This window comes from Gymnodraco acuticeps, unplaced genomic scaffold, assembly GCF_902827175.1.
Source record: "Gymnodraco acuticeps unplaced genomic scaffold, fGymAcu1.1, whole genome shotgun sequence".
NCBI lineage: Eukaryota > Metazoa > Chordata > Actinopteri > Perciformes > Bathydraconidae > Gymnodraco > Gymnodraco acuticeps.
In genome coordinates, this window is record NW_022992094.1 from 1 (window position 1) to 245,000 (window position 245,000).

General features: G+C 41.0%; 10 protein-coding genes across 11 annotated transcripts in view; 4 read left to right on the forward strand and 6 right to left on the reverse strand.

Annotated features, from left to right (window-relative positions):
* Positions 1-678: 678 nt before the first annotated feature.
* LOC117537508 (structural maintenance of chromosomes protein 6-like) lies at positions 679-17,229 on the reverse strand. The gene is made up of 9 exons (XM_034202742.1): positions 17,130-17,229; positions 16,260-16,416; positions 4,569-4,704; positions 3,966-4,071; positions 3,589-3,725; positions 3,318-3,379; positions 3,146-3,226; positions 963-1,064; positions 679-765 (listed from the first exon to the last, which is right to left on the reverse strand). The coding sequence occupies exons 2-9, from the start codon at positions 16,377-16,379 to the stop codon at positions 694-696; spliced, it is 816 nt and encodes a 271-aa protein (XP_034058633.1). The 5' UTR covers positions 16,380-16,416; positions 17,130-17,229; the 3' UTR covers positions 679-693.
* A 5,977-nt stretch (positions 17,230-23,206) lies between these two features.
* LOC117537507 (structural maintenance of chromosomes protein 6-like) lies at positions 23,207-51,427 on the reverse strand. 2 transcript variants are annotated; one of them, XM_034202740.1, is made up of 27 exons: positions 51,326-51,427; positions 50,811-50,958; positions 42,408-42,543; positions 41,805-41,910; positions 41,428-41,564; positions 41,159-41,220; positions 40,984-41,064; positions 38,822-38,923; positions 38,503-38,622; positions 38,273-38,371; positions 37,945-38,091; positions 37,483-37,571; positions 37,202-37,366; positions 36,729-36,907; positions 36,405-36,606; positions 30,364-30,478; positions 29,935-30,095; positions 29,592-29,727; positions 29,412-29,492; positions 29,100-29,270; positions 27,646-27,783; positions 27,150-27,295; positions 26,869-26,994; positions 26,588-26,693; positions 25,034-25,186; positions 24,733-24,830; positions 23,207-23,497 (listed from the first exon to the last, which is right to left on the reverse strand). In XM_034202740.1, the coding sequence occupies exons 2-27, from the start codon at positions 50,919-50,921 to the stop codon at positions 23,401-23,403; spliced, it is 3,264 nt and encodes a 1,087-aa protein (XP_034058631.1). In that variant the 5' UTR covers positions 50,922-50,958; positions 51,326-51,427; the 3' UTR covers positions 23,207-23,400. The 2 variants fall into 2 exon arrangements, with proteins under 2 accessions (XP_034058631.1, XP_034058632.1); XM_034202741.1 differs by having other exon boundaries at positions 50,811-50,930; positions 51,326-51,381.
* Positions 51,428-51,540: 113 nt separating this feature from the next.
* ak9 (adenylate kinase 9) lies at positions 51,541-63,132 on the reverse strand. Its single transcript, XM_034202744.1, has 37 exons — positions 63,043-63,132; positions 62,834-62,925; positions 62,574-62,637; positions 62,442-62,494; positions 62,223-62,319; positions 62,024-62,136; positions 61,715-61,882; positions 61,494-61,616; positions 61,132-61,206; positions 60,786-60,887; positions 60,549-60,688; positions 60,149-60,459; positions 59,947-59,967; positions 59,659-59,777; positions 59,264-59,411; positions 59,064-59,160; positions 58,895-58,977; positions 58,736-58,795; positions 58,443-58,607; positions 58,130-58,266; positions 57,796-58,002; positions 57,431-57,706; positions 57,223-57,344; positions 56,508-56,727; positions 56,352-56,405; positions 56,056-56,271; positions 55,614-55,832; positions 54,895-55,111; positions 54,601-54,802; positions 54,289-54,435; positions 53,938-54,155; positions 53,635-53,831; positions 53,308-53,477; positions 52,799-52,897; positions 52,532-52,634; positions 52,317-52,431; positions 51,541-52,171 (listed from the first exon to the last, which is right to left on the reverse strand). Exons 1-37 carry the CDS (start codon positions 63,056-63,058, stop codon positions 51,963-51,965), a joined length of 5,175 nt encoding a protein of 1,724 aa, XP_034058635.1. The 5' UTR covers positions 63,059-63,132; the 3' UTR covers positions 51,541-51,962.
* Positions 63,133-63,429: 297 nt separating this feature from the next.
* fig4a (FIG4 phosphoinositide 5-phosphatase a) lies at positions 63,430-113,770 on the forward strand. The gene is made up of 24 exons (XM_034202739.1): positions 63,430-63,624; positions 63,785-63,899; positions 66,001-66,099; positions 67,066-67,189; positions 71,220-71,376; positions 71,879-71,929; positions 72,703-72,866; positions 73,155-73,283; positions 74,768-74,868; positions 75,622-75,784; positions 79,213-79,310; positions 81,647-81,780; positions 82,319-82,435; positions 83,293-83,338; positions 83,807-83,955; positions 84,560-84,726; positions 87,536-87,674; positions 88,293-88,351; positions 88,842-88,989; positions 89,245-89,328; positions 97,621-97,819; positions 105,418-105,503; positions 109,312-109,386; positions 112,901-113,770. The coding sequence occupies exons 2-24, from the start codon at positions 63,834-63,836 to the stop codon at positions 113,076-113,078; spliced, it is 2,733 nt and encodes a 910-aa protein (XP_034058630.1). The 5' UTR covers positions 63,430-63,624; positions 63,785-63,833; the 3' UTR covers positions 113,079-113,770.
* A 4,796-nt stretch (positions 113,771-118,566) lies between these two features.
* Positions 118,567-121,651, forward strand: LOC117537511 (G-protein coupled receptor 6). The gene is made up of 2 exons (XM_034202745.1): positions 118,567-118,793; positions 120,166-121,651. The coding sequence occupies exon 2, from the start codon at positions 120,191-120,193 to the stop codon at positions 121,196-121,198; it is 1,008 nt and encodes a 335-aa protein (XP_034058636.1). The 5' UTR covers positions 118,567-118,793; positions 120,166-120,190; the 3' UTR covers positions 121,199-121,651.
* A 9,786-nt stretch (positions 121,652-131,437) lies between these two features.
* Positions 131,438-152,257, forward strand: kif25 (kinesin family member 25). The gene is made up of 15 exons (XM_034202738.1): positions 131,438-131,599; positions 137,996-138,061; positions 138,860-138,982; positions 139,336-139,477; positions 141,940-142,043; positions 142,149-142,234; positions 147,672-147,711; positions 147,802-147,869; positions 147,948-148,022; positions 148,186-148,344; positions 148,578-148,754; positions 149,396-149,550; positions 149,643-149,891; positions 150,540-150,695; positions 151,433-152,257. Exons 1-15 carry the CDS (start codon positions 131,594-131,596, stop codon positions 151,582-151,584), a joined length of 1,758 nt encoding a protein of 585 aa, XP_034058629.1. The 5' UTR covers positions 131,438-131,593; the 3' UTR covers positions 151,585-152,257.
* ccdc167 (coiled-coil domain containing 167) lies at positions 134,769-137,109 on the reverse strand. The gene is made up of 4 exons (XM_034202737.1): positions 136,982-137,109; positions 136,217-136,311; positions 136,022-136,074; positions 134,769-135,567 (listed from the first exon to the last, which is right to left on the reverse strand). The coding sequence occupies exons 1-4, from the start codon at positions 137,030-137,032 to the stop codon at positions 135,449-135,451; spliced, it is 318 nt and encodes a 105-aa protein (XP_034058628.1). The 5' UTR covers positions 137,033-137,109; the 3' UTR covers positions 134,769-135,448.
* Positions 152,258-158,570: 6,313 nt separating the features above from the next.
* On the reverse strand, positions 158,571-215,674 carry wasf1 (WASP family member 1). The gene is given in 13 exon segments (XM_034202747.1): positions 158,571-160,241; positions 160,827-161,254; positions 161,256-161,375; positions 162,487-162,666; positions 164,220-164,383; positions 165,183-165,239; positions 172,696-172,813; positions 176,816-176,844; positions 176,846-176,970; positions 187,420-187,554; positions 188,414-188,568; positions 215,239-215,408; positions 215,616-215,674. Coding segments are annotated over 11 exon segments (1,647 nt in total). The 5' UTR covers positions 188,547-188,568; positions 215,239-215,408; positions 215,616-215,674; the 3' UTR covers positions 158,571-160,083.
* A 698-nt stretch (positions 215,675-216,372) lies between these two features.
* On the forward strand, positions 216,373-233,860 carry cdc40 (cell division cycle 40 homolog (S. cerevisiae)). The gene is made up of 15 exons (XM_034202746.1): positions 216,373-216,597; positions 217,309-217,395; positions 217,886-218,015; positions 218,104-218,196; positions 218,289-218,428; positions 218,577-218,673; positions 218,868-219,007; positions 219,845-219,919; positions 220,178-220,223; positions 221,763-221,864; positions 223,278-223,393; positions 224,268-224,401; positions 229,182-229,258; positions 232,920-233,064; positions 233,283-233,860. The coding sequence occupies exons 1-15, from the start codon at positions 216,406-216,408 to the stop codon at positions 233,458-233,460; spliced, it is 1,752 nt and encodes a 583-aa protein (XP_034058637.1). The 5' UTR covers positions 216,373-216,405; the 3' UTR covers positions 233,461-233,860.
* Positions 233,861-233,871: 11 nt separating this feature from the next.
* The window catches only part of mettl24 (methyltransferase like 24), a 28,700-nt gene continuing 17,571 nt past the window's right edge, over positions 233,872-245,000 (reverse strand). Inside the window, exons 3-5 of the mRNA XM_034202748.1 lie at positions 241,879-242,012; positions 237,252-237,477; positions 233,872-235,261 (exon numbers count right to left, since the gene is read on the reverse strand). Of these exons, the coding sequence (XP_034058639.1) occupies positions 234,944-235,261; positions 237,252-237,477; positions 241,879-242,012 (678 nt within the window). The 3' untranslated portion in view covers positions 233,872-234,943. The remainder of the gene's footprint in view (positions 235,262-237,251; positions 237,478-241,878; positions 242,013-245,000) is intronic.

Sequence of the window (245,000 nt, forward strand, 5' to 3'; positions counted from 1 at the left end):
GTTTAACAACTTTAAATCACTTCCAGTACTGGTATGAAAGTGAATGTACCAATTGTCAGTACAGTGTTTTGTCTGTACTCTTACCTCACTGGAGTTGAGCACGGCATTTTTTTCCCGAGCCTCAGACTTGAGCTGAGCAGATTCGGGCTGGAGCTCCTGGACTTGTTGTGTGATTCCCTCCAACCTTTCCTCGATCTGTCTGTATTTCCCCTCAGTCTCTTCGACCTTATTCTGCATCATGACATAAAAACAGATCAGAGAAATAGGGCGGTAAAAAAGTGAGAGGACAGAAGATTGCTTCGCATGGACAAGTACAAAGTTGCGGTGTTCATGTTTAAACAGAAGCTTTTTAATTGAAATCACTCAAGATCACACAACTAATTCTGCGGTGAATAATACAGAAATATCCTACCTTCCATTCTTCCACCTTCGCATCGTATTTCTCCGTAGAATGTTTGTCTGATTGCAGCTTCTCCTTTAAATGGCTTCAACTCATTCTCCATATCTTGCACCTGCAAAATGAAGTTCACTCCAAAATATTAGCTAGATGAATTACCCTTTACAAAAGAATTGCCTTATATCCCAGAGTCCTGGATACTGAATAAAGGGGGTTGGGAATTCAAAACTGGGAGAAATTATCTCACCAAAACCCAAGCCATTTGATTCTGCAACTCCTCTAGTTTGGTCTCCATTTCATCCAATGATGACAGGTTCTTGAAACGCTCCTTCTTTCTCCAGGTACTTCTGCTTCAAGTCTTTCAAGTACTGTAACAATATAAATGGTAATATATATAATATTGCTGGTCAAATAGAGTAGTAGACCAACCAAACAAAGTTGTACAAAATTATTAACAGTATAGGACTGCTTCATTATAGTTAATTCCTCTCACATGGTCCTTTGAGACATTGTGAATTATTGGTTATAGCTGCATATTATACGAGTCAATCAAACTTTTTCTTACTTGACCATGTTGCTCAACTTTTTCTTCTGTGATACGCTTGGTGGTTTTGATGTGCAGAAAGTCCTCTCTCATCTGGTCCAATTGGGTAGATTTCATGAAAAACTGAAAGAGGAATGAAATAAAAACAAAAGTGGAGAAATCAAGATCACAAAAAACAAAATGATAAAACATTGTTATTTAAAAAATTATTACTTATTAGTGCGAATGCTGTTTGGAAATGTAGCGTTGTACCCACATAGATATATAAACCATGATATACACACGTGTTTATATCATAGGTTTATATATATATCTATGGTTGTACCCTATGGTTGTACCTACACTTCCTACAGCGTAACCTGAGACCAGGGCCGGCCCGTCGCACTGGCGTTATCGATGTTCGCCTAGGGCGCCAGATATGTGGAGGTGCTGCGCTGACAGCTCTGGGAGGAATTTTTTTTTTTTTTTGACCGTTGGTGCTCATCCTAATTTTCAGCCTTGATGTAACAACATTCATAATTAAGTAAATGTAACACCCTTTTCATCCCGGTCACACTTTTCATTTGCCCTGTACGATGGACGCTGTAAGTGATGAAAATGGGGGATGTTGGCTTATCTGGCACCCGCAGCTCACAGCCAAAGTGTGAGTGAGCGTGTGGGAGCGAGGCGAGGAGAGACGGGACCGGTACACGCTGTTGTTATTAGCATCTGGTGCTAGCTTGCTCTAACGGATATTAGAAGAAGATGTTTTCTACAATGATGTGGAGGAGAGTCCTCTCCAGTCAGACTGAGGCTGATAACTACAGCTCAGTGAGGTAAAGGACTCTTGAGTGTTAGATAGTTCACTTTAGTCTAAGTTATCTCAGTGGGTGTTACGTGCCGTAGCGTTTGTGTGGGTGTGTGTCTTTTTCTCTCTCCCTCTGAATCCCCAGGTGCAGCCTGATTGTCCCCAGGTGCTCCCAATCCTCAATCAGGGCCTCCATAAAGGACCTGAGGAAGGCTGCAGTCGCGCTCTCCTTCTCCTCTGGCTGCATGTGTGCATCATGTCTCTGTCTCTGTGTGAGGTCTGTGTTCTTGTGAATTGTTAGATGTTCTCCAGGTTAGCTTTTTGTGTATTGTTTATTTTTAGTTTGCTCTGCAAGTTGGCTGGTGAGCCCTTTTTCTTTTGTCCATTAAAACCTCACTTTGTGGCTTCAGTAGACAGTTTCCTCTCCTTTTTCTCTCGCCTGGTTATTTTGGTGTTTTGTTACTTCCCTTTGTACCCCTAGTTAGGAGGGAACGTAACAGTGGGTCTCAAACATTTTGATCACAATTTATGTAAACACATATTTCCAAGGCACTCCTTTATAATTATTGGGATAAAACAGGTTTGAAATCATTCCAATGTATACTATAGGACAGTAAACCAGACATATCGTTTTAAACTGGAGAGATACAAAAATATGCATAAATATAATAGTAAAATAAGATATGAATGAACAACAAAAATAAAATATGTTACATGTATTTGTTATTGGCTATGGTAGGTTATTGGTTATGTTCACATACTTATTTAATTATTAAAATGTAAACCAATCTTTTTCATATGGGTGTTTAGAGTTCTAGTCCCTAGTAATTCTGCATAAAGTGCACCAGATTGAAGCATTTTAACAAGGGGGGCCAGAGATATGGAAAATCCACCCAAATGGCCCCAGAAGAGGTTTTTTTTTTGCTAAATCTGTCTAAAAAGGTCAAATATCACTTGTTTTGCATCAATCTTGATACAGGGTACTTATTATATGTTGTACTTTGGATTCCTAAAGCTTTTATTCTACTAACCCATCATCCAAGGTTAGTTTTCACTATAAGTACAAAATATTTTTTGGACGGACACTATAATTCACAGTTTTTTACCATGTTCAATCTGAATTAAAATAAAAAACATCTATATTGATACTGACTTTTCTACATCCAACTCACAGGTTTATCATTACTTTGAGAAAAAAGATTATTAATGTAACCCCTTTAGAAGGGCCTGAAACCTGAAAAACAGGCTTGGGGCCTAACAGGTTAAGCTTTTTCTGCATTTGTGGAGCTAAAAGCAGCTACCATTCAGCTAATAACATATTCAGCTTTTTCTGCATTTTCAGCTAAATTCAGCCATACATGTTCACAGTTTACAGCATTCGCACACATTTTCTGCAGGAAATGCATTTTCTAGTTACCTTGTACTTGTCCCCTTCCCCTTTGGAATGTAGGAAGTATTTGCTCATCTCTTGAGTGAGAACAGAAACAGGGTTGTTGACCTTTGAAAGACCCAGTAACATGGTTATCGTACAGGATTTACATTTTGTTGAAGTTCAACATTGCATTGTGTAAGATTTGCATAGCTCCTACCTGTATGTTAAAATTGTCCAGGATAGAGAGCAACTCTTCCTTTTTGGTTGAGACAATTTGACCTGTAAGAGGAAAAATAATCTTTATGAATACCTTATAATATAGACTGAAGCTGCTTACGGTAGTATTTTACTTGGTAATATTGAAACACGTTTCATTTTCCTTTGTTTTTGCACCTTGTTCCTATACATGTTGTTGTAGCAGATCAATGTACAGTAGCAGCAGTATCTTCAAAAAAAAAATACTAATTTTTAGAATGCGTCATCTTTACCAGATTTGCTCCTCAGTTTATAGGTTCTCAACCCCTCGCGTGTTATTCTCAGGTCTACAGTGATAGCTGGGCCGTACACCTCAGATTTGAAGGCGTCCCTTCCTTTGTTTCGCAGGGTGATCGAAACATCAGCCGAACTGAGGAAAGAGAGTAACGGACATTACACCTACGTGAATCAAGTGATGCAACTTTTAATTAAGGGTACTTTTGCATGCGACGTTATGAAAAATGTCATATGTATGACATGAGTAATAGACAAAAGACATTTGATGTGGTATGATATGTGTGGTGCTATAGAGCAAATTCATGGAATATTTGTTTATACTAGAATTTCTGGACGTTGGGGGATGCGGGCGAGAAGAGTAAATGATTTATACCTTTCTCCTTCCTTTACAAATCCTTTGAGGGACAATCCTCTGTTGGTGGCATGTGCATTACCGCCTAGGGTAACTATGAGAGCTGTCAGAACGGCACTCTTTCCACCTGTCACACAAGCAGCAAAACATGTTTTAGACACTTTCAAAAGCAAGAACATAATGGAAAATAAGACACAAGAGAACAGAGTGTGTTGCTTGAGTTGAAATACATGATTTAGGTTCAAGCCATTACAAAGATTTAGGGCAAAGTAGATAATTCATTATATGCATATCATAGGTTTACAGAAATAAGTCTGATTTTCATGAATACAAGAGAGCAGACGGTGTTAAACATATTGTATTATTAATGTACAGAAAGACAAGCTACATCCACCACAAACGATTATATTAAACCGTTTAATATCGATTAGTGTGGAGATGATGCAACTCAATTCACTTGCTCATCATTCATAATCTTGCTAACATATGTCTGGTATGATTGTGAACTACATAAACAAACTTAAAGTATTCCAACTAAATTATAGATGAGTCAAGATAGTCAGCACTTCTTGGCAACTAATAAACAATTCACAACAATGAGCATTTAACTTGTATTTCACTTACTTCCATTGTTGCCAACAACAAAGTTCACATTTGAACCAAAAGTGAATGGGCCGAGGTGAGAGTGGCACATGAAGTTCTTCAGTGTGATGCTCTCCACAATCCCTGCATCACTCGCCACCTCACTCACACCCTGCACCTAAACACAGGGGAGCTGGGCATGTCATTTCCCACTAATACATCTCATGCATAGTCATATACAGTGATGCAAACACAGGTATGGTGAAAAAAGAGAGAACTATTCGAAGCAGAAAAAAAACAGCGTAATAAACCATCTGACAAAGGCCTGTGCTATAATGCTTCAATTAACTGGCTATTCTTTATAATATACTCAGATCAATAGGAGACGGAGATGTTAAGTTATAAATCAAGGGTTTTTATTATTATTTACAGGTAGATATTATACACTTTTGACTTTAAGGGCTTCAGTTTTTCTTCTTCTCCTTCGCTTGCGAAAGTGTTTCTACTGCTTTACTAACTGCTTTGCACAACCGACTGGTGCTGCTGCATGACGTCATGACGTCACCGGTGCTTATCAGGCTCTAGCTCCTCTAGCTCTCGCAGCGGGGTTACAGCGCAGAAGTGCGCTGCATTTGTGCATGACTGATGTGCAACAACATGTGACTCCTCCGTTTGTCGCTTGTTAGCAGACCATTCACGCGATAGCAGAGCAAACAGGTACAGGAGGCGTAGAGCGAGGGATCATTGGTACTTGGTGGCTAATAGCCGCGTTCACACCAAGTACTTTGCCGTACTTAGTGCCGGCACTTATTACCCCAGGGCACTTACAGATCGCGTTCACACCGGAATAAATTCCCTGAGGGAAGATTACGCAAATGAGCTGCTGACGTCACTACGTCTGCTTTGGGTTTACTGGACCGAGCGGCCCACTACTGAGACGGTCTAGCCTACGGAGGGCTTTATGAAGCAGGCACGCAAACGGTTACGTCATGACGCAAACGATGACGCAATGACGCAGCACCAGTCGGACTCTGGGCGGTGTGAAAAGAGCCTCTGCTAAACCGAAGAACCGGTTCTGAACCTGAAAAGCTCTAGCACGGAGCTTGAACCAGAGTTGCGTTGGTGTGAATGAGGTATAACAGAGTATTCCTACACTCTGGTACAAGATCTGAGTAGGCCTACTTATAATTTCACTACAAGATCTGAGTACTTGTACTTTTACTCAAGTACAAGGTCTGAGTACTTATTCCACCTCTAGTAGTGTATTAGTCTGAATTGTAGCCACACAATCACACAGAGCTGCATAAAAATAGACTCACAATGGTAACAAGTGGAAAATAATATTTACTAATGTGTACAATGATTTGTAGGTAATTTTGACTACTCAAGACACCTGACTTATACATCTTCAAAGGAAGACTGTGTTCATTCTACAATTACATGGGATTAAAGCAAAATGTAGTTTTACTTGTATAATACTTCAATTTTATATAAAAGACAGTTTGTTTTCATCTGTTTTCAAATAAACAAAGTATTGGCTTTCAGAATATTAAACTTGTTTCGGCAAATTCAGATGATAAATACAACTTTGAAGCTTGTAACGGCATAATTACAAGCGGAGAACGGAGTAATGTAACGTCACAGCAAGCATAACAACAGCCGGTGTTTCTTGTGAGTGTTTCCCCGGTACACAAACGCAAACATACACAAACACACTCGCGAGCTTCCCCCAGACCAGTAATACAAACGAAAATGTGTCTTCGGGTCAATGTGACTGATTTCGATAGAGCAAGTCACATTTGGTTTAGGCACGAAACCTACTACCAGTAGAAATACATTGCTTTCAAAATCGCTCTGTGTCGAATCAATAGATTATATTTCGTGACTATAACACAAAATGCCGTGAGTGCTTCATCCTCTGAACACCACGATGGTGACTGTAACGCACATAACATATAACGCTCCTCTGAAATGATTGTCCCCTGCAATTATTATTATTATCCCTCAATCGAGTTTGCTATTCAGCTCGCTAACGTTAGCTTAAACAAACGTAACATGCAACGTTAGCCTAATCTAAAATGCTCTACTACGGCGTACCTTTCATGTGGCTCGTCAGCGCAGACTCTCCCATCGTTATTTTTGCAAACTTTGCAGGAGGCTACTCGTGGGCTTGACCCTCGTCTTAGCCATGGCTTGTATTTGTCTTCTGCTAGCCAACGCTCGTTGAAACTGCAACCTCCTGGCATACTGTCATCTATCACTCTCATCAGAATGCCCAGGTCACACGTAACACAAACTCTTGCAGGTCGCGCGCATAGCGCGGGAAGGCCGGAGCAGAGATGTTTTATGTAGAAGCGAAGCAATTCTTTTCTTTTAATCTAAAAAGCTAACTATTCAGTCAGACAGCAATCTATTGTAAAAGTAAAGCATTTACATTTTCAAGCACTTTATCTCAATTTCAAGCACCATTCCCAAAATTCAAGCACTTTCCCAACCTTGAAAACACCACGTCAAATTTCAAGCATTTTCAAGGATTTCAAGCACCCGTACGAACCCTGCCCACCTTTAATCTAAAAAGCGAACTATTCAGTCAGACAGCAATTTATTGTAAAAGTAAAGCATTTACATTTTCAAGCACTTTATCTCAATTTCAAGCACCAGTCCCAAAATGCAAGCACTTTCCCAACCTTGAAAACACCAAGTCAAATTTCAAGCATTTTCAAGGATTTCAAGCACCCGTACGAACCCTGAAATATTCTTCCTCCCATTCTGGGTGGAAGTGGTATGTTTTTAGCTTTTTGCTCGGTCCCGCACTCATTTTGTTGTTTGTCTCTTGTTTGTCTCTTTAACTTAATTTGAGTTTTCCCCGCACTTGACTGATTTTGTATCGCTTTGCATTCTGGGTTAACAGACTGGAAAGCGATAGGTCGCTTTTTCTGTCAATCAAGTAAACTCCTGAATTAAGTGGCAGGGAGGCCAAGAGAGGAGGGATCAAAACCTGTTTTGTTTATTTTAACGGAGCTGGATTTTTTTTATTTTATGGATGACTCGCGATCTACCAGCATTGCCCCCGCGGTCGACGTACTGGGCACCTCTGGATTAGAGCATCCAAATGCTGCACATCCAACCATGGTATGACAACTGATCTATTAAAATAAAATATAAACGAAAGTGCCATAATATTTGTTGTAAAATGATATTCAGTCTTAACATGATCATGCTACCCATGCTAACATGAACACAAGCGTTTCCCTCCAAAAATGTAAAACGTATCTAAGTAATAGGCTACCAAGCTTTCCGTTGTCACCCTGCCTCTCCAAATGCAAAACTGTCAATAAAAAGTATGTCCGTGTGTTTTTTTAAATATATATTTACCATTCAATAACGCAATCGCTGCTGTCTGTCTGTCCCATAGAAGAACATGACAGCGCAGCTATACTACGGACGTGACTGCCCTGGCAGTGACAGCAACATAGCCTGCTTGTGCTACCACACTTTCCCCTCAAAATATCGTTAAATAACGAAACTTGGAAATAGTGCCAATCCATACAAAGTGTAACCACATCATGTAAATATGAAAGCAATCACCCACACAGCAATCAAAATAACAACATTGGTTTAATCTATGACTATTTTGACCATGTTCGTGCTGTTTTTGCCATAGAGAAGCATTGCCACGGAAGTGCGTTTGGAACTATCCCGGCATACATAAACCACGTGACTGGCTGGCGGCGACATCAAAGAGTGTCGTAACTCTTAGTATCTCTAGGGCTCTGCCCTAGATCCCCTAGTCGTGCTCGCGGATGGATACAAAAATATAATTTTGGCGGCCGTTAATAGACTATACGTGGGCGGCCCGCCCAAGTAAAGTCTATGTTTTGAAGTGAGAAGTTGACTGCAAGTCGCCCCCTATGGAGTCAGATTTGGGTCAATATTCTAGCGCGTAAAACAAGCTAATCACGAGCGGAAAATGTGCTTTTACACGCGCATAAAATGACCGTCGCGCGCAGACTAAACCCCCACGAGACAACCCTCTTGCTTGCTCGCGGGAGTGTCAGCTTCGCGGAGTCTGTCTACGCGTGTGAAAAGTTTCTGGCACTTTGTGGCGGAGCCACTGGACTTTGATTGACATCTGCAAGGAAGCCCGGAGTTGCCAGGTTTGATAAATGCCTGAACTACCAAGAGCCGAGGAGTGACAGCTGCAAGATCAGTTGGACGAGATTGAATGGTAAAGTTGTCAATAAAAAAACTATTATATTCGTAAAGTGTACAGGGCTGTCAGTCGATTAAAATATTTAATCACATGATTGTCCATAGTTAATCGCAAATTAATCGCAAATTTTTGATCTGTTCTAAATGTACCTTAGAGGAATATTTTTCAAGTTTTTAATACTCTTATCAACATATGAGTGGACAAATATGCTTTATGCTAATGTTTATTATCATTTGAACAATGACAAATATTCTCATGAATATTAAACACAACAACCTCTGAACATTACAAATATTCGCCTCAATTCAACCTGGAACCTCTCTCATACAATAATACAATACGTGTGTGTGTGTGTGTCAAGGCATATGCTCAAACGGGAGCTGCCTGGACGCTGCAATCATGTTGCGCACTATCCGTGCTGAGTGTGCTGACTTTTCGTACAATGTCCCACTGTCTGGCTGCCTGCATAAAGTCAAGTGCTCGGCGCAGTTGTGGCGAAATGTCGCTCCTCTGTTTTCATTTAAACAGCTCCTTATATCCGTTAGCGCAGCTAGCTAGCACCAGATGCTAACAACAACAATGCACGTAAGGTCTCTCTCTCGCTCGGGCCACACATACACACTAGGGGTTTCACCAACTAATCGACTAGTCGACTACCTTTACCACTAGTCGGCGCTGTAGGCCCTAGTCGACTAGTCGTGAACAAAATGGAGGTGAACGAGGTGCTGCAAAATGCTCCCAAAAACGTCCGACATTCATATGTATGGCAGTACTTCAAAGAAGACGTAACCAACTCCACAGTTAAGTGTCAGTTGTGTACATCTGTACTAAAGTACAACAAAAATACTTCTGCTATGCGCAACCATCTAAAAATGAAACACCCGCTGACGACAGCTAGCACTAGCAGTAATGCTAGCAGCACCAGTGAGCAACGGACCGCCGTCAGCACAGGACAGAGACAGACGAGCATTATTGATTTTTCCAAGCGCCCCGTTACGGACAAAAGAAGACCGCAGATAACAGACTTGCTTATCAACTTTGTCGTCAAGGATGTTCGACCACTTTCTGCCCTTTCCGGAGAAGGCTTCAGGGACATTATGAAGTTTTTCGAGCCAGGCTATAAGATCCCGTCACATGCTACACTTTGGAGCAACATCATGCTACATTACAACACTGGGAAAGCGAGGATTGCCAATGAGATGAAAGATAAAAGTGTCTCACTAACCACTGATCTGTGGACATCTTGCACCATGGATCCATACATCACCATAACTGCCCACTACATCACAGACACCTGGGAGTTAAAATCCAGAGTGCTGCGAACCACTATCATGCCAGAGAGACACACCGCTGTGAATATAGCCCAGAGGCTCAAAGAAACAATTGAGGAGTGGGACTTAGTTGTGTTTTGCACTATTCATGACAATGCAAGCAGCATGAACCTGGCAATGGAGCTCTGCGAGCAGTTTCCCCACCACCTTGGATGCGCCGGACACACCATTCAACTCGCAATAAGAGCAGGGTTGCACTTACCAGAAATCGCCAAGACCACAGATGCTGCCAGGCGTGTTGTCAGTCATTTTCGTCACTCCTCAGTAGCAGTTTGTGCTTTGAAGAAACGTCAAGAACAGCTTGGAGTAAAAGTACACAAACTCCAAAACGACCCGCTGGAATTCAACGTTCACTATGCTCGAGCGACTGTATGAGCAGAGACTCCCGGTGCAGGCCGTCCTTGCGGATGAGACAGTGACAAAAGTTGGCATCCGAAGATCCCTCGCCATGAGAGAGTGCCAGTGGGAACTGGTGGAACAGCTGATCCCGGTGCTCAGGCCTCTAGCAAAGGCGACAACTATCATGTGCGGAGAAAATCACGTCGGGCTGTCCTTCATCTACCCCGTGCTACTGAACATGGCTAACAACACGCTAAGTGCAAATGAGTCCGATCTGGCGGCTATTCGTTCCTTCAAGAATACCGTGAGGAAAGAGCTCATAACCCGCTTCAAGCTGTTGTCTCGCCTGCTGGCAGAATCCATCCCGATCACGGCATGCATGCTAGATCCACGATTTAAGCATCTGAAGTTCCTTCCAGACGATGTCAGAGAGGAAGCCCAGGCGCGCCTGACTCAATTAGTGCGTGAAGACGGAGAGGTGGAACAGCCGGGAGCTACAGGTAAATAGAGTTGAACTAGCGATAATTGTTTCACAAAAAAGTCCTACTTAAACCGGCCAAATTGTAAAACAATGTGTTTATCATTAATGTGGTTCATATTTGCTGTAGGTGAAGAGGAGATCGCAGACAACGTTGGAGTGGAGCTGGCGGAAGCAAGTTGCAAAAAGGCGAGACTGGAGAGTGACTTTGAACAGCTGTTTGGAGCTCATTTCGAGAGCAGCAGCAAGAGAAAACGGGTCAACGGTGATGCAGATACTGATGATGAGCTACGGGAATACTGCCAGCGGACACCGCATATCCCCACTATGGATAACCCACTGGAGTGGTGGGCAGGAAACGCGCACCGATTCCGCCGTTTAGCCAAGCTTACAAGGAGCTACCTGGCTATTCCAGCCACGAGCACCCCGAGTTTGAGGGTTTTTTCCCTGGCAGGCAACACTGTCACCCGACAGCGGTCAAGCCTCCTTCCCTCACACGTCGATGCGTTGGTGTTCCTCAACGCAAACCAGAAAGGTGGACGTTATCGTGGAGGACAGCGAATAATGTGTTGCGCAATGCGCTGTTGCGCACTGGATTTACGTGGCATTTAAGTTTGCGAGTTTTTTGCTGTACATTTTGGTGAGTCCAGTTACCGTTTCTTATTGACTAAGTCACTGTTTGTTATTTACTCAGCCATGTAACACAAATTTAAAATAAAATACAGTTGAACACCTCTCTTTGTGTGTCTTTATTATGACGTAACGACTAGTCGATTGCTATTTTGAAAAATGTGTCGACTAGTAAATATTGGTAGTTGTGAAACCCCTAATACACACACCCTCCCGGTCCTCCCAATAGCCAGTCGGTGCCTGCCGGTGAGCGTGGAAGTGTGGTCTGCCACAAGCGGGCGGCAGGAGCGGGGCTGTCAGCATCAGCGGGGCTGTCAGCATCAGCTTGTAGATGGTATTTTAAACTCGATGCGCTCTGAAACTACGGGGCGGCCGAGGAAAAAAAAATACACATGCGTTAATCGCAGTAAAATAATTAGTGGCGGTAATTTTTTTTATTAACGCGTTAACTTGACAGCCCTAATATATAATATATATATATATAAATATATATATATATATATAAGGGATGCACGATATTGTTTTTTTAAAAACCGATATCGATAACTTCCTGCTTCTCAAGACCGATAATAACAATTTTTTTACGCCACTAATTTTTTTAACGCGATTAACGCATGTGTATTTTTTTTCCTTGGCCGCCCCGTAGTTTCAGAGCGCATCGAGTTTAAAATACCATCTACAAGCTGATGCTGACAGCCCTGCTCCTGCCGCCCGCTTGTGGCAGACCACACTTCCACGCTCACCGGCAGGCACCGACTGGCCACCGGGAGGGTGTGTGTATGTGTGGCCCGAGCAAGAGAGAGACCTTACGTGCATTGTTGTTGTTAGCATCTGGTGCTAGCTAGCTGCGCTAACGGATATAAGGAGCTGTTTAAATGAAAACAGAGGAGCGACATTTCGCCACAACTGCGCCGAGCACTTGACTTGCAGGAAGCCAGACAGTGGGACATTGTACGAAAAGTCAGCACACTCAGCACGGATAGTGTGCAACATGATTGCAGCGTCCAGGCAGCTCCGGTTCGAGCATATGCCTTGAGTTGCACATAGCTCCAACGCCCATACCACCGACGACATGTTTGTTTACTGTCCTGGCTTCACGGCCGCACACCATTTACGTCACAGTCAGGCATGAGTTAGGGAGCGCTGGATTTGTGAAGAACTCCCCTCTTCCTAAACCACTAATACCACAGTACTGGCAAAACGGGAGGAGCCGAGTGAAAAACAAGCGCCCCTCATCCCAATCCACCCACACCGCAGTATTTTTTTCTTTTACCCAAAAAATATATTGTATATTATCGGGGCTATTAATACTGTAATGGGGTTTATCGGGATGACGTCATAATTCCTAATATCGGACCGATAATTATCGTGCATCACTAATATATATATATTAGGGCCGGGACTTTAACGCGTTAATTAAGATTAATTAATTACACAAAAATTAACGCGTTAAAAAAATTAACGCATTTTAATCGCACTTATTTTTGCACCGCGGAACGTTTCTCACTGGATGAGTTTCAGGCGTACCGATTATACTGGAGCACCAACTAACGTTCATGACTTCAGACAACAACAAACCACAGTGAACAACAGTGGGAAATGTTGTTTTAAAAAACGGACGGATGGAAGCGTCGATAAGAGCACGGTTGTGTGCAAATTATGCAAAAAGGAATTCGCATATCACCGCAGCACATCAAGCCTCAAGTATCACCTCAATGCAAAACATATAGCAGCTAGCGTGGAAGCTAGCGTGGACGTTAGCCTCTTTTATCGCGTTCACACCAAAAAGAGCTGGTACTAAAATTAGTTCATGAGAACCTTTTTACCCCCACGAAAGTCCCTGCTAGAGAGCAGAGAGCTGCTAGAGAGCAGGGACTTTCGTACGGCTCTCTTGTGAGAAAAGAGCTATATTTCTGATTGGCTGGGCGGATTGCAAACCACGCCCCGTAAAACTCCCAAAAAGTTTGGTGAAGCCGCCATTTTATTATCCTCGCATTAGCATTATTAGCATTAGCATTAGCCCAGCGCAGAAACGCAGAGAGACTAACTTATGGCAACACAAAATAAAACATGGGAGCGGTGGAGATGAGGAGGTGTCGGCGTTCTGGCGATTTACTCGGAAGGCTTCATTAGAAGCTGCTGGGACTCCCAGCAGCTTCTAATGAAGCCTTCCCCAACTCCGGGGACCTCCGGCCGGGGACTTTGGGCGGCAGTATACGCCGTGAAGTGGTTTGCGGCCTGCCAGTAAACCCAAAGCAGAAGAAGAAGAAGTGACGTCAGCGGCTTCATTTGTTCTCATGAACTAAGTTCTCATGAACCTTTGTGGGAAAAGTACTGTGGTGGGAATGCGCCTAATGGTATACTAAAATCCATGTGAAAAAAATTGCTTCTCACTGTTCTCAGGTCAAATATTTATATGCGATTAAAAATGCGATTAATTTCGATTAATTAATTACAAAGCCTCTAATTAATTAGATTAATTTTTTTAATCGAGTCCCGGCCCTAATATATATATATTAGGGCCGGGACTTTAACGCGTTAATTAAGATTAATTAATTACACAAAAATTAACGCGTTAAAAAAATTAACGCATTTTAATCGCACTTATTTTTGCACCGCGGAACGTTTCTCGCTGGATGAGTTTCAGGCGTACCGATTATACTGGAGCACCAACTAACGTTCATGACTTCAGATAACAACAAACCACAGTGAACAACAGTGGGATATGTTGTTTTAAAAAACGGACGGATGGAAGCGTCGATAAGAGCACGGTTGTGTGCAAATTATGCAAAAAGGAATTCGCATATCACCGCAGCACATCAAGCCTCAAGTATCACCTCAATGCAAAACATATAGCAGCTAGCGTGGAAGCTAGCGTGGACGTTAGCCTCTTTTATCGCGTTCACACCAAAAAGAGCCGGTACTAAAATTAGTTCATGAGAACCTTTTTACCCCCACGAAAGTCCCTGCTAGAGATCAGAGAGCTGCTAGAGAGCAGGGACTTTCGTACGGCTCTCTTGTGAGAAAAGAGCTATATTTCTGATTGGCTGCGCGGATTGCAAACCACGCCCCATAAAACTCCCAAAAAGTTTTGTGAATTTTATTATCCTCGCATTAGCATTATTAGCATTAGCCCAGCGCAGAAACGCAGAGAGACTAACTTATGGCAACACAAAATAAAACATGGGAGCGGTGGAGATGAGGAGGTGTCGGCGTTCTGGCGATTTACTCGGAAGGCTGCTGGGACTCCCAGCAGCCTTCTACTGAAGCCAGTCCCCAACTCCGGGGACTTTGGGCGGCAGTATACGCCGTGAAGTGGTTTGCGGCCTGCCAGTAAACCCAAAGCAGAAGAAGAAGAAGTGACGTCAGCGGCTTCATTTGCCTAATCCTCCCCCAAATTCAAAGAGTTCTCATGAACTAAGTTCTCATGAACCTTTGTGGGAAAAGTACTGCGGTGTGAATGCGCCTAATGGTATACTAAAATCCATGTGAAAAAAATTGCTTCTCACTGTTCTCAGGTCAAATATTTATATGTGATTAAAAATGCGATTAATTTCGATTAATTAATTACAAAGCCTCTAATTAATTAGATTAATTTTTTTAATCGAGTCCCGGCCCTAATATATATCTTAATGAATTTTATATAAAACAATATATTTTTGAGTGGGCTGTATCTGTCGAAAGCTGCTGTCTGCTGTATGCACCTCCCTTACGAAATGAACTATAAATGAATTATAGTATTACTATAAGAGTTGTATAGTGTCCTTTAGTAAGTTTGTATTTTTCACCAGCTATTGTATTACTATAATTTGTTATGTAGTGCCATTTTATTAGCTATAGTAGCCCTATAATATTTCAATAGTAATACTATGTATCTAGATCTTTGTAGTATTCCTATATTATTTTAAATAGTATAACTATAGTATAATATATAGTGTTTCTGTAGTTGTTTTTTGAACACACTATAGAACACTCCTATAGTAATAGTATGATGTTGTCATAATGAATGCATATTATTACTAGTGTTTGTAAAAGTATTGCACTCCTAGAATTAATGTGTAATTTTTTTTATATCAAATAAATTTATATATATATATATATATATATATATATAGCTGTGTAGCTGTACACTTTACGAATATAAATTACGAATATAATAGTTTTTTATGGACAACTTTACCATTCAGTCTCGTCCAACTGATCTTGCAGATGTCACTCCTCGGCTCTTGGTAGTTCAGGCATTTATCAAACCTGGCAACTCCGGGCTTCCTGGCAGCTGTCAATCAAAGTCTTGTGGCTCCGCCCCAAAGTGTCAGAAACTTTTCACGTGCGTACTCCGCAAGCAAGTGAGGCTGACACTCCCGCGAGCTAGCAAGAGGGCTGTCTCTCTCGCGAGCGAGCGAGCGCATAGCCGCTCGCCGGGGTTTAATCTGCGTGCGGGGGTCATTTCATGAGCGTGTAAAAGCACATTTTCCACTCGTGAGTAGCTTGTTTTGCGCGCTAGAATATTGACCCAAATCTGACTCCATAGCCCCCCCAAAAAACGAAAACTCTTCGGTTCTCCACGAATTATACAAGTCACCCAAATCAGCGTTAAAAACGCGGGAGGCTAATTTGCATCACTGCATATATCTACTCTGTAAGTTCCTTCTCGATTTCTAAACTTCTCAGGGTGTCATTTAAGACAAACAGTTAACGGAAACCAGAAAAATATATTATGTCATGTCAGTGATGGTACAAACCTGTCTATTCTGTGGATGATCTTCCTGGTCACTGTCACTCTCATCTTCCATGTCTTTCTCCTCCGCATTGACCTGCTTTGGAGGCTCCTCAATTGCTGAGCCGCTTTTCCTCTTGGGCATCTTGGACAGCTAGTTTACATTCGGGGAGAAACTGAAACTGAAAGCAAGCAAACAATATACTTTACTAGCATCGTCGAGCTAATGCTTGAATTTGAACAGCTACTCTTACATTACATTACATTGCATTTAGCTGACGCTTTTATCCAAAGCAACTTACAATAAGTGCGTTCGACCAACAAAATACAAACTTGAAGAAAACAGAATCATATAAGTACATCAGGTTTCATAGAGCAAAAACATTTCAAGTGCTACTCCACTAGCTTTAGATAAGCCAGTCCTTTATTAGTATATAAGTGCTTTGTTAATAGTTCTATTGCTCGAAGTGGAGTCGACAGAGATGAGTTTTCAGTCTGCGCCGGAAGGTGTGTAAGCTATCTGCTGTCCTGATGTCAATGGGGAGCTCATTCCACCATTTTGGAGCCAGGATTGCAAACCCACGTGTTTTTGCTGATGGGAACTTGGGTCTCTTCTGCTATTAAAACGCTAACCTGCATTTCGCAAACCTTCAGTAATAATTGATGTGGTTTAACCTTTAGATATACAGTCTATGGGTTTAACAGGTTAAACGACAACAATGACAGCACGTTAGTAACGTTGTTTGGTTACAGCAATAATTAGCAACGTTACAAAGCTAGCTTAGCTGGCTAACTCAGGTTACTTGTTAACATAACAACTATTAAGCCAGACAGCAGCTGGGAATGTTGAGGTTGTTATAGTGAATTAGAACGACTGGTAACTGTGAATAATTACCTAATTTGCTGCTGCAGCCGCACACACAACTCCAACACAGTTTGGAGAAGACCCCTCGTGTCGAATTCGCGCTTTTTATATGCGGTAAAGTCTCGCGTTGAAAAACGAGATCAAACGGTCTAATAATAATACATTTTATTTGTGGATCAGAAAGGGGTCTGGCGTGGATCATTCAGATACACCTTAACTGTAAAACCCGATTAGTTCGGAGTACTCAAAACTTTTGTGGAAACTGATTACCACCAAAGTTTTAAGTAAACTAACTTAAAACTATAGAGTAAATGATTGATCAAAAATGATAAGTTACTTAAACTTAAATTATTATTTTTGTATTGTACTGTACTTATAAACATTGTTTGACACATTTTAAATGTTGAATTTCTCCATAATTAATTAGTTTGATGCAAAAGTACTTAATTGCATGAATATTGAAATCAACACATATATTTCTAGACAACTCATTGGCCAATATTTTCTTATTTATTTATTTAAGTACAAAATACTCAAAGAACTTCAACAACTTCTGTAGACTTTAGTTTTTTTAAATTTATTCAGTCTTAAATTGTTCATCCAATCAAAACATGAATTCTAAAACATGCAATTTCTTACTGCAACACTTTTTTTTATTAAAAAGACCATCAAACTGTAAGTTACATTTCAAAATAAAAGAATTAGAAATTTAAATACATTTTTCAAAAGGTACTTATTGTTCACAAAAAAGTAAAATTAATTCAAATTAGTTATATTTTCTTTTTGTAAAAAGAAACATTTCAAGGAGTTTTGCAAGCCGTTTGAGTATTTATTCCATATCCTTGATATCAGACGGCAGCTGCCTACACTAGTTGGCTCTTTGATTTCACTTGTTAGATATATGGTCACACTAGTTTGGCACTCTGCTTTACTAGTTGAATACACAATTATACTAGTCACTCTTTTTCAGCAACTAGTGGCACTTTTGTCCGACTAGTTACCACATAAGCCTTACTAGTGATGCCAGGAGCAGCACTAGCAGCACCAAAGTCCCAACTTGTCAATTCAATTCAATTCAAAACCTTTATTTATCCAGGTAAAATCCCATTGAGATCAATGATCTCTTTTTCAAGGGAGACCTGCAGCAGTAGGTTCCACAAGAAGACATAAACAACAGAACAACAAAAGGACATCATACAGCAAAATGTACAGGGATTACAATTTACATATTTAACCACAAGTACAGGTACCAACAGCATCTGATTTTGTAGCATCCAACCGAGCTTTAAAAACATGTAGTGGTACTAGCTTGGTAATTTTCCATTCTTTTTGCAGACTGTTCCATGTTAGTGGAGCTGCACATCTAAAAGCTTTCTTCCCTAAGACAGTCCTAGCACTTGGCACATTTAATAAAACCACAGCATGCGATCTCAGGCAATAAGTACTTTCAATTCGCAGAGAGATCAGGGAGCAGATATAAGATGGTAGTTTATCCAACATGGCTTTGTAAATGAAAAAGTACCAGTGACTGAGCCTCCGTACAGTAAGTGATGGCATAACCGCCTTGGTATACAGGGTACAGTGATGCGTAAGTGGTTTACAATTTGTCAAAAATCTCAGTGCACTGTGATACGCAGCATCTAACTTGCTCAGGTAATTGGCAGGTGCATTCATATATAACAAATCACCATAATCCAGCACAGGTAAAAAGGTCACAGTGACTAGCCTTTTCCTGGCCTCAAGCGAGAAACAGGACTTATTTCTGTAAAAGAAACCTAGCCTAACCCTCAGCTTTTTAAGCAGGTTATTGACATGAAGTTTAAAAGTGAGACAGTCATCAAGCCAGATACCCAAGTATTTGTAACAGGTAACCACTTCAAGTTGTATTTCTTGCGTAGTTACAATATCCAAAGCAGTCTCTGGTGTATTTTTAGCTTTAGCTTTAGAAAAGAGCATTACCTTGGTTTTATCCACATTTAAAAGAAGCTTAAGCTCAGAGAGCTGAGCCTGAATAATGTTAAAAACAGCCTGTAATTTAACAACAGCCTCGTTAATCGAGGGACCTGCACAGTACATAACGGTATCGTCCGCATAAAAATGTAAGGTTGCTCCTTCGACATTTTCACCTAAACTATTAATATAGATAGAGAATAATAGCGGACCTAAAACTGAACCTTGTGGTACACCATTAGTGATGTTTAACCACTCAGAAGACAGCCCATCAAACTGAACACATTGGGATCTTTCAGAGAGGTAGTTTACAAACCATCCTACTGCATGGCTGGACATGCCTATACTGACCAGCCTTTGCTTCAAAATGCAATGATAGACAGTATCAAAAGCTTTGGATAGGTCAACAAATAGAGCTGCACAACTCTGCTTATTATCTAAAATACTCGTAATATCATTTACCACTTTCATTGTGGCAGTGATGGTGCTATGTTGCTTTCTGAAGCCTGACTGATGTTTAGACAGGATGTCATTGTTACATAAAAACTCCTTTACCTGTTCACTCACTAAGCGTTCAAGAACCTTGGCCAGAACTGACAACTTAGAGATGGGTCTATAATTGTTTAATAAGGTGGCCTCCCCTCCTTTTAGTAGTGGCAGGACATAAGCTGACTTCCATACTTTTGGGATTTTGTTCGTGCTGAGGGAGAGGTTAAAAAGAGTAGTAAGAGGTGGAGCAATAAAATCTGCAGCTATCTTTAAAAAGAAAGGTTCTACGTTGTCCGGACCAGCCGGCTTTTTAGGATCTAGCTTGGTTAAGACTTCACGAACAACATCAACAGTAAAAGGAGTAAAACTGAAGGGGTTTTCCAGACCACATTGTTCTGAGTCACCGACTGTGGTGTTCACAGAAGCAGAATTAGAAACAGAATGAAACAGAGAGCCACAGGACACAAAATGCTCATTAAAACAATTTAGTATGGTGGTCCTATCCGATATAGTGCCAGATACTGTGGTAAGGCACGGAGGTAGCTCATTACGGATATCACCGGTGGATATCGATTTTATGGCTTTCCAGAATTTTCTAGGGTTGTTCAGGTTCTTTGTGGTAACTGACAGATAATACTTAGATTTAGCAATTTTGACATGTGAAGTGAAGCTATTTCTTGTCAGAACTTGTCAGAGTGTTTGCAGTGCAGTTAACTTTTAGTGTCACTAGTACGGTCAGAGGGTCACTAGTTCATCACAAAAGCTTACAAGTTGGGACTTTGGTGCTGCTCCTGGCGTCACCAGTAAGGCTTATGTAGTAACTAGTGAGACATATGCCAAATATGTCCATATATACTGTTGTTTATTCATGCAAAATGCCCCGTTTCTGACTGGCTGGTCCCGATATCTGTATCGCACGGCAGTAGAGCGGGGAGCCCGGAGTGCTCTGTTTCAGGGCACTCTGTATTTCGTATTGTGTTTTTTACCATTAAAATCAGATTATTGTTATAACTTTTATGCCGGTGTTTTGAACTTCTTTTATTAATCTGACCAGGCTCATCTGACGGACGGCGCGGAGCAGAAGTGGGCTTTAAGCCACCACTACTGTGTTTGCTTCTACAACACTATTGTCTCCTGAGCTCTGAACAGGAAAAGGCCGACCGGTACTTCCTTCCTCCTTGGCTGAACTTATCAAAACTGATACACATAAAGCAATCCAAACTGTCACCTATATATTAAATGTGATTTTAGTGTAAAAGCAGTTACTATCTTGACTTAAATTCAGATGAATCTTGTTAGAGATTTAAAGGGAAAACTGACCCGCTTTTCAAATCTCCGCGCGTCCCTATCAAGCTGGTTATAATACAGGAAGGAATCCATAGCTACCAAGTAACCGTTAACTTTAATGGTAATACGACAATGCAATACAATCATTACAATACAACATAATATATTACAATTATATTGTAATGGTTAAGGAGTATGCCGGCTCACTCCTGCCCTGGTTCGCGTGCTGCGGAGATCCTTTCGCTCGGGGCAGCATGTGAAGAGAGACCGAACGCCAGGGATCCACCGGAGATATACCAGAGTAAGAAGGAGGGGTTAGGGGTTAGGTCAGCTGGTCATCTTTTCAGGTCATCTCATTGGGAGACGCAACGCTGGCCAGCAGGAAACCAAACAGGCTCACTTTCCAACAAAAGGTCTCAAGGCCTGCATACCTACACCTCCCCCACAGAGCAATAAAACCCTGTTTACTCCAACCAGCCCAGAATGTTTATAGCCATTTTTAGTCCTTACATTTATGAAAGGACAAAACAGAGAAATCAATATAAAACACAAACACAGGTATTGTTTGAACAGTATTCACTTAACTGCTACTATTGATAACCACCAGAGAAACCCAAGGGACCTCTCTTAATATCACAAACACTGTAGCTAGATCTAAGTTGAATGCAAATCAAGACATGCTCTCACCTTCCCCCATCTTCCTTTGTCCTCAAAAACACATGTCAACAGGCCCCAAATCCAGCTCACAGTTTTACTCAAATTATTCCCATTTTAAGCTTATCCATAGTTTGCTAATATGAATACATACAAATATTACACTACAATCTTCAGTTACTGTAGAACAGATCAATACAAATCTTCAAATAAGACATGCATTGTATTACGTAATGTATCCTAAACATGGACAACATGTTACATAGTAAATTAACTTAAAGAATATCCTACTTTTTTATTGTAGTGTCAATGTGACAGTACCCTCTAGTCCAGTGTTTCTCAAACTTTTTCATACCAAGGACCACTTAACCAATAAAAAAACACTCGCGGACCACCTAACTCCACAAATATCCAAAAACACATCGTTCTTCTATAGCAGATTACAAATCACCTGAAAATGGTACAAACAAGTGGCAACATGTGTGATGAAGGTGTTGCGCTGGGCTATATGATACAATTGAAAGTGAAACTTAAGCTCGCTCTATTGCGGAAATATTCGCGTGAGAGTGCGGAAAACTTAAATTGATTTATTTATTTCAAATGTGAAATTTTACCAATATACTCACGGACCACTAGGGGGCGCTCACGGACCATCAGTGGTCCGCGGACCACACTTTGAGAAGCACTGCTCTAGTCAAAGATGTTGATCTTTTATACGATTAAAAAAGGAAATGGATTATATTTTGTTTATTTAAACAAACATATTTTTTTATTCCAATTAATCTGTTAAATCATTTGGATTGAGGCTGATTTTGCCCGAGTGTTCACATTTGCCTTGGATAAACATATAGTTTTAACAAATCCACTATTTAGAGGTACTAGATTTATTTTTAAAGTATCGCAAGAATCAGACAAGATACAAATAAGTTAACTGTAACTTTCTATCTTATCAGATTTTTAATTACGCTTTGCCAAATCTTTCCAACAAAGCAGAACAAGACGCACACACACCCATCAGCAGGCGGTTTTTTCAGTACAACAGGACATTAACAGAACACCAACCTTCCTGACTTTTTTGTACATTTCTTTCTTCCTTCCTTTTCTTCTTCTCTTCTTTTGCCTCGTCTTGCTCCTCCTCATCTACCAGCGGCTCATACGTCTCTGGCAGAAATGCAAAATGAACTCCTCGATGGCTCTTCTCATTTTGTCTGTTGTCACCCACTGTTCGGCTGTCGTTGTGTCCAGAGTGATCCGGGCTCTCCTGGTGATCCACATGTTGCTGATATTTTGCTGCTTGTACATTGAGAGTGTCACCTGAGGCTGTATTTCTATCAAACAACCTCAACGGAACAGATTTGGCCTTCATGTTGTCCGCTTATCGCCGTGCTCAGGGATGTCATAAAAAGTACCACTTGCCTCAGGAGGTCAGGTATGTTGTCAGCAGATGTTATGTGCATGAGTGGAAGTGCATTCCAACGGACCGCCTTGTGTGGAGGATTTGGCACAGAGCTCTTAAAGGTGCAAAGCATTCCTCCTCACAAGACTGACCCCAAAAGCGTTTCACGTTTTAAAGCAGATTCAAATCACACTGACTTTTATCCAGAGAATGGGCTGAAGAGGAGAGCAGGATTATGTGTGTACTGTGAGATGAACTTGAATTATGACTTCCAGTTAGCGAGACAAGTACAGAAATTGTCCTGACATATGCATAAAAAACACCAACACTGTATTTTTCCCAACTCGTTTGTTTTAATTTACATAAAACAACATCATTAACTTAGAAATGTGCCAGTTATAACAACAAATATTTTGGCAAGGTATAAACAAAATTCCCATCCTTCCCCCTCTATATAACAGAACTTAACATTATATACCCGGTTCAGTGTAACAAAACATTTAATATAGCTTAGTATTAGAACTACTACTCGTCGTCGCCGTCTTGACTACTTTGTTCATTTATGCCACGATCTGGGTCTTTGAGACGGAGGATGCGGATATTTTTGCTCTGTGGAAGAGAGCTGAAACAAAAAAAAACAAACATGACAATGTGACTTGGAGACAAAGTGTCTGGTGCTCTTTCCCAGAGAAACTAGGCAGCATATTGAAATCACATGACCTTTACTCCTGAACAGATTTACTTAATCAAAGCTCATTTATTAAGAATATATCAACAGTAACCAAGTCAATAAATCATATTTGAGTGGTCCTACTGCTTTGATATACAAATATATAAACTAGGGCTGTCAAGTTAACGCGTTAATAACGCAAACAAAAATTAACGCCACTAATTATTTTAACGCGATTAACGCATGTGCATTTTTTGTCCTCGGCCACCCCGTAGTTTCAGAGCGCATCGAGTTTAAAATACCATCTACAAGCTGATGCTGACAGCCCCGCTCCTGCCGCCCGCTTGCTGCAGACCACACTTCCACACTCCCTGACTGGCCATCGGGAGGACCGGGAGAGACCTTACGCGTATTGTTGTTGTTAGCATCTGGTGCTAGCTAGCTGCGCTAACGGATATAAGGAGCTGTTTCAATGAAAACAGAGGAGTGACATTTCGCCGACAACTGCGCCGAGCACTTGACTTTATGCAGGTAACCAGACAGTGGGACATTGTACGAAAAATCAGCACACTCAGCTCGGATAGTGCGCGCAACATGATTGCAGCGTCCAGGCAGCTCCCGTTCGAGCATATGCCTTGAGTTGCAAATAGCTCCAACGATCCAGCGCGCGCGCACACACACACACACACACACACACACACACACACACACACACACACACACACACACACACACACACACACACACACACACACACACACACACACACACACACACACACACACACACACACACACACACACACACACACACACACACACACACACACACACACACACACACACACACACACACACACACACACACACACACACACACACACACAGTATTATTGTATGAGAGGTTCCAGGTTGAATTGAGGCGAATATTTGTAATGTTCAGAGGTTGTTGTTTAATATTCATGAGAATTGTTGTCATTGTTCAAATGATAATAAACATTTGCATAAAGCATATTTGTCCCCTCGTATGTTGATAAGAGTATTACAAATATTCCTCTAAGGTACATTTAGAACAGATAAAAAATGTGCGATTAATTTGCGATTAACTATGGACAATCATGCAATTAATCGCGATTAAATATTTTAATCGACTGACAGCCCTAATATAAACATGTAATCAGTGAATACCTTATGCTCTGTGGTGTGAGGAAGATGAACTGTCTGTAGCGCTGACCGGAAGCCACCTTTAGCATCATGTCCATTGAGATCCTCCTGTTCACCATGTCCTAAAGAAAACCAAGACTCATGTTATCTTTTGATAAATAAGGCTATAGAGACCATTTCATGTAATGCCAAGACCTTGCATAGGAACTTTCTCCAAACTCCTTCCTAAAATAGTAATTCCATGCTATTTTTAAGATGCCATTTAGGCACGGTGCAACCTTATCTAGACAAACTTGCAATATCAACAAAATAGGTTTTGTATTACCATGAAAACATCAAACTCGTCAAGACAGCGGAAAGGCGCCTCTGTGATGGCCCAAAGGGAGACCACAAAGCACACGGTGGAGAAGGAGCGCTCGCCTCCGGACAGAGAGCGCATGTCACTCAACTCCACACTGCTTCCCTGGCCTGGCTGCACCTACAGAGGGAAGAAGCCAAACAAAAACATTTGATCTAAGCCAAACTTTTTTCACCGAGGGCCACATACAGAAAGATATTCGAAGGGCTGGGCCACTCACTAGAGGTGAGGTTTATTGCCTCATAAGTGAAGTTATAAGTTAGCTAAATCAATCAAATGTAAGTCAATTGTGCTTGGTACAGCAGCCTACATCACAACTCTCCAGAGGGTTTCATTTATTATTACATTATTACATTACATTTAGCTGACGCTTTTATCCAAAGCGACTTACAATAAGTGCGTTCGACCAACAAGATACAAACTTGAAGAAACAGAATCATATAAGTACATCAGGTTTCATAGAGCTAAAACATTTCAAGTGCTACTCAACTGGCTTTGGATAAGCCAGTCCTATTAGTATATAAGTGCTTTGTTAGCAATTATTTGTTAGTAATTATATCGCTCGAAGTGGAGTCGAAAGAGATGAGTTTTCAGTCTCCCCCGGAAGATGTGTAAGCTATCTGCTGTCCTGATTTCAATGGGGAGCTCATTCCACCATTTTGGAGCCAGGATAGCAAACCCAGGTGCTGATGGGAACTTGGGTCCCCCTCACAGTGAGGGTGCAGCGAGCTGTTTGGCTGATGCAGAGCGGAGTGCACGTGCTGGGGTGTATGGTTTAACCATGTCCTGGATGTAGGAAGGGCCAGATCCATTCGCAGCATGGTATGCAAGTACCATTGTCTTGAAATGGATTCTAGCAGTTACTGGAAGCCAGTGAAGGGAGCGGAGGAGCGGCGTGGTGTGGGAAAATTTAGGAAGGTTGAAGACCAAACGAGCCGCTGCATTCTGGATGAGCTGCAGAGGTCGGATGGCACATGCAGGTAGACCAGCCAGGAGGGAGTTGCAGTAGTCTAGGCGTGAGATGACGAGAGCCTGGACCAGAACCTGCGTCGCTTTCTGGATTTATTTTGTTAGTAGCTCATTCCTTAAAACAGGAGCCTCAGATTGCTTATCATAAGAGGAAATAGGAAGGGTATATTTCAAAGTTGTTATGTAAATAAGTTATTGGGCTTTTTTCTTATCAACTTAGAATATATTTTCAACTTTAATTGACTGAAAGTGGGCTTATTAACACATGAAAACTACTGTGTAATATATGTTTACAGATATATTTAAGAAGTTCAAGACAAGCTCAAGTTTCATTAGTGGGCCATATTCCATTATACTTTTTTAATTAGCTGATGGCCCCCGGGCCGTAGTTTGGACACCACTTTTTACATCACGTGGTTTAAAAACTGTAGCATGTAGTAATGTCTCATGTTTTAGACAATCAAAGAAAAAGATGAAAGTGGTCTCATTTAGACTTTAGCCATGCTGCTATATTGTTTAGTTGCTCTGGTGTGAACTGAGTGATGAACTTACTGAGATAGAGAGGGTTTCACTCTTGTGATTAAAGGTCATACTTCCAGTGTAGCCTCTCTGGGCCAGTGTGCTGTCAAAGTAATATTTACAGCGGGCCGAGAGGAACCTAGAGGACGCAGAGAAAAACGTGAGCAAATGGACAAAGAAGGAAAGATGACAGCATGATAATAAATCTAGGAACCAAGAAACAGTGAGGGTGAAGAGAAACATGAAATAAATGTATTCGCTTTTAAGTTAAGCGTACAATAATTTTTCCTGGACACAATTTGTCTCCAACTGACCTCCTGAGCTCAGAGTACACCTGGAGTCTCTGGTTCATGACACCATCGAGACATTGGATGAAGCCATTTAGGTTTTTCATTTGCATTGCCATGTTCTTGTAGTTCTGCAGAGCCTCATGATACTGCCTAGTGATTGGAGAGAAAGACAAGCGGAAGAAAGCAACAGAGATTGAATTTATTTGATTTAATGCAAGACAAGACAACAGCCGGTCGTGTTAAAGTAATAAAGTGGCATGACACTACATCATTGCATTTTAATGATCAGGGTGTTCTTCACATACCTCACTACCTCGTCACGGTTCCCCTGCTGCCTCTGCTGGGTGCTGATCTTCACTTTGAGACGGCTGATCTCGTTGTCCAGACTCCTGGCTGTCCTTCGTACCTCCACTCGCTCCGGACAGATTTCGGTGGCTTTGGCCACAGACGTCTGAAATCACAGGGTGAACAACAAAAAAGGCTTCTGAGATTCAATGCAGAAGATACTAGAAGGAACTAAATCTAAGATTCAGAATGCATAGTTATTCAACATTGCATTAAAAAACAAAGTGTGAAACAGATTTTAAATTAAAAAGTATTTGATTTTGTCTGAAAATTGCAAATGCTTTCCACAGTTAAGCCAAGTGTGCTTAAGATGGAGTAATATTTAGCTGATCTAATTCCTGGACCCACTCTATAATGTCTACTGAAAACCGACAAAAAAAACATGATTTAAAAAAAAATCTTATTTAAATGTCTGCCTCTGTCTCAAGTTGCTCTTTGTGTCTCAGTTTAGTGTACCTGTAGTTCCTGCTCCTTGCTCTCTAGGTTGCCTTCGAGCGCCTGTATGCTGCGGAGATGTGCAGTGCGTTTCTCGTCGTAGTGTTTCTTGTGATGCTTGCACTTGCCCACGTCCTGATCGGTCTTACTCAGCTCGTCCTGTAAAGGGACCAAAGGAAGAGCACAGAAAGAATAACGCATGAGATTCACCCAGTACACGAGGATGGTGTTACGATAAAACCTCATTTGAATTGGATACTTTTTACTTAATACAAACGTTTCACAAGTTTGACATGATTTGGGCATTCCACAAGTTAAGGTTGAAGGATTCCAATCACTTGTTTATCTTTGTCACCTGATCTTGGTCTTAAGTATTCAGTGGCGTTATTATATGTACAAAAGTGGTGGGGCACAAGAAACTTAGATGTCTATATATAAGCTTCTGCAGTGAGGTTCATGGCTGGTGAGGCACTGGCACTGACTCTTCAGGTTTACAAATATTATATTTTGACCTAAATCAAAATATAATATTATTTTCAAAAGCTTTTTTTGTCTGATGCTTCAATTCATTTTAAACAGACAGTTCAACAGAAGGATACCCAAAAAATGTAATTTTATCATTTAAATATTGAATTGTTCTCTCTCAGTAAGATCCCATTTTCAATAAAATTGCAGTCTTACCTTGACTTGAAGCTGAAGTCCATTTGCCTATCCCTCTGGACAAAAATCTCTATTACTTTTTTGTAAAAGTCCTCCTTATGTTCTTGTAGTTTCAAAAGTCTATCATAAATCTAATCTAATCAATAGATTTATGATTAGAAAATTAGAAAAGTAGGGTAGACATGTGGATATTATCTGGCTGAACAAAACGTGCATTTATCTAACAGCTACGTTTCCCACAGACCTTATTTGGAGCTATTTTCTAAAATCCTATGGAGAAATCTCATTGCTTTTTTGTCGAGGGAAGCCATGCACAGCTTACTTCCGGGTTTTAGGACGCCTCACTGCAGCTCTCTCGTCTCCTCTTCACACACCACACTTTTCGCGGCACACGTACTTACAGCCAATCAGCTCTGAATTATGTGAGATGACGTATGGTGGGGATGGCAGCTCTATGCCCCTATGGTCATTATTTTTTTGCCACACACATTAAATAGGAAAATATTCTGAGCATGCGCAGTGTAGTTGTTACAGTCACCGTTCACTTAGACAGAGAGAGGGAGGGGCAGGATCGGGTTTTGTCCCACATGGCTCTAAACAGCTCAATAGGCACACACTGTAGACACTAATTAGAAGAACACAGACTAAAACAGCAATGTACAGACGAATCAGATGATTAAACATGATCTTAAAATATATTTTATATATTTTTTAATTTATTTTTTGCATTTTGTTGTAATCATTATTTGTAATACTTGCTGCTGACACTAGGTGGGGCTGTGCCCCTAATGACCAGTCGCCACTGTAAGTATTACCTTGACATGCTCTGCATCCTCTGCGGCCGTGAAGATCTGCTCTTTGTGCTGCTTGTACTTCTGCTCTGCCTTCTCATAGGCCGCCTTGCAATCAGCCATCTGAGCCTGTGCCTCGTCGCACTCTGCATACTTCGACGAGATCTTAGATACGATCTCTTGAAGCTCTTCTTCCTGTGAAAGTGTGCCAAAAGTGATGACCGAATTATGACTTGAATACCCATTCAAAGTCATAATTCCATATGTTTATCAACTGAGATGAGTACGACGTAAGCTAATCGGATTATTGTACTGCATTGTGTCGTCTGTACAAACCAGGGGATTGAGGTCCTCTGACTGAGGCTCTTCCACATTCTGTAGCTCCGACAGCTCCAGTTTGATCTTTGCGGCCTTGTTCTGAAGAAAATACAGATTCATTCAAACATTGGGATTGCTACTGATTTGATTTAGAATTGTGTTGTTATTATTTATATACACACACGCACAAATACTTACTTTGATAGTCCTCTCCTCCACTTGGGCCCTTCTCAGCAGCCCATCGTTCTGTTTGACGTCGTCATCCAACTTCCCCATCTGCTGCTGGAAACGTGTTGCCTGAGCTTCCTGGTTCTCCAACTCCTTCTGCAAGTGCCTGAGAGAGAAGAGAGGATCCAAGAGACAAAAACGGTGTTAAGGCAGAAGTTAAAAACAACTACTCATAGTGTATATCACAATGATTGTAGATAAAAAAATCCATCATCTACTTTGGCTTTCTAAATACAACAAGCCCCATGGGACCAAATATATCTACAGCTGGACTCATCAGGTACATTCTGTCTCACTGCATCCACACACACACCTGATCTCCTCCTCTACATCTCCAGAGAGGTAGTTGGCTCTAGTCTGCTCAGCAGAGTAACTGCGGTTATTGAAGACCTGATCTCCGTCCTTTGAAAAGGCCTGGGAACAGTTCCGAGGAGGGGCGCCGCCCTGCATCACTCGCCGAGCGTCTGTTTGATTCTACACAACCACACACAAAATGTTGTTCATTAGCCAGAAATGCTGCATATGTACTCGGGTTATAGGGGTAATGATCTAGGATCAACTACTAAGCACACACGTCTTAAATAGCTTAAAATAACATCATGGTATGTTGTATTACATCATAAAGAAACATTATCAAAACGTTCTTTGTAGATCGTTCATATCAGCGTCAAGTACATGGCTAAATACTGAATAATCTTAGGTTATTGGGACTTTCTAATGGTTCCACTGGGAATGTGGTCACCTTAATGAGCAGGATGCTCTCTATGCCCCGTTGATCAATCAGACAGTTGGCAACGACAGGGTCCTCAATTTCTAGAGAGTGAAGCACGGACGGGAACTCGGGGTGATTCACGGCCCTGACACAAAGACAAAACAAACCACTGTTAATTAAAAAGTGATACTTCATGTTAATTAACACACATCCAATCAGTTTCTCTTTGCGTTTAATAATGTCATTCTATTTCCGCAAACATTGCTAGATACAGTGCACTGCCTTCCTGTCTGTAGCTCTGGTGTAGACCGGTTGTGTTTGTTAGGAATATGTGTATTACAGGAGAACGTTGTGACTACTAGGGCTGTGCAATTAATCGTATTTTAATCGCGATTACGGCTTGCGACGATTATGAAAACAGTATAATACGATTATTTTGCTGGGTGCGCTTTCGCCCCTCCCTAAAAGCCCACTTGGCCACGTGGGAGTGACATGTGTTGTGAGTGTTCAGCGCGAGCGAAGATGTCAGAACAAGAGCAGCAACTCGTTAAAAAGAAGGGTAAAACTATTTCCACTATTCGGAAGTACTTTGGCTTTCAGGAGTCCGACGTGGAGCAAAACAAAGTACAGTGCAGGATTTGTTACCAGGTTGTGTTGGCACCACACGCTAACACAACCAATCTCTTTAATCATCTGAAATACAACCACAAAGTGCAATACGACCGGGCAATAATACAACAAAAAGCAGACCAAAAAGCAGATGCCCACTCGACTTCATCCACCACATCATCACAGTCATCGATTCAGGACGCATTTTACAGAGCAACGGCCTACGCGACGAGCTCGCAGAGACAGAGATATTACAGGTGCCATTACATTTCACATCGCTAAAGATATGTGCCCAGTTAGCACTGTTAGCAACCAGGGCTTTAAGCAACTTGTCAACACGTTGGACAAGCGTTACGCGATGCTGTCTCGGTATTATTTCAGCAGGTCTGCGCTGCCTGCGCTATATGACAAATGCCGTGGGGAAGTTGAGAGAGATGTGGCTTCAGCTGGCTACTTTGCCACCACAACGGACCTATGGTCTAGCCCAGGGGTGCCCAACCAGTCGATCGCGAGATGTGTCTAAAAATAGAACAACAATATTCTGTTTTATCGTTAATGTCCTGTAACATAATCTTCCTGTGCCAGAATAATGCACTTGAACGCATCAAAGCTTTGTGATTGGCCGGCGTCACCCCATGTGTCGGGGCGTGGCTGGTGGGCAGTGGACTATTTCGCTGACGTTGTCCTTGTCAACAGGAGTGACAGTCCGCACACACACAAGACCGCAATTATGGCAGAAGCCAAAAAGCCCAAAATATATAATTTTCACTCCGAGTGGGAGGATGATTATTTTTTGTATCTATTCCAATTCAAAGTCCATCTGTCTCATCTGCAATGCGAGTGTGGCTTTATTGAAGAAGGGTAATTTAGGAGCAGCATTTCAAAACAGTGCACAAACGCTACGAGACGGAATTCCCTCCTAATTCTGCCCTACGCTCCCAAAAGGGGAGGGGCCTGAAAGGACAGCTAAATGCACAGCAGTCCATTTTCACCAGGCCCAACAACAAGAGCAAGGCTGCTACCATAGCATCTTATCGTGTCAGTCACGTTCTAGCGAAACACATGAAGTCTTTCAAAGACGGCGAAGTTGTGAAAGAAGCTTTCCTGGAGGCTGCGACGCGCTTTTTGGGGACAGTAAAAATAACAGTAGCATTTCAACAGGTATTTGATATAATAAAAACTCAAGTTAGATACCGTTATTAATCAGATGTAAGTTTTAGTTTGTTTGAACTTATTCATTATAATTATTGTACACAATGGTATAAGAATGCAATAGGGGTGTAACGGTACACGTACCGAAATTATTCGGTACGGCCCCTCGGTTCGGTACACGTGTGTACCGAAGTGTACCGAACGAATATAACGTTAAACATAAGAAATTGAGAACGTGAACAACTTTTTGGAAGTAATCTCAGGTGCTGCGTCGCAGCATTCAGAGTAATTTGCTCACATTGGGTTCAACGCATCATAGAGCGAGCAAGTCATTTAATTGGACGATCATTCAAAGTAGCAGTGATAAAACCGCTTCTTAAAAAGCACAACCTCGATCCAGAGGTTTTAGCCAATTATAGACCTATTTCCAATCTTCCGTTCCTCTCAAAAATTCTTGAGAAAGCGGTCGCAAAACAGTTGTGTGATTACTTAAAAAACAATGATTTATTTGAAGCTTTTCAGTCTGGCTTTAGAACACATCATAGCACAGAGACAGCTCTGGTTAAAGTCACAAATGACATTCTAATAGCCTCTGACAAGGGACGTGTCTCTATTCTTGTTTTGCTCGATCTCAGTGCTGCATTTGATACTATCGACCATGATATCTTATTGCAAAGACTAGAGCACTTAGTTGGCATACAGGGAACTGCTTTAGGCTGGTTTAGGTCCTATCTATCTGAACGCTCTCAGTTTGTACGTGTCAATGATGAATCTTCCACGCAAACCAAAGTTAGCCATGGAGTGCCACAGGGCTCAGTGCTCGGACCTATTTTGTTCACATTATATATGCTTCCGTTAGGCAATATTATAAGGAATCATTCTGTAAACTTTCATTGTTATGCGGATGATACTCAACTATATTTATCAATCAAGCCTGATGAAATTAATCATCTAAATAAAATTCAAGACTGCCTTAAGGACTTAAAAACGTGGATGACCTTAAACTTTTTGATGTTAAACACGACCAAAACTGAAGTTATTGTACTTGGCCCGAAGAATCTACGAAACAAATTATCTAAGGATATACTAACTATGGATGGCATTAATTTGGCCTCCAGTGAGACTGTAAGGAATCTTGGTGTTATATTTGATCAGGATTTATCCTTTAACGCCCACATCAAATCAATTTCAAGGACCGCCTACTTCCATCTATGTAACATTGCAAAAATCAGGCATATCTTGCCTCAAAACGATGCAGAGAAACTAGTCCATGCATTTGTTACTTCAAGGCTGGATTATTGTAACTCTTTATTATCAGGGTGTACCAAGAAGTCAGTCAAGTCGCTTCAGCTGATTCAAAATGCTGCGGCTCGTGTACTAACCAGAGTTAGGAAAAGGGACCACATTACTCCTGTTCTGGCTGCCTTACACTGGCTCCCTATAGAACACAGGATAGAATTTAAAATTCTTCTTCTCGCCTACAAAGCCCTTAATGGGCAGGCGCCATCTTACCTTAAAGAACTCATTATACCCTACTGTCCTACTAGGGCATTGCGTTCCAAGAATGCAGGGTTGTTGGTTGTTCCTAGAGTCTCTAAAAGTACAATGGGAGCCAGAGCCTTTTCTTATCAAGCTCCACATTTGTGGAATCAGCTTCAAGTTTGTGTTCGGGCGGCAGACACCCTATCCGTTTTTAAGAGTGTGCTTAAGACCTTCCTTTTTGATAAAGCTTATAGTTAGGGCTGATTAGATTCAGCCCCTAGTTTTGCTGATATAGGCTTAGTTTGTCGGGGGACATCTTACTTCTTCCTTCTCTCTGTCTATACCTGTGTACTCTCATGTTCCGATTAACCCAGCTTCCCCAAATGTCTTTCTTTTTGGTGTCTATATACGCCGGGATCCGGAGTCATGGATGATCCTGCGCTCCTCTGTCCTGGATCGCGAGCCCTGGATCTTGAGTCGTGGTTGTGGTCCTGGATCATAGGTCCTGGATGGATATCCTCGTGGATTCATCTTCCTATTATACACACATGCATTTCCAAACATTTGGACTACCTATGTTGCAAATGTATTATCTTTTCAATTTACACACGGCATCTATTGCACGTCTGTCCGTCCTGGGAGAGGGATCCCTCCTCTGTTGCTCTCCCTGAGGTTTCTCCCATTTTTCCCTTTAAACTGTGGGTTTTCTTCGGAAGTTTTTCCTTGTACGATGTGAGGGTCTAAGGACAGAGGGTGTCGTATTGTCATACTGATATTTTGTACAAACTGTAAAGTCCACTGAGACAAATGTAACATTTGTGATATTGGGCTATATAAATAAACATTGATTGATTGATTGATTGATTGACGAGAGGCATACTATGAGAGCTGGTCACAGGGATGCGTTCAAATTTAGTCAGTAATTTGAGGAACTGTCGAAATGGCGAACGCAAATAAAGTTGAGCTCAAAAATCCTCCAGCATCATTGAAGTCTCCGGTTTGAGAACATTTTAGTTTCGCAGTTACGTACAAGGATGACGGACAAAGACAGGTGGACCGAACCAAAGCTGTTTGTCGGCATTTTTCAACTAAAATTGGTTACGCGGCTGGCAATACATCAAACTTGCACACTCATTTGAAAAGGTATCACCGGAACGTGAATATCACCAGTACCAAAAGAAAAAAGACTGAAGTGCAAACCCAACTCCCACTAGCATTTAAGCCTCCACCACTCGCAAAAACTTCAGACCGAGCCAAAGCTATTACAAACGCCAAATATCATATATTATGTTGCCATGTTAGCAAAGCGCTACCTGGCTGTATCGGCTACCTCTGTCCCTAGCGAGAGGGTGTTCTCCACAGCAGGAGACATTGTTAGTGCCAGCAGATCTGCCCTTTCGGCAAGCAATGTGGACAAGTTCATCTTTCTTTAAACAACATGAATACAATGACAAGCAAGCAAGTCATTATGTCAAACTGGCTGCTTAGGTACTAGTATAGTACAGTTCAAATACAGATTATTTCAGCTAATCGAAATGCTGCACCTTAATGTTTATTTTTTATTTATTTGAGTGAATATTCACAGTTTAATAATAATTAAAAACCCCAAACTAATAGTTTATGTTTTGTGAATAGCCTACTAGTACAGTAAAGTTCAAATACAGATTATTTCAGCTCATCGAAATGCCGCACCTTAATGTTTATTTTATTTTGTATTTATTTGAGTGAATACATTATTCACAGTTTAATAATAAAAACAAATTTTTTTCTGCTGTACCGAAAACGTACCGAACAGAACCGTGACCTAAAAACCGAGGTACGTACCGAACAGAAATGTTTGTGAACCGTTACACCCCTAGAATGCAAACATTAAGATCTGTTCTGTTTAAATTGATTATAGTCTATTATCAATTCAGGTTAAGAAACTAGTGTTGCTTGCATCCTATTTTTAAAAAGGCATTTATTTGTATACTCTAATAAAATGCAACAAAAAAAGGGTTTGATTCTATTAATTTTGTCTTTTTTATTGCACTTTGGCAGCAGATTCCCGTGTAGCTTCAGATCTGAGTTGTCTTATTAGTAAGCCTAATTTATACTTTTATAGCAACACTATTTTTATATAATGGCAAAGAAAGGGTTCAGAGTCTTTTCTTTTTTTCCTGTGTCATATGTGGCAGCACTGCCACAAGTTCCTCTTCAGAGGGTCTTCAGTACATATGGCAATATTGTCACCTGCCTGCGCTCATCTCTGAAACCAGACCATGTAAACAGGCTGGTGTTTCTTGCAAAAAATCTTTAAGCATTTGCCATGGTGGCCAAAACCTTTTTATTTGGTCTTAAATTGTAGTTCAACATTTATTTACTTCTGGACCATGACGGTTGGCCAGCCTTCAACGTTTAACTGAGTGGAATATGTTGAATATGTTTTACCAACATGTTGGCTATATGTTAAGGAGTTTTCAGTAGGTTGTGACAGTGCACTGCAACATATTTGATTTAATTCATTTTGGTCCAATTTATTTTTATTTATCATAAGAATAATATGTTTAGTATGGTTTTGGAAGAGCGCTTCAACATATTTGTTGATCTTGTTTATTGGTAAAATATTATTTGTTTTAAAGTTCAATAAATGGTCAATGAATAATCGTCAAAATAATCGTGATATCAATTATTGACCCAAATAATCGTGATTATGATTTTTGCCATAATCGCACAGCCCTAGTGACTACCTTTAGTTCAAGCTGACTAACGCTCTATTCTCTGTGTAGGAGGATCCTCATTGTATGGTTTTCTTGGTGTTTAATGTATGTTTTGGTATATAACCTCACCGTGATCTTGTGTCATGGACACGTGGGAGGAAATGGCTAGTGATGATGGCAGGTCTACGGGCATTTGGGCAAACTTTGGACATGAGGCCTTGCAGCACCTTCTCGTCGTCGTGGTTATCACATGTGAAGGCCTGCAGCTGGCCTTTCAGACACACTTCCACAGCCAGAGCCAGCTCCGGGTCTTTCAGGCGGATAAGGTGACCTGGAGAAGGACATTTGAAAAGAGAAGCAAAGTCAGAATGGTCCACCTGGTGGGTATATCACTGAGAAATGAAACAGTCCTGGAACATCTATGCCCATTAACAACCGAGACCAAAGTCTTACCCAGAGGTCCTCTGGGTTTTTGCCTGAACTGTCCCTTTCTGCCAGCCTCATCGATGGCGGTCAAGAGTGCGGGCATGTGCTCTCCAAAACGCCGCAGGCGATTGGAGCGACTGCTCTCCATGTTCTGCAGGTTCCTTCTGTTGGCGTCAATGGACTTCTGAAACACATCTTGCTCTCTCCTGGAGACAAAAGGAGGTCATTATGTTAGGCTGTTACCACTTCACAAATGTTACTCCAGGGCCAGAAGGAGCTAATATTTTTATTATCATTATTTATCAGAAGCATTGACAGAACCGAAGGGCTAATGGATGGATTCACATAATAGTATGATTTGCAAAAGATATCCTATTCCAAAATGTATATACATTTACTCCAGCTTTAAAATCAACTGACAGACCAGTGCCAGGGGCTTATTTAGCTACCACTGGAAACAACACAACTGTACTGACATAATGTAGTGTTTGTTCCCCTACTTCATTTTCCCTTGCTCCTCCGTGGCGCGGCTACATGCGTGCCGATACTGGTCAATCTGCTGTTCGAGCGTGGAGGTCTGGTGGTTCATGTTTTCCAGCTCGGCCTTTAGCTGCTCCACACGCTCCATTCTGTCCTGGCTCTCTGCTCCTGATTTCTGAGTAATGCTGGAGGGATAAGAAGAAGGAAAAAAAGATGACCATGATATTTTAAGGAGCAAAGAAAAACCCATGTTTTGACTTGAACGCAGCACAGAAGATCCTTTTACAAGATGAGGTCATACCTCAGCTTGAGAACATTTATTCTTGAGGACAGCTGAGCTTTGTCCTTTTCCAGGTCCCTCAAGTGAGCCCTGCACCTGTGAACAGTGACCTAGCACAATCACAGAATCCAGAAGTAGAAACACGGGTCAGTTTACAAGTCACGATGATAATACTCAACTTTTGATGGTGGTAGACATCTTCACAATGTTTTAAGTTGAGTCCATCTGGACCACATTACACAAATAAAACATGTCAGTACTGGAATTGTAAGCTGTTGATTAAAATGGCGGGCTTTGCCGTAGTAATTTATCGATAAACCGTTCCCCTACTTTCTTGTTCACAACTACCTGATTTGCTGGGGAACGACCGTTGCTGCTATGGATATATATTTCAGCACTGTTTAACAACTTTAAATCACTTCCAGTACTGGTATGAAAGTGAATGTACCAATTGTCAGTACAGTGTTTTGTCTGTACTCTTACCTCACTGGAGTTCAACACGGCATTTTTTCCCCGAGCCTCAGACTTGAGCTGAGCAGATTCGGGCTGGAGCTCCTGGACTTGTTGTGTGATTCCCTCCAACCTTTCCTCGATCTGTCTGTATTTCCCCTCAGCCTCTTCGACCTTATTCTGCATCATGACATAAAAACAGATCAGAGAAATAGGGCGGTAAAAAAGTGAGAGGACAGAAGATTGCTTCGCATGGACAAGTACAAAGTTGCGGTGTTCATGTTTAAACAGAAGCTTTTTAATTGAAATCACTCAAGATCACACAACTAATTCTGCGGTGAATAATACAGAAATATCCTACCTTCCATTCTTCCACCTTCGCATCGTATTTCTCCGTAGAATGTTTGTCTGATTGCAGCTTCTCCTTTAATGGCTTCAACTCATTCTCCATATCTTGCACCTGCAAAATGAAGTCACTCCAAAATATTAGCTAGATGAATTACCCTTTCAAAAATAATTGCTTATATCCCAGAGTCCTGGGATACTGAATAAAGGGGGTTGGGAATTCAAAACTGGGAGAAATGATCTCACCAAAACCCAAGCCATTTGATTCTGCAACTCCTCTAGTTTGGTCTCCATTTCATCCAATGATGACAGGTTCTTGAAACGCTCCTCTTTCTCCAGGTACTTCTGCTTCAAGTCTTTCAAGTACTGTAACAATATAAATGGTAATATATATATATATATTGCTGGTCAAATAGAGTAGTAGACCAACCAAACAAAGTTGTACAAATGATTAACAGTATAGGACTGCTTCATTATAGTTAATTCCTCTCACATGGTCCTTTGAGACATTGTGAATTATTGGTTATAGCTGCATATTATACGAGTCAATCAAACTTTTTCTTACTTGACCATGTTGCTCAACTTTTTCTTCTGTGATACGCTTGGTGGTTTTGATGTGCACAAAGTCCTCTCTCATCTGGTCCAATTGGGTAGATTTCATGAAAAACTGAAAGAGGAATGAAATAAAAACAAAAGTGGAGAAATCAAGATCACAAAAACATTATTTACGTTATTTAAAAAATTATTACTTATTAGTGCGAATGCTGTTTGGAAATGTAGCGTTGTACCCACATAGATATATAAACCATGATATACACACGTGTTTATATCATAGGTTTATATATATCTATGGTTGTACCCTATGGTTGTACCTACACTTCCTACAGCGTAACCTGAGACCAGGGCCGGCCCGTCGCACTGGCGTTATCGATGTTCGCCTAGGGCGCCAGATATGTGGAGGCGCTGCGCTGACAGCTCTGGGAGGAAATTATTATTTTTTTTGACCGTTGGTGCTCATCCTAATTTTCAGCCTTGATGTAACAACATTCATAATTAAGTAAATGTAACACCCTTTTCATCCCGGTTACACTTTTCATTTGCGCTGTACGATGGACGCTGTAAGTGATGAAAATGGGGGATGTTGGCTTATCTGGCACCCGCAGCTCACAGCCAAAGTGTGAGTGAGCGTGGGAGCGAGCGAGGGAGAGAGGGACCGGTACGCGCTGTTGTTATTAGCATCTGGTGCTAGCTGCTCTAACGGATATTAGAAGAAGATGTTTCTACAATGATGTGGAGGGAGAGTCCTCTCCAGTCGGACTGAGGCTGATAACTACAGCTCAGTGAGGTAAAGGACTCTTGAGTGTTTAGATAGTTCACTTTAGTCTAAGTTATCTCAGTGGGTGTTACGTGCCGTAGCGTTTGTGTGTCTTTTTCTCTCTCCCTCTGATTCCCCAGGTGCAGCCTGATTGTCCCCAGGTGCTCCCAATCCTCAATCAGGGCCTCCATAAAGGACCTGAGGAAGGCTGCAGTCGCGCTCTCCTTCTCCTCTGGCTGCATGTGTGCATCATGTCTCTGTCTCTGTGTGAGGCCTGTGTTCTTGTGAATTGTTAGATGTTCTCCAGGTTACCTTTTTGTGTATTGTTTATTTTTAGTTTGCTCTGCAAGTTGGCTGGTGAGCCCTTTTTCTTTTGTCCATTAAAACCTCACTTTGTGGCTTCAGTAGACAGTTTCCTCTCCTTTTTCTCTCGCCTGGTTATTTTGGTGTTTTATTACTTCCCTTTGTACCCCTAGTTAGGAGGGAACGTAACAGTGGGTCTCAAACGTTTTGATCACAATTTATGTAAACACATATTTCCAAGGCACTCCTTTATAATTATTGGGATAAAACAGGTTTGAAATCATTCCAATGTATACTATAGGACAGTAAACCAGACATATCGTTTTAAACTGGAGATACAAAAATATGCATAAATATAATAGTAAAATAAGATATGAATGAACAACAAAAATAAAATATGTTACATGTATTTGTTATTGGCTATGCTAGGTTATTGGTTATGTTCACATACTTATTTAATTATTAAAATGTAAACCAATCTTTTTCATATGGGTGTTTAGAGTTGTACCCCCTAGATCTAGTCCCTAGTAATTCTGCATAAAGTGCACCAGATTGAAGCATTTTAACAAGGGGGGCCAGAGATATGGAAAATCCACCCAAATGGCCCCAGAAGAGGTTTTTTTTTGCTAAATCTGTCTAAAAAGGTCAAATATCACTTGTTTTGCATCAATCTTGATACAGGGTACTTATTATATGTTGTACTTTGGATTCCTAAAGCTTTTAGTCTACTAACCCATCATCCAAGGTTAGTTTTAACTATAAGTACAAAATATTTTTTGGACGGACACTATAATTTACAGTTTTTTACCATGTTCAATCTGAATTAAAATAAAAAACATCTATATTGATTCTGACTTTTCTACATCCAACTCACAGGTTTATCATTACTTTGAGAAAAAAGATTATTAATTTAACCCCTTTAGAAGGGCCTGAAACCTGAAAAACAGGCTTGGGGCCTAACAGGTTAAGCTTTTTCTGCATTTGTGGAGCTAAAAGCAGCTACCATTCAGCTAATAACATATTCAGCTTTTTCTGCATTTTCAGCCATACATGTTCACAGTTTACAGCATTCGCACGCATTTTCTGCAGGAAATGCATTTTCTAGTTACCTTGTACTTGTCCCCTTCCCCTTTGGAATGTAGGAAGTATTTGCTCATCTCTTGAGTGAGAACAGAAACAGGGTTGTTGACCTTTGAAAGACCCAGTAACATGGTTATCGTACAGAATTTGCATTTTGTTGAAGTTCAACAACATTGCATTGTGTAAGATTTGCATAGCTCCTACCTGTATGTTAAAATTGTCCAGGATAGAGAGCAACTCTTCCTTTTTGGTTGAGACAATTTGACCTGTAAGAGGAAAAATAATCTTTATGAATACCTTATAATATAGACTGAAGCTGCTTACGGTAGTATTTTACTTGGTAATATTGAAACACGTTTCATTTTCCTTTGTTTTTGCACCTTGTTCCTATACATGTTGTTGTAGCAGATCAATCTACAGTAGCAGCAGTATCTTCAAAAAAAATACTAATTTTTAGAATGAGTCATCTTTACCAGATTTGCTCCTCAGTTTATAGGTTCTCAACCCCTCGCGTGTTATTCTCAGGTCTACAGTGATAGCTGGGCCGTACACCTCAGATTTGAAGGCGTCCCTTCCTTTGTTTCGCAGGGTGATCGAAACATCAGCCGAACTGAGGAAAGAGAGTAACGGACATTACACCTACGTGAATCAAGGGATGCAACTTTTAATTAAGGGTACTTTTGCATGCGACGTTATGAAAAATGTCATATGTATGACATGAGTAGTAGACAAAAGACATTTGATGTGGTATGATATGTGTGGTGCTATAGAGCAAATTCATGGAATATTTGTTTATACTAGAATTTCTGGACGTTGGGGGATACGGACGAGAAGAGTAAATTATTTATACCTTTCTCCTTCCTTTACAAATCCTTTGAGGGACAATCCTCTGTTGGTGGCATGTGCATTACCGCCTAGGGTAACTATGAGAGCTGTCAGAACGGCACTCTTTCCACCTGTCACACAAGCAGCAAAACATGTTTTAGACACTTTCAAAAGCAAGAACATAATGGAAAATAAGACACAAGAGAACAGAGTGTGTTGCTTGAGTTGAAATACATGATTTAGGTTCAAGCCATTACAAAGATTTAGGGCAAAGTAGATAATTCATTATATGCATATCATAGGTTTACAGAAATACGTCTGATTTTCATGAATACAAGAGAGCAGACAGTGTTAAACATATTGTATTATTAATGTACAGAAAGACAAGCTACATCCACCACAAACGATTATATTAAACTGTTTAATATCGATTAGTGTGGAGATGATGCAACTCAATTCACTTGCTCATCATTCATAATCTTGCCAACATATGTCTGGTATGATTGTGAACTACATAAACAAACTTAAAGTATTCCAACTAAATTATAGATGAGTCAAGATAGTCAGCACTTCTTGGCAACTAATAAACAGTTCACAACAATGAGTATTTAACTTGTATTTCACTTACTTCCATTGTTGCCAACAACAAAGTTCACATTTGAACCAAAAGTGAATGGGCCGAGGTGAGAGTGGCACATGAAGTTCTTCAGTGTGATGCTCTCCACAATCCCTGCATCACTCGCCACCTCACTCACACCCTGCACCTAAACACAGGGGAGCTGGGCATGTCATTTCCCACTAATACATCTCATGCATAGTCATATACAGTGATGCAAACACAGGTATGGTGAAAAAAGAGAGAACTATTCGAAGCAGAAAAAAAACAGCGTAATAAACCATCTGACAAAGGCCTGTGCTATAATGCTTCAATTAACTGGCTATTCTTTATAATATACTCAGATCAATAGGAGACGGAGATGTTAAGTTATAAATCAAGGGTTTTTATTATTATTTACAGGTAGATATTATACACTTTTGACTTTAAGGGCTTCAGTTTTTCTTCTTCTCCTTTGCTTGCGAAAGTGTTTCTACTGTTTTACTAACTGCTCTGCACAACCGACTGGTGCTGCTGCATGACGTCACCGGTGCTTATCAGGCTCTAGCTCCGAACCGGCCCTGGAACCGCATTGGTTCCAGGGCCTCGCAGCGGGGTTACAGCGCAGAAGTGCGCATGACTGATGTGCAACAACATGTGACTCCTCTGTTTGTCGCTTGTTAGCAGACCCTTCACGCGATAGCAGAGCAAACAGGTACAGGAGGCGTAGAGCGAGGGATCATTGGTACTTGGTGGCTAATAGCCGCATTCACACCAAGTACTTTGCCGTACTTAGTGCCGGCACTTATTACCCCAGGGCACTTACAGATCGCGTTCACACCGGAATAAATTCCCTGAGGGAAGATTACGCAAATGAGCTGCTGACGTCACTTCGTCTGCTTTGGGTTTACTGGCAAACCACTTCACTGCGGCCGTGTCTCAATTCAGGAGTTGTATCCTTCGGGGTACGCAGCCTACACGGTCCACGGAGGACCCAGCCCGGGTAGGCTGGACCGAGCGGCCCACTAATGAGACGGTCTAGCCTACGGAGGGCTTCGTATTTACGTCACGTGATACGCGCTGTTCGGTTGCGCTGCTCCAGCAGCCTGCTAGCAAATTCTAACTCAGCTGAAAATGATCCAGAAACTTTACTTTTACATTTTTTTTGGAGATCACCGTCAGCGATCAATTAAAGAGGACCATGGCCAGGTAAATACGATGAAGCTGTTCCTTTAGCCCCCAGTAATGTTACATTAGTAAGTTAACAAGTAAATTATAAATAGCTGATATAATTTAATCATATTATTTCATATTTAAAATAAGTCTTAATTTTTCTGTACTAATAAAACAATGTTTTTTTAAATGAACAAAAGCATGTTGTATAGATTGATTGTCAACAATAGTAGTGTTCTAATCTTAATAGCTGTGATTATAACAGTTTATATTCCCCTTCTTCCCCTAACCCTGCCCAGATGATGTCCCACTGACACCAGGTCAGCACCTCCAGGTCCAGCAGCACCGTGACCCCCCGCTCTGCTGAAATACACAATTAAACATTTTCTATGACCTTTTTTTTTGTATTAATCAAATTAAACTGAAGACAGTTTAATGACCTAGAGATACCCTATTATTCCACTGCTTATGTACACATGTTGTAAATAATGGTTAAAACCTCAGTAAATGAAATAAACAATGTGTTTAACAATTACAATTTAATATTGTATTTTCATCTCATCACAAAGTAGAGGTAAGAATATATCCATCCTCTCTCTGCAGCTTCATGTCTTCTATTATTATAACTTTCATCATTGAGACAGAGGAAATCAATCATGTTATTTAACATCACCAGCAGTAACACACATATCAGCAAAAGTGTGTTTATGGAGTTGTTTATTTGTATTGTATGTGCAGCAAGTATATAGAAGCAGCTGTTTGGGGAATCAGACAGACTCAAGCTATAATCGTTAAATATCTATTAAAAGAAAGGACACATACAAAATCAAATTCTGAAAGTAAGACACAAGTCTGTAGGACGGCAGTAAGCAGAGGTCTGGGTGGAGGATGCTCCTGATCGCCGTTTTGCTTTCTCCAGCACCTCGGGGGGTCCAGGTGGATGGCAGCTCTGTCCTGATGATCCGCTGTGCACTTTTCAGATTAGGGGCCCTTCTCCAGCAGATCCATTTCTCCAGAATTTTCCTAATTACAGAGAAAAACAAGAGAAAAATAAAAAGTGAATTAATCATATTAGACACAGGGTTGCAGAAATATTATTGCAAAATGAAACTCAGCATTTCAGACAAACAATCCCTAAAGGATCATTTAAAATGATGTACTGTTCTGGTTTTTTTTAAAACTAAAGAGATGAAATGACAGTCACACGTGCATCCCTTTGACAGCACGGCACAAACCAACATTAAGCAAAAGGCTGCTGTCTATTTGTGATTGTCTTATTATTATTATGGGATCAGGATAAATTAAATACACTTTAACCTAAATAAAAGATGATCAAATCTGGTGGAAAATAGGCTTTTTTTTTGCTCTACCTCAAAGCAGCATGAGCTGAATAAAAAGGTTGTAATGTTGTCCCAAAGTTTAATAAACAGTAAAACATTGGAACATGTCAGAGAAATAAATAAAGCTAACAGCAGCTACACGTCAGGGTAGCGTTTTATAAATCCCACCGTACTGTAGGCTATATCGGTCTAAATGTTTTCACTTTGGTCTATGTATGTAATATAAAGTATAACTTATCTATAACAGAGCCAAGATCTCTGTATGACTTTAGTAAACTTCTGAATTGAATAAAAAATAAGTGTAAACAACAGTGCAGTACGTCCAGCTAGCTAATTAGCGTCACATGTATCCGTATTATTTAACGAAAATGTACGTTTTAATGCCCCTTGGGTTTGACGTGTGTGACGTTAGTTAATTTAAAGTAAGTTAAAACCCAATACTCACATTTATTAGTGATTCCTCCGCTCGCTGCTGCTTTTAAATCCACTCTGCTGGGGAGACCGGAAGCCATTTCATTTGAAAAAAAACTCCCTCTTCCCTGCGCGCATTGCACCCTGGGATATGGTAGGCCGCGGAGTGTACATCAGATGTATCCTTCAAATTGGGGAAAAGTAGGCTGCATTCGTGGGCTGCATTCGGAAGAGTCTCGTCTAAAAAAAAAAAATTGGGACAGCCTTCTTTCGGCGGAAGTGACGTAAGCGGTCTACGAATGCACCCTTCGAAGTATGCAACCCCTGAATTGAGACACGGCCTGCATATACTGCCACCCGAAGTCCCCGGCCGGAAGTCCCCGGAGTTGGGGACTGGCTTCTACTGAAGCCTTCCGAGTAAATCACCAGAACGCCGACACCTCCTCATCTCCACCGCTCCCATGTTTTATTTTGTGTTGCCATAAGTCAGTCTCTCTGCGTTTGTGCGCTGGGCGAATGCTAATAATGCTAATGCGAGGATAATAAAATGGCGGCTCTACAAAAACATTTCAGAGTTTTATGTGGTGTGGTTTGCAATTTGCCCAGCCAATCAGAACTGGGGCACTTTTTTCCCCCAGGAAAGTACCATCTCTCAGCAGGCACTAAAAATGGGGGTAAAAGTTCCCGGCACTCAGTACTCTTTTTGGTGTGAACGCGACATAAGGGGTACTAACGGAACTAAACGCGAAAAGTACGGGGAAAAGTACTCCGTGTGAACGCGGTCCACTAGTCGTGCTCGCGGATGGTTACAAAAATATACTTTGGTGGCCGTTAATAGACTATACGCGGGCGGCCCGCACAAATAAAGTCTATGTTTTGAAGTGAGAAGTTGACAGTCTGACGTGAGTCCTGATTGGATAACATATTGTACAGCTTGACAGTGACGGTACAAACTAGTGATGGGAATTCCGGCTCTTCTTGGTGAGCCGGATCATTTGGCTCGGCTCACCAAGAAGAGCCGGCTCTTTCGGCTCCCAAACGGCTCTTCAGTTTACCACATATTATACCTTTTAATTAAATCAAATGTAGCCCTGTTTTGACTAATGATTTATATGTGTACACATATATCACTTAAATTATTCAATACATCCTTTGTACTGAAGTATTCAAAAGTAAAAATTACATGTTTAATATAAATGATTTGCTGGGGCCAATTGTTTTCATTGCATTTACAGACCCTTGTAACTCTCTGATACCACCCAATGAATGCATTGACTTGCTTGTAGAACCACGCTACACAAAACAGATAGCAACACCTATAAAAACAATTTAAAAGAAAAGGGGCTACTGTATCGACCTATATAAAGTATATAAATATAGTTTTTTTATATAAAAAAATATAGACTATATAGACCAAAAAGATCCTGCATTTTAGCCATGCCTCATTTCGCTCTATTTGCTCTTTCCAGCACTGTTTTTGCAGGGGCTGATTCTGTGAGCTGCAGCTGACCACGCCCCCCTGCATGAGAGGGGAGCGTGCTTTGAGATCAGCTGCTGGGCTGTCAGAAGAGGGGGAGAAAAAGAGATCTCCGTCCTCCGTGTTTTATTCTTATAGAAGTAAGAACAGAAGTAATGGGGCAGAAACCCTCCTTTTTACACAGCGGTCCAGACATAGACATCAAACGGCGACACATATTCAGTTGCCAGTTACTTTGGCATTAGGGCAGGGATATCTAGATACTTTCCAAGGTTTGACATAATGAATTGTGCTACTTTTAAAGCAAGCAACGATGTTTTCAAATCTGTAATCAAAAAGCTCCTCAAAAACACTATCGAAGCAGTTCCTGCCGTTGCTACGTTAGTTCAAACAGTAACAACGGACTATTTTTCTTAGCGGATGCATGTCAATTTAAATCAATACAGAAAACTATTTTTTAAATCAATAAAATCATTTTCTAAATCCATAAAAGCATTTCAACTAATATTGGGAGTCATGTCGTTACTTTGTTGAGAATGTGGCCATGTGTAATAAGCGGGATAATGTGCACATTGCATAATGTGCCTTCAAGTCGATCTCTCCCCGCAAAAAAAAAAAAACCGTCTCGTTCGCCGGCTCCCGTCGTTCACTTAAAAGAGCCGGTGTTATGCCGTAGGTTGAAGCCTTGCCGTGGATTGAAGCCCTGTTCGCGGGGACGCGCAAAGGTGACGTCATCGCCTGTATTGAGCGTTCGCCGTTTTCTAAGCTTTTTTCACCCTTTTCTAAGCGTTTTTCTCTCTTTTGAGTGATATATCAGATTAAACAGCAAACGGCTGAATAAATAATGTGCATACAATTGCCAGTCAAAGAAAGAGCACCGGGTCATTTGAAAAAAGGCGCATTTGCGCACCAACATTGAGAGAGAGAGAGGGGGAGAGAGAGAAGGGAGAAGAGGGAGAGAGAGAAGAGAAAAGAGAGGAGAGAGAAGAGAGGAGAGAGAAGAGAGAAAGATATTTGCGAGTTGCATATGAACTCAGGGCCGGCCCGTGGCACTGGCACTATAGATGTTCGCCTAGGGCGCCAGATCTGTGGAGGTGCTGCGCTGGTAGTTCTGGGAGGGAAAAACATTTTTTTGACCGTAGGTGCTCATCCTAATTTTCGGTCTTGATGTAACAATATTCTCAATTAAGTAAATGTAACACACTTTTCACCCCGGTTACACGTTTCATTTGCCCTGTACGATGGGCGCTGTAAGTGATGAAAATGGGGGATGTTGGCTTATCTGGCGCCCGCAGCTCACTGCCAAAATGCGAGTGAGCGAGGGAGAGTGCACCGGTACCAGCGCTGTTGTTATTAGAATCTGGTGCTAGCTGCTCTAACGGATATAAGAAGAAGATGTTTCTACAATGATGTGGAGGGAGAGTCCTCTCCAGTCAGACTGAGAGGCTGATAACTACAGCTCAGTGAGGTAAAGAACTCTGAGTGTTTAGATAGTTCACTTTAGTCTAAGTTCAAACGATTTGGTCACAATTTATGTAAACACATATTTCCAAGGCACTCCTTTATAATTATTGGGATAAACAGGTTTGAAATCATTCCAATGTATACTATAGGACAGTAACCAAAAATATCTTTTAAAACTGGAGAGATAAAAAAAAAAATGCATAAATAAATAAATGTTAAGGTAAAATAAGATATGAATGAACAACACAAATAAAATAAGTTACATTCATTTGTTATTGGCTATGGTAGGCTATTGGTTATGTTCACATACTTATTTGTTTACATCCACTTGTCTAAGATGATAACAGAGACTTTCGACCCAAAACCAGCTGTTGACTTGTGGATGCAAGCAGCTAATCGCAGACTCAACCAGAGAGAAAGAAGTAGGCCTACATCTCCATGTCTGACAGTGAGGAAAACAGTCAGGAGGGTAGTGATGACAGCTTGTAGGATTACTGGTCGTGCCAATGTTGTCTTGTGTTCACCTCTGTCTGCATGTGTGTTCTGTGTTCACCTCTGCACGTGTGTTCTGTGTTCACCTCTGCATGTGTGTTCAGTGCCGTGTGTCTGGCACATAAAGTCAAGACCCCCTCAAAAGTTACGGTTTATTTCATTTTAAGGATGAGCACCAAGCAACATCTCCAGGTGCTCCTTTGAGAACCAGGGCAAAAAAGTTATGTGCACCCCTGAGTATAGTCCTATTTCTTAAAACCTTCTCTGTTGTTTAAGTGTCTGATAACCACGAATAGTAAGCAATGATATAACAGTAATGATATCACATATATGATCATGTCAGACACTGTGTTATTTTCAATCAAGCCTAAAAGATAATGTGTTCAAACTGGCTTCACTCATTTGAATTGCTCCTTTGAATATCATTTTTATATATTCCTACTCAACACATGTTTGTATTGTAATGCCACTATTCATTTTTTTTAAAATTGTATTTTAAAGTGACATTGAATGCTTTGAAAGGTGCCCTAAAATAAAGTGTATTATTGATCTTATATCTGTGCCTCTATTACATTACATTTAATTTTCTATCACATTATTAATGTTCCTTATTTTAGACTAGGTTAATCCTGGTGTCAATAGGGAAGATCTGCACTGTTGCTTTTGAGAACACAAACTAGAGGGGAACAAGCAACACCAGTGTGATTTTGGTGAGTCTGTGACTATCCTGGCCAAAATTACAGGGGGCGCTTCAAAATCCTGCAGCTCTAACAACTGCACTGCCGGATATGGAAGCCCCTCTTTATTTTTGTACCTGCTGGGCCTAGAGTGAAATGCTTTGGTGAGCATAAACTAGAGGGGAACAAGCAACACCAGTGTGATTTTGGTGACATTGTGACTATCCTGGCCAAAATTAAAGGGGGCGCTTCAAAATCCGGCAGCTCTAGCAACTGCACTGCCGGATATGGAAGCCCCTCTTTAGTTTTGGACTTGCTGGGCCCAGAGTGAAATGCTTTTGTGAGCACAAACTAGAGGGGGACAGCAAGCACCAGTGTGATTTTGGTGAAGTTGTGACTGTCCTGGACAAAGTTGTAGGGGGGGTGGTGCCATATCTGGCAGGAGAAATACCTGCTCTGCTGAACATGAGTGTATGTATGTAAAATGCTTTTGTGAGCACAAACTAGAGGGGGACAGCAAGCACCAGTGTGATTGTGGTGAAGTTGTGACTATCCTGGACAAAGATATAGGGGGGGGTTCCAAATCCGGCAGGAGAAATACCTGCTCTGAACATGTTATGTAGAGAACAGTGCATATCTTCCCTATTGACACCAGGATTAACCTAGTCTAAAATAAGGAACATTAATAGTGTGATAGAAAATGAAATGTAATAGAGGCACAGATATAAGATCAATAATATACTTTATTTTAGGGCACCTTTCAAAGCATTCAATGTGACTTTAAAATACAATTTAAAAAAAAATAGTGGCATTACAATACAAACATGTGTTGAGTAGAAATATATAAAAATGATATTCAAAGGAGCAATTCAAATGAGTGAAGCCAGTTTTAACACATTATCTTTTAGGCTTGATTGAAAATAACACAGTGTCTGACATGATCATATATGTGATATCATTACTGTTATATCATTGCTTACTATTCGTGGTTATCAGACACTTAAACAACAGAGAAGGTTTTAAGAAATAGGACTATACTGACAAATGACATATTATCCTGTCATTGTCTGTTCTGTAGGAAGGAGGAACATAGCAGAGTGGGACTGCACTCAAAAACGGAAGTTTGTTCCAATACGAAGATTGTGACTATCTGAAAAGTGTCCTTAAAACGAGCCTCCTCGCAATTGTATGCACATTATTTATTCAGCCGTTTGCTGTTTAATCTGATGGGAAATATATCATTCAAAAGAGAGAGAAAAGCTTATTAAACTAGACGAACGGTCAATACAGGCGATGACGTCACGTTTGCGCGTCCCCGCGAACAGGGCTTCAATCTACGGCAAGGCTTCAATCTACGGCACAACACCGGCTCGTTCGCGACCGACACATCACTAGTACAAACCTGTCTATTCTGTGGATGATCTTCCTGGTCACTGTCACTCTCATCTTCCTCCTCCGCATTGACCTGCTTTGGAGGCTCCTCAATTGCTGAGCCGCTTTTCCTCTTGGGCATCTTGGACAGCTAGTTTACATTCGGGGAGAAACTGAAACTGAAAGCAAGCAAACAATATACTTTACTAGCATAGTCGAGCTAATGCTTGAATTTGAACAGCTACTCTTCAGCTACTAAAACGCTGTGGTTAGCTTGTGTAGAAGAATGCATTTCGCAAACTTTCAGTAATAATTGATGTGGTTTAACCTTTATATATACAGTCTATGGGTTTAACAGGTTAAACGACAACAATAACAGCACGTTAGTAACGTTGTTTAGTTACAGCAAATTAGCAACGTTACAAAGCTAACTTAGCTGGCTAACTCAGGTTACTTGTTAACATAACAACTATTAAGCCAGACAGCAGCTGGAAATGTTGTGGTTGTTATAGTGAATTAGAACGACTGGTAACGGTGAATAATTACCTAATTTGCTGCTGCTGTTGCAGCCGCACACACAACTCCGACACAGCTTGGAGAAGAGTCGTGTGTCGAATTCGCGCTTTCTCTATCCGGTAAAGTCTCGCGTTGAAAAACGAGATCACACGGTCTAATAATTACACTTTTTATTTGTGGATCAGAAACAGGTCTGGTGTAGATCATTCAGATACACCTTAACGAATCTACAAACTGTCTGAAAACACGATCTGTCAACATAAAAGAGAATTAATTCAATAAAATAACAAACGTAAGACCCTACGTTTTTAACATATTTGTATTTCATTCTTTATTTAAGTATCTTAACAGTTAATTAAGAGTATCTTCTACCATACCTAATCTTGATCTCATAACACTGACATCCTTTTGTTAATTTCATTTTTTGGTTTTGTAAAATGTGAGGCAAAAAAAGTAATGCACAAGGTCTACTAGACAGAGTATACCAGCAAGGTTTATGAGCCAGGCCAAACATATTTTTCAGCCATGACACAGAGAATAATAGTTTATAACATGAAGAAATAAAATAAACTTGTATAGCAGTTGGTTTTCAAATGACCTTTTTGTCACACAATTCTACCACTATATGTAATAGCAGGCAATAGTCAAGCTTTGAAAGCGGGGACAGCTACAGCACACTGTTGGCACCCGGCAAGTGTCCCAAGGCAAGGAACCTATTCAATTTGAACTCAAAGTCAAGGGGACGTTCACTGGGAGGCTGGTAGTTCCCTCTCATCGTTGAGGTCAGGTAGGGAATGAGCACACAGTTTTCTTCATACAATGCCAGCTTCTTTTTGTACTTCTGGCGGCTGTAATCTGTGCTCTTGTGATTAAAAGCTGTACAAATATGACATATAATTCATTAGTTGGATACATTTCTATGCAGGTTTTTGAGCAATAGTACATGGATAAATAAAATATTACATATCAGAAACACCATTATCCTTTTTAAGTTCAAGCAATTCCTTTGTGTCTTGCCTACCTTTCAGATATAAGGCCACATAGAGGAGTGATGACCTTTGTATACTGAGGAAGGGATACTTTGGTTTGAGACACCCAACAGCTGTCATGGCCTTGATTACTGATACTGCCACACCCTATAAAAATACAGACTCAACTCAAAGCAGGGCAAATAAATGTCAACCAGACTTAAAAAACATATATTTAACAAATGATGTGCTAAAGTGCTTGTCTGACCTGTTCCAGGTAGCCCAACGTTGGAAGGGAGGTGAGGGGTACAGGTTCACAAAGAGGAGGAACTTTACTGGGAAGCTTCTGGTTCCAGTACGTTTCAGGAGTCCTTAAAAAAGGTAAAATATCCACACCAATTTTCACTCAATAGACTATTTGCAATGGCTAAATAATACCAGTGTCTTTTTGTTATATATGCACAACTTAATGAACAGTGGGAAAAGAAAACATCAAAAGAACAATTGTGAAATATACAAAGAGATAGATCGGCACCTCAAAAACTTGTCCTGTTTCCGCTTTGTCTCAAAAATGTAGATTTGTTCTCTGTATTCAACAGCAAATTCCATCTTTCCTCGAACAAGAGCTTCATACCTGAGGACAAATACATTAATAGAGCAGTATGGTAAAGAGTTAAAGGCTGTTATAAGAAATCTGATACAAAAAATGAACCTCTTGACATATTTGTTATGTTTGTTGGGATTTAGTTTTACATTCAGTTTTTCTCCGATGCTGCAGTTTTATGAATGTTTGTTTTTAAATATTTCTTGTCATTATTATTTACATATTGTGCTTTCAAAATGCAAGTAATGCAAGTATTACCTGTTTCTAGTGAGATTATAATCAGCTACATGCCTGTTTATTTCTCTACAAACACAGGAATCCCTTTAGGCTGACATACAGTATATCGTTTTGGGTCTTAGAAATGCATTCTCAAGACATGACAAAAAGGAGCTTATCATGTACTTGAAAGATTTAGATTTGAACAATATATGGGTGAGTACCTTTGCTTTCCATCCACATAAGTTACCGAGCAGAAGCCCTTCATCTCAACCTGCTGTGGGAACCTGTTCTTCACCTGGCTCTCAGTGAGCTTTCGTGGCAGCAGCTGGGATTGTGGGAGAGGGTGTAGGCATTGTGGAGTCACAAACTGATCTGGAGTTGTAAGGAATTGCTGGTGGAGAAAGACCATTGAAAAATCCTAAAATTATCTCATGTATTTGCATCTTAAACCTTCTATTATACACACAATTGGAAATAAATGAAATGTCAGATGAATTGGTCCTGAAACCTTTTCCATACTTAATTGTGCAGACTCCATTGTGACTCACCTCCAAATGGTCTTCGCCACACATCTTGTAATACTTTCCCCTGTACTCAGCTGCGTGAGTTAAGGCTGTGATGTCTGAGCGGTCTACCAGGTGATGACAGAGAGCCAGGCAGACAGGGCAGTACTGATCAAACTCTCCAAGCCGATGCTGCAGCTCCCTGGGCGTGATGCACAGTCTGTTGATGCAGGCTGCATTCCCTGCAAAATTCAATTTAAAAAAATCTGTTGTGACATAACACATGCTATATTACTTTAGGTGTAAACAACCTTGATGAACTGATGCCTGTAAGCCTTTAGTACTTACCACTGCATGTTCTCTCCAGGTAGCTGTGGATATATTTCATGCTGAAGCTGACCTCCTTTAAAATGCTGTGCCAGATCCACCATTTGCTCTTCAGGCCATCGAGCAGTATCCAGTTCTGATATTGTTGTTGGAAGTGTTGCCTTACATGCTCCATCTCCTGCTTGTAACAGGAGTTATTAATGTGAAGGATCTCTGAGCTGTCGTGCATCAGGTGAGGCCTGCAGTTGCACAAAAGAAGTGTGACAGAATGCATTTTTACATTAATTTTCAAGGATGGTGATTTAAAAACAGCTGTCATACTTGTGGTTTCTGGTGTGCATTTATAATTGCAATTGATGTGTGTTCTCTCACTTGGTGGGCTTCATTTTGTCCAGTAGGCCTCTCTTCAGCACCTCCACTGTGTCCAGCCCCAGCTCAACCACTATCATAGGGATGATGCTCCGAGACCCCATCAGCTCTGTCTGCTTAAGTGTCTTCGGGAAGCCATCAAACACATACCTGAGATGCAAATAAACATTGTATTCACAAACACCATAAAAAGGTAATAACAAAGAAGCGATCAAAGTAAGAATAGATAGTCTTTGTGTTGTTATGTTAAGGTAAACGTTAGGACCTTGAGTTTATGAATGTAGTGTACTTCCCCCAGCCCCGGCCTTGATTTACCCAAGAGTGCTGCAGACGGAGCTCATGAGCGCCACCTCCAGACACTGAATGGCCAGTTCATCAGGCACAGTTAGTCCCTGGGAGAGATGCTTTTTCATCTGGACAGCCAAATCAGTGTGCTCATGCTTGTGAAGCACCATACGCATAACACCACCAATAGACAGGCAGGCCAAGCCATATTTTTGAGCAAACATCTTTGCCACTGGAGAATTAAAGCAAAGTAAGAAGAAAAAGATAAGCGGTTAAGTATATAAGATAAACCCAACTCAATTTTCCAGCTGTCTTGAGCCTTACCTGTGGTTTTCCCAGATTTCGGTGGTCCAACAACTGCAATTTTAACAGGAAGGGACGGATTGGGTTTAGACTCCCTTAAGTATTTCAAGGGGTTCAGCATAAACATGTTGCGATTCTCCTTAGATGCAAAGAAGTAGATATACTGATGGAAGATCAGGGGATATGTAGTGTTGAGGGGCCACTGCAGAGGCTGGATCAAATCTTTCTCTTTGTATTGCTGTAGAAGTGGGATAAGTGTGTCAAAAACAATATGTCACAATTATACATAGGAAATGTCCCACAGTTCGGCAGGTTAACATATCAGCACAAAGAGAAAAGGTGGGCCAGTATTTAAAAATAAATGGCTAGATGGACATAGAGTAGTGGTCCAATCCAATCCACTTTATTTCGATAGCACATTTAAAAACAACAGAGTTGAACAAAGTGCTGTACATCAACAACTGTATAAAAACATAACTACATAAAAAACAGACAGGACATGAAACAAATGTAAAACAGGAGACAATGAAACCAGATCAGAAGCCACAGACTGAATAACTCTCCTACATGACGTAAAAACAATACAAAACACTAGTAAGATAAAAACCCACATTTAACAGCACAAGTGTCACCTGGTCTGTAAATGCAAGGGAAAATAAATGAGTTTTTAAACGAGATTTTAAAGCAGGCAGAGTTGGAGCAAGTCTAACCTGGAGGGGAAATTCTCAAATGACTCCTACCTTTATGGGATCCCAGCAGCCAAAGGCACTGTGGAGCTTATAAGAGGAGAGCAACAGCTTATGTGCCAGGCTGTATAAGATGGGTTGACATTTTTGGAAGAGTGACTCCCTGTTGGTCAGCAGCGGCTGGATTTTCTGGAGCATTTGTTGCTGCACGATCCGGAGCTTTCGAGATGCACTAATTGACACTTTGGGAATGTTTAGTTCACTCAAGAGCTCCTGACGTTAGGAAAGCACAAAGCAAAACACGTGAGCATAAGTAAAGTACAATATGGTAACGTATCATACTCTGTGTATTATAACGTGCAAATAATGTCACATTTCGTCCAACTTGAAATGTTCTTCATGTAAAAAATGTCACTTGTTGTAGTCACAGTTAGTCATAATACTCAATGATGAGCATTTGTTTGTCTAGTTAATTTCCTCAATTGTGTTTTTGTACCGTTACAGTAGCGAGGCCGGTTTCATCGGTCATATAGCGCTCTGCTATCTCCATCTCCAGCCTCTCAGACGCTGCCTCCTTAGTCTCCTCATTCTCCATGTCTTCGTTATCTTCTTCTAAAGGAAACTCATCTTCAAGCGTGGCCTCTATCTCATCCTCTATGTTGCCTGCATCTTCATCCTCTTCTTCGTTTTCTTCCTCCTCATCATTTCTGGACTGATGAGTAAGAGACAGAAAGAAAGGGGTTAACCCATGATGGATAGGGGGATGATGGTGGCTATAATTCGTTTTCTTACTTTTGATTTGGCCGCCTTTGTGAGTTCAGCCTTTCTTTTGGCAATGTTTTCCTCCTGTGCCAGAGAGGAGGTCATTATCAGGACAGACTGGAGGAATTATGCTTCATTTTGAACTTAACAGAATAATTATATTGTATCTCGTGATCACTTGCTTACCCGGCTCTTTTTACGTAAATCCCGAAGTAGATTCAGCTGTGCTTCATGGCGGTTGTGGCGCTCACACCAGCTCTCCAGGTATGTCGGCAACAGGCGTTTTTGAACGTCTGTGACATCCACTGACATTATTACGACAAGGTCAGGGAAAAGCTGGCGCTGTGACATGTACTGCACTTCATCAGAATCGAAAGGGAAGCCTTCCAAAATAAAACCTGTAGACCTACAAAGTGGAGAATGTTTGGGTCCAAAAATACCTTGTTGTGTCAGGTGTACAACACATTTAAGAGATTATTTATTTCTTGTTTGGGAAGCACACTTTTTCTTCTTTTTGTAGAAAGTAACTATTAATGTACATTGCATTAGTAACAGTAAATAGGAAGCTAGCGCCAGCAACCACGGAGATTAAACAAACAATATACAATGATGTAATCGAACAATTGATTTTGTTGCTTTCAGAAAAAGCCATGCGAGCAGTTTCCCCCTATTTCCAGTATTTATGCTAAACTCAGTCAGCTAAATCAAGTAGTGTGTGTGTGTGTGTGTGTGTGTGTGTGTGTGTGTGTGTGTGTGTGTGTGTGTGTGTGTGTGTGTGTGTGTGTGTGTGGGTGTGTGTGTGTGTGTGTGTGTGTGTGTGTGTGTGTGTGTGTGTGTGTGTGTGTGTGTGTGTGTGTGTGTGTGTGTGTGTGTGTGTGTGTGTGTATGTGTGTGTACTTACTTGTATGGTTCCTGTTTCCAGTACGGTGCAATAACTGTGTCCAAGATCTGTGAAGGTAATGGATCTCCTTCAGAGAGATAGGCTTTGATGGCTTTTTCATCCTCAGTAAGGACCACTTCCGGCTATACACACAAAAGCAAATACACAATAATCACCACAATTTAGGCTCAGTACTACTGGAAATCTTGCGACAGGGAAAGCAGCCGACCTCAATGTCATTCTCGTTGATGGAGGTCTCCTCTGTCTCCTTCTCATGCTCCCCTCTGGCCTCCTCTATGAGTGCTTCCAAGTCCTCAGGAGATTCTTCTGAAGACTCTTTCTCATCCGCATAAAGTACAGGCTTCTTTGTCTTGGCCTTAATGAGCATTTGGAGTTGCTCCCTGAACTGAATATGGAAGAGGCCAAGCTGCTGGGCGAGCCACTCACCATTACTGGTCTTGCCTGAACCTCTCGTGCCAAGCAAAAAGATCCGCGGGGCAGGAGGCTTAGATAGAAGAACATAATAAACTTGTTAGAGATCTTTTTTGTATTCTCTTACAATGACTTTTTCTTCCTTTTTATGTCAGCTTGTACCTTGAGTGGCGACGTCTGTCCAACAAAATTAGCAGGGTTTTGAAGAAAGTAGTCCCTGGCTTCTTGGTTTGAGAAGTAGAAGGTCTTATCGCGGTAAATGGCTGCAAATTCATCCGTACATGGCAACAGGATGTTGGAGTTCTTCAAGGCCACTGGGCAGAAATGAAGGGAATCGCCTAATAATCTCTTGACTGTTGTGTCCGCCTGCTATGATTGAGAGGAAGGATACAGTATACTGTTAAATATTTGTTGATATTATCAATCAACAACAAAGCAGTAAAACTAGCCTGCATCTTCCATTTTAAAGTAAAAAAAGACATCTGTGTGAACTGACTTCATCCTCATACTCTGCTGCGTCATTGTCACTGCTTCCTTCCTCGGCTCTCTCCAGCCCAGCTAAGGCCTCCATATCTTCTGCCTCCTTTTCCAGGTCTATTGCTGATAGTTCACAGGACACATACTCAAAGGGTTCTGAAAATATTGTGCATAAACCAGACTAAATTAGGAGTTTTTCTTACCAAACTTGGCATCTGTTAGTTGTATAATTCACATTATGGGACAAATCCTTCAAAATACAAAATCAATTTAAAGTAAATTATATTTATAGTTAATCTACTTGAAATATTTAGGAATGTCATAACACTTACTCTCCATTTGAAGCACAATTTCTTGAAGCAGGTCCTCAGGGCTTTTGTCACCTATCTCTAGTACTGAGTGGGTGACAGTTGAAGCGGACTGCATTTGGTCCCATTCGGACAAAAACTGATTGAGTTTCATTTTGTAGTCATTCACATCAGGGCCATCTGGATAACCTGAGTCCCAATGAGCAACACAAAAAGGAGAAGGAGTTGAAGAACAAAAGTTTGTTTTACGTCAATGCGCTTAAATACAATAAGGTCGATGGGGTTTGACATAACACAATATAATACAAGTGCCTCACCTTCCTTTTTGACTATTTCAGTATTTGCAGGGCTGGTGATGTCAGGTTGTTCAGGACTTTCTACAAAGGAAATGAATGAATGCTTTGAAAAAGTTCTGGCCAAACTACAGGTTCAGGGAGGCTTTGTGAATGTAGGCTTCGCAGACAGATGTATGATACCTTCAGTGTCTTCACTAACTGTCTCTAGATTTGTTTGCAACCCTGCAGGCATGGCCTCTTCCTCTTCTGGCTGTTTATTGGTTCTAATATTTAGAGAAATGAAGAACAAAAGCTGCATGAACAGTCAATTTCAGATTAAACATCAAATTTGACATGCACCTGCACTCACAAGGCCGGTTTCTCCTTCTCAGATTGTTCGTCCTGCAATCTCGTCCCGAATGTTTCGTCCACGCTTTGCTTGTTCGCCTCATACAATCGCTTAAAAACTGTAAAACAATGAAGTGCAATGGTACATAAACACTGATGGTATTGATATGGACTCAAGTCTAATGAAACTTGTTCGTGATGCATTGTGTCTGTGCCTTGTACCCTGACTGCCATCACTGTCTTTGAGACAGAAGAGGAGGTCTGGCAGTATTCCAGCGTGCTGTAAGGCATTCATTTGGGACACGTTCTTGGGAAAGTTGTCAAGCACCCATCCAGCCCTGACATCCGTACCAGCGCCAGCCTCTTCAGTCTGCAACATCAGAGATATTAACAACACCACTGCAAACTTTATTCAGATGTTTAATAAATGATTAGTGATATGGTTTGAACCGTTACATCATTTATATGAATGGTTAACATTTCTATTAAATATATCTCTTACAAATAACTTAAATATATTTGACAACAACATTCACAGAAATATAAAGAAGGCATGGCCATACAGTAGTTTAAAACCAAAAGCTGTAATTGCAGCTGCTATGTTTGAGATGACATACCTCATTTATGCGCTTCTCCAGAACCTCACCATACAGACTCAAGGGAGATGTGCTCATATGTTTGGCTTCTTCCAGCGCAGTGAGCACCAAGGCTTGTACCTCTGGATGATCCTCTGTCACTGGGAACAGCAGAAAACATTTGCAAACTTAATCTCTCAAACTGAAATCCAAAACACACAACACAGCGTTACCAGACCACCAATTGTGATGTGTACAGTTCTTATTAAGATTGAAAAATGCACAAGTTATCCATGTGTATTTGTCTGCATGTGAGAAAGATCATCTTACCTTCAGTAGAATTGGTTTCAACTGATGAAATAAAAATATTTAAAACATTAACATGACAGTACAAGTCTCAACAACTACAAATATTTAAATAACGATTTATACTTTCAAGAGCTGATGTGTGAAATAATATTTGTAAGTAAAATAGTTAAAAAAAGTATGATGATGATAGCGAAAAACCTCAGTATCAAGGCACTCAACTTGCCTGAATTCTGCTCCATCTTCATCTTGATTTTCTCTAGAGCGACCTGTGTTGTTTCCTCTTTGATTTTATCAAGCCTCTCTTGCTCAACCTTAGCCAGAACCGGTTGCACCAAAGCCTCCATATCAAGCACCAATGCATTGTAGTGCTGAGCTAAAAGCTTACATAGAGTGCTTTTCCCTGCCAGGGGAGGACCAATTATAGAAACTCTGCAAGGGGGCCTTGGCATCGGAGGAAGTAAGTACCGTCGGGGGTTCTTAAAAAACTTCTGGTAAGCCTCCTGAGATGAGAGGACGTACATTTTGTCCTGGAAGCTGCACAGGAGTTAAATGGAGAGTTGGTTGAAATGGATAGTCTTTCTTGTAGATTCCCAACTGGCTAGTGCCTAAAAAAGATCCCTTACCCCACACATAAATCAGGCTTGCCAAGAATGACCTTGCCTTCACTCAGAGCAACAGGACAAGTTTGGCCCCAACGACTTCTTCTCCATCTGAAGCCAGGGGCCACTGTCCGGGTAGAGGACATCATTCTCATTAGGTCCTCCTGGAAAATCATGTTTAATTATTGCCCGTGTGTTAATAGCTCAAATGTAGATTGTATAAAATAAATTAAATTATGAATATGATCAACAATGCCGGACCGTGTCAACTTCCTCCGGTATTTCTTCATCATCAGCCTGATGGAGGAGTACTGGAATTGAGACATTCTTGATTGCCATGGATCCAAGATGTGACATCACAGACTAGACACAAAAACAATTTAGCCAACAATATACATGGTGAGTTCAACATAGACATTTATGCTTAGACAAACACAACACAGGCACTTTACAAACTCAGATTCAAGACAGCACCGACTGACATTGCCTGCTATTAAAAAACACACAATCAGTAAAAGAGCGTATGGATATGCATCTTTTTTCTTGCTATTTATCTTGTTTGTAATATTGTAGCTGCAGATGATATATCTATCATTTGTGGTATTACCAAGTGCAGCTCTTCAGATTTGTTTTGTCCATCCAGCTCCAACAGGTAGAGAGGGTTGTGTTCTGTCATGTAGTCCTTACAAAGAAATCAATTGTATATCAGGTTTTCTTTTTATCGGAAATGATATCTAGAATAATACCTCACACATTACCGTTCTGATTTCAACAAAACATGATATGAAATGGGATTGTAAGCTTTCTTTAATGGTATACATCATTAATAAATGCTTTTTGCCCCACCAGAGCTGTCTTAAATGTATCTTGTAAATGCACATAATCAAAGAAAGATAAGTGACATTCTGTTAGAAATGGATGAATTAATATGTGATCCATTGAGAAAACTGGGAGCCCTGGCTAACTTACCTCCAGTGGTCTGAGCATCGTATCTTTGTACATGTTGATTCTATGTAAAGCATTTTTGTCCAAATTCTCGGGTGTCCACACCATTTTGTCAATAATATCCTTTTGAAGTTCTTCACTCCCTGCCTGCAAGCAAACAAAAACAACATATTTGATTAATAGGAAATTATGAAAACGTTCTTTTTTAAGGTTTGAACATAATAGTGTTTTCCCTGAAGTCACACCTGCTTTTCATCCTCCTCATCCTCCTCATCCTCCCCTTCCTCATCTGTGTTCTCTTTATTCTTGCTAAACACATCCTTACGCATCCACTGATCCCTGTTGAACAGCTGCCCTGTCTCCGGGTGCTGCTTCAGACCTGACAGCCGTCGGGCAAGGTCTTTGTCTGCACACTGGTGGAATATTGAAGTGTGATACAAATCTCATATACTGTACGCAAAACATTTTCAGAAAACAAATGAAAGGTTTATTCAAATGTGTACACATTGTTGCTTCATGCATGAACAACTCAAAGTAGAAAACATGTGGATAACCTTGATGTTGATGATGAAATCAGGAGTAAGCTTGAGGTTTTTGATCAGCTCAAGCTGCTCATGAATCTTCAGACACTCTTCTGACATGAATGGCAGGCAGCTCAGGACATAACCTGTATCACAACACTTGTTATTAGGTGATAGAGCTCAAATAATGGACTCAAAAAATGTGCAATTTGCATTTAGTGACCCCTATTACCATAGTGCTCAACATCTGCTGAGTTAAGCCTGGTGAGAAGCAGCTGGAGCACCATGTCTTCTGGCACACTTCTCCCCTCAGATAAGATATTTAAGAGCTAAGACAGTCAGAAGAAAATCGATTCATATTATAGACCATACAAAAATGTAAATGAAAAACACATGACATTGGAAAGATCAGTTTTCCTTTCTGTCTTATGACTGAGAAAGTTATACTTACCTCTATGCCTTCATTTGTTTTATTTATAATGTGTGTGTTGAGCAGATCTGTATCTGAAATATTAGAAAAGCTGGTGATATCTTAACTCTTTTGGGACAAAGACCAGAAATGGTATCAAGCAATTGTACTTACCATCTATCAAGATGCATTTCCAGGATTCTGCTATTCTTCTGGCTAAAGAGGATTTGCCCACACCCTGTCACAGAGAAAGGCACATAATTGAAGTCACTGGTTTATGTGACACTGTAAAGAAGAAAATACTGTGGTTGTGGTTGTGTGTGTGGTTGTGGTTGTGTGTGTGTGTGTGTGTGTGTGTGTGTGTGTGTGTGTGTGTGTGTGTGTGTGTGTATTGGTGTGTTTGTGTGCATGTCAGTAACATAAGGGGACATTACCGGTCTTCCAACTATGATAAAGCAGGTAGGTTTTGCAAGAAGTGTCTCTCTCTCAGCTTCATCTTCTATCAGGTTGTCCACCAGACGGTCAACTTCAGCGTAGTAAATATCGATGCACGGTTAATTAAGTCATAAACAACAGTCAGCTTCTCCTTAAACCTAGATATTCGTTAACATGTCATGTTTCGACAGATGAGGCTGCTACTTACCATGTTTTTGTGGCATTCTGATATCCACTTTTCCTGTTTATCTGTTTAAACTTGTATCATCTATATTACCTTTTACGTTTGCTATCCAAGGTTAATAGTCAACGGTAACCCTAGTAACCGTTAACAAACTACTTGGGAGAAGGGGGGTTGACTTTCTACATTGTAAGGAGCTAATGCTAGTGCTAGCTACTTTATGGTTACTTCAAAGTACGTTTTGTCGCTTTAGGGGTTTGTGTATTTACAGTTAGAAACATTTATAAACAAGTAGGTGCTATCTGCGAGTTGAAGAACACAAAGGCAAAAACGAGCACTTTCATTTAATAATCGCATTTTCAGACATTTAAGTATTTTTGACTCTGCGGGCCACCGTATCAGTTGCCTGAACTATGTCACGACAGTCACCTGACTCAAACAACTCATGTTCTCTTATGTGCTAGCCGTAAATATTGGAGTTTACATTAAAAATAACGAACTAAAAACCTTTAAAAGAGTTATATGTTCTACCAGAGGGTATGCGTGGTTGTCATCTTATCTGGCGAGGATTTGTGGCGAACGCAACTACTTAGCTAGCTAGATTAATTGGTGAGTACTGAGTGACACGCTACTTAGCCACAAAACAGCTCGAAAATATCATGCATACAGTGGCTGGCAGTATGAGGTTTACTTGTGTACACATGGTCTCTTTTGTATTTTATGAAGTGAAGCAAGTGTAGTTTTATATTCGGTTTCCTTCGCCTTGCAGCTCTTCAGTTGTTCCTCCTGGATTGTGATTGGAGAAAACAGGGATAACAATGCCTCAGTCGGCGGCTACCTCGATCAGTGGGATCCAGAAGATGGTTCTGTATGAAACCAGAGCCGTAAGTCTGTCATGATCTATATGCTGTGTTTATCACTGTTTCCTCATGACTTGCTAGATGTCTGATCAGTCTGTTCTTTGGTTACACCTGCTAGTAGCCAACAACAACATCTCTCTAAATTACATCACATGTCCATCAAGTGTTTCCGTCTCTTGGTGCTTCCTGATAATGTTAGAACATAAACCAAGTGCTGAATGTGAAAATGTGTTGGTCACAGGATTGTTACCCTAACAAGCCACTTCCTAATGTGCAGCTTCACTCTTTTTAATCAGTCAGGTCTACACATCCTTTGAACTACCTAACCCCAGTTAGTCCCCCTCATGTTTCATCCTGTGGAAGCACGAGCTGGGGTTAGGAACAACCCAGCACAACCACAGTCAGTGTCCTTGCTAAGGACACTGTTGCACAGTTATTCATTAGGACATACACTATTCTGGACATTTGGATGTTTAAATTGCTCAAACAACCAGACATTCATCACTTGTTATAGGAATATATCGATCCTGCATGCTGAAAATGTGGACTCTAGTGATGGATGACGTTATTTCACTGATGTAATACAGACATGATTGCATTTTTTTTGTATCTTTTTGGAAAAGGTTATATTGCAGAGTGTATAATACCTTTTTGTTTTTTGAATACACATGCATATATGTATTTGTACTTATACTGTATACTGGTTTAACACAACTACACACAACGCCAACACATTTGCATGTATGCAGCCTACATATTTATGTGTGTTTCTGACTCCATATGCCAGCTATCTTCGTGTGACAACTTTGTTACAGCCTTCCCAAACCCTATACAAAAGTATTTATAAACATGAGAACCAGGGGAGCTTACATGTATATTTTACCATCAAGAAGAGGAGAGGAGCATAAGCTTGCATTAGGGTAATACATTTGATCCATTTATTACAAATGTGTTAGAATTTGTCTTTTGCATCCTTAAAGTTTTTTATATTTAAACTATTTTAAAAAGTATCCTGTACCAATCTTCCAACTTAGGTGGTTCTTCTTAAGCCTCTCTCTGCCAAAAAGAACAATTCATTTTTAAAGATGTAAGTCTTACCTTTGAGTGTAATCACCCGTCAGCAAACACTAGATGGCAGCAAAATATTTGCTAGCGAGTATACTTAAGTCTACTTCGATTTCCCATTACTTTAATAGTGTCAATTATAGGATCTAGAGACTCTTGACAGTCCGAATGATTATCATATTTTTGAAAGACAAAATGACCTCCAAATATTTATTTAGTTTCTGACAAGTTAAAATGTATCCTGCTTTCCCTCTTTTCTAATCTGCTGTTGTTGTTTTGTTTGCCAATCCCTTTTTCATAAAAGGTTTCAACAACTTAAAATGATAGAAGGGTTAAATAATTATGTGGTATAATGGTGTGATTGATGGCTTATCAATGGTCGCAAACATGAGACGGTAATAGGAAAACATTTGTCACAGTTGAGCTACCATCATTTCTTATTGCACCTCTGTCAGCCCATTTTATTTAACAGTGGACAAACTGACTGTCTAACTATTCTGGATAAAGAGGGCTCCATAGGATAGTGGGAACAGGACAACATGGCTTTAATAGTTGCAGACTGTACTGATACATGGTGTATCGTTGCAGACTGTGCTGACACATGGTGTATCAATACAGAATGTAATGTTCTTTAGAGGACAGCAAATCATAAGCTATCCAACAGACGAAATGTGAGAAAAATAATGACTTCAGAAAGTCATACAGTACAAGTAAGACACAAATATGTTCCCAAATGTTTTCACAAATGTAGTTGCTATAATCATGGTATATTTTCTCATATATTATTATATGATGCGTATCTATCTTTTAGTCCTTTTATATATAATTTCACAGGCTTTTTAAACATTAATTTCAACCTGGGTGGCTTGTTGTAGAGAGAAAATGCTGACCATTATAGGAAAAAAAGGCCTAAAGAATGGCTTGTAATAACATATGTAAAAACATATTTTGTTCAATGTTCCTAGAAGCAGCTACTGTAGGTAGGCTATATGGCAAACATCAGCTCTGCAGTAATTGATCGTAGTTATAGTGAATTCACGCATTCATGTTTGTCTTTCAGAGGTATTTTTTGGTAGGGACCAATCAGGCCCAGACCAAACATAGAGTCCTGAAGATTGACCGCACAGAACCCAAGGACCTGGTCCTAATTGATGATAAGGTAAGTGCTGTGTTTCCACCAGAATTAGCACAGTGCTAATGTATATGCTTATGTAATACAGTACAGCACGCTTGAGGTACAATTGTACAATCACTCAGCCTTTCCCAAGTGTATTATGGATGACCGAAAAGTTGATTAATGCTGCATGCTCCTCCTTTTCTTTTCTACAACTCATTACCAGGATCTATGAGCTGAGATTTGATTTGTTTATTCGTGTTGTTCGGTGATTATCATTTTGATGTGTTTGTTATTATGAAGCAACCATGAATAAATATCCATCACCCCATGCTCTCATTGCTGCAGATTTAATACTGATCTACAGAAACCCTGTTAGTTTGCATTCGATTGGCATAGCAGAGTGTTTTATAAACAGTGTGTGGAAGCTTGAGATTGAGTAGTCGAGGTGAGCAGGTGCAAAACGCAGCCTCGTCTATCACTCTCTTTCAGTTCATGTGTGGAAAGCTAGCACTCATAATGAACAGGGTGCATGCATAGAACCCTTTATATTAGTGAGATGGATAAAGATTATGTGGCTAGCTGAATGTCAAATAACTTCTTTTGTTTTGCATTCATATGACTCATTGCATATTGCAGATGAATGCATTTAATTCCATATAAAAAACAGACACAAATACATTTAGTATTTTTAGTATAGTGCATGTATAGTTAATGTTTCTGTTGCACCTGTGCTAGAATTATAATTATTATAACACAGATGTTGTTTAATTAGTGCAATATTACAGGAATCATTTGGTTAATCTATGTTTGACTTAATTGCATCTCTTAGGATCAATTTTAAACCATCTTCTAGAAAATGTGGGATCATTGATTGTACAAGGCCTGCTCCTGATTTACTTAAAATTACACAGAAAAGATTGGAGAGGAACCACAAATTTAATTCAGAGCCAGTAACACTTGTAATTACAAATGCTTTATGTGTGTATTTGTTTATGTGTTTGTTTGTAGCATGTGTACAGCCAGCAAGAGGTTCGGGAGTTGCTTGGCCGCCTGGACCTGGGCAACCGCACCAAGATCGGCCAAAAGGGGTCCTCGGGCCTGTCCAGAGCTGTCTCAGCCTTTGGGATTGTGGGTGAGTACAATCCCCCGACCCTCTTCTTCACTGTCATAGCAACAGCGCTTCAAAGCCAAATGATGGCAACAAATACCTCATTTATAGCATTGGTTCTTCTTTGTGTATCGTCCTGGTTAGGCGTACAATAAGTGCTGGACACTGGGGAAAAACTAAATAAAAGAAACACCTGGCAGTGCATTGTATTTCACTAAAATGTAGCCCCTCTACAACCTTTGCCTTTGTGAAGCTTATAATGTTTTTTTTTCCAATCTATTCAATTTTCAGTGCTCAAATCATAACCATTGATGGGGTATTCAGAAATAACAAGAAGCCTTTTTCACATGTCAGTGCTTTCCCTTGCCTTTTGTTAAAGGTCATGTTAAATTAAATAAGAAATATCATTTGTAAGAGTTATTTAAAAAACACTTTGGTGATAAACAGTGCTTATTTAAAACATATTTTATGTTATTTTCCTTTAAATAACTTATATTATTATGATCTGTTTTACTTGGTCTCAAAAGTGTATTTTTCTGTTGTTCAAAACAACAACATAAAATACCCTCTTATTCCCAAGTGGGCTACATAAATATCTGATCACATATAACACTTCTGTTAAGACATTTAATTTGAAACCTGTTAATAGCTTTGGAAACTCTGTTGAATTACAGTCTCATACATCAGTCTTAATTTGTTTTGGAAGGAAAAATTGCTCATCTCCTATTTGCCTCTTTGTCATCACTTTGGTCATTGCCCTACGGACTCTGTTCCACTCTCAATGCTTAGGTTTATTTAAAGCTTTATTTTGTAGCTCAACTCGTTCTACCTGTCTGCTCCAAATCAAGGTGTGTCACCTGAGAAGTGTGTGCAACTGATGTACAGCCCGCCCCAGTGGCTTTCTACAGAGTAATTGGTGTGACTGAGCTCTTTGATTATGTCATTAAGTCATGACCTACATTTTGTGTTATTGAGAACCTTATTGGTGAAATAAGAACCAGGCTTTCATATTTTTATATTTCTGCACTTTTTCTCACCCAAAATGACCCTGATTTAAAAAAAATCAATCAATTGTTTATTCAGATAATGGAAACAACATTTTTGCCCAACAATCACATGTGAACTCCTCTAACTCTAACTGGAGCCAGGCAGCAAGAATGAAAATAAAATCTAATATACGCATATTGGTAACTGAGTTTATGAGTACAAAATGCATGAACAAAAAGGAGAAGAACAAAAGAAAGAGAATACACAAATAAATGGGGCCCCAAAACCTAAAGAACAATGTTAAAATCACTCAAGAAAAAGTCAGGGGCGTACTAAAGTTCTGGGGTTTCTTCCTTGGGATAAACGTCTGTAAAAAGTTCATGGCAATCACAATCTACTAAAGTGGTGGACACACTGACTGACCTAGCCCTCCATTAGCCACGCTGGTAGTTTGGCTAAAAATATAATACTAATGCAACAGTCTTGAATTCAACTTTACCGTTCATTTTGTGTGTGTGTGTTTATCGGCAAGGGCAAGGCACTTCCGCTATTTGCCAAAGGCCCTGTGTCATATGGAATAACAGTGTCTCAGCCATGTGGCTACAGTCTTTCCTGAGAGACCCTATTTCTGGCACTACTATATTACTGTATAGCAACTACCATTACTGCAAGTAGAATGTGCCATTTTGCCAGTCTGACCCATCTTTGCCAGAAAGACACACAAAAGCCACAATTAAAAAAAAAAGCAATATTAAGTTCAAGGCTATAGTTCACAAGGTTAATTTATTGTTAGTGCACCGTGAAAGATACCTCATAATGGAACATTTGAACACAAACCCATAACTAGTGTAAATCCTTCCGATTTACCCTCACTAGCCACTCTCAGTTCATATTTAATACGCTAAAGTCACTTGGATTGAATTAATATGGATTTATTTTTAAATAGGTTTCAGTCAAGTCAAAACTGTATATAAAACAATGCTATAAAGCCACATTATGTGTTTTTTTGTAAATTGACCATACTGCTTTTCATTGCTCGTTATAAACTTTGTGGAAACCTAAGTATTATGGCTAAAAATGTTATTCAGTAACTTACACAATGTATATATCTAGCATGAGTGTGGGAATTAGAATAAGAAAGATGCCCAATTTAGCATTTTAAGACACCTCAAGACATGATGGGAACTTGGCTTGGGTCACAAAGAGCATTTATTTATTACGCAACAGAAAGCTTGAACTACACACCAACTGCACTGCAACGTGCAGTTGTTGACTGACTTCATACTCACTGTCAACACACCCTCTCTAACTTTTGCCTCTTATTCTCAACCGCACTTGCTTGCATAACACACAGAACTCACAAAGTAAATCCATATAGAAGTTTGCTACTTGTGTAACACACTTAAGCTTATAAAACATCTTCATTATTTGTTGTTGAGGCTTACTCCCAGTGGAGAGTCCATTTTAAGCCTGGTGGGACGTGGAGCTTGCTATTCACCGGTGGAAACCATACGCTGAGTAGTAATCCCAGTTACTAGTAAATGTACCTTTCACATGAAAAATCATCAGAGTGCTACTTTAACTTTTATTTTCTTTATCACTTCTTGTTATAGTGGAGCACAAACTGTCAATTTGATGCATAATCTACTCAACACTGTTCCACTAATTGAAGAAAGTATGTTGATCAAAATGTACAAGCATAATATTTGATTATATAATGTTGAGCCATGTGTTTGAGCTTATTTATTAGTTTATGTAATTGGTTGTTTCTTTGTCCACCGATTTACATCACACTGCATGCGCCTTTATTCTGTTTGTGAGCAGGAACATAATAACATCATTTATTTCACTAGTAATCTCTCAGCACAATGATAGAGCATCTGTGATCCAAATGATATCTAATTCAAGGACTTCTTATTCACTTGCTAAATTGCATCTGTGACACACAATAAAGAAGGTGTGTGTTGCATGCTCATTTACATAAGCTTCTGGCCTTGATGGGGTTAATATTACTATTAATATTCAGGCTATTAAAAAACCACTCAACCATCCCCATGCACTGAATGTCAACAAAGAGATAATACCTCATCAAAAGCTGTAAGTCCTTTATTATGTTACGTGATACTTTCTTGGTTGATTCCAATTATGTAAGACTTCATGGTTTGGAACAGATAGATAATATATATTTAAGTAGAGTATGACACACAAACACTCATGATTCATCTCTGCAAATGAAGGTGTTCTCTTGTTTTTATTGTCAAAGCTGTTGTAGATGGCTGCTCAGATGCTTTTTTATGAACTTCACTTGTGTAATATAAATGACTCAAGTTATGTTATGGCCATAAGCTGTTAGCTTGTGTCCATACTGTCTCTCTGGAAGACAGTCCACATTAACTCATTGGATGTTAATATCTAAAGTCGTTAGAACAATGCATTTTCCTAGGTGACATATCAAGGCAAGGCAAGTTTATTTATATAGCACCTTTCAACAGAAGGCAATTCAAAGTGCTTTACAAAAATGAAAGACATTAAGAAAATGGCATTAAAAAGCAAAGATAATAAACATAAAAATACATGGATAAAAGTTACAGTGCAGTTTTTAAGATAAGAATAGTTCAATTAAAAGCAGTGGCAACAATTAAAGTCTTCAGCCTGGATTTAAAAGTAGTAAGAGTTGCAGCAGACCTGCAGGTTTCTGGTAGTTTGTTCCAGATGTTTGGAGCATAATAACTGCTCCAACAAGCCTCATCTGTATTGGACAAACATGTTTGGAAAAAACAAATACAACTTTATCTGTAACAGTTGAAGGACTGTCTAACATTTGATGCAGCCTGCTTTACCACGCGGGTTCACCCTCTTTGTTTATCAGTGACTAAACCCCGAGTAATAATCCTATAACAAAACTAAAATTGGACAACCATGTTCCTCCACCTCCTCCTGGTGCTCTAATGGCATTTGCAAGATTTAACTGGGCCCACATTTCCCCCAGATTATCTGTCTCATGCGCTGCTGTCAGGACAATTTCATTGAAAAGATTTTGAATGTATACTTCTTCTTTTTTTTGCAGGGTTTGTACGTTTCCTCGAGGGCTACTACATTGTGTTGATCACCAAGCGCAGAAAGATGGCGGACATCGGCGGCCACTCCATCTACAAAATTGAAGACACCAGCATGATCTACATCCCCAATGACTCGGTCAGGGTTTCACACCCTGATGAAGCAAGGTACTTTTTTTTAAATGATCTCCCATATATTCATTCATACACTAGTACCTTATTTTTACACTCACTGGACTACTTTTATTCAAGAAATGGTAATATATTTGTTGGATGCTATTTTGCTAAATCACGCTTTATTTTCATGTGCTGTGATTGTCTTCCTAAGTGTTTGTGCTCGCGTCTTGCTCCTCTTTACTTTAATCTGCTAGATATTTAATATTTTCTTCTTATATTTAAATAAGAACCACTTTTACATAGATGTTGCAACAGAAATGTTACAATGTTGGATCCACTAAGATTTCTGTAACACTTTCAACACTACAAATCAGATTTCAATGCCTTCAGATGAATGAAGCAGCAGCAGCAACACATAAAACAAGCAGAGAAAGATCTGGTTGCATATATTATCTTAATCATTACAATTATACCTATAGATTCGCTATACAAATGCTTTTTTCTGGTACTTTTTTAGATGTGTGCACGACTGACATCGTTTTTGCTCTCCTAGATATGTGCGGATCTTTCAGAACGTAGATTTATCCAGCAACTTCTACTTCAGGTAAGACACATACTCAGTCCACACAGTATTTGTTATTATCACTAACTCATTAATATACATCAAATAGAACGTTTTGAAGGATATTTTGAAGGATATACCACATAAGTTAATGTATTACCTATATTTTGGAGAAGGTTGGGCTATAATAAAGCCACAAGGATTTTTGATGTCCAGATCTCAGATAAATACTAGCAATATTTTAAAATTGCTTTAATTTTCCTGTTTCCTCTCTAGAAGCGTGCCCTTTTGTTGTATTTATAGGAGTCTATGTTAGTATAAAATTGTGAAGTGGTGCAAAAATAACCTTGTATTGATCGAAAAATGAGGAAAATTACATTTTAGACTTTTTGTTACATTACATTACATTTAGCTGACGCTTTTATCCAAAGTGACTTACAATAAGTACATTCGACCAGGAAGACACAACCTTGAAGAAAACAGAATCATATAAGTACATCAGGTTTCATAGAGCCAAACATTTCAAGTGCTACTCAACTGGCTTTAGATAAGCCAGTCCTTTATTAGTATATAAGTGCTTTGTTAATAAATCTATCGCTCGAAGTGGAGTCGAAAGAGATGAGTTTTCAGTTTGTTCCATTTTTAGATTAAGTTGTCATCTTGTACATGCATATTTTTTCTAACAAAAGCTAGCACAATTTGTCACAACTCAGTCTGGTCTGACATACACATCTCTGTAGCGTTGCTCAGTGTTAAATTCACCCTTAGACAGTACAGACTGTACACTTTATATGATATACTGTTGTGCCCTACAGCTACAGCTATGACCTGAGCCATTCGCTGCAGTACAACCTGACTCTGCTGCAGAGGCCTTATGAACTGTGGACGTCACCAACTCTCCCCGCTGAGGAAGAGGTTCAGACCCAGAGCAAGAACGACGGCTTTGACATATTTGAAGATGAGGGTCTGCCTACTCAAGGTGAGTGGCTGTAAAGGAATAGCCCTTATATTCGTTGACATTTATCTATTTACTGCCAATTCGACTGTTTTATTGTCATTGAAGTCCATTGAAAATAACTTCATTTGTGGCTTATGTGTTCTTCCATTATTATATATCTATTGTAATACCTTAACACAAACTTAATACATGTTTCTAAATAGATCTTGTTCCACTTTTTATTTGTCACTTTCTAACAGATTATTTGTTCTGACCCCTTTTCAGTAAAATAATGCCGAGGTTTTTTGTGTTCCTTTTCTTCCTCCACAGTGGTGTATGGCCTCCAGAACGAGCCGTACTACAAGTACGTCTGGAATGGAAAGCTGCTGGAACATGTCAAGGACATCGTGCATCATGACTGGCTCATGTATATTATCCACGGCTTTTGTGGCCAGTCCAGTATCCTTTGAGCATTGCAGAATTCGTCAGCTGTTGATTTTATGTGCATGGGTTTTTTTGTATTGCCATGATCAACTTGTTTCTTTGGGTTTTAAAAGAAACTAAAACAAATGAGCAAAACTAACTGCCTGTATCTTGTTAGGACTCAGCTATCTCTCACATTGTTGTTATTTGTCGGCACTCCCCCTCATCTCGAACTGCAATCAGCCTCTTTCAAAGCACGTGGGTTATACTCTGAGTGTGTGATTCACCACTAAACTGCAGAAGCAATTTGTGTTTGTGCTTATGGATTTATCAAAGCAAGTGTTATAATCAAGCAATGGTTTTGGTCATCAAAGACTGGCAGTTTTATAATCACAACATCTGTTATCTGTAGGGAAAAAGCAGCAACATTGTTAATAATTAATCAGATAAACCACATGGTATTTTTATCAAAACAAATCCTGTGTTTGTACCATAGACTGTATATATAAGGTTTGTACATGCATACACAAATGATGTTGGCGTCTTTCAATTCGGTGCTTCTATGGATCTAACTAAATCTGCATACCGTGGTTATTAGTATTACGCTCCAAGTGAATAATATCCTCTGCTTTTTGAGAAGCTGTAGTATTGATGCATGGGTTACTGCTGCAGAGTAGTGGCTTGAGTCTAGACTAGAACTGAGTCAACAGTTTGATTTATTATAGTCAAAGTCTGCCTTAGGTTTCAGATCCCAATCATTTACCTTCAAGTCTCCTTTGCATAAATCACATTAGGAGTATAAAATATGTAGTTTTTTTGTCTCAGGTCAAAATAAGTTAGTCTTTCAGCAGTTTATTTTAATGAGTTTATATTATAATTACAGTTTTTGAGCTGCAGTAGCCAGATAATCCAAACTGCATTTACAGTCAGTACTGCTATCAACAATTGTCTGGCAGCATGCTGCCACTGAGACATTGTGTGGGCGCTTTACAGTGGAGATGGTTCCTGGAAACTGTTTGGCCTTCATTGCGTTTTTTATGAGCATGAGAGAAAGGATGTGTGCAATAAGAGGAGACTTGGCAGATATATACAAACAATTAGACAAGATTTCTTTTATTTTTTGGGAAAAAGTGGCAGATCAAAGGGAGACATTGGGCCTCGTTAAATATCACTCAGCAATTGTCAGGCTGATAAAAAACTTCAGTCCTAAATGTTCATCGAGTAGATAAGAATGCTACTTATGTGTGCACATGAAACGCAACTAATAAAAAAGTGGATATTCCACAAAAGTAGGTAAATAAAATGGCTATTATTACTTTGTGCATACAAATGCACAACAAATAGTCATTTTTAAAAGAGGTAAAGCCAAAAGTATTAAGGGGAATAGAAAAATAAACGCATTTAGAATGATTAGACCTGATGATGTGAATATAAAGTATGTGTGTTTTTAAAAGAGAAGTGATTGCGTCATGCTGTCAATGTTGTATCGTTATTAATATTCCTTTACCCACCAACCACAGAGCTTCTGATATATGGCCGACCGGTTCACATCACCCTCATTGCCAGGCGTTCCAGTAAATTTGCCGGGACCCGCTTCCTCAAAAGAGGAGCCAACTGCGAGGTACAGCGGTTGCCGAGGCAACAGGGAAGAATAGATAGCGGAGGCAGGGCTGAGGTCCAACGGGATGATTGAGATGACTCAGGGTGATCACGGGGTTTATTTGACCCGCTGCCTCTTCCTTGAGTGCCTGTGGGTGTGCTGTGGGAGGGACTTAATGCACCAAAACATACATTTCCTGCTATCCTGATATATGGTTCGGTTTCCTACTATTCTGTTCAATGCCATATAAGTACAGTAGCTCTTATCCAAATGGAAATTATCTTTCATTATAGCATAATGTTCAACTTTCCTTCGTCACAACAGACAGTTTGTCATGTATAGTGCAGGAAAAGCACATGTGTAGTTAATATTGTAAGGGATGTTCAATTCCCCAGGAGGATCCACAGGCTTTGAAGCAAATATTCGTGGTCTTTGAAGCAAATATTCGTAGGCGCCACACTTCAGTCACGTGATGCCATTGGGCCCAAAAGCACAGTGGCCATTTTGTTGACGTTTGTTTAAAAGCTGAAGTTAAAAGAAGCAGAAGTTTATTATATGTTTGGGCGTTTTTGATAGTCCCACATCATCTTCTTCCACAGATCAAGATTCAGATAGCCAGGATTCTTTGAGTGAATCTAAAATTCTGTGGTCAGCGCCAGCTGCCGAATAAGTCATGTAATTTAAAGGAAAGCTCCTAATGACGTTGTTTTTTTGTGCTATTGTTTACTCAACCTTGGGCTTTGTTTTCTTAGTTTTTTTTCTTTTTGCTTCCAGGGGGATGTGGCAAACGAAGTTGAGACAGAGCAGATCGTCAATGACGCGGCGGTTATGTCTTTCACCGCAGGAAGTTACTCCTCCTATGTCCAGGTGCGAGGTTCCGTCCCGCTCTACTGGTCACAGGACATTTCCACCATGATGCCAAAACCCCCAATACGATGTAAGACTCCTGCATTACCCATTCAATTGTATATTTTCCTAAATATTTGTATCATGGCTTGGTTTGTTTATTGGCTTTTTGGATTGTTTGTAGTGGGGTGGTACTAATCCAAAGGCATGTATACTTACCTAAAGTCTGGGCAGAGAGGAGTACAGCCACAGGAGCTAAACAATGTAATGTGCTGTGGATAAGGGAGAAGCTAAACATATTTAAGATGACTTATATAATACATTGCAATGTAATTACACACTATATTAAGAGAGCCCTTACGAATGGGACCTGAAACCATTATATTTCAAGGTAAAAAAGTACAGATATTCAAATTATAGTGTACACTTTAGCTGTTATTATGATATTGATTGTATTTATTTTGGTTCTAAAAACAGTTGTGCTGCTGCCCCCATTCACAGTATTACATCGCTATGCTTCTGTGCAGTCACTCCTGTCTACTTTTCTAAACTAGGGGTTAGCTGAACTCCATCTACTGTAAGTAATACACTGACTATGGATAGGAACCTTGAACAACCCTACTTCAAACAATCCAAACCACCTCTTTAAGGTGCACATCATCTGCTCTTTAATGGAGAATATGGAGAGTTGGCAAAGCTGCTCAGGCTTTAAAGGAAAATCTTTCTCTCATCCACTTTTCTCTGTAGCATAAATAAAGATTATAGGTATATGTTCTAAGAGAGAGCAGGTATTTAACTGTTTAAGTTGATAATGCACATTGTAAATATTCTATCAGTAGCCCAAGACCAGAAATAACCCTGTGGGGACAAAGGAAAAGTGTAATTGGAAAAAACTGGAGATTGGCCTTAAATCAGGGCCATCCTTTTCTCCAACAGGGCTATTGATAAAATAAAAATGAGAATAAAACAGGTGAAGGCAGGACGCCCCCCCCCCCCCCCCCCGACCGGTTCATTTCTTTGTGTCCATTCCCTTCTCACAATATGAGCTGGATGAAAACACAAATCCAGGGCCAGAGGGGGGTGAACAGCTTCCTAAGTCTGATGACATTGGTGCGTTCAATGCCTGTATGAAATTGTTACAACCAGTTCGCTCTTTAATTCATCCTCAGATGGCCTTTTTTTTGGTGTGAGATAGAGACACTGAGTGTGTCCCTGAGATCCCTCTTTGAACTATCCATCCTGATCCTTAAAGACAGTCCTTATATTTCCCAGATGCACTGTCAGGGTATTTTTCACTTGGTGATTACATATAATTTGACACAGTTTTTCATTGGTATTGGTATACTCATTGACAATTCATTTTTTTCATTATGTTTCGCATGCGATTAGTATCGATCTCCTCATCTAATCATTGGCAAGAAAACAAATGGACGTATTTCCCATAACGCGTATTTTATTTTTTAAATGTTTAATCGTACTTACACTGGTGCTCTGCTTTTTAACTCCTAGAGTGACACACAATCTAAAGCTAAATAAAACGCATGTCTGATTTTTCCTCAAAGACCTTTGGAGCTTTAAAAATTAAAAAAACAGATGCAGACAGGTTATGTGATACTACCGATTGACTTACATCTGTTAAGACGAATCTAGGTCAGTGTGTGAATTCGACCTCATCCCATCTTGTGTCACCCTCTTGGTGCCTGAGATAGCTCACTGTTATACAAGTGTATAAACTATATATATATATATAATGTCTTCATGGTGGCCCGGAAGTGCTCAAATGTCCTGGTCGTGCAGGAGATGACCTGGAGCCTCATTTATAAAGCCTTGCGTAGGATTCACGTGGGAAGGTTGCATACGTAGGACAAAGCAAATAAATAAGCACAGACATTTTCCAATTCATAAAACACTGCGTACCGGCGTAGGACTTGCGTGCGGCACGTCCTACGCCGGTTTCCCTTTTATAAATCACAATCAACTCGAAATGCGGCGCAGCTTTTGCGGGCTTCACGTAACGCCCATATTTGCCTACAAATAGTCAAAGAAACGCCCCGTATTAATATTCATTTTGACTGGCTGCATGAAGAAGATCGCAGGAAATGATGACAGAACAGCTAAAAAAGACATTTCACACCGTGTCAGATGTTGGTTCTTTTGGGGAGGTGGAGACAAATCACATTGTTTGGTGGATGCAGTTTGAACCAGAGTAGCAGCATGGAGGTCGGATCGTCACCAAAACAAATAAATAAGTGGTTCGAAAAAAGTGAATGACAAAATACACATAACCTTCCTCAGGCAGTGTGTCTGTGTTTGTGCCGGGGACAGGAGACCCCCCATGATAAGCAACTGTAAGAAAGTATCGGGGGATCCCTGCGGAGTGGAGTCTATTCATTTTATTTATTTTTATTTGGTGGTTTGTGTTCCAGCTGTTGATCAGCTGAGCGCAGTGTCTCCACTGCAGCAACTCTATCCACCAGCTAAAGGAAATAAAACTAATGTGTTGTGTTATATCAGCTGCCAAATCTACCAAATATATGGTGTTCTATAGTTTCCATACCTCCTGTGTTTTATGCGGGTCTTAGCAAACGGCATGAAACATGATTAAACATGATAGTATATAAAACCATGCTCGTATCTATACAACCTATAGAAATACAAAACGGCCTCAGTTTAGACGTAATTCTGTCCTTTTGCTTACAGCATCATTTATGAGAATACATTATTATATATTAAGACAAGATATTCGAGGTGGTTTTAAGTAACATATCCGTATATATTTTTTCTCCAAGTTAGGTTTTTGTGTGCACTGAGGAGTCTCAAACAGGCGTTTGTTTAATCATTTTAAGATTGCCTTCCATCAATGTTTGCGAATTAATTCTTCATATATGATACATGAGAGGTAACATTTTATTTATGGTATTATTTCCACATATTTCTCTCCATTCTTCCTTCTGCCAACGGTGTAGCAGTTTCTCGTCCCTCCCGTTTTTTTGCTTAATGCGTACGCATGGGTCAGAGTTTGCGTGGAGGACCGCACATTTTCCTGTCGAGTTTGTTTTTTATAAATCGCAAACATTGCTTAGAAACTGGCGTACGCGATATTTTGAGCGTACGCACCGTTTATAAATGAGGCCCCTGAACTTGGTTACTCTTCTTCTTCTTTAGATACCAGTGAGCCAGTCTGCCCTATTTCCTTTAATCTGTTTTCTGGCTGCTCCACTGGTCCAACATGGCTGCTGGCTGCAGGTGTTGGGCTCCACAGGAGGCATTAAACATGATGTTAAAATAAAAAAACCATTAACGATAAGCAGGGTCAACAACAGGGGGGAGGAAATACATTAGTTTGCTCAGTCTGTAGTTAAGTGTGCTGTTTGGCTGTTTCTTGAATTTCTCATATTCAGCAGACATCCAGACACAATACAATGGCATAAGATATTTCCATTTGTTTAACTATTTTATACCATGCAATATCATGAGTGCCCTATACATATTTAACACTCTTTGTGATTTCTCTTTCAGTGGACCAAGCCGACCCATACGCCCATGTAGCTGCCCTCCATTTTGACCAGATGCTGCAGCGGTTTGGCTCTCCTATCATCATCCTCAACCTGGTCAAGGTAACATGCAAAGTTATTATTAAGTATATTCTTAATAAAACTAATATATATACTAACATCACTCTAAGAGAGATGTGATGAACATTTAAATATATAACTTACTTTTAATTCGGGAATGACAATGGGTCACTAAAATAAATCATGCCAAGAGAAGGGGAATGGCTTTCAAAGAAAACAATGTTTTATTGGGGAATTGTTTCCTTGGTAACTGAAACTAAAACATGGGGTACTCACTATTGTCATTGGAGCGATGGCCAGCAAAAGTCTGATTAATAAGATCTAGGTAGTGAGATATTTAAGTTTTCTTCAGAAAGACTGGCTTTTAAGTGTGAGTATTATGTAAGATATATTTGTAAAATCACCAAAAAGGTAGATATCTAGGGGGGTGTGAATATGCAATCAGTCAAGCACTGGATTTTTACTGGGGGGTAAGCTGTTGCTGTGGAGACTTTAATAATAATGTCAGATTTTCCCGGCAGTTGCTGCTTACCTGGCGTTGACATGGTAACGTTTAATAATCTTGGTCTGCTTTGCCCTTAAAACACATGCAGCAATGCTGAAAGGGATGAAAACACTGCACACACTCTTACCTGCACACACACAGCATACAACTTCACTGCTTATGAATTACGAAATGACAATGCAAAGTATCACTAATAAGTTACTATACGCTAATAAAATGTCATCTTATATATATATATGTTTTTATACTGAGTACAACTCCACAAGAAGAGTTGCATGAATGCATTATTCATAAGGAATAATCGCGTCTTTACATTGTTTTATCTTCTTATCCATGTGTGCAAAACTGTTAGCAATGTCCTCTCATGAACCAGTGCGCTACTACTCTTTCTTATTCACCAGCATGGACACACTCATGCAAACAGCTATTCACTCTTGGGTTTCAAGCTCATGTTGTATCACAGACTTTAGAGGTCTACACAAGCTGCGGCCATGTGATATGTGCTGGCTGGATATATACAATACACCCTCTCTCTTGTCCCATGAGACAGTAGGAGGAAGGATTTGTTAAGTAACCATGAAACCATGACAGCCCTTCTCTCAACAGTGTTGACTTGGGTCAGCATGCTGTGTCAACTCTTGGATGTTTGCATGGTTTTCTGATGGGTCCGAATGATAAGAGGAAGAAAACACATGGCCGAGCATGTGAATCGCCTTTCCTATCAGACAACTTAATTAGATTAGATTTGTTGTGACTGCCGGAGAAAATCTCTACTCTCCCCACCTACAAATTATTCATTTTTATTCAGCACCTAATCAATTAATTTTTCAAATTAATCAACAACAAAACATTTTTGCCAGAGAATCCATTCATATTTGGGAGCAACCACCAAACATAGAACCTGCCCACACAAAAGGAAGAGGAATTAAGATGAGAAAAATAAAGACGTATAAATAAAAAAAAATACACATCGCACATTTGATTTTTACGGTGTCCATGACCAGCTCCCCCCCCCCATATGTAGTACATGTGCACATGTTTCCTAGTCTTTCTTCTGTGCCTCATAAAGTGCGTGTGTGTTTGTGTGTGTGTTTGTCAGACAGTATGACACACCCATGCCAAACGAATGAGGAAATGCATCGTTAATGTGAGTGTGTTGCTTTGCCACGGCTGGATGTGTGCATGTGCAAGCTGCTAAATGATGCTTCCAAGCCCATTATCACCCAGGGAGATCAGTCATAAAGACACAATGTGAGGAGACATAACTTAATGGAGAAATGTCTTAATGGACTGTGTGACCACAGGTCAAAGAGACACACAGGGGGTGTGTGAATGCATTAACAAAAAAAGTCTTATTTATTTACAAATATTTTCTATGAATTCATTAAACATCTAGAGCTCAGAAACAATAAACCAACAGCAGTCAAACTTTTTGGATGCCCTGATGTAAACTCATTAAACATTTTTATCGGAAGATAATTAGCACTTTTTACTGTAATAAGATTCTAAATGAAACTATGAATTCACCTCCTAATCCCTCTTTGTGGCATACAATTCAATTTGCACCAATATCCCCTACAGTTACACCTATTATATTACAGTATATAACCCCACCTATCTGCATTGTCTCTCCTCAGCTCTGTGCTTTACATTTCACATAAGTCGTAGTCTGAATGGATTCTGTAAATTGTTTCTCGCAGCTCTATTTTTCAGGGTTATTGTGGAGAAGACCTGAAAGGATCTCTGTGAATGCGTTTATTACAACCAACAGATTTCTCATGTTGATCTATACTGGTGTCCTTGTTGGACTGGCTTTGTGGGTAGATTAAATCCTACATGCGATACACACATGCGTCTCTTTGTTGTGCTACAGAAACGGGAAAAAAGGAGACATGAGAGGATCCTGAGTGAAGAGCTGTACCCAGCTGTGATCAACCTAAATCAGTTTCTCCCTCCAGAAAACTGCATCGACTACATCGCCTGGGACATGGCCCGCTACACCAAGAGGTGGGGACTATAGATCTTTAAAGTCCAACAGCAGATAGGATCCTTTCTACTGAGATTTTAAAGGTTAGGAGGTTAATGCAGTATAATAACTCGTGGTGGTATCAAACTAAATGTGTGAGAGCAAAGCTGTTTGCCCGAGCTAGTGTGGAGAATGATGAGCAGCACAAAATGGCTATATTTCATCTAAATGTAAATTATTTCAGTTTTCGTTTTAAATATGGTATTGTTATCTGATATTTTCTGCCATTTTAAAACTTCCTTGAATCCTGTTAGGATCAAAGACTAAAGTTACGTCATACTCTGAACTCAGAAATGTTTAAACTTTTCCAAAAATGTTTTTCTACAGCAAAGTATTTAAAATATTCTCTTCTGATCAGTGACATAATCACTAACTAAAAAAACAAAAAAAAACTGATGGAAGATCAGTCATCCACATTGAACGTAATGGTCACGCCCCCTGTATACAGAAGCATTACTGTTCCACAGCTCCAGAAACAAAAATTTAGAAATTAAAATTCCTCATTTCTATTTCTCTTAGTAAGTTGTGCAATGTTCTGGACCGTCTGAGTATGATAGCCGAGAACGTGGTGAAGCGAACCGGTTTCTACATCAACCGCTCCGACTTCTACTGTCACACCGTCAGACCCGATGACAGGTGAGCCATTTCAGACTCCTAGCTTCAATTCAATTCAAATGACTGCATTACAATTCCATATAAAAGAGCGAGAAAGAGAAGGTGGCAAATGGTATGCCATGACATACCAGTGATATGAGAAAAAAGAGGAACAAACCATGTGCTAAACCATGCCACCATCTTTTTTCTATTTGCGTATCATGGAAGGAAAGCTACATTTTCCCTGTATTACCCTATGCCCTGTAAGGTGTCCTTGGGTGCTATGAAAGGCGCCCCCCAAATAAAATGTATTATTATTATTAAATGTTTCTATTCCTCTAATTCTGACCCCCACACTTATTGAGGCTGTTTAATTTGAAAAATGTACTCCTATGAATTCTTAATGGGAATGACGCCTAATGACCATTTTGTCTCAGAGAGTTTTCTAGATTTCCATCTGTGTACTTTGTGTTGGCCATTGCTAGCATTTCTTAATCATTTCCCCCTAACATTACCATTTTGTTACATAACCCAACGACCTCTCCATGGTAACTATGTATTACCCTTTCTTCTGCAGTCCCAATGCTATCTCACATTCTTTGTTATACACACACGCACCTCACACTCATGCACATGATCTCTCACATACACACAAATAAACATAACCCTTGTAAGTTGATGTGGTTTAATAATTATGGCACCTCTAGGCTTCATCACATCCATAAATGAGCTCATGAATTATAAGGATAATCAGATTAGAGTGTTTACATTTATGCAGTTTATGTTTCATTGATTTATCAGTAAATTATAATAAATATGCAGAATTGACAAGTGTACTTTAATGCAAAGTATTAATGTTTTTTTCTTGGTCAAGTTAATTAAAATGTATTTTGTTTCAGGTGGGGAGATTTAGGTGGACATATCACAGCCAGTGGACGGGTGCAGGTACGTCACATGGCGGAGGGGTTTGCTGTAACTTTGTGTCAGAATTCAGTTTGTCACTTAATATTCTACCCAAATTATTTAAAAAAAAACATAATGTAAACAAATTCATACTCAACAAATTAATTATGAGCAGTGAGATTTCTTGCCAAAAAACATAGCTTTTCATATGATGTTTATTTGAGAAAGGGGCTCAGCATTCATTTAGATGCAAAACTAGGCCAAAGCATATCGTTGCATAATGAGTGTTTTTCTTAGAAACCTTGATCACATATGCAGCGATGTTCTTGGAATTATCCGAGCTGTTTTCCGCAATTTAATGACCACCATTTACAGAGGGTTAATACATGGAGATGGTTACAGCTGATGCTGTGATTTCACTAATATAATTACCTTATTATTTAGTTTGTGTTTAACTACATACTGAACATACATACATTAAGTAAGTTTAATGAGTCTTTATTGTTGTAGACCGGCGTGTTGAGGACCAACTGTGTGGACTGTCTGGATCGGACCAACACCGCTCAGTTCATGGTGGGGAAGTGTGCGCTGGCCTATCAGCTTTTTGCACTGGGAATGATCGACAAACCCAGACTCCAGTTTGATACGGACTGTGTGAGGTAAAGCTCCTTTCGGTAGCATGTATTATGCCAGAGCCAATGAAAAATGTTGGTCAGTTCAGCAATATGTAAATTTTGTCTGAAAACCTAGGCTACATTATGGATTTTAATTCTCACTTATTAGGATCCCCAGTAGACTAAATCACACTTTTTGCAGTAAAAAAATCCAGAGTTACACACGACTACCCCCGTTGTCATGTATAGGGTTGCTTCTAATGATTATTTTCATTATTGATTCATCTGTAGATTCATTTATTTGATCAATAAAAATAAAAAGGTTTATAAAAAGTATTACATTTGACTGTGGAGATGTTTCATAGACTTAAATGCATCGGGGAGAAGAATCATCAGTCACATGTCTAACTTGACTTCTTTAACTGGAATTCTGATCTACTTGTACCTCTACATTAACACCCCATAATACGTTTATTTAGATCTTTGCTCATGAAACAGGAGTTTTATAAGTGTTGCACACCTCTGTTGTTTTGCAGAAGCAGAAGAAATGCATACAGCAATCACACAAACGCCACATTTTGTATAAGAATCTCTCAAAATCAAGAGAAGATTACCTTATCTAGCCTGTGTGTGTGTGTGTGTGGCCCAGGTTGTTTGAGGAGCTGTATGAGGACCATGGAGACACGTTGTCACTGCAGTACGGTGGCTCCCAGCTGGTCCACAGGGTCAAGACCTACCGCAAGATCGCTCCCTGGACACAACACTCCAAAGACATCATGCAGACCCTGTCGCGCTACTACAGCAACGCTTTCTCAGGTGCGTTACACACACACATTACACAGGTGCATAACAATGCTTTATTACACACCAGCACAGAAGTAATTAAGAAGGGACTGGAGGATTATGCATGTTACTTATCTCTTATATATGTTGTGTTACTCAATAAAACCATTTTATGCTGCTGTGTTACACCTCAAGTGTGAACGTACGTTGCACACAGTCATATTCAGCATAGTTCCCTAATGACTGTTGGCACAGTTACAGGGTGTTCAAAGCAATTTCTATGACAACTGCAAAAAGTGTTAGATTAAGAGCATTTGATTTCCGATATTGTTATCTGGAGAATTATTTTAATTATCTGGTGAGATGTTTTCTCTTTTTCAATTTGCCACTTGCATCTAATGTCTAAAAAGTCTGGATGTGTTGCTTTGTGGTGCCTGCAATTAGATGTTCTAATAACTATAAATGACACCCTTGTTTATATGTAGTCACAGCGCATCTATGGAAATGTGCATGGGTGTACACAACACTCTAGTGACTGTTCGTGGTATCTGTAGCCCTAGAAATGGAAAAGGAAGGTTGTGTGCTTTGTATTAAGTCAAGAGGGATGGCGCTGTGCTGCTTGACCTACCAAGTTAACCTCCTGTTGCTTCTCTGGCTAAGATATGCCTCAGCACTCTCTGCAAAGCACCAAAGTAGTCTATAGTAGGACAAAGACAAGCAATAGAAAATTGTAATCCAGTAGGATAAGGTAGCTGTGACCTTCCCTTCAACCATAACAACTATTTGCAAATAATGTCATTTTCATGTGCTATGAAAAACCAATTTGCTACCAAATTGAAACACTCTAAAAACGGCCTTGTATCACTCTTTAAAAGTGTTTTTTATTCAATTGAAATCAAATTAAATTGTGTTTTTATAGCGCAATGTCGCATTATTGAGTGATGGCCATAGCACCATACAAAATGAAACACTGTATCTTTTGAAAAACAAGTATATTAGCAATATAAGGAGAGTCATTTGTGATGCTTATCAGAGCATACACAGCAATCATTCCTCAGTAAATTAATGACATACACTTCAACATCCCTGACAAACACTTTTCTTTCTCACATAAACATTTTTGACACACAAACATACAGTACGCACTGAGACCAGTGAAATGTATTTTTTACTTTGTGCATATCATTCATAATAACATGTTGTGAGACATTGCTTCTGTGAATTATTTCTGATGCATGTCTACATTGAAGTTAAAAGCTAATCCATAATCGCCAAGAGGAAAGGCGAGGTATCAGGCTTTAATACAGCCAATTTTGTTTTGAATTATTTTAATTATATTGGAGCAGCACAGGGCTTCACAGGGGATGGATGGCACTCAAAGTAGGCAACATTGAAAACATGTGCCATGTGCTGAACAACAAATGAAACATTACACAGAACAGAATTTTTTTAATACAAGCACATTGTCCAGAAGTGGTTCGGAGAGATTTTACTGACAATGCATTCAATACTTTTTTATATTGAAGATTTCATACATAATGACATTCAACATAATGTGCTCAAGAGAAAAAAATCATAAAACAAGTATAAACTCTCTGGAAATAATTGCTTTTTAACAAACAATAAGGCTTACAAATATTTGGTATTTCTGCTTGAACAATGACTAAACCAGGGGTGGGGAACCTTTTTCCTCTCAAGGGCCATTTCAATTTTTACAATATCCTCAGAGGGCCGTACAAATTATTGACCTCTGCTTAAAAAAAAAAAAATCACAGCCCATTCATTTCATTCTGTGCAAAGAAAAAGCAACCTCTTAATCCAGATATCTGCATGCACCACGGTGTGGCGTGACCACCAAAACAGAAAGATATGGACACAAGATGTGTGCCAATGTATTTAGTTTCCAACCATGTGAACATGATTTAAGTGGGGGGGGACCTCACCTCCTCTAGGGGGGTCCGGGGGGCATGCTCCCCCGGGAAGATTTTTTTTTAAATGTTGAAGTTAAAAGCATCAATCTGGTGCACTTTGAGAGCAACATTAGGAGATCTATGGATACATCTCTCAACACCCATATGAAACAGAACTGGAAGCAGATTTATTTTTCTTTATGAATATTTGACAAATCACTCTCCTTTCAAACTGTATTCTTCTTTATTAATAACAACTTTTTTTACTGTCATATAGTATTTTATACCTGTTTACTTTATTCTCTTATTTTTTTTATAACTATAATGATCATATAAAGATGTGCCTTTACCTCACTGGTTGTAGAAAAAGCTTCTTATATTCGTTAGCATAGCTAGCTAACCAGATGCTAATAACAACAAAGTTATTGACTGTATGATCAGTGTGACGGATGAGCAGATCGCCACTGGGCTTTCAACTAAAGACACAGCCACGCAGAAACTGCAGCATGTGTACGGCTCCTTATGGGTACTGCAATTTCTGAAATGCCGGAGCGGCGTTCTGGTTCTCTCCGTCAGAACTGCACCCTGTCAGATGAGACATATACCACGTGATGACACGTTGGGCTCGTGTTGTGTTCAAGGACCCCGACCTTGGCCAGGAAAAACAGGCACTCGCTTGTTTAATTTTTTTGCGGTCTAGATTTCTTACATTTTTTTCTTTTTTGCGTGTGTTTATAAATTACCTCGAGGGCCGTACCAAATTGTCTCGCGGGCCGTATACGGCCCGGAGGCCGGAGGTTCCCCACCCCTGGACTAAACCATGATTGACTCTAGTAATCCCTCATCTGCATTTAGTTTTATAAATTCTCTTTTGTAGATTAACTAACCATTATGTTTTATTTGTTATTATTATGTCCTTCTTGCACCTCCAGATGCTGACAGACAGGATGCCATCAACCTGTTTCTCCAAGTCTACCAGCCATCAGAGTCCAAGCCTCACCTGTGGGAGCTGCCCACCGACTTCTACCTGCATCATAAGAACACCATGGCCCTCCCCCAAGACAGACGCAGGTAACAAACACATCTGTATACTAACAAACACACTTGCTGTACTAAAATGCACATTTATAAATAAGAACCTTGGATAACATGTTTGCATCTGCCACAAAACCTCTTTCAATGGCTTATGAATGTTTGTGGGTCTTTGCATTTACACTAATTGAATATATCAGTGGGAAATCACTCGCAATAGATTAGCGCTGCTATTGAAAATGATTATTTTAACCCCAGGATGTACAAGTCTGCCTTGGATGTTGTTCACATGAGCAGTTTTTTATTTATTTTGCTCTCTTAATCTGGCAAAAAATACTCTTTGTCTCTGGTGTTATTGCTTCATGGCTTATCGCCACATTACTGCAATACAGTTACTTTGGTTTCTCCTAGGGTGCAGTGTGTTCAAGGCCATGGTTTAATCCTATATACACCCTTTGTCATGGGTATAAGATACATGAACAATGGGAAATAGACCATTTTTTAGGTTGCAATTTGCTGTCTGGGACTCTAAGGGACATTTGTAGCTAGTTCTGCAAGCTACTTTTATTGGAAAATAAAATGGCTGTGTTGTAAATCAAGCCTTTTTCCCAGGTAATTGTACCCATTTCAACACGTGCGTATCTTGTCTGTCTGCAGCTACACACTGTGGTGGACTGCAGGGATCTTGTCCTACCTTCCTGTGCCCTATGATGAAGGTCGGTATCTCTTCAGTATATGATAATTGGAATAATGCCTGCAGTATCTGTAATAGGTAACAGAGGCAGCTGCAGATTAGTTCCTTGATCTTTTTTATGAAAATCTAATCAAAATAGTTTATCGTCATCCAGTTTCAAGATGGAGGAATAACGCCTTGTCTTAGCTTTGTAGGCACATATCTCCGGTTTTCCTAAATAAATTACTGTGCAACAGTGTTTGTAAGATCATAAAAATGAAATATAATGTCACCAGATGCGATGTTTTGTCTCACTGGTGTTTTTTTAAACAACAATGGAGCTCAAGGGCACAGACAATTACACTTTATCTGGCATTAGTTACACAGATGGGACATGTTTGGAGGTTACATTCATTGTTCTAATGGTTTTTTCATGGGCATTGCTGACATAATATCAGCAGGACTTTCTTTATTGTTTTCTTGTGATAATTGATTTTTCTGCACGTTTGATTTGTGCTCCTGTGTGGATGCAGTCCCCTGTGAGGACAACATGAAGAAGGTAAAAGTGAAGAGAGTGAACCGCTTTGAGGAGAGCATAGACATCTACACAGAGTTCTTCAGACCCTATGAACTGACCTCCTTTGATGACACATTCTGCATCGCCATGACCAACTCTGCAAGGTAAATACACTCGCAACTCTTTAGACACTTAAAGATACATTTGAAACATAAAACTAAATCAAAATGGACTGAGTGATAATCTACAATCCACTATATTTTCTAGCTAACTACAGTGTAACAGTTATTGCTTAAACATTGTGAAATTAAATGAAAGCATCCCTGTTGTTTTGATGGTAAACACTTTGGATTTAAACTGTAACAAATACTCATTATTTGTAATTGTGATGGGTTTCCTTATAATTTGTGTTCATAAAGGGAATTTATGCCCAAAACCGTTGGAGTTGATCCAAGCCCCTTCACAGTTCGCAAGCCGGAGGAAACGGGAAAGTCAGTGCTGGGGTGAGTGCAGCTTGAGCTAGTTACATGTTCACATTTGTGATGTTCTGTTTATGTAATGAATCACATGTCACCGTGCCCTCATTCATATGGCTTCATTTGACACTGTGTTACCAAAAACAAGGCTTTGTCCTTTTTCCAGTCTTTGTTTAGAACACTGTGTGTGTGTGTGTGTGTGTGTGTGTGTGTGTGTGTGTGTGTGTGTGTGTGTGTGTGTGTGTGTGTGTGTGTGTGTGTGTGTGTGTGGTGTGTGTGTGTGTGTGTGTGTGTGTGTGTGTGTGTGTGTGTGTGTGTGTGTGTGTGTGTGTGTGTGTGTGTGTGTGTGTGTGTGTGTGTGTGTGTGTGTGTGTGTGTGTGTGTGTGTGTGTGTGTGTGTGTGTGTGTGTGTGTGTGTGTGTGTGTGTGTGTGTGTGTGTGTGTGTGTGTGTGTGTGTGTGTGTGTGTGTGTGTGTGTGTGTGTGTGTGTGTGTGTGTGTGTGTGTGTGTGTGTGTGTGTGTGTGGTGGTGTGTGTGTTGTGGTGTGTGTTGTGTGTACACAGTACGATAATTAAAAACATCACTTAGTTTTGAGTAAAACAAGAAAAAGCAAAGGAGACAAAAATAACTCTATACATGAAAACAGACATAACCTACTATCATAACTAGGGATGGGTACCGAGCCCTGGTATTAAACGGGCCCCGGGGCTGACTTATTAAAGACCGTGGTACCGTTAAGCTCCGACGTTATCGGTCTTTTTATCGGTACTGGAGACATGTAAAAAATATGTAATATGTATTATTGCTACACAAACATTATATTGCAGTTTTAGTGTCGCCAACTCCGTTTCTAATATGCAAAAAGTCTTGCAAATGTGTCAAATTATTTTTCACGATCTTTCCAATCCAGACGAGAGATCTCTCTCCCCGTCTGTGTGCGAGGGGGCGGGGCAGTTTACACACGCAGCTGCTACATGCAGCAACACACACACACACAGAGTAGATGGCGGAGAGAACGCGCTCCGAGGTGTGGTTAAACTTTACCCGTCTCGATGTGGAGAATGCTCGTTACCAAAAGTGGAATAAGAGTTTAGCATGTAAGGGCGTTAACACGAGCAATTTGTCTAAACATTTAGCAAAAGTGCACCACATCCAGACGGAGAAATGCACCGTTTTCGACTGTCTTTCTAGTAGCTCTGTAGCCCCATCCACGAGTAACGTTTCCACGTCAGGTATTATGTATGCTAGCAGCAACACACAAAGTTAATTCAATTATATAAACATGGGTTAATGATTAGAGGTAACTGAGTTATTTATTTTGTTAAAGTTTCAGCTATTCTGTTTACAATTCTTTATTTAATACGATTTAATACGATTTGTTAAAACATTGTTGTTTCTTTTGATGTGAAATATTACGTATTTAATTTAAATAAAAAGCAATGTTAGTTTTGTTCATAATTTGTTTAGTTTACCTTATTTTTTTCTCCAAAAGTACCGTTAAAAGACCGGATCGATAAGATAAAAGTAGTAGTACCGTTAAAACCTTAACGACAGCAATCCCTAATCATAACAGATACAAAACATTTGCAAAATAGCATCAAAATAAATAAACACAACTACATTACATTACATTACATTGCATTTAGCTGACGCTTTTATCCAAAGCGACTTACAATAAGTACATTCGACCAGGAAGACACAACCTTGAAGAAAACAGAATCATATAAGTACATCAGGTTTCATAGAGCCAAACATTTGAAGTACTACTCAACTGGCTTTAGATAAGCCAGTCCTTTATTAGTATATAAGTGCTTTGTTAATAGTTCTATCGCTCGAAGTGGAGTCGAAAGAGATGAGTTTTCAGTTTGCGCCGGAAGATGTGCAAGCTATCTGCTGTCCTGATGTCAATGGGGAGCTAATCAACTAATGATGGTGAAGCACAATACAAAGAATCAGAATCTGAAATCCTTTATTTGTCCCATAATGTTGACATTTACATGATTACAACAGCAGATACAGTGAGGGATTTACACACGTTATTAATAATACAATAACTAAGAAACAAAATACAAAATTGCAGATATATACACCATGGAAAGAAAAAAATTCGCAATATTTTTATACTGGCCTCGCCGAAATCTCCTTCTTGGTTAACCAGCGAGATAAACACTCTCACAAAGTAAAACTCAGGACCCCGAGGTGATGTTTTGAAGCTTTACTAAGCAAGCAGTATGAAACTGAAGGAATACAGAAACAAGAGCAATTGTAAATATCAACTACAACAGTGGTTCTCAAATGGGGGTACGCGGACCCCTAGGGGTACGTTGGAGTACTGCAGGGGGTACGTGAGATTTATTTTATGTTAATGAAAAAAAAAAACGTAATTCATGCATTTAAACAAACTACTAATAGTAGATTAACTACTTTCTTCAAAAGTGTACAGTAATTCTGGATAATAAAATGGGAACAATAAACGGGGTGCTCTCTTTTCCTCTCCCTCTCCTGACAGCTCGTCAGGCTCGTGCAGCTCGCTGAACCTGTAATAAGTGACCCGACAGTAAAGAATAAATATATGTATAACTAGTTTAGCTAGTTCCAGAGTAGATAAACTAGCTAAGTGTGTTAGTTAGGTCTAACTCTTAGTGTATTTTCCTCCGCTCAACGGTCCGTCACAGCGGACGGAGCTGTGATCATGCAGAGCTGCGTGTTCTCCGTCAGCAGCAGCTTCTCTGATCTCTGATCTCTCTCTCGCGCGTCCAGTTATACTTCACTCGCGTTTATGTCCAAATCTATCAGATCTAGCTAGTTCTAGCTAATGATATGACTGCCTGCTTATCAAAGGACCTAAACAATAAGCGTTGCTTGGCAACGGCGTGTGGCCGCAAAGTATAGCATATGTTTATATGAGGTGTCAAAATCCCATGCTCATAAAATGCTCATATATCTTTTTCTCTTCATTCCCCATGCCCCAAAATAAATAAATAAATAAATAAATATACTAATTTTAGGAAAAGTAACGAGGTTTGAGCAGTGTGGGTTTTATATTAACAGAGTTACACATATTTCAAAACGCAAAGTGTAATAACCGCAGTTGCCTCAGTTCAATGCAACTAATGTCGTCTTAGTGTTATTGCATGATGTTAAAATTGGTTTGCCATGAATTTAGTGATGGATTGTAAACATTTGAAATGTAGCATTTAAGTTTTTCTCAGTTACAATGTTGTTGTTTCAATAAATCAGACACTGATGGTGCATCGCTGTACTGTACCTCTTTATATAGGCATTTTTTTTCCGAAGGGGGTACATTATTGAAAAAAGTTTGAGAACCACTGAACTACATGACATAATAATTACGTATACATAGATATATATCCAAGACGGCATGAAATTAGGTCAGTGCCAAAGTACAGATGCAATGTTTAAGCTATATTGCATATACAGCAACTACAAAATGTCAGCTGGGATCAAATATCACAATAATGCACTCAAGGTAAAGATATATAATGTAGAAACATAAAAACTTGAAATGCCTTCTCAAGGGCTATGATGAATGATGGATGGCACAGGATGAACAGACGCCACCTTAGCTGGAGCACACATGCTATTCTGAAATGTCTCAGGCTAACTTTCTGTCACATGGGAACTAAAAATAACTGCTTCATGCAGTACGGGAAGTCACCAGAAGGAGTCACTATAACACACAAAATAATTGGCGGAGCCAAAACAATATTAGTTTTTAAGAAAAGTCCCCATATTGAATTTAAGAGCTAGCTGGTACAAAGTTGAATCATTTCCATACCACATTCTGCAGTTACATAACTACATCGCAGCTCATCACAGATCAATACACACATTATGATATTAACACCGACCATTGGTTCAAGAAATGTCATTAAGGTTGAGTCACAGCCTGGGTAAGATGCAAACATCCGCCTCATCAATCAGCTTCTTATGTAATGGACCATTTCATAAGACCAGTCAATAATCAATTCATCCAGTTGGAAGGTCTCCTTTTTTTGTATCCGTCTATAAATCTTTAGTTTCACATTATTCTATCAAATCACTTCACGTTAGAACCAGGTTAGAACTGAGTGGTCTCTAACAGCAATTTACTTGATTTACAGTGTAGACGTTTAATCTGTAGCCACTTAATTTAAATGTCATTACATAATATTCTTCCGAAGCACATTACAACAACAATCTGTATTTTGAGAAGCAAAAAGGTGATAACAATGTTTTGAAGATAATCTGACATTTGTTGTGTTTGCTGTTTTCCTATTTTCCACAGGAGGTTAAAGTGCACAACTACCCTATGTATTAATTTGAACTAGTTTTAATCTTCCATGCACGTATGTATATATATTGTGTGCATTTAAAGAAATCATGAATGCTATTAACTTTATTTAAAGCTCCCCTATTATATTCTTTTTCAACAATATATTATAGGTCTCAGATATATACAAAACATATCTCTGAATCTTTGGCTCGAAATACCAAACAGATTGCTCATTGTAGCATGCCATATACCCCTACCTGGTTGTAAATTTGAGTGATGTCAAACTCCACAAAATTATAATTGCAGAATCAAGGGGCACTTTAGACTTAGAGTCTGAACTCTTTATTTTTCTTTGTGACTGTTACGTCCCAACTAGGGGAAGAGGAAAGCAACATACACCAGATTGGAATTGGTAATAATTATAAATGGCTTTATTATACCAGGGTGAAACAAAATGGCAGGCAGGCAGCCTGAAACAAACAAAGTGGCCACGAGGGCGCAAGTTTACACAAACAACCAAACAAAGGGAGGACTGACTCTAAAAAGGGAGCCTGTTTACATACAAATAAATAGATAAACTAAATAGTAACTAAAACCCTCACTGTCAAAGTGGTACTAACTAAAGAAAAGGAGGCTGTAAAAAAACACAGCTAAACTAAACAACCGTCAACTTAGAGACTCAGATACTCTAATCACATAGTCACATCTAATCATATCACACTACAAAACACAGACCACACAATTTAACCACAGAACGAAGAGCAAGTAGCGAGAGGCGTCTGTTCACTCAACAGAGCCTCCAGAGTGATGATTGTCCCCAGGCTTTGTAGTCGTCTCAAGCAGTTGTGCGCCGGCTGTACGCTGCGATTGGAGTGGTTGGGCCCGGCGTGCTCCAATCACAATCTTCAGGGGGCGGACCAGGAGATGGCAGCCAATCACGACAGGGCAATCGCACAGCTCATTTACATGCAACACACATTAACACAGTTAAGAGGACCAGGAAGGCAGCAGCCGTAACAGTGACTCGAAGGTTTATTCCCGGTATAAGTCAGTATTTCTGCTGTGACGGGAAATGTAGTCTATTAAAAAAAGTCCTCTAAACATGACATTGATTTACAAGTCCTTCTGCATGTGTGTTTTCACTCAAATACAGCACCAGACACTTTTTACGCTGCTATGGACAATCTGGCATTAATGCACATTCTATGGACAATTTTGCACTAATGTACATTCTGAAATATTGAAGTTTTATTGATTGTTGTGTTTTTATTTAGGTCTTAAAGGTGGGGTAGGTAAGTTTGAGAAACCGGCTCGAGATACACTTTTTGTTATATTCCATGGAATGCTCTTAACATCCCGATAGCAATGAATATCTTAAGTGCTTTGACAAAAAATACATTAAAAAATGTCATCTGTGGAAGCCGTAACACTGTAAAAAGCACGACCAATCATCTGAGCCGGCCCGGCTAAAATAACTGGATGGCCTACCTGCCTGTCAGCCTTCCATCTGTGCACAAACTTATCTCGTGCCCTCATTGGTCATGTGCGCGTTCGGTGTGTGTTGGAGGAGGGGCTCTGTAAGGAAGTGGCAGATTTGTTCCGGCTGTGTATTTTCAAATTCTAGCGCACTCGAGCTGGTTTCTCCTAAATTACCTACCCCACCTTTAATGTGTGCACATGTAAAAATGTGTCGTTGATTCTGTGTATATATATATATATATATACACATACATATTTTCACACATAATTTTATATACATTTGTTTTTATATTCGGGATTGTGTGAAAAGCCATTTTGATCGCTCTGTCTGAACACACAAACTGGAAGATTGACAATAAAGTTGACTTTGACTTTGTGCATAATATGTTAATCATTGTCAGTCCCCTCCTTCTCCCTGGCTAAATGACGCACTGCGTGCTAATAGAACCATCCTTCGGGCAGTTGAGCGGAAATGGTGGAAATCCAAACACTATGACAACCTCCTAACCAATCAGGCTCTCTTCTCCTCTTTCTCTTTTTCGATCTCTCAGGCAAAGCACTTTCTTTCAAGATAAGATCCATTCTTCCTATTTCAATCCCACAAAACTATTTTCCATCTTTTCCACCCTCTTAGAACCCCCCAAAGCCCCTTCCCCCTCCTCCCTTCTGTCAAGCGAGTTTTTTAACTACTTTGAAAAAAAAGGTTGATGATATTCGCTCTTCTTTTTCTGACTCACCTTTACTCACCACTGGGTCACCAGTCCCACCGTTCACCCACACACTAACCTCCTTTTCCCCTCTCTCTCCAAGTGAGGTTCTTACCCTCATTACCTCTGCCCGTCCTCCCAGTTGTCCTCTGGACCCTATCCCCTCAAACCTCCTTCAGACTATCGCTCCTGATATTCTACTGTTTCTCACCCATTTCATCAACACTTCTCTAACTTCTGGTCACTTTCCAAACACTCAAGGAGGCAAGAGTAAACCCTCTCCTAAAGAAACCCACTCTCAACCCGTCTGATATTATAAACTACAGGCCTGTCTCTCTCCTCCCGTTCCTGTCTAAAACACTTGAACGCGCTGTCTTTAAACAACTCTCCTGTTATCTCCATCAGAACAACCTTCTGGATCCGCACCAGTCTGGTTTCAAGGCAGGTCACTCCACAGAAACTGCTCTCCTCGCTGTCTCTGAGGAACTGCACACTGCTAAAGCAGCCTCCCTCTCCTCTGTCATCATCCTGTTGGACCTGTCTGCTGCATTCAACACGGTGAACCATCAGATCCTTCTTCACACTCTCCAAGAATTTGGAGTTTCAGGCTCTGCACTTTCCCTCCTCACCTCATACCTCAAAGACCGCACCTACAAGGTAACTTGGAGAGGGTCAGAGTCCGACCCTTGTCAATTAACTACAGGGGTCCCTCAGGGCTCTGTTCTTGGTCCCCTCCTCTTCTCGTTGTCCACAAACTCGCTCGTATCAGTCATTAGCCCCGCATGGTTTTTCATACCACTGCTACGCTGACGACACCCAATTAATTCTGTCCTTTCCCCGCTCAGAGACCCAGGTCGTCGGACGCATCTCTGCTTGTCTAGCAGACATCTCTCAGTGGATGTCTGCTCACCACCTCAAGCTCAACCTTGACATGACTGAACTGCTTTTCCTTCCATGAAAAGATTGTCCCACTCTTGACCTAACAATCAACATCGGCCCCTCTGTTGTTTCCCCGACTCAGACTGCAAGGAATCTGGGTGTGACCCTAGATAACAAACTGTCCTTCACTGCAAACATCGCTGCTACAACCCGCTGCTGCAGATACACTCTTTACAACATCAGGAGGATACGTCCCCTCCTGACCCAGAAAGCGACACAACTTCTGGTCCAGGCTCTCGTCACCTCACGCCTAGACTACTGCAACTCCCTCCTGGCTGGTCTACCTGCATGTGCAGCGGCTCGTCTGGTCTTCAACCTTCCAAAATGTTCCCACACCACGCCGCTCCTCCGCTCGCTTCACTGGCTTCCAGTAACTGCTAGAATCCACTTCAAGACACTGGTACTTGTGTACCATGCTGTGAATGGATCTGGCCCTTCCTACATACAGGACATGGTTAAACCATACACCCCAGCACGTGCACTCTGCATCAACCAAACGGCTCGCTGCACCCGCACTGCAAGGGCGACCCAAGTTCCCATCTGCAAAAACACGTTGGTTTGCTATCCTGGCTCCAAAATGGTGGAATGAGCTCCCCATTGACATCAGGACAGCAGAAAGCTTACACATCTTCCGGGGCAGACTGAAAACTCATCTCTTTCGACTCCACTTCGAGCGATATAATTACTAACAAAGAATTGCTAACAAAGCACTTATATACTAATAGGACTGGCTTATCTAAAGCCAGTTGAGTAGCACTTTAAATGTTTTTGCTCTATGAAACCTGATGTACTTATATGATTCTGTTTTCTTCAAGTTTGTATCTTCTTGGTCGAATGCACTTATTGTAAGTCGCTTTGGATAAAAGCGTCAGCTAAATGCAATGTAATGTAATTGTGGCTGTTTGTGGATCTTTGCAGCAACAAGAGCAGTAAGGAGGAGACGCTGCTACAGAGGAAGACTGCAGCCAGCGCTCCTCCCCCCCCGAGTGAGGAGGCCATCAGCAGTACCTCAGAGGACGACTCCGAGGACGACCGCGACGACGACGGGTCCGTGTCTCAGCGCTCGACCCCCATCAAGCTACTCACAGAATCAGGAGAGAGCACTCGCACACAGGAGGTACTAAAAGTAATCTCATCAACAATGTCTGCAGATAGTCGAGATTATGTTTAGTAAACGTATGCACAGTCAAATTTAAGATCACTTCAAGGGTAAACACAAGTATGAATAATTCTAATGGTATTAATTGTTAAGGAGGAAACAAAGCTGCCTACCTAACATAATAATGTAATGGTTAAAGGATATGCAATCTCCTCTAAGTACCTCAGGGAAATGTCCTCGCAGTTCATCCACATGCTTTATTTTGGTCCTTTTAAAGCTTTCTGCTTTCCAAAATGAGTGTCACCCTAATTATATTTCTTCACTTCCCCCTGAGTCCCCAGAATAAATTAGTTCAGTGTTTCTGTTTGCGTCACTCGGTAGAGTAAACATTGACTTAATCAGCCTGTGGCATTAACTCCCAGAGATGAGGGTGTAAACGGCTTGTGTTATTGTTTATTTTATGGGAAAATAAAGAGAGATGGCACTGTCAAACTTTATCTTATGAAGTCTAAATGACAAACAAACATCACAGATTAGATACAAATCTGACCTTATTGCTGCTTTATATGCACCTCTCACTATATTGTTCACCCTATTCTATAACAGATTCCCAGGATGCGTCATTATCTTACAGCATCAGTATCTGATTTCATTCCCCAGGTGAACATCACACATTGAAAAATCTAATTTTCCCTTGTGGGATCAGTGAAATATATTTTTTTACCCAGATTCCATAATTCAGCAGAGAGCGAGCACATAATCAGCCCAGGTAGGGGTCAGTGTGGAAAGGATGAATCAGAAACACCAGAACATGAGAATGTGTGTTTTGGTGACTACCTTCTGTTCTAAACCCAAGTAGCTCTATGAAATGAGTTTTACTTTTTTCAACCGTCAAACCCCAGGCCCATTTCCCTGAGGATTGTGGGTAATTCAGTTATGAGTGGATCAGAAGTTTGAGCAGCGATAGAGATGTCGAACATTGCTCCACTCTCATCCTCTGACAGCAAGATAAATTAAAGTTGTTTTAAGCTCAAATCAGTATCACATTTTTTAAATCACATATTATGAAACTTCCACACAATGGAATGGGTTATGGATTATTAAAGGTTAACTTGTACCAGTATTGAGAGAAAGCTATAGATGGTAAAAGCTAAATGGCTCCTAGCTACAGTAATTGCTTGTGGATTTACCTAATAGTTACCGTACGTCCACCAAAATTGCTTGTTTTTCCCTTGAATAGGCCATCATTGTTGTCCTTGAGTGTCTGAACTCATGATTGAAAGGAACCTACATTAAAAATTCACAGGATTAACACCTTCAATCTCATTTGTTTTAATCAGTGGACAAACAGAAATGTAAAACCAAGTGGGGTTTTTTGTTAGTTGCCATTCATCAGATCACACAAGATGCTACAAAATTGCCCCCAAAAAAAGAATTAACAAAAAGAAATGGAGATAGTTCAACATGACCAGACTTGGAGGCAAAGTCTTCAGACTCCTGCTTCGTCCGTCTCTTTCCTCGACTGGTTTATGGTGTTTATTTCTGAAGCTTTTCTCTGCTCTTCTCTGGGTTTTGAACAGTGAGCTAGTCATGAATATTTCGGCCAGCTACTGTGTTGGGCGCATATCCCCCCCCCGCGCTCTCATGATCCCATGTCCTTCCTTGGAGCCGTCCATGAGAATGGATTGCCATAGTGCCAGCATAGAAGGACACTGTTGAAATATTTAAACATTAGATCATTACTATATGTTTTCCATGTAATTACATATGCTCATTTCATATACCCCTCAATATGGGCGTGCGTGCATGAACAGATTTACAATATGTTTTTGTGCGTTTGCATAAACAAGTATGTGTTTACACACACTCGTCTGTGCCCTCACACACCATATGAATGCTGCATTAGGTGTGTGTTTCCGTGTGATTGTGTGTTCACAGCTGTTGTTCACTAGACATGGCCCCTCATTCGTTCTCACCTCACTGCAGCTTGGATCAATACACATACAGTGGAAATGTAATGCATTACGTTGCAGTCATACAGTCAAAGAAATGAATGCCCTCTTCTGTGCATGCTGGTACATAACGAGCTTCTCTCTGTCTTATATAACTTTGATAGTAAAAATGTTTGTCTCTGTTAAATCATACTTGAAATACTGATAGCTTGGTTAGTCCAAAGCTACAAATCCCAGAAATGAGCAGAGACCTGCTTTACGATAATATTACCTTACATCATTTTGGCTCATTGTGATGAACTTTTCACTTATTATCTTTAAAACCACACAATTTTTCCCAGGTTTTATTCTTATATTCACTTTATTACAGAATGTTTTGGCTTTGTTGCATACATATGGGTCAGCAGTCATGACTGATAAATCACAGTAGATACAAAATATACAAAACATAATTTCCATCGTCATTGCCACACTTATTGTTAATTCCAGCCAGAATGGTCAATACATGCTTTGTGATATACATTTTTACATATTTGACAACACTTTCCACATATCACAATATACATTATATATACAAGGACCCAGGCTTTTTTGCAAACGACTGCTTTTGTACGTTTCTATTACTTTGTTTTATTATTATCACCTACGAAAGATCACCTCAATGGCACTTCTGTGTTAAAAAAAAAAAAAAGCCATAATATATAAGATCAGTTTTTACACTGCAGTAGTCAAACATGCTTAGTTGATCTGAATACTGCCAAGAAAAAGCTCCCAACCCCCAAATATAACACCATCTACGCAATCTCACACCGCACCACACGGTATGTATGTATTCATGCTGTTTACACACATTTCCCGCCCTCCCACCCGAGAACGGAAACTAATAATAATCCGACCATACAACGTTTTCTCACCTCTACGATCCTCTGGTTTTGGTGAGCACGTGTCCACTAGCCTCATGCTCCTGTAGGATCCGTTCTGTAAATCGCTCTGTGTTCCTCACGGATGCACTGAGCTGTAATCATATCACAACTCGCCTTGGGACGCTTAATGGATAACGGCAGTACTTAATACATATATTATGGGATGCTACAATGCACGATCAGTTTGGTATTTCGAGCCAAACACTTCAGAGACATGGTTTGTATATATCTGAGACCTATAATATATTGATGAAAAACTGTATCAAGGTTCAAGGTTTTTATTTGTCATACGAACATAGCTACAGTGTAGTTATGACGATGAAAATCTGAGGTCACAGGCTCCTCCAACAGTCAGGGGCGGATCTAGACAAATATTCATGGGGTGGCAAGAGGGTGGCAGGAGATTGAGAGGGGTGGCATCCCCTGGCAGAAGTATATGCTGATTTAATCGCAGTCATATAAATCAATGTTAACCTCTTAAACCCGAAGGTCCCCCCAGTGGACCCCTCCCACCGTTTTTTTACGAGACTATGTCTCAGGGCTTCTTAACATTTATGAAACTATTAATGTTTCATACCCTTTTAAAGGTAAGAAACTCCGCTAACTGACAATAAGAACAATTGTCAGCTAAAAAAAACACAAGAGTAATACCAAGCCTTTGAATTAGCATTGAGCGAAAAAATGCTAACTAATGCTAACGCTTTTTTACACAGAACTCACGGTAGAAATGCCCTTATTACTATCTTAACTGCACAAACAAGATATACGATTTAAAGCTGAGACTCCACAGATTCCACACATGTAATGTCATCACTGTCCGACCTCGAATTCCTGGAGTTATCAGCCAGAAAAGAGAAAGTAAACAACATCCGGTTTCAAAAATATTACAATAATTACGTCTTACCTTTTTTGATTTGTGATCAAAAGTTGTGTTCAACGGAATAAAAACGCCGCTCAAGGTTAATCCAATGTCTTTGTGTCACGTAGAAATTTTTACTGATGATCCGTCATCATATTTATGGCAATATACTGGGTATAAAGTTTTGCCGTCCAGGCTTGTACTTTCAAATATGTTTCGTTTGCTTCTCTATTACGTCCGCTAATCCGGTAATGTTTACGTAGATTTGGGAACTGCCCATCGATTCTATTGGATGTAATGGTTAAGAAAAAGGTGTAAATCACCCAAATCAACCAATGGGTTCCAGAGATATTGTCCTGCGTAAAGTATAAAGAATGCCAGCCAGCTTAAGTACATTACGCAGGAGACTTTACTTATTGTTTACTACGTAAGGAAGCAGGAATTGCAGCAGGACCGCTCTGAGCACGGAGCGGACAGAAGATAACGGAATTGCAGTTTTATTGCTTATAGATTATCAGAACATTTTAAAGGGGACACAGCCACATTGGATATTAATCTATGGATTAACTACATCATCGTTTTTATCGTTTTAATGCCATTGAAGACCAGTTTAGACCAGACAAAGAGGAAGGTAAGCCATGTTAGCCTAACGCATTAGCGCTAGCGCCATTTGTTTTGATGTACGTTTTTGTTTATTAACGTCGCGAGTTTGTATCTTTCAGTGTTGAGGTGGGCACCGTTAGATTCTGTGTCTTTACGATCATAAACAATGTGTTGGATGTGCAGCTAGGATAAGTAATAAGGGAGCTAGGAGTGATTTTCGGTGCAGTAATAGGTTAGCATTTTTCGCTCGGGGCTAATTCAGAGGCTCAGAGGATAACAGAGTAGGCCTATGTTTTATTTTTTATTTTATTTTATTTTTTCACAACAGTTGTATTTGGATGGAATGAATACCTATAGTGATAATTCAAAGTAATAAAATAATTTTTACAGTGAAAAAGTTCAAATGGAACTGATGGTTCCCAAATTACCCAGAGGTGAGTCCGCTTGGACTTTATTTTTCTAAACCTCTCTAAAAAGGTCAAATTTCACTTGTTTTGCATCAATCTTGATACAGGGTACTTATTATATGTTATAGTTTGGATTCCTAAAGCTTTTAGTCTACTAGCCCATCATTCAAGGGTGGTTTTCACTATAAGTAATGTTTTTTTTTTTAGGCGGACATTAGAATTTACATGTTTTTACTGTGTTCCATCTGAATTTACTTTAAAATAAAAAACATCTATATTGATTCTGACACTTCTACATCCAACTCACAGATGTAACCTTGCTTTGAGAGAAAAGATTATTAATTTACCCCTTTTAGAAGTGAATATATAGTCTTTGTTGTGTTAGTGGGATTTTCGAGCCTGAAACCTGAAAAACAGGCTCAGGGCTTAAGAGGTTAACTTGGAAAGCCACAATATTGATATTTTAACTCAATAACATTTGGTGACATTATTGTGGCACATCAGTAAAGCCTTAAATAGAAATATATAAGGTATAATTTAATGAATTTTAACTGAACAATAACTGAAGGAGTTATTTTCACTCTTAGAGCAGCAGGGGAACCAAATCTATGCAGACTGCTGCAATAAGTACATTAATTAACTGTCTCATCGATGTTTGTCTGTATGAATATGATAATATTAACAATCAAATTATTCCTATCAGCTGTCAATCACTGTTATGATTCACATACCCATTTGTTATTGAATAAACTATATTTTTTGGAGGAGTTAATGATGAATGTTCCCCAAGATGCTTGCTCACCCTCCTTCAAATTTTAAGTAATAACTATCATATACTGTATCAAAATTCAAAGGAACAGTTCAGCGCCCCACGACTTTATTGCAAACAGTTACAACCTTGACTTTACATCAGAAAGAACAAACATTAAAGAAGTGACTAACTGCATCAGTTAGGGTTAAAAAACGTGTATTCAGCTAAAACATATACATCGCTGCAGTTATTATCCAGTGGAAAGTCCTTACCTACTGGTCTAGTTAAATCAAAGTGGTTACTTTTTTTGGCTGGGCAGTGTAGTTTTACACACCGTCTTATTTGACTTTCTCAGGACTTAAAACTGTTTTTTTGGGGCAGACCCCCACAAAGGAAAACAATATATACACACATACAAGGTCATCATCTTAACAGTTGATTATGATCCTCCGTGAGCAGAGCATCGAGTTGGCATGCCTATTACATTACATTACATTACATTGCATTTAGCTGACGCTTTTATCCAAAGCGACTTACAATAAGTACATTCGACCAGGAAGACACAACCTTGAAGAAAACAGAATCATATAAGTACATCAGGTTTCATAGAGCCAAACATTTCAAGTGCTACTCAACTGGCTTTAGGTAAGCCAGTCCTTTATTAGTATAAAAGTGCTTCGTTAATAGTTCTAACGCTCGAAGTGGAGTCGAAAGAGATGAGTTTTCAGTTTGCGCCGGAAGATGTGCAAGCTATCTGCCGTCCTGATGTCAATGGGGAGCTCATTCCACCATCTTGGAGCCAGGACAGCAAACCCACGTGTTTTCGCCGATGGGAACTTGGGTCCCCCTCGCAGCGAGGGCGCAACGAGTCGTTTGGCTGATGCAGAGCGTAGTGCACGCGCTGGGGTGTACGGTTTAACCATGTCCTGGATGTAGGAAGGGCCAGATCCATTCGCAGCATGGTAAGCAAGTACCAGTGTCTTGAAGTGGATTCTAGCAGTTACCGGAAGCCAGTGGAGGGAGCGGAGGAGCGGAGTGGTGTGGGAGAGTTTAGGAAGGTTGAAGACCAGGCGAGCAGCTGCATTCTGGATGAGCTGCAGAGGACGGATGGCACATGCAGGTAGACCAGCCAGGAGGGAGTTGCAGTAGTCTAGGCGTGAGATGACGAGAGCCTGGACCAGAACCTGAGTCGCTTTCTGAGTCAGCTGGGGACGTATCTTCCTGATGTTGTAAAGCGTGTATCTGCCTATACAGCTGAATGTGGCGATTACCATGTTGTTCAACAAAACGCCTCACAAACTGATTAAGATCCAAAGCTTTAGTGCGTTTTGATTCAATGCTGAGTACAGCCAAACTTGACAGTCTCTTCTCTGTCATTGTAGACCGCACATACCTCATTCCTTCCATCTACCTGGGTCCGAATGCTTCTCCTTTTGCGCCGTGAAATTTGATAAATTAGATAAATAGATAAATAATTTCCAAGTAGCAGCCAGATGAATATTATGGATGTTGTTTCAACAGTTAGGTGTTTAACAGTCTTATTGCTTGTGGGATGACACTGTCCCTGAGTCTGGTGGTTTAATAGGGGACCTTTAAGATCATTGTGCAATAATGTATTTCCTACCAGAGCATAGCCTCATGATCAATGCCCCGTTTACAATAAATGTATGTCTTTTTAAAAAAATTTAAACTGGGTAATGACGGCAATTTCTCATAACACATTACTTTGCATATAAAATCCTCAGCTTGAACCGGTCTGACCTTTTTAATCTGATCTCCTGTTTGTTATGTTTAATATGTCCGTACGAAGACCCCCAGGAGGGCACTGTCCCCAAACACGAAGCCACCTCATCAGACACCAACAATCAGAGGACATTCATAGATGCTCTAATGACACTCCTTGGCTCTTCCTAAGTAGAGGATCAGTTGTAGGGAAGCGGCTGAACCTGATAACCTTGTCTTTGCGATGTTATGTCGAGTTGCAGTCAATTTGATTTGCGGTCAGCAAGCAGCTTCCCCCGCTGATGAGTTCTTTGTATTTCACTAACTATCCTTCTGAATTGGTTTGTGCTTTATTCACATGCACATAGCTTCTCACCTACACCCTTCTCACCTTTTCAGGAGATGCTGCAGCAGTCAGCTAAGGAGCCATATGGACTCAATCTTTCTGGGTTTCCTGCTGAAAAAGACCTGCTCATTTACGAAAGGTAATGATCACAACGATACTGGACTTTATATCAAACCTATAAACATTTCTAGTTGTTTTCCAAAGCTCCAACACTACACATTTACAGTATGTTTAATGTCTATATAACGTGGTCACTCACAACTTATACATGTTTTTTTTTACAATTTCTAAACAATGGACATTTCTAAACGTTGGGTTTTATTCAAATTGAATGATAGTTAGTGTCAAAAAACACGTTATTATTGACTAATTTCTGTGGTTAGCACCTTTAAAAGTTGCTCCAGATTTCCCTTAGAACAGAAAATTAGTGTCTATAAATCTTTTAAGTTATGAAATGTAATTCACCATTAGAAAATAATGTTGTACTAGTTGAGTTGTAGGTGCATGATGAATGTAGAGACACAATCCAACACTACAGCTCAGGCATGTATTCTGCCTTTACATAGATAATAAGGTTCAGTGTTGATTGACACTGTCAGAGAGGCTTCCATTTAACATTGAATGTTTATCATGTTTCATACCTAAGTACTCCAACTGCCGTCTGTTCATGTGTTTGTTTGGCCTTCAGCGCTCAGTGTGTAGCATGTTTTTTGACACCATGCTAAAGCATACATCTTGAGGAAAGTGCTTTCTCTTTATTGCAACGTGCCTTTAACTCAGAGGGGGGGGGGGAGGCTGTCAGCTTCAGCAGCCCCTCAGGGTGATGTCGGACATTGTCTACTCTGACCTGCTGTTTGCATCTCATCTCTGACATTTCTGCTTTCTGTCCGCCTCTCTCTTCCTTCACCTTGGTTTTATTTTTTCCCCTGTCCTTTCTGACGCATTATGTAATTTCTCCCTGTTTGTTCCCAACCTTGTTGATGCTATTGAGCTTTTGATCCACAGTGAAATGCCGTCGTCAGGCTCTGAACATGAACACAACTATCTGTGCTGTGCAAGTAAACGCCACATCTGTTACAGTGCGATGCATTTGATGGTGCTGAAATAGCTTCAACACACTGAAGATAATTGGTCCAGGGAATTATTTTGGTACTCGCTGTATGACCCTGTTATTAAAGCAATATCAACTAGATGAATTGTGCACATGCACGTTTCAGCAAATACATGCACATATTATAAATGAATTATAAAGCATGGCAAACTTTTTATATTGAACATTCTTGTTTGCAATACAAACAAATACAAAAAAATAGTTGTTTTGCTTTTGATCCCTTAAGATTAAAAGGAAGTTTTCCTTTCTGTGTCGGTTTCTGGAAAATAGTTTTTTTTTTCTGTATCTTTTTAACTTTAATTATGACCCCTTGGACTTTGCTGACATCTTTTGGGGGGGTTGTCCAGACCCCACACATAGGGTTTTCATGACTAATATAGAGAGTTGGAATGCACTTTTGAAAAGAAACCGGTCTATCGATAAACACCAGACATGGAGCGTACGTCTCAATGCTTTGCATAAAGTGTCCTTGCTCTCTAAGCTATTATGTCCAAATGTACTGAAGGCTTCTATTTGAGAATTGATCTCTGCATGTGTAGAGATGTAAGAGATCAGATATGAAAGAGCAAAGACAGACAGGTAAACAAATAGATAAACTAACATTCCCACATTTAAAAAGGTTTAACTAACGTCTTTAATGTCAGGCACAATTGGGTAGCGTGATTGAAGCAGGGACTAGTCAAAATAAATCCAATCCAAATTGCCATGGAGAATATTGTTCATACCTTCCTTCCACATAATGAGAATGAAAACACATTTATTATTGAGGCACGCAGTTGGAATGGCTCCAAAGATGTTAGCTGCTGAAAGCTCTGCTAATCAGCGCATTAATATTAAAACAAATTATAAAAGCAAAAGCCAGAGGGGAACTCTCAACTGTTGCATATTATTGTGTGTTTGCGAGGGAAATAACCTGCGGGGAAATTTAAGATTTAATGACTCCAAGATCTTGACAAATACATTTGTCTGAGTATTTTTTATTGAAAATGTATATTATAAACTTAAATTAAAGGGTCATTCAGAAATGAATTACACTGTTGCCTAATTACATTTTGTTAATGGCTTTTGATAAAGCATATGCGAACATGACACGTCCCACAGGGGAGTTCGCTTGGGCCTTTGTTGTATTCTATATTCACAAATGACCTTCCTTACGTATTAAATAAGTCCAGTGTAATAATGTATGCTGATGATTCCACAATGTACAGTACAGCATCAACATACAGTGAGTTAAACTATCTACTTAAAATAGAGATTAAAGCCATAGCAGACTGGGTCAACAATAACAAACTGGTACTCAACATTGCAAAAACAAAAGCAATGGTGTTCGGATCCAGACACATGTTAAGCAGCAATCCTCATTAAGCCTGACGCCGGCTGGTCAGCCAGTGGAACAGGTAAACGAGACTAAGTTGCTTGGCATTGTTCTTGATTCTGGTTTACGGTGGGAAAAGCAAATTGACAGTATTGTAACTAAAATGGGAAGGAGCATAGCTGTGGCGAGAAAATGTACAAAGTATGTAACACCAACCACTTTGAAACAAGTAATTCAGTCTCTGGTTTTGTCACATCTTGAGTACTGTCCGGTCATATGGTCATCAGCAGCAAAAACACATTTACAGAAATTACAAATAGCTCAAAACAAGGCTGCCAGACTAGCTCTCCATTACATTACATTACATTACATTTAGCTGACGCTTTTATCCAAAGCGACTTACAATAAGTACATTCGACCAGGAAGACACAACCTTGAAGAAAACAGAATCATATAAGTACATCAGGTTTCATAGAGCCAAACATTTCAAGTGCTACTCAACTGGCTTTAGGTAAGCCAGTCCTTTATTAGTATAAAAGTGCTTCGTTAATAGTTCTATCGCTCGAAGTGGAGTCGAAAGAGATGAGTTTTCAGTTTGCGCCGGAAGATGTGCAAGCTATCTGCCGTCCTGATGTCAATGGGGAGCTCATTCCACCATCTTGGAGCCAGGACAGCAAACCCACGTGTTTTCGCCGATGGGAACTTGGGTCCCCCTCGCAGCGAGGGCGCAACGAGTCGTTTGGCTGATGCAGAGCGTAGTGCACGCGCTGGGGTGTACGGTTTAACCATGTCCTGGATGTAGGAAGGGCCAGATCCATTCGCAGCATGGTACGCAAGTACCAGTGTCTTGAAGTGGATTCTAGCAGTTACCGGAAGCCAGTGTCAAAGCGCACTCATATTGGAGTTATGCATAGAAACCTATCATGGCTTCCGGTTGAGAAACGTCTGCAATCTCGTGTTATCACTTTTCTAAAAAATGTCCAATTTAGCAAAAGACCACTGTATTTTTATGATCAAATAGTTTACACAAGAGATGAGCATGACCATAAGACTAGACAAGCTACATCAGGCCATCTACTGGCACCTAAACCCAGGACACATCTTCTGAAATCTTCTGACTTATAGAGCTATAATGGAATGGAACTCATTGCCAAACTACCTTACTGAAATAGAGTCCAGAGCCTCTTTCAAGAAGAGATTGAAGGGCCATCTACTAATGACCATGTACCCTTGTGAGCTGTGAACCCTAATTTAATTTGATCGCATGTTGTTGATGATATTGGTGATGTTTTTAATGTTGTTAATGATGTTAGGACTTATGTCCTAGATGTTGCTGTATTATTGTTGTATTATTGTTGTATTGTTTTAAGTGTCGGACCCCAGGAAGAGTAGCTTTTGTCGAGAGCAAAAGCTAATGGGGATCCTTAATAAACATAAACATAAACACCTGATCAGTTTGTGCATAAACTCTTTTTGCAGTAATATTTGTCCTTTTAATTTAGCATCTTTCTTCTTCTGCAGGTTTGCACATCTGGGCGAGAGCCAGCACAGGGTGGAGAGAACGGAACACATAAACTCAGCAAACATCATCAGCTTGTGAGTAAAACATGTGACAAATGAACCCGAACACACCAATCACAGTCATTTATCCTCACTCACGTGTGATGTCAAGCCTTATGTTGCATTATGGGCTTGTTGTTATCCAACTCTTTTTCAAATATCACTCAACATTCCTAGCAGGCAAGTCAATGTTATCTATATGGCCCAATATCACACATTCACAAAGGGGGCTTTACATCAGTACAGCAAAAAGACACCCTCTGGTTTTTTCTACACTTGCTTAGGATGAGGGTTTTCAAGCATTTGGACTACCTATGTTGTAAATGTATTATCTTTTCAATTTGCACACGGCATCTATTGCACGTGTGTCCGTCCAGGGAGAGGGATCCCTCCTCTGTTGCTCTCATCGAGGTTTCTTCCATTTTCCCCCATTATCTGTGGGGTTTCTTTGGAAATTTTTGTCTTGTCCGATTTGTGAGGGTCCAAGGACAGAGGGTGTCTTATTCATGATCTGTACAAATTGTAAAGTCCACTGAGACAAATGTAACATTTGTGATGTTGGGCTATATAAATAACCATTACAGGGTGTCCGCGGGGTCTTAAAAAGTATTAACAGTTGATAAATCAATTTATCGAAAATTAAGGCTATTAAAAAGTATTAAACGGCATTTTCCAAGGTATTAAATGTTATAGCTTGTTTTCAATAAGTATTTAAATTGTCCAAAGAGGTTGTATTCTACAGTCTGCCTGAACGTAATCATTGCGTAGGTGTGTAGTGTGATTCTGTGTAGCTTATTTATGGCATCCCGTTGGATTTGACGTCATCTGAACAGGACATCGCACGCTCACTGCTTGATAGCGCGAAGGTCCGTTTACGCCGGTTGTCAAACAACATCGTTATGGGGAAATGCAAGTTTGCGTCCAAATGGTTGGAAGATAAGGAGGAAGGACAATCAATACTGTATATAGTCAATGTGAGGTAAAGTGTGTCGCCAATGTAACCGTTTAAAACTCATTGTCTTAAAATGTATGGAAAGGGTCTTAAAAGGTATTACATGTGACTTCAGGATTCCTGCATATACCCTGCATTGATTGATTGATTGATTGATTGATTGAAACATTTGAATAGGGAAGAAAAGCTCAGGAGGAACAACAGTGGAGGGATCCTTCTCCTTCGATGTACAGGGCAATAGATGTGTGTACAGAAAAGACAAACAAACACATTACAATCAAGAAATTATTGTATTTGTAATTATTGTAAACGGTTCTTCAAGGAGGATGTCAAGCAGCAGAGATCCAAATTCAACATGTTGAATGAGGCACTGACAGAGAGTTCCCAGGATGTCCCATCAGCCTTACAGCAGTTAAACACAATTGATGCACTGAGTGGTCTCAGAGGAGCCGTCTAGTCGTGCACTTTTTTATCTCCATCTCTGCATCCATGCTGCAGCCGTGTCACAGCAAGCATTATTTTCTCCAGCGGTTGCACAACCTGACCACACGTGCCATGGCGATGTGCAGCCACACAGATGCATTAGTAATTTCCCTCTTTGTCTTGCTCTCTTTCTTTCCAGCTCCCACTCTCACTCTCACTATTCCCAGAGAGCATTGAGAATATATAGACTTAGTATGTATTTCAATCACAGGCTTTCACGAGAAGATTCAGAAGGAGGTGGTTTAATTGTTTGGTTCGAAAGAATACATCCAGAAGGCATGGATGGAACATGAAACAGAAATTGTTGAAATGTTACCTGTACAGAGTTAAAAATGGTGTGGAGAGAAGACAATGATATACCTGTGGTTCCTTCATGTTGTGCTGCACTTTGCTACGTGAATGCACAGTTAGAGACAGTGTTTAGAGGTGAAGAGAAGATTTCTTGAAGAGGGCAACTATGTCTAGAAAGCCAGATGGAGCAAATGATCACTGTTCAAAAGAAGAAATGTTGAAGGTCATGTGAAATGTACACTAACTGGGCGGAGAACACTTGGTCAAAACTGTCCAGGAGTTCACAGGAGGTCTAGTGACTTTAAAAGTGTGTTTGGCTTTGTTTTTCTATCACGCCGCTCTTTAAACACATGGCTTTCATTTTCTTTACATAATATGTTTTCGCAAAGGAAATGCCATTTACAGTATAATTGGTTTTGTATGCATGTCACACAGGAGGCAGACTGAGAGTAGGGCTTAGTGTTCACCAGTTACCTCGGTCAGCAGGGACTCCTAACGTCTCTTCATCCTTTTACATCTCTCCTGGTCCGCCTATATGTTTACCTTTCATCTCTCTGGCCGTTCATTGGTCCGTTTCTCTGATCCTCGTGTCAGGCCCACTGGGTCCACGAGCCAGGTGTTTCTTCTGTTGTGCAACAGTGCTATTCTCAGACTGTTATGACACCCTATTCCCTTTTTTTCACCTTTTGGAGCCCTCTGGTCCGACACCTCCCTCTGTGTGGTTCCTCTATTGAGGACGGATAGGCAAAGCTGGAGATAAAGCGGAAGTGTTAGGAATACAGATTCCTGTTGAGAGCCTCAGTGAGCTGTGCTAATTTGTTTCCGCTTCAAATTGTAATCAGCTTATAAGACACAGTTCCAGATGAATGGACAGCCGTGACCAATATAGTGTTTTCACGTGTGATACAAGTGCTATCAAATATTTTACGCAACCTATATTCATTATTAGACTTATGTTACCTAATTAGACTTATGTTACCTAATTAGACTTATGTTACCTAATTAGACTTATGTTACCTAATTAGACTTATGTTACCTAATTAGACTTATGTTACCTAATTTAATTCAAAAGATAAACATCTTCATCATCTTGTATGTAGCCAACACCCTAACCAGCCTTTCTGACCTTGTTAGAGCTTTAATAAACATTAAAGGAATACTTAACGAAATGACAATTTGTATATCATCTAGTCAGCCCCATGTAAGAGTTGTATGAGAGTTTGTTGATGGATGTTTAGACTCCCCCCCATTTATATCAATTTATCGGAACTTCTCTCATTTTTCTCTCATGACCGTGGATTCAAGCATTTTCTTCAAGAGATGAGTAAATTATGTATAAAGGATCCTCTGCGGGGGTGAATTACTCCTTTTAAAATCACTCGGGGACTCAATAATGATACTTACTGTGTTAGTAATTTATGTCAAGGCCTCTTTGATTTACCAGAGCTTGTGTTGTGGATTTATTACAGCCCATAATGAGGGGGCTTCATTTGAAATGCAGCGGTGTGTCTGAGCAGCAGCTGCTGCACTGAGTGGATAACTTGACCTGCTAATAATCCACCCTACAGAGAATGAGACATGCTTTCTCGTTCCTGCTAGGAATATATGTAATTCTCCTGCAAAAGCAGCCATTGACTCACTCTCTCCAGCTGCTTTACACAAGATGTTGTTAGATTAAAACATTTTTCCAGTCCTTGGTACTCTTTTTGACCAGCAACAACTGTAGGTTACCATGGCTTCGTGCTCCACCACCACTTGAATTGTCCAAATTGAGTTATTCACTAAATCATTATCTTTTTTCCCCCCCCTGTCCCTGTCTCTCAGAGAGCCGGTGTCCTGCTTCCCGGAGGACAGCATCTACAGCGTGTCCCCCCCCCAGGTGGTCAGGGACAGCCGCGATGAGTTTGAGAGCCATGTGATGACGGGGGAGGGCCAGGTGAGGGTGCTGTGCAGGGAGGACATGATGATGTACAGGGAGTACGTCAAGAACAGATACATGTGAGACACGGACACTATGCAGATCATCAAGCAGGGAGTAGACTGTCCATAGTGAAGACAATGGTGCATGTACAGCCTAGGTGTCATGTACAAGTACTAAACCATGCAGGTTTATTTGTATTTGTAATCTAAGTAATGTGTTTTCATAGCTTCAAACATGATGTGCCTCAACAAGCTGCCTACAGTATGTGGTGCTTTCTTTTTGTTCTGTGTGTCATTTTCCTTTATTTACATTTTAGTTACAATTCTTTTTTTAAATTCTATTCAATTATATGTATATTTTGAACATGTCAAAATAATTAGAATTGTTTGTTTTTTCAGTATTATGATTTTTTTTAATGCTGGATCCATCCCTTCATATTATAATGCTTTAAATTCCACCTCAGAGATGTTTTTTTTATTAATTCTGTTAAAACATAGCGCCATGCCTGGGATGTATTTTGTTGTTGTTGTTTTAACCTCTCAAAAACGATGTGGATCAACAAATGTCATTATGTAAGTCATACATGTAATGTAAATGTGTATCCAGGTCATTTGCCTTTTTCTTTTGTCTGCCTTTTATATTGTGCGTTTTATCCAACCTCGTCCTTAGTTTACAAAAGCGCACACTGATTTAGTTTTGTCTAAATGCATTTTGACATGTCAGATGATATTGTGTACAGTAGTTCTAAATTAAACATTTATTTCTTAACAACATGTGACAGATTTGATTCCTTTTAGGCACTTTTCTCCTACTTTTATGTTTGTGCTCGATTTTGTTCACTAAAATTGATTATTATTCCTTTCCTGCGTCTTTATAATTGTCCTCATCACTCCCGCCCACCTCTTCTGTCTCCCTCACGTTTGTTTTACACTCATTACTCACCCTTTTCCCCATTGTTCTGTCGATCACACTTTCTCTCTGCACCGTCACACTCTTAGCGCTCCGCTTTCAACCACAGGCGTCAGAAGATGGGAAATGTGAGGAATACTGTCTTTCCTGTAATGCACACACACATTCAACACAATGGCTGAACATTGGTTTCTGCTTCAGGGGGGCTTCAGCATGTCATGTGTACAACAGGGAATTCAAAAAACACTCTCACTGAATTGTTAAACCTAATGAACTCAAGGGAGTATGGAGAAAACGGGACATGAATGGAGTGCTGGGAAAAGACTGCAATACAGATACAGTAGCTGAAATGTAGAATTGACCATCTCTCTTAAAGAGAAGCGAGTGTCCATCCTCTCTGTGTGCTTTAGGCCCAAAGAAAGGTGTAGTGAGTGTGTAAATGTTTTATGTACACAGCATATATAAGGGATGGCTTTATTTTTCCCTTTACCTATATTCTATTGGTTTCCCACCACCCTTACATATTGGATACAGGTGCAGACCTTTATTACATAAAATCTAAGGACATTTAATAGATGGATTAGAGATTTTGGGAGGGGGATTTTGCCTCTTTATTGATACATGGTTGCTTGTTAGTAATGTTTATTCAAATATTAGAACAAAGGTTTTTGACATTATTAAGATCTTAATGAATTTGTATGCTTCTAACGGTTGTAGTCCAACGTAGATATCATGGGAATCATTTTTGTCAAATAATTTCTGTAGTACTGTATCTCCCTTCATATAGCTCCAAATGCTGTGTTCTTATTTGTTTTAATTTTCCTAATCATATTTACAGACATTGACTAAGTAACATCTGTGTAACTGTTGAACATTGTTGAACACAAACTTACCTTAATTTATACCAAACATAACAATGGATTCAATTAGGGGTGCACCGAATGGGAAATTCTTGGCCGAAACCGATACCGAAAATAGGAAACAGTTGGCCGAAAACCGAATGCCGAAAGGCCGAAAATGATTAATAGAAATATATATATATATATATATATATATATATATATATATACATTGGTAAAAAATGTATACATTATATATATATATATATATATATATATATATATATATATATATATATATATATATATATATATATATATATATATATATATATATAATGTATACATTTTTTACCAATGTTGTTCAGCTACCTGATTATGGAAATAGACATGATTATGGCAAAACTTAACTTAAATAATAATCACTATTATGGGTCCATAAAACATTTATTCAGCACTTTTGAATGCATACAGTACATTTATATATGTCATGTATTATTGCTAAAAAACATTATATCGCAGTCTTAGTGTCGCCAACTCGTTTCTAATATGCAAAGACAACAAATGCGTCTATGATGTATTTTCGATCAGACGAGATCTCTCTCCCCCGTCTGTGTGCGAGGGGGCGGGGCAGTTTACACACACGCAGCTGCTACATGCAGCGGAGCACACTGCGGAGATGGCGGAGAGAACGCGCTCCGAGGTGTGGTTAAACTTTACCCGTCTCGATGTGGAGAATACTTGTTACCATAAGTGCAATAAGAGTTTAGCATGTAAGCACGAGCAATTTGTCTAAACATTTAGCAAAAGTGCACCGCATGCAGACGGAGGAATGTACCGGGTTCGACCGTCTTTCTAGCAGCTCTGTAGCCCCATCCACGAGTAACGTTTCCACGTCAGGTGTTATGTATGCTAGCAGCAACACACGGAGTTAACTACATGATACAAACATGGGTTAATGATTAGAGGTAACTGAGTTATTTAGTTTGTTAAAATTTCAGCTATTCTGTTTACAATCTGTTTACAACCTTTTTAACCATTTTCGGCCGATAATTTTCGGTGGCCGAATATTCGGTGCATCCCTAGATTCAATGGTGCAAGTGAACAAAAGAAACACAAACAAAATCACTTGAATATGACATTTTGAATGAAAATACAACATTGTTATAATAATAATTATCATTAAATGTAGGTTATGATATGCAGAGGCAGTATAACGCTACAGTAGTTGAAGTGCAGTGGGTCAGACACTTTTATCAGATTTTGTGACTATTCTTTTTGTGAGCAATCCACTCTCCACCCTTTTCAGAAGTAATAACGTGTGTGTGGGTGTTTCTAAATGGTTAAAACTACTTATCTTGAGAGAAAAAGTAGACGTTTGTCAGCAGATTCATGCTTTTACAGTAAATGTGTCCCTGCCATGTTCTCGTCAGCTTTCACAGATACTTTTAATCTGGTTTTCCTCCTCCTCTCCTACCGCCCAGCGTTTTACCGCCTTTCAAACCACATCCATCTTCTTTCCCTTACCATCTTCCATAACAAGTATTTTCTTTGTTTCTTCTGCTTATTAAAATACCTTTTCTCCAGGGTCGCTACAAGGGTTTTAAAGTAAAGGTTTGTTTGTGAACGAGCACGGGAGCGCATGTGAAAATGAGAGCAGTGTTGTCTCTGTTTGCAGGGCAGGGGGACTGTAGGCGGCTGTTTTGGTCTTTTATGTAAGACCCTGTTTTTCTCATGTTTTTATGTTCCTAATGGCAGGTGTCTCATTACATTGAAACCTCTCGGCTCACATGGGTATGAATGAATAAATGCATCTGGTCACTGATATATTTTTGGGTGCAGCTTTGTTTTTGGTCGTGATCACAAAAATAACTGAATGTTTGTGTGGTGCATCGCTTCTGTTCAGGTGGAAAATGTAATTAGTTTGGTTTAACCCATCATGGAAAACAATCAAATGATTCTAAGATGTATTTTGGTCCTCAGCGGTTTGACTAGGTCCCTGAAATGAGTCGCTTGGCACTTAATGTGACCCCTTAGCTTATGAATTAAGACAACCTCTTCTCCACTGACAAAGGTGGCCAAACAGCTGTTGCCTGCAAACCAAAACTGGTTACCATATTGCTGCTTTGAATCTCCCCTTACCTCCTTCTGTATCTCAACATCTCATCCATTGTCATATGACATTTCATTTACCTGGTGTTTCAGACTTACGTTACATGCTGCTTTTATGGTTCAACAAGATGGCAACCATCTATATTTCATAACATTGACATGAAAGGTATACATTGAAGTTGTCAGTTTGCTTATTTCAGTCTTTGTATCATTATTGTTGCTCTTTTAGGCAATTATAGAGAAAGTAGAGATCCTTCTCATAACATAGTTTTACATTCAGGGACCAAAACCGTTAAAGGAGCTTAACGACATTCAGAGTCGTATAAACGCCGTGCACATTGGCCCTTTTAGCTGGCCAGTTGTAAATAAAGGGAATGTTTCCCATGAGCATCCTCTGCTCAAAATGCCATTATTCCATAATATATTTAAATACCAAATACCTTTTTAATGCTCTGAATGTTGTTTAATGTCTGTTGAACTCTGAAGTTTAACTGCTATTGAAGATGCCAGTTGAATTTACAAATAAGCCCCCAGTGGCCAAAAGGGTGGAATTACAACTCCCTTCTTACTACTTCTTCTTAATGAATTCCATAAAGCATCTAATTATCTCGCTTTTATAAAACATGTAGTTCCTACATTAAGACCAGTGCCTAAATCAGAGTAAATTCCCTCTGCCCAACGAACTGCTGCTCAGAAAACCAGCTTGAACTGACTCTGGCCGCCTGGATGCGAAACATACTGGTATAACATTTTATACCTGGCAATAAAACTGTGTCTCAGTGCCAGTGAGCAACTCATAGGACTGAACAGGAGCCGCTGCATCCAGCCCCCTTTATACATCCCAAGTTGCTATAGCAACAGCATGTTAATCTGAGACTTGTTGCTGATCACAAAAAGGTGAAGGTTGATATTGGTTATTCCTGCCAATAAAATACCCACTGTCAAATATCATGTTTAATGGCTTTATTTTTTAAAGAATTTTACTTTTCACTGTAAAGGAAAAGAGCAAACCACACATGGAAAACCGTGTGGCACTAACTCTCTTCACTAAAATCCCACTCTTGTAAGTGAAATAAATAAATAAAATCTTGAATCCTGGCACTGATTCAGTGTGAAAACTACTTGTATTGTTTTAATTAAAAAACATATGGAGAACTTTACAGCTGGCTTGTTTACATTTTTCTATTGAAGCTCAGATTCTGCCTTGAAATTAGCCAACCTTTTCTTTTTTTTTGCTCCACCTATTCAGTATGAAACTGGGATAGGCTTTGCAAGTATTGATCTAAGCAAAGTGCATGATTGAAAAATGACTAAACTGACTTAAAAATAAGAAAATCTCGCTTTTAAAGACAAGTATCTCAGTGAATGGCTTGTTTTAACCCTTTATTCCCCAAAACCTGATGCCTATAACTAACTAGGACTTGTTTTGTTGGCTTTTTCCCCTCAAAAAGTGACCAGAGATAGACCGTGGTAAGATAAAAAATGACCAGGAGAGAACTGAAGGCAACTGAGGAAGAAGCCGGAGTTGTTGTTTCATTTCCCAAGTTCCAAAGAAATCGAGATCGCTGATACCAGGGAAAGAGAGAGAAAATAGAGACATCAAAAGTCTCCATCTCTCTCTCTTTCTTCTCTCTCGCGCGCTTTCTCTCGTGACGTAAGGCGGATTTAAAGCCTCCCTCGCGCTTCTCCCGTCAGTCCCTTCTCGCGCTCCTCACATTCACCTCCCTCTCCGAGCAGAACGACGGCCAATGCTTCACACTGCCGCTGCCCTGCGTGTCTGTCCCCTGCGTGGGAAGCACAACAAAACCAAGGGCTTCACTTGAGACGGTGCACAGGAGCGAGATAAAAAGGAGACGGCAGTCCTTCTGCAATTCATTTTACACTTTCACTGTCTGCCACCGGACGAGGTGCTCCGGTTTCAGCGTAATTCTCGGAGGTACGTAACTTTTACGTGACAAAATCCTAAAGTCTCATTTGACTTTGCATTGCTTCTGCTTTGGTAAATTAGCCTCCTGTAGTAATCAATTTATATCATTTTGTAGAAAACATCAGACATCTCACACATTTGTATTTTACTTATTTGTGAATAAAAGTACCAATACTTATAGCCTATAGTTATGTTCAGTTGTTAACTCAAGTATTACAAATAATTTGTTGGTACGAATGTTATGTTGTTTTTTTATCAGTGTTTAGTTTGAGTTGATGGGATTTCAGCACCACGGACAGCTCCTCCTGCTGCCACTTCACTATTACAATAATATAATATAGAATACAAATTGTTCAGTGCTTGTGTTTTGGATAGTAAAGTCACTATCTAGGCAGCTGTTTGAATATGCAAAAATATGAGTTTGTTTAGGATAGTTTAATTTAAATTAGGGATGCTCCGATCGATCGGCCGCCGATCGATATCGGCCGATACTCACTCTCTGCCGATCGATCGGTGTTCTCTAAAGATGCCGATCGCGAGAGCCGATCGCATGACGTAAAATGTATGACGCTTTTCTCTGTGCGCGGCAAAACAAGCTCGCCAAAATCGCTTCACCAGTCTGGCAGTATTTTAAGGTGTCCGAAAAAGACAATAAAATAGCGGTATGCAACGTGTGTGAAGCAGAAATCCCGCAGCTCCACCCGCTGTGACGGACCGGTGAGCGGAGCAACACACACACTAAGAGTTAGACCTAACACACTTAGCTATTTGATCTACCTCTGGAACAAGCTAAACTAGTTATACATGTATTCTTCACTGTCGGGTCACTCATTACTGGATCAGTGAGCTGCATGAGACGATACTGACAGGCTGTCAGGAGAGGGAGAGAGGAAAAGAGAGCGCTTCCACTCATTTCTCCCGTGTTATTATCCAAAGTTAATGTCAACTTGAATAATGTACATCATTTGAATGTAATAATTATGTTGGTTGTTGTTGTGAAAGCGCCAGTGAATGAGCCCCATTAACTGAGTTTTAAACATCACTTCAAATGGAAGATCCCCATAGGCCCCGCCCACTCGATTGGATGGGCGATCGGTATCGGCCGATACTGATTCCGGCGATCGGCCCATTCGCGATCGGAGCATCCCTAATTCAAGTGATCATACTGTAGGTGTTAGTAAATTATATGCGTCGATATATGCACTTTTCGTTAGGCGATTGTGTATTTGAGTAAGAAGACTTGTAGGAAATGGCAAGAAAACAGCCTGTCAAGTGTGATTGAGCAATCCACTGAAACATTAACAAATCCCCATAAAAAGAACTCAAGAGAACGTGTCTTCACATTATCATTAACAATCCAATCTGCTTATTCTACTCACAGGACAAAGAGACAACCGCTCGGAGATATGAACGAGTCTCTGGTGGTGAACGACACCTCTGCGACTCTCTTGGCTGGAGAAGCCCTCCCATGGATGGAGGCTGATTCTCCGGAGCTGAACAGCAGCCTGCAGTTCTCCACCGCCCCGTTAGATTTCGCCATCAACCCGTGGGACATTATGCTCTGCATGTCAGGCACCGTCATCGCCTGTGAGAACGCCATCGTGGTAGCAATCATCTTCTACACGCCGACCCTCAGGACTCCCATGTTTGTGCTGATCGGGAGCCTGGCCACAGCGGACCTTCTAGCCGGCATGGGATTAATCCTGAACTTTGTGTTTCAGTACGTGATCTCCTCTGAGACTATCAGCCTCATCACGGTGGGCTTCTTGGTGACCTCCTTCACTGCGTCCATCAGCAGCCTTTTGGCCATAACAGTGGACCGTTACTTCTCCCTCTACAACGCCCTGACTTACTTCTCAGAGAAGACGCTGCAGTACGTTCACTTGATGTTACTGGGGACCTGGGGGGTGTCTCTGTTTTTGGGCTTGCTGCCTGTGCTCGGCTGGAACTGCCTGGACGACCCGTCCTCCTGCAGCATCGTCCGACCTTTGACCAGGATCAACGTCACGCTCCTTGCCACCTCCTTCTTCGCCATCTTCGTGCTCATGCTGGCCCTCTATTTCAAGATTTGCAAGATTGTGTGCCACCACGCCCACCAGATCGCCCTCCAGCAGCACTTTTTCGCCACGCCGCACTATGTCGCCACTAAGAAGGGGGTGTCCACGTTGGCTATCATCTTAGGGACATTTGGTGCCAGCTGGCTGCCCTTCGCCATCTACTGCCTGGTCGGAGAGAGGGAGTATCCTTCAGTGTACACCTATGCTACACTGCTGCCAGCCACCTACAACTCCATGATCAACCCCATCATCTACGCCTACAGAAACGCAGAGATCCAGCGTTCCCTCTACGTGCTCCTCTGTGGCTGCTTTCAGACCAACAAGTCCTACCGGTCCAGGTCACCAAGTGAAGTCTAAAAAATGTGCTAGGGCTCCTTTTGTGTAAATGTATTTATGATTAAAAGACAGAGCAAAAAAGACACCGCGTCCTTTGACCGCTGACAATCTGCTTTCAGTTGCCAGTGAATGCTTTACAATTACAAAGTGGATGTGATGCTAGAATCGTGTCTCATGCATACTGTATCTGCACTTTACGATGTATCCACACAAGTTAGGATGAGATTTGTAAAAGATTCTGTGAACAAAAACCTGTGAAAAAGACAAAACAAACCTGTGAATGTAGTCAAATGAGAAAAGGAATGGGAAATATTGCACTTTAGTACATGTTTTTTGAAATGCCAAATCAGTATTGTACAGCCTTTGTTGTGTTTAAACGTATAAATGTATGAGTATTGTGAGCCATTTTTCTATTTCGTATGGTATTGTCTTTGATGTACATTTTCTACAAGAGTAATAAAGAAATGAAATCCAGTCGTGACTCTATCACATGTTTTTTACTGAAGCACATTTTTCCAAGGACTTCTTATGTTACAGCTGACCTGCTATTGTTAGTTTTAACATCCTCTTCACGTCGATATATCCCCTTACTCAGGAGCGAAGATGGGTCTGTTGAAGAAAGCATGAAGCAATTGAATAGAAAAATAGCTTACATTTACACATTTGAACCCTCTGTGAGAGAGAGAGAGAGAGAGAGAGAGAGAGAGAGAGAATTACCCCCCCCCCCCCCCCCCCAGGGTTGTGCAGGTGTTACGTAGCCTGACATACCCCCCACGGTAAAGGACATTAAGTACCTGTGTGTGACTGTGTGACAGGTGATCATGATAATAGTCTGTCTACTCTGACCTAGCAGCTTCTGCAGACACAGCAGTTTATCTGATGGGATGTTTAAACAGGACTCCTGTCTGCATGTTTGGATACATACACAGATATAATCCTATAAGCACTTCTACACATCAAGCTGTTACTGCTTTCATCATAAATCAGCCTACCAAATGTTTAATCATTTTATTTTTAATCAAATTATGTTTCTAATTGGAAAAGGATTGCAATTTTTTCAGCATACCTTTGTTCATTATTAAAACATGTTTACTTTCATTACTAAAAGTCTATTGTAAAAATTGCATATTTGTTAGTATTTCATGTAAGCCAACTATAAAAATCAAGTTGGCACAGAGCGAATCCCTTCCTCTTCCTATGCAAATGTTTACTATAAATTGTGTTTTGCCCCTTCTTGCAATATCTTCTCCACTCCCAGGTCTAACCTCTGAACTTTGAACATGGCCCTTGCATCGCCCGCAGGCGAAGGCTCTTCGTTGTTATTGGAATGAGAGTTCAGGACCAATCCACATGTGTAGCTGAATTCACTGTTAATGGTAATTTCACAAACTATACAACTACACACTGAAAAAACATTGACTGTAATTAAATGCATTATGTCAACACATTTCACATAACTGTAAGTTTAAATACAAAATATTAGGTTCAACTTCATATTATTGCTTTCAACTAACCTAATACAGTTATGTGAACATGTGTGACATTATATACATTTATTTAAAGTCAATGTTTCAGTTTTCTCAGTGTATAACTACTAAAAAGATTATAAACAAATAAATCAGATAAAAACTTTATTTGTATCCAAAGGAGAATCTCATATGTTGTAACAGTACAAGTTTCCATTCATACATAAAAATACTTAAAATATGATAACTTGTCGTTTTGCACACAATTATTTATATATATATATATATATACTCTATATACTTTTTTTATTATTTAATCGTTTATTTGAACCGGGACAGTGCATATCGATGAACACTTTAAAACAAAACAATGCTTACAAGCGTAAATGAGCAGGATTTGAGCTTTAAGCTAATTTCCATCCGCAGTCCCGTCACATACAAAATACAAGAACATTACATTTATATACATAGCAAAAATAAATACATGACATGCAGAAAGAGCATGAGCAGCATACAAGCATTTACCACATGGCAGTACAATGTAGCAGCTACGACATATAAAGTGCAAGATAAGATAAAAGTGCTACATAAAGTGCAAGAGGAGATGCCCCTGTGTAAAAGTGCATTTAGTGGTGATTACACGTCTGTTTGTTTCTCAACCATTCTTTAAGTTGTCCTTTAAAACTATTGAGAGTGGGACAATCCTGTATCTCAGTTGGGAGGCTATTCCACAATGAGCTGCCTTTAATGGAGAGGACATTTTGTCCAAAAGTTGTCCGTCTACGGTGGACTTCACAGTCTCCTCTGGTTTCTGACCTAGTGCAGCGTCCCAAAAACACATACTTTTAAAAGACTTAAAATGGTCAAAACTCAAGAAATTGTGTTTTTCAAGAATGGTACAGTGGTGGTATGAATTTGGCTTTCTGTCAAACAACTTGATAGCTCTCTTGTACAGTTGTTCTATGGGTTTCAGGTTTGTGGCACAAGCAAACTACCAGTTTGTAAAACAGTATTCAATGTGGGATAGAATCATACAGTGGAGGTCTGACTTTGCAGCATTGACAGTTAAGAAAGGTCTAATTTGTTTAAAATGTTGCAAGTTGAATTTAACAGTCAAACAAATATATGTAGATATTTTGAATCACAGAGGATGTATTTACAAAAATATAGACTACAAATGTGTCTTAACCGCAATGTCACGGTATAGCAAGAGATGGAAGTCTCCATACGATTTGCTACATGTAGACTGTACTGTACATGAAATTGCTTTTGTAGGTTATTTTTCCATGTACCATGTACCTTTGGTCCTTTACAGACAATAATGATGATGGCCTGCTTTTCAAGAGTCACATGGCACAGGTACAGTATGTACTCTTCAAGTGGACTTTTATCACAAAATGTTCACACTTTTGTATGACTCTCCCTACAGGCGGCTAAATCACACTGATGTCTCAACAACAGCTCTCGCACAACAGCAGATCGGGGGTCACTGCTCTTCCTCCTCGTGTGGACTATCATCTGTAATAATCTGCTGTTTTGAAAGCTGTGAAGCCCTCAGTCAGTTGCTCACAAAGTGGGGGAAAGGTGAAGGATGCTTGAAGCCACTAATGGACTGCACACGAGGCCTGGTGGCTGCTGTTTGTTCACCTTGTTGTATCCACCTCAGCAGATGTTGCTGTTGGTCACCTGTCATTTTAGGAAACCGCCTGTTCCTTCATAGCACTCAGGAAGTGACCATAGGTAACAGTAGTAGTGTTAAAGCTTACATATGGTAATCATCCAAGTAGCATTTCAATTTCATCAGTCTGTTATATTCACATATTCTGGAAACTATACACAGATTGTACATATTCAGGAATTCAAAGATCTCCTTAAACATAATATGTAATATATTCTGAATACACAATTAGGTCCATACATCTGTTTGTAATTGGCATTTATTAAATGAACGTATTATTTAACTGCACATAATGGATAACGCTTCATGTCTCAGTCTGAGTTTATTGTGCTTTCACATCCTTTTTCTTCCATCGGATATATTCACCCGTCAATGATAACACGTCAATTTAAAAAAGATTTCTGTTGAAGAAACTCAATAAACTCTCTTTTTCATCAGGCAAAGGTGGTCCCACACACACTGCTCAGCCGGGGTTCTACTTCTGGTTACTGTGAGATGTCCCACCTGTAGGAGCCCATCACAAAGCTTACTGCTTCTTACCAGCAAAGGTAATCAAAAAATGCATGTCTGATATGATATCTGATTGCAGCTAAACGTCCAAAAAACAACAAAAGCTTATCCCATAAAGAAAAATACATTAATCTCTTCTTAGCAGCAACATAGACTTATTAATTGTTACATAGGTTAATATTAACAACACTGGAATTTGCTTCCTGATTTCACGTCCATTAGACTAACCAGGGGCTGGTAGCAGTGTTTGAATTATGCAAAGCTTGATCAGTGCAGACCAGAGCAGCTCTCCAGGCAACTACCAATGATTCTCTCATTAATAACATTAATAACAGCGGTGTAGCAAATGCTCACCATAGGCACATTACCTCAATAAGACATTAGCATGGGGAGGAAAGGGCTTTGGTGTAAATAATTGGACAGCCTTCTGGGGAAAACCTGGTCTGATTAAGAGAGACGGCATTCATCCTACTTTGGAAGGTGCAGATCTCATTTCGGCAAACATTTCAGGGCTTTGTGGACTTAATCCATGACAAACTGGAGTTGAGACCAGGAGGCGGAGTCGCAGTCTTACACGCTTCTCTGCGCTCTCTCCTAGGCAGTCATCCATAGGAATCCCGAACCCAATAAAATACCCAATATTAGCGGTATGTGTGTCTGCCCAAGGACAATTTAAGGTAAAACCTAATAGAGGTGTCATACATAATAACCTAATAAAAGTAAATGTAACAACTACTACAGTGCAACAAAACAGGAAGATTAAATGTGGTCTCTTAAACATAAGATCTCTAGCATCTAAAGCAATATTGGTAAATGATTTAATATCAGATTATAATATTGATATATGCTGTCTCACTGAAACTTGGTTGAGACATGAAGAATATGTCAGCATAAATGAGGCCACTCCACCCAGCCATATCAATACTCATATTGCCCGAGGCGTGGGCCGAGGAGGTGGAGTTGCAGCAATCTTTGACTCAAGTTTACTTATCAATACTAAACCAAAATTAAATTATACCTCCTTTGAAAGTCTCGTTTTTAGTCTTACGCATCCGACCTGGAAAACTTTGCAGCCAATCTTATTTGTTACAGTGTACCGTGCACCAGGTCCTTATTCAGAATTCTTATCAGAATTCTCTGAGTTTTTATCAACTTTGGTACTTAAAACAGATAAAGTAATTATCGTAGGTGACTTTAATATTCATGTTGACGATGATAAAAATAGCCTTACTGTTGCATTTAACTCTATATTAGATTCTGTTGGTTTTTGTCAGAGTGTAAATAAACCAACCCACTGCTATAATCACACTCTCGACCTTGTTCTGACTTATGGTATTGAAATTGAGCAACTATTAGTCGAACCGCATAATCCTGCTTTATCCGACCATTTCTTAGTAACTTTTGAAGTACTGTTACTAGACTACAAAGCATTAGTCAAAAGCTCCTGCAGCAGAAACCTATCTGTTAGTGCTATAGCCAAATTTAAGGAAGAGATTCCACCAATACTTAACTCGATAGCATGTCTGCATGTAGGGGAGGAAACTTATACAAAATGTACACCACCCCAAATTGATCATGTTGTTGATAGTGCTACAGATGCGCTGCGAATAAAATTAGACTCTGTTGCTCCTTTGAAAAGAAGAAAATAAAACAACATAGATTAGCTCCATGGCATAATGCCGAAACCCGCAAAATAAAGCAAAAGTCGAGACAACTTGAAAGGATATGGCGTTCCACTAAACTTGAAGAATCTCGTTTAATTTGGCATATTACTCTCAATGAATATAAGAAAGCACTGCGTAAAGCGAGAGCAGCTTACTACTCTTCATTAATAGATGAGAATAAGAATAATGCAAGATTTCTTTTCAGCACTGTAGCCAGGCTGACAGAAAGCCACAGCTCGATTGAGCCTTCTATTCCCATAGCACTCAGTAGTAATGATTTTATGTGCTTTTTTAACGATAAAATTGTTACTCTTAGAAACAAAATTAATGACCTCTTGCCTTTGACCAGTATAGTGTTATCAACAGCTCCCGGAAGCGTGAGTTCTAATATTACACTAGATAGTAAACCTTGAACAATTAAATTCAATGATTCTCTCTTCTAAACCATCAACGTGTATGTTAGACCCAATTCCAACTAAGCTGTTGAAGGAAGTGTTTCCATTAATTAGCACTTCTTTATTAAATATTATGAATATGTCTTTATTATCAGGCTATGTTCCACAATCATTCAAAGTAGCAGTGATAAAACCGCTTCTTAAAAAGCACAACCTCGATCCAAAGGTTTTAGCCAATTATAGACCTATTTCTAATCTTCCGTTCCTCTCAAAAATTCTTGAGAAAGCAGTCGCAAAACAGCTGTGTGATTACTTAAAAAAACAATGATTTATTTGAAGATTTTCAGTCTGGCTTTAGAACACATCATAGCACAGAGACAGCTCTGGTTAAAGTCACAAATGACATTCTAATAGCCTCTGACAAGGGACGTGTCTCTATTCTTGTTTTGCTCGATCTCAGTGCTGCATTTGATACTATCGACCATGATATCTTATTGCAAAGACTAGAGCACTTAGTTGGCATACAGGGAACTGCTTTAGGCTGGTTTAGGTCCTATCTATCTGAACGCTCTCAGTTTGTACGTGTCAATGATGAATCTTCCACGCAAACCAAAATGAGCCATGGAGTGCCACAGGGTTCAGTGCTCGGACCTATTTTGTTCACATTATATATGCTTCTGTTAGGCAATATTATAAGGAATCATTCTGTAAACTTTCATTGTTATGCGGATGATACTCAACTATATTTATCAATCAAGCCTGATGAAATTAATCATCTAAATAAAATTCAAGACTGCCTCAAGGACTTAAAAACGTGGATGACCTTAAACTTTTTGATGTTAAACACGACCAAAACTGAAGTTATTGTACTTGGCCCGAGGAATCTACGAAACAAATTATCTAAAGATATACTAACTATGGATGGCATTCATTTGGCCTCCAGTGAGACTGTAAGGAATCTTGGTGTTATATTTGATCGGGATTTATCCTTTAACGCCCACATAAAATCAATTTCAAGGACCGCCTACTTCCATCTACGTAACATTGCAAAAATCAGGCATATCTTGCCTCAAAACGATGCAGAGAAACTAGTCCATGCATTTGTTACTTCAAGGCTGGATTATTGTAACTCTTTATTATCAGGGTGTACCAAGAAGTCAGTCAAGTCGCTTCAGCTGATTCAAAATGCTGCAGCTCGTGTACTAACCAGAGTTAGGAAAAGGGACCACATTACTCCTGTTCTGGCTGCCTTACACTGGCTCCCTATAGAACACAGGATATAATTTAAAATTCTTCTTCTCGCCTACAAAGCCCTTAATGGGCAGGCGCCATCTTACCTTAAAGAACTCATTATACCCTACTGTCCTACTAGGGCATTGCGTTCCAAGAATGCAGGGTTGTTGGTTGTTCCTAGAGTCTCTAAAAGTACAATGGGAGCCAGAGCCTTTTCTTATCAAACTCCACATTTGTGGAATCAGCTTCCAGTTTGTGTTCGGGCGGCAGACACCCTATCCGTTTTTAAGAGTGCGCTTAAGACCTTCCTTTTTGATAAAGCTTATAGTTAGGGCTGATTAGATTCAGCCCCTAGTTTTGCTGATATAGGCTTAGTTTGTCGGGGGACATCTTACTTCTTCCTTCTCTCTGTCTATACCTGTGTACTCTCATGTTCCGATTAACCCAGATTCCCCAAATGTCTTTCTTTTTGGTGTCTATATACGCTGGGATCCGGAGTCATGGATGATCCTGCGGTCCTGTGTCCTGGATCGCGAGCCCTGGATCTTGAGTCGTGGCTGTGGTCCTGGATCATAGGTCCTGGATGGATATCCTCGTGGATTCATCTTCCTATTATACACACAAGCATTTCCAAACATTTGGACTACCTATGTTGCAAATGTATTATCTTTTCAATTTACACACGGCATCTATTGCACGCCTGTCCGTCCTGGGAGAGGGATCCCTCCTCTGTTGCTCTCCCTGAGGTTTCTCCCATTTTCCCCTTTAAAACTGTGGGTTTTCTTCGGAAGTTTTTCCTTGTACGATGTGAGGGTCTAAGGACAGAGGGTGTCGTATTGTCATACTGATATTTTTGTACAAATTGTAAAGTCCACTGAGACAAATGTAACATTTGTGATATTGGGCTATATAAATAAACATTGATTGATTGATTGATTGATGGTGTTATTAATTACTTCATCACCCACAATGCTGATTTCTTTCCTCGCGGGTTGTCCTTTTATAATCATACGAAAGTGGTGACACGGGAATGTTCCAGATTCAGATAATGGACAAGAATCAGTTCTGATCTTACTCCTTATTGAGAGAACAGCGGTGTACAGGGAAAACCTTGGATACCCCATGGTGATAATGGGGTTAACCATTATTAACACACACAAACACACAAGCTGAGAGACAAACACACACTTTATCTGTTGGAAAAGAAGAGACAAGCCCACATCAGAAACGTAAAATCAGCTTTGCCATAAAAAGCTATCGTCATTTGCTTTCGTCACTGCATGTGGCCTGTTCAAACACCAGTGTGTGGGTTTGTGTGTGTCAGAGAGAGAGAGAGAGAGAGAGAGAGAGAGAGGAGAGAGAAGAGAGAGAGAGACGGAGAGAAGGAGAGAGAGAGAGAGAGGAGGAGAGGAGGAGAGAGAGAGAGAGAGAGAGAGAGAACACATGTGCTGTGTAGTCAAGTGTGCTCAGCAGCTATGATTACCCCCCCCCCCCCCAGGGTTGTGAGAGAGAGCTCCCTTTATGTTGGCTCAATTGTGTAATGTCTGCCGTGTGTGTGTGTGTGTGTGTGTCTACCTGGTGTGTGTGTGTGTGCCAGAGTTCCCGTTAGCCGGTAATTACCGGACTACGACCGGTAAAATATGCTGAAGACCGGCAAATCTAAATCTCTCCGGTCAAAGTGTCCGTTCAAAATAATTTCCGTTTAGCGCAATACCACATCAGTTGCACAACTTGCGCCATTTATGTGACAGACAAAAGAGTATGTGACAGACAAGAATAGTCAATTATAATGTCGTGTCTAACGCATAGACTGTATATATAAAGGTCTAACGCTTACTGTGGAGAAAGAGATGTCCTGTGTGGGTTGATTGTGCGTTGATCTGTTGGTAATGCCTTGGGGTTCCGGTGGGCATGTAAACAAATGCATAATGCTACGCTCTACTTTGCGGCCTCGCCCGGTTGCATTGCGACGCTTATTGTTTAGGTGTCTTTTAATAAGCAGGTAGTCCTATCATTAGCTAGAACTAGCTAGATCTAATCGATATGGACATAAACGCGAGTGAAGTCTAATCTGACGGGAGAGAGAGATCAGCTGCTGACGAGTCGACACGCAGCTCTGCATGATCACCTGCAGCGATGAGCGGAACAAAACACACACCAGATTAGAATATCACACGTAGCTATTTTAATTACCTCTCAAACTACCGTAACTAGTTATATATATGTTTAGTTTTACTGTCGGGTCACTCATTACTGATCCGCGAGCTGCATGATACTGACGGGCTGTCAGGAGAGGGAGAGCGCTCCGTTTATTATTCCCGTGTTATTGTAAATTACTGTTCACTTTTGAATAGTTAATCTACTATAATTAGTTTATTTAATTTCGAATCATATCAATTTGTTTTAAAGCACAATAAATAACAAAGAAGACCTTTGACCGGCACTTTTCTCATTTTGTCCGGAAGATTTCAACTTTAACGGACATGTTGACCGGTGAACAAATATTCTAACGGGAACTCTGGTGTGTGCGTGCATGTGTGTGTCTGCCTGAAGTGTGTGTGTCTGTCTGCCTGCCTGATGTGTGTGTGTGTGTGTGTGTGTGTGTGTGTGTGTGTGTGTGTGTGTGTGTGTGTGTGTGTGTGTGTGTGTGTGTGTGTGTGTGTGTGTGTGTGTGTGTGTGTGTGTGTTGAGATCAAGAGTGCAGCGTAATATGTTCCTCTACTTTCTCAGAAAAACACTGGGTAGCATTGTGTGTGTGTGTGTGTGTGTGTGTGTGTGTGTGTGTGTGTGTGTGTGTGTGTGTGTGTGTGTGTGTGTGTGTGTTGTTCAAGGAGCCTAATGAGTGTTGTGGACAGCCACACACTTTCAGGGTTAATTTAACTTTGTTCTCAAACTAATAATTTGTACTTTGAAGTTATGTGAACAGGGCAGGGTGCCCTCTCTTTATGGAGATAATATATTTAATATAAAACAAGCTGACAAAATGATCTTGAAGAAACACATTTCCAGGGAGGAGTTTTCTGTGCAGTTTCCTACGGATTTGTTGATAACCTCTCTTAAAATGTACTTAGTTGTGTCATGTTCATGGAACATAGTTCAACATCTTATATACATTGTACATGTATGAGAAACAAACTGACAGAATGTACAGTATAACACCCAATGCATAAAACTAAAATCAATATTTAAGCTACTGGGCTAGAGTACATGTCCTCAAAATGATAATGTTCATTTATATAGCAGCAACACTGAATAATATATTAGCTGCCATCTAATTTCACTAAATCTAACTATTCAATTCACAAACAATGAGTAATTATTGAAATTGAATTATGCAAGACATGGTATGAATAAGTTTGATTGTCTTTGTTAGAGAGCTTCAGTCACATTTTCTTTCTTCTAGTGCTCTGACGTGGTCAACAGGCGGTTACGTTCTACAACTCCAGGTCCTTCTGCTCCGCCCTTGCAGAATGAAGGTGAGTATTATAACGTTTCTCGCACTTTAAGGGGTAAGTCGGAGGGGATGAAAGGTAATCTCCTGCTGCACAACAAGAGCTTTGAGGAGTCCATGGTGTTCTGTGAAAGTCTCTGTGAATGTCCCTGTGAGAAAAGAAAATCACAGTAAGCCACTCAAAGATACAACACATTCTGGCTTAATTGTTCACAATTTAACTCTTCTTCAGCCTCAATTTCTGCAACCATGTCAAAGTGACCAGAAATAATAATAATAATTATTATTTTGTTGGCAAGCCAGGGGCCCTTGCTTATTATTATTTATGTCAAGTGCATTGCAACCGCTCTGGCAAGGGGGGAATAAATGTCCCTAATACCTTCCTGTGTGAAACAGGTCAATTTGACCTGGAAGATAATAAGAAATTAGATAAACTGGCTCAAGTTAAACATGTCTGTTTTGTAAACTCTCCACAGGCTCTACATTACTCACCCCTTCATCATCCTCATTACTTATCATTAGCTTCCCTTGTTTGGTACTGCTCTTATTCTCATGTAAAATGACCTTCCCACCTCCATCAGAAAGATAGAGACCAGAGTATCCTGACAGCTCATATCTTAGGAAGCACTTCTGTGACCAATGACCTTCCCCCATGACATCTGCCCTCCCATCATCCCCCTCTTGACTCTTCTCCCAATTTATTTCTTCACTAGGATGATGTAGAAATTAGGAGAGGAAACAAATTCAGCCATGACGAAGCCTTAGGACTCAAGACGATGACTTGCATTATTACCTGAGCATGATGACCCGATTAGCTGCTCTTAATGCTGCCAATTACGATGAAATTAGCTTAAAATTAATTTACAAGTCCCTTTTTATGTCATCTGGGTTAATGTAAAAAATGCAACAAGACAAATGTTGCCTGAGCACCACAGCATGTGCGCATTTCAATCTAAAAATATAGGTCAGCTAGGACAAAATGACGTGTTATTCAAGTATGAGTTGACATGCTGTATGTAAGACTCAGTGTGTAAAAGTTATATACTGTGAATTATAGTCACTAAAGTAAATTCCAATCACAGTAGGAACTAGAATGGACAAAACACAGTTTCAAAAAGCAACAAATCAACACAGGCACCACAAATGATTTCATAAATATTCACATTGGGTGGCGAAGTACAAGTAGATAACCCCTCTGAAGAGGTGGAGAGATTACATTTAATTTCATTTGAAGTGTATTTACTCAAATATGGAACTGAAGCACAAGTTTAAGGTTTCTTTAGCTGAGTACTTTATGCTTCATCTCCACTACATTTCAATGACAAACGTTGCATTTTGAATCCAATAAATTGATCTGACAGCCATAGTTAGTGGTTATTAAAATGTTATACTCATGACACTACAACAAACTAAAAGGATAAACAGCTGCTTACCTATACTTACCTTACTTATTCCTCTGAAATAGTTAACGCAGAAATGTAACGTAATAAAATACGATAAAATAAGAATTTGAATTTGTTTTGCTTCACAGAGCCTGATCTTAATGGCACAAACCCGATTCCATGCTAGAGGCCACTGAGCATCATCTACAACATATGAATTAATTCCATCATTTTGCAGAGATTTTGAAAATTGAAATATGAGCAAATATTTAAACATATGAAACTTTTTTGATAAATTACTGGCATAAAAAAAAAGGGCAGCAAGAAAGCTTCTTTACCCGAAGAGAAAATAAAACGTACAAAATGACGGCTGACCCGAGTGCAGACACTGAACCCCCCCGCTGCAGCAGGTGAGCTCAAACAGCCCCCTGCCTCTAAACCAAAATAATTAAAAGTGACATATGGCATTTTGGTGCTCAGACAGACCTATCCTACAATATATATATGTTTAAGTCGTGTTCTTATATAGCTTGAGCACACTTAACACACTGTGTCATTTTAAGAAAACTACAAGTTCAGCATCTGACTGCTCAACACTGCCAATTAACCAATTCACAGAAAGGCTACAGTGTTTTGCTTTGTTTAGGTTTTTCATTTATCAATTGTTCTTTGAGAAATATCAGTGAAATGTATTACAGTTAGAGTTAACAAAAGCACAAAAAAGCTATGTAATTCACCAAAAATATACAGACTGATATGTGACTATGATACATTTGAAATGGTTTTAATGAACTATAATATTAACAACAATGTGAACATTTAACTGTTAACATATTCTGTAGCCATAATCATCTTTTAAATCCCACAGTAAGGTTGCATCATGGGCTTGTTTACATTTGTTTAATCTGGGGAGGAGAGATTGAGAGTGTGTGGGTGTGCTGTGGACTGTGGAGGTGATAATAGAATGTGTAGGAGGGAGGGCAAACAAGCATTATTTGCTGGGCTGTGCTGTCATACATTTGACTGGTTTCCCACCCAAACCAAAGATCTATCCATTGCATCCAAAGCAGAGAGTCTAACATAATTTTGAATTAGTGTTTTTTTCTCTAACTCTATCTTTCTTAACCTTTTAAATAGGAAACTTAGCCGAGAATTGGTACACTGGGCCAAAACTGAAAGATGTATGGAATATGTAGAAAAGGCATATCACTGCAACCTTATAGTACGATTTTAAGTACATTTCAAAACTTGACAATATACTTATGTTTTACAGTCGAGGTGAAGGGTTAAGTGACAGGAGAGTCAAGAAAATAAAATAGTTAGTCATTAACCATAGTCATCATGTCACCCTAATTCTATTTGGGTCTTGCTAATGATGTCTTTACAAGAATAATTTCATATAATTCGGATCATTATTCAATTATTTATACTCAAAACAGAGAGAAGGCTTTTAGATGTTCTTGTCCTCAGACAGCCCCTCAGCACTATTCACTCCATGGCTGTGTCACTGGGTGAGGAATAACGCCTCCTCTTCGTCGGGTGTCAAACAATACACTTTGTGATCAGAACACATCTCCCCCACTGAGTGGTGATGTCCTTCAGTCTTCCATTATACTATTTGTGTTCTAGTTCGATGGAAGAAAAGATACATCTCATTTCAAAACAATCCCACTGTGACAATGGACCTCTTTTAAAGCTAGCCGTTATGGAATAAACTCTACATGCAAAATCATTTCATATAAATGTGTTTTAATACTAATCCACTGCAGTGCACATAGCAACCAAGAAAATACAAACACACAACACGATAAATAAGCTTCCAAAAATTGTAAAGTTTAATTTATAAATGAAAAAAATATATAATACCAACTAACATATAAACAAATCAGTTATAAGACCAAACCCAATTCTTCTCATACGTTTTTTTTTTTTTTTAAACGAAAGAGAGATTTGTGCACGTGTTTTGCATTATAAGTGAAAGGTCAGCATGGCCAGCATGAGTATTACAACTAAAAATGGCATTCTTTAGGTTTTATTCAATGTTACGAGAAAACATTCTGTATCAAATATTTCTATCATTAACGGCACACGTGACATGCAACCTCCGTTATCACACACGTGTTTACATGTGACTGAAAAGCTACATCAGACTTAAATCGGCACAATTTTGTGAAGCATCTCTTTGACATATTGTATAAAAGCATTATTACTTTGGTGTTTATTTGTGGCATTAGTTAGTTATGTGACAGAATGTTGTATATAGATAAAAAATTACAAGTGTACATGCTGAGGAAAATACAAAACTGATCGCTCACTGACTGCTCAGGATGACTAAAGTATGACGACCAGAAAAGCTCAAGACAATGCTGCCATCTAGAGGCAGAACAGAGGAGTTTCCTCAACACAGAAAGTGTGTACACAATCATGACCTCATCACAACACTGTCCCGAGGTTTTTAAGAGCAAAAAGTCCCTTTATGACAGCATTTAGTATCATGAGTCCTCTTCATTGTAGAAAAACACAAAGTAGAAGAGAGCACTGATGACCAGCAGAGAGACTGACATCAGCATGTTCCTCCGATTCTCTCCTCTTAACGTCTGCAGCTCCTTGTCTGGAAATAAAAAAACTAATGTGAATCAACTAATGTGTGGCAGCCATACATTTTCACCAAAACTGAAACATCATGAAGCAGCAAACACTGCTTATTTATATGAATGCACCGTAATAACATTAAACACGGTTGCAATCATAACACAGATACAACTTTCATGTGCTTATTAACGAGTCAATCGGATCACAACAATGACTGTTTATCTCAGATGTTTGTGTTTTTATATATATTTAGGAATGACCAACTATGAAGCAACTGACCAAAAGAAGACTGGTTCACATAATCCAAAGCTGTGTTTTGTCCATAATCATTCATAGTTTGTTTGATTGTAATTGAGATATCTCTAAAAGTATTCAAATGTCAAGTCCACATAAAGTGAAGTTAGATATGTAAACACATTTGTGACACTGCTTATTACATTTCAATGGCACATTTTGTAGGAGTGTTTCCTTACCTAACTTTAGCACCCTCTCATTAATGATGGTCATTTCATCTTCCAGGTCCTGCCTATGGAGCAGTGAGGGTGAGAGAGAGAGAAACAGCACCATAAGGAGGGTTTTCACTTCATGGACAAGCCTTATAGGGAACAACTGTATCAATTCAAGTTAGGTTTCATCTCTGAAAGTACGTTGACCATCATCATCCTCACCTGTCCTTCTCAGAGAGCTTCTCCTTTCTGCTCCTGAACTCAACCCTGTCCAGGTTGTCTTTGCATCGCGTCCGCCGCTCCTCCAAACGGTCTATCTAGAATATTTACAGGTCAGAGATAATAGTGAGTTTAGTTAAGATTGGTTGGATTGAAAATACTTAACCATGAACAGAGGCCGGCGTAAGAAGTACTCTTGTACCCAGGGTTGTAAGCGTAGAAGAACCAGAGTGTAGTAATGCTCTGTTACAAGTAAAAGTCCTGCAATCAAAATGTTACTCAAGTAACAGTACAAAAGCATTAGCATCAAAAGATACTTAAAGTAACAAAAGTAAAAGGACTCATTCTGCAGATTGGTCCATTTCAAAATGATATACACTTGTTTTAAATATAATTAGTGATGTTATCACAGCTGGTAAAGGTGCAGTTTTTGTATACTGCAGGGTAGATTGTGAATGTTAATTCAGGTGTAACTCAAGTCCTATTTAAGTGTTGATTATATTTCACATTACTAATCCAAATCTACAAAGTAACTAAAGGTATTTAAATGGAGTGGAGTAAAAGTGCACAATTTACCTCAAAGTACCATATACTACTTGAGTAAATCTACTTAGCCTAGTTACTTTGCACCATTGACCAAATGCAGAGACTAAATTAATTAAATGTGTGCATATTAGAGATGTGAGGATGCAGAAGCAGACACGAGCTAAAATGCTAACCCCCTATCCAGCGAGCTGGAGGAGAAAAACGCGTCTTTCACCGTCTTACCTCAGTGGCGACACTGGTTTTCTCGCGTCTTTTGTCTTTAATTTTAGTCATTTTCTGGCTGAATCTAGCTACTTCAGAGAGCCTGGCTGTTAGACTGACTGTACGGAAGTGTTTCCTTCTTCTTCTTCTTCTTGACACATCCTCCTTGAAGGCGGTGCTGCCCCCTATCTGTGTAACACAGCCATAACGGTCAGGCTAATTCATGTCACCTGTGCCAGCGCCATATAGATAGAATCTTATCTATCTTATTCTATCTATATGGCGCTGACCTGTGCTAATAGTGACCTAAAGTTTAAACTATGCTATTTGACGCTATTCTGACAAAGTCCCTGGAGAACAAAACAATGGGGGGTTTCAGCAGCAGCATCCCCTTTGAATTAGTCAAACTAAAGTGATAGTTATTAACGTTATTTCGCTCTTATAAGACACAAAAATATCATATTATGACGTTATACATGAACAAATTAGATTTGATTCAACTTGATTGTCATTGCACTATGACAGCGATATGCAGTTAGCATTCTACCAAAAGTGCAAAACAAGTAGAAAGTGGAGTGTTATTCATGGTATATTAAATATATATACATGATCTGGCATACATTTAAGTATTTGAAGTACTAATGGCTATAGGAACAGCGACCGAAAACTGTCGTCTGTCTCCGCTACGAAGCAGAAAGGTGTGTGTGCTAGTTGAGAGAGTTGTTAATCGGATTAAAGGACCTGAGAGGACACGGTTTGATCAGCTGAGAGAGAAAAGGAACGACGCCATGCATTTTCTTCTCTACTAGCTCCGTTTCATTTAGGAAAAATGCCTCTCTTTATAAACCGGGACCAAATATTTGCACATCAGGTACACCTGCTGGAGCACAAACTGAGGGTAAATCACTGCTAGAGTGTCATGCCAAATGTGGGATTTATAATCAGAGATTGTTAATGGATTTGAGGTTTATGCATTGATTGTTTTCCATTTAGTACGCACAAAACCGAGTGTGTGTTATGTCTTTGTGTTTTTAGAGTAAAGAGGAACGAATACTGGAACTGGAGACAGAGAATGCTATTCTTCATTTAAGACTTGCCGAGGTAAGAAGATTCCTGCCATCATTACTTACAGGTTTACACCTTTTAGGCCTAAGGGAATCCCAGATCACTGTTACAGTATTTTCTTTAATAGCATGATTGAAATACATTATGTATTTTATCTTTTATCTCACTGCCATTGAATTCAGGTGTAACTTTGTATTGTACAGTATTTCTCTGTTATATAATGAGAATATCGATACCAAAAATAATCCCGGTAGACTGTCCCTTCACATGTTCAATTTGAACATTTAACTCAAACTAGTTGTAAACAGGCAACTAGTATTATCTAAAGTAGCCTAACATGTTTTATTTGGTTTTATAGACCTTACAAATAATTACATACTACTTAAAAATGTGCAATGTAATGAAAACTGTTTAAAATAAGCTCTCTGAGAAGAGTATCTTTTGTTTTCCAGCATTTAACATTTTCTCTTCCAATGCTGTTTATTTATTCATCTTTCACTGATAATTGAAACAGAATGCGATCATTTAGCACCAGAGCTTTTACTGTGGGTTTTGGGAAACACATAGTTCCCTAAACCTCAACATTTTGCCAATGTATGCCACTTTTACATCTATTAGGGTAAACGTGTTGCTTAATAAGTTATCAACAACAGTTGACCAACAAGTTTCTCGAAGACGTGTGTTGTATTAAAATGCTGTTAAATTCGAACAAGCATGATACAAGGGGGGTTATTTAATTTAGCTGTAACTGCCAGTTGAGCTGTTGCTTGGCATAAAGTGAGTATAAAATGGTACAGTGGTGCAGAAGAAGTATGTTGATGTCGTATCCTTTAGTGTCTGGGGAAGCTCCGTCGAGACCATGAAAAGGAGACCAAGGACCTGAAGCATCAACTGCAGCAGAGGAACGCTCAGAAGATCACCCGCTCAGCCCTCGCCAAACTCCTCTCTGAGGTCCAGGTACACATGCACCAGAATTCATGCCTTTGTGCACATGGTAGCTTGTTAATAGTTTTTTTTATCTGATCTTTTGAAATGTTTTACTAAATACCGTCCAAAGGCAAGAAAGGAAAGTCATTTAGGAACTTAGAAAGACACACAAACAAAAGACAAACAGCAGAAACACACACACACACACACACACACACACACACACACACACACACACACACACACACACACACACACACACACACACACACACACACACACACACACACACACACACACACACACACACACACACACAGGGACGCACACACACATCCGCACAGCCCTTCACACTTCATGTCTCCTCTCTGTGTTGGTTGCAGGCCGTGAAGCAGGACTTGAGTGAACTTTTCGCAGTGTATTTGAGTTTTTCCACTGAGCTGGAAGAGCAGAACAAGCAGCTGCTGGACAAAGTACAGCAGGCCAGCTGTTCTCTAAAGGGTGACCGTGGAGAGGAGGCTCAGGGTAAGTGTCTCAGTGTGTAGCATAACAATTGATCAGAAATGCAGCATCTTTTACCCCATTTTCCTTAGCAAATTGTTTTTTTATTGACTTCTAGGTCTACTGTTCGGCACCATTTTGGCCATTTTATTTTTAAAGTTATGGTGGAGCCTGGGTGCTGTGAGCTGGAGTGAGCATGCCGCTTTAAGAAGAGCAGCTTCTCAAGGCACTTTCACATTAACCTATGATATCAAATCAAATCAAGTTTTATTTATATAGCACATTTATAAACGATTTTTGGTCGAGCCAAAGTGCTGTACATATAATAAAAATAGCCTACAGTAGAGACACTTTACAGCAAATACAACAGCACAGATTGTTCAGAATATCAGTATGAGAATACGACACCCTCTATCCTTAGACCCTCACATCGTACAAGGAAAAACTTCAAGAGAAAAAACCCACAGTTTAAGGGGAAAACATGGGAGAAACCTCAGGGAGAGCAACAGAGGAGGGATCCCTCTCCCAGGACGGACAGACGTGCAATAGATGCCGTGTGTAAATCGAAGAGATAATACATTTTACAGCATATAGACCGAATGTTAGGAAATGCATGTGTCTGTAATAAGAAGATGAATCCACGAGGATGTCAGCTAAAATCCTGTGGAAGCCATCAGGGAAGCAGCATGGCGAGACCCAAGGCAGGACCGCAGAGACAGGTTCAGCCACGACCCGAAGTCCACGACTTAATCCAGAACTCAGGATAGAGGATCCAAGACACAGGACTACAGCAAGAGGATCAGCCTCGACTCCGGATCCCGGCGTACATATAGATACAAAACAAGAAAAAAGATTTGGCTGGGTTAATCGGAACAAGAGAATACACAGACACAGACAGAGAGGGAAAAGGTCATTGGATAAAAGTTATTCTTGATAACCCTCTAGAAAGATCTCATGAACTTCCCCACTCAATCTATCAAGACCCAAGCAGTTATATTAGATATAGGATAAGAAACAGAGATAGGGAGCACAACAACCTATCTCCTATCTATGATAGATTCAAATGTGTAAGGTCTGATAATAAATAAATATTGGCGACATTTTAAGTTCTGCTACTTGGTCAATACACACGTAATTGATAGGCATGAATTATATTTAAAAAAATAATAAAATAAATCAGGGCAAGAATACATCAGACATCAGGGCAAGAATACGTACATTTTGCAGCCACATGCTCTCCTCCTAGAAGAGTATAGTGTTGTAGCACGTATACCATGTTGGCATTTTCTTGTTTCTGCCATTTTGGATTTATACCAACAAGCTATTATAGCTGAGGGGACTGTGGGTAGAAGTCATAATGTAAATCACAGGGGAGGTTTCAAACCGTCAGAAGTTAATTTACCATTCGTTGAATATTTTATTAAGGAACATTTTTATGCCTTCCTTCGGGTCTGACACTTTCTACCTTTCACTTTTAATAACGCTTTTTGTTTTGCCAACTCATTCCTCCTCTCTGTGTTTCTCACTACTCTAAAGTGGTTTACAGGTTCTGTGCTGGCTGTTTCTTGATCAGGCTGTTTGCTGATAATCCTCTCACACTGCCCCTCCCCTCCTCTCTCACCCCACCCTGCGAGGTTATCCCGGGTTCACTTGCTTTAATTCAGTCCCACAAGTCAGCTACTCACCATGGCTCTGAAGATTTGTGAAAACTGATCTCCCTGAGAACATGCTGTGCAAAATGCTGCAAACTTCACCTGCACTAATTAAAGAGTACTCCAACTATTTGGAGATTTCTCTTACATTACATTTATTTTGCAATTTATTTGCTACTTTGCTAATCATTATTTTGTATATTGTAGGGCTGTAATTGTTCTTTGACTTCTAATTCAAGATTTATAAAGGGATCAATCTGAAATTAGACACAAATATGTATCATTCCAAAAACCTTGCAAATAAAATGTATTTATGTAATAACTATCTTATTAGTAAAAATGTACATGTTGTAGACTCATATGATTAGGAAACTATGAATTTGGATGCAGCAATAACACCAAGGCACTTCAAAATGCCAACAAATAAATCTATAAATAATCAAATTAGAGGTTTGCGAAAAAGATTCTGAAGGCCTTTAAGTACAGACATTTTCATTTAGAATAAAAGAAAAGCCCTTTTATTGCTGTTTTGGGGATAATTTATTTTGAATAATTTGCATTTGAAATCATCTTTAAAGAGAAAAAGGAACATTTTGTTGTTACAGGCTATCCCTGAAGGTCTCAACCCGTCCTGAGTGAATGGAGTTGTTTAGTGCCGGGTTAACAGCACTAACATGTGTGCTCCAGGATTACAGACCTGGCCTGAGTTCAAAGATTTAAACCAGACAACAGATGGTGTCTGCCTTTTCCTTATTTGTTTGTTGTATCAAAATTAACACAATAATAAGCTTGAACCTCTTTTCTCTAATTTATCTCTCTGCTCTCCATGACCAGACTTACAAGCTGTGGTCTCAGCTCTAGAGCGCTCTCTGGAGGAGGAGCGGGAGAGGTGCCGGGCGGAGAGGCAGAGGAGGAAAGAGCTCCATAACACGCTGGTGGTGAGGACAGATTATTGTCTGAAGATAATGGGTCATAGTCTGGGTTCATAGAAACCTACAGCATATCTGATGTGTTGCTTTGTTGTTATTCTTAAATGTGTATAGGAGCTGAGAGGCAACATCAGGGTTCACTGCAGGGTGCGACCAGTTTTACCGTTTGACCACGTCCCGTCTTCCACCCCTGGATCATGGTGGGGCATTACAGGATCCATCATGGCATCCTGACATACTTTATGATCATTAAGAGTTCTCATTCATAACACTCCGTTCGATGTCTCACTATGGGATGCGCCTCATCGCGGAGCAAACAGAAGCATCAATCTCATTACGCCAATCCTGATTGGCTGGAGATCTTGACGTCAGCGTCAGGGAAATCACCCCCTATAAGTAGCTTGCGCCACAACGCATGCGCCATTCAAACACCTCTTCTCGCTTCAGAGCACATCTCTATGGTAGCCGGACAAGCTTCACGGTCCACAGACTGAACCCAAATATCCATTTCGGTCGACGGGCGCTTGCCGGCTACTCCTTCTGCTTCGCAGGAAGACGGTAATTACTAACGCTAGTTATTGTTGAAATCGACCTCGCCGCTCTCTTTCCCCGGAAAGTAAGCTAGGTCTGACTTTTTCAAGCTAGTGTTAGCTTGCTCCCTCACTACCGACACCACGGTAGCGAGGAAGTCTTTTCTTTTCTCTTCCCCACGGAGGAGGAAATGATTAAAAGGAGCATACTGCCACACCAGTCAGTATTCTCCGGGAATAAAAGACCCACACCGTCCTTTTCTCCGGATTAAGGACAGGGTGGTTACCTCTTTTTCTCCCAACCTACCTGTTGAGAGCGGGTCCTCTCCACGCCACGAGGCGAACAAGATGGACGCCCCTCTCCCTCACACCAGAGGAGTCAGGGACTCGGTGGCTCGACTCTGCGGCTGCGGGTTGAAGATCTCGGGCACAGACACACACCAGGTCTGCTCGTCCTGCCTCGGGCTGGAACACGCCCGAGGCGCTATCGACAACCCCGGCTCGTGCGGACATTGTGTCCGCTTCACCGTAAAGAGCCTCCGCCGACGGCTAGCACGCCAAGCTAGCCTGTCGGAGCAGGAACCCCCCATGTCCTCTGACCTGCCGGCCGGCAGTCAAGACGCGGGGGCATCTGCCACAGAGAGTGAACCCCTCTCCATGTCGGTCTGGGGCTCAGTATCTGCGATGGCCGCAGAACCGGATTCCCGCGCCCTGGCAGGCCGGGACCCGGTGGCGGCAAGACACGCGGGAACGGGACCCCACGCTTTACCGAGCTGGGGCTCCCAGTTAGACCTCACCATGGTCTCACCCGCGGAGGATGTCCTCGAGCTGAATTACGACGAGGACGAAGAGGACGCCTCGGTGTTCCTCCTGTCCGAGTCGGATGAACATGAAGAGGACATCTTCATGTCATCGGCTCAGGCTGCAAAGCCTGGAGCGAGGGCTGCTCTCCCAGACGATAGCATACCAGCTTCGCCCTGTCTGAGTATGGACCTGCAGGCCGTGTGCAAAACGCGCTGCGGCCAGACTCGACATCCCGTGGCCTGAAATGGCCAAGGAGACCTCCAGGTCCCGCTACGAAGGGAAACATTTTCCCCAAGCAGCGCGGACAAAGAGGCAACTCCTTCCGGTCTTCCCGGAGATGTTGGATGAGGAGTCGGTCTCGTGGAGAGACCAGCCCTTCAGCAACAAGGTCCCAATCCAGGGTGCCTCCTCCCTAGACTGTGACGGAATGGAGAAGCTCGGCCTCCTCCGCATACCGCCCATGGAACCGCTAGTAGCAGCCCACCTCCTACCGAGGATGGGCCCGTCACCAAGCAGGAACCCCACGCTGCCGGCAAAGTCGGACCGATTTCAGTCGACAATGACTGAACGGTCCTACAAAGCCGTAGCGTTGTCCGCCAGGGCCCTGAATGTGGCCTCGCTGCTAACCGCTTACCAAGCGGAGCTCTGCGAGGACCTGTCGGGTAACCCGGGGGCAGCCACTCTGGACGAGATGGCGGCGGTCACAGACATCTGTCTCCGTGTCCAACGCTGCGCCGTCCAGGCCACAGGTAAGGCAATGGGGATCATGGTGGTGCAGGAAAGAGCGAGATGGCTCAACCTCACCAACCTCCCAGACCGGGAAAAGGAGGATGTGCTGGATATGCCCATCGTTCCCGAGGGAATTTTCGGCTCCGCTCTTGCTTCCATGCAAAGGAGGTGTGAGTCGAAAAAGAGGGAGGACGAGGCACTCCACCTCTGCCTCCCTCGAAGGGTCCAGCCGCTGCCTTCGCAGCAGCAGTCCTTCGCAGCAGCAGTCCTTCGCCCAAGCTGCCTTGAACCCTGCTCGGTTTAAAACACCGAAAACGCAGAGGTCGCAGCCCGCCCCGAGTCCCCAGCCCAGGCTTCAGGCCGAGGGCGCAGCTCAAAAAAATGATAAGAAAAACAATAAAACCAATAAACAGCCCGTCAACTGTTCCCCTTCTGAGAGCAGCTTCGGCATCTCTCAAAAGGCGCATTACAGGCGGGTCTGTGAAGGCACCACCGCCACGCGCATGCGCAGTGCCGGCTGGGGTTGTGAAGGCACCACCGTCATGCGCATGCGCAGTGTCGGTGGGGATTGTCGAAAGGGGGCACCACTGTGTTCAGACACTAGAGGGCCCCATAACACAACAAATAGAGACTCAGAGGGGAAGAGATGTGACATCTCCACTGGCTCTAAGGAGCATGCAGTGGAAGATGCTCACATCATCTGCTTGGGTTTTCAAGACAGTAACACGGGGCTACAGACTCCAATCCGCTGTCACCCCCCCTCGCTTCTCGGGCATTCTGCATTCGCAGGCCCGAGGAGAGTCAGCCCATATTCTGGAGAAAGAGATTCTCTCTCTCCTAGAAAAGAGGGCTATATCTATTGTACCCGCCGAGCAGAGTCAGGGCGGCTTCTATTCCAAGTACTTCCTCGTTCCCAAACGGGGAGGGAACGGAATTCGGCCAATACTTGATTTGAGGGCTCTGAACAAATATCTAAGAAGATATAAGTTCAGAATGCTCACTCACACATCTCTGCTGCGGCTCGTGCGACAAGACGACTGGTTCACATCAGTCGACCAGAAAGATGCGTATTTTCACATCCCAGTATATTACCCACACAGGAAATATCTGAGATTTGCATTTCAGGGGATCTGTTATGAATACAGAGTACTCCCCTTCGGTCTGTCTCTCAGTCCAAGGGTGTTTGTACGATGTACGGAAGCCGCGATAGCCCCGTTAAGACAACAGGGTATTCGCCTGGCGACCTACCTGGACGACTGGCTGCTTCTCGCACAGTCGGAGCAGGAGGCTGTTACGCAGACAAATGTCCTCGTAAAGCACCTGCTCAACCTGGGTTTCATAATAAACACAGAGAAGAGCATGTTGTGCCCCGCGCAGACTATACTCTTCCTGGGTTTACACCTGAACTCGGTGCCCTTTTCAGCTCGCTTGTCAGCGGATAGAGTGAAAGCTTTCAGAGCTTGTCTCGCTCTTTTCCAGCTGCGCAAACATGTTCTCTTCAGATCATGCCTGCGATTGCTGGGGCTCATGGCGTCAGCCATCCTGGTCGTACGACTGGGACGCTTACACATGAGGGAGTTTCAGCGCTGGGTGGCCGCCCTAAAACTAAGAGTGATGGTTACTGTGAAATGCGTAATGGCACTGCGCCACTGGCTGCACCCGACTTTTCTAGTACGAGGTGTGCCTATGGGTGCTGTCCTTTCACGGAAAGTGGTCACCACGGACGCATGTCTGACAGGTTGGGGAGGTATTTATGAAGGTCGCCCGGTGAGGGGTCTCTGGAGCAGAGACCTCCAGCGGGCACACATAAATTACCTGGAGCTTTTAGCGGTGTTTCTCACCCTAAAACGCTTTCTGCCTTTCCTCAGGGGACATCACGTCCTCGTGAGGACAGACAATACGACCACAATATCGTATATTAACCGCCAAGGGGGTTTGCGTTCTCTCCAGTTACACACACTGGAGCGCAAACTGATCCTATGGAGCGGTAGACGTCTCCTCTCTCTGAGAGCGACGCACGTACCGGGAGTGATGAACCTCGGGGCAGATCTACTGTCCAGAGGTATACCACTTTATGCAGACTGGACTATACATCCAAGGATTGTGAGCCAGCTGTGGGTGCGTTACGGCAGAGCCGCGGTGGATCTGTTCGCATCGAAAGACAACGTTCAGTGTCAGCTGTTCTTTTCGATGCGCGATCTAAATGCACCGTTAGGCGTGGATGCACTCGCGCACAATTGGCCCCCGGGCCTTCTGTACGCGTTCCCACCCCTGGCTCTGATACCCCCAACTCTGGCCAGAGTGAGAGAGCAACGCCACACACTTATCCTGATAGCTCCGCACTGGCCAGCTATGTACTGGCTAGCGGAGATATATCAGCTGCTGTGCGGGCAGCCATGGCAGCTCCCACTACGCAGGGACATACTGTCCCAAGCGGGGGGGGCGATCTTTCACCCACACCCAGAGCGCTTGGCTCTATGGGCCTGGCCCGTGAGTGGTACAATCTAAATACAGTGTGACATGACGCTGACCCTGGCAGCTGCCAAGCGAGCCAGTGGCACTCATGCACTATCTGTACAGTTTTCATGCACTCAGTTTGCCCCTGGGCAAACAGAGTGTGGTTGAAGCCTGACCCTGCCTTTATCTTAAGGCGGTTGGTTCAGGTACCACATTTGACATTAAGGCATCCTCCCCGCCACTGTATTCCTCCGGGGAACAGCGGCCGGATTTGCCGTGTCCAGCCCGTGCTTCACGCACGTACAGGGACAGATCAAGGGTGCTTTGTCATAATGACCAACCCCTTGTGTCCTGGGCTAACCCTTATAAGGGCAAGCCTGTTACTAAGCAACGGCTCTCCCACTGGTCTGTGGAAGCAATTGCTTTGGGGCTCATACGAGTCAGAGTTCGCAGGCACCCTCGGGTCCGCGAGCTCTTTCGACTCAGAGTCTGGCTGCATTCTGGACTCTGTCCAGGATGTCTCCCATCAAAGACATTGGTGCAGCGGCGAGCTGGTCCTCGCCGCTCACTTTTGTCTGCCTCCTAACAGGCTGGACGTTCTGCTCCCAGTGTGACTCAAGCAGTGCTGGGCACCTGGTTGAGTCAGAGCTCTACCTGTTAAGTTCTGGTTGGTTTGGTGATTTTCGAGATAAGCTCGTCTGACAATACAGGAGCTACAATTTCCCATAGTGAGACATCGAACGGAGTGTTATGAATGAGAACTATAGGTTACTTACGTAACCCCAGTTCTCAGAGTAACATGAAGTGAGATGTCTTACCAGACGGCCCTCCTTGCTATGGTGAAGCGAGAAGAGGTGCTTATTTTGAATGGCGCATGCGTTGTGGCGCAAGCTACTTATAGGGGGTGATTTCCCTGACGCTGACGTCAAGATCTCCAGCCAATCAGGATTGGCGTAATGAGATTGATGCTTCTGTTTGCTCCGCGATGAGGCGCATCCCATAGTGAGACATCTCACTTCATGTTACTCTGAGAACTGGGGTTACGTAAGTAACCTATAGTTTTTTTGCACTTGAAAAGCTAAAAATATCAAATATATGTGTTGTTTCTTTCTGTCAGGCCTGCATTATCAGAAGAAGTGGTGTCTACAGTCAGTGATGTGAGTTTTACATTTTCTTAACATTTATAATATTTAATTGCCGCTAGCAGCCTCACCCTATTTTTGTTTTGCCCCATTTGTTTTTTTTAGGACACAGTGATGGTGAATTGCATAAAACCTGGAATGCCAGTGCATAACAAGATGTATGAGTTTGAGAGGTAAAAACAAACACCGTCATGGCGCAATTATTCTAGTTGGTTTAAAAAGTATCAATGATTCCTCTGTGTTTCTTCCAGAGTGCATGGACCAGAGGAATCCCAGGATGCAGTGTTCGAGGAAGTCAAGCCGCTCCTCACATCTCTGTTGGACGGGTGAGTACGGAAGCATTAAAAAAAGGCTATATCAAATCACATGCCATTCAAATGTTCATTTAGCTATATTAATTGGAATACCACCCTGAAGAACAAACAATTAAAAATGTGACAAACGGCATAATGTGACTGCATGTCTTGAATGTCATCTCCTGCCCTGCAGCTACAATGTGTGTATCATGGCGTACGGGCAGACAGGAAGTGGGAAGACTCACACCATGATGGGCTCCCAGCTGCTGGAGGAGCACTCGGGGGGACAGCAGAGGGCGCAGCCGGGGGCGCAGCAGGGCATCATCCCCAAGGCGGCTGCTGAACTCTTTCGGTGAGGAAGAAAAGCATTTGTTTGTTTTTGGTGATATTTACTGTCTATAATGACTAAACTCTGCGAGATGTGTTTTTTTATGACATGCTGAATCCAAAGTAGATCTGTTCTGATTTACTGTGTAGAGATAAAGTTGATCCATTAGTGTGTCAAAATAGAATATATTTAGTTCGAACTTTGTCTTTTTGTTTTCATGTATGGGGTTTTGTTCCTATTCCTGTGTGTGTGTGCAGGATGATCTCTGAGAAGCCAGCAGACAGCCACACAGTGGAGGTGTCAGTGATGGAGGTGTACAACAACGAGGTGCTCGACCTTCTGGCCAAAGATGCGCAGGGCAACCCGGTGGAGCAGCGCTGCGACGTCATCACCACCTCCAATGGAACCAGCCAGGTCATCACCCTCAAATACCAGTGAGTCCAGCCGCAGCTGAGGAGGAGACAACCAGAATATAAGATTGTGTTTCTTCTATTTATTATTATTTTTATATCTCTATTGAACGGGTACCATGCATAAAAATACATTAATCTCAAACAGAGAAGAGATGCTATATGCCAGATTATAGCTAAAAGCACATTTCCATCTGCAGTCCTTGGACAGGTACACACCTATGGTACACACTTAACAGTCAACACACTAATTACAATAATTTCGTATTGCCTATAACCCTGACAAATAAAACAGCTCAAATACAGATGAATCAAATATAAATACTAGTACCTTTGTCAAATATAATTTATTAAAACCAACCAAATTAAATGTTTGCACTATGGGAAAAAGCCTGCCTTTGTTTTGTATTCCTATAATCAATGCTTTTTGACATGTAAAATGTATCAAATGATGTGTAATGGGAAAGGGCTGAAAATGACGCTATCAGGGTGTGGCGGGTGAACCAAACGGTAAGGTTGAATGCAGTAAAACTATAAGATAAAACCAATACAGGCTGCACTGGGTCGTAATTTGGTAAGTTATATTGTTCCCATAGTCACTTCATGTTCAATACTGATTTTAGCAGCTATCACTTCATGTCGGATGTGTTTCATATGTCCTCCAGGCCCGTGCGGGATGCCTCTGAGGTGATGCAGATCCTCAGCAGGGTTTTGAAGCTCAGGGCTCACTGTCCCACCCTCGTCCACCCCGACTCCTCTCGCTCTCACCTCATTGTCACCCTCACCATTTCCTCCAAAAGCCCCAACGCATTGGCCCTGGGTGAGACGCAATCACACACACTCACACACACACACGTTAGCATTGATGACACCTGTTGGCCACACACTCATACACTGTTTGTTTCCATTCAGCCCGCCGGCTCCAGAGTGCCAAGAAGGACATGCAGCTGGCCGCTCAGAAGGAATGGTGGAGCCCACGCTGTCGCCGTGCCAACCTCGTCGCGCGCAAATCATCTGAGGATCATCTCTTCGCGAGCACGGCCTCCTCTCCCAGCCGCTCCCCCTCACACTCCCCCTGTCCCTCCCCCAGGCCCAGCGTCTCCCAGGCTCTGTTCAAAATCAAGCTGCAGCTGGTGGACCTGGCAGGGAGCGAGAGTGTCGGTGAGAGGGGCTCAAGGATGTGAATTTAGTTAGTGTCGTGGGAAATTTGGTCTGTGATTGTTTGAAGATGCATCTGGCCACATTTAACCTGGAAAAAATACCTTTTTAATGTAAATAATTGAAAAACAGTCATTTGGCATGTCTAATTCAGATGCTGGGGATAAGCTGCTTTGTGCAGATTTCAACCTGCTCATATACAGCCTGTACAAACACAGCTGAGGATGCAGGTTTTGGTAATCAACCTGTATTTACACAGAAAAAAGGTCAGAATAAGAATCAGAATACCTTAATTCATCCCACAGAGGGGACATATGAATGTGTTACAGCAAGAAAAGAACCAAAGACAGCTTAATGATAACCAAGAAGCATGCACACAAAATATTAAAGATAAAAACAACAACACCATTTACAAAATACACATCCTGTAACAGTTCTGAGAGATATAGCAGCCTGGTATATTGCACAGCTATTAACGGCATATATTGCACATAATTGGTATTACACAACAAGGGGTGTTCTAGTATAGTCTTTGTTGTTATATGTGTATGGGTCACTGTCACTGAACCAAGTAGAACGGATGCTTGTTCATTATGCATATCAATCAGCTTCCGTGCAGACAGTTAAAAAGTGTGTGTGTGTGTGTGTCAGGTATGTCTGGAGTTTCGGGCGCCGCTCTGTGGGAGGTGTCCTGTATAAACCGCAGTCTCTCTGCTCTGTCCGATGTCCTGGGAGCTCTGGCTGAGCAGAGACCACACGTCCCCTACAGGAACAGCAAACTCACCCATCTGCTACAGGACGCCATAGGTGAGGCGCACACACACTTACACACTCTTTTTCTAACACCTGTGATTCATATCTTCTGGGTTTGCATTTCCTGGGAAAGAGTCACTGACACCAAAATGTCTTCACCGAGCTGAGAGATTCCACATACCAGTACTGTAACTCAGACAACACTGAATCATCCAAAACACTACGTCAAGATATGTCTGTATTTGTCCTTGCCCTAAAAAGGAAAAGAAAAGTATGACACATGTCATTAAATTGTATTTTGTCCTTTTTATTGTAATCTTTTGGTATATCTATATTTCCTGTGAATAATTGTCTTTATCTTAATGTCATACATTTACAGAGCTAAATCCCAGATCAAATGAACGCTAAAGGCTCTTTCAGCATGTTTTCTCTCAGTGATTGTTGTTAAATGTTTGTTGTTTGTTTTTCATGTATTGTGTCTTGATATTTATCTATGTTGATGTTACACATGGAGCTGCTGTGATGCAAGTCAAATTTCAGACCATTAAAGTATTATCGTATCGTATCGTCATAATAGTTTTTTTGAATCGTTTTTTATGATTGTTGTTATTTTTCTCAGTTTTTCTTACAATTTATCTTCTTCAGCTGTGTTTTATGTATGCAGCTTATACACTAAGGCAAAAATCCTCATATGTGTAAACCTACTTGTTTCTGAATTGAACTCTAATGTAATTTTTGGGTGGTGTCAGTGACATGTCAGTCTTGAACATCCCCTCTTGTCTCCATCCCAGGCGGAGATGCCAAGCTGCTGGTGATGCTGTGCGTCTCCCCCACGCAGCGCTACGTCACAGAGTCCCTGCAGTCCCTGGGCTTCGGGACCCGGGCCCGTCAGGTCCAGAAGGAGCTGCCGCGAAGGAAGGGGAACCCTCTCAAAGTTAAGTGACGAGACAGACAGAGAGATTTTCTCCTTTGCAATACGGCAGCAAAATAAGTCCTGAATCAGTCATGCCAACAGATACGTTGTGACGGTATAAGATCAATACCTGCAAATCTGTTATTTTAGTTTATAGTGTGTGTGAGCCCTTCTTTCTCTCAGTAGTACTTTAACTAAGAAATGTGTTGATTTTGCTAGAAATGTTTATATATTTTCCTTTTTTAGATATATTTTAATAGACTAAATGTCTTTTATAGGGATTTCTGAAGTACTTGTACTGTATAATGTGTTCATTGTTAACCCTGGCAAATAAAGGGTGCTTAGTAGTTATGGATGAAGATACTGAAAGTTGGGGTAATGATTCAATTTAGTATAACATTTTATTTATTCAATTTCTCATATCATTAGACTGTAGATCATGTTGATAGTCGTCAGTCCTGTATAAGAAAATGCTTCCTGACTGAAGTAGTCTTCCATGAATTCTGTTGTAAATACATTTCAGTGTTTCTGCTCATGCCTTCTCTTTTTTAGAGTTTTGGGTGCAGTTATGTTTCTACACGTTGATGTATTCTGTATCTGTATTCATCCCCCTTTTTTGAAGACTTGAACAATTCTTTGATAGATTAGTCTCAGTAGAAAGTAGTGCCTATATTACAAAACTAAATTAAACAGCTGATGTGCAGATATGTGTATTTTGTGTTTCAGTCTGTTCCCGAAGACACTGTACAGAGAAAGTAAAATAAGGGCATTAAACAGTTTGTGTAGTCCCTCAGAAAAATTATTCATATAAAGTTGCTCACAAAAGGCTTTCTATTCTACGCAAACTACTTCCACTGCGGGGGATTGTTCCAATAAACCGTCTGCTGCTGTGTAGATTACAGCGAAGAGGAACACATATAATCACTTTAGAGCAGGACGGTATTATTTTTAGCTTTTGTTTTACAGTCAATTACTGCAGGCAGGTGGAATATTCTGCATAAGCACAATTCTACTAAGGAGCTGAACAATTGATTGCCCAATGTGGGGGTGATAACAAAGTACACCAGCAGCTGATGATTCTTTTTACAAAAGCTATTTAACCCTCTGGAGTCTAAGGGTATTTTCTCGATTTTTAGATGTTTTCTTAAATCACCTTTTAAATGTATTTCTTCTAACATGGCACCCATGTGTTACATATCAAAATGTTCAGGACAATCTCTAGTATTGCTATATATGCAGATTACTCACCTTAGAGCACTGTTTGATGAGATAAGTAGCTCAAAAGCTTAAAATTTGACATCTGATTTTCGGAAAATCTTCAAACTCTTGTGAAAACACAAATTTACTCATGTGATCGAATTATTTTGGTGTTTTAGATTTGGTTACCAAAGTCTTAGGATTACAAAAGTAGTGAAATATTTGAATTACACTGTATATAAATGTGTTATTCATGTCTAAAATGAAATTTTATAAATTCGAATTCTGAGTAAAACAGCTGTCAATCACTCTACTTTCACCACAGCAGGGACTGATATATCAGGACTGAATAATGACTTCATATTACATACCAAGGTTCATGTGATGTGTAAAAAAAGAAAAGAATTGAGCATTAGAACTTTTTTTTTCAACCCACAATTTATTATAATACCAACAATGTATATAAATTAGGGTCGGGACTTTAACGCGTTAATTAAGATTAATTAATTACACAAAAATTAACGCGTTAAAAAAATTAACGCATTTTAATCGCACTTATTTTTGCACCGCGGAACGTTTCTTACTGGATGAGTTTCAGGCGTACCGATTATACTGGAGCACCAACTAACGTTCATGACTTCAGACAACAACAAACCACAGTGAACAACAGTGGGAAATGTTGTTTTCAAAAACGGACGGATGGAAGCGTCGATAAGAGCACGGTTGTGTGCAAATTATGCAAAAAGGAATTCGCATATCACCGCAGCACATCAAGCCTCAAGTATCACCTCAATGCAAAACATATAGCAGCTAGCGTGGAAGCTAGCCTGGACGTTAGCCTTTTTTATCGCGTTCACACCAAAAAGAGCCGGTACTAAAATTAGTTCATGAGAACCTTTTTACCCCCACGAAAGTCCCTGCTAGAGAGCAGAGAGCTGCGAGAGAGCAGGGACTTTCGTACGGCTCTCGTGAGAAAAGAGCTATATTTCTGATTGGCTGGGCGGATTGCAAACCACGCCCCGTAAAACTCCCAAAAAGTTTTGTGATGCCGCCATTTTATTATCCTCGCATTAGCATTATTAGCATTAGCATTAGCCCAGCGCAGAAACGCAGAGAGACTAACTTATGGCAACACAAAATAAAACATGGGAGCGGTGGAGATGAGGAGGTGTCGGCGTTCTGGCGATTTACTCGGAAGGCTGCTGGGACTCCCAGCAGCTTCTACTGAAGCCAGTCCCCAACTCCGGGGACTTCCGGCCGGGGACTTTGGGCGGCAGTATACGCCGTGAAGTGGTTTGCGGCCTGCCAGTAAACCCAAAGCAGAAGAAGAAGAAGTGACGTCAGCGGCTTCATTTGCCTAATCCACCCCCAGGTTCAAAGAGTTCTCATGAACTAAATTCTCATGAACCTTTGTGGGAAAAGTACTGCGGTGTGAATGCGCCTAATGGTATACTAAAATCCATGTGAAAAAAATTGCTTCTCACTGTTCTTAGGTCAAATATTTATATGTGATTAAAAATGCGATTAATTTCGATTAATTCATTACAAAGCCTCTAATTAATTAGATTAATTTTTTTAATCGAGTCCCGGCCCTAATATAAATATAACTGCAAAATCTCACTATTTACAATATTGAACATCAGAACTTTTTTTCCTTCAACCAACTATTCATTATACACTGACAAAATGATCCTTCCTCCAGTAGTCCAATACATTGTCCAGTTTCAGCAGCCCCATGTATTTATAGAAATCCTCTACAGTCAAGTCAGTCCATTTGTAGGTTTTACCCTTTCCCCATCTCCTGTGCAGCCCGCTTGTTTGTGTTGGTACAGAGTGTCTGTACTGTTAGTGCACTGAAGAACAGCTTGAACAGGTCAAGGGGTTTGTTTGATACTGTTGCGCTGAGCTGTGGCCCGGGTGTGCGAGCAGGTTGAAACCTGGAGACAGGGGGAGCAGTGTCAGGGTCTTCGCCTGTCTTCCAAGACAGTGGAGCTGGCTGCTGTGCAGGTGGGGGTGATGGTGCATGGGCAGCTGGTGGCTGTGTGGGAGGTACGTGTGCTCTACGAGACCTCTTTGCTGTCCGGGTTGATGGTGATGGCTGTGGCGGAGCTGAGGTGTATCTTGACCTCGTCGCAGGCAGAGATGGAGGCAGCTGTCGTGATGCTGGTCCGCTAGTCCTTGGTGGGGATGGCAGTGGTGAAGGCCCTTGATCCATGGTAGATCTCAACATGGTGGCAGGCACAGCTGGAGGCTCCTGGATAAATGTCATCTGTGGGCCGCTAGGCCCAGGCAGCTGTGAAACCTCTCTGTAAAACAAATAAAAATTGTGGGACAATAATTATTACGAAGTTCAACACACACACACACACACACACACACACACACACACACACACACACACACACACACACACACACACACCACACACCACACACACACACACACACACACACACACCACACACACACACACACACACACACACACCACACACACACACACACACACACACACACACACACACACACACACACACACACACACACACACACCACACACACACACACACACTACAACACACACCACAACACACACACACACACCACAAACCCACACACACCACACACACACACACACACACACATTGTACTCCCCATTACTACATAGCACTCCCCACAAATGGCAGGCACACATATAAATAAATTAAATGTCTCCGTTGTGGGACAAATAAAGGATTATCTCATGCATCTACACATGTAATCTTACTTATACACACCAAAATAACGTTTACACATAAATAAAGTTTACACAGAGTAAACGTTTACTAATCAAGAGACTATTTTGTCCAAAGATAAAATTCATGACGAAAAAAATAAATGGCTGATGAATCTATTGTTCATTTTCATGCTCCTCCCCACAAAATGGCAAATGCACATGTAAATAAGTATATGACAGTCTCATCTGTACAGAACAGTATGGTAAAATAATCACAGACACACATGTAAATAAGTCTATGACAAAGTCTCATCTGTACAGAACAGTATGATCAAATAAAATACATGTCTATAAATGTCTCCGTTGTGGGACGAATAAAGGATTATTTTTATTCGTCTACACATGTAACCTTACTTATACATGCCAAAATAACGTTTACACATAAATAACATTTACACAGAGTAAACGTTTACTAATCAAGAGTCTATTTTGTCCCGAGAAAAAGTTCATGAGGGGAAAATAAAAAGGTTGATAAATCCATTGTTCATTTTCGCGGTACTCCTCACAAAATGGCAAATGCACTACAAGTTATATTTACACTTACCCATCCTCAAATGGATCCCTGCTGTCCCTGTATTCTTCTTCTTCAGAAGAGTCGAAGCCTTCAGGTTCTGATGAGCCATCTTCTTCACTGCCGCTCGCGAAAATAAAATCCAGCGCGTCCGCAACGGTAAAATTCCTTCGAGCCATTTTCTCTATCTTCTTCACAGACTAAAAGACTGAAAGTGATGGGAGAGACACCTGTTAAATGTTTTTTTATTGGTGGGTAGGTCCTTAGATTTCTCGAGTGGCCATTGGTAATTTCAGACCGACATGGCTGCCGGCCGGCCGAGATGTCCTTGACTGACACACAAATCCACCAATCACAGTGTAATCAAGCTGCTTTGAGCGGCAATATTGGCTGCTGTGCCCTGGGTACAGTCTCACGGGAGATACTATTGAAAAGCTACGATTCTAGCGATTCCGCAGATATCTGAATCATATTTCTACTCCTTACAAGCGAAAATCTATGATTAAATACGTAAATAAATGTGCACTTGGACGCGCCGGCGCGTCCACCGACTCCTTAAGGTTTGTTGACTATATGTTGGAAGAAAACAAATCAGGTAATTTCCCCCGTGGTGAAACAGTGGGACATCCAAGCATGGGGAAAATAAGACTATCTGGTACTAGGTACAGCACCCATATATACACACACCAGTGGCGAACCGTGTCTATCACAACTGGACCTTCTGTAGACACACACACCTCCAGTCGCCCCGCGACGGGAGGTGTGTGTGTGTCGCGGCATTATAATGTCCGTCTTCTCACTGAATTGTCGTCTTGAAAAGGGTACTCACAACAATTCCGCAACAACTTCATCTTCACCTGTTGCACTTGTCATTTCAACGTTAAAAACAATAAAACTGCATGAATTGCTTCGTCGCATTCATCTAGATCCTCTGTCTCGAGCCAGTTAACTAGCGGGCCTTCTAGAATACCCTGAAACCGAGTGAAACTCTGAAAGAATACGCCCATTGGCTACAAATCAATATATGATAGGTTGATCAAACTGTCAGTCCAAACGCTCTCATTCAGTGCAACGGCCAGGGCATTCTATCAAGGATGTAGAATACCTTGGTTGAAGGATATTCTACCCAGAGACCCAGAACAAGATCTGATTGGTTGCTTTCTTTTCTAACACAAACCCACTGAAATGCGGAGTGCATGGTCCGAGAAGGACAAACAAATCAACGTAACACTGTAATATTACAGATCAACAACACAGATACGATTCTCATTTATTCATTTTATATACATTTTATTTATATAATTAAATCGATTTTTTTGTTTGTTTTATCTGAGTGTTCCAGGGTATTCTCTGAATACCTTGAAGGCCCTGACGGTTCGCCACTGACACGCACGTACGCACGCACACACACACGCTCACACTCGTCCTCCTCCCAGCATGCTGTCATCTGCAATGAGAGCATTTCACGATGTATTGAACACCCGGTCACAAAGCTGACATGAATTTAAGACGCAGCTGTCATGTGACACCCGGCGTCTTTGAAAGTGCAGGCTTAGAGGATAAAGAGTGACGGTGACAGGATATAAATATGAAAACTCCAGGAACAACACATTTCTCTTTCTTCTCAGTACTCTCTATTCTATACACAGGGGGAGAGGTGAGAAGACGAGGAGAGGGAGGAGAAATGATGAGTGTAGGTGAGAATAAGACAAGATCAATATGGGAACAGAGGGAGGTGAGAGTGAAGTGAGATGGCACATGTAATTGTGAGCTTTTAATGATAACCGTTAGTCTTTATCCACACCTGACAAACACAATCTGAAAGGGTTCTCCTCCAAAAGTCAAGATGTGGATCATTTGGGATAAACTCCCAGCACTATTCCTTCTGATATGGATAAGTGAGTTAGCTTTATTTGATTGTAAGGGATTTCTCCGTTCTTCATAGCATAAAATGACCCAGAGCTGTTCTATTACGTGGATCATGGCCAAGACATTACAAGGCTAAACTGCTAATTCGGATAAAATGATCCTCTTAATTCTCATTAGCTAACTTTGAGTGCCTGGCAGACTTCCTTATACAGATTCATCTTTTAATATTAATTATATGACAAAATGCCCAGCAAATAAATCATCCTCGGATTTGATGTTAATTATAACTGATCCAGAGTTATTGAATTGTTTTAAGGCAGCTGCACAGATAGATGATGCCACATTTCAAAGAGACATCCTTTATTATGATATGCTTGCATTAACTAACAGCAATCAGGAATATTAAGTTGAACATATTTCTTTTGCTTATAGTACCCCAAAACTAAACTAGGATTGGTCATTTTTCTTAGCTGAACAGATGTTTGATTTGACAATTTCTTAATTAACGTGATCTCATGTAGTATAATTATATCAACAAGATGTTGCTAATGGCCATAATGAAAGGAGTAATGAATGCCTTTAATTGACTTTATGTCTTGGTGATGTTCCATATAACACTTTTGTTGGCTGCGGAGACAAACTCAACAACAACAACAACAGACCCATAACATTTAGGGCTAAAACATAACATTAGATTTTTATTAATTCAAGCAAACTGTTACAGTCAACAGTTACATAAGTTACATGGTATACAGTATTGATCTAATCTTTTTCTTTTTTAAACCAGGGTTACTGTGCCCCCCCCCGTCATCCCCCCTCCCCAAACATAGAAACAGCAAATCCATACAAGCGCAGGCAAGTAAGTAGTAACAGCACAATACATTCATCAACTCAACGATACGTTTTGTACGAACAATAAGGCAAGTAGAAGAAAGAACGAACGAACGACGAACAGAAAAGGATGGCAGACATTTTCTTTGAAATGAGCCAAAACAAGGCATAATGTATCCTTCTCTTTCATGCCTGAAAGGGCAGTCTCGTAGAACATGTATTATTGTGTTTGTTGCTGCAGAACCGAAGGAGGTAAGGCTTCTTGTCATTGGGCAGGGACTCAGTAACAGGGGATCTGAGGGAAGAGCTGCCTTCAGTGCTGTTGAGTGGGTTTACCTGGTGTTGGTCAGACTCTGTTGAGTGGGTTCCTTTTTGAAATTCACACTTGTTTCCTCTGCACACTGAAAATGTATCAGGAACAGTAAACAGGCAGGAGATCTGACGTACATGTACAGCATCTAACCACTTCTAGTGTCCATTTCTATGGCAAAGAAATGATGGGAGCTCGATATGCAGAAAGCCGATGGCTCAGTGTTTCTCTTGATGTCCACGTGAGCATACAGGGCTCTGTAGAACCTTGACAGACAAACAGCTCAATCTCTTGGCATACATTTCCCTGGGGTAAAAGTTGGATGTAAGTGAATGGATATGCACAAGCTTCCCCTTCTTCATTTTCACCTATATAGCAAACATCACATGACATACCAACACAATCTTTAGCTTGTTCTAAGTGGTGGAGTCAGTCCTGATGACAAGTAACAAAAAAACTGAGTTCATGTAGTGGTCAGTATCAGCAACTACTGTCCCGTTACAACGGCAAATGTGTCAGCAGAAAAATGTAAATGAAAGACGATAAAATAAACCAGCTTCCACTCAATGCCATTTTGTGCCACCGGGTGGCAAAATGGTGCTGGAGAACTAAGGAGAATTCAACATGCCTTCATTTTTTCCTTTTCTTGTTGTTTTTTTTACATCGAAGTACAGATAAGAAACAAAACAAGTGGTTCTTCAAAAAGTTATTTTCATGTATAACAATAGTAAACATGGGGGACTTCATCACAAGAAATCCAGAAGAAACAATGTCATGTGCAGAAAAGAATAAATGCAAAAACTTCTTTTGGAACACTAGAGACAGACCAGGACATGAAGATTCTCCTCCGAAGACAAACCACAAGACAGAGATTTGAGAAAGAATGAAGCGCGACAGAGGAAGAGTGGGCGACAACAATGTTTTGCTTCTTTGCAGAGTAGAAAGGACTGTGATGGCGAGGTGTGGAGTGCACCTGAACACATTCCTCCTCTGCCTCCTCTGCCTTTTTCCACCCCCCTTCCATCTGTTGATCTCCATCACTCCATCCAGTCTCCTTCGTCAAACTCGGACTCATCCTCGGAGTCGGAGTACTCCACAGCGATGCGGCGGGACAGGATGGTTGCCACGTCGTTGCCAACGCGCTCGTGCTTAGCCTCTTGCTCTCGCTGCTCCTCCACTTTCCGAAGCTGTATGCCTGGAAGAAGCAGCAGAGAAAGAGAGGTTATGATGACATAATAGCATGTCAGTACAAAAACATCACATTTTATTCACTATGAGATCACCGAATATTACAATTTCAGAAGCTGGAATACATTTCATAATTGTTTGCTTAAAATTGGCTTTTAAAATTAATAATGTTTCTGTCAGTTAATTATCCTTCCTCCATCAATTGACACATTTTTCGGAAATTGTGGGTTATCTGTCGCCACTTTTTTTACCCTTGTCGACAATTTTTATATAGTTTTCCAACTTATTCACAAATACAGATGTGTGTTATCATATAGCCATTTTCACAAAAATATACTATCCCTAACCCTCTCTAGAAAAGTGCGTATTTAGAGTCTGACAGATAACCCACAAGTACCCATTTTTCTCCGGTCATTTTATAAGTTATTTTTCTAGATTTTTAATTTTTTTCCGCAATTTAAAAAGAATTGCAATTCAATAACAAAGACACACTTCTCCCTAAAAAAGTAATTGTGTGCTTTGTCCAGAGAAAGCATGACTCCTCACTGTTTACTGGGGAACCTTCCCACATTTCTGGTAAAACACAACCCACCTTTTCTGATGGCTTCCAGCAGGACACTGCGAGCGTCGCTGATGGGGGGCAGGCTGGCTGCTTGGTGCCTCTTGCTGCCCTGGGGGGGGGCCATGGCTCCTGCTGAGGGGAAGGCCGGCACGGGTGGGGGGCCTGAGAGACAGGGCGAGGAGCTCCGTCCTCCAGTGAGGGGCAGAGGGGGAGGCGGCGGGGGGGGAGGCAGGATGCTGCCGTCCGACTGGGTGCCAGAGCCCGAGGGCAGCCCCCTCTCCAGGACCTGCTGGAGACGGGCCGGGGAGCAGTGGAGGGGCGGGGCGATGGGCGGCGGGGCCGGGTGCAGCACACCGGGGGCGATCTGGAGTGGAGCCGGAGGGGGGGGGATGGGCGGAGGATGCTGATGCACTGGAAGAGGAGGAATGGGAGGAGGAGGAGTGCCCCGTAGGCCTGAGGAGGGTAACGGGGGAGGCGGAGGAGGGAGAGGGGGGGGGCGGTGGAGGGGGAGTGTTGGAGTTGAAGCCTGATGTCCGTGCTGGAGACTGGGGTCTGCTGTCGGAAAAACCTGAACTGGAACTGAAAGGAAAAAAAGAGAGAGAAGGAAAGAAAAGAAGGTCATGACGAGGATGAGTGCTGAGCCGTGAGGGTGAGAGAACAGTCTGAATCAGAGGTCTGAGAGAGAGAGAGAGAGAGAGGGTGACACCTTCATACATGGGTAACATTGGAGCAGCCAATATATATATACATTTGCTCTTAAAATAATAACATGTAGCTACCAATTTGCTTTTATGGATCCGCTTCGGCATACTTTAACTATCATGTTTACAAAGACTGACACTAGTCTTAGTAATTAGTCAGCTCGTACATTAAAGGCAGAATGTTTTCACTATAGGACATTAACTGCTGCTGAAGCTGTGTGGGAGAATCAGGACATCACAACACAAAGGTCGACATGTTCACAATCAATTTTCTTTCTACGGAGAAAATTGCAACACACAAAAAGCACAGCGAGGATGAAGTGTGGGGGGGGATAATGTGTTGAGTATTTCCTCTAAGTGCTACATTAAAGCAGTAGGGAAGGGGTAAAGTGTGAAAGTTAGACATAGAAGTTGATAATAATAACTTTTTAAAGAAAGTAACCATGAGATACCAGAATCAAAAGGTCACACAAAGGCTAAAAGTAGAAGTAAATCAAATCTAGAATCAAAGAAGATCGCTGCAAAGAATCAATGAGATTTGTTTTGCAACCACATCCTTAATCATTCCCTCTCATCTCCGTTCCTTCGAAACAACCTGTAATGCGCTCAGTGGCCTTAACACTTTATTGATCCTGCCCTTCTCTGAGACTTTTCCTTTTTTCTTCAGCTTTGGTCCACAAACCCTCCGTCTATCCATCCACCCTTTCTTTTTTTGCTCAAACAGAGTGAAACATCCTCGTCCTCTCAGGCAGAATCAAAAGGAAATTAACCCAACTCACCAGGAAGAGGGAAACACACCTAAAGAGACTCAGTGAATTACTTTCTCTGCACCAGATGAGTAGCACTCCCTTTTCAGGTAAGTTAGAAATCAGAGCTACAACTTCTCGGGTGAGCAACCATCACCTTTTTGCAATTTCTATGCAAAGTATATTATTTAAAGTTTCCGTGGGGGTCGTAAATCTGAGGTTATGTGTGGTCTACTCTCCCACCTGATCACAGAGGGTGGCTTGATCTCTCCCAGTGGGTGCATGAGGGGTGGAGGCGGTGGAGGGTCGTGGGGCCGTGAATACATTCTGTCCCCGGTACGGTTCAGCAGCTCGTTCATCTGGCTGTAGGGCAGCGCCGCCAGAGAGAAGGGCCCCTCCATATCTTCCAAGTACATGGGAGCCCTGAGCAGAGAGAGGCGTTGTCCTTAACTCACAAACTTTGAATTTACCTCGCTGATTTTTTGCTTTAATCCAGCCTCTATTGTCCATTGTATTCTTATTACCAATTACTTTCTGCTGACAGAGCTTAAACATAGTCATGCTACACAGAGAATTGACCCAGTTTTCCCTACCTTTTTCACTTATGGCCCATTGAGAAACAACTGTTGATAAATTATTATTATTTATGTTACTCCCCAATTATCCCACACATTTATATTTTGGTGTGCACAAGCTCACAAGTGACCCCTACCATCCAGCAAAGTCTTCCCGTGAGCCCTTTTTACTGTTCACTCAGGAAGAACCATTTCCTCTCATAACCTTTCTGGATTCATTTGAATACAGTTTGGAGGCATGAAGAGATAAAACAGCCACTTCACAAAAAACAAACATGCAAGAATAAAAAAATAAATGAATATGATTTTGCTAGTGTTCTTCCTATCCTGTAATCATCTTATAGGAAGAGGATGATCTACCCCCCGGTTGGGAACTATCATAATCGATGTAAAAGGATACAACTGTCTGCCTACTCTAAATCAAAACAATTCTTAATAAGTTAAGAAATACCCCTTTTCCTGATCAATCCTGTATTTACGAAGCAGAGTGGTAATAAGGAAACATGTTCCAGCATTTATTCATATTTTGTAGTATTAATGTTAACAACATTCCACCCTTTCATCTGTTATATAAATAAGATCAGAGATGCAATGAGTAGACCCATCTGATGTAGATATTTGAACACATTCAAAATGTAATTAACAACTGTTGTAATTAACAACAGGAATGGATGGAGGCTCTACTTTGGCTCAGGTCAAGCCTTTAAATCCCTCTTTCCACATTGAATGAAGTTACTTGTAGAAACAACAGTTTATCGGCGTCTTTCTGCATCTTGCACCAGTTTTATATATTATTTAGGAGCGAAAAAAGCTAACGTGCCTCAGCTACAAAAAGACGACGTTTCATCAGCACACTGTCCATTTCATCACACTGTGGATATTTAGTTAATAACCTCTAAGAGTGTGCATTCAAACTATCTATATGTGCTGACACTGCACTTGATTACTTGGGAGAAAAAATACAGTCAGCTATTCATGGCTCTCTAAAATCAAAGCAAAGCAGCACTTTGCAAAAATGTTTTTCTTATTAATCACATTGACTGGCAGGGAATGATTGAATATGAGTGGCCGGAGCTCTGAGGAACAATAAACACAATCATAACCTTAATAGTGGCCGTTGCAGCTCAAGTTTAAATTGCAACATCTTGCTCTCTCTGTGGAGTAGGCGCAATTTATTTTTGTAGATTACATCATACTGACGAATAAGTGAAACAATCAGGACTTTTCAAGCGCATATATACTTTAAATTAGAAGTTATACATGCTGTATTTCCATGGTTACCGTGTATGTAAAGCCGAGCATTTGACTAAGGCCAGGTATTACTTACTTTCCAACAATAATAAACTTATGTGAATTTAAATGTTTGTCTGCTCTTGAGGTGCATTAAGCCATCCCACATACCTGTTGTCGTGGTAACCTGCAGATCCGTTAGCCTCTCTGTGTTTGTCCTCAGGTATGTCCTGGGCGAGCTCAGCGCCCAGTGCCTGTCTCTGCCACTCCTTCTTACGGTCGTGTGGCGCCCGCGGGATCTTCTCTTGCTCGTGGGGACGGTCTAGCGTCTTCATCTTCAGCGGTAAGGAGGGTGATGGTGGTAAGGGGGGGGGGGGGGGGTTAGAGGGAAGGGACAAATCAGGAGAAGTGGGAGAGGGAGGAGGAATCCGTAAAGGATGGTTTGTGGATGGAGAAAAAAAAAAGGGTGAGGAGAGAGGGTGAGAGAGAAAACATAACGGATTAGCTGCCGTTACATTTATTTATTTAACATCCTTTAAAACAAAACGAAAATCACAACAGGCACAGGTGGCAGATTTATAGGTACAAAGAGAAAGCTGGGTAAACGAAGCATTTTATTACTGTTCAGACACACATAAACAAATCCACATTTTAAAAGTGTATCTATGTTGGACATCTTTTCTGATGCTACACCTTCTTTATTTAACTGAACACGTGCCACATACATATCCATATATTTACATAACAGCTACTGTCAAAACATGTATCTGTTTTAAACTAGGTGATGAAGACTTGATTGAATTAGCTTCTAAAGAGTAATCACAGATATTTATCCAAATACCGTCCGTCGTACTAGCTGGGGAACAGGGAGTGCTCATTGACTGATTTGGACCAAATCATAGTATCCATATTTACTGCAGAATATTACTGAGAAAGTCATTTTCAAATGGACATTTGGTATAGTTTTTTTACATATTTAATCTGGTCCATCAACAAACAGCACTTCCTGCCACCTAAACATCGCATGACTGACTTTCAACACATACACACATCCGTAAAGAATCGGAGCATAGAGCTGCTGTGGCAGAAATCACACAATTGTTTTAAGATTTAAATTGCTGTATTTTCACATACCTGCCCTGGAAGGTCTAGGTACCTATAGACCTGATCATACATGCGGGGGTCCTGCAACTATAAGAACAAAAACAAAAACCACAAGAGAAGCACCGGGTGTGAGGGGAGGAGGGTCAACAAATCAATACGGCGGCACAGGATTGAGCAAAACACCGCTGAGTAACAGTCAACAGGGACAAAAACAGAGTGGGCGGTGAGAGAAGGTGGGACAAAAGGGAAAGAGGGGAAAAGAAAAGTGCTGTTAAACAGAAAATGACAACACATGGCACAGCTCGGGGGGGCGTCACAATGAAGGTCACACACACACACACACACACACACACACACACACACACACACACACACACACACACACACACACACACACACACACACACACACACACACACACACACACACACACACACACACACACACACACACACACACACACACACACACACACACACACACACACACACACACACACACACACACACACACACACACACACACACACACACACACACACACACACACACACACACGAGATCTCACTGGAAAAGGAGGACAAACTACACAGGTGTGTTTCTAAAAGTGAGGAAAACTCACAGTGAAGAATGACATGTAAACAAACACAGAATAATAGATACAATGGTAAAAACACAACAACACAAACATGAGGAAGATAACATGTCACAGTTTAACAAAATATTGATGTGATGATTCAGTGTGGTGATGCTGAGACACTTTATGCATTCATGTTTGAAAATACTGACACAAACAACTCAATTAAAAACTAAATATTTATACCGTTGTGGGTGAATAGTTGTAGGCAGTCTGGTGTTATTCTTTGTTTTTTAATGTCAACACATCTCATGAAAAGACGGCAACCTTCTGACTTCCCCACCCTGCTTGCAACACTTAGCTTTAAGCCCTCTCGTTTCAGATATAAATCTAATAGGCCACAAATGTATGGTTTGATATTTTAAAGTAGGGCTGTAATTACAAATTATTTTCATAATCGTATAAAAAAACAAGGACATTTCTTTCTTTTAGTCTAAAAACAGCATTTTCTGCCATGTTTTTCATGAAGAATAATTTCATCCATTGATGGATTATCAAAAGAAGTTATTTTTCTAACAGTGCCTTTGCTGGGAAATATTTATTAGCTGTACTGTAGGAGGGATTCATTTAACAATACATTTAGATGTTCATTGTAATGGAGAAACATGTCACCCAGCGCACATTGTGTATTTTCACACAAAAACATACAATAGGCTTTGGGTACACAGGCACAGAAGGATACATTAAGGTTTCAGTCTTTTTGTGGGATCTTTTAACAAAAGTAAACAGAATATCGCCAGACGTGTCTTAAAGTGTAGGTCATTCAAATCAGGTTATAAGCAAGCTGCAGTACAATGAGTGAACACATTCCGCAAACTGCCTTCACAAGCACATAACATTTCCCCAGTTATTGGCTTCAAAACAATAATTCAGATCCTATTTAGCGGCAGAAACACATTACAGGTGGTTTGTGAGTTTATTTATTTGTGCTTATATGGTGGTGAATAGACCCCTAACAAATAATCCCCATTAAAGTCAATACTAATCAATATCTGTTATGTGACTTGGATCCTGCTCTAGACGTTGTTTGTATGTGTGATTGTGCTGGTCTTTAAATAAAAACATGCTGGTTGATTCGGCTCAGTGTGGGTAGTGTGCAGAATATCCTCTGCCTGGGCTGAGTGATGATGATTTTGTCCGTCCACTGCAGTGGTCAGGCCGCTCAGAGCGAGCATGGGAATAAATCCTAATGCACATTGATTAGGATCTGATTCAGCATGGCCCATTACTCCTGATGAGGCATTGGCCGAGGGGAGGCCTCTGCGCTCTAACACACACACGCAGCCCATCTGAATATCATTTACTCGGCAACGCTCCCTGACAGCTCTGTCAGCTGAGGCAGAAGGAGCGGCATTAGAAGGTTGGATATTTTTACCTATCGTCCTCCAGTTTTCCAAACACTGTAGAGCTTCGCTTTGCAATTTCTGCTGGAAGATTAGTTTTGGTGCAACTAACCTCTGACTTCCTAAAAGGTTTGCCGTTATCGCGTCTTGGCAATATTTAAAGAAGCATTAAAGAGCACATTTGCAAACTAAAACGGCACTGAGAGCAGACCTCTGGCAAGGCTGCTTCCCTGACTTTGATCCAGTTTAAACTGTAATGGGTTTTTCAGTCTGGCCCATAAACAATGGGGCCAGTAGATTCTTTCTGTAATTGCTTACAATTCCTCCTTGGCAGAGTCCAAAAGGATGAGGATTTGACTGTATTGATATTACTATGGTGAATGACAGGCAGATATAAAGGCGAAGAAACACATAATGCCAGCAGACGACCATCTGGCCAATAGAAAGCATCACAGAGTGACGGTGGTAATGCAGCAACGTACATGTGAAAACAGAGTGAACAAGGAGGGAGGTACACTGTGTTTCTATATGAGAGAAAATGAGAAACAGTGCAAGTGTGTGTGTGCATGCACGTGTTCATCACAGTTATTATAGATGTGGCTAATTTCAGAGCGCTGTGAGCCATCGTACATCTGAACGGAGAGAATTCCTGCGTTAGCCCTGCTGTGTGTGTAATGCAGCAGTTATAAATGTGTGTTCTGTCCATACACATCCCTTCACACGCGCATGGGCCTTTCTGTGTGTGCACCTGTGTGTCTCTGCATGTTTTTGTGCATGTTCAATGTGACAGACTCAGCAGAATTATGGCTGTGTAACACTGTAAATGACCCCCGCAGGGAGGCCCGCAGACCACCCTGCTGCTGACAATAACACAAGCCCCTCACACAATACACACATTTCTGCTGCGGCTAATCTATAGGAGGTGGGTTGTACACACTGTACAGTAATAATCCTTGTACATTTAAACAATGCAATATTTTATCTATAGCTATTATGATTTGATAACTGCAACAAAGTGAAGGACATCTCTGCTCAAACGTGTGTCAGGAAGAGTTAGTTCAACCACAAAAACCCAACGCCAGCAGGGCAAACCATTTATTAAAGAGGATCCCATTCCAAAAATATTTCAGTTCATTCCTCGATCATGGAGCGTATGACTGAGGTGACTTGCTGTTAGTGAAATAATACTCCATGTCTGTTTCCCAAATTCATTCATGTTATAGTTTTGTTTCCTAAATGCAGATAGGTAGTAAATAACAGATAAAAGCATTTAACTGACACTGGCTTAAAAGTATCGACCGTTTAATTTTACGTTTGGCTAAGAATAGACATAAATAACTGACTGAATGGATACATAAGCAGCTAAGCCCTATTTTTTACCGACTCTTCTATTTCATTGGTCACAACTGTCTGCATGTATGACGGTTTTCTTCATCATGACATTAAAGAGAAAACTAAAGTAAATGTTTTACTCTGTGAGCCAACCTTTTTCCCTTTGGTTGGAACTGCATGTACACGTTTATATTTTGCTGTTGACACTGAAATACAATCCATCCTCAAATATGATGTGAAGATAACATAATGCCGGTATTACATTTACAATCTCGATAATATATTCTGTAATCGAACACATCGAGACTTGTCCTTCCTCGTTTTCAGAGGACTATTGACTCCTAATGTTCTATCCCTACAGTAGAACTGGGATGCAGTCAGGCAGGTTAATACTGGAGGCTGGTTAGTTGTTAGGGTGGAGGTGGGGAGCTCACTTGTCCACAGCAAACCAGAGGGAGAGTGGATAGAGGGAGGAGAGTGGTGGGGGGGTGTGAGTGAGGGAGGGCTGCAGGCTGCCAGCTGGGGAGCAGATGCTCTGGAGGACAGGGGGAAAAACTCTTACCTCTGGGGCAGTGAGGAAGGGAGGAGGGGTTTCAGAGAGGACTCTTATAAGGCCATTGGGACACACAAGATAAGGCATTTCCAGCTGCAGAGTCCGACAGAGTTAGACCAGGATTCACAAAAGAGAACGTGAGGCAGAGAGGGGACAGAGATCCTAAAGCAGTATTTTACAACATTTTTACTACACAATTTTAGGACATTAAACTGATCCAATGAAAAACGGTCAAAGCACACACAGAGGTTTTATCATGTTTTCAAGGTAAGTCAGTGTTCTAGTACAAAGTGGGGGCAATACTGCGAATGCGCTGTCAGGCAAAGGTTAGAGAATTGCTGTTCTACGTCACGTTCCTGAGCTCCTCTTGCACCTGCAAAGACAAGCTAACAAACTAGCTTGCAAACAGCTGCAAAGAGACAACTAGGTCTCATTAGCACACTGGCTGAGAAGTGTCTGTCGTAAAGTGTGCAAATCTAGAAACTTTCTTAGCGAATAAGAAACCATTTGGCACATGGACATTTAGTAGTATTTAGCAGATTTATGGAATCAATGCTTCTTCATACATGTCCCTTGGAGCAAAGCATCCAAGATGTGCAGACCCTTCAGCATGTATCGTATGTGCAAAGACTTCCTATATCCTGTTTTTGATGCACCCACCTCTCTCCCTATTATTAGCTGGCCTGATAATGTATGATAGGTTTGAACTTTTTGCAATTGAAATCAGGGTCAGTAACCTGCGACAATGTGGGCAAAACCCTTTTTACTGGCTCGTTATTTAATCAAGCAGTTTATTTAAGATGCAGCAGTGGAGGACTGATAGCACACATGTTTTGAACAAATCCAGAAAATATCTCCTTACTTCTGGATCTGGACAATATAACAAAAAAGGCAGAACATGATTTGCCTTTATATTATATTACAATGTAAATGCATTTCCAGCTGCCCATGGCTATAATGAGACAGGAGTAGGCAGGCGTAGCCGAAGGGGGCTTCTCCAGAGGGGGTTCAAATGCTAGGGACAAACTTTGATGTAGTGTAAGCTCACACACTGATATCAAAGAGCAGCTGCAATGCTTTCTTTCTCTCTTGGCTCCTCAATCCCTGGGACTCTCTTCCCACTCCCTCTGTCTCCTTATGACTGGCTCAGCACAAAGTCTTCTAATCCACTGAGAGCGAGGCTAACACAGGAGCTAATGAGATTAGCACACTGTAGGCTTCTTTTCCCTTCTCTCTGCCCTGTACTGCTTTCCATCTATCACTGCCTGCTAATCGGTGTGTGTGTGTGTGTGTGTGTGTGTGTGTGTGTGTGTGTGTGTGTGTGTGTGTGTGTGTGTGTGTGTGTGTGTGCAGCGCAGTGTGTGTGAAGGTGATTGAGTAAGATGAAATAGGGCATAAATAATTATAATCCCCATGGAAAAGATCTTTATTCTGTGATGTATGATACAATCTAGAGTAATGTCACCTGAGCAAATGTAGCTTATGAACTCAACCTATTTTAGCTGAATAATCTCTTGAATACTGTTAAAAAGAGGTGTTATTCAACGATACACTTGGACTGTTAAATCTGTACATCAGTCTTTTCTGAATGCCCTTTGCTCAGAGTCATTCGATCGGCTGTACGACACGCTGGGATATAATATTTGATTTGTTGTCTTTCCTCTGTGCTGTAAGAAGAAACTTTGACCCGAACCCCTGAACTGCTTCCCCCTGCACGCCAGCAGAAATCAATTATTCCTCCCACTAGCTGGAATGCAACCAAACACTTTTTTGCTTCAGTGAAGACAAGCTCCCTATCTCTGTTTGCTAAAAAATGTCAAGTCAGCAGCTCTTTATTTGAATTGTCCTTTTGTTAATTATCTTCAACAGTAGAAACCCTGGATGACCTGTATCTTGTCTACAGTCTGATTCTTTCCTTTTTTTTTTACTTTGTAAATGTGACAGCAGGTCATCTGATGGGCGATTTTAAACTTTAGAGGATGATTTGTAGGGAGATACAAACACAGACATTTAGGAGGAGAGCAAAAGCGACGTGGAACAAAATGTGTTGGCACCCAATCTCAGATAGTGCCTGACAGGCGGCGTGACATTTGTCTGTGTGAATCCCTGCCTCTGTTCCTGAGTTTGTGTCTGAGTTAACGATTGCTATTTATACAAAAATAGGAAATAAGTGGCAGAGAAGGATTTTGACTCTATCTGTACAAAGAATATCCATGATAAACCTGAACATCTCACACACACTTTATGAACAGCGCGACAGAGAACACGAGGTGATGTGGCAGAATTACTCAGTGAGCTAAGTGAAAATCCATCAAAGATTAACACATTCAATTCCATCTGTGTGTGTGTGTCTGCATAACTTTTTATTTGATATCCCTCACTCTTTCAATCGCTGATTCTGCATGCTTTTCCATAAGAGCACACATGTCCTCTCCACACTGTATCTGCCCTGATCCTCTTCAGACCATTTATCCACCAGGACGGTTACACAAACTTACAAATATGTGTTCGTAGTTCCTCTAACCCATCCTGCTCCCCCTGTGAATGTCCTCTAGGCCTTTCCATGGGGTCTGTCTATCTGCCAGTGTGGTGAAGAGGGACATGAACACAGCTTTACAAGCTGAGGCAACCCGGGGCTTTAATTAGAATGAAATCATCAGAATTAGCTTCGGCTACAAGCGGTCATATCGACCTAACCCTGTGAAGAAAATAAGGTCTTGCTGCTTTGCAATTGCATTTTACAGCTCTGTGTTTGTTTATTAACCTGTCAATATTGTGATGATGCAACACCAGGAAAACAACTGAAAGTAAATATGCTTCATTTTACACACTCCCAACTAATTATTGGATAAATTCGCCCTGTGTCCTCTCTCCGCTCATCTCCACAATCATTAAAAACCTCATAACCAAATGATATCTTCTTCATTCAGGAAAACCACTCTCCTTATTCTTCATTGGAACGGCTGTAATAAGCTTTGATTGACTGTGAGGGGGCAAAATGTGTAGCACGCCCTGCTTCCCACGCGAGGAAATGCAAGCTGGTGCTGATTAGAGCTCCTGATGCCGGGGGTGGGAAACCCCTGAGTTCTGAGAAGTGGGGTCACAGCTTTGCATTTCATGTGGGAGAGGGGCTCCTTATAGATGCGCAAGAGCTCTTTTTATTTGTATTTGTGTGTGTCTGTGTGCATAAAAAAAACCTACCGCTAGATGAAATGTGTGTGTACAGAGGTTCTACATAAGGTTTTGTGTGTGTGTGTGTGTGTGGTAGAGAGATGGCACAGTGCAGGGGGAAGTGAACGGCAGATGCTCCCGTTAATTAGATGTAATGATGACACAAGTAATAACTAACTAAAAACTGATAACTAAGAGGGCTGACTGGAGGAAAAACGGATTAATCTATGAGCGGTGGCTAATTAACGCATGAGACTACATGGTCTGAAGCCAGGCCTATCAGTGAATCACGCTATCAGTTTATTCAAGCAGGACACATCGTATCTTAGGAGCCTCTCGTTTGCTCTCACTTCATGTCTTCCTACTCGCTAACCTTCAGCCTGCTTCTCATCACAGACACCTCGATCTGTTGCAGCCACTAAAGAACCAGCACAGTCCTCAACTGTTTCATGAAGAGAAAGTACAAAGTGCTGTGTTCTTCCAGGTCCCTGTGATCGTTCAGACGTACCTTCTGTTTCCGCTTCTCCTTCCTCTTGTCCTCTGTGTCCTGCAGCATCTTCTCTCTCCACAGGTCAAAGAAGTAGGACGGATTGGTGTAAAACTTCAGACCCTCCTTCCCATCGTCCCTGCAGATGGACAAAAGAAACCGATATCTCATCAAGAAGAATGATCGGCACATCAATTGATAATGGAATTATTGTTAGCCGCAGGATATCATAAACATTTTTTATTCAGTTTTGTTTATTTTCCACTAAAGAAATCTACAAGACTTTTGCATTTGATAAAGCAATAAAGCTTTGCAGGGCTGCAACTTATCAATAATGTCATTGTTGATGTATTTAGTCAATTGCTTTGCTTGACTAATAAGTAAATAATTCACTAAAGAAATTGTGGGAAATGGCCCTCACAATTTCCCAGAGTTCAAATGGGAAGTTCGGATGTCTTGTGTTGTTGGACAAACAGTACAACATCCCCAAATAGCCCAAAAGGCTAATTAAAGCAGCAAATTACTACGCTTGAAAATTGGCAGAAAGAATAATTGATGATCATTGTCGTTGCTGTTTCAGCTCTACTAAAAGCTCTCTTTCCTCTAATATTGCAGGCGGCAGGCACTACAGCGGTTGACGTTCCTGAAAAATTGAAAGTGAGGGAAATGTTTGATAATAATTTCTCTTCTCCTGTGTCCTGCCCTTGCCTGTCTCAGTCTGCTTTCCTTCCAGAGATCATATTTGTTTACCATTTCCATGAATAATAGCTTATGTCCTGCTCTATCATTCATTCCCTCTCAACTGTGCCGCACTCTCTGTCTTCTTCACTCACATTACAGAAGCCTTTGTGGTTGGCACTCACTGGGGAGAACAGTGCCATGATGATTGGGAGGGAAACAGAAAAAGGCTTCTGACACACACACACACACACACACACACACACACACACACACACACACACACACACACAACACACACACACACACACACACACACACACACACACACACACACACACACACACACACACACACACACACACACACACACACACACACACACAACAACACACACACACACACACACACACACACACACACACACACACACACACACACACACACACACACACACACACACACACACACACACACACACACACACAACACACACACACACACACACACACACACACACACACACACACACACACACACACACACACACACACACATCATTACAGGGATAAGCCTCTTAAATGGCCCTGCTGGTGTCTTTCCACTTCTTTATTGGAGCTTTCAAAAGTTATATTTTTAAAATATATTTATTTAAACTATGAAATAAGGTGTACACCTTTGAAAGAAGGCAACCTTGGGAACAACAGCAATTACAAAAAAACTAAAATGTCCGTTTCTTGCATTGTAAATTCAACTCTACATGATTGGTAGCTGCATCAATGACTATAGCTCTTTAAAAACTAGAGAATACTCCTCCACGAGGAAGGACTTTTTAGGCACCCAGACCTAACGTACTTGCTAACTATATGATTATAGATATTTATGCAGGAGCTGATATATACTGTGTCCTCCGGTCAAAGCACAGGTACAGTTCTAAAGAGGTTCTTAGTCTCCTGGGAAATATCTTCCAGAGGAAACACCTTTAGAGCAGCAAAGAGAAAATGGCTATTTCTGGCACCCTACATGTGGGCTAATTAACATCAATACCAGGTGTTCTCCTCCAAAACAACAATATTATTGATCTAACCTTAGTGTTATTTTCTACTTCAACTTGTATTGTAAACCAACATAGTCATTCTATCTGTTCAGAACTAAAGGGCACATAAAAGGGTACTTCATGTCTCCTTTGACACTTAGCAGAAATAATGGGTGTATCCAGCCGTGCGAAGGTCCAATCACCCAGCGACGGCAACGCTAAGGGAGTGAATTATTTGATGATGACTCCGATCAGAGCCAGGATACAGAACATGAGAGGGAAAAGCTTCAAAAGGCAAGAGTGTAAAGTGTAATCAAATGCAACACAACAAAGGGAAGAAAATACAATCCAATACAGGATAACAACGTGGAGAGAGAGAGAGAGAGAGAGAGAGAGAGAGAGAGAGAGAGAGAGAGAGAGAGAGAGAGAGAGAGCGAGCTACCGTAGAGTGTGTGCACTGCGGGTAGAGTGTTTATGTAAATCATTATGCATGCTATTCCTTCTGTGGGTTTTTGAGCCGTGGGTTTTGTGTTTGTTTTTTCTTGTGTGTACTGTATGGGAGAGGGAGAGGGAGAGATAGAAGCAGCTGTGTTCAGGGGTATCTGAGAAATAACAGCCTGGGGAGGCGTCCCATGGAGACTCCTGGTGTGATGTGTGGAGGAGAGAGGAGCATAGAGAGGAGGGGAGGATAGAGAGGAGACGAGAAGAGAGGAGGATAGAGAGGAGGGGAGAAGAGAGGAGGATAGAGACGAGAAGAGAGGAGGATATAGGGGATAGGAGAGGAAAGGATAGGAGAGGCAAAACTACATTTGGAGAGCAAAGTGAAGTGGAGGAGATGAGACAAGTACAGAGGAGAGAAGGAGAGACGAGGTGAAAACTCAAAGGGTGGTTCCCCTGGTACAGGAAGTAAACATCTCCTATAATATTGTAACCTTTTTTTATCCTGTGATGGCTTCCTGTCCTTGCATTTCTGTCAACTTTACCCTATTTAATATCAATTATAGCTGAACAAATAAGATGGTTGATCAAGGGACAAGATAATGCTAATAGCTAAGTATTGCTTCTGAAATGTGAGGATCTTTCAAGGCTTATGGCATTGTATGGTTAACAGATCAATCAAGTAAATGATTGTCAGGTTAAATGAAGTAATAGTTAGAGTCAGCCTTAATATTGATAGACTCTTCCTCTCATGGGCACACCAGTAGAGCCACTGTCCTTTATAATAGGAACTTAATCCACTCTACTAGACAGTGTGCTCAGGGGCACTCTATCAATTGTTTTTTTTCAAGGAGAGGTGAGAGCAGTTCCATCCAGCCTGGGAACTGACCTCAAGGCTTTAATAGTGCATGTTATTATGTGTGGTTCAAATATCACCATTAATCCTTGTCTGAATAAAACAGACGTGTAGCCTTCGGCCAGCGCGAAACAAGACATTTAAAGTAAGATTGGAAAAATAAAGTCACGCATGCCTTTAGCTTGGCTCGCACATTAAATAACACCGCCACGACTCATTCAAATACCACAGGCTTCACCTGCCTCAATGCAGTGCAAATGATGTATGTGTCGACACACACAAAGTTAAGAGATTCAAATAGATTACAAGTGTTCGGCCTGTAACCTTCTCCAACTGGTTCGGTCAAGTGCACAGTAATAGGTCATATAAAATGCTTCAGGAGAGAATGGAGTGAGAGGGGAGAGAAAAAAGAAGTGAGAAAGCAGCAGGGTGAGAGGGCTGTGAAAAAAAGGGCAGAGTGCTGGCCAGAGGAGGTTTTTATGGATTATTCATCTTCAGAAGACTCTTTCTATCGCTCTGCTCAACACTCAAGAGCCAAGAGAGATGTCTGGTGTAAAAAATCACAAGCAGATACAAATATCCCCACCAACCAAGGTGCAAAAGAAGATATTTCAATACATGCAGAGTAAAACTGACTGTGTATCCATTTGTGGTTAGGGCAACCAAGATAATGGTGTCTTCTGTTTTCTTATATGTTGTGCATCATTGTGAGTAATACAAGTAATACAAGGTTTAATAGTGGCTGGGAGAAGTATTATAGAAAGAATAGGACAAATACCGGCCAATGTTCAAAACCATTTCAGTAATTCTTTTAGCTATTGATAAAATACAAATGACATAGAGAATGAAAACCGACACATGTATGATATACTGTAGTTAGTGCCATGCTGGGCTCAGAAAAAAGGGCGGCAATTAAACCTTCCAGTTAAAGGTGATGTCAGGTTTTTCTTAAAGAATGGAACAGCTGACCTCCTCCTTCTCCCCCCATTGTAGGGAGTTCATGATTTCCTTTTGAAAAATCTGGTTTTAAAAAGCAAATTATCATTAGCTTTAAGCCTAAATGTGACTCTTCTAGTAACCGTCATGCCCATAAAAGCCCTTTCTAAAGTGAGTAAAACAGGTTGCACTCTGACCTGTAGGACGAGAGGATGTTGAGGGGGGGGCGGCTCCTCACAGGTCTGGTAGGACTCCTGCAGTGGGACGGGCAGCGACTTGCGGTCAAACAGCTGCTGGTCCTGGATGGTTGAACTCCTGAAAGCCTTCCTCATGGTGATGTCCTGAAGAGACACTGCGGGGGGGAAGGAGGGATGGAGAATAAGGAAAAAGAGGAGGGAGGGATGGGAGATTATAAAATCAGGATCTTTAAGAAACATGTGATACACATATTTGCAAACCAAGTCTCTCTCATGTCTCTAGTGAACACAATAAGTAGCATTTTGCTCCACCCATTATTACCATCATGAAAAATGACGTCATCACTTAAACAATCACAAACATAAATCTTTCCTGATGGATCTGTTAATGTTAAGGATATTTTGGTCAAGTTCACATTTAAAATCCCCTCAGTGGACTATGTCAACCATCTAGCTCTCTATCTAATTATTTAACCCTTAAATCATGTTTTTAGCTATTGCAACCCTTTTGCTTTTACTTCTAGGACTAGTTTAAATGTGTCTGCTAGCTTTATATAAGTTATCACTCTTACGTATGGTTTTCAAGTGTTATATCTGACTCTAGTCTGTGGTTTTCTTTGAATTTAGATAGTCTTTCAAGTATGTTGAATCCCTTACAATTGCAGAAGTACCCCTGGTTACGATCCTTGATATAAGAAATCCACTTTTTTGGATTGGCTAATTAAAGTCACCCCAAAAGCGAACCCACACATGATGGATAAACTAAGCTGAGCTAAGCTGGGCTGCCCGAATGTCGTCTATCAGGGGATTTGGAGATGATTGCCCTTCTTTCATAGAAGGACAGCTGACTCATTTCAACAGGCAAAAGAATAACAGAGTGATAACAATGTTGCACAGCTTAAGCTTTCAGAAAAACATGTTGGAGAAATCGCTGAGGGCAAGAGGAAAGGAAAAACAACCACGCTTATGCTAACCCTCAATCTGGTCGGGACAAGTAGAAAGTCTTGGAAAGAAATCCGGAGCGTTGCAACCATATCTGAATTATACATAAGGGAATGACAAATGGATACACTTTACTGCTGCCTGGAGGAACACTGAAAAAGTCACGTGGCATATGGAAATAATATGGTAACTGTACCACACTGTGACGGAGCGGATCACAGAGTGACTGACTCCGCCTCTGACAGCCGACACACACACACCAAACATTTCCTACTCTCTTCCGTTGGTCGTGCAGCCGCCGTCTCCCCAGCAAAGGGGATGTGGAAAAGACGGAGGCGCATCACTTCCGTGTTTTAAATAGGATGTCATGAACCATGCAATTTATTATTTATTTTGCGTTTGTTAATTATGGGGAATGGTTGTGTTAAGAGGTAGTTAACCTGTTTATGTTTGCGGGTCTTTATGTTGACAATGTGGTGTTGAGTTGATTGTGTAACCTGTTGTGGGAGGGGCTATGGGTTCAAAAGGGACGGTGTTGGCCCTGGAGGAGGTGACTCGGGAGAATGTTGCAGTGAAGGCAACAGCCAGAGCATGTGTACTCTCCATGAGTGATGGACGGCCTGATTTGGTGACTTTTATTTTGTTTGTTTAAGTTGTGCTGTTTCGCTATATTTTAGTTTCTGTTAAAAATAAAGTTTTGGAGCTTAAAACAACCGACTAAGCCAATGTTTCGAACGGACAAATAGAACCCCGTCACACACACACAAAACAAAATGACACACTTGAATCAAATATTGAACTTTAACCCAGCACAGCACATTGATTTCACAAACTAGATAATTAGAACAACTCAGCAAGATGTTCATTGTTTTTATACAATGAGACAAATAAAGCCAATTTACTTGACAGACTTCCCCAATCTGATCTTCTGCAGTGCAGCCAACAGCATAGAGCTGGGTAATGACTTCCAGAGACTCTGTGTGAAGGGCTATTCACTTGAGGCACTGAAGTATCATTATTAACAAACACTATCAGCGAGCCACACTGAGTAAGTGACTCCCTGGGAGAGGGAAAGGAGCCAGAGAATGCAAGAGGGAGATAATAAAAACTCCACAGACACAACAGAGGCAGGGTGATAGAAACAGGGGACACACAGCGAGGGAGTGAAGAGGCACTAACAGTAAAACAAAGAGCGCGAGCTGACACATAGGAAACATTCAAAAGAAATACAGACGAGTTAAATGGGGGGGGGGGGAAGAGGCAGAAAATTGAAGAGCGGAGAGAAAGACAATAAAACTAACACCGACATTTGCAAATCAAGAGGATGGAGAGGTGTAGAAGAGAGTGAGAGAGACAGTAAAATAGATGAAATATAATACAGAACTGTTTGAGCAAAGGGTCCCTTGAGAGATGTGGTGTAACCTGAGAAGAGACAACACCAGGGAGATACTCTAGCAGCCATTTAACAGCAAGCACACACACTAACACACACCGTAGACAGTTTATTGTTTACAATGAGTGCAAACAACCGCATGAATAAGGTGCAATTAGTTGCTCTGTCATCTTATGTCCTCCTGACTCATCGTTTTAGGAAAAACATTATAACCCCTGAGAACTGCACACACAGGTATTGCAAGTGTGGTAAGTCAAAGTTGTAACATTTAAGTTAGTCTGTAAACTGAAATGGATGTTTAAAACAGACCGTTTCTGTAATCATTTGACTGTTATCCTTTGTTTTATATTTCAGTTTTTCGGAACTGGAGGTTTTTTCCAGGGCAGATTTGAGTATGTTCTTGTTATCTTCTCAGTGAGTGCATCTGGATACATTTCAGTTGCTAAATCGGTGGCCTAAGAGGTGACTGATGATACAAATTTGGCGAAAAATCAAAGCCACAGTGGCAGGACAAATACTCTGACCACTGTGATCACAGAGGAGAGAAGTTCAAGGATAAGTGGGAGTAATGGTGTGAAGATTAGAGAGGTAAGGGATAAAGAAGTGGGAATAGATATTTTGACATTCAAGTGATGCGTTGCTGATCCCTTTAGGGCGTTTTACTTCATGCCTCCTTTGCAGAGGAAGGTCAGAGTGAAGGTCAGCAAAGTGCACCAACAGTCTCCTTCTCACTGCTTGTTTATTTAAAGAGAGGTAACAACCGGTCAGCGTGAATTTGGTGCTGCTGAGGGTTGTATGTTAAGCAAGATTACTGCGTACTGCCGCCTCAATACATTGAGGGAGAAAAGAGCTGTCAGATCGTGACTCACAAGGGAAAAAACAAGAGAGAGGCATTTCAGAAGTGTGTGTCAGGATGAATCTGATGCAGAGTTAGCTGGCTTTAAAACTCTGCCAAGCAACACTGAGCACTGAGAGAGGCACACTGCACTAATCAATGTGGGCTAACACACACACACACACACACACACACACACACACACACACACACACACACACACACACACACACACACACACACACACACACACACACACACACACACACACACACCACACACACACACACACACACACACACACACACACACACACACACACACACACACACACACACACACACACACACACACACACACACACACACACACACACACACACACACACACACACACACACACACACACACACACACACACACACACACACACACACACACACAATGAGTCAAACACACATGGATATCTGAGCATTCTACATCCTAATTACAAAATGTCACTTATTCAGCTAAACTACCAATTACACCCGTTTAGTTAAGACATTCAGCTAATGAGAAAAATGTGAGTGTACGCATTTCAGAGTGAGTGAGGGAGTTAGTGAGAGGTTGTAAGTGTGTGTGTGTGTGTGTGTGTGTGTGTGTGTGTGTGTGTGTGTGTGTGTGTGTGAGAGAGTGAGGTCGGCAGCCTCTGATCTCTGCATGTGAAGCTCCTTATCAGTAAACCAGTGGTGGAACGTTTATCTCTCTCTCTCTCTCCTATCTTTCTCTCACAGATTGCATCTAGCTGAAACACTCAACCGATGGGGTCAGATTTATTGTTGTCATCCACACACACACACACACACACACACACACACACACACACACACACACACACACACACACACACACACACACACACACACACACACACACACACACACACACACACACACACACACACACACACACACACACACACACACACACACACACACACACACACACACACACACACACACACACACACACACACACACACACACACACACACACACACACACACACACACACACACACACACACACACACACACACACACACACACACACACACACGTTAAACTCCAATGTCAATGTTGCCATATCTCCCCTCCTATAACTCTTTCCTCACACAAACTTAGATTTCACTTAATCTTTTTCCACACTATGCTTCCTTTTCTTGTTTTTTGCTCTTTTTATTTTATTTTCCGCTCTTCCTCTCTCCTCTTTATCTGAATGTTCTACCTCTAGCATTGGGAATGTTTTAAACTACCATTGCTGTGCTCAGTGTGTGAATAAACCATGTCATCTTGTGTTGTGGGTAACACAGAATAATAACAGAGTAAAATGACTTACTCTGCACTAAGAAAAGATGAACTGTATGCATCTCCTCATCATTCTGGTTTTCTCTTTAGAAGGCTTTATCTCAGTGTTTTTAATATTTCATTGCTCACCCACAATGCCTCTGGAGGAAGTATTAAATGTAAGTTATTAGGGGTGTAACGGTATCCGTATTCGTCCCGTACCGTCACGGTTCGGACGTCACGGTTCGGCACACGCAGTCACACGACGAATACGCCTTTTTTATGAGTGGGAAAAAAGTGTCATTCAGGGCAGTATCCACTACACTATATATAATCCAGGGGGCGGTATTGCGCCTAAAAGCTGTTTGCCAGCCGCCCTTAAACAACAAATGAAGAACAGAAGAAACACAACAACAAAACGAACAAAATACAAGAAGAAGAAAAGTTAGTATGGCGATTTCAGATAACACACAGGAGCTAGAACCCACCTGCTTCTTTTAAATCAGCTGTGTGGGAACATTTCGGGTTCCTTGTGGACTACAATAACGATGGAGTGTACGAGTGGTGGATCGGACGAGGACGGTGTGTCGCCGTTCTACAGTGGTGCGGTATGCTAATGGTAACACACGCCAAACATGCTAAATCATATCAGAAGGCATCACCCAGATTTGCCGGAGCCCGGCAAAAGACAACAGCAGTTCAACAGCTGATCCCCTCTGTTTTTAATAAGCCAATAGACATGAGAGCCGAGAGACCAAAATAAATAACGGAAGCTTTTGGCATATGTTTTTCAACGACTTTGCGCTCTTGAAACACTTTCTTATTATTTATGATGTCATATTTTCAAGACATTCTTTTTAGCTTTACAGCTTGATGAAACCTTTTTGTTTGACATCAGCCATTATAGATAATATGGCCATCTGAGTGTACTGTGTATGGTTTGTTTTTAACTGTTTAATACAGTTCATTATTAAAAAAAGAGAATTATGCATTTGGGACTTTTTTTTGCTTTTTCTTGCTGTACCGAACCGTACCGAACCGTGACCTCCAAACCGAGGTACGAACCGAACCGTGACTTCTGTGAACCGTTACACCCCTATAAGTTATACTATTCTACATTTAATCCATTTGAATATTTTATTGTTTTTAATGCCTCGCGAGTAATCACAGCGGGATGAGGGGAACAGATCCAAACCATATAAAGTTTATGTGTAAACATGATCCGTTTATTTATTTCATTACGCACATGTGAGAAAAATAAAGAGCATTTAAACACTGAATGAATCCCTTCTGAACATAGATGTTCATTCAGATTACTTTTGTGTCTGAAAACACATTTAAAACTCAAAATGCTTTAAGCAAATGACCTAGCTTACCACTCCACACTTCCCATTCACAGAGGAAAGCAAAGAAACTCAATAACAAACAAGAGTTTCTGAGAAAAGGAGAAACTTTGCTTATGTTTTTTTGTTATGCCTTTAGCAGAAAGTACGGTTTTAACAGTCAAGCCATCAAAGCCTATTTGAAAACACCTCAATAGAAAGGGAACTGTAGACAAAGACAGATGAAAGGAAGATAAGGAGAGGTATGAACCGAATGTGGGGGAAATCAGAGTCGAAGCAGTAAACATGAAAAACCAAGCAAAACAAATAATGCAAATCAAGTCTGAGGGTCAAAAGGAGAAGAGAAACAAAGTGGCAATAGAACAAGAAAACTCTTATAGAGTACAGAAGCAGGGAAACAGAGAGAGGTCTGATCAAAACAGCAGGAGCAGAGAGCAAGTATGGAGTATATAAAGAAACGGTTAGAGCCCACAGGGACCCGGGGTGGCTTCGTGGCCCTCCGTAATGGCCTGCAGCCGGTGCTCTGATGTAACGGTGCCATTAAAGAGGGGATACAGGCCATTAGTCTGGTTGGCTGGAGTGATAGGGGGATGAGAGCCTGACAGCACACAAATAGCATCCATGCTAGATGAAGGGAGAGCAGAGATCAATCTGAGAGATTGGAGTGGGCTGGGGTGGACAACAAAGACAGGGAAGGTATTGGGGGGGGTAAGCGGTCAGGAGAAGGGGAGTGGAGGCATAAAGGGCAATGTAAGGGACAATATTCTTTAAAGGCTTCAGGGGCGTGGGCAAGGTGTGCGTGTGTGTGTGTGTGTCAGTTTGAACGTGCATAAATCTACGTGATGAAACACTTTTGACCTCAACCACCACCAATGACACGGCATACATCACTCTGTCCATGTCTCACGTCTCCCTGACCTTCAGTGAGACATCTTTCATGTGGTCCACGCAGTGTCCTTATGCTCTGGACTGATGAAACAGGATTTATATCAGTGTGACTGTCTGCATCATGTTTGAGTCTACTCCATTGCAAGATTGTGACTCATCTTAATTCGCAATACTGAAGTCCCATTGCTTTTTATCACACATACATTATGCATGAACTGGGAAGGGAAGTTTAAATATAGTTAATGTGTGTAATACAACTTTTGAAGCTGCCATAGTTAACTTTATATTACACCTAAACCTGTATAATACATAGTGGGGCCACTTTCCTATACATTAATCCCTTACAGTACACTTTAGGAAGAATGGCCTATGGTGCATTCACATGCTTCTTGGATGGTACCATTACAAAATTAGGAAGTTGTTCTTGCAGCTTGTGTGTGTGCATGATCTTTAAGCTGTGTTATGAAGATGAGTTGTATTTTATTGATTGATATCGGTTTCTTAGTCCAAATCGGGTGATGTTTAAGTGTATTTTTCTAAGATGTAAAATTGTATGTGATTAAAGGTGGGGTAGGTACATTTGGAGAAACCAGCTCGAGTGCGCTAGAATTTGAAAATACACAGCCGGAAAAAATCTGCCACTTCCTCACAGAGCCCCTCCTCCAACACACACGAACACGCACATGACCAATGAGGGCACGAGATAAGTTTGTGCACAGATGGAAGGCTGACAGGCAGGTAGGCCATCCAGTTATTTTAGCCGGGCCGGCTAAAATGATTGGTCGTGCTTTTTACAGCAATACGGCTTCCACAGATGAAAGTTTTTATGGATTTATTGTCAAAGCACTTAAGATATTCATTGCTATCGGGATGTTAAGAGCATTCCATGGAATATAACAAAAAGTGTATCTCAAGCCGGTTTCTCAAACTTACCTACCCCACCTTTAATGTATTTATTTTGGTCTGGCTTTTATATCCTCTCTAAGCACTTCACTGTTATATTGTTATCGTTATGTGTATGTAATAAAACAGACACATTACATCTCTTAACTACTGCTTGCTTGCAGTGTATTATTCTAATGCTGATCTAACTGTAATATGCTCTAAATCATACAGTAGCAATAAAAAAGGCAGAATAATCATTTCAATATGATGCTTTATTTAACGGTTTTATTGCACATTTTACTAAAATTCATCATTTTTGTTCGTATCTGTGATGTCAACATTTTAAACCCTATACTGTATGATTTCGATTTAGGATTTAGCACCACAATGTAGCCAAACAAAAAAAATGTACAACTTAAAAGTGGAAGTTGCAACCTTTGAGTTTTAACTTCTGAGTGTATTCTGTCGATCGGCACATGTTCTTAGATCATTAAGCGTTTTAAAGATATCCAAAGAGGATTTTTAGTAGTTTAGTGAACAGTATGTGTAAAATAATTGTTCCGCTCTCCTCCATCCCCCCATCCTCCCTATCTTTATCTCTCCACAGTCCTGATTTATGTCCCATCCCTGCCTGCACTCACTCCTCCTATCATGCCGACCACAGACCCACAGACACAATTACAAGGCAAGTCGTACGCTTGTGCTAAAAGCATACACTTTTAACTGTGTACAGCAGTGTGTGTTTGAGAGGGTGAGGGTAAAGACAGGGCAAGGTTGGGGGTGGGGATAAAGGGTGGCAGTTAGTAGAAACAGACCCCTCCTACAATCGCCCGTTTTTCTGTCACATTCATCCGACTTCTCTCCATGAAGTCGCCACACACTACTTCACTACCTTGCGGTTTTATATATCTTGAATGAAGAATATTCTGGACAGCAGAGTAAACTGTGTGATTTTCCATTTACTAGGCAACTTCATTTGTGTGTGGAGGAGTTTAAGTGAGCGGGAAATTGCTGCAACCTGCCATTTCAACCTGGCCCAGAAAATTCTGCGGTACAATCCTTTTACACTCCACTGCTTTTGCTGCAGTGGCCTGTATTATGCGCCCATCACTCTATCCTTCCATCTTCCTTACTCTCCTCCTCCCCTCCGACTCCCAACACCACCAAACACTTAAACTGCAACTGCTGATCCTTATCCACGTCTCTCAAGATAGTACTTTAGGCTAAAGATGTTAAGTCAGGATTATTAATGAAGGGAGATAAAAACCCAGGACCACATGCACAGATTCATTGGACACAAGCGTACACACAGCATCACTAATAATCCATATCCAAAAAGCAGAGAAGTCACATGAATATGAACAGGACGGCTTTTTGTTAATATGATACAAAGACCATCTTTGTTGTTACTTGGGCATTTCCCCAAGAACATCTGTAGATATGTATCTGTTAAGATCAATTTGAACATCTTATCCTCTGCAGGGGGAGATAGTGCGGCTTGTGTGTGTGAGAGGACGAGTGTGTCAGCGTGTCTCTGTCCTTCAACCTCTGAAGGATCATTTGGACTCACTTACCAGCTGAGACACCCCACACAACAGACTTCCACAATTAGATCACACACAATTATTAGATTATGATGGCTACTGTGTGTGGACAGGGTGAGGAGAAAGGGTCAGGGGGGAGAGAAGCAGGGAGTGGTAACAGAAAGACAGGTAGAGGGCAAAGCAATCCAAAAGAGTGAAGTTACTGAAGGGGGAAGCGGGAAAAAATTGCAGGACATAACAAAAAGGAAGATTAGAAGAAACAATCCGTGATCTAAGAGTCTGCTCTCTGACTGTGTTTAAAACACAACCCCATGATTCTTCAAAAACCAACAAACTATTTATTGGATTGTAAAAAAAAAGTATCAAAGCCTGCAGTTACAGGAAAGCCATAATTGCGAGTTCAGCTCAGTGAGCATTTTACTGTCTCGGTGTCAGTGACAAGGAAGCAGTTAAGGGTAGCATTGTGCAAAGCCATAAACACACTGCTGGCCCATGGGAAATCGATACGACGCCTTGGAGCATGGTATTACACCGCTGTGATTCCCTCTCTTTTGACTTTGTGCCCACTATCCTGTCATCCTTCCAAAAGATACATTCTGACCACAGATTCAATGTCTCCCTTCAAAGAGAAGTCTTCAGTGGGTAAACGAGCAAACCTTCAAGGGCTTTTTTCTGCTTGCATTTGCACCTCCAATAAAACTCTGAAGTTAGGAAAGCCAGCTGGGGTTCACATCTCAAGCCAGGAGATCGGCAAGTGTGCTACATTCAACAAACTGTCTTAGCTTTAATACAGGAATACATAAACAACTCTGTTATATACCACACTCATGTAAACACATGCAAAGCAGCTGTTCTGTAAGGAACCTGTAGCAATATCAGTTCGTATTGGCTATTTATATGTATTCACAAATTAACTCCTAGACTGCACTGTCAGCCCAATTGTCTGCATTTGTCAAAAAATACCGGTTACCTGTACTGCTCATTATGTGTTGGAGAAATACCTTTGAAATAGGAGCTAAAAGGACTCTTAAAACTGCAATCTCAGAATTATGATCGTTCCTAATGCTTGTGATTAGTACACTTTAAGGGTGGTGTTCTTCAATATATGTTCTTAAAAGTAGGAAAAAGTTCATACACACCAAAAAACGCCAAATGGCTTAAGTTTTCAGACTCAGAGTTTGCCTTCAGCCAAAGTGAAACTCTGAATTGTGTTCTGTTTTGTACTGTTGGGGATGAAAAATGACATTGTCTCATGGCTGCCTGTCCCTCTAATAGCAGCCATTAACACCGGGGGGGGGGGGGCAGGCGAGGTCCATCACACAGGTGATAAACAAACACACTCTAAGGCACATCAGCAAGTGCACATCCAATGTAGTGCAGTAGGAGGTGAAGGTGTGAGTGACAGCAACAGAGTGCACAAGTAAGTTTGTGTGTGTTTCTAGAGAACTCACATTCCTCCTCTTTGGGGTCCAGCTGTGTGACGCTGATGGAGAGGAGGTCCACGCGTTCTTGCAGGGAGTTGACCCGGAAAGAGAAGGTGTGTGCTTCGTTGAACAGCTCTCCAAACAGGTCTTCTGCATATTTACCTGCACAGATACACACAGGCACAGAACACGCCCTTTATTTATTTTCACGCTTTTTAAAGTCAAATAACAGTGTTAACATTTAAAATGATTAAATAATTCAAAGAACATTATTTTATTATGCAATTATAATGACAATATTAAGTCTTAAATACATTTCTATTATTTATTCAAAGTGTCATTTGTCTTTGGTTGAACAATCTCACTTTATGTTTAACATCAACCGTCTGCTTGTCTTGTATAACTATCTTTGTATGGAGTTTATATCTATCACACTTATGTGCTCGTTTTAAAAAATGGAAATGAAAATGCTTTGTAAGACACAATCACAGCACAGTAGAAAGTGCTGTACTTGTGTGTTTTGGGGCTGACTGCTCTGTTGGAGATGTGTGTGTCGAGGTGTTTTAACTAAGGCATGTGTGATACTAGACGCACATTTAACTGATGAAGAAAAATTATATCTTTTCTTAAATGTTTTATTTTTTCTTCAATTTCGGTTAATCAGGTTACTAACAAAGGCCTTAAATAATGTGTTCTACAGATTTGTAAGTATGTTCTATTATATCTTTAGAAATACTACAGAAATATGTAATTGTGATTGTGATCTTGAATGTGTAAGATTATAAAATGTGGTCATTTCCTGCATATTCCAATGCTGTAATGCCAGCAATGTAGTTTCCAGAAAATAAGCAGGAAAGAATGAAAACTGACAAGTATGCATTAGCTGACTAAGTACCTCATTTATAACGGTCAGCTAATCGACTTACGGAGAGCCAAGGTGTGTTTGTGCAGGGTGTGTCTTTTCTTATAACTGTGAGAGAATATGAGTGTGTGTGTGTGTGTGTTTGTCTGTGCTACTGACTGAGGCTGCCGAGCTGGCGTATGACGTTGGCCAAGGAGATGTTAGTCACACACTCAAGCTCATTCTTGATGTTCCTTGGCAGCACCGTGTGGCACAGGTGCCTGGGCTCGATGGTGCGCTTCACCAGCGGCATCCTTCAGCTGCGACACCACTACCTACAGGAGTCAGGTGGAGGGGGGAGGGGGTGAAGGAAAAGAAGATACAACTTAGTAAGAGCGACAATTCTTGTAAAATACCTTGTCCTTTTGTTGTTTGCAACAATACAAGAGACAGACAGAAAAGAAAGACAAGTGTTTCACTGTTTGATATGGTCAAACTTTACCAGAATTTTTTCTAACAGAGCAATGGAGAATCAAATCAAAGTTTATTTATAAGCACATTTAAAAGCGATTTTTTTTTGGTCGGGCCAAAGTGCTTTACATGTAATAAATACTACAATCACATAAAAACACATTACTACAATCACAATAAATGACAATAAATTACAACAGATATATAAAAAACACAGGGAAAAGTCAGGAGTCGTGCTCCGCTCTGACTAAAAGGCCAGAGAGAAGAAGTGTGTTTTAAGAGTAGATTTAAAAAACCCTGGGGTCTGGGCCGACCTCACATGGAGGGGCAGAGTGTTCCAGAGCCTGGGGCCAGCTGCTGCGAAGGCTGGGTGCCCTCGGGTTTTGAGCCTGGTCTTGGGCACTATCAGCAGCAGCTGGTCAGCCGACCTTAAAGCTCTGCCTGGGGTGTAGCGCTGGAGGAGTTCAGCTATATAGGCCGGAGCCAACCCATTTAGTGCTTTAAAAACAAATAAAAGGAGTTTAAAATCAATTCGGAACCGAATTGGAAGCCAGTGCAGTGAGGCCAGAATTGGGGTGATGTGGTCACGCTTTTTGTGGCCAGTGAGTAGACGTGCAGCTGCGTTCTGCAATAGCTGCAGGCGTTTAATTGACGCCTGGTCCATACCCACATACAGAGCGTTGCAGTAGTCCAACCTCGAGGTAACAAAGGCGTTAATAACCCTTTCCAGGTCTTTAAAAGATAAAAAGGACTTGGTCTTGGCCAATAGTCGTATTTAAAAAAAGCAGGTTTTGACTACGCTGCTGACCTGTTTATCGAATTTAAAAGCGCTATTGAAGGTCACTCCAAGGTTCGTGACAGAGGTATGTATGTACAGTAGAAAAAGGATGGGGCCCAGAATCGAGCCTTGGGGAACCCCACAGGTAAGAGGGGCTTTGGCAGAGGAGAAGGCACCTAGCTGCACTGAGAAGCTACGGTCTGTCAGGTAGGACGTGAACCATGCAAGGGCAGAGCCTGTGATGCCAGCGGACTGTTCAAGCCGTGACAACAGGATGCTATGGTCCACAGTGTCAGAGGCAGCTGTCAGGTCTAACAGCACCAGGACAGCTGGGCTACCTGAGTCGGCGGCTAGGAGCAGATCATTAAAAACCCTTAAAAGGGCTGTTTCAGTGCTGTGCATGGGTTTGAAGCCAGACTGAAACTTTTCATGGATGCCATGCATGGTTAAAAAAGACTGCAGCTGGGCGTAGACTACTCGCTCCAGGGCTTTAGATAAAAAAGGTAGCTTGGAGATGGGGCCTAACATTTGCGAGAATGGAAGGGTCGAGATTTTTCTTTTTAAGTAGTGGCTTGACCACGGCATGTTTGAAGGCAGCTGGGACACATCCTGAGCTAAGAGAGGTATTTATAAGTGATAAAATACTTGCTCCAACTGATTCGAAAACATCTCTGAGAAGGCGAGAGGGAATGCTGTCTGAGGTGCAGTTTGTCGTCCGCCGGTGCTTGACTACATCCGAGAGAGAAGAGAGGGATACAGGCTCAAAGTGGTCGAGGACAGCAGGGCACAGTAAAGGAGCAGGATCTAGGGTAGCACGAGTGTGGGCTAGCCTAAGCGCAGATACTTTTTCAATAAAAAATGTAAGAAACTTATCACAGAGAGTAGTCGATGGCACAATTGGAGAAACATCACAGGGATTAATGATCGAGTTGAGGACATTAAAAAGAACCTGAGGTTTATGGCTGTTTTTGGAGATTAACAGAGAAATATACTCTGTTTTGGCTGCTTTGACTGCCGTCTGGTAGTCGGAAAGGCAAGCACGAAGGATTTCTAAGGAGACATGGAGTTTATCCTTTTTCCATTTTCTCTCTGCATGCCTGCAGACGCGTCTGAGAGCACGGGTACAGTCATTGAGCCACGGCTCTGAGAGAACTTTGGTGCGTCTAAGCGTAAAAGGAGCAACAGAATCCAGTATTAGGGTACATGTCGAGTCAAACATGGAGAAAAGCTCATCAGCACTAAAAACACAGTTCACCTCTAATTTACAGATCGGAGAAGCATTAAAAAAATATAAGCATAGGAGAAAGAGAAATGACAGAACATGATGTGAGTTTAAGGGTAAAAAGGCCCCATGGAGAGGGAATACGATGTGAGAACAAGTACAGTTTAACAGGATCCTGGAGGAAAAGAAAGGGAAGTCATGTTTTGACGTTGCCTCATCTGTTTCACCAACTTAGCACTGTCTTGTCCTTTTTCATCATGCACAGCCAGGCTAACAATCCTCAGCACTTTGTCTGCCCAGTCAGCCATGCTAATGGCCTTACATATGCAGTGCAGTCCCAATTGTCCTCCACTCACACGAACACCACATACAAAGATGACTTCCCCAAACCACAGAAGGCACAGAACCATAATATGTGAACAGAGCTTAATACATCTTTCTACCTCAAAAAGCCATTTTTCTAAGGCTGTTAACATCCCCACGACAATGCTAACAGGCTGACATTTAGCAGATATGTCCATGTTCAGTTTCTTGACATAGTAATCCAATAGTTGTTGAGATAGTTCAGTCAGAACTCGGAATGTCAGTTTCATGGTTGGGCTACAGGAAAAGACTGGGGATCACCAAAGCCGACAGAATCAGGGATCCAAAATGTATGCGGATCAATCCAAAAGGTGTTGGAAAATGTCACATAAATAACTCAAGACATTATGAGTGTAACATGATGTTACACAACATTGCATGGATATGTGATGAAAAGGGTGAGTAATGAGAGCAAAGCAATCAGGACCACAGAGGGCAAAACACCATCCATCCGCATAACCCAACAGGGACCAACACCAGTTAATCATGCTAACAACACCTCGCCTCTCTGCTGTAATGAGAGCGAGTGCGTGCAGCGATGTGGAGATCAGGTGCTGACGGAGTGATCCACTGGGATTGACAGTGATGAGGCCTTGTTAAAGCACTGATTACACTTTAATTGACATGTCTGGTACTTTTAATATCCGGCTGTATTCTTAGCGGTGTTGCCGTCACCGAGAAAAAAAACATGATTTTTGACCGTATCCATTCAAATGTAGGCAGATGAGGAAGGCTATTCTAGGAAGTGGCCCAGCTATGGGTGGTTGTAGGGAAGAAAGAGAGGGAGCCCAGTAAAAGCTTTGTTGAGGTGATTCATCTTGGAAGAGTCTTAAATGGGGGCAAAAATGCCCATAAAAGGAGAGAATGGGAACCTGCACCTCTGTAAGCCGTTGTTAAAGTGGTTTCAATGAGGTGTGCGGGCGATGTTACTGCGACACAAAGCCAAACACGGCTCCAAATGCCTGCCTACTTCTTAAATAACAAGATGTCCCCCCCACTCATTGGAGATTTCTTTATTCTCTCCAAGTCTCTCACTCACCCACAGTCAGTGTATGCTGACATGTTACAGCCTGCGGAAGTCTTAGTAATGGAGGGTAAACCCCTGAGCTGCCAAGGTGGAGGTGTAAACTAGGAGTTGACCTTTAACCTTCAGACCCAACACACCTGCTGCTTGTTCAGGAGGATCATCTTAAAAACACACAAAAGCAGGAAAAAGGATATCAGACCAAACACTTAAGGGCTTTCTTGTCACAAGTTAGACGATTCATTTAACTCTTAAGTCTGTACGCTAACACTTGGTGCTTCCCCTAGAAATAATCCAGCATATATATATATAAGATACAGTAGCAATTTGCTGTTTTTACAGTTCTGTTTTTGTAAGAATAAACAAACAAGAATATTTTCATGGTGAATATTGTTGGACACATCCGGGCAAACTGTTTCCCCCTGTATCAAGTCTTTGTGCTAAGCTAAGTTAGCCAACATGATGGCGGTGTCTTGTCATCAACTCAAGATAACAACCACAAATCCTAATGTTATACTCATATTCTTGAAGTTGCTGTGCATCTCCTTTTGCTTTACCTTCATCCTTACTCACAGCATAAGCAATCCGCTCCCCTTAAAACCTTCCCCTCCTTTGGGATTAATATCAGAAATCAATAAGGCATTTATGTACCTCTTTTCAGCTCATTGCCTTACTTATAAGAACATTAAGTGTGTATAGGTTGTATATTCAGCATATCTCTGGGGCACAGGTGAACAGAGACAGATGATAGAGGCAAACGCAATTAAATCAGTCCATCAGAACAGTTTATTTCTCTGCTGCACATCCACACAATAGCTTATTTAACACAAACACACAGCCACACACACTGATGAAGACAAATGTATCTGCCAGGCAGGTTTACAAGTTGTATATCCCCATGAGCCCATCCCTTCTTTCCTTCCCTCTCATCTCCCCTTAAATGAATGTGTTGACCTCTTAACAACCTTCCTCCTTCCTAGTGGGTCATAAGAGTTATTTCTGAGAATGACGGAGAACAGATTTGACTTAAAAGAGGGGAAAATCAGGCTTTCAGGTGGCAGTGTAAAAAGATGATAGATGGAAAACAACCATTGTACACAAATGTGGGCAACAATGCAAAAATAAAATCCCTTTATTTGTATCTGACTAAAGATCTAAGAACAAATACTTCACGGATGACAGAGAAAACTTGACATAACAGGATAGAATAATGAAGTCCAAACCAAGACAGCAGAGAGAATCAGCATTCACTCCTATTCTCTAAGGCCCATCATATAAAACCCCATAGAAAGTCTGTGTTAAGTCGTAATATTGATTCTACCAACCTGAACTCCTCAGGGCTTTTCAAATAGCAGAGAAGAGATTTTCAGTTTCAAATAGAGATTAAATGATCATAAATGCCATACTCAGAGGTGTGCCTCAAACATAACCAGTTACTGTAAGAGGGTCTGTGTTTCAAAGTCATAAAATCATATTTACTGCTCTGTTATACAACTTAATTATTCATTGTCAATAAAACAAACATTAGGAGTGAGGAAGAGAACTCTCTAACTTCTGCCATTGAGTAGTTCTAGTTTGAGCTCAATTCCTGTTTGAAGCAAGGTTACAATATGTTTTCTTTGCATAATGTATCAGGACAGTTTCAATGTAGGAATTTATTTAAATGTGTGGACACATCACTAATGAGTAAACTTGGCTCGCATTTCAAAGTATTCCTCAGACTGTCTGCCCGCAGCACATATGCGTTTGTGGGTGATTAATGACTGCAGCATACATTTGCCGCCTTGCTGATTGGACATAAGTTAACTCAAGGCTGCTGTCCACGGGAGGGAACATTTTCACACACACACACACACCAGCACTCACTACTGTATGCACACACACACATACATGCTGCGTTTGTCCGCTGTGGGTTCTCTATACCATACTCTGACATGATTGCATATGACAGCGCTGCTCCCCTGAGAAACGTGCTGTCATTTCTCTTGGGTTCCCACGAGAGAGAGCTTACACATCATCTTGGCTTTGACAGTGAGAGAAACATAAAATGAAGGAGACAGAGATACTTAGCTAAAACCAAGTACAATCTACAAAACCATAACAATGTGACAGTTTTTAACAAGGTGGAATCAGAAGATGTTTTACCTGCATGGGTGAGGGCTTAATAAGCAACACTCGCACTTTTCCATTAACCCATAGGACTTAATGAGAAGTGACTTAACAAAAGGTTTCCCGCACAAAGAGTGTTCCACCGGAAAAATACAGGATGCTCATCATGACTAGCTTAAGCAAGAAAACATGCCTAAAAATAACATCCCCAAAATGAATCAGGTGTAGCTCCTCAACCATAAGGTTTGTATTCACATTTCTTGTCTTATTTGAAAAAGTAATCAGCTTAGGAATGTGATAGGTTAACTTATTTAGTATATTGCCTTCGAAATAAATTTATTTTTACAAGATACAAGATTTGTATCCTTGCCTAGCATATAATAAAAAAAAGACGTAAATATCACCACTATAACAAGATTCCACGGATAATGATGCAACTGTGACTGCACATTCAATTAAAATACACTGAATTGTGGTGTCCGCTGCCAAGTAAGTAGGTTTGACTCCCCATTTCAGGCAATGTCATCCCCATTTCAACTCTGCATCTCCAATAAAAGCACTCTCTGGCCCAAAAAAGACACTCACATATACAACTTACGATAGAATTTATGAAGATATATACAAAACAGGTGGCCACTGACAACCAGTGCACTTAAGGCCAAACTTGACTGTAGAACATTGAGTACCTTACCTTATTAAGACATGCTGATAAACAGTGTTTTAAGTTGCTCAGAAGAACTGTTGTAGACTTTCTAGCGATACCAAACATGTTATATTAGACTGATAGGAGAAAATGATCCCTAATCTTGATCACAAACATCTACTTTAACTACACCAAAGGGCTGAACATGGTATGCTACCGTCAGGCTTAAGGAGTTAAAATGTATTAAAGATACAACTCCAGCAGAATAGATGAACTCTAATGGGCTGATGCAGTGTGACAAGACAGCAAATTATAAAGACATTATGATTTTGATGCGTCAGGCTTTTTCTCAGACTGCAGAAATGTGTTGCGGAGGAATTCATTAGCTACTCACAGGTAACCAAATAGAAAGACAGATGAAGTGATTACATGAAAGAGCGTCTGATACGGACTGAGATGCTGAGGGTAACGCATAACAATCTGCTCAGTACAATTACCCATTATAGATTACAATATTCACCGACAGCATATTGTGCGGCTGATTGATTCCATTTCTCTGACCAGTCTTACACAGCAGGACCGCGGTTTGACAACCATGAAGCTTCGCTCACCGTAGTCGAGTTAGATATACTGCTTGGGGAGTAAAACCCTTTCAGTTTCAGTATTTCATAATATCATTTTTATAGTCAATCATCAGCTGATATTCCACAAAGGGGATGAAATCGATGAGGCATTTATTACTGCACACAGTCATTATTCTGAGGCAGATGTCTGACAATTCAGCACAATGGCAGCTTCTTGAAAGAATGCGGGGTTAAATTGAACAATGAAAAAATGTACAATCTCCCATTATGTTTGAATTATTTAAACCATGAGCTGATGTGTTTTTATTTGAGGACTATGGCTTCCCTATACATTCCCTTTTTGTGCCCTTATTCTTTCCTCCTTCACTTTTCCTAGCCAGTAAAACAGAGTAGGACCATCCCTTCAGCCCACCTATACGTATTAATTGATCAGTTACGATCACTTCAAAGGAACAGTTTCCACTACCTGCTCATCCCTTCTTTATCCATCCTTTAGTTTTCCATCCAGTCTACAGGATAGCCAGCCTCATTGTCCTCCCACTTTTTACGATCCATACATCTTGGGGGGTGCTTCCCGCTGTCACCTATCACCATGGCAACGGCTGCAGTGGGATGTTATTGGTCACTTTATGATATCCCAAGGGAGAAAAAACAAGAGGAAGGTGTAAAGGGGGGGGGGGGGTGCTTTGGCTAACATCAGGTTGTTGTGTGGGTACAGTGATAGCAGCTGATGAATGAACGCAATATGAGAGGGAGAAGAAGAGCGAGATCTGGGATCGCTCATCCTTTGTGTGTGAGCACAAAGCAGGGCGAGGGACGGCACGTGTCAGGGGAGAGAGAGGGGCCTCAACCGCCCTCAACCGCTGCGGCTCAGTGCACTCAGGACAATATGTCCAACTAAAGGCTCTAATGAATCCTAATGGAGCATTTACTCACTCACACTGCCACACAATATAGCAGAGGACCCCTCAATATGGAGCAGGTCAAGGGCCTAAGCCTTGGAGGGCTTGGTGGAGAAAGACCATTGATACACCATCAGCTATCAGTGTCACCACACACACACACACACACACACACACACACACACCACACACACACACACACACACACACACACACACACACACACACACACACACACACACACACACACACACACACACACACCCACACACACACACACACACACACACACACACACACACACACACACACACACACACACACACACACACACACACACACACACACACACACACACACACACACACACACACACACACACACACACACACACACACACACACCACACACAGCCAGGGTTTCTTGTAGTTGTTGCTAATTATGAAAAAACAGAGAGATTCTACAAACACATTTGTATGCCCACGTTTCCCATGACGGATGATGGTTCTGTGAAACTGGAAAATCACAAGGAAAGAGAGGAGCAATAGAGAGAGAAACTAGCAGTACACCAGCAAGGGAGCTGGTTGGAATTGTAATGAAATGCTTCTGCCTTTTGAAAGAACAGAGATCTCATCATTACGTGATGTTAAATTCATGGTCTGAAGAGTTAGTCAAAGTGATTTTCTCTGTGGTAACCATGACACAGAATACAACACAAGGCACAGATTAAGAATCTGGTTCCTATGAGGGCTGCCATAATGACTGTTGGGCTTCTGCAGGGTTCACAAAGTTACATTTCAGACTTTATAAAGACCTTTTTGATACTTAACAACATATAAAATAACTTCCAAAGTATCAAACTCAGCATGTATCTCTTGGCTGCCAAACAATAATTGTATAATAATATAAATACATTTTCGAGTTTGAATTTTCAACGTTTATTTGACTTTTTGCTAAAATTGACACTTACTACTTTTGAGACAATGCCTATACTGTAGATACTGTAGCAATGGTGTTTGCTATCGGTCTTGTGACTAAAACTTGTGTTTTGTGGGTATAATCTTCTACGTTTATCCTTGAATAAACTAAAAGTAGAAGGTGTCAGCCTTTGATAAGAAGACATATATTCAAGACCTTTTATTTTTTTGGTGCTCAGAGCGAAATATAAATGTTAAACAGACGGTAACCCACATAGATAATACAGATCAGAAGGACAATGCTCCTGTTGTACAACTGTGGTTGGAGTGGTGATACGTTGTCAAGAAGATATTGTTATCATAGAGACAAAACAAAGGAATAAATGATGAAGTGCTCCCCAGCACCCTGCCAGCACTGCTCTTGCCAGAGTAAAATGCTTTATGGACATTCAGGATAAAGCCTTTATTCAGACTGCAGACACTCTGTAGTCACAAGTAAAAGCAAGGTTTGTCCTTTAGTTATTCACATCTTGTCAGGGTCATCAATACAAAAGACCAATATGTGCACGAGTTTTTTGTAACACACTTCCTCAAAAGAAGACCTTTCAGACCTTATGAAATAGACTACATTCCCCATAATGTGCTGCTTTCTCCCTTGAACCCCTTTTCAAAGTCTGCTAAAGCTTAAAGATAGTTGCATTCTCTACTTCAAATTAGCCTGAACATTTTATCGTTTTCCAGTGGTTCTGGGAACTCTCTGCTACGACTGCGGACTTGATTTGTTCCTACACTGTGAACAGCTGCAGACATAAAAAACATAGACATCTAATCAGGGAAACTGACACAGCAACAGCAGCCAATGGCAGAGAGAGCACAGATCAAACTGGCAAAGCTTACCAGCAGCTGGTTTTAATCAGTACTCAATTTCCAAAGAAAACAAAGGAGAAGAAAATGTTTTGCACATTGTCAACTCAAAACTTATCAAGGAGACTTCTGTTTCTTTCAGCTAGTAAAAATACTTTACTTTGGAACTGCGGAGGCTCGTTTTTGTAATAGTAATGAGGCTGTTATAACATTTTAAATGGTGTTTGTACTTTCATTTTCTCTCTCATTACCACATAAGACGTTCATTTGATCTTAATTTTATTTAATACAAAAAAACATCTCAAATGGCCAGACACATTTTTATCACACATTTCAAGATAACAAAACGCTGACGTCTTACTTTGGATCAGACAGCATCAGATGTTCTCAACGAGTTAGAATAGACTCACATTTTGGGGCTCATTGAGGAACTGACCGGAAGAAAGCCTGCTGCTGAACTCTCTGTCTCTGTCTGTGATTTCACTGTTGGCCACATCTAAGAACACTTTTGCCTTCAGAAGGAAGCCATGCTGTACAAACTAGATATTTGAGTTTACCCCAGTCTCAGCTCTTTGTGGGAACAGATGGTTGAATCTGACAGGAGAGTGGAGCTGGCGCCTGTGCACAGTAAGAGGTCCCTGATGGACATGAGCAGAATGAAATAATACTGAACATGATGAAACTCTGTCAAAAGCAGAGGTTGGAAGAACCACTTATATATGCAAAGTATCGGCCTATATCACCCAAATAACCTCATACGCAGATCAACCTCTCCATTTGGGACTACAACATCCTCATTGCTACCCCCCCCCCATCGCAACAGCTCACGTTGGCAGTACATATCATGGCATGTGGCAGAGTATCTTCCTGCCAATTAAAATTCTGTACCAGCCGGCGCCCCTTCAGCAGTGAGATGACACTTTGCAGGGCCACACCAGGTGCTATAAAAACGCACACACAACACCTCTTGTTGTCGGGCTAAAAATACGCTAGTGCTGCCAGGTTGGGCTCCGGCAGTTAGTCGGACACTTACGTTTAAAGGGTGCTTGTGGCGAGGGATACAGGTACATAATAATCACATTTCCTCATATCAGTCACTCAGGACTTTTGAAACTGTATTTGTCGTTGATTTTGTCTTTGACTATAGAGCTAGGCAATACATCAATCATATCGATATAGTGATATGTGACGAGATATTGTCCTAGATTTCCGCTTAAGTGTCTTTACCTGGTTTTAAAGGCTGCTTAGAATCAGAAACAGCTTTATCACCAGGTAGGTTTACACGTACATTCAAGGAATTTGACTTGGTGTCACTGTCGTGGTGCATACATAAAAGTAAAACGAGAATTAAAAACACAGGTAGAGAACTAGAAAAATATAAAAAATATAAAAAATACAGTACAAATATAACATTATTTACATTGCAATGGAATGGAATAAAATATGGAATAAAAATCGGCAGTAATAAAAAAAACAAAAAAAAACAGATATTGTTGTACATTGTGTGCATTAATGTAATGCATAGTCTGCCTTGTGAGTATAGTTCTGAATTAACTAGACTTTTCTTTCTCTTCTATTATTTCATACACCAACTTATGATCACTGATGATTAATAATCAAATATTAGATTTTGTGAAATCACCATTTGTCAAGCCTTTTAATGTCATCATAATATCTACATATTTGATCAAATACATGTTGGTATATCATTTTCTCCATAATCCCCAGCCCTATGTTTGACGAGCCGTTCTGTATATTGTCTGCTTGTGCTTTGTGTGTTGCTCCGTTCTCTACGGCCAGGTACATGTTGGACAGTAAGAGGTCCGAATCAGGCCGGGGTGTGAAGCATGACAGTCATTTAGCACATCGCCCGGCCTCTCCTCCTGACACAGCCAGCAGTGATCAAAGTGAACAACATCCTGGCACACAGGCACTCAGATGGTGCTCAGGTACTCAGATGGCACGCATCCACAGGCTGCCTGACTCTCTGTGCTGATTTTATGGCCTGGAGATGTTCTTTTCTCCATAACCTCGATTTTATTTAAAGAAACAAAGTGAAAAAACTGTGCCCAGTGCCCACATGTATTTATATTGAAATTGCAGTATTCTTTATGCATGGATTAAACAGCTTTAAAACACACTGTTGTCTTTTTCTTTGCCTACAGCTCTTTGGAGAAGATAAGGGTCTAAGCTTTCCATTCAGCGAATACTTTCTGTGCGTGGAAAGAAATCCCTGAGATTCAACAGAGGCTGCCTGTCCACTACACTTTGCATTCGGAGCATGATCAACGATGAGCTGTATACTGGGTGAGCAGGGAAACACAGACCACATTGTCCAAAGCAATCCAAGCGCTTTGTAACAAAATACATTTAGCAAACAGGCTTTATCCCACCGTAGACAACTAAATATTCATTGACGTCTGTGCTTCAACATCAATGAGTCGTGTGTCTATCGAACAAACAGACTCAAAGAAGTTTATCTGCTGAGTTCACCGAAGCCCACGATGAATAATGAAAGCTTGCTGCTCAATAATACATGTCTGCATGCTGGAACTGTGCAGCTGTGCTTGTTTGGCCTGTGAGGTAAATGTCATTATACCATCTCCCTTGCTGCGCATACAGACGTGAAAGACATGCACACAGATGAACCACTGCAGCAACCCCTTTCAGCTCGAACAGCAGAAAACACTATTTAGCATAAGAAATTATATTACCAAAAAGCGAGAACACAGTGCATATTTACAACCTCAATACACAGGAGTGCTACTGAGGCCAGCCAAGAAGCTTGTTAGGAGGGCAAAACACTTGTACAATTCCATTTATCTTGTCCGCCTATCTGGTAGTAAATACAAATAAGAAGGATGTCAAGAATAGGGCTGTAACTAAAGAGCATGTTCATGCTAAATGTATCTGTTCATTTTTTCCAATTAATTAGGTTGTTGGTAGGGCTGCTCGATAATGGCAAAAATCATAATCTCGATTATTTGGGTCACTAATTGTAATTGCGATTATTAAATGTGATTATTCATTGACTTTGAAAACATCCATTTATTGGAGAAAAAAATGTGAACAGTATGTTTTTAACAGTTGATTAATAATAAAAAAATAATCGTTTTATTTCGATAACGTTCTTTTCGTAATCGTTGCAAGACATAATCACGATTAAAATACGATTAATTGAGCAGTCCTAGTTGTTTGGTCTACAAAATGACAGAAAATAGTGAAAGATGTCGATCAGTTTGTTTACAAAGCCCAATACAGTCTCCTCAATGTCTTGTTTTGTCAACTCAGAGATATTCCGTTTACTGTATATAAATAAACCATAAAATATTCATTTTTAAATAGCTAGATTTTAGTTGACAGCTAATTTCAACATTGAACAAGAGGGAACCACCATGTATTGTAACAGACCCACTTTTTGAGGTTAAGTATCTTCACATGAACATTAAGTGAGTTATACATTTCAATAAGACTTTTGCCTTCTGTCGCATGTTTAAAAAAAGTTTACCGAGCTCCTGTACTTCTTTAGGGGGATAAGTACACCAGAGAAGGAGAGAACACATGAAAAAACGGCAGCTTGAGGCACATTCAAAAAAGAAAAAGACAAAAAAGGCAGCGTGGGTGGCATCAGGGGAAAAGGAGAGATCTTCATCTTCTCTCATCGAGATCAATGCCAGAGCCCACACTGTTACAGGGCAGAGAGGCAGGATAACAAGAAGATACTTCTTAGTGATACTGTATTTTTTCTTATATCGCAGTATGTGATTCAGTACTTTATAGTTTACAGTGATATGCTGATTCACATTTATATGACTCACACCCAGAGGGCAACATGTCAAAAGCCATCACAAGTTGAGTGTAAAAGTGGCACCCTACTTTTGCTCTTGCAAAGTGCCCTTTAAGCACTCAGCTTTTCATGTTTTGTCATTTCATCACCCTTGTTCTGGTTAGAAAGTGCTAATGGAGCACACTGTAGAATAATTGCTCTGCTATTCATTTCCTTTGATCTAGAAGAATAATGTGTGTCATGGTAGGAGAATGAGAGAAATATGGTGTGGTGATGTAGCCTTGAGGCAAAGTGTATTTCAGTCTCTCATGCATCACTGCATCTTGCAAAGAAGAGTGTAAACACACGGGGGAAAACTGTTATATTCTTCACTTCAAAAGGTGCTGGCAACAGGAAACATTTAATAATAAACAACTGCTCACTTATTCTGTTTAGTGAAGTGACGTGAGGTCATTCTTTAATGTATTTTATAATTAACACACAGTTCCTCAAGAGATCAAATAAGTAAATTAAAATAAAGTGTCCTTAAAAATGCAGCCAATTTGATGAAATCTACCAACATAAGATTAGTACAACAAATCACAGAAATAAGAGTTTTCTACAACAGTGTTTTAGTATTATTATGTTTTAACAATTAATCATAATTAATCAAACCGAGGGGAATTGGTAATATTCTGAGAAATGTTTTTTCAAGATTACATTTTTTAATTTATAAGAAAAAAACGTTGTTACTCTGTGTGATTGAAGAAGCAAATGTGCAAGAAAAAACGTTGAAATTAGGGTGGTTGGTTTTTGTCAAGGAACCACATTACTTCACTTTCCAGGGATGGATCAGCCTCATCACACCAAGGAAACACGTTAATGCACACGCTAATAAGGGAAATGTAACAAAACATGGAGATTTCGTGTCCATTTTGTTGTTGTTCCTGATGCATAAAAGCTCACTCTTTTCGGAAAAGGAATAACTCGAAATTCTCTTTGAAAGTCCAAATGCTTGTGAAAACAAGGTGATTCTGGACTGAAATCACGAGTCTTTACTTATACCTTAATCTGATTGCAAAGTATAATTATTAATTTGATTTAAATCATCCACTGGAGGCATAACATACGGCAAGCGCTGCATTTGTGGTTTGTGATCCAACCGTGCAAAGTAAAGCGGTGTGGTTCCTCGACAAAAATATCTATCTTAACAAGGTTACAAAGTACTTCACAAAATACATATCTCCCCCAACAACATATTAAACAACAAATTCAGTAGCATTAAGTGAACTGAGTGGAACTTGGCAGCGGCTGAGCGGTGGAGATTCGAGGAAGAGAGACAAGAGGGGAAGCAGGGAGGATTTGTGGGACAAATTGGAATGATAAGACAGCGCCCAGGGCAGCTGTGCTAACCTCTCATGTGCTGTCTCTTGAGTGTGTGGGCAATGTCACAGTTGTTATGTGTCTGTGCATGAGAGATGATTCTGGGAACAAAGTGCTGGCAGAGCAGGGGCGCTGGTTAGTGAAGGTGCCCTTGCTGTGAGGAGGCCTGAGGCGGTGCCAGTGGCTCACAGCAGCAGTACCCACAACTGGGACCACACCAAGTTCTGGTCCGTTCAACTCTTAATTGATTCAAGTGAAAAAGAACTGACTCATATCACGGTTTAAGGCTTAGTCCTGCAGTACTTTTTAACCTCAATAATATAATTAACTTTTCTAAACACTTTCTTGTAAATTATCAGCTGAAATGTACATACACCAAAACCTGTTACCAGCTCATATTAAAAGGTCCCCTATAATCAGGGGTGCACATAACTTTTTTGCCCTGGTTCTCAAAGGAGCACCTGGAGATGTTGCTTGGTGCTCATCCTTAAAATGAAATAAACCGTAACTTTTGAGGGGGTCTTGACTTTATTTGCCAGACACACGGCACTAAACACACAGAGGTGAACACAGAACACACATGCAGAGGTGAACACAAGACAACATTAGCACGACCAGTAATCCTACAAGCTGTCATCACTACCCTCCTGACTGTTCTCCTCACTGTCTTCCTCTCTGTCAGACATGGTAGCTGATGATGTAGGCCTACTTCTTCCTCTCTGGTTGAGTCTGTGATTAGCTGCTTGCATCCACAAGTCAGCAGCTGGTTTTGGGTCGAAAGTCTCTGTTGTCATCTTAGACAAGTGGATGTAATCAAATAAGTATGTGAACATAACCAATAACAAATTAATGTAACTTATTTTATTTATGTTGTTCATTTTACCTTAACATTTATTTATGCATTTTTTTTTATCTCTCCAGTTTTAAAGGATATTTTTGGTTACTGTCCTATAGTATATACATTGGAATGATTTCAAACCTGTTTATCCCAATAATTATAAAGGACTGCCTTGGAAATATGTGCTTACATAAATTGTGACCAAACCGTTTGAACTTAGACTAAAGTGAACTATCTAAACACTCAAGAGTCCTTTACCTCACTGAGCTGTAGTATCAGCCTCTCAGTCTGACTGGAGAGGACTCTCCCTCCACATCATTGTAGAAACATCTTCTTCTTATATCCGTTAAAGCAGCTAGCACCAGATTCTAATAACAACAGCGCCGGTACCGGGCGGTGCGCCCTTCTCTCTCCCTCGCTCACTCGCATTTTGGCTGTGAGCTGCGGGCGCCAGATAAGCCAACATCCCCCATTTTCATCACTTACAGCGCCCATCGTACAGGGCAAATGAAACGTGTAACCGGGGTGAAAAGCGTGTTACATTTACTTAATTATGAATATTGTTACATCAAGGCCGAAAATTAGGATGAGCCCCAACGGTCAAAATGTTTTTTTCCCTCCCAGAGCTGCCAGCGCAGCGCCTCCACAGATCTGGCGCCCTAGGCGAACATCTTTTACGGCCCTGAGTTCATATCATAGGTTCATATGCAACTCGCAAATATATTTATCTCTCTCTCTCCCTTCTCTCTCTTCTCTCTCTCCCTCTCAATGTTGGTACGCAAATGCGCCTTTTTTCAAATGACACGGTGCTCTTTTTTTGGCGGAGGTGCGCATGCGCACCTGCGCACCAGTTATGTGCAGCCCTGCCTATAATACTGTTTTTCCTTACTTTATTATAGGTCTCAGATATATAGTGTTTGGCTCGAAATACCAAACAGATCATTGCAGCATCCCATAATCCCCTCTGTTTCAGCTCTGTTTCAAAAGTGCTGATTCTGTGTCTGTAACTTTAGATGAAAATAAGGAGCCACTCCCCACGCCCCTCTGAGAGATATTTGGTTAACAATAACACAATGGTGCTCTAGGAGGAGATTCAGGTGATAAGGTGGGGGGGTGTTACCTTGGTTGGTGATTGGCTAATGGTTACTCAAACCAAAACATCGTTATGACATCATAAAGTGGCCAAAATCTGATCAGCTCATTTTCAGACAGGTTTTTATATAAATGGATCAGGACAAAAAGTGAGCGAATCTTTTTTTCTGAAACTTTCAGAATCTCTTTACACAGAGGGGACACATGTTGATGTAGAAAATACATGGAAAAGTGGATTTTGCATAATAGGTGACCTTTAACTATTAAAAACTAAAAAACATAACTAAAATATCATCCAGCTTTTCCATAAACAGCTCCAAAACGAATGCATTCTATAATACATGAAGACAATGACATCACTGTCTTTTTGCCAACACACACACAAATGTTGGCCCACACACTGAGAGCGAGGTGGCATAGTGGCAGACATCAGGCAGTGGTTGGTCACTGTCCTCAGGGCCTTCTTCCATCTATAGAAACAGCATGCTCATTAGGGGTCGAAAGGTCGGCAGCAGGCTTCACGTGACCTGCGTCTCATGACATCTCAGCACCCTCCGCCCCATGCACCTACACATAGACCTGACAGCTGTGCTTAGAAATGCCACTGCGAGGCAAAATGGTGGGTGAACATTTTCCGCATACAAATGGGTTCAGATCAGAGGTGGGAAGAAACTACGGATCTCTACAAAGGGGGCTAAAGAAGACAACATGTGGGCTAACAGGCTTGTATTAACAGCAAGGCAGTAGATTGACTCCATTAAAAGGCCTAGACCGGCCACTTACTCTGTCATTATGTTGACTAATGGTAAAGACAAGGATTTTCACAGTGCTGCCAGGCAGTTTTTAAAAGGAGCCAGATTAGTTTTTTTAGACTGTTTGTCAAGGTTCTTCATTCAATTCGCTATATTTAGTTGGGGTGTAGTGTGTGTGTGTGTGTGTGTGTGTGTGTGTGTGTGTGTGTGTGTGTGTGTGTGTGTGTGTGTGTGTGTGTCCAGAGGATCACAATCGAGACAATACGTCCCTCTGTCCACAGAGCTGACACAAGCCCAGATATAGATTTGATCATTAGATCCAGCCCAATGCACTGTCTGGTCCCTGGTGAAGGGACAATGGGACAGAGGTGACGGAGACAAAAGCACCTCTCATCCCCTTTTCTTTCCCTTGCGTTCGGCTGGCACTCGGTATTGTGAGGCTCGCCTCCAATCGAAAAAATCTTGAAAGAGAATCTCCAATTCTTCCTGCAGGAATAAAGCCTCCCGCTCCCCTATTTTCTCCCCTTCGTTGCCTCTCTTTTATCAGTGGACATATTTCAAGCCCCTGGCCTTCTCGTCAGTGAGATGTGAGGCTGGTGTGAGTGTGCATAAGAAACAGAATCCTAAAGCAACTGTTATCACTTCACCCACACTATTCCTTGTTATCTTTCCTGGTCAGTCAGACTTCGGCTTGTCTGTCATCCCCTTCATCACCGCACCCCTGAGAGAGTGTGAGTGTGTGTGTGTGTGTGTGTGTGTGTGTGTGTGTGTGTGTGTGTGTGTGTGTGTGTGTGTGTGTGTGTGTGTGTGTGTGTGTGTGTGTGTGTGTGTGTGTGTGTGTGTGAGGATATCTGAGTCATCAAGCCCTTGTCAGTCAGAGTCACCGTTGCATCGCTCCACAACTCAGTGCTCTCTCAGTCCTGTTGCAATTAGATAAACACCTACTCATCTTGCTCACAGTCCACCTCTTCCCGTTTCCCACACAGGAGGGCCCTTCATCTCACAAGTACCGCAGTAGCTCTAGATACTGATCAGATTTAGATACTAAAAAGTTTGCCTACAGCATGATTCAGAACTTGAATCGCTTATGACATTGGCCCACTCTACTAAAGTTATAGCTAAAGTTCTTCAAACTCTGGGAAACTTTTAAATAATATTTCACCTTGATGGAGGGCTGGAGGAGCATGTGCCCTGATTACAACTGATAGAGAAGTATGTTTCTGCTCTCTGACTGCCGGTATAGTGTCGGAGCCACAATGCCCCCTCATTCCATGTCCATACGGAACATGCCGAATAACAGTCCTGCCTTGAATATGCATCACGGGTCCTTCGAGTAGTTGCAGTTATGTGGTATTGGCTGCCCCAAAATGAGTGGTTAACACACCAGCTTCATGTGAACCTGAAGCTAAGAGGTGTACAAAGCAAATACGAGAAACAAATAAGTGTTCAACTGTGGATGACAGCAATGAGGCCAGTGTCTCTTTTAGAACAGAGACCCTGATATCAATGGCGATATAATCAGTTCTTTAGTATGTCTTCAAAAGACAACCTTGATGAAAAGAAAATGCATAAATGGCTGAAATGAGCCAGGGATGATTTTCTCAATTTTTTTTCTCAATCCATGCTGCATTTGGACAATTTAATTTGAAGCTTGAGGCAACATCTGGCCTGGTGAACAGTCCTTCTGCTTCCTGTACTCTGCTGTACTGGTCAAGCTGCAGACACTGCTGATGCCAAACTAAGACAATACGTTCGTTGGCTACACAACTGGCAGTCATCCTTGGCCTCATTGGATCAGTCAGCACTGGTTGTGCTGCTCTACCTTATGTAAAGTACGACGTAGGAAGGAGAGGAATATCTTATAGACATGTAAGAAGCAGACAGTGGGAGAAAGGAAGGAATGCGACAGAGAACAAACGCACAGGGGGCTAGTAAAAAAATGATGGACAGAGTTAGTCCTGCAAAAGGAGAGGCTGTGCAGCAGCAGAAGCATAACCCGGCAGCGATGCCTGCCTGTCTGTCCGCACCTATCTGTCCTCCTGAGGCTAAGCTACGCAAACCACTGCTCTCGCCTCAAGCTGTCACTAACATTTATATAACCACACACAATAGAGAAATGACCTTTAACCTTATTCCACACCGCTGGATGGACCCATGTGGGCTGCTGCATTACCGTTTAGCTGAGGGAGGACGTTTTTAAGTCAGCAGCTCATCCCCAGCTTATTAACTCCAAACACTGATCCGTCATTTAGAAAGCTAGGGTTGATTAAAACACACATATTAACATTACACATAAAAACACTCATACATTGCTCACCTTATTAAAGATCAGAGACAGTCCTGCGCCATCGTACCACACTTTTTCCCCTTGGTAACTTTATTTCGCTGATGGGCCCAAACAAACCCTGAATAACATTACCTGTCATACGACAGCTTATTACTGCAGTCCATCTGCGGCTGTGTGTGGCTCTCCTGCTGCACAGATCACCACGATATGTGTGTATAACGTTTGTGTGTTTTGAACACACATTTCTGAGTATAATCCGTACATTTTTAGACTCTGTTATTGGATTCAAATAAATACCAGTCATACGGATGGGACATTTTTTGGGGGAAATTTTGCTTTCGGGCATCACACCTACAGTGTATTTTTATTTGCCACCCTGTAGGATGGACATAGTACATGTGTAACACATTTTCATATTCTATTTCAGAGTGTCCCTTGAGATGTCTCTATTATTGATCAAACAGGTGCAGCAGCTACACACCTGTCATCCGAGGTGCACCCTGCATGTTGTCAGTGAAGTGCACCTCTCTCCTAATGCACTGATGGAAGGACAGTGAAATAACAGGGTAGAGCAAGTATGGTTGGCTGAGTATTCTGCTGCATTTACCACAGACCAAGAACTGGACCTATGAAGAAGTATACAAATGGAAATAAAAATGACATAATAACTAGAAAAACACAACTTAGCTAGACATACATTTGCCAAAGAAAAGAGCACTGTGTTGTGTTAGTCCTATTTGCATCTGTGGCCCAAACTAGCTCTGCGTTGGGCTAGTCGATAGGCAGCAGTGCAATGGTTAAGAGAAAAAAAGACGAATGTGAAGAGGAGGATGTTTGACAGTAATAGCTCTCTGCCTGGCTACACAGTCAAAGCACTAACGTTTAAAAAAGAGGGAACAGAGGGAAACATGTGAGCTTATATGAATACACACACATGAGCAAAGACACACACTGATGCACCGTTCGTCCAGATCAAGGACGAAGGGTTAATATACCATGGGCACCGTGAGAGTAAAGAGGAATGATCTATAGACTGATCTCAGCATCTACGTGTAGGAGTGAAAATATAATATTATAATCTTATATAATAAGAGCCTAGGCACTCTACGCTGTGGGTGTGTCTATAAATGAGTGACAGTTATGTAAGGGACTGCTGTGTCTCAGGCTATTTCCCGTATCTACATGATTTCATCGTATTATTGAAATGTTAACATTGTTTGGAAAGGCCTGAGAATAGCACAAACTTCCACCACAATGTCTTTACATTTCCTCTGACACACCACTGAATGGAATAGGAAGTACAGTATGCCATCTTTCACTGAACCACAACCTCCCTCGACTGACGGTCTATCTTTAGCCGATGCTTCTTCCACCAGAATCCTTTCCTAACCTCTATCTGACCTCTGTTCTACAGCAATGATTTGTCCTGGTTCAGCTCGCATTGCTGTGTTATAATACTTGATTACACACACAAGGTGATTGCTGAGTAAGACTGTTTATTGTTCTTTCTTGCCGATTCATTTGATTGAATCTGGCATTTCCTGCTAACCATCAAAAGACAAAAGGGAAGGAAAGCTTCCGATCTTCTGAAATGGATGAGAAGTGTACACTCGTGGCCCCCGCTGGGCTTTTATCCAGCACAGATCAGACGTGCCTTGTGCTCGGGCCCTGCGCAAATCCAAAGTAGAGCTGGATTCTCGCTGTGAGCTGTAAATGAACAGCCACATATTGGCTCCTAATTAAAGGCATCAGTTGTCTGAGTGCACAGGCACCCCTGCTGTGAGATTGTGGACAAACACACCGGGAGGCTAAGAGGGTACTTCCCTTTTTGCTGTCCTTCTCTCTTCTCTGGCACTTTCTTCTCTTCCCTTCAGCGGCTCTTTACGAGCCAAGGACTTGCTCTTTTCCGAAGATTATTATTTGGTAGGAAAACACGACAAATAAGAAAGAAGCAAGGGTGTAAACGGCAACCGCAGTATCGAGCCGGATAAAGACTAAAGCAAAAATAATTACAACATGGATTTTTTTTTGTCTATACCGGTAACCACCTGCTTTTCATCACCAATACAGACTAGTAACAAATGATTAAGACATGCATAACCTACAGTATGCACACCTGAGGGTAAGAAAAGCTTAAGAGGTAGAGAGCCATGGGGGATTTAATATTGCATAGCTCTGACCTAACCAAATCTAACTAACAAAAGAACAGTAATGCCTCTTCTCGTACTCTAAATTGCACGTTGCCTTTTCTTTTGAAACTGTATAAAAGCATCCACACCAGAGACTACATGTTTGGCTCTCTAGTGAGTCTGCTGATCTTGCCGTGTTTATTGGAGGATCACAAACCAACACCACCTTCTGTATCTGAGTGTGTAGATGCCGCGCTTCATGTATCATGCTGATCATTTAGCCTTGATATGCCGTAAATATATACATAATGCATCCCTGTAAGTGATTGTTTGGTACATCATATGCCTATGTGAAGCAAAAGCCTATTGCATGTTTTGTTTCTACTTTTCTTGCTTCTAATCCTTCACTGTTTTCCCCCTTGTTCTTCGACCCAGCGCAGGGGAAGGAACCGAGAAGAAAAACGAGTGCTTATGGAAATCCTAATGAAAAAGCAGCGTGTCTGTACTCTGTAATTGAATACGGACCTCTCAGTCCTGACACGGGGGATTCAAGCCGCGGACTGGATAAACGACATGCCTTTCCTCCCATTTCTCTAGCCTCCATCAATCATCCCACATCACCACGACGACCGGTGCATCGGCCGTTCCAGCTCAATGAGAACCCATCAGTGAAAGAGAGGGAAGGCAGAAATCAAGGGAGAGGAAAAGAGCGCATATATATTCAAAGAGATCGAGTGACAGGCAAATGAAGAGCTACTGTATGGGGGAGTCCAGTGTTTTGCTCAACTTTGTACATTCAAATATATTCAAATATGCACATGCTCTGAGTGCAGCTGCAGGGATCGTTTTGATGTCACTTGGCGGCATTTAGAGCGAAATGATGCACAGCACAGAAATACACTGTGACCTGAAATGGGCAGGAACGTTGTTTTGCGAATACAAACACAACACCCTAACTAGAGTCATTGTACATATTACACACAAACACACCTATACTGTCAGTGAGGCCAGCAGCTAAGGGAGCCTTGTATACAATTCACTCCTCGAGCAGGCGGAGGCTACATTGTGCTGAGCCAAGTATCAGACTACGTTTACCATCCAAACAGTCACATGACACCTGGGGAGTGGCCTCAGAGTTCATCCCATTGTGAAGCTTATGTTGGCTTTCAGCTAAAGAATAAGACAGGTCAGTTACAGGACACCTTGGTGCTCCATTTCCCAAATACCTGGCGATGACTGGCTGATGAGTCGAGAGGACATTTTTATAGTTTGCAGGAGCAGCCATTAAGCGTATTAGTTGAGAGTCCTCTGGAAACTACATATTTAAAGCTGATATGTATCTTCTTATTTCCTGTTTTGGCTTGTGTGATATCTGCTGAACCATTAGACTGTAATGACACTAACGTTTTTCAGCTTAACAAATATGTTTTAAAAGCTGGACAGCATGATCATACCGTTTCTATTTGCAAAGCTGCAACTGGCACGATCTACCTGCTAGGCTGAACATTATAACAGCAAGACTCATTCTTTCTGAAACTCATGAGAGCCTAAAGTGAGGTGGTGAGTGACAGAAATATTGCAGCTGGGGTCTAGCTAGTTGGAGCAGAGGTCATCACAATGAGCAAGGATGCTATACCGAGGCAAACAGACTGAAAGAATACAAAGCAAGTGACAGAAGGGAAGAAGAAAATAACTACTGGCGACTTGAGACAGGAAGACAACAATGATAAGAGGGCAGATAAGATTTTCTGTTCAGAGATATTGTACAGCGATCCAAAACTCCTGTGCTTAACACCCTCAGAGCTTCAAGCTCCCAGTCATTAAAGTGTAGCTAACTGAGCTAACAGCTAACTAGCCGTGAGAGCAAGTTTACATAGTAGCTAAATGCTTTCTGTTTATCATCATTCAACTCCGTAAAACACCTCAGACACTACTCCCAAGAGATTATTTCACCTGCTCACCAAAGTTGTTATATTAAAGTTAAACAGGTTTATACTGTCGCATAAAGGGTTGTGACAAGATTAGGCACACTATGACAACTCTTATCCCTGGAAATGTGGAAAATACAAGAGGAAGAGAAAAAGTCAGGGCTTACTTTATCTGAGCTTGTCTTACGAGAGGGAATTAAGTCACGACCAAGAATGGACAGATCTAGGGACAAAGCAGGGCCGGAGGTGGTGGAGGCGGTGGCAGGAACAGCACAAGGAGCCCCAGTCAGATGGGCTAACTGAGCCCTGGTGTCCCTCTGTCAGCCCAGGGACAGAGGCAGTATTATAGAGCAGTGGGCCTGGCCAAGAAGAAGAACAATAGGTGCTGTGTGCCGGAGACTCTGGAGCATCCTAACAGCTGGGAGATAGGAGGTCTGTCTGTGGCTCCACTAAATGGCACGTAAAGGGGCGTAAGACACATATTCATTTTCTCTGTCTTTCCCAGAAACCCTGGCCCACCTTCTTCCCACCACCTCCTGATGCCAGGCAGCAATCACTCATTTTACTCCCATCTCTTCTTTTCTCTCTACAAGCTCTTTCATTATGCCCTATGTTGTTCTGTGTGTCCTCCAATCACCCCCTCTCCACCTCTGCGGAAAAGACAAAAGCGAGCTTCAGAAAGAGAGATATTCTTCTTGCTAGCATGAGAAAGCCAAGGACTGGCAGAGGATCAGAGCAATGTCAACAAATAAGAGAGGTCCAAAAGCCTCCGCAGGAGGCATGCCAAAGCTCTTCTATATCACAAGGGCTTCTGAAACACAGAGAATAACCAACAATAACTGCAAACTGTGCAGGAATGTCATCCCTCGCAGCTAAAAGTTTGCAAACAGCATCAGATAAACCAAGGCAATATGTTCTGCTCTATTTTTGGAACACACCTGTAGCTAAACCGAGCCCTATTTAAATCCTTGTATCATGGAGCAGGCTGTGTGGATAGACCCTTCAACTTCTTTTCACCTTTGTTTATTGTTTCCCTGCAAGCTTAAAAATACCGCATACACTAACAAAGCCCCAGGAGGTAACCCACTTGGGGAGAACTTGCCTCAAACAAAACAGAAGCAGAGATTTCAAGCCACAGCAGGCATACTTCAACATACATCCACTCAGAGCTGAGCAAGGGAGAATTTGATCACTGGTCCTGAAAATGACATTTTGGGCATTGGATAATGTTTAGAAGGCAACTCCAAATTCATCCCATATGGAAAATGTTGGATGCACATATAAGCTCCCTCTGAGCTGTTGTGAAACTTAGCTATAGCTTCCACCCAGTCATGTGATAGTTTGGATGCCATACAGACTGATAAATGTAACAGCTGCAAGGACTCTCAGAGAGTATTGTGTCCAGGGCTGCTTACACATACAGACCTTTATACTTTCTACATAAACAATCTAGGCTTATCATCAAGCTCACACAATAATCCATACTAATTCTGCCTGTTATTTATTCAACAAAAAAAAATGTAAAGGGACAAATGAAAGATAATGTTTTCTACGAAATGCCATTGACTCACAGTCCAGATAGAGTGGTGTGAAGAGCTGTGTGGCTACATTTAGCTTTAAGGATCAGCTGTTTCTGTTTATTGATATTGACATGTTGTCTAGACTTAAAGCAGTTCCTCTTGAGATACACAAAGATCTGGGGAAAGTAATTCCTTAACTTAATTATAAAGTAATCGAATAAGTAAAATCCTTTTGCTCATACATATTGCATGCCTTTACTACACCATCTACATTTAAAAGATACATTTAATACATCACAGGCACAAGCTGATCAACTGTCAAAGCAGCAGGAACGCAGTATACAGTACCTACTTTTATCAATGGCCCTGCAGCTGATGATTCATTCATCACCAACCATAGATCTTGACACTAATTTCCACTACTTGCTGCTTTTATTTTACTACTGCATTTTTAAGACAAGCCATGAAATATATTGCTTGCTTCAATTTACACAAGAGTGTTTCCTGCACCATCCTAAGACCCTCTCATTGATTGGGTTTAAATGGACATGCAGAAAAGGTGGTCAATTTAATGTAAGCCCTATAATGAAAAGCACAAGACGAGCTGGCCTCATGTAATAGAACGAATCAAAATCACCCTTTATAAAAGCTGATCACTAACAGTTCCCCATGCCCACTTTTCTTGCTGTACTTGAAGTAGTACAAAGAAGGTTTCGAATTTCACAAAGCATGATTCTCACTGGGTTGGAGGTTACCATCCCCCATGACTGCAAACCAAGCGGTGCTGGAATAGACCCCAGCCCCTATCCTCTCCGCAAGTTAATGCATTATTAGTGGGGAAATTAAATCAGGTCGAGCCAGCGGTTCGCCTGATCTTACTGTACCAACCTGGTACTCCACGACCCCACGTAGAATGTAAACTGCAAGATGAGATATGCGGCATGTTTCTATAACGTTAGATAATGTGCGATCCCATGCAAATATTTGCTCTCCGGTTTCTCACCAACATGATATTGCTAGGACTGAATATGTCAAGGCGCTGCTGCGTGAGCTCCTGCAGATGTGGAGCTTTGCAATGTATCAGCCTACAAGCGGTCCCGTTAGAAAGTGTCTCGTTCATGTTTTATTATTCAACATAATGTTGGTACTTTTAACGGTTTGGACTACTTCGGCGTCTTAACGTAGCCAACACTGCCACATTAGTCACCTGTGTACCGGGTTAATAACGTGGCGGTCAGAGACGACCAGGCAGTGTGTTATTACTAAGACCGTTATTTGTCCATCCGCTCCGGTAAATATCTAGTGTTCCAACATGGTGACTGGGTTTTAAGGCAGTTTGTTTCTGTTGTGCAGAGGTGCAATAACGTTACCTTACTAAAGTCACATTTACAAGTGAAAAATGCGACTTCAGTACACAGTGTTCAAATAATTACCTGATACGTTTGTTAAGAATCCTCTTATTTTCTTCCCATCCTCACTGAGCTGTAGAGCATGCCACCGTGTCCAAGAATTTAAATCCCCGGGTCGGATCCATGATTGTACTGTCTCTGATATCAAATGCACTCCTGGTGGAAGAGGCGGCGGCGGAGGAGAATCCAGGAACCTTTTTCCAAAGGGAATCTCAGGGTAGATTTAGTTGAAATTGGCATCAAACCTGGTCCGGTCAGGCAAACAACAGGTTTCGCAACACAAAAATGTCCGTCAGTTTTACCCATATGCGACAAAAATATTCTCTCCAAAGTAACCGGTCAGAATTTACGTTTATTCACAAGAAAATGTCCCCATTTTAACCGGTGATAATGGTACTTACCACTCTATTGTTAGGGCGCGAGAAAGCGTTCCATGCAACTGCTGCTGTGCTCGTGGGAGGCTCTCGGTCAACATGCGCGCATGCTGTATTGGCTAGTTATCACTCACCGTCATTTTGTGCTGTCCAATCCATTTCAGAGATTACTTCAACCCTCACTGTACATACAAATCACATCATAATTAATTAATCTCTTGCACAATGATTTGATGGTATCACATTGACAACATTAAATAATAAATTGCAAAAGTCAATGACGATACCGAGCAATATAGCAGACCATGTTGCAACCAATATTTATATCAAGCGTAGATAAATATGATTGATATGTATCGTAATCTTTCTGTATCAATTGTTTAATACATAGGCTATGTAAAAATAGTCAAAGTGTCACTTTGGTCAAAATACATTTAATTAGGTCAAAGGTAATCCTCCAATTTCATAAGCAGAGAGGATTTTGTGTTTAGAAATGACTAAATGATCATTTATCAAAAGTGAGCAATTAGTCCTCATTATCTGCATACCATCCAAACAATGTATTGACTAATTGTTGCAGCTCTATTTTTGTATCTGAAATGTTTGCACTTCATGTTTTTCTCTTATTTTGTTAAACTATTTTTAATAACCTCATGTCCTGCTACCATGTTGAATGTAGCATTCTGTTAATAGTAGAGTCAAGTCCTTTTATAAATGTTCTTTTTCGTGTAAATGTCACATGTTCGGATGAAAAAAATGTGTTTTTTCACAACGGAAGTAACGCCCATCTGCTTCCGGCGAATTCACAACATCCAAGATGGCTGCCACCATAGCTTCCCTCGTTTCGTACGATAGCGGTTCTGATTCAGAAAATGAGTCCGAATCAAATTTTGGTGTTCAGAAAGTGGACCCAGCGAACCCGGATGCCACGGCTCACCTTAAACCTCTCAAGTCTGCACCCACAATGTCTGTGGCTCTTCTCGATCTCGCTCCCGAGGTCGCCGTTAAGGTAAGCTAACAAAGCTAGCTAACATTAGCTAAACGTTGAAATTAGTTTGTCAAAGTTAGCTACTATAAATCACGCAATGCCTGAATATAATAATGAGAATAACTGTCTCAATTGATAAGGAAAGAGACTCTATGAATAACTATTTTCTGTGTGGAGTTGTAAGTTGTAAACGTCACGAGTAAAACCAGCAGCGGTTAGCGGGAAACTTTAGGGGTAGAGCAAAAGCATTGCATGTTGGTCTCACGTTGTACCGACTAACAGTTCATTCATAAATATGACGTTTTTGAAATGGCTTTATGTAGTTTTTCAGCAGCTAGTGCCAAAACGGCAACAGGGAAGCTTTTTTAAAAGATGGTTAATGTATGTTAAACAAATACGACCATAATTTGTCTGAAGTGGATTGCCCCCGTTGTTTGAGTATTATTGAGTTGCAGCCCCATAACCGTCTTGTTCTTGTTCATAATTTATTTTATAGCTAGTTTAAAGGTCCTGCCTCTCCACAAAATGTTTAATATATTGATTTATGATTTCATTTAAAACTACAGAAGGGTGGAAGAGAACATTGAAATGTACTGTTAATGATTGTATAGACCTGAACAACTGAATGAAATGTGAATTATGAAAAAACAGCTTGTACACTAAAACATCAATGTTGTAATCAATGTACTGCTAGTCAAACAGTGAGATTCTTTTGGTACCTCTTCTCTTCAGGAAGCGGTGGAGACTGGCACACACCTGGACCCTTCATTGAAAGAAGTCACGTTTAACCCGACATATGAAACCTTGTTTGCACCAGAGGTAAGTTTGGTAATTAGTAAATGACATCTAGGGATAGGTCAAGTGCAGTAGAATAATATTAAACGTGAATTTTTAAAGACATTTGTTTTTTTGCATACATTTCTATAGCTGAGAAACAATTGACAAATGCCTCTACCAGCTTAGCACTACCATATCCAAGATAATACTTATATGTGATAATATCAACCAGTTCTAATATTCAAAATGTCACACAAATACATCATTTCTGATTTAAAAAGAATGATTATGTTGATGTCACATCTCCTCCATTATCCTTATTTCTTCCGTTTAATGCTACAATTTCTCATTTGAATCAATCTAGTACTTATTTCTTGATCCATGTAAAATATGGTTAATAAATAAGTCGGTTGGAATTGAAGTCATGCTTAGAAATGTATGTATGAGGACCATGTTTGAACATAATTTCCTTTGCGAGGGTCCATTCGTAAAAAGGTTGTGTTATTAATGACTTTGTATTTCTTCCTCTCAGTTAGGGCCGATGAACCCGTTTAAAAGCCAGCAGATGTCCGCCCCCAGGAACATGTTATCTGGCTATGCAGAACCTGCTCACCTCAACGACTTCATGTTTGAATCGCAAAGGAGGACCTTCTCCACCTTTGGTAAGCTCATCTATGACCTCTGTGGTTTAAATGATAGTCAATGTATTGACCCTGAATCTGAATGACCGTTTCCCCTCTCTATCCGTAGGTTATGCTTTAGATCCATCAGTTGACACACACCAGGTAACTCCCACCACTAATAGCTACATTGGCGCAGTGGATGAGGCGGAGAAAAATAAAGGTACATCTCACTTTATTTATGAAGTGTTATCATGCATAAAGTACCTATTTGGGGAGATTAACAATGATAATGTGTGGTGTCTCTTCCTCCAGGGCTCACTGTGTTTGAGAGTGGAACAAAGAAGACAGAGAAAAGGAAAAAGATCAAAGGTGGAGATGCAGGAGAAATTGAAGAGTTCCTTGGACCATGGGCGAAATTTATAGATGAGAAAGACGGGGCCAAGCCATCAGAGGTAATGCTTTGTTTAACCTAACCAAAAAAACGCTATGGCATGCATATGTGAGAACATGGCTTAACTCGGCACGTTATATCTTCAGTGATGTCTCCCATAACTAATATGCTTGGTAAATATCAGATTGTGAATTGATTTTCTTTTACAGGAAGAGCAGAAAGAGCTGGATGAGATCACAGCCAAGAGGCAGAAGAAGGGCAGGAGCGAGGAAGAAGCTCCTGCAGAAGAGAAAACTGTTCTCCATGGTATGGACAGTCTTTCTTGGAAGATGACGTTTGCCTAGTTGGAATGATTGATTTTAACATTTCCTTTTAAGTATTATAAGACTTTTTGTCAAATTAGCACATCCAAGAGCCAGGTGTCCCTTTTTAAACGTGTATCCAAATGCTGCAGGATTGCTTTGTAATTATTTGTTGTCTCTTTTTGTTCACCCCCCCAGTTAAAGACATGTATGATTACCAGGGCAGGTCCTATCTCCACGTCCCACAGGATGTGGGCATCAACCTGCGTTCTTCAGAGGCTCCGGACAAATGTTACCTGCCTAAGAAACAGATTCATGTCTGGTCCGGACACACCAAGGTCAGTGGGAAGAGACAAAGATACATTTGTGTGTCTTTGTGTACATTAATGGCCTCTTTGTGTACCAGTTAATAAACCTTGCATATATAAGTATTCTCAAAGCAGATTTTACTAAAGATAAGTATTCAAATGTTGTTTTAAAATGATTTTGAATGTGAAATGATAGCAGTGTCAAACAGGTGTCTGCATACACAGAGAGAATATTCCATTATGCAGTCCTTGTAAGAATATTATGAGGCAGACAGTAAAAGTCTCCCGAGTACTTTTGAATCAAATGATAACAAAGCCATATACGAGCAAATTGTCCCTGACATATCCAAGATTATTATGTTTCTTTCAAAACACAGTCATTATAATTCAAATGTAAAAGCAAACACTGGATTGAAGTGTCAGATCTGCTAGTGTGCTTCAGGGAGAGAGAAATCACTCAAGTTTTAAATTGGCTCCTATCCGCTTTGAGCAGGAAGTTACAGCCTTCAGAGTCTCATTTGAAACGCAAAGCGTTTTGAAAAGATAATAAGCGCCTGGATGTGCTGATGTCGAGATAATAGATGCAGGATGGCCCGCACGGTGTCCCCAAGTTTTACGACATTTGTTGGGGAAAGTTTAGTAACTTGGAAGTTATCCTAATTGCTCTGATTAATACGGAGCAGAGTGTTCTGCACAGACTCTCTGCCTGCACTCAATATGATGATTAAACTAATAATGTCTCCTGTAGGAGCTGATTAAATATCACACTGATGTCAAATGGTATTGCTTCACCAATGGTGTTTGTACCTGTAGTAATGATTAGTTAGAGTAGCTTACTCACGATTGCATGTCTTCTTTTGTTCACAGGGTGTCAGTGCCATCCGACTATTTCCTAGCTCTGGTCATCTTCTGCTCTCGTCCTCCATGGACTGTAAGATCAAGGTACATAATCACATTTCTACACTATAAACATCTCAGAAGCTTATGAGTGGATATACACACTCTCGTTCTTTGTTTCAATGATGCAGTTTAATCATTGTTTTGATTTGCTTGTGTCATTGTCAAACCAGCACTCTATTCATTGTACCGTGTTGCTTTTGTACGCTTTAAAAGTGATCTCAATCCACCCACAATGCATGTTAATTCTGCTGATTTAATTAGATGTGTGTTCATTCGTTGTTTTTATCTTTCTCGTCACAGTTGTGGGAAGTGTACGGCGAGAGGAGGTGTGTACGGACATTTATTGGTAAGTGTGTTTACATTCTGATTTGGTAAACCCTCTATTCTGTACTTGACAATTATTTGTATGAGCTGTTATCAGAATAATATGAAATTCACACCTTTTTAATAAATGAATGTATAAACTTAAATAACCAACGATGGATCATTAGCAAAGATGATGACATGAAATATGTTTGAAGTCTGAAATGCACTCAGCCGATAGGGAAGTACACAGCAATGACAGAAAGTGAGCTCATCATTACTGGAACATAATGACGCGCCTGCTGACGGGAAGTTTAGGGATATTCTTTGATGGGGGAATAGATGGGGTCTGGGGGGGTTTTCAGCTGATGTGTGCAGGTCACTCTAACGCTGTTCCAAGAGACGGCACACTGCCTGCATAGAGATTGTTTGCAGCCACGGTTCTGTTTGCAGAAAATGCATAATTCAGCAGCACGAGGGCCACGAGGGAGAGGAGCTGGCGTACAGGAAGAGCGGCACAGTTTAGGGGTTAATAAAGTGACAGTGACAGGCTGGGGGGGGGTTTGTGAGCTGGGGGAGCAGTAGAGATGCACACAATGAGGCTGATTGCTTTTTTATTAGCTTAAAATAAACAGCTTTGTTGTGAAGAACACATTAGGTTTTCACTGTAATCATCAGCTGTCTGGTATCTTCATTGTTTACAACAGTCAAATGAATCATTCTGTTCTGTGTTTCTCGCTGAAGTGTTCAATTCTATTTTATTTCGTTGTTTTATGTATTTGGATGACTTTCATATCTTTTAGAAAGTACACCTTTTTGTTACAATGTGTAGTTTGCTTCACCGTCTTTTTAATGCGTTAGGCTTTTCCCTCCTAACCGTCTTGCAATTGCAAAGCATCTGTTATTGAACCACACACTGCACACCATTGTTGTTAGCACACGTAGCTTGTCTGTGCTATCAAGTCAGAAAGAACAGTGAAGTACACATGTGTGCATTATCATGTCGGAATGCAGTGTGGGACAAAGGGTATTGACATGTGTGCCCTGCCTGCAGTAGTTCATCTATATTTGTTTCCTCACTCGCACACCAACAAGGCTTTTTTTTCTGTTGCGTCTTTTGGTTTGCCAGCGAGCAGGCAGGCACTTCAGCCTCAGTGGGCTCTGTTATCGCTGTGGAAACAGTGTAGCCCTGATAAAAGCAGTTTTTTAACAAGGGAGCCGTCTGCGCCCCCGGGGACCCCGCATCACCTGCACTGAGAAAAAGCCAAAGAGGTTTCATAGAAGGGGATTAGGGGGAGAATGGGAGAAGGTGTAGAACAGTGGTTAAGACAGATGGAGCATGACATTACTCTCCACGCTCATTTAAAGATTCGTCTCGTCTCGTCTCCCACAGCTCACATCATCTCTCTTCCTCAGCATCCCTTATTTCCCCTCACCTCATTTCCCATTCCTCAAATGAATCGAGTATAGAAGCAATGCAGCAGGGTACTAAGATAACAAGAGTACGGAACATAGTGGATTTTCAGCATATATTTATTTATTTGATTGTAATGTATGTTTACATTTCCCCTGCTCATGTTAGGCCACAGCAAAGCAGTTCGAGACATTTGCTACAACAACTCTGGAACCAAGTTCCTCAGCGCTGCCTACGATCGCCACCTGAAACTGTGGGACACTGAAACAGGTAGGGTTACTGCTCTTTTCTGTTATTCTCACCACCTCCTGTTGCCCATATTCAGAATGAATGATTCCACATAAACATCTCACTTAAAGACTGAGTCTATTCAAGCTTCTCAAGAGGGTGTTCAGTATCTAACCCTGAATATTCTGTGAAGAAAATTCAATCTCGGGGACACTCGGCAGATATTATATAAGGAAGGACATCATAACAAACCTCAGCACCATCTTATATAGCCTTGACCTCACAAGCCACCAGATAACTGTGAATGACTGCGCAGAGAGCTTCCTTGTGTTATTGTCGGCATCTGTCGGCTGGACATGCAAGCGTGTTTCTAGAAGGCCAGTTTCTCATTCGCCCTTTACACAGACTGTTGACTTGCACACACGGTTTCCTATTTGGTATGTTTTTAATTAGTTAAAATAAATTTGTCAGGCAAAAATACTAAACATTCAAACTCCAGCTTCTTAGATTTTTGGTTGCTCTGTCTTTAGGGATGGTAAACGAGCTGAAACGGTTAGTCAACGTATTGATTTCAATTCAATTCAAAACCTTTATTTATCCAGGTAAAATCCCATTGAGATCAATGATCTCTTTTTCAAGGGAGACCTGCAAATTTATATAGATTTATTTATTTATTTTGCAGATTTATATAGCAGAAAAGCTGTTTTCAGTCATTAAATAGGGAGATATGCTGCCGTTTTCTATTTTAATCATATGTCGAATATCCTTTAGTTCTGAACGGACAAAACAGGACATGTAAAGATATGACACTGGACCCTTGGGATCCAAAAGACAAAGAATCATTGCCATTGTTTGACCTGTTTGTACAGAGGGGAAAGTGTCTCTGGGGTCACATGTTCCCCACTCCTCATCCATCTCAGTTCCCACCCCACTCAACTCAAGACTGCCAATCCAGCAGAGGGCAGAACAGAGTTAAATCCCCCACTTGTTGTCAACGGGATTTAAAGCCACATCATTCTTATACTTTCTAACTGCATAATAAGTTCATTTTAAAGACTGTGTTCCCACCAGTTTGTGACGGTTTGTTCAGTTCAAAGTTGTAGCTGTACATAGCAGGGATGTCTCGAGAAGTTTCTAGTATTTAGATGTGTCCCATTTGCAGTTAAACAATGGATGTGATACATAAATGATTTAGGTGAAAGGCCTCTATTCCTATCTTTGTAAAGGCCTCTTTGTGTTGCAGTCATTTCCAATTTGCTGTTCCCTCTTCTCCGGCAGTGGAGGTAGCACCGTGTTGTTTCACCTCTGCTGAATAAACTCAAAGAAATGTGTCTGTGTTACGGCTGAGCTGTGTTTTGAAAACATGTCTTGTGTCCTCACTTTTAAACAACTTGAGTGTCTCCTCTGAAAAGCACAGGGAATTATTCCTGAGCTCTGACACTTGCCTCTCCACAGGCCAGTGTATCTCTCGCTTCACCAACAGAAAGGTTCCGTACTGCGTCAAGTTCAACCCAGACGAGGACAAACAGGATCTCTTTGTGGCCGGCATGTCTGATAAGAAGATTGTTCAGGTAAAATTCAATTCTGCTCCAAGCATCACTTGAAGCGTATATTTCACAGTTGGCCAAGCAGATACGCATAAGAATTTCTATGTGCGCCCACCGAAGCGTGAAGTAAACTCTGCAAACCTGTGTGTCTGGGTTTCAACAGGACTACAGCAAGTCATTAATCATGGGGAGCATTAGAGTGGAAGAGGCAAAGGGGACCAATTGGTGATAATAGTAGGAAATCCATTACTGTAATATCATACAATTAGGTTAACAGTTTTAAGAACACGTTACTCTGAACCTCTATAGGAAGGTTGGAGTTTTATGTCAAGAGCTTGTTGTCTGATTTTGTTTTCCTCAATTGATAATCATGCAGATTGGGATTAACTAACATTATACTCTCAGCTGCATCTTTAATTTAATCAAAATGTTGATGTAAGAAGTCATTATCACAATATCTGGCACATATTCAGCATTATTATTAAATCATGCTGCTCTCTCCAGGGTTTTCAGAACAGATGGCTGCTCCTGTGATCACCCGAAGGCAATGATCTTAAAAAACAGAACATAATTAAATTGGACATCAAATATGTTTGGACATTAATGCATCCTATTCAGTTGTTGCCTGGAGGCCTTCCTACGTGACTTTCCTTCCATTTTAATGGGTGTATGTTTGATAGTTTTAGAAGTGCTTCTCAGTGAGTCTCCCACAGCCCAGACATAAGATATCTTTCACCATTGTAGGAAAATAGGTTATCAGCACACAGCAGAACACTTTTTTTTAATAATAAACATGTGGTTTTTTGAATCCAGTTTAATAATCTACTAGGTTTTGACTTGAATGAATGTGTTAACCTTCTCTGTGTATTTTGCTCTCTGCGCCTTGTCTCTCTGGCAGTGGGACATCAGGACCAATGAGGTGGTTCAGGAGTACGACCGTCACCTGGGAGCCGTCAACACCATCACCTTTGTGGATGAGAATCGTCGGTTTGTCAGCACGTCAGACGATAAGAGTCTTCGAGTTTGGGAGTGGTAAGTGCAGACTACAAGCTGTAAATCAGGGTTGACATATGGTGCGTGAAGTGGTTGAATTAATAGGGGGAAAATCCAATACAGGAACACCTTGACATTTTTTTTTTTTTTTAAATGTTAATGATCCTTAAAGCTCTAATGAAACGTATAATGCTGTCTTGTCTTTTTACCAAAGTTGTGTTCATTAAGTCTTAATAATTAAATGACTTGGAATCAGAAATTGCTCTGTTGTTAAACATTTCGTTTTTTAATTCTGACGCTTCACCGTCTCGCCCTCTCCTTTATTCCTCGCCTCGCTGAGTCAGATTCAAACTTAATATGCGATGGATGGATGTGATGATGATGGCCAGATGTGTGGCGTAGTGGGTTGTCCGTAGGTGTTGGAATCAGGGGGTCACAGGTTCAAACCCCACTGCAGTCAGCATGTCGTTGTGTCCCTGGGCACTTCACCCCAAATTGCTCCTGTGGGGATTGCCCACAGAATAGAGTATGTAAGTTGCTTTGGATCAAAGCGTCTAACAAGTAATGTAATGGATTTTTTAATCTGACGATGCGATTTGGGCTTTGAAAGTTATTAATAGAGCTGGCAAAGATAGGGAGGCAGATGCTTGCTAATGTAGATTCTTAAAAAAAAACGAGATCTCAGCGTTTTACAAGCACCTACTTGTAACTATTTTGTCCTAACAAAGTAAAGTGGTGTTGACAGAATGTATTATAATTCCCACTCTTCAGTGACTGTGGGGGAGAAAGCCCCGCTGCGTGTTTCACAACGACAGCTCGGGAAACGCTTGGTGTGGTGGTTTAGACCTTTTTTTAGCTTGGCCTGTCAGCTGATATTAACGATGAGTTAACCAGCTAACACTGCACACTAGGGGTGTAACGGTTCACAGAAGTCACGGTTCGGTTCGTACCTCGGTTTGGAGGTCACGGTTCGGTACAACAAGAAAAAGCAAAAAAAAGTCCCAAATGCATAATTCCAGGTTTGTTGTTATTTATGTTTGAACAGTAGTGCAAGTTTCAGTTTAAAAATAAAGAACTCTGACATTTTGAATAATTAACTGTATTAAACAGTTAAAAACAAACCATACACAGTACACTCAGATGGCCATATTATCTATAATGGCTGATGTCAAACAAAAAGGTTTCATCAAGCTGTAAAACTAAAAAGAATGTCTTGAAAATATGACATCATAAATAATAAGAAAGTGTTTCAAGAGCGCAAAGTCGTTGAAAAACATATGCCAAAGGCTTCCGTCTCTCGGCTCTCATGTTTATTGGCTTCTTAAAAACAGCGGGGATCAGCTGCTGAACTGCTGTTGTCTTTCGCCGGGCTCCGGTGATTGGCAAATCTGGGTGATTCCTTCTGATATGATTTAGCATGTTTGGCGTGTGTGCCATTAGCATACCGCACCGCTGTAGAACAACGGCGACACACCGTCCTCGTCCGATCCACCACTCGTCCGATCCACCACTCGTACACTTAATCGTTATTGTAGTCCACAGGGAACCCGAAATGTTCCCACACAGCTGATTTAAAAGAAGCAGGTGGGTTCTAGCTCCTGTGTGGTATCTGAAATCGCCATACTAACTTTTCTTCTTCTTGTATTTTGTTCGTTTTGTTGTTGTGTTTCTTCTGGGCGGCTGCCAACAGTTTTTAGGCGCAATACCGCCCCCTGGATTATATATAGTGTAGTGGATACTGCCCTGAATGAAAGACTTTTTTCCCACTCGTAAAAAAAAAGGCGTATTCGTCGTGTGACTGTGTGTGCCGAACCGTGACGTCCGAACCGTGACGGTACGGGACGAATACGGATACCGTTACACCCCTACTGCATACTACTGACAAATGAGCTTAATGGTGTTTGTGTACATTTCTGACTTATGGTTGCGTGATACACAATGTCTTTTACTACTCTGTTTTAATATCAGAGCCTCAAACAGTGCTTGAGTGCTTTTCATTTCATCGACTTTTTGAGTAAATGTTAGAATAAATATACCAAGAATGATCTAGAAGTGGACGTCACGTGTGCAAATGCAGTAGATATTGTAAAAGGAAAGTTTGTGTCGTGTTTTGTCTAACCTCTGCACCTAGAACATTTGAAATAACAAACTATACATCTTCAGTGTATCTTGCTGCCTCCTGAAGATGCACTCTTGCACCGCTCACTGTTCCTTTCATTGGTTGTTCATAAGAGGATTTGACATCGACAAAACTCTCAACAATAGTGTCTCGGACAAAGCTCCCCCAGCTGTGCTGTAATCTGCTCTGAGTCATCGGCTCTGCCTCCATGCTTTACATGCATCTGTTGCACAGGGAGCTAACGCTGCACTGTACCAATGTTCCAGCATAACCCCTGTGAGCCTGGCCTTTGCTGCCAATTGCATATTTTTATAAATAATTAAGTTATGTATATTACATTATTGGAAAGCAGATGTGCCTGGCAAATCAGATAACGTTTTAAAACTATTTTTAATCCCCTCCTGCCTTTCAAATATTTATTTTAAGATATGTTCATTACATGAGAGGGACTACTAAGAGTAACCGGGGGTCCTGTGTTGATAAACAAACTCTGGTACTTTTGCTCAAAGACGATAAATATTTAAAAACCAGCAGATAAAAGACACTTAGGTTCTTGAAAAGGAGGGGGGGGGGTTTCAAGGACAAACGTTTTTTTAACCTTTATTTGTTTTTTCGCTCTAGTCAGATCTTCCCAGTGTGAGAAATGGGGATTAACTAGTATAAAAAAAAAAGGGCTTTGTTTTTCACAAACTCTTTCAATGGAGGGCAGAATATCAAGAAGTAAAATACAACATCCCATGACTCTAATTTGTAAGCTTGTTAAGGAGGAGGGGGGGGTCTCCCATGAACTTTCTAAATGCAGCGTAGGAGCGAATGGGCGAGTGGTATGCTCGGCCAGAGGGTGGCTTTAGTGTCCCTCTGTCTCCCACGGTTACCACCTGGCTCTCAGCTAACCCCTCCCGTGAGAGCGGCTACACGGCAGATTTGACCAGAGAATTCTCATGTCTTCAGTAGAGGGGAGGGGCAGGGTGAGGATGTGCCGATGCTTAGACAAGCTTGTGAGGCAGCAAATCTAAAGTTATTCACAACACAGTCTAAGAGGCGTAATTCAAATGCCATGCTCATTTTAACTCAAGTTTATTTGGGAGAGAGTTTAACTGCAGCCGGGGTTTATCCTCGTTGGTGGTTTATCCTCGTTGGTGTTTTATCCTCGTTGGTGTTGGTGTATGAGTTGAGGGAGGATTACAATCAATATAAAATGTGCTGCTCTGTGCCAACAAGGGGAGTTAGCTCTTGTTCAAAAACACATCTCTCAGAGGGCGATGAAACGGTGGGCTAAGAAGGGATGTATGGCATGATGATGGATTGGGGGAAAAGGGGATCCAGAAAGCTGTAAAAATGTTGTTTGAATTTTGACTTGTGCCGTCCCTTATAGATACTGTCGTTTTAGTTAGTGAGCCGGATCATTTGGCTCGGCTCTCTTAAAGCGCCGGCTGTTTCGGCTCCCAAACGGCTCTTCATGTCACCACAGTTTACCAGGGAGCCTCAGTTTCGCCGCTGCGAGGCTCTGGTGCTCGCAGCTCACGCGCGTGCTCCACTAGCACCGCTCATCCCGTCCAAATCGCGCACGTTCCGTGTTGTCCTGTAGCAGGCACCGCCGATGTCGGGGAAACGACCTTCAATACTCCGAAAAGAATCCCACCAGACTCCTTCGCCCCTCCAACAGAAGGATGTCCTTTTCGTTATTTCAAGCGATAAAAACTCTCGATCTTCTCTCGAATTATTAATATTTTTGGACGCCCTCGGCTCGAGTTCAGGGCGTCCCGAGCTGAATAAAGGCGTCAAATGACGGCAAGACGCCCCCCCTGGTGGAAACGCTGCTTACTGCAGATATTATGCCTGACAAACAAAAGTTCACACATACGAAATTATAAAAATAATCCTCTTTCAGTGTCGTCACTGTAACCTGTCTTGATTGACACCGTGAAACAATCATCTGTTATTCATGATTATCCCCAGTGTATAGAATGTTTGTCGTGTGTTTTCCTTTCTTCCTCTCCCACCTCTGCAGACTACACAACATTCACACGGTTATTTCTGGAGCTCTGATGAAGAGATCTGTTGTCTTTCCTGAGTTTATCTTTGCATGTCTGCTGACATTGAACCTGACAAACCCTGCCGCCTCTTTTTTTTTTTTAAATGTCTGCCCGTGTGTGCGCATGAGTTGTGTGTTTAATGTGAACACGGGTTTGCATTTCTCGGCAAACTCTTGTCTTAAGTTCTTCAAAGCCCATCTTTGGTCTTGTGCGCTCGTGTGAATGCGGTGCGACCCCCTTGCTGAAGCTGTTACTCATCTCAGGCATGGCTTTAGTTAAAGCAGATGGCAGGAGGAGAGCAGGGCACTTACTCGAGTGACACCAAAGTTACACAGTATAGAAAAAGAGGAAGCTGTCATCCTGGCAGACACACGCAGCCCTGTAGACTCGAATGATCTTCTGCAGTCCACTTAAGTTTAACTAGCCAAGTTTCCTATCTCTCCCAAAGCAGAGACTGTAATGGTGTCCCTCCCTTGTTTTTCACCGTAGCTGTTCCTCCTCCGCCTGTGAGCATTTTTGAGACTGCATAATTAGTTGCAATAAACAAACTACAGTACAGCTCATTAAAAGTTTTTCTTTTCAGTGTTTTTCTCTTCGGTTGTTGTCTCATCCTGTGTTTAACCCACCTTCAAGTTTGCTCACAGTGCTTTGTTTCTTTTTTCAGGGACATCCCAGTGGACTTCAAGTACATCGCCGAGCCCAGCATGCACTCCATGCCAGCGGTGACACTTTCTCCCAACGGTGAGTACTCAAATCATCCCACAGATGCTGTCAGGCAAAGTACAGAAGACTCTGGGGTAGGGCTGCGCGATTTGGGGAAATAATCTAATTGCGATTTTTCTGACAGATATTGCGATTCGATTTGCGATATTTGTTTTGAAGCGACCCAACGGAAGTTTATTGTAAAATGCGGCCATATCTCCGGCTAGGAAGGTCGTATCAACGTGCTCCCGCCCCCCCCCCCAGCCAGAGCTACGAGTGAAAGAACTAAACTTACATGAAACTTCTGTTGGGTTGCTTTAAAGTCAAGCTTCAGTTTAAGATTCACCCTGTAATAGAAACATGTGATGGAGCATTACTAACCTGACTCAGATGGTTTGTTTCACCAAACCATCTAGGAGAGCTCCATTGGAAGCCATTTGGAAAAGTATTTCAAAAATACTTGGCAGGTGATTGGATCAATCTGTCTATCACCTTCTATCATGGGCCACTTCTGATTGGTTAACAATGACTGGTATGTGGAGCACAGCACTTCTGATTGGTGTCTGACACACAAGAAGAACAAACAAAAAAAAACTAAAAGAAATCGCAGGCTTTGCGATTTGATAATTGCATCATTTAAAATCGCGATTTCATTTTAAAATCGATTAATCGTTCAGCCCTACTCTGGGGAACTTAAACTTATTTGGCCAGATTGGAGTTGATTCATACCTGTAAGAGTTGGTCATTGCTTAAAGGAATTTAGAAAATAAAGTGAATATGGGGGTTGAAAGTTCAGAACCAGTCATCAGGGTTGAGCGTTTCTGATGGGTATATATCGACTGTATAGTCCTAATTCATCTCCAATCCTGTGTGTGTTTGCTCCCAGTACGCCAGCTGTCACAAACAGCCCCATTGAGCTCTATTAAAACACTATGAAGTCTCCTAAATGCACAGTATTGTGAGGGAGTGAACTGTAGAGCGCACAGCAGCCAGCAGTTTCAATTAATGACATGTAACCACGTCGGGAAAGAGAGGCTGCGCTGGGTAAAAGGAAGCTCAGTTGTTAAGCCTTTATTTTAGTGTTTGAACTTTAGATGGAGAGATACTCTCCTCCATTCAAAGATAATAATTAGGGATGCACGATAATTATCGGCCCGATAATTATCGGTCCGATATTAGGAATTATGACGTCATCCCGATAAACCCGATACCAGTATTAATAGCCCTGATAATATACAATATATTTTTTGGGTAAAAAAAAGAAAAAAAATACTGCGGTGTGGGTGGATTGGGATGAGGGGCGCTTGTTTTTCACTCGGCTTCTCCCGTTTTGCCAGTACTGTGGTATTAGTGGTTTAGGAAGAGGGGAGTTCTTCACAAATCCAGCGCTCCCTAACTCATGCCTGGCTGTGACGTAAATGGTGTGCGGCCGTGAAGCCAGGACAGTAAACAAACATGTCGTCTGTGGTATGGGCGTTGGAGCTATGTGCAACTCAAGGCATATGCTCGAACCGGAGCTGCCTGGACGCTGCAATCATGTTGCGCACTATCCGTGCTGAGTGTGCTGACTTTTCGTACAATGTCCCACTAAAGTCAAGTGCTCGGCGCAGTTGTGGCGAAATGTCGCTCCTCTGTTTTCATTTAAACAGCTCCGTATATCCGTTAGCGCAGCTAGCTAGCACCAGATGCTAACAACAACAATGCACGTAAGGTCTCTCTCGCTCGCTCGGGCCTCACATACACACACCCTCCCGGTCCTCCAGATGGCCAGTCGGTGCCTGCCGGTGAGCGTGGAAGTGTGGTCTGCAGCAAGCGGGCGGCAGGAGCGGGGCTGTCAGCATCAGCTTGTAGATGGTATTTTAAACTCGATGCGCTCTGAAACTACGGGGCGGCCGAGGAAAAAAAATACACATGCGTTAAAATAATTAGTGGCGTAAACATTTTTTTATTATCGGTCTTGAGAAGCAGGAAGTTATCGGTATCGGTTTCAAAAAACCAATATCGTGCATCCCTAATAATAATGAAATGGCTTCGGGACCTTTTATAAAATATTAGAGGATGGCATCAAAAGGAAAACTATATTTGGTTAAAAGGCCAATTCTTCTCTTGTGATATGAGTTGATTGCCAAGAAGTCTTTGCTCCTGGCCAAACCGTCAGAAACGTAGTGACCTTAAGATGCCTTTTTGTATTTAACATGTGAGCTTTAGAGGTGCTGGTAACTGTTGGACAGAGCGAGGCTATCTACTCCCTATATGGGGAGAGTTTTTTTGACCCTATCGAACTTACTCAATAAAGCAAATACGCGTATTTTCCAAAATGCAACCATTCCTTTACAGGATTTGTATGTTATGTTCCTTCCCGTAGGCACCGTGCAATTTACCATGTAAGAACAAATGAAATGAAAGTTGTCGGCCCAGGAATGGGACACGGTTGTGATCAGGACATCATTATTTTATGCATTGTGCGACACAGTGGGAGAATGGAATGAACTTGCTGATGAACTAATGAGTTTCCATAGATGTGAGTGGAGGATGTAAGAAGCCTCGGTCTGACACAGAGACTTTTCATAGAAGCTCACACCTCAAAATTCCCTCTTCGAATGTAAGGCTTCCCTTTGAATCAGGAAGTCCCTCTTGTACTCCATCAGCTACCATCAAACTCGGCTCTTCTCTACCTTCTTTGATTCCTCCCTTTCATCCTCTCCCTTACACGTTCCCTTGCCTCCTCCCTTTGCTTTGGGCCTCAGCGTTCTTATTTGTGCCAACATGGTTAGTTTCTTTGGAGCGAGTGAATAATGAATGTGTTCTCAGTGGGGGACCATTCAGTTTTCTCTCATGCTAAATGGCACCAAGCCCCACCTCTCCTGTTTTGTGTACAGAGCGTTGGAGTGCGCTGCTGAAATTGGCCAAGTTGTTGTCATTCTTCTGCATGTATTGCATTTGACATTTAGAGTCTTTTTTATTTATGTTTTGAGAGGGATGATGTAAGACAAGGAAACACAACAACACTAGATCTCTGTCTCATACCACATTAATAATTTCCATCATGTTTCCTTTCAAGAAGTGCAGTGAGTGGTGTAATGCTTTAACACTGAAGCGCTGCCTCTAATCACTTAGAGGCTGTAAAACCGTTAGAGTAGATCTGAACGAGGCAGTCACTGATTATTATCCTTGAATGTCTCAACCTTTTAATTTGAATGATGGCAAACTGTTGAGTTCATGAGTGTCATCTACCAAATGTTTGTGCCTTTGTTGTGTGGAATTCTGTTTTGGAAGTATTTTGACCCCAAGGTTAAAAGCTCTACTTAATGCCGCACTAGATCTGCGTAGTTAGACTGCCAGGTTTAGTGCATATTAAAATCAGTGGCACGCAGCGTCATGATTCTACAGTGGCTGCTTGTTAAACATATGCCTGTGCAGAGTCATGCTAATGAGACAAAATAGCGAGCAAATGGGCACTTTGAAACTTGCTATGACAGCTTTTAGAGCTTCCATATGTCTGCATATTGAAATGATTACTACCAACACAAATTGCTGTCCTACTTAATATAGGCCATGAATTTCTTATACAATACATCTAATACTTGAATATAATGTTTTCTCAGTGATTTTCTGAGCTTGTGGAACAGTATTGTACTGTGTGCAGCACCGTTTGAGATGAGCTGGTTGCGTCATTGTCTTTGCTTGTTTCCGACCCCAGGTAAATGGCTGGCTTGTCAGTCCATGGACAACCAGATTCTGATCTTTGGGGCCCAAAACCGCTTCCGACTGAACAAGAAGAAGGTCTTCAAAGGTCACATGGTGGCTGGCTATGCCTGCCAAGTGGACTTCTCCCCAGACATGAGGTACGCCTTTTTAATTTTCTGATATAGCAGAGTATAACGCTTTCATAAGAGATATGAAGGAGATAAGGGTTGAATGTTTAAAACTAAAATCACTTGTTTCAGTAAATGAAAAACAGACTCCCACTTTTTGGCAGGTAACGTTTTTTAGCAAAGTGCTAATCTTTCCATCCTCTCTCTCTCTTCTCTATCCGTCTATTTCTCTGGACCTTTTCCCCCAGCTATGTGGTTTCAGGAGATGCGGATGGAAAGCTGAACATTTGGGATTGGAAGACCACCAAGCTCTACCACAGGATCAAGGCTCATGACAAAGTGTGCATCAGCGCACTGTGGCACCCGCACGAAACCTCCAAGGTCATCACCTGCGGATGGGATGGACTAATCAAACTCTGGGATTAAATATGTCATGGAGCGTGTTTCTGTTTGGGCAAGGGGTTCTGGGAAATGGAACAGAACTGGTTCACCGTAGAGAGACGGAAAGGGACATTTTTTGAAAGCCCTAAAGTGAGAGCCACAGGACTGGTATCCAGTCTCATTGTAGCAGCATATTTTTGTATCTCGTCGTGAGAGTTCAAATTATGTATTATCTGTACAAAGATGACCACAAGCATACTTTTTAAATAGTTTCTACTGCATTCGGAATATTAGAGGGGAACCATGACATTATTTCAGATTGTTGTTGTTGTTGCAATGTTCTTTGTAGCTTTTCTTTTGTAATATGTAGTAACCATTATTAATTTTCAATTGTAAGACCATCGCTGTGTGGAAATAAACATGTACATTTGACTTCTTAAGAAAATGAAGAATTGGTTCCTTGGACAAAATGTTTATTCAGCCATAAAACACAACACCTGAGGAGAAACCTTTTGTTAACTTTCTTTATTACATTTCATTTAAATATTTGGCAAATCAGATTTATTGAATATTTTTTGAGGTTGGCAATCCCAGTAATTTGTTTTCAGAGAAAGTTTGTTGGTTATCTTGTGGTGCAGCAGAGATAGTGAGTGAGGCTTATTGTACACCACACACAAACTGAAAGGAGGAAAATAAATGACAGCCACACAATGCTGCTTTGTGTGGACCTCAATTGTTGGTTTTGTTTCATTACAACCCAGCACACTGCAATATGGGAAGGAAATAATAGAAGTTCATGTATTCTTTTTGTCTTTTTCCCACGCACTCCCACACATATTCATTCAAATATCCAACAATCAAAATGAGCAAATCTAGATGCATCACTGACGTCCTTCACATTGCTGTTGTGTTTTCGGTTCGAGATAAAAATCATATCAGGGTTCAAGTAAAGGGAAGCATCTGTTTGTCCAGAAATCATCCGCGTCAGACATCTCTCTACCTTTGCACACATTACTACCACAGCTCATTCTCTTTTTTTAAAGCTCACCCTATTGCCATCTCAAAATATTCAAATTCAATACATTTCCTTTAACAAAATGTATCTATTTCTTTTAATTCATGTTCTAATGAGTGGGCTGTAGGCCTGTGCAGACTGTTATAATCTGGAAAGGTTGTATAACAACAAGCTCTGATAGGATCAGGATGACGGAGCTGACTGTGAATCGAAGGCTGACCTGCAGCCAAAACACCACCACTATAAGGTAGACCACAGAGAGCGTCTGAAAGCAATTATTCTGCCCCTTTACACGTCCAAGGTCTTTACAGGCCAGGAGAGGAAGAGCAGGATAAATAGGAGCAGGGTTTTCAGCTTTGCAGAAAGGTCAGGCCATAAGAGCATTCTGTTAAGGAACAGCTGTGGCCTGGCAGAATGTGTACTCCGACTTAAAACTCCATGTGACACAACTTCCATTCAGAAGCTGTTCCAACCAAGATATGTTTTTGGGTTTATCGCTCCGTCTCTCTTCCCTCAAGGCTTCCACTCTGTGTTTACCCAGCTCAGGGTGTAAACACTGCTGGCATTCAGGACATTCTTATGCAGGAAGAGGTGAGGTTTGGCTGGGTCACTGTGGACGTGGAAGAGGCGGAAGTTGGCGCGCTCCAGCTCCTTCAGCAGGCTGAACCAGTACCGCACCACGGAGGGGTCGTCCCCCCCCACCTCAAAGCCCGCCCAGTGCAGGTGGAGCTCCAACAACAGCTGCCCCACTGAGTCCAGAACCCCTTCCAGGACCAAGTTCTCCAAAATCTTCCACTCTGCGCTCTCCATATCTGCCTTCAGTACATCCACCTAGAATGAGGGAAAAACACATCAGATGTTTTTCTTCAGGTAATAAATGAGTTCTATTAAATTACACAAAACGGTGGAATTATTGAAGGTAAAAGCTATTAAAAGATGAAAAGGGAGTAAGTGAAGCTTGGCCTTTGTACTTGCTTTAGCAATCCTGATGATGGATTGAGAGAGAGCAGCCTTGCTGTGTCGGAGCAGATAGGAAATGTTTCATAGGATGAATGTTAATAGCACCCTAAGGTTAAACACATAACCTCAAGATCTCAGGATTTCTTTTAACTCTGCTGGATTGCTGAAGATGACCATTGCGTGACCTTTACGTATTTGAACGCCGACAGTCATTTTCTTCCTCCTAAGCTCAGCAGTCCTCATTTAACATTTTCTCAGCTAGTACCTCATGGAGCCACTGAATTAGCAGTGATAAGACCAGATAAGAGATTTAGTTGACTAGATTGATCCAAAAGAAGCCCAGAGTATTGTAGTGTCAAGGATTATTATACATTATTAAAGATAACATGAGGTGATAGCTAAAGGAAAATCGTAGTGCTTTTCCTTTTTTTAAATGTGGGAAATGTTCACATATCTACAACCAAACTGAGAACAAAATGTAACCGATATTAAAGTGGCCATGACATTTCTGATGCCTTTGGTGACGATACAGAACTCCCAGCCCTCATTAGTAGAACTGAACAAGTCCTCGAAACTCTAATACGATACTGTTGTAGTGTCCAATGACCAACATGATCAACGGTCCAATGTACATTTTATTTTTACATAAATGAGATGCGACTACCTGCCACTGACTTTGCCACTGCTGTGACAGTGTCTGCTACCTCAGCTGATCCCCAGAGCTCAGTGGATGAGTCATCTGTGTAGTTTTTAAGAAACGGAGAAGAAATGCGGCACAAATGCATATTTCGACCTTTACCGAGGCACTCTGTTTCTTCACTGCTGCTTTTTCTGTCACAAAAGCTTGGCAAAAGCTTTTGAATAGAAACTGTTCTGCTGCGACTTGCTTCTCCGGCAAACTGTTTTCTAGCATTAAAACCTCATTACAAGGAGGTGTGCGTGGCTTTGCATTTTAAACAGGTGTGCACTATCTCCTATGAAACAGTATTGTGTACAAAACACTGTGTTCTTTCAAAAGACTGAACATTTTATAAGGAGTCATAGTGTATTATAAGCAGGCATTTTGGCCTGTGGTCACAACATTATCTGGGGAGCAAGAATGTGTTAAATTGTATTAGTCTGCCCATTAGATAGATAGATAGATAGATGTATACTTTATTAATCCCAATTTTTGTATTAGATTTTGAGTAGAGTTTATTTTTGTTTTATTAAAAGTGTTGTTGTAATTGTAGTGCTATAGGATCCAACCTCTGAGGACTCCACCTGTGTACTCTCTTGAAAAATAGATTTTGAATCTTAATAATACCTCTCCTAGTCAAATATTGTCTTGGGGTAAGTTTCCTTATTGCTAAGGGAAGAGACAAAAATCTGTCTGCTATCCAGCTGTGTCTTCATTACATATGTAAGAAAAGCTTGGCTTCTCTAACCCTGAATTATCCTTCAGCCTGTTCCTAATCAGGTATGTTCGCTGGAAATATATCTGTGTTTATTAGTATGCATACTCTCAGTGGGCTATATGATTGATCTTGTATGCAGATCCCCTATCTGATGCGGTTGAACACAATCCCTGGGGGGCTTTGGAGAGGTAACATTCAGCATGATAATATTTAGAGGAGGAAAACCAAATTATATACGGGGGTTTATCATCCTGGAGCCTGACACAGATAACAGAGGGATGATTCATAATAAACTGGATTACGTTGGATTGCAAAGGGCTTGTGTTTGCATGCTAGCGGCATTTAAGTGAATTCCCTAGCTGACACTGGAAGAAAAATCAATTATATTTAGATCCAGGTGGTGTCAAACCCTTCACTCAAGTATATATATATATATACAATCCCACTTATGCTTTCACTCTTACCTGTCTGTGTCCAAAGTCATTTAGGATGGTGGCCAGTTTCTTGGTGATGGCGTACTGACGCTGGGCGACGAAGGCTGGGTTGGGGTCCCTCCAGTCTATGGAGAGCCGATGAAGCCACATGTCTGCCTGCTGCAGGTGAGGCTGCTTCAGACTGGGATCGAAGCAGTGGACCTCACATCCCGCCCTGGAGAGAGAACGCTCCAAGGTCCGGTCATCCACACCAAGCCTGCAGCACCACGGCACAGGACAATCAGGTTAAACATATATATATTATATTTAAACTTTCTTGGTATAAGCGAAAAATATGTACATAGCCCAGAGGGGTCATGAGATTTAAATCAAAGTTAGCTTATTTTTTACTATAGTTCATTAAGAAAAACATTTCACATTTTACAACTTTGGCTTTGTTTGTTTAATAAACAAAACTAAAATGCGTACAGCTATAGTGGAACAGCAGTGCTTTGATCTTAATGCTAACTCTATTATAGTAACATGCTGACAAGTTTAATGTTGTCTAAGCTCATCATCATTTTTAATTATCTTGCTATTCGACAATATACACAAATTAAAGCTGAGGCTGATGGGAATTTAATGAATTTGACAGGTTTCACTCCAATGTAAATTGAGCTGAAACTACAAAACTGACATGTATTGCAATACGGTTTGTTAAGAACTCATTTTAATCAAAGACCCAGACATTTATTTTATGAAACGAAGAAACATGGTTAATGACACAAATGGTACGGGCAATCTGCAACACACTTCACTGCGATACTGAATTCACCTGCCACCCTAAAAGCAATAAATAAATAATCAATGGGAAACTTCCTATCGAGATAGAAATAAATCAAAGACTTGTAAAAAATGCCCTTTATTTCTCTCTCCTCTATGCCTCTCCCTAACCTTTATATTCTTTCCGTTGCTGCTATTATCTTTTTCCCACCCCTCTCCTCTCTAAGTCTGCAATTGTCTCCCTTTTTTATTCCGTTCTCAGTCTGTCTCCACATTCCCTTTAGTCTAGTTTGTGCTGCGGCTGTATTCTGTAATTGCAGCAGGGAGTACATTTCGCAGTACACGCACACAAGCAGTACATGCTTTTAAAGATGAGGCACTTGGTCTCTGAATGCATCCCACTAGCAGGCGGATGAGGGATGAGAGATTGAGATGCAACTAGACGTTTATTTCACCAAATCAATATTTAAATGATTCTCTGAGGGGGTGTTTTGACCAGGAATCGCTGCAGTGACACTTCAGAAGACAGGGATCAGGGATTACTCATGAGTGTGGGAATCACAGCGCATCAGGAGCACTTCTGTATGACAGGGCCGGTCTCTACTAGCTGTAATATCCTCTCTCCTGAGACTGTGCCACAGCAGTGACACTCTGTTGACTAGAATGTCATGGCAACCAGATATGAAGATGTGTGTGCGTGTGAGGAGTCACAATCACACGATGGATTTGTTAATCTGATAAACAGAGCCTTAATTATGTCTGTCCTCGCTCTGAACTATAATGTCAACAGCCTCTGGAGGTTGTGGACCTCAGAGGTGGCTGAGGATGTTTACCAAAGGTTGAGTGGGCTTCCTACCCCCATGCCTTTTTATCAATCTCCCCTTACATTGTTCCCTTGGTTTCAAATAGCATCGTGTTCTAACATATTGCTGTCTCCATGACTGTCTGTCTCTTCACCTCCTCCTTTCTCTCTCTTTCTCTCACTGCCTCATATTACACATTACAGCTCATTTACATGTGCATGTTTAATGAGCTATGCCCTCGGCTTTATAAATACATGGACTACAGTCTGCAGGCAAAGTTGTAGTTAGAGGAACTTTTTGAAGTAAAAGAAACCCTTTCAGTGCCGTGAAACAGTTTCATCACCTACCTGGAAATGCAGTTATTATGAATTGGGCCCTTAACAACAAGTGTTATTAGGGTGTAGCACTTTCTCCAAATTTAAAATAAACTTCAATATTTCTGAAGTGGAGGTACTCCTGCATGAAGTGAAGGCCAAACCAACTTCATATTCAGTAGCATCAGTAGTGGTTTTAAAATATCACAACAAAAGTAGCATGGGATGCTATTACTTAAAAACGATATAGAGCAGACATACATACATACAAAATAGAACACATAACAAATCTGATTTATTATATAAGGCTCTTCTTTTCACAGTTGTATAGAACCTGCAGTATTTAATGCTTCATGGTAGGATTTTATGTATACATGAAGACGTAAGGTTGTACATTTTATGGCATAAATATGATATTTTGCTACTAATTTCTAATTCTATATTCTAATTCATAATTTCTTCTTTCTAATGTTGCTAGGAAGACACTTTTAAAAAGGAACAAAGAAATCTAATGGAGCCACTAGTAGCTTTATTAGGATGTTTAAACGGCTGCTGACAAGTTCAGAGGCTTACTTTGTCTGTCAAGAATGTGTTTTTTATATAACAGTGGATGATTCATCCTCTTAAAAAACCTTTGATTACAGTAAGCATCTAATAATGTATGATATTATCATTGACACTAGCATAAGAGGATGATGGAGGATGAGAGAGGTAAGATGGAGTATCAGAGGTCAAAGGTGGATAACTGCTCTTTCATGTGGAAAAACTTCCTGTGACCCCCCCACTCCGCACCCGCATCCCCCGCCATGTGACCAATCACAGAGCAGCAGCTCATCCTGCCCAGACACAGCCGTCCACGCCTCGTTAAAGTGTATGCAAATTAGACGTATCACTCGTAAACACACACACACACACACACACACACAAATGCACGCAGTAGTACACACACAATTGTACATACTCGGTAATGCACTGTGTACACAGACTTAAAGTTCTAATAGTACTTGACATTTTCATTGAAGTCAGTGTTATGAACTTATGAGCATCAGTGGACTGTGGAGGGTTATGCAAGTCTGCTGTACAGTAGGATAATCAGCATACCTGGCATAGATTCAAGAGTATGACCATGAAGTCTCTTTGTGTGTGTGTGTGTGTGTGTGTGTGTGTGTGTGTGTGTGTGTGTGTGTGTGTGTGTGGTGTGTGTGTGTGTGTGTGTGTGTGTGTGTGTGTGTGTGTGTGTTGTGTGTGTGTGTGTGTGTGTGTGTGTGTGTGTGTGTGTGTGTGTGTACTATGAATCTAGGTCAGATAGGGGACACAGAGAGGAGAACATCCCTTGGCAAATTCTGGAAAGGTAGAACTTTAGAGAGCAGTTTGCCGTGTTGAACTATTATTCTGGGCTCTTAGGACTTTTCTTTTGTTAGCATAAACTTCATCTCGCTGTTATTGCAAAGCCAGAGTTGAGGGGCGACTAAGAGTAATTTGAATTCCTTCCAGAGTCTTTAAGGGATCAGATAGATAGAAGGACAAATGGTAATGTGTCTTTCATTGACATGAGAAATCAGAGCTGTGAGTCACATTTTCCCAAGCTGATATTCAGGTCAAATGTTACATTTTTGCATAAATCACTGAGAGGACACGTAGTATTCCCTTTACTTTTGGTGCATTGCCATGTAGCTGGCCTGCATGAGTGACTCCCCATCAATCAGCCAGAGGATATCAGATGTGTTTGTGTGTCTCTCCACTTGACCCCTGAGCTCTTCTCCAAAGAAAGGCAGGAAGCCAAAAGCAGCCACCCCCCCCCCCCCCCCCCCCCCCCCCCCCGCCCCCCTTTCTCTCCTGCATCAGTATCTGTCTCCTGCCTGCCTTGATAACAGCACACCTGCTCTGTCTCTCAACAGTCAAATTAATAAGCTCCCTCTCTCCTGCAGGAAAATCCCTCGAGACCTTCGCAGCACCTCAGCCCAGAAGAGGCCCAGCCGGGAATAAGCCGAGCCGAACTGATCCTCGACACAAAGCCAAATGGGAGTGATTGACTCTCCGATCTTAAGAAGGTCAAATACCTCGGTGGCCTGTCTGACTCCATTCCAGATGACTTGCCACTCAAGCAGAGGAAGCAGAGGTGGAGTGGATGTGACGTTCCACGCTGATGTTGGAGGTATAGTGTTCAGGTCGATAGAGGCTTATCTATACTCTTATTAACCGTGTTACTAATCAAATTAAATTGCCCAGAAAACTGAGATAACCACACAAAAGAGAAGAATATAACTGCTACCCGGCACAAAAAAGTGAGCTGAACATTTCAAAGTTGTCAGAGAAAGACAGATTCTGATAAAAAATATGCTCCGTTGGCAATTAGTCTTTAAAATGAAGACGTAAAAAGACAAGGCGAACAGAACAGGGAACGTAGAGACAGAGATCCTGTATTATGTGGAAAATAGCCGTTATTCTTTGATGAAGTAGTTAGAGAAAACCCTAGAAAAGAAGTGAATAGTTACGGGTAAAGCAACAGTGGCAATTGTGAGTGGAGATATCACAGCCTGCCACAGAACCAGATGCTCTGAATATCTGTCGCAGCTACAGATAACCCACTGTCAGAAAACTAATGTTGTGAACACATCCGTTGCTCTACAGATGCAGTACATGACAGCTTGTCTAAAATCTGGTGTAATCATTGTTGTGGTCATCATTATGATTTAGATGAGATGGTGAAGGTAAAGATTTGCGTTTGGGAATGAATGTTTTCATTGGAAGGCCAAGGGAGTGTTTGTTTGTACGCACCCAAAAGAGTAAACCCGGCAGTGTTTGCTCTGTATTCTGTGGCTCAGGCTGTATTTGGGGTCCAGACATGCAACCCAGGCCCCTTTGGTCCCCTCCTGAGCAGCTTCATCACCGGTCAAAGATGCACACGACACCTGGACACATAAAAAACACACATCTTATAACAGCCATATCTGATATTAAGAAGCAGAGCATCTTATATCTTTACAAATATAATGTTACATCAGAAAGAACTACAATGGGAAATCATTGGTATTTCTATTATAGGAATGTGTTTTATTGACTTACTTTCTACACAGCGTTAACACAATATTCCTGTACTTAAGGAGCTGCAAAGTATGTTACATCATGCAATAACCTCAACAACCATAACCTTATGTATACAGCGAGCATTTAAGCACTTATGTGTGGCAAGCATCATTTACTGGATGAATGTATGATTTGTAACATTTCGGAGTGTAAATGAAGTTGAACCAGGCATTAAAAGGACCGTTTGTGGTCGGTCTAAAGCTTATGACACATTTTGTTCTGAGTGCATTTGTCTTAAACAGCATTAGTCCAAAGTAGCATATAGTCGCAATAGATTAGGAGCCAGCATTTAAAAGTTAAGAGTGGCAGCTAGGTTGACACTTCCTGACCTCTCCTGATTTGATGAACATATTTTCTTAAAATAACATTAACATAAATGTTATAAATCAGTGGAAGCTGCTGCTGAATTTAACCCTGGGCTAGTGTGTGTTTGGGCCTCAGTGTCAAACTACAATATGCATACTATTCATCATGATATACAGCTGGGGCAGATACTTCTGCCAAGTCTCAGCAGTACGATGAAAAAATATGATAACAAGAGCAGTTTGAAGTAATCCTTCTTGATGTGCTTTTTATGTACAGATTGTTAGGAGTTTTCAGTGTGTTTATGGGAGAGCCGTTGTTTATATAAATCATGCACCTGCATAAACTGTGCACATATACCCTGTAAACATGTGCATACATGTCAGCGTGTTGGTTGTGTACACATCTGGTTTCACAAAAAGAGACCAAGCTCTGGCTCAGGAGCTGCTGCTCAAATGTTTGCGGTCTGGTTTCTTTAAGCTCCTTCTGCTGCAGAGGTTCAGTTTGCAGAGAAGGAACAATATTAGCTCAGACATGATGAATTGAAACATAAATCTATGGTTCTACTGTACATCGTGTAAACAAGATGGGATCAGTGAATTTTGTACTGCCCACTGTGTATTATATATTGTTCAAGCTGACATAGTTTGACAGGTTACATGAAATGAAGCCTGAGCTAAATGTTCTACACAGCAAGAAAGAATGAAGAAAGGATGAGTGCTTTCTAAATTAATTATGTTGCCAAGGAACAATGGGAACTGTGTGCCAGCCTTATGAAATCATGTCTATTGTTAACTTATAATTGACTTTTGAAACTGTTACGTGTGCTTGGTGCGGGAAGCATCCTGATCAAATGTCCTTACCAAATCAAAGGGCTCCTTTTGATTTAAAGAAGCAGCAACTCTTTCTCTAAGGCTGAGTCCGGTCACCATAAACAGGAAGCTCATATGGGCTTCTTGTATCCGCAATCTCATCCTTTCTCCCACTACAAAAGCTTTGCCTTCATTGCTTAGCTCCATCTTCCCAACAATTGTAGATGGCCTTCGGCTCTTGTTGCACCTATCTGCCTGTCGATTTCACATATATTTTCTTCCTGACTCATGAATAAGACTTCAAGATACTTGAACTCCTTTCTTGGGGCAGCAAATCACTCCAAACCCAGATGGGGAAAACACCGTCAGATGAAGCCAAGGCCCAGAAAGCAATTCTGATGTTTCCAAACAGGGAGCCCTCCTGTGGCTGTATCTTGATGTCCTCTCCATTCAAATGAGAGGAATCAGTGACATGGTACATCATTCCTGGCAGAGTCCTGATCCAACTCATCACTAGGTAGTGTACTCCAACACCTATCCTAGCGGGTGGTGTGGCCCTTTCACAGTTCAGTGACAGGTCAGGCAGGGACCAGCTGAGTCAAGTGCAGTGTTGTTGCAAAAGGCACCAGATTTGTACTGTACATGTGGGCGGCTCACAATAATGTTTTTCCATTAGTTTCGAACATGCTTCATTATGCCGGTCTCTCTTAATGTGTTCCAGCTGAAAGCATTCATCAGCACACAAAGCACGGTGGGCAATGAAATGCAAAATCACTCTTGATTATTTTCCTACGTGTGCAGACCTGGCATTGAAATGCTGAACACTTTGAACTGAATACAGGGCTGTTAAGCCCCAAGGACCCCGCCGGCGGGTACCCTTGTTTTTTTTTTTCACGATACTGTGTCTCAGGGGATCTTAATATTTAAGAACCTATTAATGTGTTATACCAGATTAACGGGAATAATCTCAGCTAACTGACGATACAAACCATTTTTACCAAAACAAAACACAAGTCTCATAAGAAGCATCTAAATGACCCCTGAGCGAAAAATGCTAACCTATTAGCAAGGAGACACAGAATCTAACGGTGCCCACCTCAACACTGAAAGATACTCGCGACGTTATCAACAAAAACGTAGGCCTACATCAAAACATGTGGCGCTAGGTAGCCCACAATGCTAACATGGTTTACCTTCGTCTTGGACTGGTCTAAACTGGTCTTCAATGGCATTAAAACGATAAAAAAAAACGATGGTGTAGTTAATCCATAGATTAATCCAATATGTCTGTGTCACTTTGAATAATTTCTGATAATCCATGAGCAATACATCTGCTTTTCGGTTTTGAGAGGTCAGACCTAGAGACAGCTTCACTCTGGAGCAAAACTGTGATGTGTCGGTCGCAACACATGAACGACGGGAGCCGGCTCGCGCCCGCGAACGAGCCGGTTTTTTTTGTTGCGGAGGGATCTAGATCGGCATGAAGGCACATTATGCAATGTGCAATGTGTACATTATTCCGCTTATTACACGGCCACATTCTCAACAAAGTAACGACATGACTCCCAATATTAATTGAAATGCTTTTATGGATTTAGAAAATGATTTTATTGATTTAAAAAATAGTATGTATTGATTTAAATTGACATGCATCCGCTAAGAAAAATAGTCCGTTGTTACTGTTTGAACTAACGTAGC

What these genes read in the sequence shown, in the direction of transcription:
- LOC117537508 (XM_034202742.1), bottom strand. Translation starts at nt 16,379, where the DNA reads ATGCCCAAGAGGAAAAGCGGCTCAGCAATTGAGGAGCCTCCAAAGCAG. An exon ending in TTTGTAAAGGAAGGAGAAAG is followed by an intron (nt 3,726 to 3,965) that starts GTATAAATCATT and finishes CTCTTTCCTCAG; the next exon opens with TTCGGCTGATGTTTCGATCA. An exon ending in TAAACTGAGGAGCAAATCTG is followed by an intron (nt 3,380 to 3,588) that starts GTAAAGATGACG and finishes TTCCTCTTACAG; the next exon opens with GTCAAATTGTCTCAACCAAA.
- LOC117537507 (XM_034202740.1), bottom strand. Translation starts at nt 50,921, where the DNA reads ATGCCCAAGAGGAAAAGCGGCTCAGCAATTGAGGAGCCTCCAAAGCAG. An exon ending in TTTGTAAAGGAAGGAGAAAG is followed by an intron (nt 41,565 to 41,804) that starts GTATAAATAATT and finishes CTCTTTCCTCAG; the next exon opens with TTCGGCTGATGTTTCGATCA. An exon ending in TGGAGGAGAGGACTATCAAA is followed by an intron (nt 29,493 to 29,591) that starts GTAAGTATTTGT and finishes TATTTTCTTCAG; the next exon opens with AACAAGGCCGCAAAGATCAA.
- ak9 (XM_034202744.1), bottom strand. An exon ending in AGACAGTGATGGCAGTCAGG is followed by an intron (nt 59,161 to 59,263) that starts GTACAAGGCACA and finishes ATTGTTTTACAG; the next exon opens with TTTTTAAGCGATTGTATGAG. An exon ending in ATTTACGTAAAAAGAGCCGG is followed by an intron (nt 56,406 to 56,507) that starts GTAAGCAAGTGA and finishes TCTCTGGCACAG; the next exon opens with GAGGAAAACATTGCCAAAAG.
- fig4a (XM_034202739.1), top strand. Translation starts at nt 63,834, where the DNA reads ATGCCTCAGTCGGCGGCTACCTCGATCAGTGGGATCCAGAAGATGGTT. An exon ending in CAGCCAGTGGACGGGTGCAG is followed by an intron (nt 83,339 to 83,806) that starts GTACGTCACATG and finishes TTATTGTTGTAG; the next exon opens with ACCGGCGTGTTGAGGACCAA. An exon ending in TTTGATACGGACTGTGTGAG is followed by an intron (nt 83,956 to 84,559) that starts GTAAAGCTCCTT and finishes TGTGTGGCCCAG; the next exon opens with GTTGTTTGAGGAGCTGTATG.
- LOC117537511 (XM_034202745.1), top strand. Translation starts at nt 120,191, where the DNA reads ATGAACGAGTCTCTGGTGGTGAACGACACCTCTGCGACTCTCTTGGCT.
- kif25 (XM_034202738.1), top strand. An exon ending in TCTTCCACCCCTGGATCATG is followed by an intron (nt 142,235 to 147,671) that starts GTGGGGCATTAC and finishes TCTTTCTGTCAG; the next exon opens with GCCTGCATTATCAGAAGAAG. An exon ending in AAGATGTATGAGTTTGAGAG is followed by an intron (nt 147,870 to 147,947) that starts GTAAAAACAAAC and finishes TGTTTCTTCCAG; the next exon opens with AGTGCATGGACCAGAGGAAT.
- ccdc167 (XM_034202737.1), bottom strand. Translation starts at nt 137,032, where the DNA reads ATGACTAAAATTAAAGACAAAAGACGCGAGAAAACCAGTGTCGCCACT. An exon ending in AAGCTCTCTGAGAAGGACAG is followed by an intron (nt 136,075 to 136,216) that starts GTGAGGATGATG and finishes ACTGCTCCATAG; the next exon opens with GCAGGACCTGGAAGATGAAA. An exon ending in TGAGAGGGTGCTAAAGTTAG is followed by an intron (nt 135,568 to 136,021) that starts GTAAGGAAACAC and finishes TTTTATTTCCAG; the next exon opens with ACAAGGAGCTGCAGACGTTA.
- cdc40 (XM_034202746.1), top strand. Translation starts at nt 216,406, where the DNA reads ATGGCTGCCACCATAGCTTCCCTCGTTTCGTACGATAGCGGTTCTGAT. An exon ending in TGAGGCGGAGAAAAATAAAG is followed by an intron (nt 218,197 to 218,288) that starts GTACATCTCACT and finishes CTCTTCCTCCAG; the next exon opens with GGCTCACTGTGTTTGAGAGT. An exon ending in ACTGTGGGACACTGAAACAG is followed by an intron (nt 221,865 to 223,277) that starts GTAGGGTTACTG and finishes GCCTCTCCACAG; the next exon opens with GCCAGTGTATCTCTCGCTTC.